The sequence below is a fragment of the Camelus dromedarius genome, chromosome 13 (genome assembly GCF_036321535.1).
Source record: "Camelus dromedarius isolate mCamDro1 chromosome 13, mCamDro1.pat, whole genome shotgun sequence".
In the NCBI taxonomy this organism is placed as follows: Eukaryota; Metazoa; Chordata; class Mammalia; order Artiodactyla; family Camelidae; genus Camelus; species Camelus dromedarius.
This window is the reverse complement of record NC_087448.1, coordinates 9,569,968-9,858,325: the sequence shown is the minus strand read 5'-3', so window position 1 is coordinate 9,858,325 and position 288,358 is coordinate 9,569,968. Positions and strand designations below refer to the sequence as shown.

The 288,358-nt window shown below is 42.3% G+C and overlaps 5 protein-coding genes across 12 annotated transcripts in view; 1 reads left to right on the top strand and 4 right to left on the bottom strand.

The window, feature by feature from the left end:
• DOCK9 (dedicator of cytokinesis 9) overlaps positions 1-8,468 on the bottom strand; it is a 256,366-nt gene extending 247,898 nt beyond the window's left edge. For all 4 annotated transcript variants that reach the window (XM_031466259.2, XM_031466263.2, XM_064493006.1 and 1 more), the window contains exon 1: positions 8,249-8,468. In XM_031466259.2, coding sequence (XP_031322119.1) covers positions 8,249-8,377 — 129 coding nt within the window. In that variant the 5' untranslated portion in view covers positions 8,378-8,468. The remainder of the gene's footprint in view (positions 1-8,248) is intronic.
• A 64,134-nt stretch (positions 8,469-72,602) lies between these two features.
• UBAC2 (UBA domain containing 2) lies at positions 72,603-219,446 on the top strand. 2 transcript variants are annotated; one of them, XM_010980244.3, is made up of 9 exons: positions 72,606-73,041; positions 93,848-93,975; positions 99,025-99,144; positions 99,688-99,797; positions 160,804-160,927; positions 164,460-164,507; positions 184,359-184,604; positions 206,789-206,911; positions 218,850-219,446. In XM_010980244.3, exons 1-9 carry the CDS (start codon positions 73,011-73,013, stop codon positions 218,955-218,957), a joined length of 1,038 nt encoding a protein of 345 aa, XP_010978546.1. In that variant the 5' UTR covers positions 72,606-73,010; the 3' UTR covers positions 218,958-219,446. The 2 variants fall into 2 exon arrangements, with proteins under 2 accessions (XP_010978547.1, XP_010978546.1); XM_010980245.3 differs by lacking the exon at positions 164,460-164,507 and having other exon boundaries at positions 72,603-73,041.
• On the bottom strand, positions 105,186-109,048 carry GPR18 (G protein-coupled receptor 18). Its single transcript, XM_010980243.3, has 2 exons — positions 108,799-109,048; positions 105,186-106,343 (listed from the first exon to the last, which is right to left on the bottom strand). The coding sequence occupies exon 2, from the start codon at positions 106,307-106,309 to the stop codon at positions 105,314-105,316; it is 996 nt and encodes a 331-aa protein (XP_010978545.1). The 5' UTR covers positions 106,310-106,343; positions 108,799-109,048; the 3' UTR covers positions 105,186-105,313.
• On the bottom strand, positions 142,683-155,565 carry LOC105089225 (G-protein coupled receptor 183). Of its 2 annotated transcripts, none has more exons than XM_010980242.3 (2): positions 155,311-155,565; positions 142,683-144,323 (listed from the first exon to the last, which is right to left on the bottom strand). In XM_010980242.3, the coding sequence occupies exon 2, from the start codon at positions 144,291-144,293 to the stop codon at positions 143,223-143,225; it is 1,071 nt and encodes a 356-aa protein (XP_010978544.1). In that variant the 5' UTR covers positions 144,294-144,323; positions 155,311-155,565; the 3' UTR covers positions 142,683-143,222. The 2 variants fall into 2 exon arrangements, with proteins under 2 accessions (XP_010978544.1, XP_064349070.1); XM_064493000.1 differs by lacking the exon at positions 155,311-155,565 and adding an exon at positions 145,906-146,558.
• A 9,747-nt stretch (positions 219,447-229,193) lies between the features above and the next one.
• LOC105089228 (G-protein coupled receptor 183) lies at positions 229,194-236,888 on the bottom strand. 3 transcript variants are annotated; one of them, XM_064492999.1, is made up of 3 exons: positions 236,734-236,888; positions 236,345-236,628; positions 229,195-231,669 (listed from the first exon to the last, which is right to left on the bottom strand). In XM_064492999.1, exons 2-3 carry the CDS (start codon positions 236,405-236,407, stop codon positions 230,590-230,592), a joined length of 1,143 nt encoding a protein of 380 aa, XP_064349069.1. In that variant the 5' UTR covers positions 236,408-236,628; positions 236,734-236,888; the 3' UTR covers positions 229,195-230,589. The 3 variants fall into 3 exon arrangements, with proteins under 3 accessions (XP_031321502.1, XP_064349069.1, XP_064349068.1); XM_064492998.1 differs by having other exon boundaries at positions 236,749-236,888; XM_031465642.2 differs by lacking the exon at positions 236,345-236,628 and having other exon boundaries at positions 229,194-231,669; positions 236,749-236,888.
• Positions 236,889-288,358: the final 51,470 nt, after the last annotated feature.

Genomic DNA, 288,358 nt, shown 5'->3' with positions numbered 1-288,358 from the left:
ATTCGGAAAAGTAATCTGGCAGAGGGAAACAGGCTAGAATGAAGTAAACAGAAATGGGTGCAGAGAGAGAAATTAGGGGCAAGGAGGAATCAGAAAAAGGGTTTTAAAAACAAAACATGTCAGACATAGAGGAGTCTTTCATTCATAAAAAAAAGGGGGGGCAGGGGGAGGGTATAGTTCAGTGGTAGAGCGCATGCTTAGTATGCACAAGGTCCTGGGTTCAATCCCCAGTACCTCCTCTAAAAACAAATAAATAAACCTAATTACCTCCCTCCCAAAACAAACAAAATCTATCGAGCTTCTGCTACGTGCTAAGAGACAGACATGAAACAAATGTACATACATGTAAATACATAAACTGTGCTAACGGGTACAAAGGAAAAGAACAGGCCAGGCCTGTTTCAGTTTGGGTGGATAGGCAGGGCCTCTGTGAGGCAAGGAATTACAAGCACAATTCCACAGACCAAAGGGAATGGCCTGGCAGATGAGGAGGAAGGTAAGGTGGTGATTATTATCTCCGGCAAAGGCAAGAGCTCCTGCCAAGTCCTGGGGTATGAGAGAGTCTGGCATCCAGAACATGTAAAAGCTGGGCTGGTGAGCAACAAAAGGGTGGTGCCTAATAAGGAGACTGCCTTACAGTCCAAGGGAAGAAGCTTCTATTCCAAGGGCAGTGGGGGACACTGGTGTGTTAAGGATTCAGAATTAAAGTCTTAAGGATGGAGTAAGAGTGGAAGCAGAGACTAGACAGGAGGGATGCTATCCGCCACTACTGCTGGGACCAGGATAGGGGCAGCAGATGGAGAGGGGGATGGCAGGCTGCAGTAGCCACGACTGCTGCTCACCACAGATGTGGGCTCCCCTTCCAGACACACAGACAGGACTGGACTGCCCTGCCCCTGGAGTTAGGTGTGGCCATGCAAAATGCTTTAGCCAGTAGAACATAAGCAGAAGAGACTGGGTGGAAACTTAATAGCCTCTGAGGGAGGGAGTCCCCACACTCTTTCCCGGCACACGAACCCACCACATTCAAGATAGTGGCTGTCCCATCAACCCAGGTCCCAGGATGCAGACAACGTGGTTCCTAATCACCCTCAATGGAAAGGCAGCGTGAGGGAGAAATAAACCTTTCTGTTTTGAACCACTGAGATTTGGGAGTCGTAAGCCTACACTGACTGATACAGACACAGAACGTGATGGATGCAGTGATGAAAGGATGATGAAGGCAAAAGGAGATGAACAAAAGAGAACAAGGAGGAATTAGAGATTTCAGAGTTGGTGACCATGAAAGGAGGCCTCTCACTAAAGAAAACAAGTATGCACAAAGGACAGCTGGTTGGGATGAAAAGTGACCATTTATGTTTCCATAGATGCTGAACTTAAGGGACTGGTGGGACAGCCATGTACACACGTCAGGCAAGTTAGCGGAAAAGCATGTGTGAGCTGAGGGTAGACATCAGAACTGAGATAAAGATTCGCAATCTGTGGTGAAGGTGTACAGCCCCTTTCCGAGTGAAGGAGAAGGATTAAATGCTATGAGCCAAAGGTGGTGAAGGGACGCTTGGGGAATGTCCCTGGGTGGTGAGGGCAGCGAGGGGCCAGAATGAAGACCACAGAGGAGGAAGGTGGAGAAACCCAGAAGGGGAAGGAGGGATGCTGAGTGCCATCAAATGCTGCAGATGACAAGCTGAAGGAGTGAGGACTGAGGGGCTACCCCACAGTAAGGGCAGAAGTCAGGCTGCAGGCACACAACCCAAGGTCACACAGTGTTTAGCATAAAAGGGGTAACAGAACCCAGGTCCCTGAACATACCCACAAGCCTCCACAGCCTTCCAACACTATAATGGAAGAATTTTCTCAGGTTATTCTTCTAAAACTAAACTTAATGGCATCATAAACAGTCAAACTTCACAATTCACTCAGCGTACTGTTAAGACCTTTAGATAGTTTACAGTTGGTCAGTATTTTACAGTTTCTGCCCTGAACCGTCCCGTCAGCACTGTGACTGCAGACATTGTCCTTTATGTACATTTCAATTTAGTACTTAGAGGGAAATCCTACAAGTACTGAGTCAAAGAATGGGAGCGTGTTAAAGATCTTGATACATATAGCCCAGCTGCAAAAAGTAATACCATTCATCATGTTACAAAACCCAGGAGGCACAATTCTCACAAAATGCATGGCATTTTAAATAAAAAGGGGGCCCCTGGAATTGTGGAAAGGGATAACCCTGCAAATCAAAGTGCCCGGTTCACCCCGTCCTTGCAAAACCATTCTATCTTTGCAAATCTGCACATTTATCAGGCAAAAATGACATCTTGTTTTAAATAATGTTCCTTTAATTATTAGCAAGGCTGATCACTTTTTTTCTGTCCTTTATGGATTGTGTTCCTTTCTTTGAGAGACTGCCATTAATGTCCTTTCCCATTTTTCTTCTGGAGTGTTTTTCTTTTTTTAATTGACTCATATAAGAACTCTCAATATATTTTTTAAAACTTAACACTATGACTGAGATATAGATATACACAGAGGACAAATACGGTTTCTAAGCTTATTATTTGATTTTTAAATGTATGGTATTTGTGACATACAGAACAGAGGTCTGAGTGTTTGCATGGGGAGGCAGTAGGTAGAGAAGTTAGTAGGAATACTTGGTCTGAAGCCACAGTGCCCAAGTTCAAGACACAGATCCCCCCACTTACAGCCTTGTGACCTTGAGGTGACTTAACTCCCCAGGTGTAAAGCCCTAATACATATCCAAGGACACAGTAAGTGCTTAAGAAATGCTGGCTCCAGATATATTTAGCCAAGGCAATCAATCTTTTCTTTTATTAACATAACACTAGCTTACCTCTGTTAAGCACCTACTTAAGCACTTACTATTTAGTACCTTTACATGTATTATCTTATTTAATCTTTATTTTTAAAATTACCTAAGATAATAATACCTAACAAACCCAATTCTCAGATAAGCAAACTGAGGTTTAGGTGAAGAAACTTGATCAAAATCCTCAGCTCATCAATGGCAAGGCCATGGCTCACCTCCTAAGCCCAGACCAAACTGGTTTTTTCATTTACTTCCAGGCTTTACAAAAATCCCTCTCCACCCTTATATGATTATTCACCCATGTTTTATGCTGTTTTCTTTGGTTTATTTTACACGTGATTCTTACATTTAGTTATAACTTATTTCAGCATATAATATAAGGTGGGGCACCAACACTTTTTGAACATCATTTCCTCAGTGGTGTACCTACCCTGTCTGACTGCTGCTCACGTGATACCCTCAGTGTTGACACACACAGAGGCCTGTTTTCTATGCCACAGACTTCTCTTCATGTCCTCAGGTCTGTCTGCATGACACAAAATTGTCGTATTATTTACCCCAAGATTATACTAAGCAGAAGGTCTCTCTAAGAAGCGTATGTATTGGCTGGTTTGAACTTCTTTCCTAAAATAGGTTGCAAAAAGACAAGAAAAAAAATCTATTTTATGATGCATTCTTAGCCAGTCATTGAAACTGTCCCCAAAATTAGCAGCTGTATTTCTCAAAACCTCTCTCCCTTCCTCCTAAAACTTGCCCAGAGCTCTCTGCCCATGCCGCTCTGCTCCTCCTTGGCCTATGCCGGCATTCTAAGAGTTTACTCAATCTCTCATCCTTTTCTGGGAAAAAAAAAGTTGCCCTTATCTCTCCATCTTCCAGGTCTAGTTCAATTCTTCACAAACCCTTTCCCAAATATATCAGTTCTGTCTTATTTCATCTTCCTGTTCTCTGAACCAAGCATTTGAACCTCTTTTGTACTGTTACCTTTCCAGAGAGGACTGACTTGTCCACCTATTTAGATCACAAACCCTTCAGGGCAAGGGCCTGCTCTAACACCACAGCAGATTCTCAGTACCCAGCAAAAAGTCCTGGCACGGAGCTGGCCTGCAATAAACGCGGATAAAGATTTCACAATTCCTTCCCTCCTTTTTCAAATTCAAGGCATTACTAATGTCCTTCCGTCTCCCAAAATTCAAATGGACCAGAAACCAAAGAACTAGAACCTGTTGTTGATTATCTAGTTGGAGATGGGCCTCCACCCTGCTTCCTGTATTCTGGGACATTTCTGTTGTTAGCACTCCAACAGAGGGCGGAGAAAGACAGTGAGGTGAAGCTCAGGCCAGTTCAGTTACCAATTTACTATCCTATCTGATTTAAAATTACAGCCAAAATGAGGTTTTACGTTATCTGAGGATTTCAAAGAACAGTCCCCCTCGGATCTCAGGTTGCCTCAGATCATACTGGAATTTCGTGTTCACTGAACTGGGAGGGTGAGGGGGGCTCCAAGTACGCACTCTGGGAGGTTATCACCCCACACCTCTGTCCGTCATCCTCCAGTTACACAAAGGAAAAGTTCCTGAAGCCTGACTTGGATTCATTTCATCTCATACTGCAGGCCCTCGGATGGCTGTAGAATGGTGTCACCAGTGGGGGCCTGATGTGAAGGAGAGTCTGAGGCTGAGCTCGCCAAGATAAGATTGGCGAGGAAGCCGGCAGCCAGATGACCTGGGCATCAGGACCTGAGCACAACAGAGCCAGCAAACCCATGCAAAGGGCTGGGTCCCAACATTTACACAAATCTTTCAGAGAAAGGATATTTTTAGGCCTTGGGTGGTATACTCAGATCTAGGCCATTACAATGCTAACTTTAATATTTATGAAAAACCCAATTACAACTCAACCCTGCTCAGGGAATTATTCCTAATTTTTTTCTGAGCTTGTGTATATTTTGAATATATTGCCCTCCTGACTATTTTCAATACGGAAAGGTAATTCTGAAATTGTGAGGATTCTTTCATTATGCAAAATTATAAATTACTTTTCCTACTGTCAGGAGTATTACCAGTAGTACCTCTACTACTCCTATAAAAGTAGCTTAGAACTGAAGCCTGTTGGTAGGGAAAGGGACTCTAGAGCAATTCAGTACAGCCCTTCATTTAACAGAACAGGAGGGAGCCTGGAGGTTCGGAGAAGTTAAGCAATAGTCCAGTATGACTTAAGTAGCTATAAGAATATAAGCCAGGCACTGTCTAAGCGCTTTACCTCTACTGCTCATTTAATCCTCCCAACAACTCTATAAGGTGAGTATGATTACTATCTCCACTCTATAAATGGGGAAACCGAGGCACAGCAAGGCTGTTACCTGCCTAAGACTGCACAGCTGGTAAGCGGTCGAGCTGGCATTACAACCCAGGTGCTCTAACCCACTAAACCTCTAGGATTAAAACCCAGGACTCCAGACCCCAGGGAGGGTTCACGCCATCATGAATAATTCTAAGGCTCATTTTTGAAAAGGCGAGCAAAACTTGTTTGGATCCTGATTAGAACAGAAACTACCAAAGATATTTCTTAAGCAATCTGGGAAAACTGAATAGTATACCAACAGATTATTGCTAACTTTAACATAACAGCATTATAGTTATGTAATAAAATACCACTATTTTTAACAGCACATATTGGGTATATAGGGGTGAAATGACAGGAATTCACTATCATACCCAATACATATTGGGTATATAGGGGTGAAATGATGGAATTCACTATCACCCAAAAAGGGAAAAAAGGGGACAGTTAAAGCAAGTTTAGCAAAATCTTGATAATCATTGAATCAGGCTGATGGCTTATGAGGGTTCACTATGCTATTCTCTCCACTTTTTTGTATGTTTATTTTCAAGGTCTTCAAACAAATTAATATAATATCATTTTTAAAGCCCCACAAACCTAAGCCTATGAAAAATGAAGCTTTCAAAGAATGAGAAATTAATGAGTACATCTCACTTTTACATTTTAAAGTTTGTTTTTTTAAATGGCAGCCTTTGTTACTCACTGAACGATTCCGTTCTGTTGTTCTGGATCACTAACAGCCACTCATCAATACTAAAAGCACGAGAAGAGCTAGTTAAATCCTTACCCTGTTCATTTTTCTTTTAGTCCATCTGCAGAACTGCTTTATTAGCCAGCTAGTTAAGAGTATTTATTGCATGTTTACTATGCTGTAGGCTGTGTATCAACACTGACCAAAGTCGTCAGGGACTGGGCAGAGTAATACTTCCATCCAAGCATAGGTCAGTTGACCACGGGATTCCAAACCCTGGCTTGGTTGCGGTTCTGCCTCCTGCAAGGATCAGGGGTACCTTCTTAGATCCTCCTAGCCGAGACAGATGCACCTACTGTGGCTTCCTGGCAGACACTAGGGTGCAGCGAGAAGCAGCAGGTGGTAGCAGAGTACCTGGCAGGAGGTGAGGGGGGTGAGGTTGACAGGTAATTTTTAATATCTGTAAGCTATTCCAAATTCCTCCATCTGCAATGCAGAACCACTGCAATGTATTTCCCGATCAGCCGGAGAGCCTCTCACACACCAAGGATGCCCACCTACTTTCCTGCATTCTGTGTTTGCTTCACCAGACAAGTGACCACAGACAGAAAACACTAAGGGCTGAGACACAGCCAAACGTCTGGCTGTTCGTGGTTAACGGTGTCCAGGGAAAACAGATGTTACTATTAAAGTGCCATAAGGTAACAGAGTAGCAGTAAGTCATACACAGGAATGGACACTACAGGGTCACCATCAGTAGGCCAGCCTCCAACAGGAAGGACTGTCCAATTCAAGGACTGCCGCACGTCAGTAATTAGCAGTATTGTGCTCAATCTAATGGCTTATTAAACTAGTACCTCCTCTTCAGTCCAGGTCTGTTGCACTTTGGAAATCATGGCACAGCCATATGTCTTATTTACTCTTCTTTTGTCTCAAATCTCTGATGAGGACAGTGCCCCCAGGTAAAAGAACTAAGTTTCCTGTGAGAACAAGAAAGATGCCACAGATGTTTGCAGGCTCTATCCTTAACATACACACAACAGCAAGTCAGAAAGATGCAGGACACAGTACTTAGGCCAAAGCAAATGAAGTTAATTCAGGTTATGAAAGAGATCCCAGGTTCTGGTCTATTCTCAACTCCTGCTCTACTCCTTACCATCAAATGATCAACTTTAGTAAAAGAGAAAAATAAAATTCCTTATTACTGAACAAATTGAAGTTTGAGGAATCTGGAGTGAGGTGGCAGAGTAACAGAGAAAACGCAAACTAAGCAGGCTAGCTATGGAAATACGTGAAGCTTCATCTCCAATCTCCACAAATACCATTCGTGTCATTCTGTGTCTACCCAGGAAGAGCATCTATCTGCCACCAAAAAGATGACCCAGGCCCTGTGTTAAGGGACCTGGCACTCCACCAGGACAATACCCTCCAACACAGCCCCACAAAGCCCAGAAAATTACTTCCAAGGCCCATCTTCTTGCACCCTTTCCAACAAGCACAAGTCATCCACGCACAAACAAGCCCCCTTCAAAAAAACAAATGCCAGCACCAACAAGAAGCTGTTAAAAGTTTCCATGTGCCCAAGAGAGCATGCTGCTGCTCAAATATCGCTCCTCTCTCGCACCATCCAAGTGATCCGAGTGTACTGCGTTTCCAAATATAGCAGGACCAGCCTGGCTGTGGAAAAGTTGATTTAAAACTTCATCTTCCTCACACCCCGAGGCCTATTCTCCAAAGCCGTTCTGCAACGATCAGATTAATCTTCAGGCTACTTGCTCCAAATCCCCAAACTTCGTAGCAATTTGCAACAATGCTGAAATCACCGAGGGTTCCTATGAAGCCCCTTAACCCGTCATAAGAGGCGGCCAAATCTCAGGATGCCGGCTAGGAGGAAGAGGAAATCTTTCTGCCCACCCAAAGGGTCCGCAGGGTCATCACCCACTATGGATTGCGGACTGGAAGAGGAAGCCACCACCTCCACTCCCCCGAGTCCCTCCAGGCCACAGGTGCCAAGCCCCTTCAGAAAGAGGGAGGAGGAGGGGGCTGTGGGAAGGATGGGGGGAAAGGAGAGGGTAATATCTCAGCTGGCAGAGGGAGGTAAACTTGGTGGGGGAGGATGGTGAGGGAGACGGCGGTCTCACTCCCAGGAAATTTCCCAGTAGGGGACGGGCAGCAGTGGGGAGAGGACCCCTGGACGCCGGGTAGCGATGTGGAAGTTGCTACCCCTCCAGGACCTCCCCTTCTCCCTTGTACAACACCCCCCTCCTCCCCACCACCTCTTAATCCTGCAGACCCAGCAGGGTCGGTAGCCCAGCCGAGGCCCGGCCGACCTAGAGGACGGTAAAGGAGGTGGCCGTTCGCCGGTCCCCCTCCCTCCGTGGTCCCGCACTCACCAGGAGCACCGAGCCGCGCACCACCTCCGACACGCTCTGCCGCAGCTCCGCCGCCGTGCCCGGCTTACTCAGCGCCCGAGTGAACTTCCGAGTCTCCGCCGAGGCGGGGAGCAGCGGCGGCTGCGACATCCTCGCCACCACAGCCGCCGCGCCTGCTCCCGCAGTCCTGCCGGGCCTTGCCGCTGCCAGGTGCGCCCTCCGCGCTCGGCCCGGCCCGCCGGCGGCTCCCGGCGCCGCCGCCCGCCCGCTCCCCCCGCCCCTCGCCGCGCGTCCGGGCGGCGCAGCCGGGGCCACACCCTCCGCTCGGTGTCACGCCCCGAGCCGCCCGCCTCGGCGTCCGCGGTCCCCTGTGCTCCAAACAGCGCCCGGGCTTGCTAGGGGCGACCGTGCGTGTGGCGGCAGCGGCGGCGGCTCCCCCATGCCACCAGCCTCCCTCGGCGGCCGCTCGCCGGGCCGCCTCCTCGGGGCGGGGTGTCCGGCGCGGCGCGGGGCGGGGCGGGCGGAGGAGGGGCCGGCGCGGCGGGACGGCGGGACCCGCAGGTCGGGCGGCTGGCGCGGCAAGGCACCGGAGGCAGGCGGCCGGACGTTGGCAGCGCACTTCCCTGATGGGGCAGGTGGGGACCCAAGGTGGGGGGCCTCCTCCCGAGTCCAGCTACTCCCCGGGCCGTACGTCCGAAGACTTGAGGCGAGGGCCGCGCACGCCACCGGGAGAGCGCGCGACCTGGGCTTTTGCGGGGCCAAGTCCTGGTAGCCGACGCCTATACACTAGGACCCTGGGCTCCCTGCCCGCGGAGCTCCAGCATTTTGGGGACTCCGCGGTCACCGGCAGGGTCCGGGTTGGGTGGCACCACGCCTCCTGGGGCCTCTGAGGGGACGGTTTCAAGAAGGCGGCCTTTGTGAGGCTCCCAGAAAGCACAGGGCCGTTCGGGGAAGCCGCGGCCGTGCGGAACGGGACGGAGCTCCCCTGCCCGGGACTGGCGTGGAGCGCTGCGCGCACTCGTGGTGCCGCTTCTCCGCCTAAATCCACCATTCCGCCCCTAGAGGCGTCGCGCGAACGGTGGGAAGCCTCTGCGAGCCGTAGGGAGCGTCCGGGATGAGTCACACAGACCCCAGCCCGCAAGGACAAGCTGCTGCGTCACCATCCAAACTTGTGAGCCTCGCCTAGCTCCTCTACAAACTGAGGAGTACAACCTACAGGAGGCTGAAGTGACGCGACCTGCGTATCTGCCGCCCCTCCGCGGCCGGGTGGAACTGCTGGGCGCGGAGCCCGGGAAACCCTGAAGCGCCGGACAGCGAGCCTGACGTGACCCAGGAGCTGGCGGCTGCAAGCGACACCACGACTGTGAGGAACTTCCCCACACCGCCTTTCCAGCTCTCCCATCGCTAACGAGCCTCCACCGCTTTTTCTCCGCTCTCCTAAAGAAACCCACGGCAGCCCAACTCTGACCCGTCCGCGGAGAGGGCGCGCGGGGAGGGTACAATTTGCGTTGGGCCCGTAGCGCATGCTCAGTGGTTTGGGTTTCGGCGGGTTCCCGGGGCGGGGAGTCTGTCTTAAGGGTAGCTCTGCTGATTGGCCGGCCTGCGCGGGCCACGCCCATCGCCCGCTGATGGACAGCTCCCTACCTGCCAGGGTGTCTTCCGCAGCGCGCTTGGTGGCGGTGTGGACCCTGCCTTCAGGTGAATCCCGGGCGCCTGAGTTGCCCAAGTGCAGGGAGGCCTCACAGCCCCGGTCAGCTCTGAAAGAGGCAGCCCGTTGCATCCCACCCTAGCAAAGAAGCAAACACCGGCCTAAAGCGGAATCTTGAAGCGGGAAAACCACCAATCTAGTGTAGAATGCAAACACCACCGTTCAGTACTTAGTGGGCAGGTCTGGCACGTAAGCCTGGAGTTTGGGCATGCAGTCAGCACTCAATAAATGCTTGCTGGATTGGTTTGTTTTCCCAGTGCCTTGGGACACACGATGTAGCACTGAGTGAGCCTGACAGGTTGGAAGATAAACAAAACCAGTAATGTGTGATAATAAAAACAATTCCACACTAACCATTTCCTCTATTGTGGCCTAGACGGACGAAATGACGGAGTGGCCTAAACTTTTTCCAGGCAGCAGTAGGGCGGGAAGACCCCAGGAGTCTGAGGCGGGTGCTTTCACGGGGAGCTTGTGCTGTTTGGTGTGACAACACACCCCGCGTTTACTCCTCTGAGGTACATGGGCTACTTCAGCTCAACTCTTACCTGAATTGTCAGATGCTAGTCTGACAATCCTAAATGAAGTTTTCCCTTTGAATTCTGACTCCTGAAGAAGTTCCAGATAGCACAGACCTTTACCCTACTGTGTTACCTTGGCTCTCTAAACTGCGTCTACTTCCACAGAATGCAAATAGATTATTTTTTATTATGATTAAAAATAACAACAAATGTTGTGGGCCTTTCTTTTTTCTTTCCCTTTTTTGCTTTGTTTTGTTTAAGAAATACATGAATACAGAAAAGAGCACATATATCTGGAGAGTGAAGAGTTCCCCAAACCTCCTAATTTCACCCGTCTCTACTGGCCCTAATTTCTGTGCTTGCTTACTGACTCATTATATTCTAGAATTGGCAGATTTTCATTTAGGAAGCAGGGGGTGATGTGTAAGGTGCTGACAGTAGTAGTCACTGACAATGTCTGAACAAGTGCAAGTCCCAACAGTCAGAGAAGGAGGCGTGGAAATGTGAACTAAGCCCAGGAAGACCAATTTTCCCAGCAACCCAGAGCACAGCCTCCTCTCCCAGGTGGAGTTAACAACTGGGACATTTCTTAGGTTTAAATTTGAGAAGAAACTTGGTCCTTACTGTTATGGGTTGAATCATGTCCCCTTAAAAGACATTAAAGTCCTTACCCCAGTACCTGTGAACGTGACTTTATCTGTAAATAGGGTCTTTGCAGATGTCATCAAGTTATTTGAGGTCATCCTGGACCTTGTGAAAAGAGACACACACACAGAAGGCCTGTGATGACAAAGGCAGAGACTGGAGGGATACAGCTGCAAGCCAAGGAACAAGCGGGGTGAGACAAAGAAGGATTCTTCCCTTTAGCTTTTGAGAGCATAGCCCTGCAGGCTCCTTAATTTCGGGTGTCTAGCCTCCAGAACTGTGAGAGAATAAATTCCCCTGCTCTAAGCCACCCAGTTTGTGGTACTTTGTTGTGGTACAGCAGTCCTCAGAGACTAATACACTTACCAAAGACTGTTTTTTTTCATCCCCACCAGAGTGGGCCTAAAATTGTGTGAATTCTTACTGCATCAGCTCCTGGGGAAGAGGCAGCCACACCTTTACTGAAGGAGGAGCATCAGCTCCAGGTGAGGATGCTGCATGGAATGGGGAGGGAGGGATGGTGTGGAATGTGTAGTGGAAGGTACATCCATCTGCTTTAGCCTGATAGAGTAACCCCGTCTTTGTTTTACCAAAACCAAAGAAAGCTTTCCTCTCTGTTGAGGATGATACTACTACATAGTGGAGATTAAATAATTTCACCCAGTTTTGAAAATCTGCATATAAATGATTGTACAACACCCAAATACTTATAATTGGAGTATTACCCATATTTTAATGATAACCTCTTACTGAATTATTTCCTTGTTAGGTTTGCTTTTGGATTTGTATGGGTCTTAATGACACACAATTAGTTTAAAATTTCTTCCAGGTGTATCCTGAAAGAGCGCATCTGTTTTTAGCATAAATAAAAAGTAACCCGTAAAGAGCAGTCAGTCCTGTGGTTTGTAGCATCCAGGGAAGTGCAGAGTGAGCTTTCTTTTTCTTATTTTGCATAATTGAATTTTTTAAAATAAGCATCTTTTAGTTTGTACTTCATTTTTTTCTGTGAAAGTTGAACCCTTTATATAAAATATAGGTTGAACTCTGTTGTATACAAGGCATTATTACTAGGGGTCAAAATTTATGATAATAAAATTCTGAAGTTTCTTACAATCTAATGGTGAAAAGAATTTGGGTTTTTTAATTTTGGTAAAATATACATAATGTAAAGTTTACTATTTTAACCGTTTTTAAGTGTACATTCAGTGGCATTAAGTATATCCATATTGGTGTATAACCATCGCCACCATCCATCTCCAGGACTTTCTCATCCCAAACTGCAACTCTACCTCCTCATTCCCCTGACCCTCAGTGTCTGGCAAACACCATTCTACTTTCTGTCTCTATGAATTTGACTACTCTAAGTACCTCATATAAGTGGAATCATACAATATCTACCCTTTTGTGTCTAGCTTATTTCACTTAGCCTGTGTCAGTATTTTTCCTTTTTTAAGGCTGAACAATATTCCATTGTGTGGGTATATGCATATATATATATACACATATATATCTCACTTTTTTATATCAGTCTATCCATCAATGGACACATGAGTTGTTCCCACCTTTTGACCATGATAAGTAATGCTGTTATGAAGATGCTTGTGCAAATATCTGTTACATCTCTGTTCCCAATGGTTTTGGATACATACCTAGAAGTGGAGTTGCTGGATCACATGATAATTTTATGTTTAATTTTTTGAAGAACTATCATACTGTGCTTCATTGTCTAAATGTTTCTTATAATGCTTGTTTTCTAAAAACATTGGTTGATTAATTTTAGAAAGCCAGCATTTTAAAATTCCACTAAGTAACATAAATAGAAGACATAAACCCGTGAAGGAAGAGCCTCTGGGGAAAGGTATGCAATTAATCTAACAAATTAATAAGTTTACAGATACCCCTTAGGGTTAATGGTACTGCAGAAATATAACTCCCTCTTTCACTTTTACCTTATTCTGGAGAGATTCCTAGCAGAGAAGAAATGAGAGGTCTTTAAGAGATCTTTGAGACCAGAGCTTCTCAAGCTTTATTATGCATATAAATCACCTGGGGCGGGGCAGGGGTAACCTGGTTAAAATGCAGATTCTGATTCAGAAGTTCTGGTGTGGTGCCCAAATCAATAGTTCTAACAAACTCCCCACTGATGTCAAACTTGCTCAAGCACGTGCTACTGATGCAAAAACCCCATTTTCTGAATGGCCTCACAAGCATTTAGACTTCCAGTTCCAGCAATCTGGCAAACTGCAGGCCTTTACAACTTCTCCATCTGACTTAAATTTTAAGGGGGAAGAAGACCAAACACTCAATAGAAAAACAGACAAAACTGGTAACCAAGAAGTTCACAGAAAAGATAGAAAATGACAGGTAAATATATGAAAAAGATGTTTAGCCCCACTTATAATAAAATAAGTGCCAACTAAAACTACATTGATATATAATTGCTCATCAATCAGACTGGGAAGTATTATAAAGCATTACATTATTGGAAAGGCTGTGGAGAAACAAGCACTCACACACATGGCTGATAGAAATACAAAATGATGCAACCATGATGGAGAGGAATTTGGCAATATCTAACAAAACTATCTACGCATTTACGTTTTGCACCAGTAGGTCCAATACTAGCAATTTACCTTGAAAATACACCTCAGACAATAAAAAAATGCTACACGCAAGGGTATTCATTGCAGCATTACTTGTAATAGTAAAGTTTTAAAAAATAACAGTATTGGAGACTAAGAAAATATGATACATACACACAATGAGATATTATTCAACTGTAAAAATGAGTGAGATAAATATCAGTTAACTAATGTGAAGTGACTTTTCAAGGTATATTGTTTAAAAAAAGCAAAAAGAGTATCTAAAGTATGCTGCCTTTGTGTAAGAAATAAGGGAAAATAACAAAGTATACTAGTATCTGCTTGTTTGTTCAAAAACAAATGCAGGCAGAATGAAACAGATCAATAAGTTTGGTTACCTTCAAGGAAAATAAGGTAAAAAGGAGAGAAGACTTGGGAAAACGGGATAAGGGACACTATTCTGAATATACTTTTTTGTATAGTTCTGACTTTTTTGATGTTACTGTTTCACATATTTTAAAAAAATATTGAGGAGGGGAGGGTATACTCAATTGGTAAAGTATGTGCTTAGCATGCATGAGATCCTGGATTCAATCCCCAGTACCTCCATTAAAACAAACAAACAAACAAACAAACAAACAAACAAACAAACCTAATTACCTCCCCCAAATTTATCGACAAATAAAATCAACAAGAGTGGAAAAAAACCCTAAAATCAAATACACGAGAAACAAATGGACAGAACTCTGCTTCAAATGAATAATATAACCATACTGAAGGGCGTAAAATGAAACTAACCCCAGTAACCTTCAAATACAGTAGACTATATATCATTAGGTTAAAGATAAAAAGAACTTTAAAAAAATACTGAACTCTTGTAAGTAGACTTTTTTTTTTTTGGCAGATGTATCAGTTAGCAATTCTGAGATGACTTTCTGTGTTTCCAGGAGTGAACAAATAAGTAATATATTCCTGATCATGGGAACCAGGTTTTTCACTGTTAGGGAAGGGAGTTACAGATATGGAAAGGACATAGTCTAGAATAAACCCTGTGTTTTGCGGTTGTATTTGGAGGTACAGTATGAACTCATGGGTTTTAATACAAATGGATTAAACAGATAGCTGATAGGTAGGTAAGAGAAGAGTGGATAGTTACCCTTATAACAGTGGGATGCTACTGGTTCCTACTGGCTCTAGATAATCTTTACCTCACTGTATTGCCTTTGCTCCTTTGTCAAAGATCAGCTGACTATGTTTATGGGAGTCTATTTCTGGGCTCTCTACTCTATTCCATTGATCTATTTGTCTATACTTTTGCCAATACCGCTCTGTCCTGATTACTAGAGGCTAGTATCCAGAATATATATATATATATAAAGAAAACCTTACACCTCAACAAATAACCCAATTAAAAAATGGACAAATGATCTGAGTAGACATTTCTCCAAAGGTATACAAACAGTCAAGAAGCCATGAAAAGAAGTTCAACATCATTTGCAATGAGGGAATTGCAAATCAAAACCACAAGGAGGTACCACTTCACACCCACTAGGATGACTATAATCAAAAACGCAGATAATAAATGTTGGCAAAGATATGGAGAAATTGGGATCCTCTTACACTGCTGGTAGAACTGTAAAATGGAGCAGCCACTTTGGAAAACAGTTTGGCAGTTCCTCAAGAAGTTAAAGATAGAAGTACCATATGACCCAGGAATTCCACTCCCAGGTACATACCAAAAAGAATTGAAAACATATATCCAGACAAAAAGCTGTACATAAATGTTTATAGCAGCATTATTCACAATAGCCTAAGCATGCAAACAACTCAAATGTCCACCATTAATGAATGGATATGCAAAATGTGATATATCCACACCGATGAAATATTACTCAGCTATAAAAAGGGAGGTAGAACTGATTCTACCACAACAGGTGTGAACCTTGAAAACATTATGCTGAGTGAAAGCAGCCAGACATAAAAGGTCAAATACTGTGTGATCCTATTTATATGAAAAGTCCAGAATAAGTAGATTTGGGGTTGCCGGAGGCTGGGGGGAAGGCAACATGGGGCGGGAACTACTAATGGGTGTGGGATTTCTTATTGGGACAAAAAAAAGTACTGGAATTAGTAGTGAATCACTGCACAACTTTGTGAATGTACGAAAACCACTGAATGGAATTAAAGAGTGAGTATTATGGTATGTGAATTATACCTCAATCCAAGAAAAAGAGAATTTATTTTGGGCAAGAAGAAAGTTACTCCAATGAAAGATCTGGGACAGGAGACAGAATAGTGAACAAATAAACTAATAAATATGTGAGCATATCTAAATAAATATTGACTATATCAAACAAAAATAGTGATGCCTAGCTTCTGGAGCTTAAATCAACCACAAATACTGAACAACTGTATAGAAAGCAGGGTAGTTTTAGACAGGATGATGTCTGCAGGTTCTTATATTGTTCATGAGGAAGATATTGATTAATTTTAGAGTTTGTTAAATGTAACTGTCTAGGGTGTTCATAGTCTATAAATAGAGTGTTTATCTTCCAAACTAATAATGTGAAAGAATAAAATATTTTTTAGAAGATTCAGTGAAAAGGAAGTAAGAAAACAGATGGAGTGAAAAAACAGGAAAAGTGCAACAAATGGAAAAATTAAATTAACTGGTAAAAAGAAATCCCACTATATATTAGTAACAATAATAATCATAAATGACATACTCCCAGTAAAAGGCCCAGATTGACAATATGAATAAAGAAACAAAAACATATATGTGCTGTTTATAAGAGTTGTACCTAAATCATAAAGAAAAAGGAAGGTGAAATATAGAAGGATAGAAAAAATTTATACTAGGCAAATACTAACCAATAAAGCTTAGCATAGCTATATTATTATCAAAGTAAAGAGATTTAGGACAAAAAGCATTGCAGAGTTAAAGAGATTTACTAAACAATAACAACAAAAAAAGAGAAGTTCAAAACTTAAATTCACCAGGAGGATATAACAATTCTAAATTAAATTCTGTGCATCAAACAGTATCTGCCTCAAATATGTAAAGAGATGGGCTGTTCTGGAATTTTCAGAAAGAAGAATATTTCCCCCAAATTATCAAATATCTTTTTTCCTGAGGCTTTACATTCATATGTACTTTAAAACTCTCTAGATAAGAGCCAAGTGCTTATAAAAAGTTGAAAATATTCTAAAATATATTTTTAAAAAAGACTATGAAATGTCTCAGTATATGCTGAAAGGGGATGTCAGCAAAATATAAAAAAAAACATAAAAGAACACTTAAAAGGATATCATTCAATACCCTTTCAAATACGAAGTCACTATATCATATCCAGTTGTCTGTTATATTTCTTATAATAGTTAATATTTATAATCCAACTGTATTAGACTATAGCATACAGCATCATTTCAGGTTTGAACTATCCTTTTTATAGGAAATAGTTCCTTTGCTACATGACTAATAATAAATTAGGAGGAGAGTATCACATTTAATTAACTGATAAAAATGATACCAATTTTTAAATTAGCATTTGTTACCAGCCATATTCATTCTATCCACCTTTCTTTAAAGGACAGCACCAATACTTTGCCACTTTTTTTCTAGGAAAAGGAATACAAATTGCATTTTTTTTAATTGCAGAGATCCTTTCAAGAGATAAATATTGTTTGACTTGCCTCTAAATCCCTAAAATACTCTGTAACACTCTTTACAGAATAGTGTATCAAAATATAGGTTTTCCAAACAGTATGGAGATTCATTAAAAAACTGAAAATAGACTTACCCTATGATTTCAGCAATCCCACTCCTGGGCATGTATCTGGAGGGAACTCTAATTCAAAAAAATACATGACCCTCAATGTTCATAGCAGCACTAGTTACAATAGCCAAGACATGGAAGCAACCTAAATGTCCATCAACAGATGACGGAATAAAGAAGCTGTGGCATATATAAACAATGGAATATTACTTAGCCATAAAAAGAGTAAAATAATTCCATTAGCAGCAACATGGATGGACCTGGAAATTGTCCTACTAAGTGAAATAAGCCAGAAAGAGAAAGAAAAATACCATATGATATCACTTATATGTAGAAACTAAAAAAAAAAAAAAAAAAAAGGACACAAATGAACTTATTTACAAAACAGAGACAGACTCACAGACATAGAAAACAAACTTATGGGTACTGGGTTGGGGGAAGAAAGCTGGAAGGGATAAATTGGGAATTCAGGTTTTGAAGATACTAACTACTATATATAAAACAGATAAACAACAGGGTCCTACTGTATAGCACAGGGAACTATGTTCAATACGTTATAAGGGTCAATATGAAAAAGAATACGGAGAGGAATATATAAATGTATGAATCCCTTTTCTGTACACCAGAAATTAATACAACATTGTAAATCGACTAAAACAATTTTTTAAACAAATATGGTTTTTCCAAAGTTTAACTATTCATTGCCCTGAGATTGTGATGAGAGTCCCAGATCCCATCCTCCCTCTCCATAATAAACAACAATAAAGAAATTATTCCAGACTAGGCTCAGGGCTCTTCTACCCTGTCTAAATATTGGGGGCTAATCCTGATGGTTCCAGAGAAATAGAGATCTTCTTTTTAAGCCCTTAGAATTTACTCTTCTCTCCAGAAATAAAACATTGCCAGGCTTGGACAGGCAAATGAACTCAGAAGAAAAGGAGAGTCATAGTTCATTATAAGCTCTTTCAAATTTACTGTAACCCATGTTACCAGAAGTGGTGGACAGTAAAGAAGAATTCACTAGAATGGACTTGTCTCATTTCTGAACTTCTGGAGCTGGGTTCTCTGGTGAGGAAATCTCATGTGCGGGGGGACCTGGAAACACCAGTAAGTATCCAAGTGGCAGGTTGCCCCTTCATTCACAGCTTCTTACATACCAGCATTCAATGAAACTCAAGGTGTCCTTGTTCTTTGAAGACAGGGTTGTGAGTTTGGGCCAGTTCTGTCTAAGAAAGCAAAGGATAAAACATATGAAAACACTAAGGAAGATGGAAGAGAGAAAGGGCAAAAAGGAGTTCTTATATATTGAATGGAAAAATAGATATTTTACATAGGAGATGAGGGAAAGAACCTCACACAGTCCAGTCTGATTACTAGCATTATTATTTGTCAAAATGTCCAAACAACGTCCATTTGCAATGAAATATTTACATCGAGCCCATTGTGTAGTGACCTCAGTCACTATGGGACGTGCAGGGGGTGTTACTCCAAAAGAAAATGTGACCAAGTGTTTTAATCTTACGACTTGTATTTTTAATATTTTAAGCCACATTTATTATAAAGTATTTTATTTAACACGGGCTTACCTAACACTCAACCCAGTGACAGCTCTGGCACCTACTGCAGTTTCTCTCTTTATAAAAGTCTCAACTCACAGATTCGTCCCTCATCGTGCTGCATCACGAGGGTATAGAACAAGTAAAACTGTTACTGAGCTATCATAACCCAGCAGATGTCCTAATCTGCTCTTCTCTCTGCAGAACTGCAGGCAAATCCAAGTGTCAACCAGCACCTTTTCCTCATTTGACTTGACACCCTAATCTTAATACTCCTGCCATTCAGCAAGCAGAGAAAAAAAAAATCCAGCTGCATCAACACACCTTCTGAACAAATGAAAACTTATCATTAAGGTGAAGGGATAGTTAAGCTGTGATATACAAACAAAATGTAAGGAATTATTAGTAAAATGATTCCATTAATTTATAAAGATTGTTTGTGTACTAAGCACCCAGACAAGGTCCAGCTTGGGAGATGAAACTACCATCCCCAAAGCTAAGGAGACATTTTCATCATGAAGTTCTCTTTCTTTTTCTCTTTGAATTAGCCTCAGATTTTCCCTCTGTTTTAAAACTGCTCATCATCAACAGTTTTGCTCTAATTTGTGAACATCATTCATAATTTACAAAGATTAACTGACACCAAAAAAGTAAACGATGTTTTTCATTTCATTTTTTGGTCTGTAATATTCAGTCCAGGATTTCATTAATATTCCTTGTAGCAGTTTATATTACAGAGCCTGAGATTGTCATGTCACCGTTTAATAAAGAGACTTGGCAACTGATGCTGAGTGTAAATTATCTTTAATATCATTGAATCTCCAAAACCTGTTATTGCTATACTGGATATAATCAAATAATGACCGTCCATAATCACAGTAAATGTGTAATCATAATAGTTTGGTTTAAAAGTTTTTGAAACCATTCTGACCTTATCAAATGAATTCCCACAATATTCCTGCAAGATAAGTGAGTTAAAGTTCATGTCACAGATGAAGTGTAGGAACACAAAGAGAGATGTATTCCGGGGTAATTTCGTATCTCTCCAAACATGCTAAAATGGGACTTGTGTATCAAGAAGGTATCTGAGGAATTAACTAGAGTTTTCTCCCCAGTTGTTTCCACTGTAGGTAAGGCTTTTCAATGAGCCAATACAGCCGAAATTAGGCAGGAATTCCACATGATTTTAAAATACCTACCTAGTTAAAACTGACTGGTTGAAATAGGATCCCAAAGCCAGTTTCCTTTGGAAAAGATTTACTTAGCAAAAATTACATAATTTTTCCAAAAAATATAGTAAAAGGAATAAAAATATAGAGTTTAAACAGATGGAGAATATATTTGATGATGAAAGAAATGAGAATCAGGGGTAAAAATTGAGTTTAGAAAAGGATTATGCCTCTTAAAAATGTAAAACTTCTCATAGCAGAAAAATGTTGATCTCGAAATGCCTTTTTCCAGGCTTGGGCTCCTGAACAAGGTTGGCCAGGATAAACAGCAGAGGATCAGGGCCAAAGGGAATCTGTGGTTAGCACAGAGGACTGGCATGGCATCCCCTACATTGTACCTGGAGGGAACGTTAAGGCAGAATCCCCTCTCCATTCGAGAAAAAAAACTCCAACGTCTAAAGGACAATAATTCTTTTGAGGACTGGCTACATAATTTGCCATAATCTACCTAATCTGTTCAGGACTGCCTACAAAATCTGCAGAGCAAGAGAAAATGTGAGGCTTTCTAAGCACAGGCCTGGAGGCCACCTTTACCGTCAGCCTTTCACCCTTTAGATGATCCCAAGGTAATAGGGAGGTGCTCAGATTTCCAAGATAGCAGCTATTTATCAGCCAATAAGGACATAGTTCAGTGTTTTAGCAACAGGTCCTGCAGCACCAGCTGTACCAGCTCTAACGTTACCAGGCATAGAAAGAGCGTCACCAGTGAGTATATATGAGAACGATATAGACCAACCTTAAAATTTTCCAACAGGTGGTAGAATGAACAAGTATGCAGAATAGATCCTCTTGACTAATGGGATAGAAATGTATGTACATACAGTAAACACTAAAACAGAAATAAACAATAAACCCACGAATCTGGGATCTGTGATATCACCCAAAAGCAAGTTTGAATAAACTAATATCAAGGACTTCAAAAGAGGGAAAGGGAGAAACCAGTACTATACAGAGGCACTGAGCAGCGATACTCAAAGGCTAAGCCAGAGACGTGGTCATGAAGAGGAGAACTGATACAGCAATGCTGGGTTAAAACTTGCCCAGCAAAACCAAATCCCAGCCAGGACTTAAAAATATATTAAGGGGATGGACCTAGAGATGATCATACTAAGTGAAGTAAGTCAGAAAGAGAAAGTCAAATACCGTATGATATCTCTAATATGTGGAATCTAAAACATGACACAAATGAACTTATTTACAAAACAGAAAGAGACTCACAGACGTAGAAAACAAACAATGATTACCAAAAGGGAAGGAGGGGAGGAGGGTTAAATTGAGAGTTTGGGATTAGCAGATACAAACTACCGTGTACAGAATAGATGAACAACAGAGTCCTACTGTATAGCACAGGGAACTATATTCAATAGCTTGTAATAACCTATAATGAAAAAGAATATATATGTAATTGAATCACTATGCTGTACACCAGAAACTAACACAACATTGTAAATCAACTATACATCAAATTTTTAATGTATTAAAATTTTTTAAATATAACAGCATAAAAATGTATTAAAAATCATATCCATTAGGATAGCTATTATCCAAAAAACAAAATAACAAGTGTTGGCAGTGATGTGGAGAAATTAGAACTGTTGTGCACTGTTGGTGGAGTAGTACAGCTACTTCCATACTGTGGAAGAGAGTACAGTGATTCCTTAAAAAATTAAAAAGGGAACTACCACAGGATCCAACAATTCCACATCCAGGTGTATATCCAAAAGAATTGAAAGCAGGATTTGGAAGAGATATTTGTACACCCATGTTCATAGCAGTATTATTTACAATAGCCAAGAGATAAAAACAACTCAAGTGTCCAATGATGGTTGAGTGGATGAACAGAGTGTGGTAAATACATATACAGGAACGTCATTCAGCCTTAGAAAGGAAGGAAATTCTGACACATGCGACAACATGGATGAACCCTGAGGACATTATGTTGAGTGAAATAAGATAATCATAAAAAGATAAACACTGTAGAATTCCACTTAATGAGATATGTAGAGTAGTCAAAGTCATAGCCGCAGAAAGTAGGGTGGTAGTTGCCAAGGGCTGGGTAGAGGGAGGAGGGGGAGTTAGTGTTTAATGCATATAGAGTTTCAGTGTGGAATGATGAGAGTTCTGGAGTTGAAATGGTGGTGAAGGTTATACAACAATGTAAATGTTCTTAATACCACTGCTTTGCACTTTTAAAAATGGTTAAGATGGTAAATTTTATGTGATGTATATTTTACCACAATTAAAAATACAAATATATATATATAAAGCTTATAAAATTTCAAGGGGCCCTCTTTGAGCAAAAGAATGCAAAATTATAAATATCAATTTGGTTACAAAAGTGGATATTTAGTATCAGAAAAATCACACAAATTACAATTCTTAAAGCTACCAAATACTACAAACATCACAAAATCCAGAAAAATAACAATGTTTCTAACTAATTACCTTCCTCATGCATTTCTAAAATGCTTTTTTTCCTACAATGTTTGTCTGCATACACTCTGATAATCTCTTCAAAAGACAATGATTTTGTACTATTTTTTATAGTGAGTATAGGAAGAAAATTATATCTTTCCTTAAGCATCCTTAATTGACACTTTTTAAAATGGATAACTTAGAATAATTTTCTTTCAATTTTACAACTAGTTGTTAATAATTTCTTTAACTTTCTTGGATTCATCAAATTTGGAGGAAACAAACAAGTTTCATATATGAGTTGTAAGACTTCAGAGTATTTTAATTTTTTTTTGTCAGTGTCTTCAAATTGACAATATTCGATAGCCAGTTATCAAAGTCCTCATTGCATTGGAGTATTAAGAGTTTTATTTTCTCCTTATTTATTAAAGTTAATAGTTCATGTTTAATCTACAAGAATTGTAAAATTCTTTTCCAATGTGTGTCAACAGACTGACACAAACATGTCCAACTGACTTTTGACAAACGTGCAAAAGCAATTCAATGGAGGAAAGATAGACTTTTCAACAAACAGTGCTAATGCAATTGGACATAAACGAGGGGGAATGAACCTCCATCCCAGTCTCATACCTTACATAAAATTAACTCAAATGGATCAAAGACTTGAATGTAAAACATAAAAATATCAAGTTTAGAAAAAACATAGAAGAAAGTCTTTGAGATCCAGGGCTAGGCAAAGAGTTCCTATACTTAACATCAAAAGTATAGTCTGTAAAAGGAAAGTTTCAGAAATTGGACTTCACTCATGCATTGCTGATACTTTCTTGACAGTATCAATGGAATGTTTTCTGGTAACACCAGGGCTCAGATTCTCCCCACAGATGGAGCTTAAATAGTTTACTGATTAAATATCAGGGATTTCAGCTATCCAGTTACTCAACTAGAAATAACCAAGGTCATGTGTTTGAAGACAATGACCATTTCTGTGACCATTTTGTCAATAATTTTAAGACATACTTGCATTTCAGAATTGTAAAAATGGGGGTGGGTGGGTGTAGGAAATGTGCAATTCTATTGCTATTTGAGGCCAGTGAACCCTTTTAAAAGTACAAATGAATGATATAAACAATATGATTTTAAGGTGTTTTAGGGTGTCCTAGAATGGAATACTTTCCCTCACTCTCATTCTGAGGGAACATTCCACTTCATAAATAGAGAAGCTTACAGATTATCTAATAAAAATGCTGCTTGAGTCTAAGATATAACTAGAAATAATTGTGTGCAACAAATATAAATAAATGTGCATACACTGAAATTTGACACAACATTGTAAAATGACTATAACTCAATAAAAAATCTTTTAAAAATGTGTATTTTACATATACATCATCATTATTCTTTTACAGAGTTGTTATTTCTTCATGTGGGGTTGCTATTGTAGTGAACTTATTAAAAAGATAAATATTTAAATTTTACAGCCCTATGCACAAATGGTTAAAGTCAACCCTGGAGCCTAGTACATTCAACTCTCAATTATCTGCAATGTGTCAAAGATTAGTTGACCTTTGAAACTGGTATATAATAGATTCCAGCAGATCCTGAAAATGAAGAGAAAAAGATGTCTCTAAGCCATCTGGTACAACCAGCCCTATGGGAGTGAGTTATGGGATCTGTAGGAAGGTGGGAAGGAAGGTCTTCTTCAAAACTGCAGTTCCTTTTGGCTTGAAGTGCAGTTTACTTCTTCAGGCAATGACATTCGCCTATAGGAAAGCTCAGTTTCCAGGCACTATAGCTTTTACAACCTGTGTTTATCGAAGTTGCACTTTGTGCCAGGCCCTCGACTGGGTGTTTTACAGGCAAAGTACAAATAACCCAAAGAATGTCTTATAATGCTTTAGTTCAAAAAATAGCTTTCTAACTTAATAAATATTTATGTGCAAGACCCTGAGGGACCGGGATAGCTTTTCTTCAGGGGAGCTATTCTAGCTCTTGGGGACATTTTGGAAAATTAGGGGGTATTGGATTTGTGTATTTGTCTTGATGTAAGGATTGGGGCTGCTGTTGGCATTTTGAAGTCAGGAGCCAGGGATGCTAGTTCAGAGCTGCCCCAATCCATCTGCTCCCATTTACCCAGGATCAGAATACCTAAACACAAGGCAGTTTTACACTTACACTGAATTTTTCAGGAATGCACTTAACATGTAAAATCAGGAGATACTGCATTTGACTTTGTTTAGACCTATACAAAAATGTGTTTATTATCTTCAAAAATCACCAACGGCAGTATTACCCATGGCATTGGATTGCCAGCCTAACAGACCTGTTCACACTTGAATTTGCAGTTTTGTATTCTCCAGTGATTCTTCATACATGTGCATTCTTTTTTCTGCCTCCTATTTTGTACTTTGCCTGAAGCATCAAAATATTGAAATACATATTGTTTCATTATGAATAACATAATTGTTATTTTTCTTTATACTATATACAGGGCATCATAGTGATATTTTTGTATGATGTGCTTTGGCAGATTAAAGAGAGCTTTAAATCTTTTGACACTGCTCTTGTCTAGAGGTGCTTCAGGCTGGCTAGGCATCTCTTGTCACATAATTTCAGGGACCCACTGTGTGTTCTCTCAAGCATGGTGGTCTCAGGGTAACTGGACTTCTTACATGGCCGTCCAGGGCTCCAAGAGTGTTTCCAGAGCAGCAGAACACAGCCGCAAGAATCCTTTTGACTTGCATTGCCTGTCCGTGTCTTCTATTGATCAAGCATGTAACTAAAGGCCAGCCTGAATTCAGGGGAGACCACAGAAAGGGCTGCTCAAAAGGGGTGGCACAAGGAAAGGCTTGTGGATGAGATAATGGCCTGGAGGACCAAGGCTCCCCAGACTCAATTGATGCCTAAATGGCTTAGCATTGAGTAAGTCTTGATAATTCATGAAACAATAGAGAGGTAAGTCCCTTCATTGGGTGAATTTGCATGTAGTGTATACGGTGTACCTACATGAATAGAGCTGCCAAGGATATCTTTGAATGCCTACATGCAGACCAAATATATATGTATTCAATATCACAGTGCTAACTATGTAGGTAATAATGTCTGCCTTTCAGGGCTACAGTGTTGTTAAAAAAAAAACAGGTATGCAAATATATATATATAAATCAAGCAGTCTGCAAAAAATTGTCATAGAAGAGATTCACTAAACAGCTTTATGAATCCAGAGCAGAAATGATCTCTTTTCATCTCTAACCATCTATTTGCGATTTCAACCCTGGCTTCCCATTGGAATCAAGTGGGGAACTTTGAAAACATAATAACCTGCCCCCCCACCCCTTGGATTATGGTTTAATTGAGGGGTGGGGCCCAAGCATGAGGATTTATAACAAGCTCTCCTTGTGATTCTAGTGAGAAGCCAGATATTGACCAGTGTCCAGAGTTTCTCTGCTTTCCTGATGATCAGACTCCTCTGGGCTCCTTTGTAAGCAGTATCAGTCTCCCTGGGAGATGGGTTCAGCAGGGCTGGGAGGAACCAGGAATTTGTAGTTCCCACAATTCCCCGGGTGATTCTTGTCATCAGGGAAGTTTGGTTAACACTGCTGTGTTCCCATCCCTTCCCAGTACTTAATGCAAATTCCACACTGAACCTAAACTCTTATCTCACTCTCAAAGAGAGAGGCTGTCCTCACGCCAAAAATTCTCAATAAAATCTTAACTCCAATGCCAGCCAGCCCTAAACTGAATCCTAACCTAACGATTTACTTCAATTCCCACCTTATCACCTACTTCAAATTTTGATTCCCAAATCCATCTTTGGAAAAAGACCCATCTGCAACCCATTTTCCCCATTCTGTTTGCCACCTTTATCAATTTGTTCAACCCTACATGAAAGTCATTTGGTGCTTTAGCTTTGGAGACAAGCAGACCTCTACTTGAATTCCAGTTCCACTTTCTGCAAGTTGTTTAATCTCTCCAATACTCACCTTTTTATCTCTAAAATAGGGATAATCATACCTGCTTTATAGGATTGTTTGGAAGAATTAAGAAAGTAATGTCTGGGAGGCATTTAGAGTTAATAGATACAATTAACATTCTTCCAGCCTCTGATGATTCTATTCTAGGCCTCGATCCCAGAAACGTCAGTCTAAACTCCTGCTTTAGAAAATCTAAATAAAATTTATTTGACAATGTTGCAAAGGTCAAAAAAAAAAAAATCTGACCTTACTCAAAAAGAATGAGAAAAATTCTGAGGCAAGAATGGTGGGCTGAGATTTCTGATCTCTTTCCTTTCTATCTATAGAGGAAAGTTCAGAAAGCAAGTTGTAAAAATTTAGACCTACTTCATTTGGAGATTTAGTCTTTCTCTTTTAACCTCATTTATAAATCTGTTCATTGTTCACTCTGTTTATTTTTTGAAAAACTTGTTTTTATTTTAAAATTGTCATTACCTTTTCTCTAGGATTTAGGTTTCATCATAAATCCACATTCCTCTAGAAGAAGCAAAATCATGCACAGGGATGATTTCCGCTTTCATATTTTCAATATTTTAGAAAATAGAGAATGACAAATGACTTTTTTTTTAAAACTACAACTTCCTTTCATGTATTCCTCAGCATGGCCCAGCCATCTCCTAGAAGTAGGACATAACCCACTTTTATGTAGTTATTAAGATCAAAAGAAAGGAAAAAATACTTTTAATGTGGCTTTACAAATGATTCCTTTTTTGGTAGAATGGGAATTAATGGAAATGGAGTTCCCAATAAAAATGGGAAAAGAAGAAAAATCACTTTAAAAAGACATATATTCTCATTAAATACAGTCATATTTAGGGTCAATAATATTAAGGAAAAGAAAATGTTTATTTAAAGAAATATATATATATACTAAAACTTGGAGAATGTGTTTGTGCGTGTGTGTGGTGTAGGTAAATTCTCCAGGCTTAAGTTTTTAAATTATATTGTCAATGGAAATTATGATTTGAAAATTCATTGCTGAGATATTTAACACTGTTAAAAATTCTAGCAAAATGAATGAGAGTTGGGGGCAACCACATGTGAATTGAGAAGGAAAAGGTTATTCTCTCTACTGAGAGAGCCCATTTCTTTTGACTCTTTTTTGGTTGGGCAAGAAAAATAATTCTCCTTCTCCCTCTGAGTTCTTTTTTGTGGAATTTTCATTCTTGTTTTTTTTTCTGCCTTTGGTGTGGCTTGTTCTTTCTCTTTGGTGTGGGTGCCTGCTGTAATGAGGACACCTCATTTTTAATTTCTCAGAAATCCATAAACATGCAGTTGAAGTGAAACAGAAAATGTTCAGCTCATGTCGACTGAAATAAAATCACACAGTGTGAGAGTTGTGGGTTAAGTTTTATTTGGGGCAAAATGAGGATGCTAGCCCGGGAGACAGCATCCCAGAAAGCTCTGAGAAACTGTTCCGAAGAGGAAGGGGGAGAACTCAGTATTATATATGATTTCAGTGAAGGGGGGACGTGCGGTCAAGCACACATATAGGCAGAAGTTTGCTGCTAGTCACGAGGAGCAGACGTCATTATTAAATGATTTTAGTGCTTTTCTAGATATGAGGAGATGCAAAAATTGGTGACATAAAATCTTCTCCTGAAAATATCTAACTATCTGAAGGCCTGTTCAGCCAGTTTTCCCAGAGTACAGAGTGCTTCATTCCTGACCTCCATCCTGAACTCCTTTCAGGGTGTGTTAGAGGTCAGTAGCTGCAGCGGCTCGTGATTTAGTCCAACCAGAGTTAGATGGCAGGTGCCAACGTGATCCAATCCTTGTAGAGGCAGATGGCAAGTGCCGATTCTTAGTTAGCACTCAAAAGACACAAGTTCTTTGAGCCAAAATTTTCAATTCCCTCCTGTAACTTCTAGATTAAATGTCTCTCCATAGTTGAGTAGTACTACATAAAGCAAAGTAAACAATAAAAGGCTTGTTTCAGTTGTAAAAGGAGCAATGTTTCAAATCCTAATTAGGAGGTAAGAGTATCGTTTATAGAAATTTGCAAGGTGACCACAAGCAGATTTGCCAATATGTGTGCACCACTGTTATTCATTCTTAAAGATGCTGCTTTGGCTAAAACAATGACTGTTGTTTTATTGTGTTTTTTCCCCTTTGGTCTGGATTGAATGAGATAGCAGCTTTATATGCTGTTCCTGGGCTTTGTCACCTAACATGTAGAGCATTTCATTATAAAAGTTCCTTATGTTTCAGATAACAAAAAATGAATTAAAGTTCTTCTTGATCAAAATGGCACGTTCACAGTGTAGCAAAATATGTTTCTTCCAGTGACAGAGAGCCCGAACAGATGCTGAGCACACTTGAAATTCTGTAGGAAGATGGGCATCACAATGGGCGAAATCTCTGTGATGGGTTTGTAAGGGCAGACCAAAGGGAAAGGAGAAAGACTTGCCTTGAATCATGAGCCTGAGATGGAAAGCAGAAGGTCAGGGACAAGGAGCCTGGCTGTAAAGCCCTGCAGACACCACACGTGTCCGTGGCAGAGTCACTTTCCCTGGAATTACTGGCAATAGAACAGCCTAGCCAAAACCAGGGGAGGAGACATTAGTCACAACATTTTTGTCATGACCTTCCTAATATCTCACAAAGCACAAACAGCTACTCAAAGGGGAGTTTTTATTGGCTGCCAGTTGAAAAGCTTTCTTGGGACTGATCAAGGAATTCCAAAGGGCAGTGTTAGGACCAAGGAAAAGTTCAAAGAAGGTAGATTTCAGTCCAACCCAAAGAAAAACATCCTAACAAGTGGAGTGTTTGGCTCCAAGCTGCCTTACCTTGGACAGTCACCCCCACCCGCCCCAGCACCCAGCAGCCCCCTTGAGTGATTTCTGACTTTATACAGGCTCAGCCCTGCCTCATCTCATGGTCCAGATGACCTACAGCCCAGGTGGCTATCAGTTGCTCCTTCCCACAAGCAAGTGGGCGTAGGCCACTCTAGGCATCCCTCGCACTGGCCGGAATAGCTGGTGTTAAACCGAGCGAGGGCTGGTGAAAGCATTGTGGTGCAGGCTTGCACCTTCCCCGCCCCGGTTGGCCACCTGGCTGGCCTTCTGCCTGGCTCCCTGACAGTCATATTTTCTACTGACTCTCCCCAGGGAAGTTGAAGGAGGAGCTGGTATCCCTGCCCAGGTCACTTGCTTCCTTCCAACCTCTTTGCCTAAGGTTTGCCCTGTATCGGGTTTTTCTCCCCTGGGGAACAGCATCTCCATCAGCCAGATGGCTGTGGGGAGGCAGGCGTTTCTGTGTCATTCCTGACTAGCTCATCATTTGGACTCCCAACGACGAGGCATGGCCTGAGGTCTTCTAGAGCTGTTCCTCTCACTGCTCATCTTCACCCCAATTTGACTCAAGTTTTGCATAATGTTCCCTCAGACTTGTCACCTCCATCACTCCAGTGTTTTCTCCTGTTCACCTGTACCCCACCTTGGACATTACTGGGTTCAGGGAGTGAATGCCCTGTTCCCTCCTTTGGGTCAAAAGTAGGGAGGGGGATCTTAATTCTTTCTGTCTTCCTGCAGGCAGCAGGTGTTGTCAGCACCCCTCACCCCAAACTGCTTGGAATTCACTTCCAAAGTCAAAAGCTACTTACTTACAGCTAACTCTTGGAAATCTCCACTTGAAGATTTTTTCTTGTTTTAGAAGCACCGAGCCCCTGTCCAGGGAAGTCAGAAATGCTGGCAGTTAATCCCCCTGAAAGTGCCCTGAACTGATGGAGAATTGGTGGAAAAATACCTACCCCCCTTGCCCTTCAGTTGGGTTAATTCTCAGTTTTAATTCATGATTTTCTGAGTTCACTCACAGGATTGAGCTCTCTTTGCCCACAGTGGTAACTTGCTTGATAATGAACCCTTTCTTGCCTTCCTTTCCTCCCCCACCTCACATCCACCATGTCCAACAAATGTTTCCTGGGACCCTCTTTCAAATAAACTACTTGCACTTGAATCTTTATCTAGGGGTCTGCCAATGTGTGAGGCCTGACACAATGTCCAGCACACAGTAGGTGCTCAATACGTCACAAATACATTAATTAATCCAGGGCAGGTCATCGCTTAGTGATTTCTGCACTGGGAGACAGGCTACACCGCAGGACCTCAAAGGAGTATTCCAGAAGCAATAATCTGCCTATGTAGAAATATCTTTCCAACTAGGAGACCTGGAAGAGGAGCTGTGAGATGAAAGCATGTGGGGAAAAAAAAGACTTTTCTCCCCTTTGTGCCAACGCTCTTTCAGATGTGAAGGGGAGCCGGGCAGAACTAGGATCACAGGTTAGTTATGAAATCATTCAGTTTCTTGAGCCAGCACGTTGCCTTTTATGGACACTGCAGTCCAGGGTGCTGTGCAGGGAGCGATTTTCCACCACAGTCCATATAGTCGCAACAAGCGGAGCCAAAAATAATAGAAGATATTCAAACCCTGGAGGATTGGTTTATAAACACATAAGATCAGAATCATATATGAAATAAAGTTTTGATTCCAGAATTCCCATCACCCTCCTTTATGGCTGGTTGGCATCGCATTAGTATTTCTGTGTTACAAGTGAGGAAATGAGTCACAAAAACTGTAAAAAGGACATGCTGAAGACTCTAGGGCTGCTGTCTGAGGACAGCTGGAAGAAAATGTTCTGGACCCCTCTCTTCATGTGCTTAGGCCAACACGGGGTTTTCATCACAGCTTCAGACTCTCATATTTTCCTGATATATTTTTATAAGAGAACAAAACCTTATGGTTAATGAACTATATAGAAGAGCCATTTGCAAAGAGAAGTTTGATGAAATTATATATTATGGAGGTAAAATGGGAATATGAAAATCACATTTTTTTCCATAACAACTAAGAATTTAACATGGTTGAGCAAAATCAGATTCTTTTTCCCAATAGCTTAGAGTTTAATACAGTTGAGCATGTGCAAAATGCAGTCCTCACTTCCAAGGAGCTGTCCTGCTGGGAAGTCTCTAAATTTCACATCCTTTCCATCAGAACAGGAGCTTGGGGATGGAGTAAACAGGACCGGACAGCCCAGGAGGGGTCTGCCTCTGGAGTCTACACATGGCGGGGGGACGAAGACAGATGCATGGAGGGAGGCTGGAGACTAAGGGAAGAGCTGATGTTGCAACCTGAGTCTGAAGGCAGCCTTGAGGCAGAATTCCCTCTTCCTCAATTTTTTTCTCCTAAGGTCATCAACTGATGGGATGAGGCCCACCCACATTATGGAGAGTCATCTGCTTTACTCAAAGTCTACTCTTTTGAATGCTAATCTCACCTAAAAAAATACCTTCAGATCAACATTTAGACTGCTGTGTAGCCAAATATTTCTGGGTACAATGGCCTAGGCAAGTTGACACATAGAAGTTAACGATCACAGACCCCCAAGAGGAAAAGTAATTCTGATCCTTTATGGTATCTTAGGAAGAACCCACTGGCTTTCCTGAATTTCAAGAAGCTGAAGAAGGAGGGGGAGAGGCACACTTGTCTTTACTGCTGAGGCTGAGAACATGTAAGTCCATGACTAAGAAGATGAGGAATCAGGGAGCCTTCCTCCTGGTGCCACAAAGACAGAACTGATGACATTTCACCTGCCACACTTCAGGTCCACAGGGGCAGGCCCTGTCTTGCTTTCACCTTGAGAGTAGCTTCCATTTAAGTAATGTGGTAGTTACTTCACATGGCAAAAGGAATTTTGAGATAGGATTAAATTCAGGGTCTTGAAATGGAAGATGGTCTTGGATGATCTAGATGGGCCCAAGGTAATTACAAAGATCCTTCTAAGAGGCAGGCAGAGGGGTCAGAGTCAGGGAAGGAGACAAGGGGATGGAAGCAGAGGCTGGAGGGAGTGTTTTCAAGATGGAGGATGGAGTCAAGGAATGCAGGCAGCCTTGGAAATAAATTCTTCCCCAGAGCCTCCAAAAGGAACAAAGTTGGACTGGCATCTTACTTTTGGGACTTTGGACCTCCAGCCCTGTAAGATAATAAATTTATATCATTTTACTACTTTTTATTTGTAACTTAGGTGATTGATTTCTTGAATATGTGTAAGTACAATTTGTCCTTTATGATTGGATTATCTCATTCTGATGATTCTTATTTTGTGGTTGGCTATATTCCTTTGATAACTATGTAAGTTTAAAAATCTAAAGCTCTAATCTGTTCTTAGAAACAATGATCAGTACACATATGTAAACTAAAAAATAGTACAATATATTGTATATATGTATTTACATGCAATATAATGTATATGTGCAGTCAAATTGTAGTAATCCTACTTAATAAAACTGAAAAAATAATTAATTAATTAATTTGTATCATTTAAAGCCACTTAGTTGCCATAATTTGTTACAGCAGTGATAGGAAATTAGCACAAGTACCTCACTGGGACACATAGTAGCCACAGAAAAACAATTAGAATACTCATAATGGCTAGGTTTTAGGGAAATAAAATTGTTGGAGTAGACAGACAAAAAATTGAATTAAAATATAAGAAGAACACATAAGATTCAATCACACATACACACAAACTTTCTGGAACTAAAAACAATTTTAACTAAAATATTAAAAGATAAAAGTCATTTAGCGAACTCCACTTTTAGTTTTCACTTGATGTGAGAAAATGAAGAGCTGCTAGATGTTTATTTGAAAAAAAAAAAAAAAGATAAAAGAGTCCCTGTTAAGGTCCAGCTTGGGGGTATAAGAGACAAATAGAACAAAAGCTTAAAAGACAGATGAATGTATAAAGAAATGAAAACTATGAAAGAGGGAAAAAACTCGAAAGCTGTAAATAGGAGAAATAACATAAACAGGATTCCAGAAGGATCAGAGATATAGGTTTGCTAGAAAATAGAATCAATCGAAAAAGAAAAAAGAGGACACTAATGAATTCATCTACAAAAGAGAAACAGACTTGTAGACATAGTAAACAATGGATAAATTGGGAAGTTTGAGATCTGCAAATGTTAACCACTGTATATAAGAAATAGATAAAAAACCAAATTTCTTCTGTATAGCATAGGGAACTATATTCAATATCTTGTAATAGTCTTTAATGAAAAAGAATATGAAAACAAGTGTATGTATAAATATATATGTCTGGGACATTGTGCTGTACACCAGAAATTAACACTTTGTAACTGACTATACTTCAATTAAAAAAATAATAAATAAATAAATAAATTTAAAAAGAAAGAAAATAGAATCAAATCTTCTGTGCTAACATGTTCATGGGGAGTCCAAGCTCCCAGAAACAGCAGGGAGGGAAATGGGAATGAGGTAGGCAAAGGAGCAGAGTAATTATAAAGGGGAACATACTGAGCTGCCTACAGCTTCATAAGAAGCACAGCTGAAAGCTTGGTCTGGAGTGATGCATTCAGAAAGGTGCTACAAACTCCTGCATCTCAGAAAGTCTTCAGGAAGGAATAGAATTGACTCTCCATCTCCCACTGGTGTTGTGTCTCAAACCGGTCAAAGGTCGGGGGCTCCAGTGACCCGGATGTTAGATGGTTAGTTATTGTCCTTCAGGGCCCCAAGGCTCTGTTTTTTTTGGTTTTTTTTTTTAGCCTCTTTTCTCTCTTTCTTTCTATCTGATCTTTGGAGGCATATTTCCTGGCTGGGGTGCCTGTATCAAGCCATCATTTGATTACATAACTGTCCTTACTTACTTGTGCTTCAGCATTTTAAAAGAATGGAGCCTTAGAGAAATGATTCACAAACAAAATATACAAATGGTGAAAAGAGCCCAGGTCTTAATAAAGAAACCACTAGACTGAAAATGAAAGCTGACCACCTGGAGACCAGTGATAAAATATCCACCATTAAAAAGTAAATCTTTACTGATGTGATTAATCTAAACTCATCAAAATATTAAGAGGAATAGGAGAAATTGAAAGTAACAGATTGATGTATCAAATCACAGTGTGGAAGAGTCAATTTTTATTGTTTTATTTCCTAGAACATTTTCAAAGAAAGAGAAACAAATTCAGTTAAACTGTCACATTAAAACAATATATATATATCCCCAAGAAACTGCCTGTACTTTTTGCCAGTGCTCAGATTGATTACACAAAATTCAGTAACTTTAGGCTCTCCCGGCTCTCAAGCCAGAGGAGGCTTCTAGTATGTGTGTGTGACACATTAGCTAGAAGAGAACGGACTTGCTGCCATCAACCCTTTCTTCCTCTAACACCCTCTCAGAAGACAGGTTTAGTGCTGAAAACTCAGAATAAAAGTATCTGAATGAAAGCCCAGAAGAAGTCAAACTTTGGCAGCCAAAATGCAGGGGAGTTCTTCCAGTCCATGGGAAAGGGTGGGTGGGGGAAGGGGGAAACAAAGCAATGTGGTAGGGTTTCATAAGAGGGAAGAGTTTTAAACATATTTCCTTAATTTTTTTAAAAAATTGCTTTTTGACCTTTGGTCTCATATCCAAACGCAGTGAAGGAGTGAGGAAAGAGAAAAATCAGTACAGAAGAATATGGAATTCAGTCCAGTAGATTTTAACCAGCTTAGAAATTCACTGCACAGATTCCATGGGGGAAAGAGATAAAGGGCCAGGTGAGAAGGAACAAATTGTGTGTGTGTGTGTCTTTTCCACAGGGCTGTCAGCTCTAACTCTCATCAGGGAGTTAGGGCCAGCACATACATTTCAAACTGTAGCGTATGCTGGGTGCTGAGGGCTCCTGAGCAAAGCTGAGAAGGAGATGGGAGGAGCTAGTTATACTGGGGAGGGGGAAGTAGGTGGAAATGACTGGACCAACCCAATGAGTAGGAGGTAATCCCAGGTCATTTCAACCGGACCTCTTGGTGGAAAATCAAGAGAAGTAAGATGATGTGTTGAGGATATGGAATGTGTGCAAAATGGTATGTGGGCTCTGTGTGTGTGTGTGTGTGTGTGTGTGTGTGTGTGTGTGTGTGTGTAAGTGAGAATTTGCACCGACATAGAAAATAGGATGCAGCATGGTTCACTGGAGATCATTTAAGTATAAGAATCATTCAGGAGCATCAGTCTAAGATTTTTAAAAATGAGAGTGGGGAAGGGGCCAGCCAATGGGAAATAGGCTCCAAAATAAGGTAGAAACACAGTCTATCCCCTGGCTAAGATACGGAGATGATACCCCTCAGGGTGCTCCAACTTCAGGGACCATATTTTTAAGCCCCTATTTGAAACATATGCTGTGATAATAATGTTTGAAAATGAGTTCATCCCAGAATATTCTACAGTTGCTGTATTAGCAGGGTTTTAACCTCTGCACTGCTGACATTTGGGGCAGAATCATTCTTCACTGTGGGGTTTGTCCTGTGCATTGTCGGGTGCAGAGCAGCATCCTTGGCTCCTACCCACTAGATGCCAGTAGCACCACCCTGCCAGGTATAGGGGTCAGAATTGCCCCGGTTGAGAATAACTGCTGTTTTGTAAGAGTGAGCAGTCCCATTTCAGTCCTAATCCTACTTAACCATTGCAGCACATATTATTGTCTGACCACGCCCTCCTTTTGTAAAAGTTCCCTTCTCTTGGCTTCAGTGAGGCTGTGTTCCCTCACTTCTCTGCCACCTTCACTGTCTGCTCTTTCTCAGTCATCCTGAGGGTAAGTAGAGTCCTAGCATCTCTCTATTTTTCCTTAATTTAATCTGATCTCCTCCCTGCTCCCTCAAAGTCTCTCGCTTCCAAGCCCCTGGGCTATATTCTGTGGCTATGGCTCCTAATACAGCATGAGCATTGACTGAGTTACTGGAGCAGTGAAGTCAGCTAAGTATTCATGCTGCAAATCAACTCCTTTGTCCCTGAACTTGCCTCTGAACTTCCTATTCACACTTCTGAATTCTTGCTCAGAATTTCCCTCTGGCTATCCCTCTGGTGACTTAAGATGGAAATATCCAGGAATGACTTCTCTCTCTGCTCTTAATGTGTTCCTTACGTTTGCTGATGGCATCTTCAGCTTTAGTGTCCCTGAAACACTTTTGTCTTCTCCCCCTAAAGGCACTCGATCCTTGAGTCTGGGTCTGGATCTCTGTGGTGAGTCCATTTGATTGTGCTTCTGCAGGGTCTCTGTAAACCAGTGGGTTCTTACTAGACTCTGGATCTGCTGAAGTCTTGATCTTGGACACCCTAGCCTCCAGAACTGTGAAAAATAATTGTTTGTTGTTTAAGTCACCCAGTCTATGGTATTTTTGTTATACCAGCCCAAACACACTAAGACACAGAGTTTAGCACATAATTATTCCCAATTATTTAATCTGTATCTTGTTCCCACCTCAATTAAATTTAAACTTTTGAAGGCAGGGATTGTCTAGTATTTTTTTTCTGTCTTTCACAGTTCCAGTCACTGGATTGGGTACATAGCAGGGGCTTAATCTGGGGGTGACGGTCCAAATCTTAATAGCTGACTAATTAGAACACTGGCCATAGTGTTCAGTGACCCCCAGCTGTGCCCAGTGTTTTTTTTTGTTTGTTTATTTTTTTTGCTGCATCATAGGGAAGTCCAGGGGTTCCAGGGGTGGGACCAAGGTAGGAGGGGATGTGTGGAGTCCCCAGGGCATTGGCTGTTTACCACCCAAAACAGAACTACTTATATGTTTATAGCAGGAATGGAATCAGCATCAAGCTTCTGGACCCCAGATATCATAGAACAGATAATTTGACGTGTTAGATGAGGCTGGTGTTCTACCTTGATCCTTCTTCTTCTTCTTTTTTTTTTTTTTTATCTTTTTTTCCCCATTTTTTCTTTCCCTCTTTGGGGTGCTTATGATTTCAACAAGTGAAGTATCCTGACACCCTTGCCTGGGGTGAGCCCACCCCAGGCATCACTTATACTCCAGGATCCACCTGTGGAACTCGGCAGAGCACCCTTGCTCCCCTTCCCTATCTGCTCCTCCAAACCGTCCATTAATGGTTTCATCCATGAGCAACTGCTTAAGAAGCCACTCCCACCCCAACCTGATTATATGGAATCTGACTGTATTCATTTCCTAGGGCAAGTACTGGGGGGAAAGGGTATAGCTCAAGCAGTAGAGCACATTCTTAGCAAACATGAGTTCCTGGGTTCAATCCCCAGTATGTCCTCCAACAATAAATACATACATAAACGTAATTATCTCCTCCCCTGCCAAAAAAAACCAAACAAATCCTAGGGCAAGTACTGGGTGGCTTAAAACAACAGAAATGTTTTGTTTCATAGTTCTGGAGGCCACAAGGCTGAAATCAAGGAGTCAGGCAGGGTCTGCTCACTCTGAAGACTCAAGGGAAGAATCTGTCCTGTGCTTTTCTCTTCACTTCTGGTGTTGCTGGCCATCCTTGGCATCTCCTGGTTTGTAAACATCACTCCAGTCTCCACATCTGTCTTCACATGGGGATCCTCCTGTGTCTGTGTGTCTTTTCTTCTTCTTATAAGGACTCCAATCATCTTGGAGGAGGGCCCATAAACTAATGAGGATGGCTTCATTTTAACTTGATCATATCTGCAAAGGGCCTGTTTCCAAATAAGGTCACATTCACAGGTGGGGAAGGAGGTGTCAGCTATGGCTGTGCAGGGACGATCTGCTTCTGCTTCTCTCCTTGGTTTGTAGATGGCAATCTCCTCCCTGTGTCCTTTCATAGTGTCTTCCCTTTGCACATGTCTGTTTCTGTGTCCTAATGTCCCCTTTTTATAAGGACACCAGTCGTATTGGATTAGGGCCCACCCCAATAATCTTACTTTAATCTAATTACCTATGTAAAGATCCTTTTTCCAGATACTGTCACATTCTGGGATAAAGGGGGTTAGGACTTCAAAGAGGAATTTTGAGAGAACAAAATTCAACCTATGACAGGGGGTTTAGAGCTTCAGCATATCTTCTGGGGCAGGGGCACAGTTTAACCTTTGACACTGATCTAAAACATTTATTACTTTAAGGTTTCATGAAGGTCAAGAATATGAACCCCCAAAATAGTGTACACAGTCTATATAACCCAGTGGTCCTGTTTCCCGATTGTTGTTCACATGTATTAAAATGATGTATTTTTATCTATGGGTCATTGACCATAAATTCAGAAACAATACTATGGCTTTATTTATGGGACTTAGGAATTTACAACATTTCTGTTTTTGTTTCCTGTTGTGAAGGATAGAGTCTTTTTCTGGTAAGTACTTGTTTTGATTTGGAAATTATATACCCTTAAGTGTTATTTGTATAAAACAAATGAGTCATTAATAACACAATAAATAAACTTCACAGTGGTTAAGAATGTGGGCTTTCCTGTCAGACAGCTTAGGTTTGAGTCAGCTCTATAACTTACTAGCTGTGTGACCTTAGGCAAGTTACTTAATCTCTCTGAGCTTTCATTCCCTCCACTGTAACTGGAAGATGAAAACAGTACTGTTAATTTGAAGCACTTTGCACAGTGTTTGCTCCATAGTTAACACTTTCAAAATATTAGCTATTATTTTGTCTGAGGTATTCATTTATACATAATAATTCTGAAAATGTGAAGACATAATAGAAATGAAATTTTTTTATTATCTCTTTAGGTAAAACCTCACACTTTTCCAGGAAAGAATTACTAATATTTTCTTTTAAAATGACAGAATATAACTAGTTTTTTCTTTTTTTCTTTCTGAATTTAACTATTATATCACCAAAATAAAATTATTGCTCTACACCCTTTCATGAGAAAAAAACTTGAATTGTGTATAATTTTTTTAAAAGGCATTTCTCAAATATGGCACAAATTTAAACATCACAAAAATATATATAGTGAAAAGTAAGTCCTCTCCTTTCCCCCAAATTCTGAGGTCATCTTTCCAGGGCAACCACTGTTACCAGTTTCATTCCAGAAATAGTCTATGCGTATGCAAGGAATATACTATATTTTCTAACCCATATTTTTAAACATGCTAGCATATTATGTATGTCTTCTGCATCTTGTTTTTTACAATTTAATAATATGTCTAGAAAAATTTCTCTTATCAATATCAAGTAGTTTTGTTTTATTCTTTTTCATTGTTGCATAGTATTCCACTCTATGGATATACCAAATTTACTTAACCAGTTCTCAGTACATTTGACTAGTTTCTTTTGTTAGTGTATGTGTATTTGTGTCTTTTGTTCATGTGCAAACATATCTGTAAAATAAATTCCTAGATCTAGAATTGCCAAGTCAAAAAGTACATGCATATGAAAATTTCATGGTACCTTTTAAATTGCTCTCCAAAGAGGATGGACCAATTTGCCCTCCCACCAACATTAGTCCTGTGCATCACCATTGGGAAGCATTATTAGATTTTTGGATTTTTCCAATCTTATAAGTGTCAAAAGAATCTCATTACACTTTGAATTTCTATGTCTCTCATTACAGTGAGCTTAATCATCTTATCATTTGTTTATGAATGATTTACGTTTCCTTTGTTACAAACTATTCAGATAATTTGCCAGCTTTTCTAAATATTTATTTTTTCATAATAATCTGTATTAGCTCTTTATATATCAATGAGTCTAAACTGGGTTTTATATGTGTGTGTGTATTATTTTTCCTATTTAGTCATTTATCATTGATTTTGTTACGATATTTTTTTATCTTGCAGGAACTAAAATTTTTTTGTTGTTGAATCTATTAATAAAGTAGGAGACTATTGCAGTTGTGCTTGAAGGAGGGTCAGGTGGCATGGGCTAGAGTGAAGCTAGTGGATGTGGTGACAAGTGGTAGGTTTAGGGTACAGGTACTTGAAGCTGGAGTTTGGCTGATGTATTAAATATGGTGGCAGGGGTGGAGTGGGTAAGTGTGGGAAAGAGGTTTTGACTCTGAGGCTTTTGGCCTGAATAACCAGGTGGGCAATGACGCCACTCACTGAGATGGGCAAGATTTTAGGGGTAACGAGTCTCTAACCTGTTTTGGAAACATGTTTCCACATGTCTCATTTTAAAATGTGATACACATTCAAGTCCTATTCATTCATTGTCTACTGAAGTTCTTTCCATCAAAGCAAAATGCTGAGTCAAACTATATATTTAGCATGTCCAAAACAGTCATTATTACACTGCATACACTCATAGGTAGTGACTTAGAGACCAAGAGAGCTAACATGATACCTGCAATGTCATCATCTCGCCCTGCAACTGTGGTCTCTTCTGGGGACTTCAGCACCTGCTATGCAATTAGTGGGGAAACAGTGACCCATCTCTGTGTCTGGGATTGATTTAAATGAGTTTGACTAGTTTTCCCTGAATTCATAGGTCTTTAACTGGTGAGTTGAGTCAGTTTAGTAACTTGGCCTGGTAACCCAAGACCAAAAAAAAAAAAAAAAAAAATCAGACTGGTTTGTACATGTCCAGAGAGAGGATCATGGTCTGGGAGCTCAGCTGGTGGTGGCAGGGGAGAGGTTCTGTTTTTCCCAGAGACTTTAAAAATAAAAAATTCCACATGGACGATTAATACTTCTATGCAACATAATGGGTGTTGGCACACACATTGGGGAGAACACCTTATTGAAAGAAAAAAAAACCATGTTATGGAACGATTTCAGTGGGAATTTAAGCCAATCTCAAGGAAATCTCTGCAGTCTGTTTTAATCTGTCTTTTCACGCATCACTTTGACAGTAAAATTAGTGCACACAGCATTGGACATGGTGAAGACTGGATGCCAACTCACATCCTGACTTCTTCCACAACCCAGCCAATCACCAGGTCCTAAATCTCTTCCTAAACAGCTTTCAAACCTGTCTTCTGCTTTCCACAACTTAATGAGTAAATCTGTGCAATCGCCACCTTAAACAAGATATCAAACATTCCCAGCCCCATCTGCAGTGTCCTTTAAATTAGGGAAGTAATAATTTCATTACGCAGAGAGTGGATAGTGTAGTTATGATACTTACTTTGTTATTTTGTTGGTTCTGAGCTACTGAATGTTTTCAGTTCTGATCACCCAGCTGGCTTTCCTAGTAATGGCTTAGAGGTTTATCCAGAGGCCAGGAGAATGGAACATATATATATGTACAACAAGGAGGCCTCAATACCTTGGCAGGTGGGTTACAAACTAGTGTGACCCTGGAATGGAAATGTACTTGTTCCCTGGCTTGGCTAATTGTATTTTCCCAAGATGGCAGCAACACTAGATTCCCATCCCCTGTGCTCCTCTTCAATGTGATCTTGTCACTCTCCCATAAAGGGTTGAGGTCTTATTCCCTTCCCCTTGAATCTGGACCAGTCTTAGTTGTGGGGCCAACTGACAGCCTTCAAAGTCCAACGACCCCCATTTCTGGGTTCTCTGATGTCTACCTGTGATCCCTCAACAGATAAAGTACATTCTTTACTGGGCATGTTTCCTCTAACAAACTAATAGCCCTAGGTAATGCCTAATCTCACAATAGCTAAGGCTGCCTTGTTTCAGCCCACTTTATCAGAGTCAAAAGCCCCACTGCCCTTCATGGACCCTAAATTTCTTACCTCACCTACTTGCGCACAAGCTGATCAGGCACCTTGTGATCTGAACTTACAAAAGACCCCAGCAACCAACCCTCCATGCTTACACAGGCACCTCTTGCCTGTGTGGCCTGCTGTTGCCTATGGTAATGTACCCCTAATAAACTCCTCTACTATTCTATTCCTTTATCTCAGGTAAATTCTTTTACCAACCCAGGCACAATGCTGCCTTGTCCCACATTAGTGACTTGCTTTTCCAGGAGAATGTGGTGGAAAGGATGTTCTGGATTTCAATGGACACATTATAATAAGCCTTGAAGCTTTTGCCTGGGAATCTTGGAGCTATTGCTCTTGGGATGCTCCCTCTGTGAACCCAGTTGTTGGACTATGAAAAGCACATGGTGAAGCTAGGCTTTGGTGCTCTGGTTGACAGCCTCAGCTGAACTCTCAGCCAATAGCCAACTTCATCCAAATGGCATGAGAGTGAGCCACTTTGAATGTTCAGCCCAATTGAGTCTTCAGATGACCGAGACCTCAGCTGACATTTGATTGCAACTTAATGAGAGACTCCCAGTGAGAACTTCCCAGTTGAGCTAAGTCAACCCAAGAAACTGTGGATGGCTTGCTATGTAGCAATAGTTACTGAAACATCTGCCATTCTAGGAGAAATAGGGATCAGGGAAAGTAAAATCAACAAACACAAACAGCATAAGACTCATGGAATATATGAGAATATACATGCAGTTGAGATGGGGAGAAGGGACACTTATATAAAAGAGTAAGAGATGGTTTTGAAACGGAGCAGGACCCTGTGGGGTCCTCCCTGGTACAGATACTTTTTGTGTCCTCCATTTCTTGCTGGTAAGGCAAAAGCTTCATTCAACCACCTTAACCATCCCTGAGTTCGAAAGTGCAGATTCAAACAGTTGCTAATCAGAGAAGGGAGGGAATGCAGAACCAGGGAGGAACCACAAGACATGATAGCACAGCCTCGGGGCAGTGTTCTGGTTCCTCTTCAAGGAATATACATAACAATGTCTTTGAGTTCTTCTGCTGAAAATAAGGCCCCCAACCAGGTGGAGGATGGTAACTTCTAGTTGAGCACAAGATTCCTGGAACACCTCCTGTAACCTCACCACCAACCAAGCAGAAGAAAGTCACACACCCTGCTGCCCTCATCCCAAATTTTGCCTATGAAAACTTTTCCCTCCAAACCATCAGGAATTCAGGATTTTCAAGCATGAGCTGCTCATTCTTCTTGCTTGGCCCTGCAATAAATATTTCTCTGCTCCAAACTCCAGTGTTTCTGTTTGTTTGGCCTCACTGTGCATGGCACATGAACTTTTGTTAGGTAACAGTTTAAGGTAGCATGTGACTCCTATATATAGGTGTGTAGGGAACAGAGAGATCAGTGAAGGCTGGGAGTCTTCACGGAGGAGGAGAGACTTGGAGTAGGAGTTAAAATATAAGGGGGTGCAAGCAAGCAGAGAAGAAAAGGGAGGCCTGGGTGCAGATGGATAGAGGTGTGGTTTTAGAAATGTGCCTAATGCTTAAAGGTTGAATAGATCAACTTGACTGGAACAAAGGATTTATATATTTATGCAACAGATGATAAAGTTGGAGATAGACCTGGAATAACAGGTTCAACTGCTTATCAAGAGAAAGGTTAAGGCAGGAGATTTGGGCTGAAGAGCCATCTGTGCTTAGGTGAGAGCTGAGACCATGGAAGTGAAGATCTCCAAGGAAAATACCTCAAAATAACTGTGGGGTTATGTAATCCTTTAAACTGATCACTTATTTTTGGAAAAATCCTATTTCTTCAAAAGCAACTCCACGTCGAATAGAGGAAGGAAAAAAGAACCGTTCAAGGAAGGAGAGCTGCTTAAGATGATCATTGTTGAGAACTTAGGTCTGCTCAGCTACATGCAGTAAAGCCAGTCTACTGACACCTGGTTGTGGAGAAGGAAAGTGCAACATTGATTGTAAGGTGTCAGACAAGGAGTCTGGGACAGCTAATACTTAAAAAGCCCAAATTCCCCCATGGTTTTGGGGAAGTTTTTATCAGCAAAATTTGGGGTGAGGGCTGGAGGGTTTATGACTTTCTTCTGCTGGGTTGGTGGTGAGGTAACAGGGTGATGTTCCAGGTTGTTGCTTCCTGCCCTTCCTTGTGCTCAGCCTGAAGTTACCATCTGTACCTGGGTGGGGGCCTTTGTTCCCGCAGAAGAGCTCAAAGATATATTATTATGTATATTCCTTGAGGAGGAGCCAGGATCCTGCCCCTTCTTTGCACTGTTGTTACTTCATTGCTCCTTCTGTGTTTCTGCACTCCCTCTATTCCCTGCTTAGCCAATGTTTGAATCTGCCCCTTGGAATTTAGGGAAGGTCGAGGAGGCTGAATGAAGCCTATTTCTACAAACAGGAAATGGGGGTATGGAAAGAATTTGTACCGGGGAGGGTCACACAGGGTTCTGCGTGGTTTCAGAATGACAATAATCTTTTTTTTTTTAACTGAAGTATAGTTGATTTACAAGGTTGTGTTAGTTTCTGGTGTACAGCAAAGTAATTTAGTGATATATATAGTGATCATATATATATATGTATTCTTTTTTATATCCTCTTCCATTATGGTTTATTATAGGATATTGAATATAGTTACCTATGCTATACAGAAGAACTTTGTTGTTTATCTATTTTATATATAGTAGTTTGTATCTGCTAATCCCAAACACCTTATTTATCTGTCTCTCACTCCCTTTCCCCTTTGGAAGCCACAAGTTTGTTCTTATGTCTGCAGATCTGTTTCTGTTAACCATGACACTGAGACAGGAGGGAGTAGACAGGGTACAGCCAGTTAGAAGAACGACACAGCATTTAGCACCAAGATGGCAGAAGATTCAACTCCCAGGAGAACTTGAGCTTCATTATACACTCACTGTAATATAACAGCATGCTAACTGGCACTCCCACAGGTGCCATGATGATTTCAAGGCAGATCATAAAAGGTCAAAAAGTGAGTGATGGCCCAGTTCCTGGGAACCCCAGCCCCTTCCCCAAAGTAGTTGGAATAATCCTCCCACTCGTTAGCATGTGAAGTTACTCAGCCCATAAAAACTAACAACCCAACATCGTGGTCATTCTCTCTCTCTTGCCTTCAGAGATGGCCTGCACTCTGTCTATGGGATGTGTAAACCTACTTTTGCTTTAACCGCCCGCACACCTCGTGACCAGTCTCACTTTCATAGACGACCCCTGGTCTGAGGCCACTGCCTCTCCCTCCCTCGCCTTCGGAGACAGCCTGCACTCCGTCTATAGAGTGTGTATCTACTTTTCTTTAAACTAAACGCCCCATGCCTCGTGGTCTCTCTGGCCTTCTGAGATGGCTTACACTCTGCCTATGGAGTGTGCATCTCTCTGAATAAACCTACTTTTACTCAACTATGGCTCACTCTTGAATTCTTTCCTGCATAAAGCCAAGGACCCTCACTTGATGGGGTGCGTCCCAGAGACTCACCTGGGACCTGGGACACAGCCATCCTCTCACACCCAACATTTTCCTGTATCAACACCTCCCCACACTTATAGGTTCACAGACCTGAGGGCCAAGTAGATATTTTCAGGGCAGGAAGCAACAAGTGCTGGCAGAAGCTGTGGCAGGGGGCTTCCAGTTTACACCTACAGGAAGCTGTTTCTGCCGCAGTAGCTGTGGGGGTCAGAGAGGGGCCGAGATGGGAGGCTGTGCTCAGAAGCTCTCCAATATAACCACATCCTATATATATATATTTTTTCAACACTGAAGAAAAGACAGGTGTTTGAACCAAAGCAAATTGCTCCCTTTGTCTAAATTTACATTTAGAAACTAACAGGGAGCCAGTCTACCAAGAACCATTACATAAAACCAGGAAAAAATTGTGACTTTTCTAAAGACATTTTTGAGCCAAACTAAAACCAATTAGTAGTAAAACTGGATGATCTCTAAAAGAAAGCTGAGATTTTTAACCAGTTAAGTTTGGCCATTTGATTTAATGTCGGGGTGGGGAGGGTGGAAGTATGTGCTCCCCTCAGCAAATATTCTCCCAAATTGATATGCAATTGGAGAAAACAAAACCAGAACCTTTTACTTTAACAAGTAAAAACATCAAATTCTCCTTTCCTAGAGATTAGAGAAATGCCATAATTCTTGGGATAATCTCCTTATGACTGAGGAGAGAAAGATCTTCAGAGGCTCCAAGTGGCACTAGCCGATGTTGATGCAGAGTTGTTTACACATGCAGTCTGAATAATCCCTTTACCTGCAATCCCATTTTTCAGGGGGAAATTAAAAAGATTTATTTAGGCTTTTAGCCAGGTGCTCACACTTTCCCCCATGGGAGAAATCACTAGCGAGGAAGATCTCTCTTGGCACTGAGCTGATGCAGGTAAATCAAAACTGTTCCTCTTTCCATCTTTCAATGTGTCTGATCCCAAATTTTTTCCTTCACTGATGCCCTACAGCCCCTCTGCTGGACTCCTGGACTTCTATAAAAGGCATCTTGTCCATAGGTGACTCAAAATTGGTGCTCTTTAGGGGGAAGATGGTAGAAAACTCCTGTTCTGCCAATGTTCTAACACACTCCAAAGGTTCCCTTTTAAAGAATGAAAATACCCCTGGGAAGATACATTTATCTTTGTTTATTCACACCTTTTAGAGAATTATTTTATTTATACTTTCTGACTATATAAAGTCTGCGCAACTCAGGGCATTTTCTTTAGAACCAAATATCATACTGGTGATATCAATGATTGATACCATTCAAATGATGGATAAATGCAATCCTTTGAGAAATGTCTGAAACCAGGGTGACTATGAAGAAATGAGCTTCTGTGCTGTCTCTGAAGGAAACTCCAAGAGTGGTGGGTCTAAGAACATTTTTGAAAACAGACAGCACTACTTAAATTAGGTTTAGGACCTCTTACAGAACCTGCTTTGAAGGTCAGTCTTGTTGACATTTCTCAAATTTGACAAGCTTGTTTTCAAAACTGAGTTTCATTCTTTTGTGGAACGTCTGTAGCAGAGGCTGCTAGTGCTCACTGACATCAGGTTGGTCACACAGCCAGACCATACCTGCCAGGTCCTCTTGTCTAGGGGTGGTTATGTAACTAGTCCTGGCTGATGGAATGTGGAGAGAAGGGACGTGTGGCATTTGTGGATGTGGCCCCTACTCCCTTCTTGGATTCTCCATGTGTACCCCTTGCCTTGTCTCTTGGTTGGATACACAGAATCTTCTGAGGATTCCTGGGCTCTGGAGAATGCAAGGACCACCAGATGAATGAAGCCTGAATCCTTGAATGACTACAAGGAGCATGTACTAGACTGTGACTCTTTTTTAGTTAAGCCAATTAGATTTGACTATTGTAGGTTAAGGCTGTGAGCCTCTCCTGACTAATACACACAATTCCTCTTAGATTCTAATGAAATTTCTGAGGCTTTACAGGTGACACCTGTCCCACGTCTAAACCTCGAATCTCTAGAGCACTGGACACAGCTGCTGCTTTTGGATTTATTTAACACTAGTGGTGTGCTCTTTGAGGCCCCTGGCGAGTCACTCCTCTTGATTTAGTTTCTGTTTCATTGTCAATCAGTCCAACCCCCTTGCAGGAGATTCCTGTGAAGACAGTTAGGGTGTTGCTGGTGAGAAGCCCAGACTGCCCAGAGTTCCCTGCTGTATGGTTTGTCTTCCACAGCTCTGTCAGCAGGCCCTAGAGCCTCGCTGCCCCCTACAAAGTGCCAGAGCTGTCACACATTTCCTTGAATGTGTGCCTTGAGATTGTGAACTGTCAGCTCCCAGGAAGGACTGTGCCAGAACGTTTGATAACATAACCAGCCCACTGAGTTCCCAGAGAACGAGGAATCCATTTTAACATCAGCCTCAAGCTCCCTTTTTGTGTCCTCAGGGAGAGATACACACAAATTCATTCCATTTAGATTGTGGAAAGAGTCAGAGTACAAACCAGTAGTTTGATGCAAGTGACCAAATTCTCATGTATGAGGCTCAAAAACCCTCAGTAGACGTTGTAAATGAATGCATTTCTCTGGCTGCTCAGAATTGCCCAGTGAATATTTTTGTGGACTTAGCCACACAGATTCACAGGCTTAGCAATAGTATAAGATGGACAGAAGTCTGGATATTGTTGTCTGCACCTCTCCTGGAGGGGCATTGAAGCAAGGACCATGTTTGCTCAATAACCCCCGTGTAAGGGTGGGCTGTGATTCTGGGAGTTAGTGGCTGATAGTTGTGAATAAAAATGTTTCATACTATTTTACGTCCAGCAAAAACGTTTATGGCTGTATAAAAATGAGTAGCTGATAGGCATGTATTTTGGCTGAAGAGAAGCAACTGGGAACCACTAATCTAAATAGCCCTGGATTTTTTGGAATTCAGCATTCAAACACTTGTTCGTGCATTAATTTGAATCACTTGTCCCTTTCTGAGAACCACATTCCTTTTATGTGAGAGACAGATGGCATGGCCTGAAGTCATCCAAGAGATGTTATAAGTTCAGTCTCCTCAAGTGACAGTCCTACTAATGCATAGCACTGGGAATACATTTAAGTGTTCTGAGTGAAAAAATTTTAAGAGATCTCCAAAGGAAGAGCCGTTATTGCCCTGATATTCACAAATTTAGGCAAGACCTTTTCTCTGAGGGTTAAATTGATGCTGGGAGGAACATGATTGCACATAAAAGAACCCCACAAGCTTCGAAGCACGATATTAAATTAAGGTTATCATTGCTTCTTTTGCTATAAATGTCTGTTGTGCACCTCTCATATGCCAGGCACCGTTCTTAGTCATTTAGATGCATCAGCAAACAATTCAACATCCATGACACATATTCAAGTGCTGGACACACAATATACAATTGATTTTCTAATATAAGGTCAAGAGGTGATTGATTATGCTTTGATGTAAGATAAAGCGAGGTAAGTATGTGGGGAGTTACAGGTGAAGTCAGGGAAGGCCTCTCTGAGGAGGTGACACTTGATGGGAACCATGAGGGTGGAGTGTTTGGCATACAAATGTTATTCATACCCATGGACTTGTTTGAGAGTGTTGAGAGAATCTAGGTAGAGGAGAGAAGAGGGCACTCCCAGGTCACTCATCATTTAGAGGCTGCAAAGAGGAAGAGCCAGCAGTAGAGACCCGAGAAGAGGCACAGAGTCACACAGGAGGAAAACCAGGAGTGGGATGTCCCTGAAGCCAAATGAAGAAAGTGTTTTAAGAAGGAGGCTTGAACAACACACACTGTAGTTAAATCCCTACCTCATCTAACATGCAAAAACGGGGGCCACTGCATGAAAGGCCAATATGTGAAGAGCAAAACTTTAAAACTTTCTGAAGGAAAAATAGACAAATACTTGCATGACCTCAGTCAATGGAAGAATGTCTTTAAAAAGACATAGATAGCACATATCACATAGGGACAAAAGAAGACACCCTATACTTCTGCTCATTTTAAAACAGTATTAAAAACTAAAAAGACAGAGCTCAAACTAGGAGAAAATATGTGCATCACATAATCACCAGAGGCTTCTTAATAATTCAGAACAGAAAAAGAACTCCTACAAATTAGTACGACAAAGACGCATGACCTAATAAGAAACGGGAAGAAGACATAAGCAGGCATTGCTCATTAGAGGAAGCTTGGATAGGCAATAAACATGTGAAAAGATGTTCAGCCTCATTAGTAATCTGGAAAAATGTACATTTTAATCTGCAAAAGATATCACTTTATACCCACCAGATTGGCAAAAATTTTTAAATGTGACAAAATGAACTACTGGCAAGAACATAGAGCATAGGAAATATTATTCACTGCTGGTAGGAGTATAAATTGTTAAACCACTTCGGGCAATTTTGGTTTTATCTAATAAATTTGAAGATGCATATACCCCATGGCCTAGCAGTCTCCCTCTAGAGAAACTCCTGTTCATGTGCACTAGGAAACCTGAACAAGAATGAGCATAGAAGCACTGTTTATATAACTGGGGGAAAAAATGAAATAACAGTAATGTCATTAACAAGAGAATAGATAAGTTGTGATATTGTCACAGTGGTAGTCAGCCTCCAAGATGGACACTGATGTCAGTTCCTGATATTCATGTGCTTTGTGAAGTCCCCTCCCACACTGAATGGAGCTGACTCTGTAACCAATAGGATATTTTAGAAATAATGGTGTGTGACCTCGAAGGCAAGGTCATTGTGAATTCTGCCTTGATCTGCTGGATCACTCTCTCTGGAAGAAGCTGGCTACCATGTTGTAAGGATATTCAACCAACCCTGTGGTGACAGACACATGGCAAGGAACTGAGGCTCCTTCCAACAACCAGTCCCTGCTCTCAGTCTCCTGAGTGAGTCATCTTGGAAGCAAAGTCTCCAGTCCCAGTCAAGCCTTCAGATGACCGCACTTAGCCAATATCTTGACTGCAACCTCATGGCAGATCCTGAGCTAGAACAACCCAGCTAGGTCTCTCCTATATTCCTGACTTACAGAAACTGTTTGTTGTTTCGTATTGCTAAATTTTGGAGTAATTTGTCATATAGCAGTAGGCAACTAACACAGGCACGTAATAGATACTGCATAGCCGTATAAACAAGCCGTAGTTACAAGCAACATCATGAATAAATCTCATTAAAATAATGTATAGAGAAAAAAGCAGGTTACAAAGACATTTGCAGTAAGTTACTGTTTATGTAAAGTTTATAAAACCAAAACATAATAACACATCATTAGAGATACACACATACCTAGTGAAACCATGCAGGACAGCAAGGGGATCGTAAGGACAAAATCCAGGAGAGTCGTTACGTCCAGGAGGCAGGTGAACAGAGAAAGACACACAAGAATTTCTAGTGGCAGTGCTCTACTTTTTAAGTGACTAACAGATACACTGATGTTTAGTATATTAATCTTTAGATCTTTGGACTGTATGAAAGTCATAATTTTTCTTATAAGAAAAAAGGTGGGAATAATCAACTCCGATCAAAATGGCTCAGAGTCAAACATGCTTACAAAGGACTGACCATCGGGTCTTGCCAGGCAGAGGCCATCAGTGACCGTAATGAGTGCGATTTCAGTGAATCATGCATCAAAAGTCTACCTGGAACGAGTTGAAGACAGACTGGAAGATGAAGAAACAGACAGAGCAGGTACCAACCCCGAGATTCTTCATAAAGGGGAAGAGAAACATAGTGTGAAAGCAGGAGGAGAATAAAAAGATATATATTTAGGGGCAGGATATTTTTAAAGGATCTAACATGAAGTGAAAAATGGTTTCAGGAGAAAGTAAGAATCGTGTCTATTCTTGAATAGTTGAGAGTTAATGAGATAGAGTTCAAAAGTGGAGGAGCTGGCCTTAGAAAAGAGTTCAAGAATTGTAAATTGAGATTATTCACAGAATAGTGGTGGTACCGAGGCTGGGTGGGCAGGAGTCTTCATACAAGAGAATAGAACACATGCACTTACATGGTCTTAATTAAGGTCAGACTATTGGTGATGGGGAAGACATCAAAACCATGCCTAGTATCTTAGGACAGGGATAAAGACAGTACTAGGAAGTAGATATATTGTTTCCAGGAGCCATATTTTGAGTATTCTTTTGTCCTTACGGTCCTGTCACTCTTCCTTCCTGTTCAGATTCTCTTCCCAGATACAAGCTTTTACAATCTGATCTTAGTTAATGAAACCACACATAAGAAGTAGCAAATTCTTATGGCTTCCCATGAGGGAACTTGGGCACTTAAATTCAATTCCATAGTTGAATTTGAATGATGGTTCTAGTTCATGGTTGAACTGGAATTCCATAGTTTCAGTTTCAAATCTCTAGGTCTCTCCTTTTAACATTGTGTAATTCCATGAATTTGAAGTCATTAGGACAAGTTAGTGGACATCATCTCAACCCAATTCAAATCAATCTGAAACGCAGGTCTTCATGTTATACTTTAAAAGATAAAGTGTGAGACCTGGTTCTGAGGGAGATACCCTTCTTTTATTGCATAGGTGTAGTTACATGGGTTTGCCATGGGTGTCATGTGATCAAGATATTGTACAGCTGGACCAATGCTAGAGCTGGAGCCAGACATCTCTGTACTCAGGACCCACAACTGAGAATGGAGGGTAGGGAAGGAAGGAGGATCCAATACCCAGGAGAAAGGTAAATCTTCCAGATCAGAAACTAAAATTGGGAGGGAGGCCCCAAGTGATGAAAAGACACCATTTCTTTTGGGTCTAATTACAGAGAAGTCAAGGTGTCCAGGAAGAACCGGTGGTGGAAATCAGGGGGGACCCTCTAGGGAGACAGGCCAGGAGCACTCTTTCTTTGGGATCCCTTGTGCAAAGGAAATGGACTGTAAGCCTCAAGGACCAAAGGAAAGCTAAGTCTTAAAGTTTCTTTCTAAGACAGACTGTATTTCTGTTCCTTGTTAGTTACCTGTTCATCTTCACCAGCTTCCAGTGAAGTCTTGCTCAGTCTAGCCTGCCTTTCAATAATGGTATCTAACATTACTGACTACATTCTAAGTGCCAGACGCTGTATAAAGTCACATGACAATGTGACCCCCACCATGGGTTAGGGGGGCACCCAAGGGACAGAATTAAAGCCCCTAGAGATCAGCCACCCGATGCACCAGATTTTAATTCTAGGACTAAACTTCAGAGGTCCTGGTTTACACGGGGGATGTGAGCTCTAAATAGGTGAGGATATTGAACCTGAAAATTGAGAGAAACGAATGAAGTCAGAACTAGGAGAAGCTGTGGTGAGAAAGGGAGGGGCCAAGAAAACATATTCAAAGAGAGACAATGAGACAATGAGAAATGCTGCTGAAAACATGTTCCAGGGAACAAAGGACAGAGAGAGGACATTCAGGAGAGGAGTGCATCGTATATGTAAGTTGAGCGAGCAGTGTAGTTTGGAATTAAGTAGCTTCTCCTGTCATATCAAGAACCACCAGCTTAAACAAACCATTCTACACTTGCTGAAGCAGTTTGGGGCACTAGAAACATTCTGCTGGTTTTAAGGTGTTTTAAAAGGATTGTTATTATAGTTTTTGTAATTGGATCTTTTATCTCTGCTGCTTCAAATTCATCTGACTAGAATCCCATCCAGTGTCCTAAAATGAAACAAGGTCAGTCCATGTGGAATGTTTGTTCTAAACATTTCAAAGTTTCTATTCTTGTTCCATTGGTGGGGTTTGAAGTGTGGGGACCTGCGGGCATTTTTTCCCTTTCTTTCTTTTTATTTCATATCATAGCTCAGTAACTGTAGCATTTTTCTGCCTCTGGACCAGACAGAAGAAAGAAAAATGTGACATGAGTTTGGCCTCAGTTGCCTCCACTGAGTGGCAGGGTCATCTCCTAGCCCCAAAGTTATCTGGTCACATTCCTTCAAAGTGTCCTCTCATCATGACTTTCTGAAATAGAGAAGAGATAACTAACCGTGGACGAGATGAGGGTCATGACGACAGTCGCAGGCCAGAGAGAGGTGTGGGAGCAGAATTCCCAGCAGAAAACTGGACTGGCCGCACTTGCTGTAGCTGGCTCACAGCAGGGCAGAACGCTCCTGTGTGAATTCAGGTTAATTGCTGCTAAAATTATACCGGATTTCTCTTTATTGTCATAAGAAAAAAAAATCTAGGAAATTCTGCCATTAATTGCTTGATGAACAAAAATACAATCTGTCAAAAAGGAAGTCTTTAGCACTTGTCCTCAGCAAGCCCTGTGACAGTGAGTTTTCTCCACTGGCAGCCTCTGGCCTGCCCAGTTCCTGAGCCAGCCTCCATGAGGGCAGGAGGACATCGGGTCGTCTTTCCTCACTCCCAGCACCACTGCCACCAGGTCGGGTCCAGAACCCGCTGTGCTGTTAAAGGCCTGGTACTTCCCGGGTGGAGCACGGGCCCCGGTTACAGGCTCAATCGTGTCTCTCCAACTTCATGTGTTAGAGCTCTCACCTCCAGTAGCTCAGAATGTGACTATATTTAGAGACAGGGCTTTTTAAAAGGCAATGAAGATTAAACGAGGTCATTAAGGTGGGCCCTGATCCTAACAAGATTTGTGTCCTTGTAAGAAGAGGAGATTAGGACTCAGACATACACAGAGGAAACACCACGTGTGGACACAGGGAGAAGGCGGCGTCTGCAAGCCAGGAAAGAGGCTTCAGAAGAAACCAACCCTGCTGCCACCTTGACCCCGGACTTCTAGTCTCTGGAACTGTGAGGACACAAGATTCTGTTGTGTTCTGCCCACCGGGCTGTGGTCCTTTGTTGCGGCAGCCTGAGCAGAGTAAGACAAGCCCCAAACATTCATTCCACCGAGTAATAGCTCTTCCCTCCTCTCCTCCTCATTCAACAAGCCAACATCACTGGGCTTCTGCTAGGATCACTCTCTGTCCTGAACCCGTCCCTTAAACTAGGGGTTGACATACTTTTCCTGTAGAGGGTCAGATAGTAAATATTTTAGGCTTTGAATGCTATAAGAGGCAAAAGAGAGAATATTATGTTAGTTGCTTATATAACCATTTAAAATGCAACCACTTATATTTGTACACCCACATTCATGGCAGCATTATTCACAATCACCAAAAAGTGAAAACAACTCAAGAGTTTCTGGATGGATGGCTGAATGGATAAGCCAAATGGGGTCTATACACACAATGGAATAGTCTTCAGCTTTAAAAAGGAACAAAATTCTGACATATGGTACAACGTGGATGAACCTTGAGGACATTATGCTTAGCCGGACACAAAAGGACGAATACTTTGTCATTCCACTTACAGGAGGTACTTAGAGTAGGCAAATTAGTAAGACAGATAATAGAACAGTGATTGCCAGGGGCTGGAGGGACGGAGGAATGGGGAGTTATTGTTTAATGGGTACAAAGTTTCTGTTGGGGGTGATGAAAAAGTTCTGGAAATGCTTAGTGGTGATCGTTTTCCGACATTGAGCATGTACTTAATGCCACTGAACTGTACTCTTAAAAACAGTTAAAATGGTAAATTTTATAATATATATAGTTTACTAGCACAACAAAGAAGACTATTCCACCCCCGAAATGTAACCATGGCAGGTGGGGGTGGGGAGCAGGTGGGTAGGATTGGAAGCAGATTGGCCCATAGACGGTGGTGTGCCTGCTCCTACCCTAAACCGTTCCTCCTTTTCCCTGAACAATAAGCATGACCTAATTACCCCCCACCAAAAGAACAATAAGCGCAAGATCTCTAAAGAGACAGAGCACCGTAAATGTCAACATCTGTCTGGAATTACCTCTTAATTTCCCCTTCTAGATTGCACCCTCTGGATAGGAAATCAAGCCCAAATTTATCATGTTCCTTCAGACCATCCTGGCTACTCACTTCTGGGGATAACCTTGCACCTGGATGGCTCTCCAGCATCAGGAGTTCGGGGTCCCCATTTGTCTCTTTCTTCATCAGCCTGTGCTGCTGACATCTGCACGCTTTGGGGTCTGAGCCACTGAGGCTACGGATGGAGATGTTTGAGGCTTTGCTTGGGGAATGAGTCCTCTGTGTAGGATACAAACAAGTTAAAAGACATGATTCTGCTTGATTATAACAGGACCTGAAATAAGGAAAAGCTGAGTTTGCTGCCTACTACAGTAAAGGAGAGCTATGCTGGATAGACTCGGTCTCTCTGAGCAGATTATAGGGTTGACTCTTACAGAGTTTTGGGAGCACTGAGCTCAGGGATTGAGAGACCCCGGAGGCATAGACGGGTTACCGTCATCTGTAGGAGTGTGATTGCTGACTGAGCACAGGGGTGATTGGTTGGCACTGAGAGGTGTGTTTATTAAAGTGAGTCAATCTCTGGCTGATTTTCATAAGCTAGGAATTGAACTGATTGGTTAGCTTGTAAAAGTGTATCACTGAGGCAAGTTGTCATTGATCAATAAAAAGAATGTAAAACAGGTTCTGTTGGCTACTTGTTACTATGGCTAAAATCAATTTTTTTCCTAGGTTGGTGGAAAAAATTTTTTTAACTTTTTTTTGTGTATTTGAGGTACTTAGGTTTTTGTTTTGTTTTGTTTTGTTTTTTAATTTATTTATCTTTAATGGAGTTACTGGGGATTCAACCCAGCACCTTGTGCATGCTAGGCATGTACTCTACTACTGAGCTACACCCTCCCCACCGAAAATTTTTAATTCTCGTGTATTATCTGAGTAGTTGCCTCCAGCCATTAAAAATCTGCCTTATCCTCCACGGCAAAGAATGCTAATTGCCTACCTAATATCCACTCTCCCCTTCTTCCTTACTAACAGAACTCTGTTTTTGTTAAGGGTAACAATATTCCCAACAAGTAGATTTCCCAGACAAGCCTGCCTACTGGGTTGAGCATGTGAACCAGTCCCAACCAATGAGCTGTGAGCAGAATCTTTGGGTGCCCTTCTGGGAAAGCTCCTTCAAAGAAGGGCAGAGTCAGTGAGCTCGCCCTTTTCTCCTTCCTGCCGGGAAGGGGGTCACACTGTCTGGGGGCAGGCACCATCCTGGATCCATGGGAACTTCAGCCACACCCTAATGATGGCAGATGAAAGGGAGAGGGAGAGACACTCTGAATATGATGGAGCTATCATATCAGTTCTGGACTGCTTGCCTCCCGTCTTGCAGATGTGTGAGAAAAATCAAACTCTGTTTGGTTCCGCTGTGAGTTTTCTATTAAGTGTAGCCAAACTTATTCCTGCTTGATAAACCTGCCCTTCTGTTTTCCTTATCTCTTCACCTCACAATCACTATCAATGGCTCCCATGGGTCCTCACTGGATAACAGAGTGCTCAGCCCAACCCATGATACACTCTCAATGTATATTTCTTGAGTGTGCAATTCCCACACAAGGCTTTTGTGCCTCCAGATATGAGGCAATAAGTACAAAACATCATCTACAAAGTAATCTTGCCAAAAGTACTTAACCTGAATCCAGAAATGGAGAAACTATTCAACAAATTCCACATGGGAGACAATCTAAAACAACTCACCCAACCTTCCAAAAAGTTCCGGGTGACAACAATAGAAAAAAACCAAGAAGGCGAGAAGAAGGATTATTCTAGACTAAAAGAGACTAAACAAACACAACAACCCAATGCGATGCATGAACATCATTGAATCCTGAATCGAACAACAAAAGGTATCTGCATTACCCAATATTCCTGGACTTACCTGGCAGAAATTCTGAAGGCAGCCACAGTGGTACGGAAAAGGCACTTCTCAAAGGATAGATGCCCCACTAAGAACCCCACACAGACAATTCAGATCAAGAGAGACATTTGAAGAGTTGTTTACACCAAAAAAAAAAAAAAAAAAAAAACACTCATGTGACTGGGATATAGAAATCCAGAAGCTTCTTTACCATTCTCAGGATCAATACAGCCAGAGAGGCATAGGAAAACTCTGAAATCCATCAGGGATGCTCCTGCAGGAATTGAAAGGCCACTGTAACCAACATGTGATAATCTTGCCCCAAGCCTTGGAAACTACCAGAGCTGCTCAGGGAGGTGAGAATCTGGAGAGGTTCACTAGGCAAAACTCAGCCACGGCTGCCACTCCTTGTAACTAACAGCCAGTGTGGTGCCAGGGCTGAAAGAAGGGGTGTGCTGCATAAAATAATGGAAGCACTACTAACGCATAACCTAATGACTGTGAAATGTCTTCTTACCCAGTAGGCTAGAAGCTGGGGCTCCTACCTGAGGACAAGGTGTCCGTGAGACAGTGCAAGGCCAGGGGATCCACCAGGGGGCGGTAGAGTCCAGTGGTTAAAGGCACAGTCTGGAATCAGAGAACCAGGTCAGTCCTGGCTTCACTCAGCAGATAGGTGACCTAAGGCGGGTCACAATCCACCTGAACTTCAGTGTCTTGATCTGTAAAATGAAGATGAGAACAGTGTCTACACAGATGTTTGATGTGGACAATAAATGTGCCTGGCATATTGTAAATACCCAATTCATACTAGCAATTATTCATAATTTACATTCACCAAGATATGGAAGCAACCTAAGTGTCCATCAACAGATGAATGGATAAAGATGTGGTATATATAAACCACGGACTACTACTCAGGACAAAAAAGAATGAAATTTTGCCATTTGCAGTAGCATGGATGAACTCAGAGGGTGTTTATGCTAAGTGAAGTAAGTCAGAGAAAGACAAATACCATATGATATCACTTATAAGTGGAATCTAAATACAACAAACTAGTGAATATAACAAAAAAGAAGCAGACTCCCAGGTACAGAGAACAAATTAGCGGCCACCAGCAGGGAGAGGGAAGGGGGGAAGGGCAACATAGGGGTAGGGGATTAATAGGTACAAACTATTGGGTATAAAATAAGCTACAAGGATATATTTTATAACACAGAGAACATAGCTGATGTTTTAGAATAACTATAAGTGGAATATAGCCTTTAAACATTGTGACTCACTGTATTGTACACCTGTAACTTACATAATATTGTACAATTATACTTTGATAAAAAATAATAAAATAAATAAAATTAAATATAGCCAGTGGTTTAAATAAAATTTGTGTTGTTAAAATAAACATATTAATCTAAACTTTAACTGCAAAAAAATTAGCTGTTATTATCATGCACTGAAATAATGCATCATTCACAAGAAAACTATAAGGGAAGGCTGTCCATACAAGTATACATCTGGTGGGGAGGTGGGTGTGCAGCAGAGCAAACAAGCGCACAAGCCCGTTGGAACTTCCAAAGCAAAGCCTGGAAAATGCGGCTGAGGAAGGTGAGATGAGGCAGGAATCACCATGGGAAGATGCAGACCTGTGACATATCAGGTGCGGGGCTACCCACCCAGAGCCTCCAGTTGGAACATTTTAGTTCCTTTTTAAAAATAAGTAATTGTGGTAAAATACATATAACATAAAATTCACCATCTTAACCATTTTTAAGTTGCATTTAGTGCATTCGCATTGTTGTGCCACCATCACCACCATCCATCTCCGGAATATTTTTCATCTTGCAAAACTGAAACTTTGTACCCATTAAACAACTCCCTATTCCTCCCTTCCCCCCCTGCCCCTGGCACCCACTGTTCTACTTTCTGCCTCTATGAATTTGACTACTTTATACTTCAGGGACCTCATTATAAGTAGAATCACAATATTTGTTTGTAAGTGGCTTATATAATGTCCTCAAGGTTCACCTAGGTTTTAGCATGTGTCAGAACTGTCTTCCCTTTCAAGGCTGAATTCCATTGTATGTATATGTGACATTTGGTTTATTCGTTCATCTGTGGATGGACACTTGTAACCCTTGTTTAGTTCTTTCTGAACTAGATAGTCTAATAGGAATTTTCTGTGAGAGGATTAACAACCAAGGGAACCAATGGCTGAGCCCTGGGATGAGAAGAAAGCTCCAACATGGCAAGGGGTCTAGAACAAGAAATGATTCTCAGACATGGGAGGAAAGAAATTCAGCCAGTATACAGACTCACATATGTATAGTCCCTAAAGGTCTCTCATGCAGTTGAAGGGTGGCTTCCCCATGATGGTCACTGCCTCTCGGCTCCAAACCTTCTCTACGTGGCTCATGACACTGGGCTGAGACTCTGCAAACCACACGTTGGGCTCTCCCAGTTAGGGGCACTACAGGAAGGCTGCAAGCCTGGAGGAAGAAGGAGGGACTTGCGACCTCCATTCTGCCTGTGGTTCTTCCGAGCAAAAACCGGGCAACGCCTCTTTACCCAGCAGGGGCAGTACTTTCCTGTAGCAGCAGCTGAATCCAGTTTCCAGTTGTTTCAGCACCTACAGAGACAGTTTCATTGCTCCCCGAACATCACCAGCCAGCCAGCACTCCCTCCTCAGAGGGCTGGATCCCAGTCCCATGGGACCACTCCTCTAAGATTTAAGGTTTTTGTAATTCTACCCATCTGCCTTTGTTTGCCCGCCCCGCGAGGTGGTAGCTGCTTCCTCTGTGATATCTTGGCGTTCAGTTTTAACTTTGAAGTAGTTAACAGTTCTTTATAGTTAGTTCTCGTATGTGTCGTATGATTCGGATTCAAACTGATGCACTCCCAACCACTATCTCAAACCTTTAATGGCCTCCCAGGCCCTGTGTTTGAACGCAAACCCTTCATGCTAAGTAAGGATGACCTGGCTTCCTGTTTCACCAAGAAAATTAAAATCACATTACAGGTGACTCCAAACATGCCCCCATCTATAAAAATTTCTATAGCCAATTTCCTTTTCTTCAGTTGCAGAAGATAAAGCATTTTCTTCCTGTTTAATTACAAACCTTCCATGGGTACTTTTGAGCACCCCCACCCCATCCTCTGGGATACTGCTCCTCTCTCAGTCTTAGCATGCCCTTGTCTATAGTCTCCAGGGAGGTGAGTGAGGACAGGTCAGAGGATTGGTAGGTACCTCTCGTCCTCTCTCATGCTAACCACATCCATATTTCCTCCACAGCATGTCCATCCCCAAGCCTGAATTTCTGGGCAAGTTCTGCATTTCCAGCATCCATCATAATGCTTGGCGGGGAGTGAAACTCTGGGTAATGAGTCAAGTCCATCTCACCTGCCTTCACTAATCAAGGTCGTTTTAAGACTGGCATGTCCTCCAAGCGGCATGTAGCCTAAACAATAAGACGTTTGCCCGAGTTGTTTTCCAGAAACCTGAAGTCAGCTGTGTCTAGTTCAGCGAAGCTGGTTAGGACTGGGCAAGACCATAGACCCTCCAACTGGGCATGTGCGGGCGGCGCACCCGTCTTTCAGAACACGCAGAGGCCTGCAGCCTAGTTACACCTGCGCAGAACCATTGTCACACTTTTTTCCACTTTTCTCCACACTTCAGACTGTGCTGCTTCTTTATTCCTTATTCCATAAATACCTCAGCCCCTTGCCTTCAGGGAGGCGGGTCTAAGATTTGTTTCCAAGCTTGGCTGCCTTGTGAATAAATGCTCTTTGTAGCAGATCTTGTTTTTGCTGTGCGTCCAGCAAAGGAACCCGGTGGGTAACAGGACGAGGCAGGGAGATGACACTCAGTGTATCTGTGGAATGGTGATCGCAGAGGAGTCACTCCTCACCTGCTTGCTGAAGGTGTCAGTGAATGGGTGGCATTCTGTAGTTAGCAGAGAATCCTACCCATTCATTCATGGCGCATTTCTCCCAGTGCAACCCTTGGACCACCTGCATCAGAATCGCTCAGGGATTTTGTTAACAATGCTGACTCAAAACCACATGGGATGCGGGTGGAGCAGGGGCTGGGCTGGGACGCAGGAGCCAACTGAAAGAGCTCCCAGTGGCCAAAGTTGGGGCAACTTAAGCCACAAAACAAACAGAGGAGTATTGGGTGATAATCCGAAGTATAAAATGGATATCCATGGGCCCATACTGGTGTAAGTAAGCGATGGAATAAGTAAGTGGAGGAGGAGAGACAAATCTCCTGTGCAGAAGAATCCCAAATATTTTATATGGATATTCTGTCCTCAAAGAGGTGGAGCCTAACTCCCCCCTCAGTGTGGGCTGCACAGAAGGCTTCCTTTCAAAGAGGACAGTATGAAAAGGTTTGTGTGTGTGTGTGTGATTAATTTTACAGTAGAGGAATGTAAAACTACCTCAGCCAGATGATAGGTCAACACAGTGAGGAAGCAGGTTGACAATAGTACACTTGCTACAAAGTGATGAAAAAGGCATTTTACCCCTGTGGTCTTCCTCCTGACAATCCACCACCTCAATCATGAGAAAAGCGTCAGGCAAGTTCCAAACTACTTGACCAGTACTCCTCCTAAGTATCAAGGTCATCAGAACAAGGAAAGTCTGAAAAACTGTCACAGCCAAGAAAAGCCTAAAGAGACGTGACAAGTAAATGTGATGTGCTATCCTGGATGGGATCCTGGACAGAAAAAGGACAGGTAGGTAAACACCAAGGAAACTGAATAAACCATGGATTTTAGTTCATAATAATGTATCAATATTGGTTTGCTAATTGGGGAAGCTGGGTGGGTGTAGGGTTTATGAGAACTCTTTGTACTATCTTCTCAATTTTTCTGTGTCTGTAAATCTAAAGCTTTTCTAAAAAATAAAATCAATTGGAAACATTTGTTATTTTTTAAAAATGCAAATTTCTGTGCATTCCCTCGGAATCTCTGGTAGGGAGCCTCAGGACTATGCACTTTAAACAAGCATCTCGGTGGTTTTGTGCACACTAGAGTCTGAAAACTGGCGTCTTAAAGACTCTCTGCTCAGAGATTTCAAGGTTTCTTGCTTGCTGTGGTTTGGACCCATGCTACCATGTGGCACAAACCCCGGGTCACCATTGGTCCGGTGATCTAAGTTAGGAATATATTCATACACACATATGATTGAATCATTATGTTGCACACCAGAAACTAACACAACATTGTAAATCAACAATACTTCAGTTTTAAAAATAAAAATAAATAAAAAACCATGTAAAAAAAGTCACAATGTTAACGGAAGCTGTGGAGCGAACATCATGCATTTTTATCTGCTGCAAGTCCTCCTGTGGCATCATTTTGCTCAGCCTGCATATATCAGTATGAACTAACATTTAACAGCTGGAAAATTCTTCATCAAAGTCCGGAGCTCTGGGATGCATTTCTGTATCTCCCTCCCCCCGCGCCCCGCCCCCTACAAGGCATTTCCTTGTAGGGCGGGACGTGAGCCGATCAGTTCAACAGGCTCTGCCACTCTCTATTGCTCCTTAAACTTTAGGGGCTGTTATTATCATGCCTGTATCGTTGACTTTTTACAGAAAAAAAAAAGTTCTCTGTATCTGAGTCACTATCAAAAGTGGGGACATGAAAGAGAAATGAAGTTAGCCTGTGTTTTTAAGAACCGGGAGAGAGTACCTTTATTTGTGTAGGTGGGAGAATATTACTACGTGATTCATGTGCAAGCTAAGCGTGTCTGCGGCTTGCTTACGCCCGCCTTTCCGCTTAGCGGTGGCCCTTGTGGACATCTGAGGCCCCATTTGGACCTCAGGCCAGCAAGAGGTGCTGCAGCGATAAACAGACCAAAGGTGGATGGCAGAGGAAGGAGGGGGAGAATGACTCCTCCCCTCTGTTCAGCACACCCAGGGAACTCCAGAGAGAGCAGCTCGCTCCCCGACTCCCCGGAAAATCAGAATCTGGCAGAGCTAAGCCAGAACTTGTGTTCCCGGGGCCTTGGTCAGACAGCGTGATCACACTGTTCTGGTTCTTTATTTCTAATTACTACTTTGGGAACAAACTGTCTCATGAGTGCTCTGGCACAAATAGACTTGATTTTGAGAACTCTTTCAGCGTCCTTGCCAGTGTTCAGGATATAGTTATGAAAACGACAGTAATAATAATTGCAAGAAATTATTACGGGCAGGACCTGTTCAAAGTGTGTGTTTTTTTTTAATGTATTAATTTATTTAATGCTCAGAAGACCCCTAGAGGCAAGTATTATTTTTCCCATCATTCTTTGTTTACAGATGAAGAAATGAGGTGCAGAGAGTTAAGAAGACCGACATGATGGTCTACACTAGTGGGGAGCAGAGCTGGAATATGAAGCCAGGCTTCAGGCTCTGAGCACTTGACCACTACACTATACTACCCTTGCTCTCCCAACAAGTTGAATAGATACCTAGAGTTGTTCAACATTTACAGTACATCAAGGTGCCACAAAAAACACACATGGACGGCATAATTACCTATTTATATTTTATGTATATAACACATTTGTGTTTGTATTTTATGATGATAAGGAACATGCAATGTATGTTAGCAGTATACAAATCATTTCTTTTAAACAGATTGTTGATTAAAATCCCTGACCTTTTTGTATTTGGCCTGATGGATTGTAGGCTGGAATTTATGTAAACTACTAGGAGGTGCAGAGGATGGAGTTGTTCTGCTGTGAATTTGCTTGGAATAATTTTTCAAATGACACCTTTAAAAAATTGAGGTAGCTTATTTTCCTTATCCATCCAACTCTTAGGTTTATTGGCAGACTGTGTTAGCATTTTTCCCCTTTCCTTTAGGAAACCTAGAGTAAGGGATCAGCCCTCGTCAGTTATCATCACAAATATATCATGATCGGTGATGTTTCATGCCTTTATTATGTGTAGTCTCGTATACCATTTACATTCCATGGTATAAGAATAATATGGAAAACTGGGGAGGATTTAAAAAAAACAGTAACAATGATCAAAGGGTAAAAAAGTTACAGAATCTTTAGTCTGGGAAGAGAAGGCTGAAGGTGTTTGAAAAACTCGCTTCCAAGATGAATAAGGAAACAGGAGGATACTGAACAAATGTTCTAGTCGTCTGGTGGCTGGTGGAAAAGGTTTGGTTAAGGATATTACACAGAGTAACTTTGAGGGAATAAATTAGGGCACCAGCACCGGAGATGTGGCATGTTTTAGTTGGAAGAATGAGAGCACAAAGGCAGTGGTTTATTAAAGGACACTCAGCCAGATGGACATATGGTTGTAGGCACCACAAGGTCAGTGTCAGGGTCCCACCAGCCTGTGGGCCTTCCTTCCTCCTTGCATGCAGGCTCCCTCATGCAGGGTGCACCTGAGTCCCAGTCTGTCCATCTGGCATGTTTGCACAGGTAAAACCTCCTTGGCCTGCACAGGAGGACAGACTGCTATATCAGATGGTTCAGAAAACCCAGGTCGTTCTTCTTTCATATCTTTTTGGCCACTGGTTGGGCACTCACTGTGGAATAATTCCCTTATAAATAAAAACTCCAATCCCAGCAGGCATAAGGCCATGAATACTTGCCAAATCAGAACAATCATCTCACATTAACAAATTAATCAACCCCAGTTTCTGTACCTACATTTTATTATGGAAACAATATAAAGGAGAAGGTTAAATCCCCCTTGTTTATGCAAGTCTACCAGTAGACTCTCTGAGACTTTCGTAGAACATAATTTATCTGACAGTGACTTTGGAAATCCTGTCCATATCTGATTGGGGAGGGGAAGTGGAGGGCTGGCAGGGGAGAGAGGGAGGCGGGGTTAACTTGAAATGTGCCTGGGATTTGTTTTCATCAGGTATGGTATGGTGACAAGACATGGAGACAACTGCCTTTGAAGAAAAGTGTCTTTGATTCCCCGAGAAGAGGGAGCCTGTCATATCACACAGGGTCACATGGGAAAATCAGGAGGCAGAAGGAATCAGGAGAGAGCACGGACCAGAGCCTTTATGGTGATTTCTACCGGGAGGAATGGGTGAAGAAGGGTAGGCAAATTTGAGCAAGTTTCGGATTGGCTTGTTTGAATAATTGGGGCCGGCTCTGAACTATAGGGATGGTCTCTAGTCTCTGGTACCTGACCCTGAGGTAATTAGAGCAGGGGAATATTGGTTTGGTGTATGAGAGTTAGATAGAGGAGGAGACTGGGGGTAAGGATTTTGGACTGGTTGGTTGGCATATCGAAGGCATGCTCTGAGGCAAGTTGTTTACCAACTCTAGGAATCAGTAGCCCTAAAAGGAGCAGTCTTTCCAAGCCCCAAGATGTTAAAGCATCATAAAGTACCTGGAAAAACCCCACTATGACTAATACGGGAGTCTGGTCTCCCAGAACCAGATATGAATGACTCTGTGAGAGACTGAGGGCAGGTCTAGTCAGACAGGCTGCACACACAATCTGGGGAGTGGTGAAACTGGCAACAGGGGGTTCCTGTCAGTGCACATGGGGATGGGACTGTCCACTGATCACAGAGCATGAGGACAGCCACCAGCATACTCTATTTAGAGAGCCAAGCAGACAGGGACCATCTGTCAGCATGGGAGCTGATGAGTCTGCCATTCCCGAGGAAGATCACTGGTCCTTGGGAGGGGGTGGGGTGGTAATATTAATCAGAGTTCTCCAGAGAAACAGAATCAGTAGGATGTATAACTATATCTCTGCATATCTCTATATTTCTCTATCACTCTCTCTCTCCACCCACCCCCCATCTCTCTGGCTCTCTATTTACCTATCAAGCCAAAGACAGAGGTTTATTATAAGGAGCTGACTTATGGGATTGTGGGGACTGGCAAGCCAACATCTTCAGGGTAGACCAGCAGGCTGGAGACTCGGGACGGCTTGACGTTGCAGTTCAAGTCTGAGGGCCACTTAATGGCAGGATTCCCTCCTCTTCAGAGGTCACTCTTTTTCTCAGGGCCTTCAATTGATTGGATGAGCCATTATGGAGGGTTGTCTTAGTCTGTGTGGGCTCTTCTAACAAAAATGCCATGAATTTTGGCTAAACAACAAAAATGTATTTCTCATAGTTCTGGAGGCTAAGAAGTCCAAGATCAAGGTGCCGGCCAATTTGGTTTCTGGTGAGAGCGCCCTCTTCTTGGTTTACAAACTGACACCTTCTTGCTGTGTCCTTACAATGGCACAGAGAGATCATTTCTCTTGTTATCTCTTCTTATTGGGGCATTAGTCCCATTTGTAAGAGCTCTGCCCTCATGATCTAATTACTTCCTAGAATCTCCACCTCCAAACCCCATCACACTGGGGATTAATGCTTCAACATATGAATTTGGCAGAGGGATGAAAGCATTCTGCCCATAGCAAGGGTAATTTGCTTTACTCAAAGTCTATTGATTTAAATGTTATTCTCATCTAAAAAATACCTTCACAGTCACTGCAGATGTGTTTGACCAAATGTCTGGGTACTGTGGCCTAGCCAAGCTGAAACGTGAAATTCACCACCCCAGATGGGGTCAGTGAAGTATAACTGAGAATGAGAGATCTGGGAGCACAGGGCACGCGCTCCTCATTCCCTGTGGCACGAGACAGACACTGGATCTCTGGAAAAGCTGAAGCCCACCTACTGTAGAACTAGGGAGAGCAGCAAGTGTGGCTCATTCACCTCATTCAATAAATAAACAAATATGTATATTGAAGCCCTACTGTGTGCTAGTCACTATGCTAAGCCTTGGGGAAACAAAGAGGAAAGAAAGACATTTACACAAAGAGCACAATGTACACTTGCTTTGATAGAGGAATGCGATGCCCAAGATGCAAAAGGAGCCCAAGGGCATGGAGTCCAGCCACCCTCACAGAGCAGTGGACTGCAATCTCTCAAATTCCTCCTACCTAACGTCAGGATTGGCCCACGGACTGAACCACAGGTTCATTTGCATGAGGAGGTCGAGCCATGACTGTGGGAAGAGAGGGCGCTAGGTGAAGAGGTGCTGAAGCCAGGTGAGGAGCGCCTGGTAGTTTCTTCCTGATGCTGGACAGATCAGAAAACCACAGCCTTAATTTAAAGCAGTTTTATTTGGTGAACGTCATGGGCAGGAAGATTGTACCAGTGCAGTTTTGGGGTTCATGATCTTATCATCAGACACGTGGCATATGGGGGCAAACATATCGTCACCTTTGGGACAAGGGGGTTGCTATAAAGAGTATGGTGAGCTGAGGCCCTGTGGTTGCTGGATGGAAGTGAAGTCTCAGCTTTTACTTAGGTGGAAATTACGAAAGAGGAAAGGGGTAACAGATGAATAGCAGATGGAATAAGAACTTTTAAAATATGAATTAAGAAGAAAAAAATGAGGGTTGCCTGGTGTCGCCATAAAAAGTGCACAAACTAGGTGGCTTAAAACAACAGAAATTTGTCTCACCATTCTGGAGGCTGTGCTCCCCCTGAAACCAGCAGGGGGAGAATCCTTCGTTGCCTCTTCCAGTTTCTGGTGTTTTCCCGGCAGTCCTTGGTGTTCCTCAGCTTGGAGGTGCCGCACTTCAGTCTCTGCCTCTGCTGTCATGTGGCATTGTCCCTGTGTCTGTCTGGGGCATTTTCTTATAAGGACATCAGTCACACTGGACTTTGGTCCCACCTACTCCTTTGGGACATCATCTTAACTAATTATATCTGCAATTACCCTTTTTGCAAATAAGATCACATTCTGAAGTTTCCGGGGGTTAGGAATTCAACATACCTTTTTTGGGTACACCATTCAACTCACAATAGGCAGAGAACTGAAGAAGTAGGTAAAAGAGAGTCCTGAGTTTAGTCTCCCACAAGAAAACAGAAAAGCTAAAATCAGTTAGCAAAATTAAGTGGCATATGCTGGTCAGTCAGTTTTTAGTACTTTGTATTTCCAGCTCATTTCCTGAAATTTAGGAACTGTTTACATGTGTTTACACTTTTTTTCACCAGCTGACGTGGTAATGATACTCTTTCCATGTATGCATATTTCTACTGCAATTCTATGGATTTATAATTTATAATAATAAATATTACCAATAATGGAAGTAAGAGCGGTAAGGAGTTTCCTACACAAAATTGTTAGGATTATCTCACCTTGGGAAAAGAAGAAATAAAAGATTAAAAGACTAGGTTTTGTTTTAGAACATTACATTGAACACATCAATTCAAGTCAGTGTGCTATGACTGGTCAGCATGATGTGGCCATGAAGCTGCACAAGCAAAATTAAACATTTGCACCAATAATGAGCCTCATATTTCCAAGTAAGCCGGTAAGAAGTAAGCTCCTACTTCTGTTGATTTTACCCTGGGGGAAGCTGTATTGTAGATCTTGAGTGTTAGCCTTGCTCTGATGGGCAGAAGGTGGCCAGGCAGTTTCATCAGAAGACATGACCTGGGCAGGGGATGAAATTATGACATTTGGCATGTCTTTCCTGTTTTGATGATGCCCTGAAATCCAGCTTGCAGTGTGGCAAGGATCCAGGGCAGCTACATCATAGTACAAGAGGAGTCACTTTCATGGCATGAAACCCTAGCCATATCTATCAAGAGAAAGAAAATGCTGGCCCCACCACAAGGTCCTGCCCTGGGACCTGGGGTAAGAGGATAAGGGGAATCCGTTATTTGGCCTCGCTTCCTTCTTTCCACCTTCAGCAGATGCTGCCGATGTCCTTACCATATCCTCTGCTCACATTGAAGGTCACCTAGAGCTTCAGTGGACAGTTGTCACGAAAGTACGTGTCTCTCTGCCTGAGGGCCTTCTCTGGATGCAGCAGTATGCTTGGCCTGCACATGGAGCAGGGGTTTGTAACCCCCAGGAGCAATCCTTGTCCAATGAGAAAGGGAGTTGGTGTGAAACAGCCCAGCTTCCTTGCTCATTGGTGAGACAGTTTTGAGGCGTGATCTGCTCAGTCTCTTAGAAGGTCTCTGGTAGGACTTACTTTCAAGTGCCCACAGCGGTAACGCACTCGTTACTGACCATCGTCTTCCCAACTCCTCTCCTTAGTTCCTCACCATGCTTCCTAGGATCCCCTCTCAAAGAGAGGTGGGATTTGCACTCAAATCCCCATGTCACGGTTGGCTTTTGGAAGAACACAAACTAACAGCATTATATCCAATATCCCCTTTTAAAGAGGAGAACCCCATTTGTTTCAACAACATGGACGGGCTAGGAAATGACGGGTGCGGTACTGAAAACCCTGCAGTGGGAGGCTGGGAATCCCCTCCACCTTCATTACGGCAGCCACTTCACTCTGATTACTGCAGTGTACTAGAAGCAAGATCCCGTCCACTCGATCAAAATTACCCTCAGAGAAGAAAAATGGATAAGGAATCAAAGAATCCTATTTGTGAACAATTATAAATATTCTAACCAACGGTTAACATTATAGACTATGGACGGTCAGATTAAGATAATTAAAAGCAGGGGGAGAGTATAGTTCAAGTGGTAGAGTGCATGGTTGGCATGCACAAGGTCCTGGGTTCAATCCCTAGTACCTCCTCTAAAAATAAACCGAATTACCTACCCCCCACCAAAATAAAATAACATTACAATAAAAAACGCCAAAAAAGATAATTAAAAGCATCTGTGTCTCCTCTTTATAAGTTATATACCTAAAAACAAGACGTAAAAAGTCTTATACATCTGATATGGAATTTTGAAGATTACCTAAGACTGCATTGTCTTTATTCACATTAGGCTACCCAGAGCCCAATTACAGTTTGTCAACTGTATGCATGGCATAAATTGTATCCATCTAGTCTAATGGTTCTCAATCCTAGGAGGCCCAACTCTCCCTTTTACAACAAATATTCTGTAATTCTGTCTTTAATATCCTAAATGATAGTTAAGAAAAATAAGCTATACATAATTTTAATTTACTTTGACATGAAACAAAGAAACTTATAAGAAAATATTTTGATCTGTAGGTGTCTGGATGTGACTACACTAGGAGGCAGTAATGCTTGCATTTGCCTATAAATATATTAGTTTGTACAGAAGAGACGCGAGATCAGAGGTGACGGCGCACAGGATGTATAGAAAAGCGATCGCACAGCAGAACAGCAACCAGTGGAGGATAGAAAGGTACATGTGTGGGACCAACAGACCAGACATGCTTGCAGGATATGAGAAAGAGAAGTAGTCTTAACTTAGTCTCCGAGAAAGAGCAGGAGGTCAGGGTGAAGAAGATGAGGAAGTTTGATTGTCTCACAATCAGGCTCCATACGAGTTGCTTTAAAATAATTCCGTCTGTTTTGAGGGATAGTAATGGAGTTTGATAGAAAACTGATGGCCCATTCCGAAATCCCATCACATGATAGGGCACATGTTTCATCTCTAGAACTTAGACCCAGGGGAACTACATCCTTTACTATGTTTTGGAAAACAGATGAATCCAAAAAAAAAAAAAAGAGAGAGAGAGAGAGACAGAGACAGAAAAGTTCAGAAAAAGACAGAGAGATGATGTGATGGATTTCTAAGGCGGGTGCTGAAGGAAGACTGCGGGAAAAAAGCACAGCAACCCATCATTTCCCTAAAAAATCCCCACACCATGATTTCCATATGTAATTTTCTCAGCATGGCTTTCTTATCACTGTGCTACAAAAACAAGAAAACCACAGGCAGGATGGTGCAATGGTGTTGGTGCTCTGTCCTGAGCTTTAGCCATGTGAGGGCTTACTTCCCAACTGGAGCTCTGGGTAAGAAAGCTTCTCCTAAAATGATGTAAGTTTGTTGAAAAATCTCATGATAATTCCTTTTTAATAATGTCAATCATGCAGTTTAAAGACTTTATTTAACATTTCTGATACATATGCAATATATGTCAAATCGCTTCAAAATATTTTGATGTCACTGTTTGACTTGTCATTGATTGAAACAAAAAATTCATGTTAGTAGTAAAGAATAAATAAAATATTTTAAAACAATTTTCTTTGGAATACCATCTTATTTATATGTAGGATAAGACAGTCAAACTCATTTTCACAGTCATTGCAAAGTTCACAAGATAATCTTTTATTCAAGGCATTAATTTAAACTTTATTAATAGCAGTGATAACATTCCCTGACTTGTGGGCCTTTCATTAAGATTTTTGGTGACTGAGGCTGTCAATGAGTAATTCAATGATGTGTTAATGTGGCTGCTGCTACTTTAACTTGTTTACAATCCTAGGTTACTAAAGGACATGGTTGCAGCTCCATCTGCTGCACAATGACACTGAAAAAGGTCTTCTACAGTACGTGGGGGCAGCCATCTACAATAAAGAATTCTCCTGTCCAAAATGTCCATAGTGCAGGTTGAGAAACCCTACACTAGTGTAAGTCATCCGACCTTTATCACAGTCCCAAGACTCTTCTTGTATATCATTTCTGTTATCCATGCCTGTATTTCCACTGTGTCTCTTCTCTGGATCATATTATGCATAACTAATTCTGTCAATTACTAGGGATCATTATCTGCCTTGCTTTGTCTGTTGAATCTGCTTTCAACATTGGGGTTAATAGACATAAGCTTGAAAGCGTGAGCCCCTAGAGGGTAGGGAATGTGTCATATAAAATGGATGAATCTAAAGTTAAACATAAAACGTATCTCAAGATTGTGAACAAACTTCACAAATAAAGCCTAAAGAAGGTAAGTCACTCACATTTTTGTCTTCTAGAAATAAGCGTGTTAATATTTTGGCCAACTGACACCTCTCCTTAAGGGCAGGGACTGTTTCATCGATCTACAAATTTCAGATTTAGCACAGTGCCTGGCCCACAGTGCCTGGCCCTTACAAGTACTCAAAAAGTATCTTTCTTTTTAGTGTACGGTACACAGTTTTGTAGCCTATTCTTTTCGTTTAGCCTCGTAGTTGGTCCATTTCCCCATATGTATTCTTTAACGACGCAGTAACATTAACGTTTCCAAGCTCAAACTCACTTTAAAAACTGTGACTTTGTCTTACTAAGGAGTAAAAATTTTGCAAGGGAAAAAAATTTAAATGGCATGGGCCCAGAAGGACTCCAGGGCAGAAGTTTGGGGAGCACAGTCGCTCCGCCACAGACTCACCGCGCCTGGGACACCTGGACACGGGCCACCGTGGATGGGAGGGGAGAGGGGCCAGGGACCACGACTCTAGGCGCTTTCTGTGGGGGCTTCAGGCGGGACCGACATGACGAAAGGGGGGAAAAAGCTCCCCGCGACAGGAAGGGTTTTGCAGCGCCGACTCCGCTCCCATCCACAGAACTACCGCTCCCACTCAGCCGGAACTCGAAACGGTTCGCATCATCAACAGTCCGCCGGGGAGCATGCTCCCGGGACTGCCCGGAAGACTGAGCATGCGTGGAATGCGCCGGGCGTCCCGTCCGGGCAGAGGTTAGAGGTCGCAAGGAATGTCCCCGCGCCCGCATGCCAGAGGAGTCCGCTGCTTTCGCGGCCCTTCGGGGCGTGGGAGCGGTGCTGAGTACTGCGGTTCTCAGGAATTACACCCGCTCCTCGGACGCCATCCCACTGCTTTTCCAAGATACCCGAGGCCGTCGGAAAAACACGTAGAGGCGGACCCTTTCCGCTGCGGACGCACTTCCCTTCCCCGGCAGGAAGGGAGGTGGAGTGGTGAAGGTGGACGATCCACGCATGCGCCCTTCACCGGCGGCCCCTGGAGTGGAGTTGCCGGATTCGCCTCCCCGCCCGCAGTGCGCCTGCGCGGTCGCCGAGTCCCTCCACCTCCGTTTCCCCTCCCCCTGTCCCCCGCGGGGGCTCTGAGTCCGGCGGGACCATGTTCACCAGCACCGGCTCCAGTGGGCTTTGTGAGTACCGTCCGCCGCCATCCTGGTTGTCGCCTACATGCCACCCTGAGCACCTCCTTGAGGCTAGGGGCAGTGGGGACTCTCGGTGTTGCAGGAGGTTTGGGGGCTGATCTTTCATCCCCGTGCCAAAACCTTGGTAGTTCCTGCCTGTTGGGGTCAGCGGACACCACCCCTATCCCAGCCTGGAAGGGCGAGTAGGGACTGAGTCCCGCCGCCAGGCCCCTACATATGAACCCCAGGTGCGATGTTCAGGTGCTCCCGGTGCAGCTGCAGGTGGGCTGCGCAGTTAGAGTCGGGCTGGGTTGCCCTGGTGTTTTCCTGGCCCGGCCCCTTGCCCTCAGCGGCCGGTGTGCCGGGTAGAAAGAAGAGGCTGTCCGGGTAGAGGCGGTGCTGGAAGCCTGCCCCCTTCCCAGCCACCTTGCTCCATTCATTTAGGCTATAGAGGGACCAAACTGTCTCTCCCCCAGATGTAAACTCCAACGTCTGCTTCTCTTAGTGTTACATAGATTTTCTTCCCTCAGTCTCCCTTTGGAGTTTTTAGACAAACAAAGACCGATTAAAGTACTTTAAAGTGAAAGGAAGTTTGAAAGTACTTTGGCACGAAAGCAGGGACATTGCTGCTGGATGTTGCTGTATTTTACTGAGTGTCAGCAGTGGTCAGCAGATAGAGGGAGAAGAAGTATACACAACCTTTTAAAGAACTTTCTTTTTCTCGCTGAAATGGCTTAATTGACTTTTGGTTTAATCGTATGTTAACTAAACAGCACTGAGATTAGGCACTGATAAGACAGCAATGAACTATTTGAACAGCTATAATTTTTGCAATCACTTGTCACCGTTAGTACTTCATGTCGTATACGTGTGAAGTTAATCCTGCTGAGCACAGAGGCAGCTGACATTTCCAAATATTAGCTATTGTGAATGTGAGGAATCTTTTTCTGAGAATACATGTCTTAGTCTGAGAGTGAGTTAGAATAAAGGCCACAGGCATAATTTTAAATCTTCCTCAGATTCTGAAGTGGGTTTAATGTTTCTGATTTGCCTTGTTTCACAACTGATTTGATTCATGGCATCTTTCAAGCATTGGCCTCAAGGATACGTTACAACTACTAGGTAATTAATCTTCCCCAAACTACCCTTTGGATAAAGAACATTATGAGTGTTAAAACTGATAGTCGAGAAAGTGGTATGATTTTCCTGGGATCACACTGTGAACCGTTCACTGGTAGATATGAAACTAATGGTAGAATTCTTCAATTTTATTTGTCTTATTTCATCATTTTGAACTATCCTTCTTTGGTGACCAAAATCCACTTAAAAATTTAAAAAGCAAGAAAAATCTGTTATTGGTTATTATGCTGTATTAGACATTATGTTGGCAAAGTTTATTCAAATTTGACACTAGGTGACTCTGGGGAAGGTAGTACTTGATTACCTATGGCACATGGTTGATGAGTATTGAATTCTAGGAACCAAATGGCTGCCCAGGGAGACACTTAGGCCGAAGACGACTCCTCAGCTGTCTTCTTCTATCTCTAAAATAAATGTATCCGCAGCTTAAGAATTGATGGAATGGCCATTCCTCAGAAGGCCATGTCTTACATGCTCATTTAACAAACATTTTGAGCATCTCTTGTGGGCTGGCAACGTGACCTTGGACGAATCTTAGTCTGAGTGTTTGCAGTGTTTACAGTGGTGTTTAGGCACCGTTTTTCCAGGACCAGTCTTTTGGCAAGTCTGGGTGGGGAAATCTTCTTTGCTTTGAAATTTTTCGTTGCTAGGTGATTTCCTTTAGTTAAGTCATGTGGCCCTTTGGTAAGTCAGAGTTCTGATCTTGAGGACAAATATTCTGCCCAGCGCTGCCCCCAGGGGTGGTGAATAACATTCTCTTTTCAAGGGGAAAAATCTTGGGCATTTCCTACCGCCTGCATATTTCCCACTTCTGTGACTAGTGGTCCCATATATGTAACTAGTGGGTGATGGTGTTTTTGTGTTACATGTGCTTTCCTCTCTCTCATTCATTCATTTATTCATTCAACAAGTGTCCATTGAATACCCACATAAGCCACACACTGTGAACAGAGGATAAAGTGGTAGAATAAAAGAGACCAATATCCAGTAAGTCAACAAATCATGTGGTTTCACATAGTGATAAGTGTTGTGAAGAAAGTCAGAAGGTGGTGGCGTAGACTGAGGTTGTGGAGGACCGCTATCTAGCAGGTGTGATTGGGGTGGATACCTGGGAAGGGGACATTGAGCTGAGACCCAACTAGTGTGAAGGAGCCAGCATGGCAGAGTTAGTGGAAAAGTGTGCATCTTGCAGAAGGGGACAGCCAGCACAAAGACCCGCACACAGGCACCGCCAGGCGTTGTCCAGGTACTAAAGAAAGCTGGTGCTGCCAGGGCAGTAAGTCAAGGGAAGGGCACGTGTGACCATGTCTTTGGCACTGTATTGCTGTCCACCCTGTCAGGTAATTATGACTGGGTAAAAGTGCGTAGGAGTCATGTTCATGCCTTATTTTAGATTCTTGCTTAGAGACCAATGCTAGCACTCAACGACAGACGTGTTGAGTAATAGATGGATCACTTCTTACACTTATTGGTAAGTGTTCCCACAACTTACTCACTGTACAGTGAATTCACTGTGTAACAATGAACTCTACCAACATAAATTGTGAGGCTAATGTATTCCAGGTATAGTTCCCACCCTCAAGGAGTTCAGTGTCTAGTGGGACAATGTTTTAAAAAGCAGTGAAACAACTTCTGTACTTGGTGCTGCAGGTTTATTGCTGGGAGTGGGCTGCTGGGGGAGAGGCACCATTGAGACTTCCAGTAGAGGTGGTATTTCAGCTGATTTTTGAGGGACTCGTGAGGGTTTGGCAGGCATGCAGGTGGGGAGAGGGCCTCTGTGAAGGACAGAGCCTGGGCAGGGCCTGGCAAAGAGGCAGGAGGTAATGAATTTGGGGATTATTAATTACACTGAAGAGAGCAGTTCCTGCCCAGAGGTGTGCGGTGACATCGTGCAGAGGGCGGGTGAGTCCAGAGCTGGGGGTGGAACCTGGAGAGGGAGAAGAGGAGGCATGGCCACAGCTGCCCCTCCAGGAGCACAGACAGGACTAGGTGGTAGAGCAGAGGCCAGGAAGCAGAAGGAGGTGACAGTCTAGAACTCTGGTTGGGAAGGCTTCACGTTGCCATGGGAAGCAAGACAGGAGATGATTGTTGGGGGTCCGAGCATTATTTTCCACATAGTGTCTGTATCTTGGCCACATAAAAGCAGCCATGGAGCTCTCTGAATGTCCAGATTCCTGAGTCCCATCCCCAGAGAGTCCGACTCAGTAGGGCTAACCTGGGCATCAGAAATCTGAATGTTTAAAACTTCGGTGAGGGGGGATTCTAATGGACAAATAGGTTTAGATCAAGGTGAGAGGATGGCCATTGGGAGATGCCGACAACCCCAGTGAAGGGAGTAGCGGTGAGAATGGACAGGATAGAGAAGGAGGATTCTGAGGATGTGTAGGCAGGTATCTTGTGTCAGTAGAGCTTATTGGATTGTGGCGGAGAAAGAGGAGTCGAAGGTGAGCCTGGTAGACAGGTGCTGTTCACTGAGGTAGAGAGCGGAGAGAGGGAGGAGCTTATCTGGGGGGAAGATGTTTAATGTCGAAGGGTCTGTGAAGTCCGCTGGGAGACACCCAGGGGACGTCTGGAGAGAGGGAGCTGGACTGGACATGGATGGTTAGGTGGGAGTTATGCCGTGGATATGAATGAGGACACTGGAAGCAGTGAAGAGAGTTAGAAGGCTGAGGACTGGACTTCAAGCAATTCCAATCCAATATTTAAGGCATGGTGGAGAAAGAGGAGGTGGCGAAGTAGGCAGAGGGGTGTTTCTTTAGGAGAAAACTGTCTTTACCCAACCTAATTTGATTTGCCCTCTTTCATTGTAAACAAACTCCTGCAGCTTTTTCACTCTCACCACAGTGACTCTGCTCTCCAGACTCCGTTCCCCTTGTTTCCAGTTTATAGCCCAGTTCTGGCATCTTCCACATCCAGTCTGGAAACCGTGGTTAATTACCCACGTTCTCATCAAGACTCTCAGTGAGTGACCTGGAACCCCTGTCCTGCTCTCCTCACCCAGCAAACCCCAACCTCGTATTAATGAGTGGTGTCTGATCCAGGCTGGGTCCTTGGCACGATTGCTCAGTTGCACTTCTTGGGTTTGATTATCTCCCTGTGTGCTTCCCCTTTAATTGTCAAGACGATTCCCAGTCTCTGCCTATCCACTCTTTTTTTTTTTTAATTAAAAATTATTAAAAAATTTTTTGGGAGGGAGGTAATTAGGTTTACTTATTTATTTTTTGGAGGAGGTACTGGGGATTGAACCCAGGACCTCATGCATGCTAAGCATGCATTCTACCACTTGAACTATACCCTTCCCTCGCCCATCCACTCTTAACCCGTCCAAATCCAAGGTCCATCACCTGGACACATCTCCTCCCTAACTTGTCTAACAGTTGTTAGAGTCCACTTCCTAATGTAGGCGATGTTTGAGCTGATTTCTGAGGAATGAGTAAGAGTTTGTCAGGCATACAAACTGTGTTCCTTTTTTCCATCCTAAAAAAATGAGGCACCCTTTTCCTACTGAGGCCCACCCCCCGCCTATTCGTAACTCATTCTTTGCTGCCTTTTCTAGTGACATCCCTCGTTCTCTCATCTGAGAGACTGAGCTTGGCACGTGGTTAAAGGTGATGCTTTCTCCTGTGGGCTCTTCAGAGACCCCCAGAGTACTTCAGATCCCTTATCTGTGGAAAGGAGGTAATATTATTCCCTATTTTGTTGGGTGGTTTGTGAAGATTAAGAGATTGACTGTGTGTAAAGCTCCTAGAGTTTTGCCCTAGTGAGTACTCGGTTAGGGTTAGTATTTTCTCCTGGATCCTTCTTTGGAGTCTGTTCTTAAAAATACAGAAGCATAACCACTCCATCTATTAATCATATCCTGTACCTGCCCAACTGCTGACTACTCTGTTTCTTCTTTCCAACCAAGCTTCTTGAAAGATGTCTTCACTTTTTTCCCTTTCTCACTGCCCTCCGCTCTTCAGGCCTCTGTAGTTAACCAGCTGCTGTTTGATGGTCATCCACCATGGCATGACTCTGTTCTTGGCTCACTGCAGCCTGCTTCCACCCCCGCACCACTGAAGACAAGGTGACAAGGACTTCCTTGTCCACAGAGCTGATGGGTGCCTCTTAATCCTTACCTTAGTGGAACGCTCTCTTGCACTGGCCTTGATGAATTTTTCTGATTCTTTTTTTTTTTTAGTTGAAAGGTAGTTGATTTACAATATGATATTAGTTTCAGGTGTACAGCAGTGATTCAATATTTTTATGGTTATACTCCATTTAAAGTTATAATAAAATATTGGCTATATTCTTTGTGCTGTACATTACCTCCTTGTATCTTATTTATTTTATACCTAGTAGTTTGTACTTTCCTAAAACTCCTTATTCTTTGACTTTTTCTTCATACCTCCTGACCACATCTTCTTGGTTTCTTTCATATCCTCGGGGTCTACTGGATTTGGCAGTAAGTTGTTGATACTTTACGAACAGCAGTTTCACTGGGTCAGTAAGGCCCAGACCTAATTTTGTTGAGATAAGGAGTGAACCAGAGGGAGAGGGAAGTAGTGAGAGGAGACTGTAGGGATGGACAGCTGGGTGAACCTCAGGGCAACACAGCTGGAGTCAGCCCTTTGAAGGCGCAGAGGCTTGTCAGAACCCAGGGTATCATGCCAAGATTCACACAGCCCTGACGTGGGAACCAGTGCAAATTTATCTGAGTGAGAAATAAAGTTTTCAGCTGAGCTGGAACTTTCCCTTGAGTAAAACTCTTTTTGATCCAAAACTGGAGTTAGGAAGCCTGGAGTCAGATGCAGTTAGGGAAGGTTGATGGATCCAAGGTCCAGTGGTTCCAGGCTGTGGTAAGGACCTTCATCCCACTCTAGAGATGGGCGAGCCGTAAGGACTGTGGGTCATTCAGGGTTAGGGTTAGGAATCCGTCCCTCCTAAATAACTATCACTGATAGCGCTTCTTCTTTTAGGCTTTTTCTATGCAAGTGCTTTTCTGTGCATTCTTTCTCTCCGACACACACATGCAGACGCATGTGTATGTGGATTTACACAGACATGGCATTCAAATAGACGTTTCGTTGTGTTCCCCTAATATTATCTTAGATATAGAATCATGACTTTGAAGGATTGTAACATGTATTAAAATGTTTTTCTCCTGTATTTTCCCATTTAAACAGTGTTGTGGTGAATATCGTTAAAGTTATTGATCACATCTTTGACTTCATCCTAAAGAAATTATCACAAATGTGGAATCATAGTGTCAAAGACTGGAACATTTTAAAGCTTTTGATCTGTATTACCAAATCCTTCCAGAAAGGGTGTATCACTTCACACTTGTCAGCAGTGTAGCTCATCAAACTACTGTAACACTTGAGCATGATAATTTAAAGTCATTTTTGCCAATTGAGAAATTGAAAAATGGCATTTCATTGTTGTCCTAATCTGCATTTCTTTGAATGCCTGGGAAAGTGAACTTCTTTTCCTTTTTCACATTTATTGGCCATTTTAATATATATATATTTAAACTGATTTGACTGTTTCTGTCCTTTGCCTTTTTTTTTTCCCCTATTGGAGTGTTAGTGTTTAATTTTACAGATTTATTTGTAAAAGCCCTTTAAGGGTATTAGCTTTTGTCTTGGTATATGTTGCAAATATTTTAACCACTTGTCAGTTGCTTTTTAATTTTATTCATGAAGTTTTTTATATAAAGTTTTCATTCATAAATAAGTCATTAAAATAGATTTAACTCATAAATTTTATTTATGAGCCAAATTCACTCTTTTCTTTTTCAAGTTCTGGGCCTCCTGAGATCTCTCAGATATTCATTTAACATTTTTTGTATCTTATTTATTTTTTCTATTTGTGAAGACAGTCTCTACTGCTGTTAAAAATTCAGACTATGCAGAAGAGGAGGAGGTGAAATGTGAAATTCTTCTCAATCCCAGCAACAGTTTGGAAGTTATTCTTGTTGGTTGTTTTCCCCTGTGAATCCAGTGTATGTGTGTGTGTAGTTAATATAAGAGGAATATAAGCATATAGTGAAAAAAAAAAGGAAATAATATGAATTCTCTTCACTAGGAATAGCCACTTTTAAGTTCTTTTTTCTTTGTTCTACTTTTGCAGCTTTTAAATTATGTGTTTACTGATTTGTTAACTACTGGGTCTGTTTATAGGTTCTTCATAGTGAAAGGTGAGAAATTTGCATACCTCCAGCCTCTCCATCTTTTAGTTTTGGTTTGTTACCACTTGTAGTGGTTACCTTTATAATATTAAACAATGGATAAAACCCCGTATTTTTTTGATTTATCAGTTTTTGGCACAGTCAGTAGACCACACTATGAAAATGAGTAAAATTAGCCCAAGAACATATGTACCACCTCTGTGCTCTTATTTCTTGATTTGTGTTCTGCATATGCCCTGTGTGTTTACAGCCTGATCTGTGATGATAGTTAAACCGTCCATGCTTTGTCTATAGGTTGATTTTATATAGAAATCATAACCGCAGCTGTATTTACATTAATATGATTGTGTATTTATTGTTGAACTGAGGTGTGCGATTAGAGTCATAGAAGAAAATATAGCCCTGGGTCAGAAAACCTGCTGCTTCAAGTAGTCTCTTAATTTCTTTTGATGTCTCTTCACTACTTGAAGTTCCCACTCAGTTACTGCTGTTCCTTGAACCTTGCATCATTGTCTTCTTGGAGCCTTCTGTTTTCTCCCCCAGCACCCCTCCTGCAGCCAGGGTTTTCCTGTAGTGGACATGGGGTGAGCTTTCCAGATGCTCACCTGGCCATTCCTGTACATAGCGAAGGCTGGATTTGTAAGTAGCTGGGGTGGGTTTTCTTTTTATTTGTGGTTAGGGCTTTGTCCCCAAGAGGCCCACACCTCAAATGGCAGGGCTGACTGTAGGCTCCATCCAAGTTTGTAGAGCTGGTGAATAGGCTGATTTCCGTATAGGGTGCAGATGTGTAGGGCAGGAGGTGGGCAGAGAACAGTGAAAATCCCCTACTGTGGGCCACGTTAGGTGGGCCTGCCTCCTTGTGTAAATCTCACTCTGAGTAAAGCTGCCCTTCCTCTTAACATCCCCTCCCACTACTCCCGGTACCCAGGCGGGCATCTCCTGTGACAGTCTGAAGATGCCCCCGCTCTTTTCTACTCTTCCTCAGCCCTCAGACCCTCACAGCATCCTCTACGTAGATTGCCACTTTCTTCAGAGAGAGTTTCTTGGTTTGTATTTTGAGGGCAAAGCCTTTTTTTCAGCTGGGATTGTCGATGAATGGCTGTGTGTGAGAAAATGTGAAAGTGTATCTGGGGGTGGGGTTTTGTGCAGGGGCCTGACCCAGCTGTCCCGGCGCGCACCTGCACGTGTGACATTTACACTAGGGATGGTTTAAACAGGATGTGGGCCCAACATGAAGGGCCACTGAAAGAAACGTATGGTAATAATTCTCTTTTCATTTCTTTTTTCTCCTGATTGTAACACAGAGAAGTCTCAGTTAGGTGCTAGTCTGAAATACTTCTTTTATAGCAGCTAGTTTCCTACTGTAATGTAGATAACAGGAGGCAGGCCTGATCTTCCTGTCAGCAACAATATTACCTAGAATTTAATAATAAAGGGTGTTTATTTTTATAGTTACCACCTACTGATGATGAAGTGACACTGGTTTTGCTGTAAAGTTTCCTTTAAAATGTTTATTTGACTAAATCATAGTAAGGTGTTTTAAAGGAAAATATTAAATATTAAAATAGGTAATCCTGGGAAATAGCAAAAATTGTGGTTCCATAATGGGAGTGACTGAAGTTTGAGAAAACCTCTAAATTATTCTGATGGGTGACTCTATTTGCTTACGCTCTTTCCCAGGTCATGGTATTTATTGATTAGTTCCCTGGACTCATTTGGAAGGAGGCAGTTCTCTAGTGTTTCAAGGGTTGTTTTATTTCAGTATGACTTCAGGAGGAAGAAAAAGTGGATAGATGTAGGAGTGTCATCTTAAACTGGAATTTTGTCTAGCTGTCTTTTTGCTTTCATTCCTTTTGTTTGATTTTTGAATCCACTTAGAATTAATTTTCATCTTTATAGAGTTTAAGCGGGACTTTTCGTCCCCACCAGCCAGCCAGTCTCAGCACCAGTGGTTACAGATGTTCAGTAGCATCTCTGCTTACATACAGATTAAGTGCTGAAAGGCCACGTACAAGTCCAACCCTGAAGGGATTTAAACTTGGTTCTCTTAATAAGCTTTCTCACCAGGCAGAAGTGGAATAGTTTCCTTGGATCACTAAAGCTTTAAAATCAGACTTGGGTTTTTCCATCTTGCAGACATACATTCTGTTTGCGTCTTTCCCTCCAGTAGACTAATTTAGTCTGCTTGAAACCTCTGCTGAGCAGATAACTCCCTCTCCTGTTTATCTTCTCAGACGTTCTGGTGTTTGTCTTTATAGGTATGGTGTCCTTACTTGTCAGTTTACTTTGGTTGATTTAAAGGTTCGTCACGTCTTGGATCACATAGAACCAGCTCTGGTTTGTCCTGAAGCTGTTGCCGTTAGGACAGCACCTTCGCCATCCTTGTCCTTTACCGCTCTTGGCCTTCTCTTAAATTAGCTTTGCTCTGATAGGCAGGCATTCACCTCAGTGAAGATTCTCCAGGCCAGACTTTGAAAACTGACAGGCCACACGCATGTGTTTTGTTTGATATGTGTGTTGGCAGTGAGGGTAGGGGGGAAGAGAGTCACCTTCCAACATTTTAAAATTGGAGTCTTTCCAAGAAAAATCCAGATTCCTCTTAGCTCTTGAGATGAGATCTGCCAACACCAAGGGCTGAATTGTTAAGTGACAAAACCCCACTGATCCTGCACTTTTGACCATCTACCTCCTGTGTTTCACCGATACCTGCCTGGCCTCCTCAGGTGCTTAAATGTACAACAGATTTTCTTGCCAATAACCACACATTTTCTCTTTAAAATTTTTTTTCTTTTCTCTTACAGTTTATTGCATGGGTCTAGAACTAACCCAAGCTTCCCAATTTCACTTTTTCAGAGTTGTTCCTACTGTTGAATAATTTCTTACTATTTATGTATAACATTTATAGTTTTTTCTTTTGGCTTTTAACATTGTTATTTCATGATACTTGTATTCCTTGTCTAATTAGCACTTTTAATAATGACTACTTTTTAAAAAAAACATTTAATGAATGGCTTCATGTTTGTATAAAATCTCCGTAAGAAGGATAAACCCAAGCAGTGTCGGTGAAGGGGCAGGATCAAGAGAAAAGGGTAGGAGCCTAAGGCCATGGTTGATGACGTTCAGGTCTGACACACTTTTCTCTGGCAGGTGAGCCTTTGTGTTCTAGAACTTCCTTTATCAATTTTATTGCTCTTTCTTTTTTGTTTACCCTAATTCTCACTGTCTGAATATTTTAGATGGAAAATACCTTCTATGTCTAGATCTTGTATCTTGTATCTAGAGGGCAGATCTTCCTGCTTCTTGCCTTTTTTGGGCATTCTTTTCTGGAAACTTCCTAGCTTTTCCTCCCGTTTGTATTTCTGATAAGTTTTACGAGTACTGGTCCAGTAACAGGCGTTCACTGGCCACCCTCTAGAACCAGGCAGGCCCCCTGCCCAGCTGTCGGGGGAGGAGCGGTCAGTGACAGGCGCCCGAGACCATCGGACTCACCCCAGGTGTTAGGAACTGCGGCAGGTTCAGGGATGGCTTACAGCATTTTAATTCTAACCATCGTAGGTAATTGACTGTAAGGAAGATAAACTTGAGACCTTTTGATTCCCAGGCAGTTTACGGAAAGACTTTATTGAGATGGTCACCAGAAGGCACTGGCTGTCCATCACATGGACACTGACGATAATTTTCATCAAGTTTCCTTCCAGGAAGTAGCTCATAGGCCCGGGGAGGAAAGCGGGGTGCACGAACGTGTACCTTGCAGTGCACACGTTACTGCATTTTTGTGGGCTTCCACACGTTAGTTTAGCCCCTTTCTGATGAAAAACTTTAAGGGCGGTACTTCATGAGCTGCCAGGTCATTCTTGTGGGAGCCCTGAGAAGTAGAGGAAATAGGCAGGTAGTCAGAAATAGGGAGACCAATACGGCAGGATATGGCGGCCCCCCTCCTGGGGTGTGAACCACTGGGGTTTCTGACGAGTGTGCTTTAACACGGCTGGCTTGTGGGGACCCACAGGGTTGCTGGGTTGCTGCCTTTTTCTTCCCCTCACCCCCACCCCCTGAATCTAGCCTCGGCTGCGATGCTTCCGTAACAGCCTGCATGGCTAAGCTTTGCAAGACCTGTGGTTAGTGTCTTCAGTACATAAAAGATGCATATTTTTAATCAGGTGAAATTCACATAACATAAAATTCACCATTTTAACCATTTTAAAGTGCATAGCTATTGACTTCCAGCACATTTACATTGTTGTGCAATCATCACCAACCACTGTCTAATTCCAGACCATTTTTATCACTCCAAACTGAAACACAGTACCTGTTAAGCAGTCACTCGCTACTCCCTCCCACTCCCCACCCCTGATGGCCACTAACCTGCTTTCTGTCCCTGTGGATATTTAAATTCTGGACATTTCATGTAAATGGAATCCTACAATATGTGACTTTTTGTGCCTGGCTTTTTTCACTTAGCATAATGTTCTCAAGATTCTTCTGTTTTGTAGCCTGTGTCAGTAACGTGTGTCCTTTCATGACTGAGTAATATTCTGTTGTATAGATATACCACAGTTTGTTTATCTGTTCATCTGTCCATGGACTTTTGGGTTGTTCCCACGTTTCGGCTATTCTGACAATGCTGCGATGAATGTTCAGGTTTTTGTTTGAACATCTGTTTTCAGTTCTCTTGGATATATAACTAGGAGTTGAATTGCTGGGTCATATGGTAATTCTGTTTAACTTTTTGAGGAACCAAAAATATACAAGTGAAATACTAAAAATAGTAATAGTGAAAATCCCTTTGGACCAAGGACCATGATATAAAGATATCAGATTTCCTTTTATATATTAGGAAAACCTTTTTTCTTTGGAGTCAGGCAGAATGAGTTCAAATCTCAGCCCCTCTACTAACTAGCTGTGACTTTGGGCAAGTTACTTAACCTTTCCTAGCCTATTTTTCACCTGGAGTATGCAGATAACTAATTATTGCCTCAGATTTACTGTAAGCATTCACTGAGATGGTATTACACAGAAAGTTCTTTTTTTAGTGCAGTGCCTGGCATAAAGTAATCCACGTACACTGTAATAATTATTTTAGGATAATACACAGTCACCAAAGCCTGATTGCTATTCATCGCTGCAGAGAGGTGGCTGTGTACTTTGGTCATTCCAAAGAGGTGAATGACCCAGCAGGAAACATCTTAACCTTTGGTGTTTTATGTTGTCTTTACCATAGATGTTTGCATTTTTACTTTTAGATTCATGCATTGTCTGTTCTCAAAATTTGTTAACATCCCTATTTTCAAAAGTGGAGGGATCCATTGCAGAGAATTGACTTTTTTTTAACCTTCCATTTGATGCTACTTGGGTTCCTGATGTTTGAACTACTTCCTGGCTCTAGTCACAGAGAGGCCAGCAGATTGCTAGTGACCTACCTTACCTCAGTGGATGAAGATTTAATCAAACGTCTTACTGAATTAGTCACTAGTTAAACCAAATTATTTTTTCTAATTCTTAAAATATTTTTATAAAAATTTAAAACCTCCCATGAACAGATCATTCAGATAGGTGCTTAAAACACCCCATGTGTTTATGAACTTTTTTTTTAGAAGTATTCTATAGTAATGCTACGAGAAATATTTTGCTCTTACTGTTTAGGAACATCTTTTCAAAGCATGAAATATTTTTCTACAACCTAGTTCTTAAAACTGAATATTATTCCATTTTATGGGTAAAACATAATTTACTCATTTTCCCATTGGACATTTGTGTTGTTTCTGGTTTCTTCACTATTGGAAACAATGCTGTGATGAGTGTCTTTGTAGCATAATGTTTGTGCATATCCATGATAATTACTTTGGGCTAAATTCCTAGATGTAGATTTTTTTTTTGTATCAGAAGGTTTATATTTATTTTTAAAACTTTTGATCGGCTTAGCATTTAATAGGTACCCACCACTCAGTGTTGCTCCCTCCCTAACTGTCATCTTTTTGTGTCTCCATTCACAGTTGCATTAATTTTTGTTAAGCAGGGGACCACTTTGATTGCTGTTATTGCTGTTTGTGACTGTACATGTCTTTCACTTAAAACCCACCAGGCAGGTGAAAATCCCTTTGGACCATGGAGCTCTGTGGCATGCAGCATAGGAAGCTGTTTTATTTGTAGTCAGATTATCAGGGTTTGTACCTGATTTTACCACTCCCTGGCCATTAGATCAGATACCTCTTCTTGCACATTTCTTTGTGCTCAGCCTCACCTCTTACTCCATTCATTTCTACTCTCTTGTCCTGTGTAAACTAGTCTGATTTGGTAGAGGTTATTTCCATGTTCTTCCTATAGGACTTCTTTTCTATGGCCACTCTAGACTTCGGAGGGATGGTGGATAAAAATGCATTCGTATTTCTTGCCTGGGTGATAGTTTTGAGATATGTTCACAAGGCTTCTGAGAAGGTCCTGTAGGATCCAGCCCTTGGCAGAAACATCCATCACTCATCCCAGTGACCATCTTGATAATGAATCCTTGTTTTGACCCTCCCTCCCTGTTTCCCTCCCCTTGTCCTTCAGTTCTGCTCCCTGGGATCACATTCTAAAATAAACTGCCTGCCAGTCAGCTTTTGTCTTACCCTTTACTTTCAACAGAACCCAGCCTAAGACATTCGCGATCATGGACAGGTAACTTAGTCTTTGAGCTGCAGTTTTCTCATATGTATAAATTTGAAGAGAGTGGTGTCTGCCTCATACTTCTTTCATTCATCAAATACTTAGTGAAACACTGCTATGTGCCAGGTGCTCTTCTGGGTCTGAAAATACAGCAGTGAGAGAAACAAACAGGATCCTGCCTTTGTAGAGTTTACTTTCTGATGAGGGAGACAGATAAAGGAGTAAACAAAGAAGAATTTCAGAAAGTGGGAAATACTATGAAATAAATAAAAAAGTCATGCAGGAAAGCTACCTTGAGGAGATGCTGTTTAAAGGGAAGACTGAAGGATGAGGAGAAGCTGGGCACGGGGAGGACATTTTGAGTAGAGGGAGTAGCAGGTGTAAAGGCCCTGAGGTGTAGGAGCCTCAGGAGCAAGGAGTACACAGAAAGTGTGGAGAATGGAACTTTGTACTTATGAAGTGTTCGGTAAATGTTGGATAATATTAGTAATAAGATTAGATCAAAAGGACAGCCTACCATTAAGTACGCAGCAGTAAGTGGCCAGTTTTGTATCATGAATTGACAAAAGTTGATTTCATAGAGTAAGCAGATAATTGTACAGGTTGTGAAGAGAGTTGTGCAGTGCATTTTTTTTCATTCTGTCAATACGGTGAATTACAGTGATTGATTTGCTTTGTATTCTTGGAATAAACTTCCCTTGGTTGTGATGTATTATCCTTTTTATGTATAGCTGGATTCAATTTGCTAGCATTTTGTTGAGAATTTTGCATCTAGGTTCCTAAGAGATGCTGGTCTGTTGTTTTCTTTTAATGTCTTTGTTTTTGCTGTCAGTGTAATGTTGGCTTCATAAAATGAATTGGAAAGTGTTCTCTCCCTTTCTGTGTGGTGGAAGAGGTTGTGTAGGACTGGTATAAAATTTAACAGTCTAACCATTTTTGAATGTGTAGTCCAGGGGCATTAAGTGCATTTCACAATGTTATGCAACCCCTTATTAGCCTATTAATGTCTTTGAGATCCGTAGTGATGTCCTGTCCTTCTTTCCTGATAGTGGTAATTGTGACTTCTCTTTTTTAACTCATCAGTCCTACTAGAGGTGTATCAATTTTATTGATCTTCTCAAAGAATTAGCTTTTAGTTTCATTGTTTTTTTCTCTGTTATATTTTAGTTTTCTATTTCATTGATCTTAGTTTTTAATTATTTTGTTCCATATGCTCCCTTTGGGTTTAATTTGCTCTTTTTTCTAGTTTTTTTTTTTTTTTAAAGCTTGTAGCCTTCACCTTCATTTGAGAACTTTTCTCTCAATGTATAAGCATTCTTATATGTTTAACCATATAAGAATGTATAAGCATTCTCTAAATGTGTAAGCATTTAATGCTATAAATTTCCTTCTAAGCACTGCTTTATTTGCAGTCCACAAATTTTACTTGGTTGTACTTTTACTTTTCATTCTATTTAACATATATTCTAATTTCCCTTGTGACTCCCTCTTTGACCCAAATAATATTTAGAAGTATATTGTTTAATTTTCAAGTACAGTTGACCCTTGAACAATGCAGGATTTAAGGATACTGACCCCCCATGGAGTCAAAAACTTAAGTATAACTTTGTAGTCAGCTCTCTGTAGCTGTGGTTGTGCATGTGTGGATTCAACTGTAGTATGTATTGAAAAAAACCTGTGTATAAGTGGACCCTTGAAGTTCAAAGCTGTTGTTCAAGGGTCAGCTGTATTGGGGGGATCTTCCATCCATCTTTCTGTTGTTGATTTCTAGTTTAATTCTGTGGTAGTCAGGAAACATACTTTGATTTTAATTTCTTTAAATTTATTGATGTATGTTTTATGGCTCAGAATAATGGTCTACTTTGGAGAAAGTTTCAGATGCATTTAAAAAATGTGTAATTTGCTATTGTTGGGTAGAGAAGTCTATAAATATCAATCAGATCAAATTGATTAATCTGGTTTTTCAAGTCTTCTGTATTCTTACTGACTGACATAACATATCACAGCTTGGGCGGCTTAAACAACTGTTTGTTTTCTCCCAGGTCTGGAGGCTGGAAGATCAAGATGGTGGCGAGTTTGGTTTTTCCTGAGGCCTTTCTCCTTGACTTGTAGATACTGCCTTTCCCCTTTGTGTTCATATGGTCTTTTCTCTGTGTGTGCACATCCCTCGTGCCTTTCTTCTCTTATAAAGATAGATTGGATTAGGGCCCCACCTTTATGACCTCCCTTAACCTTAAATTACCTCTTTAAAGACCCTATCTCCAAAAACAGTGACATTGGGGGTTAGGGCTTCAACATATGAATGGGGGCATGTATCAGTCTGTAACACTGACTTTCTGTCTACTTGTGTTATTAATTACTCAGAGAAGAGTGCTGAAGACTCCAGTTATATTCATGGATTTATCTGTTCCTGTAAGTTTTTGCTTCATGTAGTTTGAAGTCCTTTTTCAGCTCTCAAATTCTGTGATTTACTGTGTGCCATGCCCCCATGTTTTATTATGAAAAATTTCAAACACACTGAAAAGTTGAAAGAATGGTATAATGAACACCATATAACTACCGCCTACGTTCTACAATGAACAGTTTACATATTTGCTTTATTAAATATCTGTTCTCTATGTCATCAATTCATCTTATTTTTTAATACATTTCAGAGTAAGTTGTAGTCACTTACTAGTACTCAAGTGTACATGTTGTTAGCTTAACATTTAATAATTAAAGTTCTTTATTTGGGGGGGGTCAAATTTTCATATGGTGAAATGTACAGATCTTGAGTTGATCAATAAATCTTGCTGTCCATAGTTGTACTGTATACTTGTCCTGTGATGTGGGACTTCTTAGACATTTGTATATTGTTGCTTTCCTCATAGGGTTTTGGGATCTGATTTTTGCTTACGTTAGGGGAGGACTTAATGGTAGTGTTATCTGATTTAAGTATCAGATCTGTATTTTTAGGGAGTTAGTTCTAGGCAGAATATAAATGGTTGTATAAATAGGATCAGTTATTATTTCAGTAAATATTTTATTTATTTTTAGCCTTAATTGTGGTAAAACATACATTAACATAAATTTGGCCATCTTAACCATTTTTTTCTGTGTTCCATGGCATTAAGTTCATTCACATTGTTGTGCGTTTGTCTCTAGAACCCTTCATCTTGCAAAACTGAAACTCTGTACCCATTAAACAACTCCCTACCCACCTCAACCCCCGAAACCACCATCCTACTTCCTGTCTCTGAATCTGAATCCTTAGGTACTTCATATAAGTGGAATCATACAGTATTTATCTTTTTGTGTCTGGCTTACTTCTCTCAGCATAATGTCCAGAAGGCTTATCCATGTTGTAGCATGTGAGGATTTCCTTCCTTTTAAAGACTGAATATATTTCATTATAGTCTACTGTGGACATACCACATTTTATTTATCCACTTACCCATCAATTTCACCAGTATTTATTGAGCATCTCTTATTTATCAGTCACCTTTCATTAGACAGACACTTATTGACTGCCTTTATGGACCTGATCTGGTTATAGGCATGAGGGATACTGCAGCAGTGAACATACACACAACACTGCTGCCTTCAAGAAGCTTATATTCTAGTGGAGACTGAGGATAGGGAGATGGACAATACACAAAGAAATGTATTTCTTGATTCTAAATTGCATTTTTTCACATTTTAGTGTTTCTAATATTGAGTTGTACCTTATAATGGGTGTCATTTTAGGATTATATTTGACAGTGTTTCTTTTTTAGTAACACCTAAAATAATGATGGATTTTGTAATCAGTTTGAATCATAGATTTCGTGAATCACTATTTAATAAGTCACTTGTTGATAAGTGCTATGAAAAAAAAATAAACCAGCACAAAGCGGATAGAGAGTTACATGAGACATTCACAAATAAGGTGACATTTGAGCAGAGCACGTGTTCAGTACAGGTGGTATTTTTTTATAGCAGGACTTCCTCCCTGAGGAACACAGTGAGTTGATTCACATTCTGGTTCTGACTATGGAATGGTAACAGCTTCTGGACTGGTTAATTTGAGTAGCACTGGTGTAGAGGGTAGAGCCTTGGTGGGTGGGGGCGGGGAGAGATGGGGATTTGGGAGCATTTTGCAGGATGGGCCCACATCTTACAGGCATGGTAAGGGCGAGGATGGCGGAATTTTCCCTCTTAGGACTGGCAACAGTTCTTCTTGCTCAGAACAAAAACATTGGAGTCATCTTTGATTTCTCCATTTGCCTATACTTTACATGCAGTTAGCCAGCGAATTCTGCCTGCTGTATCTTCAGAACATATCCCAGTTCTGATCACTCTTACCACCCCCACTTAAACCACCCTGGTCCAGGCCATCATCATCTCTTGTCTGGATTGTGACGATAGCCTCCTAGCTGGTCTCCCTTCTGCCATGCTTGCCTTCCTGTAGGCTCTTCTCAATTTAGCAACCAAAGCAATCCTTTGAAAACGTGTCTGATCATGTTATTCCTCTACTTAACTTCCCCCAAAAGCATCCTGTCACTCTCAGAGAAAAGGTTAAAGTCCTGTGATGGCCTGCAGGACTGTTTGCTCCCCGACTTCGACCTTATATCCTACCTGTCTGCTTTGCATTTATTCTGCTTTTAGCTGCCTTAGCAGCCTTCCTGTTTCTTAGTCATGTTGAGCTTGTTCCTATCTTGAAGCACTTGTACTTGTTCTTTCCTCTGCCGGAATACTGTTCTCCCAGGTATCTGCAAGGCCCACGTCCTCAGGTGTCTGGTCAAGTTTCACCTTGTCAGGAGGGCCTTCTAACCACCTTGTGTAAAACAGCACCCCTCTTTCCCCACTAGCACTATGTTTTCCCCCAAACCAGGATAGGCTAGTTCTGCTGCAGTAGCAAACAACTCTAAAATACCAGGTTTGTTTCTCACTGATGGTATCCCTCTGTTGTGAGTCCTCCAGGAGGGTCTGTTCGGTTTTGTCTTCAACTCTAGGATCTGGCTGATAGCACAGCCACCAGCTTGAGCATTGGCAGAGGGAAAGACTCTTCAGTATTTGCCTGGGAGTGATGTATCTGGAAAGGGAGCAGGAAATCCATGGTGGAGAACACAGCCACGCTCTTTACCTTGCTTGACTTCTCTGCAGCATTTATTTCCATCTGACAGAATATATATTTTCCTTGCTTTGTGTATTTTTTTTTCTGTCCTGTCTGGACTGTAAGCACCACAAGGGGAGGGACTTTGTCCATCGTTCCCTGCTGTACCCAGGGCCTAGGATAAGGCATGGTTTGTAGTCATTGCATATTAATTGTGGACAATGAGTGAGAATATCAAAGCAAACCATTCATTTATTCACGTGGTGACATGGAAGCCTTTGTGTGTATGGAGCAGGAAGGTCTGAGGAGAGAGCACACTTACTAGAAAAAAGCGGGAGAGATCCTGGTCAGTGGAGAGTATCAGTTTGAGATTTGAGACCGTGAACCTACAGTGAAATCTTGCAGCTCAGCTGTGTGTTTCTCCAGCAATGTTGAGTCACCGAGGAGCTGGTGAGGAAGAGGCAGGAATGAACAAAGGGGCCAATTTCACGAGGAAATACGATCGTCGCTGCCCCTCCAAGGTGCACCTGTCACCCCTGCTCCGTCTCTGGTCCTGTCGGAATAATAAAGGAAGAGCTTGCCTTTAACCAAGGAATCCAGTTCCCCTGATGGCTGATTGAGGCCGTTAGAGCAGTTTTCCCTGTGTTCATTCTTTAGCTCATTTGCTTCTTGTAACGTTTTTGAGGGAGTGTCTCTTCATTTTGTAGGCAAGGAAAACTGAGGCTTAAACTGCCCTAGTCAGAATTGAAGTTGGCAGGCTCCCAGCTGAGGGGCTCTTCTGTGCTGCTGAGGTTCTGGGCAGTGGGGGCCCCCTTTTCTGGGGGACAGGGAGCTCTGGTAGCTTTTAGGTTCCCTGGAGCCTTAACTGCATCTTGGTCATGAAGACAATATGCAACCTCTTTACCGATGGCTCCAAGTTAGATGCTTGCAAGACCGGACCAGAGAGGAAGTAGTTGGGCTATTTTTATATACTCAAACAAGTGCAGTAACCACATGGCCAACTGTAACTAGTACGCTCATGACCAGGGAATTTCTTATGAGTACTACTGAAAGTGCACCTCGCATGATCTGAGAAGGTCCCTGTCAGTGACACTTTCTTGTGGTCCTGGCTGTTGACAATCTGAACATTTCATATGCTTTGTGCCAGGCTTTGTGGCCAGTATAAGTGAGAACAGGCAGCCCCCCTTCAGGAATCTTTACTGTAGTTGGGAAGGCAGAAGAGGGTCACAGACGGATGATGGGAAGTGGAAATTGAGCTGTCGTCTGAAGGCAGCATAAGATTGAGACAAGACTCTCCAACGGAGAAGACTCGGGCTCCAGGGTGCCCATGTGGGAAATCTCTACAGGCCACTGCGGCGGCGATGTTAGCAAGTCTAACCACTTTTTAAATTTCTTAGAATAAATGTTTATGTGTGTCAATCCCAGTCATGCTCAGGACCTAACTGGTCAGTTTGATAGAAAACATACTCCTCTGTTATTTCTTTACACTTTGGTGACTGTTTTCTGAAAGGTGAAAGGTATTCTGTGGAAATAAACTTAGTTTGGTCTCACGTAAGAGCCAAATGACAGTGAAGCCCTGCCAGTGATTTCCACCTCTTTTCCAGTGCCCTTTGACCCCTTACCTCCGTAGGAAGATATTTTGAAAATAGACGTTAATAATTAAATTTCAGAGTTTGTGGACTTGGTCTTCATTCTACTTCAAATGAAGTGAATTCTCTTGCTTTTCACCCAGGTGGTTTTTAAAAGCTTAGAAACAGTCATTCTGAAAGCAGTTTTCTCTCTCCCTCCAGACAAGGCACCTCTGTCCAAGAGCCTTCTACTGGTCCCCAGCGCCCTGTCGCTTTTGCTGGCCCTCCTCCTGCCGCATTGTCAGAAGTTCTTTGTGTACGACCTCGAAGCAGTGAAGGAAGACTTCCAGGTGAGCTCTGCTCCACTGGCCTCTCGGGAGGAGATAAGGCAGAATTTTTTCTTTGATTTGCCTTCTTTTCTGCTGTCCTTAGTCTCTCAAAGCCTCTAAATTAGTGAGAAATATTATTTATTATTAACATCCTATTAACAATCAATTTTTCTAGTTGTATTTATTGGTAATTTCAGCAAAGCAGGTTAAAATGAAACAGTTGCTGTATCCCTTTTTCTTGATGCGTCTCTTTTCAGCTTTACTTTTTACCCACGGAAATGCAGTTTTTAACTTCAAGAGACTTTAACAATGTTGAATCTGGTTTTTGTATGATCAGTGTGTATACGTAACATTTTTAAAAAGCTGCTTCAGGATGAACTAAGCTCTTTCAGCTCTAACAGACTGTTAATCTGTGAATTACTTGTATAGTGGCGGTTCAGCCAAGTAGGACATTTCTCTTGGGTTTTTGCTGCTGAGAAGAGCAGAAGTCTCTGGCTTTTGAGATTTATGGGTTGGTATCATTGAAAACACTGGTGCTGGGTCTTGTCTATGAGTTGGAGTGCAAAAGGGTGTTCTGGTGTGAATTCCAGCTTCGGGGAGTTCCTTCACACCACCAGTAGGCAATTCTTAAACACCAGCTGAGTGTCCCACAGTTCAGCTGAGTTCTGATGCTGTCTACTCTCAGATAACATCAGCTTCCACAGGGTAGGAGTTCAGTCCCACAAGACTGCTTACCCCACCCCTACTTCAGATGTCAGTCACAAGCCCTGGTTGTCTCCTGTACTTCTGACCGACTGGCTATAAATCAGAGTTCCCACTACCCGTCCTCGGGCTCAATTTGCTAGAACAGGTCACAGAACTAAGAGAAACATTTTACTTACTGGGTTACCAGTTTATTATTAAAGGATATGAAAAAGGACATAGATGAACATCCAGATGGAAGAGATGCACAGGGCAAGGGAAGGGGAAGGGTGCAGAGATTCTGTGCTCGCTCTCAGCCCCTTTCCCCAAATCTCCACGTGTTCATCAACCAGGAAGCTCTCAGAACCCTGTCCTCCTGGGCTTTTATGGAGGCTTCATTACACAGGTGATGAAATCCCTGGCCATTGGCAGTTGATCCACCCTCTAGCCCCTCTCCCTCCCTGGAGGTCAGTGCAGGTGGGGAACTGAATTCCAACCCTCTCATCACAAGGTTGATTCCCCTAGAAACCAGCCCCCGTTCAGGTGCTTCCAAAAGTCACCTCACTAACAGGACAAAATACACAGTTATGGCTTTCCTCTCTTTGGAAATTCCAAACATTTTAAGATTTCTGTGCCAGAAACTAAATATATTTCTTACTATAAATCGCAGTATCACAGAGTATTAGTGAAAATTATGGTTATAACCTGCCACCCTTTCTTTGCTTTTCTCAAATACTTGATTAGCCATTTGAAGCATAAAAATTCACTTGAACACCAACGCCTTTTTCTCGTAGTGATGTGATTAATGCCACTGCTCAGATGGGCTTCACCTAGTTCCTGCGAAGCCCCTTCAGTTTTTTATCTGTACTAGTGCTTTCTGTCGGAATATAGTGGTATAGTCTGGAGCTTTGGTGTGATTTCACTTGCTATAATGCAGTGGTTCTTAACCCTGGCTGCGTAGCAGGATCACTTGGATATACTTTTTTTTTTTTAATGCCAAGACCTGACCCTTGACCAGCTGAGTCAGAGAGCCTAGTGGCAGCACCTGGGCATTGGTGTACTTTTTAAAAAGATGCCCAGAGAATTTTAGCATATGACCGGCCCTAAGAACCACTGCTGTAAGTGTCCTCTGGCCCTGAGTTGGTACCTTTCTGATTTGGGGGGTTAATTTGGTTCATCTGGCCAAGTTGGCAAGAGTCCCTTTCAACTGCACCACTTTGTGGGCATCTGCGCTCTAGAGGTGGTGACCTGCCTAGATGGAGGACCACCACCCTTCTGTCCAGGAGTGAATAGCACCCTCTCCTGCTAGAGCCTCTTAAGAAGCCCTCAGTGTGCATTTTTTAGAGCTGCTACAGAGATATGGAGAGTCTCAGTCCTTTCTTGGGAAATGTAAGCATACACATATACAAGAACATGATACCATAGGACACAAGTTAAATCCTCTCTGGGTGATAAATGAAGTGCAGACCAGTATAGAGTGGGATATCCCTGGAGAGCCTTAGTGATGTTAGCTTTCCATTTGGTCTGAAGGAAGGAATAACTTTTAATTAGCATAGAGAGAGAGAAGGACATTTTACTTTCTGAAGCAGCAGGAACTTGAGACCCTCAGGAGTATGGTATAGGAGGCATTGATAGAGACTAATGCGAGGTTAGGTTGGATACGGACGGGAGGGCAGCAGATGAAGGGCTTTATCTTGTGAGTTAGACTCTCCCAGATTTTGGCAGTGGGAAGGTCCTGCCCTTAGTGTTCTGCAGGTTGAAATGCAGAAGCAGTGCTTTGTTGATCAGTCTTCTCAGGGAGCAGTCACCTTCGTAGCAATACCTGGTGGTTTCTTCTCAGAAAGGTCTCAGATTTTTGTGTACTTGGCATAGTAACAAAACACAAATTATTTCAAAGTGTAGCTTCTAGTTTTATGTGTCATTAGCTGAAAAAATAAACAAAAAATGGGGCTCTGTAAACCCAGTTTGTTTTGTTTACAGTCATGAAGCCTTAATTTCCTTAATCTTCTAGATTTTCCTAGCGGCTCTTTGGGCTTAGCCCTGAATAAACACTTGTGTTAGAACTCTAAATGTGTCTTTCATGGTTTCTGCATCTGCTGTTCTGTAAAGATGACAGCATCATCTTACATTTGTCAAGTACTGGGCAGCTTGTTACAAAGTGCTCTCATGCACACTCCTCCTTTGGTCATACTGATGGTAGTATATGCTGGCCCAAAGTTTCAATGTGATTATGGTGCAAAGTTATGGAATTTCTGAGGGAGGAAAGAGATTTAGTTTGAAGATGTTACCTGGATTCCACATGTGTGTCCATGGTCATTGCTAATTGATCATGGTGCTGTTTCTCCTTGAACCCAGTTATGACCTTAACACAGATTTGTAGGCAGCCACCCCCATTTCAGCTCAATGGGCAGGTAAAGTGAACTCTAGTAGCTGCCCCTGAACCAGTCCAGGGCCCCCACAGATTGGAGTACACTGATGACAAAGACAGCCTGATGTCTTGCTTGAAACAGAGACAGATGTAAAAATGTTTTGACAGTTGGGATGGTTCATTTTCTCATTTGTATTCTTGTTATTACTTCTTTTGGCAAGAGCATGGGTGTATGACGTTATACAAGTAAAATACTTTCTGCTTCATTTTCCTTATCTTAAGACAGAGTCAATACTGGCGTATCTTGTAGATATTGCGGGTTTGTTTCCATATCGTGAAAATAAAGCAAGTCACGTGAACTTTTTGGTTTCCCAGTGCAAATAAAAGTTACGTTTACACTAGAGTGTAGTCTGTTTAAGTGTTTCATAACATTATGTCTAAAAAGACAATGTATATACCTTAATTAAAAATACTTTATTGCTAAAAAATGCTAACCATCATCTGAACCTTCAGTGAGTAATCTCTTTACAATAGTAACATCAAAGATCATTGATCACAGATCACCATAACACATATAATAATAATGGAAGAGTTTGAAGTATTGTGAGAATTACCAAAATGTGACACAGAGACAGGATGTGAGCAAATGCTGTTGGAAAAAAGGCATTGATAGATTTGCTCGATACTGGGTTGCCACAAACCTTCAATTTGTGAAAAACACAGTATCTGCAAAATAAAATGAAGCTCAATAAAACAAAGTATACAGATGTTACAAATGTTCATAACAGTATTACTCACAATTAGCCAAAAGGTGGAAACAATTCAAATGTCCATTAACAGATAAATGGATTTTTAAAATGTGGCATATATGTATATGGATTATTATTTAACCATTAAAAGCAATGAACTTTCAATACATACTTCAACATGAACCTTGAAGACACTATGCTAAGTGAAATAAATAAGCCAGGTACAAAAAGACAAATACTGTATGATTCCACTTATTTGAGGTACCTAGAGTAGTCAAATTCATAGAGACAGAAAGCAGAATAATGGTTACCAGGGGCTGAGGAGAGTAGAGAATGGGGAGCTATTGTGTCATGGGTACAGAGTTTCTGTTTGGGATGATGAATCAGTTCTGGTGATGGGTGTACAACACTGTGAATGTTCTTAATGCCACTGAATTTGTACACTTATAAATAATTAAAATGATACATTTTGTTTATTTTATCAAAATAAAAATACCAAAAAAGAGATAGGATTTCTGTTTTACCTATTTTGTAAAAAAAATCTAAAAGTAGCTGTTTTACCTATTTTGTAAGGTAATTGTGAAAGGGAAATAAGATCAGAATATTTTGCAGATGTTACTAGCTTTATCTTTCAAAATATGGAAAATATTTAAGAAGACTCAATAGTTTGAGTAGCCTTTGAATGACTGTTTTTCCTTTCTATATCCCTTTATATGTTTTTCACCTAAACCAGAATGATTTAAATAAACTAAGTTAGCTAAAAATTTCAAATTAGTAATATTTAACAACAGTTGTCATAAATTGCCTTGTACAAAGTTGCTATGAAGTAGGTTGATCATTAAAATTAAGCTCAGAAATGTATATTTTGGGTTTATCCCTAAGTTGCTTTTCAGATACAAGTTTGTTTTATTTAGTAACATAAAAATAAACATCTGGTAGCCTTTCATTCCAGCTCATATATATGATTTTTGAAATTTTACTAAACACAGTTTAAAAATTTTTTAAGAAAATTTTTTGTTATTTTAATGAGAACACATTCTATTATAATAAACACAAAATTTTTGAGTACCATTATATGAAAGGAATTTTTAGTCTGAGAGGGTCAAGCTCATTTCCTAGGGAAATCACATATGTAGTTCAACTTTTTTGTGTGTGACATTAGTTTGCTTAGAGTATAATAAATAAGCAGTATAAAATAAACACAATAAATTTGCTGTGGAAGAGATCTGAACAATTTTTACTCCTATTTGCTATTTTTAAATCCCCATCTAGATCTGGAGGTTGATATGTGGAAGAATAATTTGCCTTGATTTGAAAGATACTTTCTGCAGTAGTCTGCTTATTTATAATTTTAGAATATTTGAAAGAAGATATGGAAGCAGAAAATTTGCAGTAAGTTTTTATGTATTTTCCCTTTGTTACTTAGATTACAGAAAAAATGTTTTTGTTTTCTTATTTTGCAATAATTTTATTTTATTTAGCTTGATGTTATTATTGACAGTTATCTTTTAATTACATGATCCTCAGTCTGGTTTGGAGCATGGACAATAACCAGAGAAAAATTTTAAATTTAAGCCACTAGCATAACAAAATAATAATAATGATAATGATAACAGATAATATTAGTGAGTAGGCAATAAAAATTTTAATTAGGATTTTTACTTTAGTAAAATTCTAATCACTTATTTTGCTTAATGGTTTGTGTGTTACTTGTAAAAATAAATCATACTGTAAATATCTTTTTTTAACATACTTAGAAATTATGGAAGTTAATACATTTGACCAATATTGTTTTACTCCCTCATTTTGAAAAGTCTGTTTGAACAAAAACAAACTTAAAAGTATATATATATACCTGAGCTGGTACTAATTAATTAAAATTAGTTTATTTTTAGAAGGTTCCTCTCTGTAATGTTCTTCCTATTTTATTTTCAGTCCTTTTTACTGGGTTCCTGGGTTTTGTCAGCCGTGGGTGACTTCATCCTTGTTGAAGCTGTGTGGTATTCATTTGGTATCACTGCAGCCAGGAATTTGCCTTCTGGATTGTAAGTAGCTCTCAAAGATTACCTTAATTCATAACTGCTTAAATCTGATATAAAGCATTATTGTATGTGAAAGTCAGTACAAGAATATTTTTAAAACTTCTGGATATAGTAAAATTTATATTACCTGTAAAAAATCCAGTATATACTTACATTTTCATTACGTTCTGGAAACAATTTATTTTACATGCACTCTTTTTTTTTTTTTTTTTTCAGCTTTAAAAACTCATATTTTAGAGAATTTTTAATTAATTTCTTGTTCTGGTCCTGAGGATAGAATTGTGTTTTTGTAGTGAAATTTTGTCTTTGTAACTTTGTGAATGAATTAAACACAAAAAATGCAAAACTCAATTAGATTAGATTAGGAAACAAAATTAATTTATCTGAAGTTAAGCTTCTGAAGAATGCTGCTTTTTAAAAGTGATACTGTTTATATACTTTCACCAAAGATAAAAGAAAACAATATGTAGGTTACAACTTTGAAGCCAACCTGCGGTGTGTGACCTAACTCGGACTGTCTGTGCTTTCATGTTATGTTGGTCTTCTTTTAAAACAAAACAAAAAAGTATTAATTTATGAAATAACTACTGTCTGTGAGCAGAGTTATAAGCACGTATAAATGACCTTAAAGCATCTCTGAATTAAGTATCTGAGATTGTATGTGAGAGATGAGGTCCTATGAAATAAAGATACCAGGTAGTTAAAATTCTGTGTGTAATAGCTTCAGCCTTTTAATTTAATTTTCATTAATCTTCTTTTGAGAACTGTTAGACAGTTGCATGTATCGTGATTCAAATTCACCTTGGTCTCTATTTTAAAATATGGTTAATGATCTAATAGCTTTCACACTTACATTGTTAATATTTTTGATCACAGCTGCCCTTTATGGGATTTACTGAATTGTGTGCATGTTACTGAATTGTGTGCATGAGTGTCGATCTTTAGCTGTTTTAATAATATATGATTCTGAGTAATATTTTAATGGTGACAGATAAAGTTCTGTGTCATAATTATCATACAGTTTTTGAGTTCCATGGGCTGTAATTGCAATTAGACTGAGAAGTTTAGTTTGCATCCTCTTCTATTGTGGAAAATAGTATAGTCATTAGGAATGATTCCATGTTTATTCTGAAAAGAAACAGCGTTACTAAATCACTGCTTTTCCCCCAAACATTTCTCATCCAGGCCAATTCTTTTTTGGTTCTTTGTAAGGCCTACTGAGTTACGGAAGGGTTATTTGTATCGTGTGTTTGTGTTAGGATAAATTTCGAGGATAAGTCATAACATAGCTTTTAATTCTTATTTACAGTGTTCTCTTGTCTTGTGACCTTTTTTTCCCTATTGCACACAGAGTTGAATGACCGTAATTTCTTTGTATGAATGGCATTTTCTTTATGGAATCCTAACAGGTGTATAGAAGGAAGATTGATTCAATTTTGAAGTTGGTGGCAGTGCTTATACTTAAGGCCAAGAGGCATTTATCTATTTAAACCTTAATTTGTAGCAAGAATTGGAAACTTGAGTAAGTTCAAAAGTTATAGGGTGCCCTTTGAAAGACAATGGAATGTTAATTCAGACATCACCTGAATGATAATATATTTCTCTTTCCTTTTTAAATCATGAATCATTACAGTGTGGCTATTTTGAGTCTTAAAGTGTTCTCAAACATAGAGAACTTCTTGGAACATAAATCTTTACTTCAATAAATAAATTTTGCATTTTGTAAATATATCTTTTTTTTGATGATAACAAAGCTTCAAAAACTCAGGAGAGGAAACAGTCTCTTTTTAGTCAGAGTGTTTTATAATTTGCACTGTTTTCCGTATAACATGTTACCTTTTTCTTTCTCATCAATGCCAAATTTATCTGCACTCCCTAGAATTCTTCACTTCCTATTTAATTCTCTCCCTTTTTTTTCCTAACCTCACCACTGTTAAAACTTCTCATATAAAGGTTACCAGTAACCAACCAATTTCTAAAACCAGTGGCTTATTTTCACTTATCTTATTTGACCCTTCAGTAGCACATTGAATGCTTTTGACCTCCCATTATTTCATGAAATAACCTGCTCCCTTGATCCTAGGACACTACTGTCTCCTGGTCCTTTTTGACCTTCCTTACTAGTTGCAGCCCCTTTCTCAAGCTTACTCCAGGTGCTTTCTCTGGGCCATCTTGTCCACTCCCATGACGTCAGCTATAGTTGACATCTGACATACAGTTTGTTTCCCAGCACTCTATTTCTAGTCCATATTACTTTCCTGATCCTTCAGTCATATATCCTAATGACTTCTAAGACTCAAAGAAAATTCGTCATATTCAGAAGCTCTTAACCTCTTCTGATCACCTCTCCTTCTGTACTTTCATCTCCCCCTCCTTCTGTACTTTCTATTTTAATTAATGGTATTTCCATCTACTCAGTCACTCAAGCTGGAAATCTTTCTCTTTTCTCATCATTGGAGTAGGACATCAAGTCTTATTAATTCAGAGTCCCGTCAAATTCATCTGTTCATCCCATGTTCTCGACCCCTGCTGTCCTTATCTCAGTCTTAACTGGTCTTTTCCTGTCTAGATTTTTGGCAGTAATTCTCCAATTACTCTTCCTATCAATTTCAGAGCATTTCATGCACTGTTTTCAGAAGTTGTCCTTCTAAAATACAAGTTGGCTCATCCACTTAAAAACCTTTAAATCCTCATTTGCTTCAGAATAAAAATCAAACTCCCCCAAGGTGGCATCATGGCAGTCCGGAATAGTGCGAATCACATAGACCAGATTTATCTGAGATTCCAGCTCTGCCATGTATTACTTGTGTGTCGTCTCGAGCAAGTTACGCCTCTCAGGTTCCATTTCCTAAGCTCAGTTTGTAGATGACCCTCCTATGTAAATTGGGGGCCACACTCTGTACTTCGCAGGGCAGTGGAGGGAATGAAATAAGCTCATCTGCACAAATATCTTAGCAGTAGCAACAGCCCCACTCCATATATTGTTTTTTTTTCCTTTCCTTTCAAAACCCTCGTAATCTGACCCTAGTGCAGTATTTCAAGCCACTCCCCCGTTGGTCATTCAGCCTTCTTAATGTTCTGTGTATCTGTATTCATGTGCTTAACTTGGTTTCCTTTCTGCACCCTGTTGCCCTTTGGCAGGGTTAATTGTCCTTTTATTTATATTCCAACAAAGTTGTTAAGATACCTATTAGCATTTATTGCATTGGATCGTCATTATCATTATCCGGCCCTCCCATGCCACCCTGCTAGCTCACGGAGGGGGAACTATTTTTACTTCATGTACTCGTTGCCTTTTTTCAGTAATGTTGAAGGGATAGTCTTGGTTACAGTGTAACCCCTTAAGACTATAAGGGGAGGTCTTTGAACCATAGACCTTTCATCTTTTTTTATAGTGCTTTACAAAGAAATTACGCCTGGCATATGATGGATTCTTATGGCTGTTATTTGAAATTCAGAAAATGTAACCAGTAGGTTTTGAAAGTAATGACAGCTCCATTAGTAGACGCTGTATGTATTAGTTGCTTCTAGTAACCCATGCTTATCACACACCTGTACTTATAGACCTGTTATTTTTTCATTGTTAGTATTTACATGTGGATATTGTATTGTTTCCCAGAATCAGATACCTCGAGAGTAAGTGGAATTTTGAATTTTTACATATCATATTAAAATGTGTCTGATTATAATGCTGAATGACATTTTTAAATTAACTGTGTTTTAGATTATCTAAAGTTTTATTGTGAGAACCATGACATACATTTTCACTTTGTTGGGTTTTATTGCTCTCCAGTTCTTTTCATCAGGAAAAGTCATTGCAGAGAACTTGTCATTTAAAAAATTATGTAAGAGCAGATTCATCTGTAGAGTTATGAGTAGGCAATGACTGTATACATACACCATGAGCCTACATATCAAATACAAGAGTTATTTCCCTTGTTTTAGAAATAATTACTCATTTAATGATATTTATTAAAGCATCTTGCACACTTAACTATTCAAAACTTTAAACAGTTTTCTCTTTGTTGAGGAACGACATCTCAGTACCATCTTAGCTCCTTTACCATATGTAGCTATGAGGATGTTTACATTCTGTAAGCTTGTTTGCTTTTTATTATTGAAAAATTGGTGGTTGATATGAAAGGAGTACTGAACGTGGTTTCTAATCCTGGTCCTTTAGCTGAGCAAGTCATATAACCTCTTTGAATGTCATTTTCTTTGTGTTTAAAACAAAAGGATTAATCTGGAGGATCATCTAAGGGATCTTCTAATACTAAAATGCTGTTTTATGATTGGGCTCCTTTGTGTTTATCTTTTCTTTTATCTTTTCTTTTTCTTTTTTTTTAAGAATATGAATTTGCCCATATTATAGAAATCTATTTATAGCCAATGGATTTATTTGATTCTTAGTCCTATTAGGAGATGATTATGTTAAGAGTAATACAGGTGATTTAGCAAAGAGGAAGTTATGGTTGACTCATTTGTGTACTTCCATAATGTTTAGAATAATATATTTATAGATTATAGTTTACTTCCTTTCCTTTTTAAATGGAGAAGTACTTGGTTTGTTACTTTTTAGGGGAAATTAAATGACAAGGCTAGAATAAGAATCCAAAGTCCCTGACTGGTGCTATTTATACTGTGACATATGGCCTGGGAGAAAATCAGACTCTTTTGTAATGTGATGTTTTGTTGCCTAAGAAGAACAAACTGATTAGTTATTTCTAATGGAGGAAGATATTTCACCATATAGTACAAACATCGTGTCATAGGAATGAACCTGGATATTGGGCAGAAATAGGATCTTGGGTTAGGTTTCCTCCAATGGTCTTAAGTAGAGTGTGGTGCACAGTAAGTCTGGTGCAGAGTAGGCTCTCAGTAAGTGTTTATTGAATGGTTGTAGTCATTTCCAGAGGAGAATGCAGAGTAGGGGAGAGCTGATGGCCATGAGCTTTACAGGCCCCCTCAGATGCTTGGTCCTGAGAATTTTGCTCTGGAGCAGGTAACAGTGATGAGTTGAACACAGTTGCTTGTGCAGGAATCCTGGGAGTTTGGTGTTTAGAACACAAAATACTGGGTTTAGACCACCAATTCTGAGTGTAAATTAAACCAAAGGGAACTGCATCTAGTTAGAAATAATTCAGTCAATTTATTTCAAACAGTAGCTTGATTATTTTGCCTGCTGGCTTGACTGACATCATGACTCACTTGCTCATAGAATTAAATCCCAAAAGTTAAGTCAGCTGTATTTAGATACGAAACACAGATTAGATGTTTTTCTTCCAATGACTGATGAAAATGTTTTATGCAAATTTTAAAAATAGTGAATTTATTAGAATACATCAGTATATTTAATTATGCTGCCACAATAATAAGGTCCCACAAAAGAGGAAAAATTTTTAAAGTTTATTTTTTTTTTTCAGGAGAGAAGGGACTTGATAATAGCATACAGAATACCTATTGACCCTAAGATTAGTAAAGTGAATTTAAAGAGGTTGAAGACAAAAACATTTAACAGTTCATAACATTTCACTGTTCACATTGCTTAGTGAGCGTAAGCTACCTGAGCGGAAGCTTTTTCTGCGCACGCTCCGAAGGTAATTGCGGTATAGCATGACGCTGATGACCCGAGCCTGAAATTGTTTCGAAACAATGTAGTAGAGAATCACATCCAGACAGGTGCTGAGGTTCATGAGGAAGGTGGTGAAGGCTGCCCAGGGGTTGTATCTGTTCTCGTCCCCTCCCAGCATCAGGGAAGCGAAGCAGATGTGGAAAGGTGTGAAGCAGACGAGCACCTGCACCATGAGCGTGATGATGATCCTTATAGACTTCTCTTTGACTTTGGGTTTCAGCTTAGATGTCTTACCGTGAAGGAGACTGTGAATAATGACCAAGTAGCACCCAATCATGATGAACAGAGGAATCAAGAAGAAAAATATCAGTCGTGTGAAGTTCAGCACGTTAACAGCTTTTAAGTGGATGATGTCAGAAATTTTGAGGCAGGTGGGGGGCGTGGAGGCTTTATCTGGGTCTTCATAGAGCAGCAGGAGTGGAATAGTGGTGGTCAGGGTCATTATCCAGACTCCCACACACGCTAGCACGGCCTTGAATGTGTTTTTAAGTTCCTTGGCGTATTTTGGCTGTACAATGGCCATGTATCTGTCGGCACTAATGAAAGCAAGAAGCCATAGAGCAATACTTGGGTAAAACACTGTGAGAGCGCCAAGGATCTGGCAGAAGTACTCTCCAAAGGGCCATTCACCTTTTGCATAATAAAACATTCGAAAAGGTAAGCTCATTATAAATATTAAGTCCAGTAACGCCACGTTCATCATGTAGATGGTCACAGTGGTTCTCTTCTTGGTGGTACAACTGAAAACCCATAAGGCAGTGACATTAACAAATAGTCCAATGACGAAGATACAACTGTAGAAGACAAGGGCTGCGATTTTGTATTCATCTGGATGTGAGTTGTTAGAAGGGCCAGGTTGAGCTTGATTGTGAGGGGTGGTCATCTTAGAGCTTGTTGGTGGGCATGACACTTAGAAACTGTAAAATAAGAATAGGAGGCATAAAACCTTTTGTTAAAAAATAAATGCTTAACATTCTCAGACTTGACTTGGCATGGCAGTGGATTGTAATTTTGAGAGGACTTTATGTCGTGGAGTCAATATATGTGTCTCAGTATTTATTCAGAAGTACACTCCCTAGGTACTGTTACTAATACGTGCCAACCTGTTAAAATAGTCTGGCGTGTCATAGTGCACTGGCAGATGTATTCATTTTCTTCTCTCCCTCCCCACCTCCCTTCTTCCCCAAAGAATAACATTTTCTTTATGATTTTTTTCCCTCTAGTGTGAAATTGAGTAGCAGTCGTTCCTATAGTAGATATCCTTTGATTGGGGCTAACTGGGGAAAGGCCATTCTGAATTTTGCATCGTACAAAGTAGTTTGCCACCTTTTATCATCTTCCTGCTGTTTTAATATTTGGTAACCTAGATTAGTAATGTCCAAGTAATGAATTTTTACTCATTAAATATAATTTTAATATATAAAATATGTATTAGAAAACTAATAAAGGAACCATATAACTGGTTGATTACTGAATATTCACAGTAATTCTCTTCTGAGAGCAAAAACTTTTTCTTTTTACTGCAAATCCCAACTGCCTAGTGAGTACATAATAGGTACTCATTAAGTAATATTTGGTGAATTGATGGATGAGTGAAGGAAGGAACCTTGGGCAAGGTGACCAACAGCATCTACTCTAATTTGTCAATGAGGGCTTGCTTAGTTGTCCATTAAACCTGTTTTTTTTTCAAGTGGCAAACATAGCATCATGGTCTCTCTAAATTATCATAGGTCTAGAAACTGTGGTGTCTTGTTCCGTGGTCTGCAGATCATGAACTTGACTCTTAGAACAATAGATGAGCTAGTTTTTAATGCACAGTTGGGAGTGCCTAATGCTGGGTCTTCTGGATGGTGTTTACCAGTGTCCTGGAAGTGGGTTTCCCTGCTGCAGTGATGCACAGAGAGCAACACCTTGAGAATAAGATATTGCTAGTATAGTGACTTTCATGCCCTCATGCTACACAGATACAGGAGCTGAAGTATTATTTGTCAAATTTAATTTAAAAAAGGAATATCAAAGAGAAGTAGTTATTAATGAAGTCACTCAATAACTTTATGTGTTGCAGAAACTAATTTCTACCCCCCCCCAAAGTGTCCATTTCTAATGGAAAGGCATTTAGTTGTGATTGTAAATATCATTGACCACCCTCCCACCCCCGTGTGAAACTTCCATCACCCACGATGCAACGCCAACAACAGTGACTTTAAAAATAGACTCTACAAAGAGATGGAACCTTATGGCATCCCCTGTGAAATATGGAGGCGTAAGAAAAGTTTCCTTCAAAAATGTCACTTTGCAGAATGGGCTTTCTCTCATTTAGCCCTGCATCTCTCTTTAGTGAAAACTTGGGGGGAGATTAGCCATCTGGTTAGTGGCATCATGGACGGTTGGTAATTTAAAATTAATTTGAGCAATTGCTATGGATAAACACAAGATATGAGCTTGTTTTCCCTTCCCTCTTTTCCCTCCTACCTCTCTGACTCCAGCTAGTTTGCCAGATATTTAGGTTAAATATGATTTCGGAGTAGAACTCTATATATTTAAAAGCCTGTATTAATTAAACTTTCCAAGGATTGGTGTGACTAAGATATTAACTTCTACCAAATGAAAAAACTACATAGAAAATTAAATCTTCAGTATCATACAAAGAAAAATAATTTTAGAGGCTTGACTCTTATTTTTAACTTTCAGTGAATTTTTAAATAGTAGCAATTGTAAGATAAATGAAATTTTGTACCCTTTTTTCTCTTTTAATATTGTATCAGAACTCCCTCCACTCATCCTCATCCCTAAATTTTGTCACAGAAATTCCATACTTACAAACCATTTTTTAGTGAATCTTTTTCTCTTCATTGAGGTCAAGCTGTCTTCATGTCTTCAACACTTGTGTTCATCTGCTTAAGACTGAATAAAATATGCCTAATGTGTGTGTTTTAAAGGCAATATCAGTACAGGTTGCATTCTGGGCACCCAGATACATTTTTGGATAAATATTGAAAAGTGATTGGCTTTTAAGTCAGCATTTTGAATATTTGAGTCCATAATTAGCTATATATAGCCATTAAGTACATTCTGTGAAACAAACAATGTAATGAAACCAAGTGACGGAGACTCTCTAAAGATAACTTATATCATATCAACATTTTCTTTTAAGTTGAAAAATATTACATTTACTGTCAATGTAAAACAATATTGAAAGTTAATGAAAAATCGTATTAGTAATGCAGGAAAATGACAGCATACTCCATTTGAAAGTCCTTCACTAACATAGTTTCAGTACTGTATTATTAAAATAAAACAAAGATTTTGAGATTTAGTAAGTATAGCATTACTTGTGATAATCTGTGATGAAGTTAATTAAGTGCTACTTACCTCCTGTCCATTAAAAGGCTGTGTTAGAGAGGAACATTTTCCCATATACTCAGTTCTGTAAAAGATCTTTGAGTTGCTTGTATTAAAATAGCTCTTTCTAGAAATGGTATATTTAAGAAATACTGTATTTCTTGTGTTGTAGGCGCTTCTGTTGCTTTAAAAAGTTCTTTCAAGTATAATACTGTGTATAGGAGTTGGTAACTTGTTCAGCTGTAATTGCTGCTTTGTCTCTTTCAGGAAGTGCTCTCTGAAATAAGGTCTTTTCAACTTATGACTTTACCCTGGATGTGGTTTTTCTCTTTCACAAATGATTTGTTTATGAAGTCATGCTTAGCATAAGCTCGTTTGGAAATGATGGCGTATATTTAAGAGAATCATACAAAAGGGGGGAAATGTCTTCAATTTGTTTACTTTGATGCTTTAAGTCTGCATCATCTGTTGAAGGAGAATGAGAAATGATGTTGACTAGAATGGAATTCATAGTATAACTTCTTCATTTTCTAAGCTGTGTGACTTTGTCTAGTTGCTTAAGCACTCTGAGCCTCTGTTCCTCTTTAGTTTCCATAGAGTTAAAATAGAGATAATACCTATCTTGATAGGATTGAAGACTCTAAACCAGAAAAATCCAGGTGCTAACCTGGAACTTAGTAACTCTCAAATAGAGTTAACTCTTTAGTAAAATTATAGAATATCCACTTTTACTGCTAAAGCATTTCTAAACGGTTAAAATTTTGGGATCTTCAATTATTTGCTTCTGCTTTGCATATACATTAACCCACTTGCTCTATTTTTTAAGTCCCCAGTGCTTTGTATCCCTTTTCTGTCACATGGAAATCTAGAAATAATTCTTGCATAATTATCCCTACAAATTGCTGAGACAGGACTCTGGAAGTCTTTAGTGGAATGATTTACATATTAGGAGTATTTTAACCCAAGAAGGGAAATGAAAGCAGCAAAAGGGGAAGTGAGCAGCACCAATCATTGCCTGCCTAGTTACATTAAATTTTTTATCTTCTCTTTTCTTTAAAAAAAAAATCATAATTTCATTTGCTTGTCCTAAAATTCTAATTATCTTTATATTTGGTTATGCATGATTTGTCAGCTTTTAAAAAGTACATGAGCTTATTAACTGCTTGGTTTTTTAATTTAAGTTTGAGGGCACATGCTCTTTTTTTCTCCTCAGACAAAACCATAGTAAGTCTGTGACTTGTAAAAGTTTTTCAAGGCTTTTCCTTTGGTAATTAAGTACTTTTGATCGTGATAATGCCAGAATATTGGGTTTTAGAAGCGTTGGCAACACCCAGAGCAGCTATTTCCTATGCAGCCCAGAGAGGGCCAGTGACTTCCTGAAGAACCCAGCCAGCCAGGCCCAGTGTCTTCAGGTATGGAGTTGAGTGTCCTCGCCTTTGTGCCCCAGCTGCTGTAGTGACTTCCCGTTGTGAGGTGAAGACGTCAATGTATTCATCAGTCATGATCTGCTCCTTGCTGAATTGCACTGATCAGTTTTTTAACACATGGAGTTACGTTTCAGATGCAGGGTCAGAGGTTGATGTTTCTTCTGCAGAGCAAAACTCTTCTCTGCAGATCCAGTCTTTTCACTGCCTTAGTTTTGCATCACCTGTGACAAGTCTTCGACAATTGAGTATTGATTAGTGTTCCCCCTGCTGCTGAAATCAGCAGATAGGGTAATGACATACATCTCATTAAGACTCATAAAGGACTCAAGGAGCCCCTTGTCTGTACACAGGGAGATGCTTTTCTCTCAGAGAGGCACCCAAGGGCACCTAGGAAGTCCCCACAGGCGCAGCTTGAGGGCGGCTCCCCTTTGCCTTCCCCTCCATTTTCACCAGAGGGGACTTCCTCTGTTTGCTCCTGCTGGCCTTCCCCATGCTGTTCCACCAGCCTGGAACAGCCTTCCCACCGCGCCCCATCTCTTGGCTTGGCCAGCTGCTGTTTATCCCCTAAGTCTCAGTTTAAATGCTGCCTTTCCCGGAGGTTTTCTCTGACCTCTGAAGCTGTTGGTTCTCGCCCCTGCAAGGTGCCTCGGCACTGGGTACTTACCTGGGTGGTGGCATGTGTTTGTCTTATTGTTGTTTACTTGCCTTTTATCCTCTGCTAAATTGAGGTCCTTGAGTTCTCACAGGTGTTGTATACGTGTGTGTGTAACAGGCAGTATTGGTTGAATGTGTGATTGAAAGAGTAGGTGAAGAGATGGAGGGAGTCATGGACCAATTATTGAGCCCAGTGTCAGCTTCAGGGGCACTCTGACCTGCTTGAGGGGATAAGGCAGACAGGGAGGTAGGCAGCCCAGCAGTGACCCCCTCTCCTCCTCTCTGTGACCGTGCAGCACTTAGCATTGTTCTCTGTGTTCCAGGCTCGTCACAATAATTTTATGCTAGAAAAGAATTTCAGTGAAAAAAAAAGTTCCCCCAAGCCATTTGTCAGCAAGCAAGTAAACAGGGGATCAAGAATCAATCTTTTATGGTGTCTGGTTTGCTTCTTTAATACTTGAACCTGATGAATTTTTTATTCAGATAGAAGAACTTATCTCATTCAGGGGCCATTCATACAGGTTTAATTTCCTCATTTATTTTGGAATATGAGTGAAAAGGTGAAAAGCAATTTTTCACCTTGTAGAAGAAGGATTTCACAGCATTCCCTTCACTTTGTGAAATAATCTGTTTTAGCTCCATTTTTGAATTCTGATTGTTGTTAAACACCTTAAGTGAGTTTTTCTTTTAGCACTCAAGCCCAGTTTTAGAGTGAATATAATTTAATTAAGCCAATTTTATAATTATTAGGAAGGCTGTAGTTAACAGACTTACAGAGTTAATCCCCATCATAGAACATTCTCCTATATCAGAGTCTGTGCCACAGATAAAATTACAGTTCTCATTCTTAACACATTTCTCTTTACCACAGGAAGCGTCGGTGGGGCTTATCCTAGTCCTCAGGGACCACTGTGTCATTGTGTGTTTCCCAGCATGGGTGGCCCTTAGCACACACGTGCCCACAGTGGTTGGTAGACCGCCTGTCCCCAGAAAGAAGAGGTGGGGAGGGACATGGGGAGAGCTCTGAACTTGGGTGAAAATCTTACCATTTGGCCCTAATGGTCTCCCACTTTGATGTTATGGAATTTTTGTCCCCTACCCCTTTCTTTTTCAAGCTTGCATCTGAAATTACTCCTCTTTTTTGGCTGGCTGGGGGCAGATATGTTGAATTAGTGGTTTCAGGGTAAAGAAGATTGAGAAACTATTTGTCTGAATCTATTTATAAATCCAACAACTTAGAGCTATAGTCTCACAGCCAAATTAGTATGAACCTCCCCTTTCCACTTCCTAAATTGTATTATAAATTTAGCATTTCCCAAATTCTCTTTCCTTGGCAATTTTTGTTGCAGTTTTATAATTTTTCAGACAATCAGACAATTACTTATAGCAAACAAGTTGAACCCAGCCAGCCAGGCCTAGTGTCTTCAGGTATGGAGTTGAGTGTCCTCGCCTTTGTGCCCCAGCTGCTGTAGTGACTTCCCGTTAAAATAGATCTGAATTGGCAATGAAAGTAGAGTTCCCTAAATATATTAAAGATTCTCTTACTTAGAAGATCTTAAGAGAAGGCTTCTACATGGCAGTGAAATCAGTCCTGGATCCACTGAAATCCTACAGGACCTCAGGCCAAGAGTTTGCAGGGTCTGCGTTTCCCTGACTGGCTGGAGGCCCATCAGGGTCCCCGGGACAGCGGATTGAGTAGAGCTCTCTGGTTGTTGTGAGGTACTTGGCTGCCTCTTACAGATTCTGGTCTCACAGTTAAAGGAGATAGTATATATAGAGATGAGTTTATAGGGGAAAATATCTAGTAATATGGTGAAGCAGCAGTTGAGAAGAAAAAGGTATTATGGAGAGTCAGTACTGGTTAAGAAATGAGAGGTGTGTTACTGAATTACTTAAACCCAAACTTGTATACTGGTGTATGTGATTGAGGATTTTGGTATACAGTCATCTGTATACTAAAAAGTAACTGCGTATCTATAAGGCTGAAGGTTGTTGGTTTGAAAAGAGTTACTGGGGTTTTTTTTTTTTAATATCTCTGCCATTACTCTTACCTATATTATCAGAGGTGAATAATCACCAGGCAGAGGTCTCAGTGCTTTATATGCATCATTGAATTTAATCTTCATGCCAACAGCAGTGTTTGTTGAGGACACAGTCATGGGGGGATGGTAAATCCAGCGATATTTACTCAAGACTCTCAGATTGTGAGATCGTTCTTTGCTCTTTCTGTATTATGGTATTGTGCTTTCTTTCAGTAAATTTTGTTGAAGTTGGTCTTACTTAATAGAGAATAATCAGAAGAGTAATTTGATCTGTTGCCAAAAAAGTCTCCTGAGTGAATAGACCATCTTTTCCTTTCCCCATCCTTCACTAATGAGTTGCTATTCCCAAGGAAAGGTTTTGTAGCTGGATTCTGTCGGCCCGCAAATTTAATTCAGAAGGAAGATCTCTGCCATTCAATGAGCCAAAGACTTTTAAGCACTCAAAAAATGGGTACATCCAAATGGTCAGTAAACATGTAAGTACACTCAACCTCATAAGTAATGAGGAAAATGAAAATTAAAACCATAATAAGACGTTATCACCCACTCACCAAAATGGCTGCAATGAAAAAGACTGACACCATGAAGTGCTGGCGAGGGTGTAGAGCAACAGGAACTTTTCATGTGTGTTGCTGGTAGGAGTTTAAATTTGGAAAACAGTTGGATATTAAGTATGAAAATGAAGATATTACACCCTCTGCCTCAGATCCCACTCCTAGGCAGAAATGTGTGTTCCTGTGCACCAGGAGACATAGATCAGAATGATCATAGTAGCATTCCTGATCTCTCCAAATTAGGAACAACCCAGACGTTCAGTAGCTGCAGAATGGATAAATCAGTTGTGTAGACAAACAAATGCATTTCACCATCAAAATGAATCATGTAATAGGCACATGTAACAACATCGGCAAATCTCATGTGTCTGGTTTAGTGAAAAAAGCCAGATGTGAAGGAATTCATATTATACCATTCCATTTGTATGAATTTCAGAAAAGCAGACCAAACTGAAATAAAATGTATAGGGATTCATATGTAGGTGATAAAACCTTTTGGTAGGTTGCGGGAGCATGTAATACGTGGTGAGGAGGACACATGGGAGAGCTTCCAGGATGCTGGCAAGTTCTGTTTATTGACCCAAGTGCTAATCACTGGAGTGTTTATTCTGTGAAAATTTATTAAGCTGTCTGTTTTTGTTTTATCCTTGTATCTGTAAGGGTCTCAGTAGAAAACAGATAGCTCGCTTAAATTAGAATAATTCAAGGAGGGCTTATTTATTAAGGTCTAATGACAAAAGAAAGGGACCTAATGACAAAAGGGGGACCTTTGGGCAGGACTGTTGCCTTGTTGTGCTCACCACCCTTATGCCCAGAGAGATCAGGGAAGGGAGAGGTTGCTGGATCTGGAGGGCCCCCCGCCCTGCAGAGTTAAACTGCGGGGGGAGCAGTGGTGACTTTCTGTTGAGGGACAGTAAGCCTGCAGTAAGCTTGCAGGAAGGAACCAGAGGAATAAGGACCCCTGGCCTCAGGGTCCTCTGGGGCTCCCATTGGCAGAACTCAGCAGAAGTGCGGGCCCTTGAGCCTTTGAATGGAATCTTTACCCTCAGCCTCTGAAACAGAGCAGGGTGGGGAAGGGAGAGAAGCAAGTGGACTTTCCAGCTTGCTACACTTTTCTGAGAGTGTTACATTGCATATCAAAAAGCCTGGGCGTTGAATTGGCAAGAACTGAAATTGGGTATCTGATTCTTTTAAGCTGCTTCCATGAGTAATTTTTTAAAAACACCTTGAGTCTCAAGTCTTATTTCTGAATCATCTCATTCATAAGCTTGTGTAAAGTGCATGTTCTAGACCTCAAGTCCTAGTTCTCATTGTCTTGCCTGAAATGTCCTCTTTTTTACTTTGTGGCGTATGTACGTTTTTCCTGGACTGTTAACCAGATTCAGGCACCACTCAAAAATCAATATGAAGGAGCAGTTGTTGGTAGAAATAAAGTTTCTTTTAATCAGAATGCCAGCAACCTGGGGAGAAAGTGGACTCACATTCTCCCAAACCAACTCCGATGTTTCTGCTTGGCCATGAAATTTTCAGATGGGAAAGGGGAAGTAATCTCATTTCATCACTGAGATTGGGGCTTGTTGACTCCTTGTGATCTTTCTTTAGATGCTGTCTTGTTCACACAGTCTGTCTGCGAGATTTCTTAAGGGGACGCTAGGGAAGAGCTCTTGTTATCTGCTAGTTACTTATTCTTCATTTCAACCTCTTTGATCTATGAAGAGAACCAACAGGTTAGACGAGGTGTTGTGCGATCAAAAGATTTGCAAGGTGTGCCAGGGCCTGGACCGGGAAGGGGGTGGGTGTTGCCTGATTTAAAAGTTAGTTACCATGTAGCTTTGCTAAATTGTCAAGAAAAGGGGTTTCCTGCTGAGGGCAGTTTTCTGCAAAGAGCTCCTTTACAGACTGGGAATGGGTAGCAGTTCCGGAGCTCTGTCTATGCTACTAATTAATCAGCTGAGTTATTATTAGAAGAGAGTTAGTTCATTTCTCTGATCATCACTCTTGGCAACTAGAAGAGGGGGAGAGTTGAAAGAGGCTTTCTCAGAGACTCCCCCCCCCCCCCCATCCTGGCATTGTGCACTTCTAAGGAACTCCTATTGCAGTGAGTATTTTTTATCTTTGTCTCCCTCTGAATTTGTGTGGGACTGGAGGTGAGAGACGTGGGATAAACGTGGTGTCTGTGCCCTCACATCTTCTGCATGGAAACCTTAACATGTCCAGGACTCATTTAGTTAAACCTCATTCCAGGGAGCCATGAGTGTGTGTGTTGGTACTTAGGGTCACACAGAATCCGGAGGGGGTCCCATTAACTCCTAGCCTTTGCCTTCATTTCATAGCCTATGATATGTGTATTAAATCTTATTTTAAATTTTAGTCAACTTATTCTTCTTAGCGTATTTGATTTTATTTATTCTTTAGACATTTATCCATTTCCAGTAGATTGTTAGATTGTTCCAGCTAATTTGCCTATGTACTTTTAGCCTTTTTCCTTTAACCTTCCTTTTGTATACAGCAGGCAGACAGTGTAGCCGTGAGAACGGACCAGGTCCAGGCAGCCCAGGCCCTAAGCCCGAGAGGGCACTCTTAGTCACTTGCTCTCCTACCCTCTCTCGGGAGAGCTGTCCTTCCTGGTGGCAGAGAACCTTCTGGAGACATTATAATCAGCCTGCAGAGGAAGACATAAAAATTGTGCGGGCTTTTTGTTTCCTTGGTAATGAACCTGTACTGCTCTCGGTTACTCAGAATTGCTCTTTACCAGAACTCTCCCTCTTATGCTTAAAATCGGTCTGGCACGAGGGGCAAATCAGTTGAGTTTTTGAAACCATGTCATCTTCTTATTGTTAATTCTTTTCGTATGGATGTTCCTTAGGAGAAGTTTATGATTCATACAGTCAGTTCATACAGCCCCTTGCCACCAGCAAGCCACGCTGTCTGAATAGAACCTGAACAGAAAAGGGAAGGAAGTGGGTGCGTCGTACTCCACCCACCCCAAGGCCCTGCAGCGCTGCTCGCCTGCCAGTGTGTGTGTTTGGACCGAAGGACACAGACCCTCCGGCTGCTTCAGCCTGCCTCTAGCATAGGATTTATTCTTCTAGCATTAACATAATTCTGTACTTGGGATCAATAAGTAGTCCTCGATTTTTAGAGCTGGGAGGTAGCGTTACGCTGGGAGTTATGGCCGTGTTGTTATTCATCCCTGACTGCTCTCATCTGTCAGATTTTTTCACATTGTGTGACTGTCTTGTTAACATCAACCTGGCACGTATGTCCTCACAAATCCCAGAGCACCTAGCAGAGTGCTTCACATGCAGTAGGCCCTCAACAAACAGGCTTTTTGATTTGACTAGTGTTTGTGTCTCTTTTTCTGTAAGAAAACTATACCATGTCCCCACAACACTAGTGTCTAATGTTTCTAAACAGATATGATCACAAAGACATAGCAAGGAAAAGAATGAGACAAAAAAGAAAGAGGTTAGGATTGGTCGAGCAGAGGCCCTTGGGTATATGTGTGTGGGCAGGATAAACATTTGTTGTATCAGAGAAGTTAACACAGTTTATTGTAGGAGAACTCACACAGTTGCTCGAGTATCTTTTCTACTTGTCCCAGACTGATTGTCATTCAGGGCTGCTGTGACATGAACACTGTGCTTTTACTGCCACCCACAGATGACTTGGTGGTCACAGAGCTCATCTTTACTTGATTTGAAGTCTTGTTTTTTTTTTTTTGTCCTCTCTCCTTATTTTTATTGAAGTACAGTCAATTACAGTGTGTCAGTCTCTGGTGTACAGCACAGTGTCCCAGTCTTGCATATACACACATATATTCGTGTTCATATTTTTTCCCATTAATGATTGTTATAAGATATTGAGCATAGTTCCCTGTGCTATACAAAATAAACTTTTTAAAAATCTATTTTTATATATAGTGGCTAACATTTGTAAATATCAAACTCCCAAATTTCTCCCCTCTCACCCCCTTTCCCCAGTAACCATAAGACTGTTTACTATATCTGAGAGTCTGTTTCTGTTTTGTAAATGAGTTTATAGTGTCCTTTTTTTTAGATTCTACATACGAGTGATATCATATGGTATTTTTCTTTCTCTTTCTGGCTTACTTCCCTTAGAATGATGATCTTTAGATCCATCCATGTTGCTGCAATGGCATTATTTTATTCTTTTTTATGGCAGAGTAGTATGAAGTCGTGTTGAGATTGAAATAAAATATTTAAAAAGCTATTAATTGGCTGAAGATAATACAAATATTTCAACGTTAATTTCTAAATATTTCTATATTATGTGGACGTGTCCTCATTCCTCTAAAACATTTTGGGTTATAGACCATTTCTGCCTTCTCTGGAAGCATCCTATCGTTTTTAGGAACCTGTCTTCCTCTGTGGGACCATGTATTCCCGGGCCTTGAGAAGACTCCATTTTAAATGTTATTTGTGCCTGATAATCTACTAAGAGTTAAACATGACAGTGGCCTTGGGACAAACTTGATATATCTTAAAACATTTTTTCCTAATTGTGGTAAAATGTACACAACATAAAATTTACTCTCTTAACCATTTTTAAGTTTGTATGGTCCAGTAGTGTTAAGTAAATTCACACTGTTGTGCAAGCCATCTCCAGAGCTTCTTTCTTCTTCCCAGATTGGAACGCCATACTCATTAAAATAACCCCTGTCCCTCCCTCCCTCCAGCCCCTGGCAACCACCATTCTACTTTCGGTCTTTATGAACTTGCCTACTCAATATACCTCATGTAAGTAGAATCATACAATATTTGTCCTTTGTGACTGGCTTATTTCACTTAGCATAATGTCTTCAAGATTCTTCCATGTTGTGTCAGAATGTCCTTCCTAAGGTTGAATAATACATTCAGTGGTATGGATACGCCACATTTTATTTATCCATTCATCTGCTGATGAACACTTGGGTGGTTTCTACCTTTTGGCTGTTGTGACTAATGCTGTTGTGAACATGGGCATACAGATATCTTTTTGAGTCCTGCTTTCAGTTTTTTGGGTATGTATCTAGAAGAGGAATTGCTGGATCATGTAGTAAGCCTATTTTTAATTTTCTAAGGAACCACCATAAGGAACCACTGTTTACCTTTCTACAATGTTCTTGTTCCCTGCTTGTCCTGATTAGTATGTATCAGTGATTGCTTTGAAAATATAGCATGTTTGCTCATCAAATTTGCAAGTTACTAAAGCTTAGGAAAATATTTTAGTAACAGTGGAGCAAAGAAATCCCCGAACACAGTGGCTCAGAGAACACAGTTGTCTCTTTCCCTTTTGTGACGTCCCTGGTGGGCGGGTGGGATCTGTTCCAGGAGATCATCAGGGGGCTGAGCTGGTGGGGCAGCTCTGTCATCCTCACCACACGCCCCTCAGAGTTTCCCTTTCCAGCCGGCAGGGAGGAATCAGAAGGGAAGTCCAGGGTAAGGAACTGCTTCTTCACCAGGTGCTTTGGGAGTTGTGTCACTCCTGCTCATAAACCATGGGCAAGAACTTGGTCATGTGGCCACACTCAGTCATATTTGAAGCTGGGAAAGTATCCCTAGGGAGGCAGCCAAATGCCTGGAGATAAAGGGGAATGAGTTCTAGGGGGACCTGCTAGCAGTCACCTTTGAAGAGCTATAGCTGTAACACACAAACTTGTTTAGCAAGATGGATTTACAGGCCCTGCAATCAGCGTATGAAACACTGAAGAGAGAACATCAGGTCTTCCCCTTTAGCCTAAAAAAATCAACTTAGGGGCACTGAATGGCGGGTTGTTGTTTGGCAGTCACTTGTTTGGAAAAGCCAAGGGAAGTGTGTGAAATGGCATCGTGGCGTGACTGCCAGTTAACACTGGTGTGCTCGTAGATGCGGTGGGTGGTATTACAGGGCCGCAGGCACGGCTCTGGTGGTCCCAGTCGGCATCAGGAGGGGAGGGGATGCAGGCCTGCCACGTGAGGAACAGCTGACAGGGCAGGCAGTGTTGGTCCTGGAGAGAAGATGGGGCCGGAGGACAGTCTTCAGCTGTCGAAAGGGGCTGTTGTACGGAAGAGGTGTTAAAAATTAGGGGGCGGGGGAGGGGACGCACTGCCAAGGGTGAAGTAAGATTACGGAGAGATGCTACAAGATGTTATTGGGCTTGGTAAGGAGTAGCTCTGAGGCACTCTCTGTCTGGAAAAGTGATTCCCTTGGGAGGTGCTGAATTGCAGATGCTGAAGATACTCAAGCAGGGGCTGGGAAAGCCCAGGGCAGGCATGTCCAGGAAATCCACATATGGGCTACGTGGCAGGAACGAAATCCCTGTGAAAGCCCTTGAAACTCAGAGCATCTCTGATTCTGTGCTCTTCTTGGATTCGCTGGTCAGCTTAGAAAACTAGAGACATCAGTAGGAGTCCAGCAGAGGGAGTGTTTCCCAGGAAGGTCTGTGCAGCCCAGAAGCAGTACAGTGAACTTGTTCTCCTGTTCTCTAAATAACAAAGACATAAGTGTCCATCGATGGATGAATGGAGAAAGACAATGTGGCGTGTGTGTACATACACATAGAATGGAATATTTATTCAGCCATAAAAAAATGAAGGAAATTCTGTCATTTACAACAGCATGAACAGACCTTGAAGGTATTATGCTAAGTGACGTAAGTTATACAAAGACAAATACTGTATGATCTCAGTGATATGTGGAATCTTAAAACAGAACAAAATGAGCTCTTAGATACAGAGAACAGATAGGTGGTTGCTGGAGGTGGTGGGGGGGTGGGGGGTGGCAAAATGGGTGGAGGGGGTCAAAAGGTACAAACTTCCAGTTATAAAAATAAATAATTCCTGGGGATGTAATGTGCAGCATAGTGACTGTAGTTAATAATAATACTGTATTGCATATTTGAAAGTTACTTAAAGTTTGATCTTAAAAGTTCTCATCACAAGAAAAAAGTTTTGCAACGATGTGTGGCGATAGACGTTAACTAGACTTACTGTGGTGATCATTTTGCCATATCCACAAATACTGAATCATTTGCATGTTGTACGCCTGCAATTAATATGTTTTATGTCAATTATATATAATAAAAACAAAATAAGGAGGACATAATTGACTGCAATATAGTTATTAAAGTGGTGAAGTTATATGTAGAATTACTAAACTGGTGAAATTATTTGTAAAATGAAGAAATTTTTAAAATATATGATCTAAATGATTGATTTTGCCTTCTTATGAGTGAAGAGTATTTTTAAATTTTTGAAGTATATACTTCCAGAAAATACTTTGTAAATAATTATCAAATTAAGGGCAAAAAGACAAGACCTAAGTAATGAGCTGGTAGGGTGACATCTTTGAAACATTTGTAAAATAAAATATCCAAAATAACTTACATTTTTCACATATTACTAGTAATTCTTACAGAACTTTAATATGAACTGTTTAAGCTTCCACTTTAAGGATGTTTCTTCGTTTCTGAAGGAGCACATCAGCAGTTCTGTTGGCTTTGCCTGCAATCACACAATGAACCACTAGATGGCAGCATTAGGCAGAGCTTGATAAAAGCTGTAACTATTCTGAACGTTACAGTGGAGCTCATATGGTGAAATAGTTTTGTAATCAAATAAATGAAGGTGTTATAGTTTGCAGACATCTTGAGCAATTTGGATACCCTGTGACTATTTTTACAGCATATATACTATAGTTAGAATTTAAAACTGATATTGTGGATATGTTTATTTTTTTCCTAAATGACATGGCAAATTATTTCAAACACCATTAGTATAACAATTGTGAAAATTCTGTGATTAAAAACATAAGAATAAGGTTAGGTTCTGATTATGAGTGGACTCAGTACAGCACAATTCTAAAATCACTATGCAAGGTGAGGCAACACCCTGCTTGGCCCTAATAGTAACCTTAAGTAAAAAAAAAAATACCATTCTCTGGGCTAACCAAAGAGAATTATAAGCAGAGATTTTTTTTTTTAACTAAAAAAATTTGTTTATTGACTGAAAGATTCTTTAAATTCTGCAACGCTTTGCAATTTTCAAGTTTCAAACACATGATTTCATATAATCCCATAATAACCCTTTTTTTTCCTTACACTATATTGCCCCTCCCCCCTACATCTCCCCACTGGTAACCACTTCTCTATATCTGTGAGTCTGCTTCTTTTTTGTTCTGTTCATGAGTTTCTTGTTGTTGTTGTTTTTTTTTTTTTGAGGTGATTGGTATTTGAGTTTCTTGTATTTTTTAGATTTCACATATAAATGATATAATTCAGTATTTATCTTTCTCTGTCTGACTTATTTCACTTAACGTAATGCCCTCCAAGTCCATCCATGTTGTTATAAATGGCAAAATTTCACATTTTTTATGGCTGAGTAGTATTCCATTGTAGACATATACCATATCTTGTTTATCCATTCATCTGTTGATGGACACTTAAGCTGCTTCCACATCTTGGCAATTGTAAATAACACTGCTGTGAACACTGGGATGCATGTATCTTTTTGAATTAGTGTTTTTATTTCTTTCGGATATATACCCAGATTGGAATTGTGGTGGTTCTATTTTTAATTTTTTGAAAAACCTCCATACTGTTTTCCACAGTGATCAGCAGAGATTTTTGTCAAAGGAATATAGTAAATTGTTTTATGTTTTGTGTTTCTGAAGTCTTATATGAGGCTCAAGTTGTATTTTCACTAAAATGCACATGTATATAAACGTTATTAAGAAAATAGTTGGAGGGGGAGGGTATAGCTCAGTGATAGAGTATGTGCTTAGCATGCACTTTACAAGGTTCTGGGTTCAATCCCTGGTACCCCCCATTAAAAAAAATAAATAAATAAACCTAATTACCTCCTCTTCAAGGAAAAAAATTTAAAAAAAAAGAAAACAATTGGAATTTAGCAGAGATGATAATATAATGCCATGTTATAGTCATCTGCTTTTGTCCTCCCAAATAATGTACCTTAGCTGATTCTTGGGCACAGATGGGGTGGTAGATTTTAATACCTACTTCTAGCATTTCTTTATGAATATCCAAGGTTGTAGGTGTTATAGTTATCAACAGCAGGTAGAATAGTCTCAAAACCCATAAACTGAGGAAGTAGGAGATAAATACTCGAGACACACTCTTGTACTCAAGACACACTCTAGTACTGAAGACACACAGTTATATAGAAATTGAATGTAGATAGTGTGGGCACACATGTGAGTTCTAAGGAAGGATAAAAATAAGGAACAGGAAGCTGAGCTGGGCTGTGATTTTTACTATACTGTCTGTTACTTTTAATAACTTAGAAAATATACTAATGTTTTATGTAAATTATTTTTTGAAAAGTCAGTTTTAGTTGTTTTTTAGGAAAAGAAGGAAGAATTTCCACAGCAAACAAAAGAATATATTGACATTCCCTTATATCAGGTAACGACTTAGTAAATGTTTGGGTGTGCATGTAAACATGAGTGAATGAAGGAGGAACTTCTACCTCATGTTTTACAAGAGAAATTAACTTCCTCTGATTTCCTCATCCCTTCATTCAATAAATATATTGGGAACCTGATTTGTGGTGGACACTGTTCTGGGCTCTGAGGATTCCGCAGTCTTCAAAACAGACGTAGTCTTTCTCATTCACTTTACATTATAATAAGGGATGGAAGGCAGTCAACAAGGTAGAAGAATGTGTGATGTGTCAGGTGATGATATACTCTGTATAAAAATAAGTCAGCCAACCAGCCAGCGGGGAACGGAATACCAGGGTGTAGGTAGGACTGCAGTTTCAAACAGAGTGGTCAGCATGGTCAGGAAAGGCCTCAGTGAGCAGGTGACATTTGAAGGAGACCTGGACAAGTCCAGGAGTGAGCGCTGTGGCAATCTGGGGGGAGCGTATTCCCGGCGTCAGGAGGTGTGGGTGCCAAGGCCTTCAGGTGGAGGCTGGACTCAAGCAGCTGTGCAGCTGGAGCAGAGTGAGCCGGGCGGGGAGTAGCAGGACACGAAGCCAGGGGGTAAGAGGTCAGCAGGCCTGCCAGCCTTTGTGCCAACTTGAGCGTTTACTCCGAGGGCAGTGGGGAGCCATTGCTGATGAAGGCACATTGATCTGTGCCTTTTATCATTATTATTATTCCTTTTAAAAAATGTGTAATCGTTTTGCACATTTACACGTTGTTCTATTATTTCTAGTTCTCATATTATCAAATTCTCCCTTACGGCAGTCTCTTGCCTCTTGTGGTTTGTGACGTTTTTTGCTGTGAACTCATTTTCCGTGGATTTTGTTTGCTGTTGGAGCTGCCATGTGCCCTAGCTCATGAAAGTATTTCTACAGGGGGACTTGGTGTTTACCCCCTCTGGGTCCGCTGAGGTTTTTGTTGCCCTGGACTAGCTTTTATGTTGTTTTCTTCTTTTAGAGTTTCCATGCCAATCAGGTGGGGTAAATCTAGACCACAAATTTAGCTATGATATTGGCCTTGGATTTTGATTATTTGTCAGGATTGTTTATTGTTTTCTTTCCCAAGGCCCTTGATGTAAGCTGAATGTCTTCACTGCTTCAGCAGACTGAGTGGAATATTTTTCGTTTTTCTCTGTAATTTCTAGATTTGATTTGCTAATATTTTGTTGAGAATTTTTTTGTCTATATTCATGTGTGATGTTGGTCTGTAATTTTTTTTTTCTTGTAATATCTTTGTCTGGTTTTGGTGTGAAGGTAATGCTGGTCTGATAAAATTGGTCGGGACGTGTTGCCTTCTATCCATTTTCTTGAAGTGTTTGTGTAGAATTAGTATCATTTTTCCCCTGAATACTTGGTAGATTTTGCCAGTGAAGTCATCTGGCCTGGAGTTTTCTTTTTTGGTAGTTTTTTTTTTTCCTATTTCTCTATAAATTTAGTTTCTTTTATATTAACAACTATAAAGAACTATGCAAATATTTATATACACAAAGCTGTTATACACACATGGACGTTTATGGCAGCTTTACTTATAATTACAAAAATTTGGAAGCAACCAAGATGTCTTTGAGTAGGTTAATGGACAGATTGTGGTACATCCAGACAATGGTATATTAGTTAGACTAACAAGAAATTAACTATCAAGTCACAAGAAGATGTGGAGGAACCTTAATGCATATCACTAAGTGAAAAAAGCAATCTGAAAAGGCTACATAGTGTATTATTCCAAGTATATAGCATTTTGGAAAAGACAAAGCTATGGAAATAGTAAAAAGATGAGTCGTTGTCAGGGGTGAAGGGGGAAGGAGGAATGAATAGGCAGAGCACAGAGGATTCTTAAGTCAGTGAAAATACTCTGTATGAGACCATAGTGGTGGATACATGTTATACATTTGTCCAAGCCCATAGAATAGATACAGGAGTGACCCGTAATGTAAATTATGGACCGAAACGATAATTATGTGTCAGTGTAGGTCGTCAGTTGTGACAAATGATGATGGAGAAGCTATGCATGTATGGGGGATCTCTGTGCTTTCCATTCAGTTTTGCTGTGAACCTAAAACTGCTCTAGAAAGAATAGTCTTTACAAGAAAAAGAAAGTTTCCATGATTTTTCTCTACTCTCTTTTCAGTGTCATAGATTTTTGCTCCTATCATTATTTCCTCCCTTCTGCTTTGAAATTAATTTGATCCTCTATCTACTTTCTTAGAGTGGATGCCCAGACCACTGACTTGAGACCTAGCTTTTCTAATGTAAGTGTTCAGTGCTGTGCATTTCTCTTTAAGCACTGCTTTAGCTGCATCTCATAAGTTTCATGTTATAGTTTACTTTTATTCATTAAGAATATTTTCTAACGTCCTCTGTGACTTCCCTTTTGATTCATGGATTATTCAGTAGTGTTTTTAATTTCCAGGATTTCCCAAATCTGAATGGAGTACTTTCTCCACAAGTATTTTTTCATAGTGAGTCTGCGTATGGCAAAGCTCTAAGTCCTTGTATACATGAAGATATTTTTTCGTTTGCTATCACTTTAAAATAATCTGGATGGATAAAAATTCTAGGTTGAAGTTCTTTTTCATCAATATTTGAATGATATTACTGTACTGTCTTATTGAATCCCCTGTGTTTTTTGAGATATCTGAGATTGATCTTGTTCCTTTGTCATTTGTTTATTCTTTGTCTTTGGAAGTTTTTAGAATTTTCCCTTTTCTTTCTTAAGTATCACCATAACGTGTCTATGTATAGGGTATCTTTATCTACCCTGTATGGCTAAGGGACCTTTACTTGAAATATCTGTGCATTCTTTAAGTGGCTTATTATCTCTTTAAACATGTTCTTTCCATCTCTTCTGTCCATTCAGCCTCTTGTGCTGACTTCTAGGAAAATGCCTTGGTTTATTTTTCTAGCTTGGTAATTTGTTCTTCAGCTGTATTTATCCTGTGTCTTATGTTTTTCATACTTAATATTTCCACATAGTCTGATTTCATATTTTTAATATTTGCTCTTGTCTCTTATATCCGAATAGATATTAATACATATCATAACTTGAGGTTCACCTGTTCTAAAAATTCTGCTGTTGTTAGTAATATTGTTCAGTGTGTTCTTTCTCTTTCGTTGTGATTGTGTTCTCAGGATGTGTAGTTATTTTGGCCTCTGAACTCATGTTCCCCTGAGGCATGTTCAACTACTTTGACAGTGTCAGAGCAGACAGGTGGGGGGATGAGTGCCCCAGGATAGAGAGTCCGCAGTCACCACAGAACCCATTTGTTACCCACCCCTGTTTGCTGAAGTTCCACCAGGCGTGCAGGCTGGCTGGGGATTCACCTTCAAACTCTGAGGAATAAACAATATTGAGAAGAAGCAACTTGTCTGGGGTGAGGGAGGGAGGACGTAGAGGAAGAAGTAGGTGAGGGGTGCTGTCTGTTTGTCCAGGACCAACCTTGCAGTCATGCTGCTGACAAAGGGAGTGGACACGTCTGCTTTCAATGCTTGGTGACAGCCTGTGATGAGGTGCCTCGGAGCGATGCTGCTTTGACCTCCTCTGGTTGTGTGCTCGGTGGGCTGTGTCAGTCAGGGAGCTCACACATTCCTCTTCCCAAATTGTTCCTGAATGATTTTGATTACCTCCCTTTCATTTTCTTGGTTTTCTCTTTCTGAAAACTCCTGTTATCTGGGTGTTCAGTCTCTTGGACAGGTCTAGTTTTAATTTTTTTTCTCTCTTTTCTTCCTTTTTGTATTTTTGTTCTCCTTGCTCGGAAATGTTTTGAGCTCTGTCTTCAAACTCTAATTATTTTAAAATAAACTTCTATTGAATTATGACATGTACATGGACAAGTGTATATATCCTAAGTTTGGATTTCATTGAAGTTTTACAAAGTGACAGCCTTCCGAACACTATCCAGATGAAGAAATAGAACCCCACCTGCACCCTAAAGGACCCAGTTTTGCTGCCTCCCAGTCACTACTTCCTCCCCAAAGTCCATCCTGACTTTTAACCCTGGCTTAATTTTGTGTGGTTTTGAACTCCACATAGATGGAAGCGCAGACTTCAGTATCGAGTGTCGTTCTCTCAATGTCGTGTGTATGTTGCTGCGCGTCGAGGCAGTTCATGCCTTGTTCGTCATTGTGTCGTGCTTTGTTATGTGGGTTACTGCCACTTACTCTTTCTGCTGCCGATGCGCATTGGGATTGTTTCTGGTTTGGGGTGATTGTAAACACTGTCCCTGTGAACATCCTGGAACACGTATGTTGTTACGTATACGTTTCTGTTGAGTGTATACCTAGGAGTTGAAAGCTGCATCGTAAGGTTTAAATGCGTGTGGCTTTAGGAGTTATCACCGGTTTTCCTGTGGGTCGGGGATTTGGGAGGCTTAGCCAGGTGCTCCTGGCTCTAAGTCTCTCATGTGGTTGGAGTCAGAATGCCAGCAAGGACCACAGTCATCTGAAAGCCTGACTCAACTGGAAGACCCTCTTCCAAAATGGCTCACTCACATGGCATTGGCAGGAAGCCTCAGTTCCTCACCATGAAGCCACTTGAGTGTCTGTGTGACCTGAGAGCTCACTTCCCCCAGAACAGGTGATCCCAGAGAGTGAGCAGTCCTTTAATTTTAGTCACTCTGGTGGTTGTGTAGTGATATATCATTGTGGTTTTAGTGTGTATTTCCTGATGACTAATGGCATTAAGTACCTTTTCATCTATTGAGTACCTTTGAAATATTTTTGCTATCTAGTTTTAATATCCAGTTGTTCTTTTTTATTTTCTGAATATTAATTTTTGCTGGCATCCTGTTTTTGTTTCATGGATGCAGTCTTTTTTCTTATGTCTTTCATGATATTAAAGATAATCCTTCCCCCATCTCAAGGTTTTCACGCCTACATGGTTTCTCTTTCTTCTGAATTCCTTTTTCCCTCCTTATTTTCTGCTTCTGATGTTAGGGGCTTTCCTTAAATATCTCTGAGCCTTTGCCTATCTGTTTATATTTTAAAGCCAGCTTCTAAAAAAGCTGATTGAAGAAATGAATTGTGTGCGAAGGACTGAGTGACCCTCATGAACTTCATGCTGGGGCCCCTCATTGACGTGTTCTGCTGTGAACTCGAAGTATCAGGATCAATAAATATGTGCCTTGTCCCCGTTGTGAACTGTCAGATTCCCCAGGGCCTACTCTCCAGTCTGCTACCTGTAGGGTATCAGTCTGGGAGTCTTAATATTTAGTATCAAAACTTTGATTTAGTATCTGAAGTTTGATTTCTGGTATTGTATTTGCACTCTCAAACATGCATAGGGGTCCCCCAGTCCCAAGACCCTCCTTGGTACAATTTCTAGATAATAACCCCCCAGCCGTCTGCTGGTATGGGAAGGGACAGTCAGCAGGTGGCAGAGTGCTGGGAGGGGGATCAATGCTCTGACTGCCTTTCAGCAGTTCTGGAAAAACGTTGTCTGCTGATCCTTTGGGAAACTTGAGTGTTAATCGGTTTGCATCCCAGATGTCACCATTGCTGGCTTAGTATTTAGTTTTCTCAGGTTTGCCAAGTTAGTTAGCACTCTACTCTTTTCCAACTTAGAAAAAATTTTAGGATCGTCAACTCTTCTTTATCTCTGCGAGTTTATGCTTTTAAAAAATCTTATAATGCCATTCTTACGAGATTTGAGGAGAGAACAAGGAGGTAAGTACATGTGCTAAATCCACCATCTTTAACTGGCAGTATTGTTTTTGAAAAGTGTATGTGTTTTAAGAATGCTTAGAAATGTGAAAGCAAATCATTTTCTCTCCATTGATTATATCCAGTTACCTCTACAAGCATTCAAAAATTTCATTAAGGTTGTTGTACATTATAATATCCTCCAATAGTATCCTTTACTCAAAATAAAATAGACTTTGTAATCATGCACTATATTATCCTACTTCTTTGAGCCTATTTCTTAGGTCTCTTAGTATTTCAATTTTGTCTCATCCCAATTCTCACCCAATCCCAGCAACTGTGAGCATCTCTTCAAGGCTCTTCTCTCTTTCTTTGCAAATTGTGTTTCAGGCATCTATACACTGTTCATTATAATCTGCAGGAGTGGTGGTGGTGAAGGGAGCAAGGAGGGCCATGCTCCATTTCAGGATCTGTCTTCAGGAATTTAATGTTCTTATAATTTCTGCAAATACCCAATTTCCAGCGGGAGAAATTCCCTGCTAGTCTCATAAAGGGATCTTTCCTGCTGTTCTTGACGCTCAGATTGTATGTTTGACATAGATCTAATTCTGCCTCTCGGCATTTCTAGAACTGGGCACAGCAGATTCGGGAGGCTAAGAAACAAGTATTATGGTGCTACTGTAATTATTTGGTGGACTAACTTGGTTATTTAGACCTGTTTAAAAGAATCGGCCATAGATATTTAATACAATTCTCTTAATTTTGTAGCTCTAAATGAGACTTTCATTTGGGCTGCCAAGTGTTATTGTAGTAACAGAGCTGGTGCCAAGAGCTAGTGTTAACTTTTAATCTCAGAAGTGCTGAGGGGTTGGGCTCTCTAGAACCAAGGGCCAATTGGAAAGCAGCAGCACACCTATAATCATCTGTGGTCATCTTGCATATCAGCCGTTGGACTAGTTTAAGGGAAGTGGGTATTGTGGGCAAAGTTAACAATAAGTGACAGTTAGCTTTCTAAATTTCTTGTCCCACTGGTTTAAACTTGGGCTGAATATTCATCACATAAATAATCATCACAGCTTAAATAATGATTAATGCCTTTACTTTAAAAGTCAAGTGATTTTTCTCAAAGATAGAGCCATCAGGGCCTCCAGATTTGAAGTGATCACATCAATGTGTTTAGATTAATAGATTAGATGAGTTAAACTAATAGATATTTTAATCTCCTTTGATTCCTATTCAAATACAATACTTCATAAAATTGGTATGTTTGTATCTATTTTATTGGTAAGAAAACTGATTCTCAGAGAGTCTTAAGAAACCTGCCCAGGGGGTTGACAGAGTTGGAATTCTGACCTAGATTATTCCACTCTAAAAACAGAGTGCCTCCCGATCAAGATAAAGCAACAGAGGTTGACAGACAGGCTGCTGTTTCATCGTGTTTATCAGTCTGCAGAGTTTTATGTTTCTGAATATTGGTCACAGCAAATGTTTAGACTTTCTTTCCTTAATGAGTCACTCTTTGTAAACTTTGCTGTTGTATAGCTGCAGCCTTTGGATTGTGAGCTCTGTTCTCCACCCCCCCCCCCCATTCCTTTTCCTACAAGCCTCCCTTTCTCCTCCTTCCACCTCTCTTATCCTTTAACTTCTTCCCACCCTGCTTTGTTTATCCTCAGTCCTCCTCCCCTCCCAACAGTACCTCCTGGAGACCTGCCAGAGCTTTTAGTAAGTAGGTACTTAAATGTGATTGCAAAAAGCATCGCAGTTTCAATGACTAATGAAAGAAGAGTTTCTCAGAATTTTTATTTGGGATGAGAGGTGTGAGATAATAAATAATCTCAACTCCAGGGCTTCAGGAAAAGCTTAAAGGTCACTTCTTGAAGAAGCTTTCTTTAACCATTCTGACCCTCAGATTAAGGTCACAGTCTCTTATGATATGCTTCCTTAGAACATTTCTCATGACGCTTGTCATCATAGAAATTAAGTAATTGTGTAATAAATGGTTTAATATGTGTCCATCAGCATATAATTTTTTGCAAAGAGGAGACCATGCCAGTCTTACCTCCTGATCATGCCTCAGTTAGCCTAGTGGCTCCCACATAATGGGCACCTGTGTGGGATGGATGGTTGGATGAGTGGATAGAGTAGATAAATGAATGAAAAGTCATGGGTCTTTTGATTCCATTTAATCTCCTTTTGTTTGGGCTGTTGCAGTGGCCTCCCAACTGTTCTCCTGTCATCATCTCAGAGCTGTCATCTGTACTGCCCCCCCCCGTAATTGTATCTCCAAAGGAGATGTTATCTTATTCCTTTACACTTTCATAAACCTGTGACTTCCTCCTGCCATTTTACAGAGTTTATCTTGTTAGTGAGGCACCTCAGAGTTGAGTTCCCATCAACTTTTCCAGCCTTGTTTTCTTTCATTACCCCCTTGTGTTCTACATTGATTACCACCATCTCTTACTCCTATGTCATTTCACACCTCTGAATTAATTAACTGATGTATTTATTAGTAAATCAGATGATTTGATTATAACATCTTTTCTCCCTTTTGCTTGACAAATTCTGTTTATCCTTCAAGGCTCACCTTGGATACTCTGCTCTGCAAAACCCTACCCCAGCCAGAAATAATCACTCCTTCCTTTGTGCTCACAGATGACTTTCTGCTTACAGATTACATATAACATTTATTACTTGGTTTTGTAATTATTTACTTAATTGACCCTTCTTTCAACTTCGTGCTTCTAAAAGCAAACTCTTACTTTCTTTTATTAAAGCTCCCTCAGCATGGAGCATCTGGGAGACAGCATGAAGTAACGAGAAGAGTGTTCTTTAATACCAAAGAGACCTGGCTGTGATTGAAATTTTGATCTGCCTCGTGCTAGTTTACTTTGATTTTTCTTATGTCCTGATGCTCTTTCCTTTCTTTTCTTTGCCTTTTTTTTTTTTTGGTAAGTCACCTCAAATCTGTTACTCATAATAAAAATGTAAAAACTGAATTTCAAATTTGAGTTCAATGATATGTTTAAAGGATTGAAATGTTACAGATTTATAAAATCATTTTGAGGATCTTACCTAAAGAAAAATATATAATCCATTCATTCTTATATTCTCAGAATGTCTCTTTTCTTAACCCCAAAGTTCTCAAACTTACCATCACTTTAGTATCTGGGTGTCTAATGCTGTGTGTCTGACGTCATCCATCAGGAATCAGTGAGCACACACCATACACACACCAGGCACTCTGCGTACACGCTGGTGTCACTTCAATTCTCTGTACAGTGGAAACTATTATCTCCTTTGAGGAAGCAGGCTCAGAAACCTTGAGCGGTTTCTGTAAAGTAGTCAAAGAAAAACTCATGATGCTGTTAGAAGATACATAGGAGAGAAAGCGGCTTCTGTTATTTCACTTGTACATTTGACGTTGTCTAAGGAATGATCAGAAAACAAGATTGCTACTCAGTGTGATGAAGGCATTAGTAATGTTTGAAGCTCAGTGTCTTCCAAATCAAATAAAGTGGCCTGAATAACCAGTTTCTTACCCTTGGAGACTGCTGGTTAATTGTGAAAGAAGTCTCCGGTTTTTCACACTGCAGGGATTTCAGTGACAGTTTCAGTAGCCTGAGCATCTTTCCAGGGAACAGATTTAATGTATCCTGTTTGAAAGAACCTGAAAGCTGTCCTTAGATGGTATGTAAAGCCAACATGATCAATGATTTTATGTTTGAATGTGAAGGGCAGTGATACAGTTGACCTAAACCAGAATTTTCTCAACCTCGGTTGGCACCTTTGGCTGCATGGGTCTTTGCTGTGTGTCCCGTGCACTGTAGGATATTGAGTAACATCCCTGGCCTCTGCCCACTAGATGTTTGTAGCAGTCCCCCTCCCCTCCCCCGCCAGTCAACTAAAAACATCTCTAAATAGTGCCGGATGACATTTGGGATGCAAAATGACCCCCGATGGAGGGCCAGTGACCTACACCAAGCTTTTGCAGAGCTTACCACCCATGTTTTGAAATCTCATAACATGCATGGTACCGGGTGGTAAATAGAGACTTGAAAAGAGTTGCCCACACCCTTGAAGTGCTCATGACCTATTAAGCTTTGCTGAGATCTTTTGACTAGTTAGAATATTTCTAGTAGTTGACTGAAATAGCTTTGGTTGAGGCTATTAGTAAAAATTTGTTTCAAAGAAGTTTAACATCTGTTTTCATTTCTGCTTTTATAAGTTGCTTTGCTACTCAATTCCTTTATTTAAGCTGTCTTCCTCTTAGGACTTAAAATATTTGAGTATATGTCAAAATTTACAGTTTGATAGGAAATATGTTTTGTTCAAGCAAATAAAATGTTAATAACTTTAAATTAGGATAGGATGGTGACAAGTTTAATGTTGTTAAGTCAGGCTGGAAGACGGCAGAGCAGATAATGGTGAAGGAACTCGAAGTCTGGTTCTATTCAAGATTCACTTCCTGTTCTTGTTTATCATTGGAAAGTTGCACCTTATGAGAGATTTTAGACTCAGATCATTGTATTATTCTAAGAAAAAAATTTCAAAATGCCTAACCACGTCTTGGTAACCATAGCAAAATACACAACGCACAAAAATAATCTCATACCTACCTTAGGGTTGAATTTTTTTGTATATGATATGTGTTGAGTTCTGAATTATCTAATTTGCTTCTATTGTCTGAGGTCAAAGGAAAAAAGGCTTTCTCAATTACAAGACACAGGTGTGCCTGTTAGTTGCAGTAATAGAATCAACTGTGGCTTATTTAGCAGAAAGGGGGTTTATTATTAAGGTAGTTCAGAGAATATTTGGAAGGGCAAGGATCCAGTCTTGGATGCAACAAAACCGTAATTGATACTGAAATTTACCCTCTCCCATAAACTGATATTATTTGCTTACTTAATGTTTAATGTTGGCTGATAGGACGTAAGGCCCATGAGGCAACTTGGTCTGTATTGTTTTCAGGTCTCATCTTGGTGCCTAGAACAGTACCTAGCTCATAATAGGACTTGAATGAATATTTTTTGTATAAATAAATGACTAGACAAAGGATATGTTTATTAATAACAACATCAACATGGAGAAAAATACAGTAGCGTTATGAAATGTTAATATACATTCTATTGGGATATTTTTTTGGCAGCAAAACTTACTCTTTAGTAATCTTGACAAATACATATTGAATGACTATTTTTGACTGTTTTGTACCATAGAGACCTGTTTTACATATGTCCCTAATTTGAATGACCAGCCATAGCAGTCTTGCAAGAGCAGATGTTGATATGACTGTGTCCTTTGTGAGAAAGCGGAGGTTCTGAGAAGTGATAGAGTGACCAGGGTCATGGCTATTTAAGCGGCAGAGCCTAGATGGAAATTCAGGCCTGTCTAACTCTTAGCACAGACATTTCCCTCTGTGCAACACAACCTTAATGCTATTCTCTCTCTCTCTTTCTTTCTTTCTTTCTCTATTTCTTCCTCTCTTTCTCTTTCTCATAAAAAAAAAATCTACATTGTAAAATGACTATAACTCGATAAAAATATGTAAAAAAAAATCTAGTTATTTATTGCTCACCTGTTCATTATATAAGACAGTAATTTGAGTGCATAAACTCATCAAACTGAGGCTTCCTATATGGATTTTCTGCTACATTGTTGCAAATGTTTATAGAAGTAAATATTAGTCTCTAAAGACAATATTTATGATTATATTCAAATTTCGTTGCTAAGATGAGACTGATGCGCTGCCCAGGGTGCCAAGAGGGCTGATTGTTGCTAAAATGGAAAGTACAAAAATAATCCCCTACGGAATGGTATCTGGGAAAGCACTAACCATGTGATACTCCAGTCATTCAGCTGTTAATTTTCATTTTAATTTAGTAGACAGGCAAAACTGCTATTTCTCTTCAGAGCTCCCTAATGCTGCCACTATTTTATATTTTTTAAATTTTTTTTGAAATAATTCAGACTTAGAGAAAAATTACAAGAATAAGACCCTAAACCTAGATGCCCTAATTGTTAACCTCTTTTATGTTTGCTTTAGCATCTTCTCTCTATGTGCATATCATATTTTTTCTGAATCATGTGAGAGCAAATTGTGGATGTCCTATCCCTTTACCCCTGAATATATCTGTATGTATTCCTATAAAGCTGGCAATTGTCCAATTTTGTAGCAAAAAAAGAAAAAAATCTGGTCCATGGGACAACTCAGAATTACATCCTGCATTTAGTTGTTATGTCCCTTTGCTCTTCACTCTGGAACAGTCCTTTGTCTTTTGTGATCTTAAAATTTTGAAGAATATAAGCTAGTTACTTCATAGAAGATGGTACTTATTCTAATAATGTGGTCAAAATAAAGTTTTTGAAGGAAACATTAGATGAAAATAATTTGTACTTCCCTTGTTTCTCTTGGTACATAACCTGCTAAAGCTTTTTATTATGAAAGATTTCAAATCACACAAGCAGAGAGAGTAATAAAATGAGCTGTATTACCTAGAATTAATAATTAACATTTTTGCTTCCCTTCCTTATTCTATTCCCCTGCAAACTAGGTGTTCTGCAGCAATTTCTAGATATCATAATATTCTGTAACAGCATTTGCTTATATAAACATTACTTTAACCTAACAAAATTATTTATAATTTATTAATATTATATGCTCCCCAAACTATATTCTTATTTCTCCTATATTCATTTTTTTTCTTTTTACATTTGGTTTTGTGTTTGATTATGACATCTCTTAAGTTTCTCCCTCGTTTTTAATTAGATATTTTTCTTCCCTTTTGGTAGAGTACCCTAATATTTTTTACCATACAGTGAATATGCCTGGATTGCTCATTATTTGTCCAAGGGTCCTCCTGGTATATCTTCACATAAAGCAGAAGTCGGAACACTGAATGCTGTATTTCTTAAACTCCCTTGCATCCAGACTTCTGGGTTTGATTTCAGTTCTGCCAGTCAGAAGAACTTGTATGACACTTGAGTTCATGTGAGATGCCCATCTTGCTGGTCTATTTCTACACACCCAGCAGGCTCTGGAGATTACAGTTCAGACAACTTCCTGACCCCTAGACTTTGCTGAAATGATGTCATGACGTCCTGATTTTCCAGCATCTTCACAGGCGACCAGCCTAATATGTTGTTCCAGGAGTCTGCTGCTGGAGGCACAGCTTGGATCTGCCCATCTGGGCCTTTCAAACATTTTATAAGCATCTAGTTCTGTATATTAAATCATTTTGTGCCCAAAACAGCTTGAGAGGTTTCTATTATCTGTAAGTGAACCTTGGCTGACAGAACTGGTAATCAAAAGAATGTAACTTTTATCTTTGACTTCAAATGTATGTGTGCAAAGCAACATCCCTAAATCTGAAACATTTAGATTGGAGCTGGGACATGATTTAAAGGAAAGGAATCTGCTCTTTGTGTTAGGAGATCAAGTTACTCGTGGGGTGTTTCGCCTGTGCATGTGTATTTATGAAACCCTGATGATCTTTTCTTGCAGATTTCTGCAAGAAATATAACCTGTTCTTTGCTGATGACTTTGTCAACAAAAGCCATCTCTTAGGACTTCCTGTAGATCTGGTGAGATGACTCTCCCATGTATTCTTAGGAATGAATGTGGTTGCGTGGGTCCCATTCCTGTCTTCCCATGTGACTTGGGTTGTGCAACCAACTGATGAGAAATGGAGACTGGCGGCCGTGTGACCTCCTCCTACCTCTCTCTGTCAATCCCTTGTGAATTTCTGCTTCTACCTCGATGGACCAGCAGTATGGGAAATGTGTTGGATACCACCCTTACCAATTTTTTAAAATTCATTACAGAAAATTTAAAATATACATGAATGCAGAGAGAATAGTGTAACATCTACCGTGCACCCATCACCTTATCAGCATTTTGTTGGACAAACTTCAACTAATTTGACAATTTGGTCCACAGTAAAAAACACTTGTTTTCCCCTTAGCTCTCCCCTGCCTTCAGTTGACCAGTCTCTTCTAGGGTCTTTCTCTCCTCCTGAGATCTTTCCCCCCTCCCAGGAAGGTGGGAGGCCCCATCTCAGGTAGAGCCCTTACTAGATTGTTGGCATTCAAAACAGGGACTGCTTTGAATTACAATATATGATAGATCAATAATATAGTTTGCACTGATTTTTTAAAACCCTAATTCAGGCAGTAACCTCATATATTTTCACTAGGTATTACAAAAAAAAAAGCAGATGATTCACTACAGGACTTATGGGGAAAATTGTGGAACTCAGGCAACAAGAACACAAGATGTTACTTTTTTTAGAGTAGAATTAAAGCCTTTTGCAGCCTCTGTGTAGTTTCATTCTGACACACTTTTTTCTTCTCAAAACCTGCATGGGAAAAGTTATTCTTACAAGATATGGAAACCAAAAATAAACGTTCTCAGATTCCGAGAAAACTGTTCAAAGCCAATAAAAAATTATTTGAGAGCTTGGTTTGGATCCACTGTGGTAGGTACCACGTGAGCAGGTGATGTGGTTCCTGCCCAGGGGTGGCTCGCGGTTCACTGGAGGAGACGTGACGTCTGAAGAGCGCTGTTAACAACGCGAAGCAGCACAGTAAGTGCGCAGGCAGAGAGAGAGGGCAGGTCTTTACCTCTTAGACAGTTCCTCCCTCTGACAACTGCAGTGCTGCAGGGAATTCTCCAGGCTGAACAGCCTGGATACGCATCGTCAGGGAAAAAGTAAATAAATGGACATAGTCACCTGTTGCTTCTTTGTGTCTGGAGAAGAGGGAGGGCTAGTGGCACTCCTCTTACTCTCAACAGAAAACTTTCTTTTTGGAAAAGAAATCTTAACTTAAATGTCATTCCATTTCCAACTTAATATATTTTCTTTGGTTAGTATTTCAATACCAAGCATGTATTAGTTATCTATTACTGTGTAACAAACTATAACACACAATAATAGAACCTCTCCTCCTTCATACTTGAATAGTAGTAATCATATAGTGTCCTCAACTAATATTTGATGACCTGCAGTCAACATAATTTTTTTTTGTTTGGTCGGGTTTTTTTGTTTTTTTTTAATGGGGGGAGGTAATTAGGTTTATTCATTTTATGTTTGGAGGAGGTACTGGGGATTGAACCCAGGACCTTGTGCAAGCTAAGCATACGCTCTAGCGCTTGAGCTATACCCTCCCCCGACATGTGTATTTTGAGCGTTACCTATGTGCGGGGTGCCGTGCTCAGAGCTACCCAGAATAGAAGGAAATGAAAGTCAAGGTCTCTGTCCTGATAGAGCTTATGTTTTGGTTCAGGGCTATAAGAGTAATGCACATGAAGTAACAGACCCTAGGCGTGTGGTGGTTGGCAGAGAGCATACGTATTATTTAGTGCTGTTATTTCATTGATAAGATAACTGAAATCTTGAAAAGCTAAAAGCCTGGACAGAGGTGATGTAGCTGATATACAGTCAAACCCGAACCAGGCCAGTGTGTTTTCCCTCTTCCTCTGTTGCAAGATAATGTGTGTCTAAAGTTAAAGCTATGTGGCATAGACTGTATGAAGCCAAGTAAGTTGAAGAGGGAAGATGGGCTGCTTTGAGTAGTCAAGGGAGGATTAGAGGAGGAAGTATGAGTGGAATGTGAGTAAATAAATGGCAGAAGCAGAATAATCAACCAGTGGGAACCCAATATTTGTCATATTCACGGTACAGACGAAACGAGCTAGACGTCTTGAAAGGTACATGTTGGGCAATGGAGGGAAATTCGATTGCAAGGGCTTGAAAGTGTGGGAGAGGAACTTGGACTTGATGTGGTAGACCATGGGGAACTCTTCTCAGTCCTGGAGTTTGAAATGACACGATGTAAGTGGGATTAAGGAAGACTGTGTGTGTTTGCCGGAGCTGTGTAGTTTGTGCATTTTCTCTTCTTTACACTCTGCGAATTGGTCAGTTTCATTCTAAGTTGGCTAAACACTGTGTTAATCAGAAGACTAGCCAATGTTGTAACCACAAATTAACCCTGAAATCTCAGTGGCTGAATACACAAATGCATTTCTTGTTTGCGCTCCTTGGCCAACACAGGTGGACGGGGGATAGGGGTGGGGAGTTCTCCCTTTACTCATTCGAGGACCCAGGCTGACAGAGGCCTTGCCGTCCAGAACCGCACTGGTCACTGTGGCAGGCGAGAAGAGCAGGATGGAGTATCCCTCACTGTGCTCTAAGGCTTCAGCCTAGAAGTGACATGTATCACTTTTGCCCCCAACCCATTGGCCAGAAGTAGTCATGGGTGCCCCCAAAGGGAAAATTGAGGATATTCAGTGAGCGGTGTCTCTTGTGAGGCTCTCTAGGACCTGGGGCATATAATTCTACTTATTTCTGAGACATAATACGGTGATTCAGAGTGACAGACCTTGCAGCTGGACTGCCAGAATCTAGAGCCTGTCTCCTCACTCACTAGCGGTGTGACTTTGGGCAAGTTACTCAACTTCTCTGGGGCTTAATTTCCTTATCGGTAAAACAGGGACAGTAATGGGACAAGCCTCACAGAATTATAGTGAGGCTTAAGTGAGCATATTCATATGTACACAGTCCTGAGAGCACTGTGCCATGTCCTTGTTAGCAGTTATTTATCATTGTTAGTATTAATCTGCTGGCTTCCAGTGTAGCATCAGAAGGAAGGGTAAAGTTTCTGTCCAGGTGAGGGGACCAGTGGGAAAGAAGTTGAGTTAATTTAGGTGTGTGCGACGCCAGCGTCTGGACGAGGATGCTATATTGGGCAAAAAGAAAAAACAGGCAAGAGTAGGTGGCGGAGGAGGAACCCAAGCAGGGCTCACTGGCCAGATAACATGGCTGGGAGAGGGTTGGACAGGTGTGGGTGGCTGAGAGAATAGAGCTTGAGTTTGCAGAGAAATTAGGAGCCCCTGCAGAAATGCAGGTGAACTGAAGTTCTGATGTGGTGTTGGGAGGTGTCCGAGGCCCAGGAGGCCACAGGCAGAGGAGGAAGGGAGCCATGTCTTAATGGACATGTTTCCGTAGGTGGTGACATCCTTGTGCTCCAGGTCAGGCTGCAGGCACGGGGTCAGAGGGTTTGAGTTGAATTCCCGACTCCACCTCTCCATATGTGGCCTGGCACCCCAGCTTCCTCATCGGCAAAATGCAGGCAATAGTTATACCCACCTCTCAAGGGAGTGAGAGTTAAATGAGATAATGCCTGTCAAGTGCTCAAAAAAGCTGCACATAGTAAACGGTCAGTAATTGTTTCTTCTTCACAAACTGAGCTTTTAGTTGAATAGAAATTTGAGGATTGTCTTTTGAGCGATCAGTTCTTCAGAGTTTAATGTAAAACAGACGTCCAGTGACATCCGTTCTCAGGAGTGCAGTTAGTCCTCCCCGGACTCAAAGGAATGGGCCATGTTGTCACCAGATCAGCTTTGTATCTTTTCATTCTTAACTGAATAGTCAGCGAGCAAATGTTTTTAGCTTTGCAAAGAATAACAGATTACAGTGGGCTAAGAGTGACCAAAATGAACCATTTTAAAAGCTAATTTAAGACCAATGCTTCCTCTTTTAAAATTGCCTAGAACTTTTTACTGATTGGTGAGAGTCACTGCCCTGGCCTCTTGAAATATAAAATTATTTTCAAGCAGAACGTGTTTCTGAATCTAGGTTTAAGTTGGCTTCTTGGATAATTTGTTCCATTCTTTAATATGTCTAGTTTAAATCGCAGGGTCTTTGAGGACCCCTGTCTTCAGTTATACAATTACATATTCTCTAACATATATGTAATTAAACATTTAGGGTGTTTCATTTCATTGAGAAGAACTTCACAGATATTTCAATAGGGCTTCAGTATTTTGTTAGTAATAGTACAAAACAGGTGCTATTCAATTTGATGGGTGCTTGAGAACCTTCTGTGTGCCAGGCTCTATACTTGGTGCTGTGTATATAACCTGCAACATCCTCATCTTCATGGAACTCATAGCCTAGCTGAGCTTATAATCTACCTACTGTTGGTTATTTGTCCTGTTTAAGGGTTGGCTAGTCTGCTGGCCTGTAATGAAACAAGCCTTCTAATACTTTTTTCAGAGGCTGTGTGATTTAGTTCTTTTTTTCTGGCTAGGATATGAAGTTAGGATTACATTCCTGAGGCTGCCTCTAATTTACCAAGTGCCTTTTTTGAATGTAAGTTCCTTTATAAAGTGTGGGTGGCACAGTCTGCTCATCCTGTTTCACAGGATTGTGACAAGGAAGACGTTGTATAATGTATGGAATATTTTTGTGAATTACTGCCTTCTTATGTAACTGATGTCGTTTGTAAAATCTAACCTTTACTATTCTGTACTATCACTGAGGAGTCTATGTGTTTATACTGACTTAAACTAAATAGCTTTGAGAGTTTTTTTTTTTTAATTAACCAAATGATCCTTTTAGAAATAAAAGTAAAATTATGGAAAAGGTAAATAGGGTTAGTGGCCATGTAACTATCAGCTTTCCAGACAAGTTTTTCTAGCTTCCTGTTATTTAAAATTATTATTAATCTATCACCTGATTGGTGTAGAAAATACTCACAGGTTGTGATTTTGAAGTAATGGATTATATATAAGGCCACCTCCTTTTTTCTATAACCAAATACAAAAACTATACAGCATTGTCTCTGCTCTCCAAGTTTGACTGTTCCTGAGGGAAATGTACAAGAACTAAACCTAAAACCAACAAATAACACAAGACAGTGGGAGGGTGTGCCAAGGCCACGTGTGAACAATGGCTTCGTGAATGAAATAGGCAGGAAGCACCTTTTGAAGGAGAGCAAGTAGCTGAGTTTGACGAGAGTACAGATTCTTTTTTTGAGAGTAGTTGGAGATAGGTTTAAAGTTTACCTTTTTGGCAGTATGACTACTGATGTTCAGATAAACTCATTTATATAGATTTTTGATATGGTGGAAAGAGACAGAAAACTAATCAGAAAAAAGCATACGTTATTTCTTTGTCAAATGACATATATTTACTTTCTCATTTGAAGGACGCTAAGAACTGACCGCATTAGCACAGATAGAGCTCTCTGCTGTGAAACAGTATGTTGGCTCATACACATGATAGTCTGTTCTTGAACGTAATCAAAGAACACGTGTGCCTTAAAGATACTCTGACATTCTGGAATCTTTGTTTCTGGTTTTCCTTCAGTAACTTTCAGAATGGTTTCTCTTTTGGGATCCAACTCAAAGGACTACTTAAGTGCCACCCTGCATAAAATTTGGTGGTTTGCCCTTCTTCACATTCACTTGGGAAGGTTTATAGATCAAGTAGAGGAAAGACACTGTTTCCATCCATGTGGTCTTACCCGTCTCCGTAAAGTGTTACAAAGACCAGTGCCTATTTTTGTCACTGGCTTTAAGATCAGGTCGCTATTTGTGAAATTTACAAAGTACAAATCTGAAAGTACTCAGTAAGTGGTATCAAATCAACCATTAAGATGAATTTTCTTATAGGATAAAAGTTTAAAATGAGTAAGGTAAGAATTTAAAAGAAACTATTTCCGCCATATAAAGCCTAATGAAAATTTTAAGTATGACTCATGATACAGCATTTCATTTCTTTATGTTCAGTTACCAAAATTGGTATCATTGCTTACATAGATACTGTACTAGGGTAATTTGGGGATTGAATAGAACAGATTTTGAGCTGGCAGGTGGACGATTATACTTGCAGGGCTCATGCTTCTCATACATACTAAGGCATTTATTTGAGCAAATGTATAATGTTGTAAAGAATCCTGGGGACCCTGGAGTTTATGATTTTGCATTTTACTCCCTGTCTTGTTTAGGCAAGCAACAGCTACAGCCCTGCTGCTCATCCTTCTTACCCTTTCTGATAACCCAAACCATTGAAATAATAGATACTGCCAACCTCTGAATAAAAAAGAAATGATCCCTTAGGGACCCAAGAAGAACCAAGCCTATTTTTATTTTTTTTATTCCCAGGAAGAATTTAGCACGTGGACCCTCCTTCCACATACAGCCCTTGTCATATTCCTGAGCAGTGGCCCTTAGGTGCTATGTGGGCTGTTTGGAGAGAGCTCAGTGCTTTCATTGCCTTCATCACCATCAACCCTATAACGTTCCTATCCTAATCTGTCTGCTGCCAGTTGTATCCTCCCTCCCTCTAACTTCTGCTGAGAGTTGACAGTGAGCATTGAAGGACATACTCATAATTTTGTAGCATCTTGCTCTTTATTCCAAAAGAATTCATTGAAACAAAATTGTATGACTCAGAACAAAATAAAAAACTGCTGTTATTGAGGAGATAAAGTCTAAGATTGAAAGAAACTGGAATTGAAGAAACATGCAAAAAAAGGAGAGAAAAATATTTTACAATATTGACATTTCTACATTGGCAATATACAATTTTAATAGTCTTCTTTTCTTTTGCCAAATTATTGGCAGGAAATATGAATGACTAAATTTTTCATTAACACAAAACTTCTCTTTTCACACTGAGAGTTATTAAAATACCATCCCTTTTGGTACAGTATTTTATTTACAAATTAGAACTTTGCTTGATGTTGTTCTCAAGTATAAAAAATACATATATATCAGTTTACTTCCAAGTTGGAGGTGAGAAATAGTGCCCAATGAAAGGAATTTAGAATAATCCCAGTTGGAAGTTGAACAGTCATTTTGCTTTATAAGAAAAGTTCTGCAAAATTTATCATACAGTTTCCTTTGCTATAAATCCAAGGTTTAGTTCCTTTTTACTTTTCATTTAAAGACTTGGAATGTATCATCGTTTGAGTTTCTGTCATTTCACGTGAGTTTTCTTCAGGGGCCGACTTCACGGCACTGGAAATTGATACACTGACTTGGCGTTTCAGCATCTTCATGACCTTTCTCTTGTACCCTTTGCATGCAAAGAAATATATAAAAGGGTCCATGCAGCAATTGAAGTTCATCAGGCACACTGTAAAGTGCAGAGAGATCTGGAATGAATGTCTTTGGCTACATTCCAGGAGATCAGGAAAACGAAGCTTCTTAATCATGTGTTGAATAATTGCAACATGGTAAGGTGTGAAACAGACAACAAACACAACAATTATAAAAATAATGGTGTTGAGAGCCTTTTTGTTTACACCGGATTTCTCAGTTAGTGGGTTTTGTTTGGCAGTTTTAAAGAGTTTGCAGCAGATTTGAGAGTAGCAGACAAGAATGATTACGAGCGGAAGTACATATCCTATGAAACATGCACCAAGCAGAATCCAGGGAAGGGATTCTGTTTCTTCAAAGTTTGGATATTCCATGCACGTAATCCTTTCATTCTCCTGCTTAGACATGGGTTTTATGAGTAGCGGGAGTGTTTGAGCAAATACTAGAATCCAGACAAATATGCAAATGCATTTTGCGTGTTCGATTCTTTTCATCTTGTTGTACCGCAGCGGGTGCACCACCGCAAAGAACCGGTCAATACTTAGGCAGGTCATGAAGTTCACGCCCGCATAGGTGTTGATGTAAAACACGACAGCAGTTATCCTACACAAGGCCTCGCCGATTCTCCAGTCAAAGCCCAGCGCGTAGTAGGCTATCCGTGTAGGCAGAGCAGTAGTAAAAAGTATGTCTGAAATCACCAAGTTGGTTGAATATAGAGTGGTGGAGTTGATTTTTTTCCTGTTTTGAATAATGACAGTCAAGGCTAACAAGTTTCCCACGAGCCCAATTATGAAGACGATGCTGTAATGCAGAGGCATGAGTATCCTGGCTGTGTCATGGTGTGCGTAGAGATCACACTCGCTTTCCTGAGGAGCTGGAGAATGTGTTGTGAAATTGTCCATGTTTATATCCGTCAGCAGTGTCCAGGGTCTCTAGAAAAAACCAAGAAGGGTACATCTAATTAAAAACATATTTAACTAAAAACAAAATAAACTGCCTTCTATATAGCTCTAACTTTTAACTTCTCAGTATTTATATAATTTTTAAAAATCTATGATATATAAAATATGGTTACATACTCTATAGTAACAGCTTTACTCTCATAATTTGGTGATTTTGGCAAAGCTCTGGCAAAGGAAATAGAACCATTTAAATAGGGCAAATGTATTTTTGTGAAAAGAGGGGATGCACTAACTTTTAGGCAGAAATTTCCCCTTCCTTTTTCTGAATCATTGTCTGGTTAAGAATAAAATCATGTAAAGCACCCCACATTTCAGACAGGCATGAAACTTTGCTTCAAAATTGAATATTAGTTGGACTTTTTTTTTTTTTTTTTTTGCCAAATGCATATCACTGCCAGGAAATGAAATCAGTCACACATTTATGTAGTGAAATATGAACTTACCACAGTGATCTGATTTGTGTTAACTGAAAAATTATGAGAAACAAGCTAAGGTCTTTGTTAGGAACTGAAAGTTATGGTTGTTGTTTTTTTTTTTTTAAAAAAAAGAAGATGATGAAGATGACCACAGCAACCACGACAGAAAAAGAAGAAAAAGAAATGACAAGATAAAGAAAAAACTTAAGTGCTTCAAGGAGAGAATTTTAAATTAATTTTAAATGATGTCAATCCACAGATACCCCGTTGATGCGTGCAGTATACATTCCTGCATTTACACACAGTAGGAAGCATTACATGTGTGGTGTTTTGTGTTCTGCTTTGTTTACTTAACATGTTCATGGATCAGCGTAATCCATATATATGGCACGTGCAGATCTTATGGAGACGTCTGATAGATTCCCATAGTCTTCCAGTGTGTTACTGTGTAATTTGCTTACCTACTCCCTTGATGAGTATTTGGATTATTTCTTAACTCTTTTCTTGTTTCAAATACTGACTAAGGTAAAATTCCAGTTCTGAGTTGAAAGGTGGAAAATGCCTACAGTAAAACTCCGTATATGAGGCTGAATTCTGATAAAACTAAGGAAGAGCAGAGCTATAAGTTCTATGAAGGTATTTTTAGAAGAAAATACACCGATAGGTGTATCTCTACGCACAAATCTCATCTGAAAGTCATCAAAATTAAGGGAAAATTTAAATATATCTAGTGCCGGTAGTACTGCATATTAAAGGGAAGAATTGTATCCCTACCCTTATCAAAACGCTGAGTACAAGTCCGCCTCTCTGACCTCTGTATTAAGTGAGCTGAATCTCTGCTAACTTAGCTCTAACAATGGTAAAACAATGATACTGACAGACCATGGGGGTTCTTAAAGGATTGCACTAATGGTAAAAGTGTGCATTACCTTCAGTGTTGACAGGTTAGTCATGAAAATATGGAAATACAGCCTAAAGCAAAAGGGGACAAAAAAGGAAGTGTAGGACCTTTTTATTCATCAAGGGAAGACAGGAGAGGAGACTATGGGAAAAAGCACAAGATGAGGGTGGTAGGTAGAAAAGACGAAATAAGAGGGTAGGAAATGTCACAACAAATTTAAACACATTAAACTCACCTATTGAAAGACAGAGACTGTCAGTTTGGGTGTTTTAAAATCCAGCTGTAGACTGCTTAGAAGAGAGACAACTCAAAAGTGATTCAGAAAGCTTGAAAATAAAGGTCTGGGAAAACACGTACCAGGCAAGTCCCAACCAGTGGAAAGCTAGAGTGGCAATACTTGCATGAGAAAAAGAGAATTCAAGGCACAATCAGTAGGGGTAGGGAAGGCCACTTGACGCAAGTTAAAAATAGTTCACCAAGGACGTAAAAATAATCATGAAGTATGCGGGTGACAGCAAAATTTGAAAGAATTTAAAGAAGAAATTGGTAAATCCACAGCTGTAATGAGAGATTTTAACACACTCTGATTTACCCAACATGGCTAAAAAGCTAACAGGATTTGTGCTAAAGGCACATGAACATTATTTGCACATATGACCAAGTACTCAGCCATTAGAGGTGTCTCAGATATCTCAGAAAATCACTAGCTAGCAGCTCATAGTCCTTATGAGTGCAGTGCGACTGAAGTAGACACCAGCAATCAAAAGATAAAGGATAAATCTGGAGTCCAAAAATATACATTTCTAAGAAACTCATGGGCACAGAAATCACAATGCAGATTCAGAAGTGCTTAGAAAGCTAATTGACAAAAGTACTACAGAACTGTGGGATGCAGCTGAAGAGCTAATCCAAGATTGAAGCAAAGCTTTGAACATTTATTTTCTAGAAAACTGTAAATAGCCACATTAAAAATTCAGCTCAAGAAGCTAGAAAAGAACTGCCCAAAGAAGTAGACAAAAGTAATAAAAATAATTGCAGGTATTAATGAAATAGGAAATAAAACAAGAAAACAATAAATATGGGCTTTATATTTGTGTGGGGATAAAAATGAAGTAATTCTTGAAAGGGAAATTGTGGGAATTGCAATTATGGAATAAGAGTAGAAAAAACTTTATCCAGTTAGTTGGGAAAGGTTTCACGTGAGAAGGAACTTTTCAGGAACTGAGACTGGACACGGGAGTGGTAAAAATTCCAGGCACGGGTTGTAGCTTAGGAACAGGCATCAAGAGCTTCCTTTATTTTTCTAATTTCTGTGAAAAAATGTTTTTTCTGAAAACCTCAACATGTATATTTTATTTTGAGGAGTCTTTCAAAGCAGGTTCCTGTGAAATGCCTTTAAAGTACGTGGGGGTGGGGAATACACTGGAGTCTTCTCATCCTCCATATGAATAGTAATTATTGTAGAGATTAGGAAAGTTGCACTAATGTCTGAAGCAGAGAAGAAAGTGCCATTGCCTGCTAGTTACAGATGCATTTCCAGCTCCTTCACTGAGTGAAACATAGCGACCGGTAGAGCCAGAAATGGCGGTGGTTTCAGGATATTTTAAAGTTAAGGAAAAGATGTTTAACACAGTGTTAATTTTGAAAGTGAAAATTTGCAACCAAATCAAACGCCCACTACAAGGGTATTGGTTAAGTATTTGAGGGTACAGCCATTGAGGGTAAGTATTTTGAGGGTAGTGGGGGACTGTGTGGCCACGGAAGATGGCGGCGTAGACGCCTGTTTCCTGACGGGGAATGGTGGTTAGTCAGGAAAGCGGGTACATAGCAGACCACTTTTGGGGAAAGAAAAGCAACTACACACACACACACACACACACACACACACACACAAAAACACACTTGCATGGATGTATACGCCACAACAGAATTTCATACAGGTAATTTTTGAGTTTTCATTCATATATTCTAAATTTTTAACACTGAACGTGAATTGACCATGAAGTAAGTAAATAGGTAAATAATTTTTTTTTTAATCTGAACAAATCTTTTTTGAAATTCAGTTCTTCCTACAAAAGCCATGTCACCTGACGTCCTTGTCAGAGCCGGCCTTTCAGTGCCCCCCATTCAGATCCAGGCTGAATAGGTTTTTGCTGGCGCCATCCTTCAGTCATGGCTCGAAGAACCTCCCAGCAGCCCCGCACCCAGCACCGCCGTCACCTACCTACTTGCCACCCGAGGAAGCCACTGTCAGAGAAGGCAGAGATCACGCTGGACCCTTCTCTCGGCCAGCCTGGCTTCAAGCCTGCTACTCTGTCCAGTCCTCAGCAGGGCAGCTGCTTCCTCCCGCCTTTCAAAAACTGAGTCTGCGGTTCCCAAGTGGCTGAGGCTCTAGGCCATCCTCACCTGGACACAGATGGCCCGGGCACACGTGGCCGAGCTGTTCCGGAGCAGGGGAGCCTTCCTCCCAGGGGACAGCAGGGCTCCCACTGCAGGAGAGGTGCCTGCCCAGGTGAGAGGCCGGACCCGCAGACGCTGTGTCACGGAGCCCCCGAGGGAAGACTGGCCAGAGGCCTGTGACTGCCTGCCCCCATCCCCCATCAGTCAGAGCACTTGCACAACGTGGACATTTCAATGGGCTGACTCAGGTGATGTGAGGGAAAGGATAATCTAGGCTGCTCTGAAATATTTAGTAACCTCTGGGGGGCTGATTCTACCAGTCAGCAGCACCAGTATATTCCTTGCTTAACCTGTGTTATTAATGCTATGGTTTTAGTCAATTTTATCTTTTCCAAATTGAGAGAAAAATCCTTTCACATACTTGACTGTTATATCAACCAATCTCAATTTTTTTTATCATCTTCCCTCAGAGGCAGTCTTTTATACCTTTCTTTAATCATTTTAGGATTCAGGATTACTTTCCTGAACCGTGGCCTAACTCTATTCTTTCATTCAGCAAAAGTTGTTTTTAGTGTCTCCTCCAAGTGATAGATCCTGGAAATACAGAAATGATACTTTTTAAAATCCGAGGACCTAAAACTGAAGGATGGGTGTTGGGAGTGTGCTGCTATCTGAAGGAGGCGTTGCCTCAATATGCTTTCCTCTTTCTCCTCCCGCACACCTGGGTTCTGCTGCTCTTTGCATTGCGGTGTGCTCCTTAATCAACTTTTGGATTGCAGATTCCTCATTTAATTGTTTATAATCCTTCCTCTCTTAGTCATAAGTAAGTCCTTCTTTTCTTTCCTATTTATTTATTTTAGAGTATATTTTAAATATTTTTCATTTTCATAATTACTGGACAGCAGCGTCTGACATGTTACTTAGGATAGAGTGACCCTTGAAAGTGCTATGGCTCGTCATGTGATCGCCTGCAGAAGAGCACAAAGAAGGGTTTGTTCTACATCTTTTTTCTTTCGAATACTGTATCAATTATAATTTCCTCAGAATGCTTCCAAGTGACAAGATGTGCAATGTCCCTGTCCTGCCCTTAGTGCCTCACACCTGAGAGACGAGGATGAGGGCTGCAGCCTCTGCCCACGGGCACAGGTAGTCCTGGGCCGCGCCAGGTGCAGGTCCTTATTCACATTCCTCCTGGGAGCACCGCCTCCTGAAAGTCAGCGACCTGGTGGCCATCCACACCGCTTCTCTTACCACTCTTGTTAATAAGCAGAGGAGGCTGTCTCAGTTTTGTCTCTGTAACGATGCCTGTTGATCCTTTGAAATGTCACTGTTATCCTAACATATGTAAAACAGCAAGTTCTTCCACAGCAAAATATCCTCCAAAGCATTTTCACTTAGGTTTCTGGACGTGGCCCTGTGTGTGGATTTCTCTAGAATTGATTTCATTACTAATAGAGTAGCTATTGTTTCTTAAGACACTATCATCTCATTTTTGCATAACCGGACATGTTGACGTGAACTGTCAAGTTATTTCTAGCCACAGAAAGGAAAAAACAAAAGGCCCCCTCAAAACTCACTTATTCGCATTTAAGAAAATTTTCTAGTAGCTAATGTATTTTGTACTCTGGACGTATTTACCCTGGATACCAACTTGGAGGCGTTTCTGATTTTTCACAGGATACTTTTATATACCCAGTTTACTTGCTTGGATCATTTTTTTCTTAGCTTTTATTTGTGGCAGAAACAGAATAAAAGCTTTATTATATTCAAAGATTTGGTAAGTGCTAGAATACCAGCTTTTAGTGTTAGGATTCCTGAAATGTCACCTTTACCCCTGATATTTTTTCACTTAATAATCATCAACTCTTTAAATGAAAAAGAATTAAACTTTTGGTAATTTTGTTTAAATTCAGGCTTTAGCAATGAATCAAATGGGTCAAATCATGCTGAAATATAGGAGGTGACCTCTCTGTAAGGTGAAGGCTGCTCAGGTCGGTGTTTGCACATTGAGAGGATCTGACTCAAAGTGCCCACAGTGGCACATCCCAAAGAGGAAGTCCCAGGAGCACGCTCTCAAAAACAACCCGAAGAGCCACAGAGTGGACGTGCAGACACACGTTACGTTTGTCTGCTGTTAAAGGATGAGTGTTGTCTGACCCACCTCTTTGTCCAATTTCTGTTGATACACTGTCCCCTGGTTATTTTGTTGAGGAAAGGTAAGATTCAGGGAAATTTCTGCAGTGGGGAAAAATGAAGTCACTGGGAAAGGAGAGGGCGGAGGAAGGCTCGGGGCTCAGTGGAATAAGAAGGACTCATCTCCTGAGGAAGTGGACAAGCCCAGATGGGTCAGGACGGCAGGCTGAGGGTGTTCAGTGCCACTGAGGACAGACTGCTCTGTGGAAGAAAGAATCATTGCTTCTTCCTCCAGTTACCTAGTTGTATAAGTATTTGTCAGTTGAAAAAGCCTCCTTGTTCTTGAAGCTGAGCAGACAGGGACATCTGAGTTTGGTCTAGTGTCACACACACTAGGGCCCAGCACTCAATCAGTGCTGTTTCTCACCTGCATTTAAGTTGCCTAAACAGTGGCCACTGGAACCGTGTGTGTCCCACTGGCCTGCAAAATAGGCAGGTGCGAAGCATTCCTTCCTGATTGTGGGAAGAACCCCGAGGCACAGGCGGGCTGTGGCCAGCACAGGCCCAGCCTCTCATCCCTTCACTGACAAAGTCAGATGTCCACTCCAGTCCACTGCTGTCCCAGTCAGCACACACCCGGGTGACCTGGTGAAAGGAATCTTTCTGCACTATCAGGTGTTTTTTTGTTCCCCAACCAGCTCTGAGTCCTAAATGCATAGCTATGTCTGAGATTGATTTTGTGGGGAGGATATATAGAGAACATTGTCCAGAAAGGTGACAGCTGCCTACACTTTCTCAGATGGACCCTCACACGTACTGGTGTTTATGTTCAGAGTCGGCTTGTCTGTGGTCAGTCTGTCTGGGGGCACCTGTCTCCCCTGCTTCCTGGGGAGCTCGCTTGCTCACTCTGGCTTGTGGAAGTGTGACCCCGTTGCTGACCCTGTGACCTAGTCTGGTCCTGACCACCTCTCTGTGGGTCTGCACAGGGTCACTTACAGGATGGTGCACAGAGAGCTTCCTCAAGACAGGAGGAAAAACCACGTTGGCCAGTCTGCTCTGCCCTCTCTGTGCCTCTGTGGGGTCCTGAACCCAGGGGGCACTCAATGGAGACACATCAGCTTCTGTAAACTTGTACATTGGAATTGATAGGAAAGTGAAAGGTCCCTGACATTTGAGTTATTTGGTTAAACACCCACACGCACATTTGGGGGTTTTACATAGTCCAGCTACTTTTCTTTCACTTTTCCCTGATTATTTATTTATTCCTCATGTGGCTTTTGGCAGCTTTAATGCTGACTAGGATGATGTGAAAGTTATCAGAGAGGAAGACAAAGGAGGTGGTAGCACTAAGGACTTGAAATATAGGACTTGGAAAACTATATAGGAACTGAAAGAAAAAGGAATCCCACCGGAATACTCGTGTCAGTGCAGACACTGTGTCTCCAGGTGGCATGAGCTGACCTCTGTGTGGACTACTACTGCATGATCTGTAGAGACTCTTGATAATGAAGATCTGAGTCAGTATAATCTTCATCCTCTGAGTCCAAAGTGTTTCTCGAAATAGTGTGTACCTTTTCTCCTTAAAGTTCAAGGGAGTTTCAGGTTTTGGTTTTTGTCTCTATTATTTCATAGAAATCAGCCAGAAACATTAAATATCCTTATTGTATGGATAAACTGAATTCTGGAGAGTTGAGGGCACTTGCTCAAGGTCCTCCCTCAGGACAGGTGCCGAGCCAGGGATCACGAAGGCATCCAGGACTCCGTGTCCTCCCTTCCCCCTGCTGCCTGCTGTCAGTTAGCAATTCCTGGGCCTTCAGGCCCAGGCCCTCGGCCTCTCCTTTGCTCCGTGCACCTCTGTGTGCCCATCAGCCTGTGTGTGCTGCTCCCACTCCCCTGCTGCTCTCAGGCCACCTCCACCATTGCTCCTCCCTGGAGCTGCTGCCCCAGCTCTCACGACACCTGTCCAGCGGTGCCCGTTGACCCCGGGCAGACCACATGCTCTCTGCTGTGATGCACAGTTTCCATCATGACTTGGCTCCATGTCCCTCCTGAGCTGGCTCTCTGGCCATCCTCCTGCTCGCGACTCCCTGGCTCCGGCCCCTGGATCTGGGCGGCTTGCAGTCTGTTGATGTCCCGCCTTCTCTCACAGCTCTCTTCCTTTCTCACCTCTTCCCTCCCTGGCGCCCCCTTTCCCCTGTCCTGTATCCTCTGCTCCTACTTTCCTTCAAGGTTTCCTTCAGAATAAGGTGCTCCTGGAAGCTCCCCTGATTTTACCCTCTACTGCTCCCTCAACAGCGCCTCCCCTGCCCCACAGAAGGGCCGGGTAGGGTGTCCTAGCCCCACCGGGCACATGCTCTGTAACAGCACTTATAGTGTCGATTTTTTTCCATTTCCCACTGGCCTGTGGATCCTGTGAGTGGGGACTGTGCTGTAATTCTCTGCCTCTCCAGCTGGCCTGTGACTGGTGCTCAGTAAATACAGTTAAGGAATAGCAGAATCCCAGCTTTCTTGGTCCTCAGAGGTTCTTTATTAGATTATAGGAAGCATTTGATTAACAATAGTAACCAGGATTATTAAGCACAGACTGTGTTCCAGGCACTGCCCTGGGTGTTCTGCATACGTTCACTCACTGAACCTCACAGAACTTTTCACAAATCCATTTCCAGTGGTGATACTGAGGCGTACAGCTCTTAGGAGACTTCCCCAAAGACACAGCCGTGTCAGGATTCAGTCCAGGCAGTTTGGCTCCAGAAATCACATTCAGGGTGATAAGTTTTATTAGCTCCTATTAATTATTAATTAGCTCCTATTTCCAACATGATCTGATGTTATTGGTAAAAAAACATAAAAGGAAGACAGCTCATATACCAGTGTGAACTAGAGAGACTAGGAGAGCTGGGGAAACGGGAAGAGGGAGCGAAGGAGGAAAATAAGTTGATATACATAAGGAATTCTATTCATTTATTAGTAGCATGTTTTAAAGTAAGCTTTATAAATGAATTTAGATTTTACCATTTTTAATAGTATTTCTATAAAACAACTTAGCCTGAAATTTCCATTGAAAGAAGATGGTAAATACCTAGGATAGCGTTTATGCTATTAATTTACTTTTATACTGTTATTTAAGTATTTGGAGGTATTTAACAAAATGTTTTTATTCTTCTCTTCAGGCTTTCAAGACACCACAAGGGTCTTTGTTACCTCTATAGTTTTCAGAGGATTTTTACATGGGTTATTTCGTCTTACATTGAAGCCCTGAATTTCACTAACTTCTTGGAAAGCCAGGAAACTATATGGACTGGAGGGTTCTACACATCCTCAGCACATACACACTTAGGGCCTTTTAACAACTCCAGAAGGCCCTTAACTGTAGCAGAGAGAAAGCTGTCACTAGGCAACTCCTTCACTGAGTGGTGAACTCTTTTTTAAGATGTAAACTTTTTAAGGATGATGGCTTATATTACACAACATTTTATCCTATAGAGTGTTTCAGAACCAAGCAGCAATAGATATTGAATAAATGCCTATGAAATGCATGAATGAATGAAAGTCATATAGTGACCCGAGTTAATATTTATTCCATTAAATGACTGGTCATGTTACTGAAAAGCTCCCAGAAGAGGGTTGAAAGTAATTTATAAAAGGAATTCCCACCACCGCCCCCACATGACAGGTGAGCGTCGAGTGAGGCTGCTTTGTGGAACAGTGTTATGTCCAAAAAGTACAATTAACCCCCGAGAGAAAACATGCCCCGAAGCACTGGTGAATGCAAGGTCCAGACAGGAAACACAGTTAGTTGTATAGTCATCCATAGACTCAGTCTTTATGTAAAATATTCCGTAAGGGTCTGCAAATAAGTTCAAGAAAATAATTCCCACAGAAGTGATAGGGCTAGGAAAGTTTGCCTATTGGATTCATCCTGTGGTGGTTTAAAAGGCAAAGGGAAGAGAGCATAGTGACAGCAGGCAGTTCTCTCACACTTAATATGCGAGCCAGTGTTACAAGCACCAGACAGTGTCATTACTCCCCATTTCACAGACCAAGCAGCTGAAGTCCAAGAAGTTACTTGTCCAAGGTCACACAGCTGGTAAATGATGGAGTCCAGGTTCAAACCTGCCTCCAGAGCCTGCGCTCTGAACCATGACACTATATTGTGCTTAGAGTGAGACCTCCCCCTGCCCCACAAAACCCCCCAAAACACCCTCCTTTAGAGGAAGTCTCTGCACAGCTTGTATTTTACCAAGAGTTTCTGTTACCTCCATCCCCAACCTGGACATAAATATTAGCAGCCCACTGCATATAATTAATTGTTCTGCGATATTTTTTAAGCACAAAGAAGTTCTAGAAAAAAAATGTAGAAATGTCTTTAGCCTTACTGATCATCAAATAAATGTAAAGCAAGTAACAGAAATGTTCTTTTTCACTTACTAGATTAATAGATTATATTTAGAATTAAAATACTCATGTTGGCTGAGAAGCAGTGAAGCCGAGACTGTCACTGTTGGGAGGGTAAATTGGTACAGTGTTTTTGTAAGCTGAAAAATATAAGTTTATATCTAAAGATTCTTCTTAAAAATGTATACCCTTTGCCCTAGTAGTTCTACTACTGGGATTCTATCCTGAGAAGTAATAGAAAGTATAAAAGTATAGAAGTAAAAGAAGTGTAGCAAAGATTTTTATGTAGATAGATGCATGACCAAATAGTAAAATATACTCTTTTAAATTGGTTGAATAATTCATTGTAAATACAATACATATAAGTGCAGGAATACTCTATTTTAAAATAATTTTGTTCCTTTGTAAAGTATCCTGAAATACTGGCATTATTTGATAATTAATACTCGATACAATTTTTGGTAATTGTGAGTTTGCACAGAAGTACAAAGCAAGCCCTCTTTTTGACAAAAATATTCTGGCATGATCCATTGCTTTCACCTAGCTTAAAATCAGCTTATTAGAACTGCCGGTTGCCAGATAGTCTTAGCTATATTCATGATATAATTTTTGTTAGAAATGTTTACAGCTTTTACCTTAAACCTTAATTAAGCTTTAAAAATTTTTCTTAACTCAAAAGACTTTGTTGAAAAGCAAAATTTCTGGTACTTACCTCTCTGTGCCTTGTTGGGGCCTCTGTGTTAGCAGTCAGTATTCACCCAAACTGAAGTAGGTTAACTTTGGCATGTTGTTTTAAGAGAGATTATGCAGACATCCTTTTATGGTGGTGGCTTTTTTCTGACACCCTGTGACTGAGCATAGTAATGATCAGTGAGCCTCATGTGCGTATGCATTTTTTTTTAATGGGAAGTGAAATTTTTCTGTTAGTGATTTTTTTTTAAAAAGTTACCAAAAGCCCCTTGGAATTTATGAATTGTTGATATCTGTGGAACTTTATAAATTTTTCTATAAATGTTTAAGTATTAAGAGACTGAAGCAATAAACCTTAACCAGGAAAAAAAGAGAATCATAGTTACTAATGATTTTGTATTCATATTACGTGTAAAGTATGAGTTTTAAAATATTTTAAGGAAAAAGTGTCAATTTTGACAGTTCTGTCTGCCTGGAAACTTGGTGCAGGGACTAGTTTACTCATTCTGTTATCTTATCAACAGCTTATGAGAAAGAAACAAAAGTTTCTGTGGTGAGTGGAAGAAAGATGCTCTTTTGCATGTGTGCAATGATTACTCGGTGTTTTCAGGCAGGAGACCAACTGACTGACCAGTGACAACGTGAACACACGTATGACAAGGGAAGAGCTGAAGAGGGCATCTTACAGCTAAAATTGCCTCTTGTGCACAGGATGAAGGAGACCTTCACTGTTCACCTTAGAGTTCTAGTTGACTCAGTTTAAACCAGCAATGTCACATGGCTATCAAAATGCAGTTGATTTGCAGGCTCAACTAATGGAAATACAGTACTCAGAACAAGAAAGATGATCCGGCCATTCTTCTCAGTGAGCTCAAAGGGCTGCGTTTTATGAAGGCACGGGTGGCCTAGAGCATGCCCAGGGGCCTGAGGGGTCTGGATCCCAGGTCTTAGGAGAAATGATCGAATAGACTGAGCACGTCTGGGCTCAGCGGGGACGTGATCATTATCCTCACACGTTTGAAAGCTCTCACAGAAAAGGGTTTAGGTTGCATGTGTCAGTCTTCCTGAGAGTAGAAGGCCAGCCAATAGGAGGAGGTTACGGGAGACAGCTTTCAAATCAAAACATGAAAGTAGTTTCTACAGGTTGGGATCATTAAAAAATGGCATAGGTGGTCTCTTGTTGAGGTGCTTGCATTAACTAGGTGACTATTTTGAGGGATGATGTAGAGAGAATTGAATCATCTGGCAGGAAGTTGTAACTCTGGACCCCAGTGGCCCTTCCACTCCAGGATTCTGTCAGAATGACTGAGGACCTTGGGCCTCTCAGTGGTATTATTCCATCTAGAAGCTTATTAGGTTCTTTAGCTCTAAAGTGCCAAAGATCTGAAGAGAAACCTTGTCAAACAGAAGAGCATCAACTCACCTGAATTCTTTGGTCCTCCACTCCACTGCGTGTAAAATAAAGGAATTGAACTAAATGGTCACCAAGATAATTCCTAGTACAAAAATCCCATGAGGGGGAAATACGGAGATTTTATGATTTGGTGGATCAGTATGATAAAATCTTCTAGAACCAGTTTCTTTAAAACTTGGATTAAAGAAGACAGTGTTGAGAAGTTTTTCAGTTTGTTAAAAAGCCATCCTGTTGGCTTTTGGTTTTTAATTTCTGAAATAGTTTTTATTATGTAAAACACTATTATATCATGAACTTGCTTAGGTGAAATAAATGTTCTAGCAAACTGGATCTCCTTTTTTTTTGTTTGTTTTGTATTAGAGTAGCCAGGTGTGTGAGGAGGAGGTGATGGGGTAATTGCCCTGGGGGTGCTTTTGGCTTTTAGCGTGAGATAATTTCATCAGCTCATAAATCTCATTTTTATTGCTGTTGAAAGCTACCAGGATTTCTTTAGTTGTACTATAAAAGCAGAGTTGATGTCCTTTTCTGTAGTAGTGGTAAGGTGGACATTTGTGACCTGAACTGTTTCTATTATTCGCTCTGTCAAGTACGGTTGTGAAGTATATAATAGATACTCAATAAATATTAGTGACATTTGTTGAACGAATGAATGAATTCTTGATAACCTGTATTCCTCTTTTCTGTACTTCAGTCCTATATGCTTAAACCAGAAGGGCTACCAGAAGTTAGCTATTCGGAAAACGAAAAGGTCAAACTGAGTTACTGTTGACAATATAAAGAGCAGATGTTGTCATCAAATAAGGAAAAGAGAAAAACTGGTCAGTGACTAATAACACTCAATGTGTATAGAAATAGCAGTGGAAAATTTCTACAAAACAACCTGTGTAACCATGGTCTGAAATGTGTGCTTTTATATTATGGGTGTATGTGGTTTAGTATTTAGTCACCATTTAAAACTACACAGTGGTTAATAACTTCTAAGGAATTTTGAAACTTCTTCTATTGGTATATTAGACATGAATTGTGGTCATTAAAATTCCTATCAATATTTTCTTAGTTTACATTGAAAGTGTAACCTCAAGCAAGAACTCCGCTTCAGATTTTTTTTTTTTATTGTAGCATCAATCTTTACACTTTATTCATTGAGCAGCTACCTCATGCAGTTCCAGAGGGTGGTGCTGGAGCAGCAAACAAGCTGACCCGAGTCCTGCCCTTGTTGAGCTTCTGTTCTCATCATGGAGACAGTGATAAATTGGTCCTGCAGTGAATAAGGAGGTTATGGATGCTGTGGGGACAGGAAATAGAGAATGCGGGGTGGGGGTGGGGCTGTGAGGTAGGCAGGGGCTGCCATTTGGAATGGGGGTGGTCAGGGAGGGCTTCTTGGAGAAGGTGCCATTTGAATGAAGACCTGAAGGGTGTAAGGGAGCGGGTGATGCACTTGTCAGTGGGAGGTTGGGCAGGAGAGGGGGAAGCAGATGCACGTGCGCTGGAGCACCACGTGCCTGGTCCTGCTAGTGAGACACGCCCTGATCCAGCATGACTGGAGCAGTGAGAGAGTAGGGGAGCCTACAAAGTAGAAGACTAGATTGGGGTTGGGGGACGCAGGGCCTCAGAAGTCTTTGTCATAACTTTGGCTTTTACTCTAGGGTGGGGAGTCACTGGAGGATTTTAAGCCCAGGAGTGATTAACTGGTACTTTTTGATGAAAAGGGTGCACAGTACTACATCAACTGTGTTTGGGTTTAGATAAGTTTAATTGAAAAAAACACAAGATTTTTTGTGTAGTATTTAGAATGATATTTTAAATAAGTCTGTTCATTAAAATCACTGTTAATTTTTTTTAATCCAAATATCAAGGGTTGATTATATGTAAGGGTCTGCATTAAGCAATAGGGGGATGCAATGCTAAGTAGAACATGGTGCTTTCTCTTAAAATTAATAATCTAATGGGAGACTTTAAAAAAAACCCTATGTAGTTATTAGTTCAAACGTGGATCATATATTTGTTTAGGAATAAGGATTATTTCACGGCCCCAAATTCAGTGAGCTCTTATGCTGTGCCAGGCGCTGTGTCTGATGCTGGGAGAGCCAGGAGGATGCACCTCCTTCCCTGCCGTGGGATGTACTCAGTCTAGGAGGAGGGCTGGATGAGTGAAGCATCCCAGACCAGTCTTCCACATTGTTTGCAGACCTCTGCTGCCCTGTCCCTGTCGTCTTCTTACAAGACTGTGAGAGGCTGCGTCTTACCCGCCTCCGTTTCTGCAACCCTGACCCAGCTCCTGGCATTTAGGTGTTCAGTGGGGGTGGGAGGGATTCCCTGTTCTAGTATTTTCTACATTCTTACAGGTGCCTGTTGATGCTGCTGCCATTGGTCACATTTTCAGTGTGTGTTTGCTTTTGTTTTGTTTTTAATGGAAATGAGAAGACAGTGAGTGATTTTTTTTAATAACACGATCTTTATCAAAGATGGGAAAATTGAAAATGCACAGGAGGCCAGGAGGGTCCTGCGTTTCCCCCAAAATGGTAATGAGAACATTTCTCTGTGGAAGTGAAGAATATTTTTTGCTTTTTTCTTGTGGTAAAGAAATAGTTCTTTGTACAATGCCACTCATCCAAAAAAAGAAAAAAAGGAAAATAGAAGACTAATTAAGCCAAGTGTTTAATGAATAATGGGTGTGAGTGTGTGTCCAAACCACACTGCTCATTCGCGTTGCCTGCCTGGCCCTTGGAAGAATGGGAGTTTGCAGTCCTGGAGCTAGTTTCTTGAGGTCAGGGGCTGCTTCTCACGTAGAGATGTAGATGGAGCTCCTTGCACCCGGCCTACTACCTCACACACAGTGCCAGGCGGCGCAGCGGTTCTCTGAAACGGTGAAACTGAGGTAGCTTTGAGCAGAGGAGAGCAGCTAACCCCCAGGAGGGTTGGAGAAATTGCTGAAGAGGAGAAGAGTTGAGCTCGGTCTTACACTGTAAGTCTAAGTTTCCTAAGCACAAACGTGGACCGGACATTTATGTTGAAAGAATAGCCTGTGTCCATGAATAGTCAAAAGAGCCTAATGCGCCCAGGGAGCATCTGGGGGTGGGGGGAACGGGAGGGGCCAGATTAGAGGAAGGGAGAGGAGGACGGTTGTGGGAAACCACACTGGTAAGGAAGAATTGCAGGACTTTGCTGTTTCATGCTGATGTTTGAATTTCCTCTTTGGATACTGGGAGCCTGGAAGGAAGGGTTTTCAACAAGGGTGTCACATGCTCAGAGTTGTGTTTGGGGAAGAGAATGCTGTTGGCAGTGTTAACACCGGGTGGATTAGAGCGAAATAAGACTTGAAGTAGAAAGACACCTGTGACTTTTGAATATGTCAGGTTGAAGGTATCAAATTGAGTTTCATAACTAAGGTGAGGGGACAGGCAGGCAGTTGGGGGACTCACTTCATTTTCTGAGTTGAAGTCCTATAAGGGCTTACGGTTACTCAAGGAGAGACTGGAGCAAGAAGAAAAGACAGAGTATAATAGAACCCTGGAGAGGGTAGAAGAAAAGTGGTCGGAAAAATCATGGGGAAACCAGCAAGAAAGAGAGTTTAAGACAAAAGAAGGGATGAATTTGAGGAAGGAAGGGCAGAAGTGGTGAGCAGAGTCAAGTGCTCTAGTGATACATAAGTGGACAGAGTCTGAGATGAAGACTGGATTTGACTGTGATGAATTACAATGTTTGTTGCTTTTGGTTTGCCTAACCTCTTTCATCAGATTGCAAGCCACTCGTGAGCAGAAAACATAGCATCAACTTTAAATTTTGTCACAATGCCTGGCATTTGGTTATTAGATGCTGAACCAGATGCTGAACTACTTCTTGCAGTATTTTTAGGAGAGTCAACAAGGATTAGATAACTAGAGTTCTCATAAATGTTACACATACGCACAAGTTATTTTGAACATGATGTATGTAAGAAAAACCGACTTGTATATGTAAGAAAAACCGACTTGTGTATCTAAGACCATGCTTTTAGACTGAAATAAAATGATCAGCAGTGTTACTTGAAATGTACATTTGTCGTTGGTACTTTAAATTGAGTATTATACCATAGTGATTTTTTTTTATTTGTTTGCATAGCCTGGCGCCTGTGTTTGCTCTGTTTGTACCATTTTACTGCTCCATCCCGAGAGTCCAAGTGGCACGTATCCTGGGCCCGTTGTCCATCACAAACAAGACACTGATTTATATATTGGGACTACAGGTACAGTATGCATTTTTATGTTCACGTTTCTTTAACCAGATCTTTTTTTTTTTTTTTTTGGTCTTTTTCTCATTTGATCTCCTTGAAAACAATGTTTTTTTCCCCATAAGTTTGGCTTCATGATCTATATCAAATGTTCAAAGGAAGTGTTACAGAACAAGCACATCAAGGTATATAAGGTACTAGAATACTTTCATACCCTTTAGAAATCTGATAAGAGCTTTCACTGTAATTTGTATCAGTGGAAAATATTTTAATTTCGTTGTACAGTTGCATATAAGGACTTTTTAAAAATCGTAATATGAACTGGAAACAAATGAGAACAGTTAAAAGGTGGAAAGTGAAAAACCACTATCAACATTAATTTATTGAATACAGTGCCTCTGAGCTCCGAAGGCTTTGCCAGCTTTCTAACTCCTGCGTTGGCGAGCTTGACGGCACTGCCGCCATTCTCCACGTGGTTCGATACAAAGACCACTAGAGGACTTACTGTTCAACTTAAATTGGAAAAGGTTATCTTTACCAATATTCAGTGAAGGCTGATCACTCTCTCCTGAGTTCCTGGCCCAGGAATAGAAGATACGTAGGATTTTCAGTTTTATACCTGTAATACTTGTCACTTTTCTTTCACTCTCACACCTTTTGATGTCAGCTTTTATTCTGCTGTTTCCTGTGGTACCATGTGTAGCTTGGCCTTTTGATCCACGGTTAATACTCATAACATTCCTTATCCCACACATATCAAACCGGATACCCGTGTCACTGAAATGCCCTCCTCTCTCCCCTTTTAACCTTTAGCATTTCCTCTAACTTCTCTAGTCTGCTGACAGGCGCTGCCACTGGCTCTTCTGGGTGGGTGTTTCCTTACCTCTCTCACAGCCGTTTCTCATGAAATGTGCTTATTCCTCGTCTCTCAACCTGCATATCCTCACGCTCTCCCTTAGCCTCCCTAACACTCACGTAGAACCTAATAGCCCATTTCTGCATTTTATTCTTACTGCTAGGATTTGCTGTGGCATGTTTAATTTTTTTTTAAGACCTTACAACAGAAGGCAGAATGCAATGGTAGAAGAGTACCCTGGACCCTGGCAGGAGACCCAGGTTCTAGTTCTGATGTGATACTCACTAGCTTGAGACTGGGGTCAAGTTATGGAAGCCTCAGAGCCTCATGTTGACCCTGTAGTTCTTTCCAGCTCTAAAGCTCATAGCATCTTTAGGGTGAAAGACATTGTTTTATTAATTATAGAGTAGGAATTCAGTAGAGCGTTGTGGAAAGTCTTGGGAGCCAAGTGGACCTTGGTTTAAGTACTTGCTCTGGCAGTTATTTTCTTTCTCTGTCACTTTTCCTGAGCCCCCATTTTCCCATCTGTAATGTGGGAACAACAGTATCTATCTTACAGTTTCATTTGAAAGATTAGAGATTATAGTGTTGGGTTTTTAGGGTAATCTGAACAGGTAAAATAAGAACTAAGTCAGTTGGTTTCTATTATTAATTAATAATTTATGTTTCTAGAGCTGCCACCATCAGTTGTTCTGAGATTGTGAGTGTTTTTGTTTTGTTTTGTTTTGTTTTTTTGGTGAGGTAGAAGTTAGTATTGGAAAGTAGAAGTGGAGATGCTTCTGGCTTCTCGATAAAATCTAACATCCTTCGCATGAATGGCCTCCAGGGTTTCTTCCTGCCTTTCCAGCATCAGCTCCCACCCCTCCCCACCTTGAAGTGAGTGAGAAGATTCTATTCCTGAATTTTCTGTTCTCACCCTCTACTCCTCCCCTCTATGCCTCTGTCTCTTCAACAACTTGAAACCAGGGACACTTGATGGATGGTTGGATGGATGAATGAATGAGTGAATGAATAACTCTAATCAGTGTCAGAAGAACACAAATGTTTGTTAGGGGTCATTTCAGTATCAAATGGCTCAAGAGCCAGTCACGTGGTGCCCTGTGCTGGGGGGCCGTGGAGGATAACATGAAGGGTGGGATGTGGCACCTGCCCTCAAGGAGCCCAGCAGCGAGAAAAAACATACAGTCAGGATGTGAGCAGATACAACTGGGACCAGAGTGCAATAGGACGAGGGGCTTAAGAGTCCAAATGAAATAATTTTTTTATTGACAAAATTAATGATATTCTTTTCTTACTTGTGTATGAGACATGGTAGCAGAGAGAGATCCTGAGCTGTGGGGCCAGACCCCTGGGGAATGCTCCCAGCTCCCCCACCCACCAGCTCTTTGGCTTTGAGCAAATTATATAAGCTCTCAGTTTTCTCACGGGTGAAATAGAGTTAGTACTAGAGCTTACCTCCTGGGGTGATGAGGACGATTCAGTAAGGTTAATATCTGATCCCTGTGTGGTACACAGTAAGTGCTTGAAAGTGTTAGCTCCTTTTTTTGTTCTTTATATTTTTGGAAGACAATCACGGAAAAATATTTTTCCACATAATTCTCATCCTTGTTACTGTTAGAGTCATTCACACTGAACAAGCTTCCATGCTGGATCAGCGGATTAAATTTTAGATCAGCGGATTAAACTTGCAGCCAGTACTCGTTTCTACATAAGCTAACGTGAGAGCACAGCTTGTCAGGCTCCTTTTTACCTGCGCTTTGTCAGCTTTTACCTTTGCATCTGTCTTCTTTCTTTGAACCTTTTTTTTTTCCGATGTATCTTCGATAAATGTGCAGAACTTTGAGGTTTTCGTCAAGCACAATGTCAGCAGTGAACCTGCTTCTTTCTCTATAAGCAGAGATGCTTAAACTCCCCATCTAAAGATCTAAATATGAGCAGACACTAGGCTACAAATCTTTTCTTTCTTGCAGGAAAACTTTGAGATGTCTTAGGATTTTATAATTTTTTTTTTCACCCTGAGCACAACGCTCAGATGTAAATGATTTGGAAGACAAAGGGAGAGATTTTGTGAGACCCAATAATAACTACTTTTGCCATTAATTGACTTTGCTAGTTTTTAGTTTGCTCTTCCTGGGCTGAACTGGAATGAGAATAAGCAACAGTTAAGCAGAGCAGCATTGAATGTGGACCTGTGTGCTGGCAGGAGTCTTCCAGCTAAAACTAGAGTAGCAATCATGGGGAATTAAAATGAGAGCATTATGTAAACTAATATTATATGTCATTAGCTAACACCAAGCATTGCACGGTGACTACGTATTTTGTATGTTGTTATTTCTGATCATTTCCCTATACATTATATTTTACTTTGTTTAAACCAATTAATGTCCATTTGTAAATAAGAATATGCTTGAATATCACTTAATTTTCCTTGGACAGGAGTGGGCTGGGTTCAACCAGTCTGTTTTAGGCTATAGAAAGGCTGAGGAAGATCTTCGTTAAAAAACAAAAAAAGAAAAATTAATATATTATTTTCTATTAAATAACAATGTATATTAATTTTCTGTTTGTGTATATTAAGATATATATGATTAAGACTTAACATAAATGGATATGACTACAGTTATGTAAAAATAAGTATGCTGTGACTGGCAGTTGAATTTCATTTTTAGTTGCCTTTTTTTTCTTTTATAGCTTTTCACCTCTGGTTCCTACATCTGGATTGTAGCCATAAGTGGACTTGTAAGTGTGATTCCCCCCTTCCTCCAATTCCCCCTCTTTTCTGAAGAAAATTCAGGAAAATGTCATGTTTAGATTATGGGTCATATTCAGCTGCCTTCAAATGTCAGATTCTGTGTCAGTGCTACTTCCTTAGTGATGAAGAAGCCAGTTACATGGATGATTGAGATGAAAGAGGCTACTTTGTCTCAGTTTTCAAGGTAACTTTGTTGGAAGTTTTAGCTGAGTTTGTCATTGTTACTTTAAATTTACATTAGTAGTCCTACTATGAGTAGGACAAAAGTGACAAAAAGAAAATGAAGTTGGATTTACTAAAAATAGAGATATTCTGCTTGTTTTGGAAAGAGGCATTGTCATGCAAGGGGAAAAATAAGGTTAAGTGGAAAGTCAGGTGGATTGGAACTGACAGAAGACTCATCAGGGTGCAGGCCGGAGAAGGCGCCAGAATGCCTGCATTTTACACCCCCCCACCCCCGTCCCCATTACTGCTATGTAGGATTTTATTTTATTTTAATAAACGTCTGTCTTAAACTCTTGTTTATGAGGTATCAGAAAAGAGTCTAAAGCATGAAATTGAGCTTTATTTTTCATCCACTTAAATTTGAACTTCCAAATTGACATAAAAATAAGTTTATAACTAGGGTATATGGAATGTAGATTTAATTTCTTTCTCAGAGAGACTAAGAAAATTACTAGGTTCATAGTAAAATGTATAACATCAAAGGGAAGGGATTTGGAAATACGTATGCATTCCACTGCAGACATCTTAAGTAAGTTATCACTATCTGTTCTTATTTCCTGGGTGAATGGTATTTTGGGCCACTGGGTCATTACTTTAAAGCCTGCTCCCTTCTCTCCTTCCTTTACGCTGTCTATATTTTTCCTTGTCTGTGTTTGTGCTTTTCATACAAAACTTAATCCTTCACTCCCCACAACTTCCAGCCAAAATTCTGGGGATTGAAGTCACTTTGTTTCCCCCTCCCTAAACATTTTTCTCAGGTACTCAGATACCTGATTGGCTTCAGGACCACAGAGCTGACCTCTGTTGTGAGGCCTTCAAGCCATGTGAACCACCTGGTGTTCTTAAGACTTGTAGTGACTTAAGGGTGGCCTCGGGTCATACCAGTCCTGTTGGGCGCAATTGCCAGGCTCTCCCCAGTCTAATCTTGTCCCCACTTGAACTGCCAGCATGATTGACAGCTGCTTAACTAGCCTGTAAACAATAAATATAGTTCTTTACTTTTGTAATGAGAGCAGCATGCGAACTTACTGTTTCATTCATGATGCATTCTGTTTCTCTTAACAGTAATAATCTTGAAACCCTTTTTTGGATCTTTTCCTAAAGGATTCGAAAATATGAAAAGGACCTAATTGTATTACATTTCGTTGTGTTAGTTTACTATTGATTGATTTGCTCTCAGAATTTGAACCCTTCTTTAATAACTCATTATGTGACTCATTTGCTTTAAGACATCCCGTTTTCTTTTTTTATTGTGATTTCAAACTCCTGGTTTTAAACTGAGCTCTTGCTGTCACCTCAGAAAGTTTCGTTTTGTGACATTTAATGCTCTAGAGTTGGAGATTGCATTTTCCCTCTCTTTCTAGTCTTTTAAAAACCTAAAGTATGTATTGTGGTCAGTCTTTTCTAGTACATGTGCTTAACAGGTGGTAAGGTGCTTGAATTAATTTTTTAAAGGAGTCAGAAGTTTAACAGATTTTTAGCATTTAAATTCCTAATTTCAGAAAAGTGAATAGAATTCTTCAGTATTTGGACTATACTTCCCAGATGTATTTAGCATTTAAATAATCCCACTATTAATAAACACCTCTAAGCCAATTGAATTTTCACTTTTTATAGTAACTAATCCAACCAGTATTATTGATCTCCTACCGTGTACACAAATCTGATAAATCTTCATATCAGCCCCATTCTTTATTTTACTCCACCGCGATTAGGTGATATCGTGCTTATGCAAAATGATTAATGTCAGCGATCGTTATACCAGTTTTACTGCATGCTGTACCGCAGATGTTAGTGCTTATTTTGAATTTAAAGAATATTTTGTTTCTGACTTTTTCCAGAAAACCACATTTTTATTATGAAATATTTAATATAATATGGTATACTTTAGATAAGGATAATTTATAAAGGGAGATATAAAAGTATTTGTGAATGTTTGGTTTGGACACTGCTGAATATAGGATCAAAGTCTGAGATTCACAAAGCCACAGCTTGTCCCAGATGTCTCTTCCTCAACGTGACTTCTCCTCTCCCCATATTTATCAAGTTACTTCCCCCTTTTTTTTTTTTTTTGGTTTTTATGCTAAATAAAATATGAAAAAGAAAATAAAATTCCTACTACCAAAAGAAATGCACAGATGGCATTCAGTGTTTTGGAGGAATGTTAGGAAGCCTTTTGATGAAATTTCACCTTTTAGCTCTGAAATCAATAGTTCCCCTAACATACTGTATGCAGTAAGGAAGTAGTTTTATTTCATTCTGGCAATTGTGCATTTTTTAAGAGAAAGCTTTTCTTAAAGAAAAGAGCCATTTGTGTAAAACATAAGTCATGTGTTATCTGCTGTCATGGAAACCAAAACTTTTATGCATGCTTTTCTACAAAGCTGCCAACGTTGGGTTTGGTTTGTTTTATTTAGCTATTGGTGGATTTATTTTGCTTAGGCTGATTTTTACCTCTCCTTGTGTCAATTCTTGTATGATTGTAAATATTTATGAATACATAACTTTAAAATATTCCACTGATTTAAAGAGGAGGAAGATGATAAATTATATCAGTACAGTATTGTATTTTGCTGGGTGGGAGCCCACTTTCTGTCTTCAGTGTTGTCACAAAAAAGAATAAAGACTAAATATTTTTCCTGCGTTTGGATGGGCGTAGTGTTTAGCTTACCAGGAGCAATAAAGAGCTCATTTGCCCAGGACAGCTGTCAGTCCACAATTCCGTTTTGTGACCCATCAGGGAGTCCAGCTGCTGCCCAGCTGGTAAGGGGCATTCGGTTTTGCTTAAAGATTACTTTGCAGGTATTCACGTGTATCCTTGATACATGTTTTAATGTTGTGGTGTTCTCCCTTTGGCAATTCTGGTTTTCAATACCAACATTTAATATCTAAAATATGACTGTTTTCATGGAAAGTTGAGAAATTGTCATTGGAAAGCTTTGGCTACAGTAGCCAAGGGAGATATTTCAGTGTAAGCAAGTACTTCACCGTGTTAGTATTCACCTGCTTCCATCATATTCCCGCCTCATGTTTGTCTGTTCTTCTTCATGTCTTCGGTGAGAGACCTTCAAAAATTGAGGCCACTTTATATATTCACAGTTCCCGCAGTCTTATTACACATTAATACCTTTTGTTTTAAAGAAAACATCGCTTACTTATTGAACTGTATTAAGTTCTTGCGGTTCTGCAGGAAAGCCTTCCGTATCCCTGCACTTCTTCATTTTCTGCCGTTTTATGAATCATAGTCGTGAGTCATTACCACTGGGATGTACACTCTGTCTCAAAAGCTGAAGTCTTGGGCCTGAACTGATTCTGGCATGATTAAAATAGAAAGAGCCTGCTTTTGCCAATTTTCTCTTTTTACAATTCACATATTTACCATTATTTGGTCCTCTTTAAGCTATTTGGGCACAAATGAACAGACAGGCCTGCATTTCTTAGACTCCAGGCTTCTCCCCTTTGATCTGTCCCTTTATGGCCTAGCCATTTCCTGCGTTTGTTACCTGTTCTGTACAGTATGTCAGGCTTCCATTATCTTGTGATCAAGCAACCTTAGTGTGAGAGAAAATCTGTCCTACCCAATAACAAGATTAGAGACATAGATTCACACCAGATTGTTTAGAACTTTGATGGTCTGAGTTTCCCTCCCCCCCCCCCCCCCGTAGGTAGTGGGGAATCTTTAAACCTTTTCAAACAAAAAACCCTACGATGGTGCAAGATTTTAGGATTTGTAAGTCATAGAAGGGGAAGGGGAGAGTTGAGCAATCTTGAAGGAGTCAGGATGGCTCACTTGTGGGCTATGATTTATCCTTCTCTCTTCCCTCCACAAGAGTTTTAAAGACAAAAAATAAAACATTGTCTTATGGCAACTGTAAAAGAAAAAGCATCAGGCAGAACCTTATGTTGATTGGCTTTCCAAGTCGTGGTGTAACTGAGGGGAAAACGTACAGAACTAGCATAATCTACTGTGGAAATCTGAACTCTTTTGGAGCCCTGACCTGCGTCCAGCTGAATGAGGGTGGGGTGTTGGGTCCTCTGTGCCCTCCCCTGCTTTTCACATCTTTCTCTGCTCTTCATGCTTCCTTTCCTTCTATTCCTTATTGTTTCTTCCCTTGGATTTCTTCCCTGGATTGACCATAGGAAGGGTACAGTGCAGCAGGTCAAGTAACTCATCTGATGCCCAAGGTTTTCAGTTGAACTTTAGGGGCTGAGATCATTTTCTGAAGGTTCATGGAAAACCAGGACAGAAGCTGGAGAGGGGAGTCAAGGCTCGTTAGAGCTGTGAGATGGGCTGGGCTTGTGAAAGAACCTGGTGTAGAAGTAAGAGACGACAATAGATCCTTAGAAGGTGCTTTCACCTTCTTATAATTAACATGGTATTTGTGATCCCAACACTGAATTGAGTGCTTATCAGTCCATTGTACAACTTTCTCCCTCTCCCTTTCATTGATTCATTCATGCCCTCTCTCTCCCCTCCTTTTCCTTCCCTTCCTCTCTGTGCCCCCTTCCCCTATCCTGACCTTCGGTAGCCTGGACCTACTAAAGGAAACCTTCTGTCCTCTCCTTGTCATGACAATTACAGCTCAGTCCAGGGCTGACAGAGAATGTCTTACTGGATAAGTGTTACACAGGGCGTGACTAGTAGACTTCTAAATGTTCAGTGCAGGACTGTAAAGTTTGTATTACTGTAACTTATCTTTTACTTATAGGCAAAAACCTAGCCTCCTTTCAGAGCCTTTAAAAATTAGGCACCCTCATGTACCTCTCTCAGCCCTGTGAACCATGTACTGCAGGGACACTGAACGTTTTCTTTCCTCAACATCTCCTGCTGTCTCAGGGTTCTGGGCCACTGTGCAGTGGCTTATTTCTTTAACAAACACATTTTTGTAACATGCCACAGTAAATGGCATTTACCGTGCTCCAGGCACTTGTGGTAGATAATATTATTTGCTCAAGTGTTATGTTTGTTCAGAATATTTGTTCCCCCCTCCTCACGTGCCCTGTTAATACCAGGCTTTACTCTGTGACTTACATCAGCCACTAGGCTATGAGCAAAAGTGATGAGTGCTTCACAGCAGAAGTTTCTAGAACCATTGCATGGTTCCACCATCGCTCTGTTCCTTTTGTGCCAGATAAAACCTGCTTCTTCAGCCCAGACCCCAGAACAGGGAAGACACGTGGAGCAGGGCTGTGGCCAACATGTGAGATGAGTGAGAGGTAAATCTTTGTTGTAAGCTACTGAAATTTGGGATAATTTGGTATCACAGTATAAGCTAGAGAAAGCAGACTTACTACAGCTCTTTTCTAAGCACTTTACAAGTCTGTTATCTTAATTAGCCCTTGTAAAAACCTGATCACCTAGGAACTGTTGTCTCCATTTTATAGATGAAGAAACAGACACGGAGGACTTACTTGCCAAGAATATAGGTTGGTAAGTTGTGGAGACAGGATTCAAATGCAGGCACTTGAACATTAATGTAGAGCTGCTCTTAAGAGGTAGCTTTTCATCATAACCACGTGCAGTTTCTTCCAGCTGTATCCATTCTTTCACCATTTGATCCCTTCTCTTCCCAGAAAAATCCAGTTCATTTATGTTCTGACTCTGAGTCTGCTCTTTCAGTTTAGGGATTGTACATTATTCTTTATAATCCCCGGTTCCTACCAAAATGCCTGGCATTTTAATTGTTGAGTTTCAAAATTCAGTATTATCAAAATAATAATTTCTCTGCCACAAAACACTGTAATTCTTTGCGATTATTAGGATGCTTTCAATGTGTACTGCCCTTCTAGGCTCTTGACATCATCTCTGCAGTGGTGGAGAACCCGGCTTCCCTTTTTAAAGATGAGGAGGCTGAAGTTCAGGTTGGACGACTGATGGGTAATAGAGCCAGGACCAAAGGCCAGGTGTTCTGGTGATCCAGTGGGTCCAGTGCCTGGATCCACTGTACATTGCAAGGCTCTCATTCATGTCTGTTTCAGCCACAAGACATGTACAAAGCTATTCTTAGATCTTCCTTTGACTACACCACTAAGATGAGGCCCTGTTCATCAATGGAGACGTGATTCTGGAGGGAGATCTTGGACATGAGGAAGTTTTAAAAGTACCCAGGGGTCTGAAAAACACATCCACAACGGCTTCCTGCAGCCTTCGTTATAAGTTTTGTGGACCAGACAATATCCAAGAAAACTTTACCCCATTGGCAGCCTCTCGTTTCTTCCTAATACAAAGAATCCGGTCTATAGCTGTACTGTGCTTTCTCTTCTAAGATCATCACGTATGTTTAACTGGTCCTCCAAATGATGGATTAAAAATGCAGCTCAAACCTCACCTTCAGCAAACTCATTGTCTTGAGTTTCTGGCATTGTCATGTACAGCAAGATGAAGGGAAGGAAGGTTTTGAGAAACTTTAAAGGATAGTGTTAAACATACTTAGCTGGGTCAATACTGCTGCTGGTCAGAGGAAAAAGAAATGGAGATAAGGAAGAGGTTACCAAGAAAACACCCGTATTTTTTCATTTCAGATGAGTACTGGTAGATTACATGTCAGTTGCCACACAGAGCATTTTCCCACAGGGTCTTCACATTGTTTTCCTATCAAGAGATGGAAAGTCTTGAATCAGTTTTGATTATCTGTTTACACTGATTTTTAAAAATAGAAATGTCCAGTGCTCCTTCCTCTTTGAAGCTGGTGGTGTTGATATTTTTCTTATATGTTGATGGTAACCTCTGGGAAAGGATTATGGTAAAATCAACAAATATGATTTGGAATATATTCATTATAAACAAAAGCATAGCTTATTAGCAAAAAGTCTTAGTTTATGTTAGCTGGGAATATTTTCAAGGTGTTTTGGAAGTTTTTTATTGCCAAAGATTATTTTTAATCTGCTAAAATCCCACCCCTTTGTAAAATTTTAGAGAAGATTTATATATCTAGAAATGTCTCAGTCTTTCTAGATCTTTACATTTACTTTTTTGTGAGAAATTTCTTTCTCTTTTGTTTATTAAAGTATTACTTACAGTAAAATTTACCAATTTTAAGTGTACAGTTTGGTGAATTTTGGTAATTGCATACAGTTTTGTAATCACCACCACAGTCAAGATAGAATAAATAGTCCTCTCACCCTGAACATTTTTTTCATTCCTTTTGCTCTCTGTTCTCTCACACACCTGCCATCCCCAGGTAACCACTAGTTTCTTTATGTCACTACAGTTTTGCCTTTTCTAGAATTTCATATAATTTGAATCATGTAGTATGAAGTTTTTGTGCTTTACTTCTTGTACTTAACATGATGTTTTTGAGATCAATCTGTGTTTCGTTACTGTTTCATTCCTTGCTAGTAGAAATATTAATCTGTGGTATGGTTGTACCACAGTTTGTCCATTCATCAGTTGGTTAATATTTGGGTTGCTTCCAGGTTTGATTATGAATAATGCTGCTGTGGAAATCTGTGTACACACTTCTGTGTGGACGTAAAGTTTTTATTTCTGTTGGGTAAATGCCTGGCAGTAGAATTGCTAGAATTTATCGTATGATAAATACATGTTTAACATTATAAAGTAGTACCGTATTATTTTACACAGTGGCTGTACCATTTTGCATTTCCACCATCAATACGTGAGAGTTCCAGCTGCTCCATCTCCTTGGCAGCACTTGGCATTGTCAGTCATTTTAGCTTCTCATCCTAGTTGGCATGTCATTATATCTTGTGGTTTTAATTTGCATTTCTCTAATGACTAGTGACTGATTTGAGCACCTTTTCATGTACCTACTGTTTTGTATATCTTCATTTGTGATGTGTCTGTTCAAGTCTTTTACCTACTTATCCAGTGGGTTACATTTGTCTTATAATTGAGTTAAAAGAATTCTTTTTATATTTTGGATATAAGCCCTGTGTTAGATATATTTTGTAAAAACTTTATACCGGTCTGTGGTTTGCCTCTTTGTTTCCTTAACTGTGTCTTTCAATAAGCAAAAGTTTTAAATCCTGATTCAGTATTTCAATTTTTAAAATAATTTGTGCTTTTATACCTTATTTAAGAAATATTTGTTAATCTGATGCCACAAAGATTTTAACTATGTTTTCATCCCCTTACAGTTTTTGCTGTACCATTTAGGTTTAAGATCCAATTTGAGTGTAATTTTTGTGAAGTTAAGGGTTGAGGGTTTTTTTGTTTGTTTTTTTTTTCCCCTATACAGATATCTAGCATTGTCCCATCAACATTTGTTGAAAAGACTCTTTCCTCCTTTCAGTATTACCCTGGCACCTTTGTTGAAAATCAGTTGACCAGTGTGGATCTGTTTCTTGACTTTTCTTTTTTATTCCACTGCTTTTTATGTTTGTTCTTATGCCAGTACCGTACCATCTTGAGCACTTTTGCTTTATGGTAAGTCTTGAAATCAAGTAACATAAGTATTCCAACTTTCTTCATCTTTTTCAAAATTGATTAAGCTGTTTTGAGAACAGTGACTTCCCATATGCATTTTTATTTCAACTTATAATTTCCTTCAAAAAATAAAAAAAGTTAAAATTTTGCTTGGGATTGTACTGAAACTAGAGCTCAATTAGGGAGGATTACCATTGTGATGATTTTAAAATATGCCCACAAATTCTTATACTTCAAGAGATGGAGCTTAATTCCCCTCTTCTCGAGTGTGGGCTATACTTGGTGATTCACTTATAATGAATAGTATATGGTAGAAATGATGGTGTGTGACTCCAGAGGGCAGGTCATAGAAGACACAGCTGCTTTCATCTTGTTCCTCTAATATCGTTTATTCTGGAGGAAGAACCCAGCTGCCTTGCCACAAGGGCACAGAAGCAGCCCTGTGGAGAGGCCCACGTGGCAAAGAGCTGTGGCCTCTTGCCAGCAGTCAGCACTAACTTGCTGGTTGTGTTTTCAGGCCAACTTAAAGCTAATCCTTCAGCCCCAGTCAAGCCTTAAGAGGAATACAGTTAGGCTGACATCTTGATTGTAGCCTCCTAAGAGACCCACAACCACCCAATTAAATAAGCTGCCCCAAGATTTCTGACCGACATAAACTGTATGTATGATAAATGCTTATGCTTTAAGCCACTGAGTTTTGATAATTTATATATTAGATTTATAGATTTATAGATTATAATAATAGATAACTAATACAACCATTTTAACTGTATTGGGTCTTCCAGTTCATAAACATAGTATATCTCTACATTTATTTATCAATTCTTTAATTCCCCTTTTCAGTTTTTGCATTTTTGATGTACAGGCCCTACATATCTTTCATCATTCCTGAGTATTTGTGGGGTTTTGACGCTATGGACTTGTTTTGTATTTTGTTCCAATTGTGTGTTGCTAGTACACAGAAATGCAGGTGATTTCTGTATATAGCTATTGTATTCTGCAATTTTGCTACATTTTTTTATTTCTAGTAGCTTTCTGTGGATTCCTTAGGATTTTCTACGTATATGATCATGTCATCAGGAAAATATGTTTTGTTTATATGTTTTACTTCTTCCTTCTAATCTGTGCCTTTTATTTTTCCTGCCTCACTGCATTAACTAAGACCTCTAGAATAATGTTAAATAAAAGTGGTGAATGGACATCCTTGCCCTGTTCCTGGTCTTAGCATTGAGTTTTCTTCCTTCTCTGAAACTGTATCTATAATACAGGAATTGTTCTAGATCTTTACGTTCATTTTTAATTTATTATTTTTAGCCCATTGGAAGAAACAAGTTTCAAGATGTCTGTTTTCCTCTAAATTTTGGTTTGTTGAATCAGTTTGTGAAAGTGAATATAAGTTTAAAGAGGGTGGTCCCCTTTTTAAAAAGCATGTGAAAGGCTTTGCATTTTAGCTCCTGATTAAGGCATTTTGCGTGTGCCAGGGACTCTGCTTGTCTCTCGGTGTATTTTTTCCTTAGTAACGGAACCTTAATCTTACTTGGGGCAGCAGTGCCTCCCAAGTAAAAGATCATATTTTCCAATTTCCTTTGCATCTCAGTATGACCATCGGACTAAATCCTGGCATCCTGGCCAGTGAGTTGTAAACATACATGTTGGTGGGACTTTGGAGAAGGCGCCCTGAAGTGGCCCTTTTTCCTTCCTCATTTTCTTTTCTCGCTGCATGGAATGCAGTTAATATAGTTGGAACTTTCCTAACATGAGGGAGAAATAAATTTCTGTTGTGTATAAGTCACTCTTATTTACAGTTTTCTGCTTTATGCAGTTAACCTAATCCTCCTGATGCATGATTTTCCAAAAGGAAAAGCGTAGAGCAGCTTTCTAAGACAATTTTTTAGAAACAAACAATCTGTTATTAGTCTAATTAATTCTGTTCCTATTCTAATTCAATTTGCCAGGAGTCAGAAGGATACCCAGTGTTTTAAATAGAATCTTCAAAATAATATTAAAAGAGAAAAGAGAGCTGTAGGAAATTAATGTGAAATCACTTTTGTAGTTGACCGAGAAAAACATAACAAGACTCGGTAAGTGCTAAAAGCACATGATTCTGTCTGTTATGAAAGGAACAGTTATTTCATAATTAATCACAAATGGCAGGAGTAACTTTGGGCATCTCTAATTTGTATACATACTCTTTGCATAATAAAATAAGTAATTTGCAGGTTTTCTTCTGTCTTTCTTTAGTATTTTCAGTGGAGAAGAAGGAATAAGAAAATACAAGGTCTGTTAGAGCAGGGATTTTTGTTTTGCCCCCTGCTGTATCCCAGCATTTAGAACACAGCCTGACACATACTAGATGTTCAGATGTACCTTGTCCAGGGACAAGGGGACATTTGTTCCCTTGGCTCGTCCTTGTCTTGTGAAAGCAGTGCTTTCCCCAAGGAAAGCCGCCCCTGTGTTTGTCCCACTGCCCATTAGGTGATAGGTTTCTTAAGTGTTGGGACCATGGTTCACGAGGACCTTGGCAGTGCAGTTTGCCGAGCAAGTTTTTGTTCTGCCACTGTTTGCTGGAGATCAGCAGAAGCCTGAGCGCTGATGCCAGGTCATGGTTTCTCACCTTTGCTGGCTGTGGTTTCATGCTAATATTAAACAAGGCCAGAGGACAGTTGAGGTTTACTCTCCGTAATCAAGAGGGTTTCACGTGTTTTCCACCCAGCAAATTAAATTCTTTGTTTGCCGGATGAGCATTATTTCACGATTCCCATTCTCAGAGGACTAATAATCTAAAAAATCAGATTTTTGTAATTAGATTACAGAAGTTAGACCTGTGTAATAACAGATGTCCTTTTTTATTTTTTCATGTTTATTAATGGCCCACCCAAAATCAACTTCCTGTTGTTTTACATTCTTGGTTAGGTTTATGAGATAATAGCTCCTACTCTTTACGGGGGGCTCCTAGCTCTAACTCAGAGCTGTGGCGTGGCCCTTGGGCCTGGGCTTTCAACCACACGTAGTCCAGAACACTCTCTGGTTCCCTGGCGTCTGAGGCCCTTTTCCGGGCCAGGCTTCCTGATTCCTGCTGCTTGGATGCTCCAATTCCAGCTCTAGCTGGCCTTCGCAGGCACAGCCTGCGTGTTCCTTTCTGCCGTGTCTGACCCTCCTGGATCTGCCGAGGCCACTGCTACGGCCTCATCCCTTGTCACCAGGCCTCTCAGCTTGCTCTTGGGCTTCCTGGCTCTGAGGGCCTACCAGAACCCCTCCGTTAGAATTTCCCCTGGCCTGTTGACATGCAAATCCGAGCAGATGGTCTATTTTTAAAGCCTCTTTTTCTTTTTCTTAACAAATTCTATGGGTCTCAAGAAAATTCTCATCCAGAAGTCCCAATATAAGAAGGGTTTATGAGATAATGAAAATTAAAGTTAACTCTATACTGGAATTTGACACAACATTGTAAAATGACTATAACTCAATAAAAAAATGTTTAAAAAATTAAAAGATTAAAAAAAAGAAAATTCAAGTTAAAAGTAATGTGTAAATATAAGGTAATAAAGTCGGTAAGTGATACTCTCTCAAGGCTTTTGGTAGCAGCGAGGTCTAACTTAGGTAAAGTTTAATACACTTACCCCCCCATCTTCCCATAGAGTAGGGTGGTGTGATTATCAAATATTTATAGGAAAACTAAACTCTTAAAGCTCTTTATATTTTAATCCTTTGTGAATACCTATGTTGACAAAAATTAGTCAGTAGTCAGTCTAAGAAAGAAATGGAAAATTTTAGCCGAGCCGACCTGAGGATTTTAGCCTAGGAGACAGACTTTCAGAAAAGTCTGAGAACTGTTCTGAAGAGGTAAAGGGGAGGCCAGGACATAGGTGATTTTGACGCAGGGGTACATGCAGTCAAGCACACATCTGGCTTGTTGTTAGCAAGGAACAGATTCTTTAGTTAATGGGTTTAGTGTGGGAAAGATGTAAGAAACTGAATTGGTAACATTTTCTCCTGAGCTGTCTATCCGTGGGCCAGTCCTGTCAGTTTTCCCAGAGCACGAAGTGCCTCATCCTGATCTTCGCCGTGAACTGCTTTCAGAGTGTGCTGTGGTCGGCGACTGCAGTGGCTAATGACTTGATTATTGGAGAACTGGATGGTGGACAACTTTCTTTATTTTACAGTCCTTTCTCTTTCAGTCAGAATTTTGACCAGGGTTGGCGTTTTGTGACCAGTTTTTCCCATGGTGCTAAGAATGCTCACTCCGAGGCCCGGTGAGGGTTTCGTTGAGAGGCCGCTTGGTGCTATTACTGGACTGGGCCCTGTTAACAGCGGCCGAAAGCCTCTGGACCGCCTGTCTTCCTGGTTTGTTATGGTCCAGGAAACGGTTCCCTCTTGTTTCTTCCTATACCTAGAGTTACATTATTACAGTCATTGATCTTATAGGGCTGTATATTTGGTCCATCATTTCAAGTCTCCTAATCGGAATTAATTTTGTCACACATTTCGTAATGGAAAAAAAATAATCTTGTAAAACAGGCATAATACAAGGAATATAGCTAGTAACATTAATAAGGTCTTGAGTAAGTATCTAAACTAAGAGCTTCTATTAGGTGTGGCCCAGTGTCTCCCCAGGTTGTCTGACCAGTCTGTTCTGCACCAATATCTACGTTTAAAGAAAATGTTACGTTGGCATTGTACATAAAGTTCACCAAAGGTGCCTGCACTTGTAAGCCTAATGGTGGGTCACTGCAATCCCTTGCAGTACTGAGAAAGGAATGTTATCTTCTAAGGAGTTACATAGCTGGCATCAGAAGGGGGAAAATTGATCTTTATGGCTGAGTAGGTATTTCTGCCGTTGGGGAGGTCTGGTTAACACATAATACAGATGCACAGTGCACACTGGAGGGGAGGGAGGAAGACAGAACAGTCAGAGAAAAATTTGTTTAAATTTTTCTTGTCTTGCCTTGAAATAGGAATTTTTATTTCATCACCTAATACATTTCACAATTGCACTTTATTGTTTGACAGCTTGAGGTCATGCTGACGTACTGGAAGGGTGAATAGGTGAACTCTACCTTTTTGTCACAGGGGAAGTGTGAGCTTAGGACCAAAGAACTCTGTCTACTGGCAGCTTTCCAATTTCCTGTAAAAGAACCTAAGATAACGTACTTTATTTTTGTGGACCATTCATTCATTTGCCATTCTCTGAGCAGATACTTATATGATACTTAATACTTGCCAGGCACTGTTCTAGGCACAGAGGCCAAACAGTGATCAAAACCAACCAATATTCTTACCCCTTCCAGAGTGTACATTCAAATAAGAAGTAACCCTTAGAATAGAACTTTAAGCCAGTGAGCACAAAACCCTGTATTATCCCTGGCAGAATTTGCAGACCTGTACTTATTACTGGGTAGGATGTCCTAATTTTTCATGGGCTGTTCCTACTAAAATTGAATGCATAGTTTCATAACTATACATGATGGTGGGGGTGATAGATACAGGCAAGAGAATAAAAGTCGTTAGCCTTCCTCAATTCCTTGAAGGAATCTATGACCTCCTGCCCCCTACATTAGGAACCCCTACTAAATTGTGAGCTCCTTAAGTACAAGCAACAATTATATATTTTCATTATTTTTCCTTATTTCTTTAAAAGATATTTGACTACATAAACCATAAATAACACAGTATTAGTGAGTCCACAGGCATATAGGTATAATATATAAGACAGAAAAGGAGCACAGTGGGTGGGGGTGATGTTCAATAGAATTATGGAATAATTCAATGGAAAAATGGAATTATTCAATGGGAAAAATTGAATTTCTATAAAAGTGAGATGTTGCTATAAAAATTCCATTAAACAAATTAAGATTAAATACAAAAAAATTTGCCTAACACCAAAGAAAGTAGGAAAGTAGGAACAAAGAACAAAAAACAGATGAGACAGAACCAAATAGCGAGATTCAACTGTATCAAGGTAAGTACACGAAGTGTGAATTGCTAAACACTCTCATCAAAGACGGAGATTTTCAGAGTGGATTTAAAAGCAAGAAACTGCTGTCTGGTGGCTACAAGACAGACTTTAAACACAGACACACAAAAAAGATTGAAAGTAAAAGAATGAAGAAAGATAAACCATGGAAACAGGAAACTGAAATGGCCACATAATATCAGACAAAGCAGAGTTCTGTATGAGTATTACTTAAAGCAAAGAGGGGTGGATACTTTATTGTGATAAAAGGGTCAGTGTATGTATGCCTAATAACAGCTTCCAAATACATGAAGTTAGAATAGAACTAAAGAAGAAAGAGACAAGTTCACAATCACAGTTGGATACTTTGAGACTAAAAAAAGAAAGAACAAGTTTAATTTTTTATTTAATTCAAATCTCACAGTTATTTGATCAATTTTTTTCACATTTTGTTACATTTATAATATTTTACTGTCTTAAGCTAAATCAGTGTGATTTTACTGTTACACAGCTCCATTTTCTGTTTTCCTTTCTACCCAGATCTTCAGAGAAGAAATTTCAGTGTCCTCGCCTTCAGTTCATTATATATATTTTTGCCACATTTGCTTCCTATCTCTTTTTTTGTCAAAAAAAAAAATATATATATATTTGTTACAGATAGTGCTGCCCGCCCACACACCTCCCCTTCCCTCCCCCTTATCATCCTGCTGCAGAAGAAACCACTCTCCATGGTTCTGTAGTTACTACATGAGTATGTGTCCATAAACAGTAAATACGAGCATTTTGTGTTTTGAAATTTTGCAAAAAGATGAATACAATATATGATACCTTTTTAGAAGCGTATTAATGCATGTACACTGAGTTTATTTAACTGCTGCTTAGTATTCTGTGGGTTGAATTGACCACTCTTTAGCCATTCCTCTGCTGGAACACTGTTCCCGTTTTCTGGCTGCTACACAGAACTTCTCAATTGAGTACCTACCCCCTCGACAGTTCTGCTGGGTGTTGTCAGCTCGCTCTCCCAAGTGTTGTACCACTTACCTTCGCTCAGGACTGTGTGTGTGAAAGTTCTCAGTTCCCCCTCATCCTCACCAAAACTTGAAACCAAATTTTTCTGTTTTTGCCAATTATTATTGTATTTAACATTGTTCATTTCAGGTTGCATTTCCCTAAAGACCAGGGAGAATAAACATCCTTTCATGTGTTTGTTGGCCATTTGAGTTTCCTTTTCTGAAACTACCTTTTCCTCTGCTTTTTAAATTGGGTTGATTGTCTTTTTCTTACAAGTTGATAGTTTGTTTATGTTCCGATGCCCCCTTTGTTGACAACAAGAATCCTAAGTGCCTTCTCCCAGGCTCTTCCTTGTGTTTCACTTGATTAATGGTAACTGTTAGTGCACTGTAGCTTTTAAATTGAAAAGTGGGTGAATGTGTGTTTCCTTTCATAGTTGGGGCTTTATGTTTCTTATTTAAAAATCCTTCCCCATCCCAGTGCCAAAAAGATGTTCCTTCTGTATTTTGTGCAGAAAAATTTTCAGTTTCGTAAACTATGTTTGTGTCCTTAGTTCGTTGGGAGTTATGTACAGTGTCAGGAAGGGGGGCCCATTTTGTCTTTATCGCAGTGTGTCACCTGCGTATCCTTCTCCCCTCCAGTGGACCCGTTTCTGCGGTGGACCAGGTGCCTGTACACAAGAATCAGCTTCTCTGCTCTTGTTCTTTATGTCTATTTGGGTAGCTCTACGTAAAGACCACGCTGTTTTCATTACTCAGACTTTGTAGCATACTTTGAAATCTGGTAGGCCTTATTCTGTTTCTCTAAAATTACCTTGTCTATTCTGGATCCTTTGTTTTTAACTCTTTTTACTATGATAAATAACACATACTAAAATGTACATAAACTAGAAATGTCACGAAGCCAAACAAATCATGTGAAGTGAACATACCCATAAAAACCCACGCAGGTCAGAGCCCCGCCCACCCCAAAGCCCTGGGCGCCCCTCCCTCCCGTGGCTGCGCCCCTGGTGCACACTGGTCTTCCCACTTGATAGATAGTTCAGATTGCTCCGTCCACAAAATGGGCTCATAACGTACGCAGTCTTTCATGTCCGGCTCTTTTCTCCCAACATTATGTTTTAGAAATTTAAACTCTAGTATTCCATAGGAACTTTAAGATTGACATTTGAGTTCCAACCAAAAACCCTAAGATTTTATTTGGAATTATATTGAATTTATATATTAATTTGATGAAACTTGGTATCTTAACCATTTTACATCTTCCCATTTGTGGATATGATGTTGTAATATCTTTGTCACTAGAGTTTTTTTTTTTTTAATGACCCTATTGTAGTTTTGTAGTTTTATATTTTTCCATAAAGGCATTATATATTTACTATTAAATTTATTCCTAAGGATCTCATAGTTTTTGTTGCTGTTATCTGCTCATAGTTAATTGTTTTTCCTTTCCGGGCAGTCTGTATGTGATCTCTGGTTACTTTTGTTGACTTAAAGAAAAATGCACAACATAAGAATTGTGAGTTTAAGTTTAATTCAGGGTCTTACTGAGGACTGCAGCCTGGGAGACATGTCTGAGGAGCTGCCCTGAAGTTGGGGAGGAGCCAGTATATATATGGATGTTTTGGTTAGGAAATACAGGCAGTTAAGCATACATCTCGATAAAAGAAGACTGCTGATCGCACAGAACAGATACCTCGAGTTAATTTTAGTGTTTTCTATGTATGTGAAGGTGCAAGAATCTGGAGTCATGGAAATTCTTCCTGAGACAGGCATCTGGCTGTCTAGGGGCCTGTTTATCTAAAACCCAGAGCACCTCATCCTAGTTCTCCATCCTGAATCCTCCCCAGGGCACAGTCAGTGGGTGACTGCAGTGGGTTGTGATTTAACCCTTGTGTAATGAGCGCTTTTGTGCTTTTTTGTTCACACTTCTAAGGATTTCTTTCTCTGTTTCACTATAATGGATCTAGATATAAGTTTCATTTATTATCCTTCTTGGGACTCCTGCATTTTCAGTCTGAGTATTTATATTCTTTACTAATTCTGGAAGACTCTTAGCTGTTTATCTCTTGACGTACAGTCCCCTTCTCCCCACACTTCCTCTGTTGTCGTCTTCTGGAAGGTCTATGACACTTACACTGAGGGCCTCTCTGTCTGATGGAATCCACCTTTTAGAGCCCAGGGCCTCCCCACTGGGCCTGCTCTGCCTGCTCCACAGCCTCCTTTGGCTCCAGAGAGCTGTGCCCTGCAGAGCTTTACCTTCTCCCTGCAGGGAAGAGAGAGGGCAGACGTGGGCTGTGCAAGGGAAGGGGAGGAATTGCAGATGCTTCTTGCACGGAGTTATGTGACCCTCCACTTCACTCCTGCCTTCACAGTACCCGGTGCCTCTGATCCCCGAGTCTGTCCAGGGGACCCTCTCCCGCATCTGGATTTACCCTTTTCCTCATGTGCTCAGTGATTTCTGACTGCTCGGTGTGTTTTCCGTTTTGTTATGTGGTTGAGGATCACAGGTGCTTTCTAGTTTCACTGAATGTGGAGTTTGTTTCTGTTTTCATTTTCTTTGTTGCTTTGTACCATTTTTGAGAGAAGTAGCATGGCAATTATTTGAAACCTAAAGTCCTTTTCCATTCACTCTTCAGCCTCCTCCTGTCTGTTTTTTGCTCCTACCACTGCACCAAAACTGTTCTTAATTTTGCCCAATCCAGTGGTCGTTTTCCTCTCTGTCTTGCTTGAGCTCTGGGCCGCATTAGACAAAGCTGACTATTCCCATCTTAAAACCATCTTAAAACACTGTTCTCTCAGCTTCAGTGGTACTAAACTCTCCTCATTTTCCTTCTTTTCCCTGGCAGCCCCTTCTTAGAGTTTTCTGGCTTCTCCTACTCTGTCTATCCACAAAATACTGGTGACGCCTGGGCTCGATCCTAAGTCCTCTTCTCTCTTCTGTAATACATTCCCCACCCTCAAATTGTCTCATCTAGTCCCGTTGCTTTAAACACAGTCTAATATCACTAACTCACAAATCCTTGTCTCCACTAACTTTTCCCTTGGGTTCCGGGTTTTTATATCCCACAACCCACTTTCTGGCTCACTGACATTTCTGATAGGTACTCCCAAGCTCATTCCTGCACTGCATTTGTTTCCTCTGCCTGAAATGTTCTTCCTCCAGTTCATCAAATCCCTGGGACCTCATTATCCTTAAGATCTTTGCTCAAGTGTCACTTCCCCTGAAGCTTCCCTGACCAGCTGACCTACAGAAGGTCCCTGCTCCAAGTCACTTTCTTTTATTTCCTTCATAGGACTTGTCTGGAAGTATTTTATGTGTGTGCTTGTTTACTGTCCAGTCTCCGCACTGACCACGGTTACCTCCCCTCTGTAAGGGCAGGACTTTGTTTGTCTTGTCTCCCTCCATATTCTAAGTGCTTGTGACAGCGCCTAAGGTGTGTAGCAGATGCTCAATAAATTTTTATTTAATTAGTTAATTTTATTAGTAAAACTTTTTTTAAAAGTGTATTTTTCTCTCAGTAGATAGAAAGTTGTCAAATACACTCTAATCTGGTATGAATAACTTCTTATCCTAAGAATCAAATTCACAAAATTAAATATTTTTTTACAAAAGAATAGCAGTGCTCTTTTTACCTAGAATACCATAGAGTCTTTAGACTTCTTTTACCAGATAAATTGCCTTAAAGATGAAAAATAGGCTTATTTATAAACAGAATTATTAATTGCTAACTATTGGCAAAGATTTTTAAATCTAGAAAAATCAATATTTGGGAAATATATTAAAACACCATATTTTTTAGATTATCTTTATTTTCTGATAAATTTATTATATGACTGGGTCACGCTGAACATCAGTATTGTTTTCTGGAATCTCTCTCTCTGATGGCTATCTGCCAGTAAGAATAACCACAGAGTTATACAGGGTGAAAGTGTTTGATAGTCAGATCTTTTATGGCTTAAAAAAAATGAGAACATTGTTTTTAAAATATTATACCATTACTTTGAATGTCAAGTGGTTAGGATTTTGCTGTCTCTTCGAAAATGAAATAAAAACAAACTTGTTTACTGAGTAAATTAAACTTGTCATTGGTTTGAACTGCTTAGTGTTCTGCAGCTTGGTAGAAGTTTGGTTATTACCTAACACTGTGAAAATGAAGAAGAACGCCATCTGAAGTATTTTGTGGTTATTGATTTCTTTGTTTAATATGTTCTTTAAAATGTTGCTACATTTCAACCATCCAGTTGGACTCTCTTCTTGTAGATTTCGGGTATCTGCTACAGCAGTGACGTGTTCCAAGTTCGTCAGGTTCTCTACGTCCCCGGCTGGCTGGCGAAGTTCTGTTCCTGGGCCCTTGAGCCCATCTTCTCATCATCAGAACCCACCACTGAAGCCAGAATCGGGATGGGAGCCACAGTGGACATCCAGAGACAGCAAAGGATGGAGCTGCTTGATCGGCAGCTGATGCTGTCGCAGTTTGCACAAGTGAGGCGACAGAGGCAGCAGCAGGTAAATGATAATTGTGATAAAAATCCAAAAATGCTCTGTGGCCTGCGTGAACCTCTCCTCTGAGACTGTGTGTGTGGCAGGGACTACATTTTATTTCTGTGCATTGCATTTGTGGATATTTTGACATGTTTCTGAATAGAATATAAGTCTCTGATAGTGGCTATTCTTAATTTTTTCTTGAGGTGAAAAAAGTAAATTGCAGCTAAAAGACTGGTCAAACTGGACATTCTTGTTCCACTTCTATTAGATAAGCATTATTTCTTGGAGAAACACCAACCTAGTTAACAAGATGTGATATTTATCTGTTTTTATAATCTTGTAAAAGCCACAGTGTCTTCCTGTTAAAATGCTTATTATCGTGTGCTTTGGAGTGAAGGCAAATGTCAAACTTCTTGATTTTCCTTGGTTGAATTGGAGAGAATGTGAAAGCAAGAAAATTTTCCAAGGAACAACCAAGTAGATCAGATAAATGCTGTGTTTTCTTATCCTTGTCATTAATCATCCGGAAATACTGAGCGTATGTCTATGAGTTATATCCAGACAATCTGATACCACACTTGTCCTTCCAGTGTTATTCTGCGTCAGGCTAAGACCTCATACGCAATCTGCCTTTGACACGTCTGTGGTCCAGCACAGGCTCTTCATTTCTTGTCTCCATCTTCTTCACCCTCTGTTCTCTCCTGCCATCTCCCTGTCTCCTGTCTACATGGTACGTGAGAAGTAGGTCTGCAGGCCTCACCGTGGTCTGGAAAAGTGAAATCAGGTGTGACATCCCTGATGTCCCATTGGAGACATGGGTTCCAACAGTTCACATCTGAAATAGAAAGAAGGAGGCACTTTATCAATGGGCCAGGTCTACAGGTGAGAAAGAGAAGTGAAAGCTGTTCCCTGCAGGTATATTGGAGGTTACTGAAACATACAGTAAAGAGACCCATAATGTGGTTAAACGTGGAGGACAGACGTCTCTCTGAGAGAGGTCAGAGCTGCAGGTGCGGATCATGGAGTCGGTGTGTAGGGCTGGGAGATGTGTCCCACTAGAGCATCATACCCAAGATGAACGTGGCTCTAGACTAAGCCTGTATTTAGCAGGAGGAAGAGGTAGATCCTTTAGGGAAACAGAGGGAAGGATGAAAAGTGTGGGAACTCAAACTAATCAGTGTCCCCAAAACTGAGTAACGATGAGAGTAAATATTTTCCGGGTAGAATGGGAAGAGCTGTGAGGGAGAGAAGGAAGCTGTGTGTGATTCTGAGGTTTCTGGCTCAGGCAGTGGGAGAGACCTATGGCAGCACCATTGCACCAACCTGGGAAGAGCAGATCAGGGGAAGCATCCTGCCCAAGGTACCTCTGGGCTCCCTGGGAAGAGAGTCCTCAGTGGACAGCTGTGGTCTTGTGCTCATGTGCAAACCAGAGAGGTTGTGTTTCTGAGTTTGGCGTCCCCAGGTGGATTCTCATGCATGAGGTTTATTGAAGAACGCTGTCAGGATGGGCATCTCTGGGGAGGGGTGGTGAAGGACAGAGGGAGACTCTGAGCAGCAGTCACAAAGAAGGCCCGAGCGAATCTTCTGCAGAGCTGTGGACTTGGGAGAGCCCTTCCAAGTTGTCCCACATTCGGACAGGCATTGGGTGCAGCTTGCAGGTCTTGGGCCGACTGGCTCTCCTGAGAGGCACGCCATCCACAGGGGAGGTGTCCCTTGAGAACAGCACCCCTGCAGCAGGAAGGTTGAGTGCTTTGGTCCTGAGGGAGGTGGGGGGGTCTGGGCGGGAGACACAGCATCGCCCCTGTGCTGCTTGGATCTTATTTTACAGAAGTTCTCGGAGCAGCTCCTCCAGGATGGCAGTGGCGCTCTTTTCTTCTTAAAGTTAAGCCCTAAGTCACATTGGGGGTTAGAGACTTCAGTGAATTTTAGGAGGACGTGTTTCAGTCCACAAAGTTGCCCCTTCCAGAGTGAACGGGCCCAGTTGAGTCGACCTGGCACTAAGTGGCCGTTGGTTCTCCTTGAGGGATGGTGGTGCATCGGAGCTCAGCATTTGTCTGTGTTACTGTCAGAGGCTGGGTCCGCCTTAGAGAGTGGGGCCCATGCGTAGCCTCCATCTCTGCCACCACAGCTGCTCTGTCCATGTCCCCGGTGTGGCTGGTGACAGGGGCTGGCTGACATCAGTCTGCCTCCCTCTTCTGTGCGCTGTATTCATGGTAAAGATTCCTGCAGGACGGAGATGTCGCACTGCATGCCTTTTCCTTTAGCTGACCCACATGCTCTTCCTGGATCTCCTCGCCCCTGCCTTCCGGGCTCCTGTCCACCCAACCAAGTCATTCACGCGCCCAATGAATCCATAGCTGTTGTTACCCCAGGCCACTTCTCTTTCCATACAAGGTGGATGACTAGAGGCACTGCCCACGCTCACCCACTGGGAGGGTTTGTCCTCGTCACTGTCTTTCCAGGTCGTCCCTGAGTGGAGCTGTAGTGCAGCCATGGTCCATTTTCAGCTTTCACTTGTGTACTGAGCCAACCCATCTATGAACGGAATTTGGCCATTTTTCTCCTCTGTCACTTGGTCCTAAGGGACCCACCCCACGTGCCAGAAGGTATGAACTGGGGAAGAGGTTTTTATGCAACACGTTGGTCTCAGCATACCTGCTTCTGCAGCTCACGCTGACCCTGGAAACACCACTTCCCTCTGTGATGGATCTCTTTGGCCCCACCTGATGGTCGGCCTTGGGAGGTCTCACACCCCTGACCACATGTTCACTCTGTGCCTGTGGTCAGGCACTTCCTGCCCCCAGGGACCAGCAGCAGTGTTCTGAACCTAAGTCCCTGCTGTGTATGCTTGCCCTTGCTCCAGCCAGTAGGCATCCACATCATGGTTATCCCCTTGTGGTTTGCTGCAAACCTCCCCCACAGGTACTTTGAGTACCATAGGACCTGCCAGGTTGCACAGCCCAGCATCTGTGAATAAAGCAGACCAAACCGCTGCCCACCCAGGGAGCCCGTGGCAGCCGGGCAGCTGTGAGGTGATGGCCTTTGGCCTGTGGTTCTGCCTGCTGCTTGGAGGCTCCTCTGCTTTCCGAGGTGGGTCTGGCCCTGACTTCAGAATCCCAGTCCGTGGACTCTTGCCACAGGCTTCACATCGTATGGTCTGCTGGAGAGGGAGGAGCACACAATTTCTTTAGTCCTAGGTCTACTCAGTTCTCTCCTCATTTATCCCCAACATCCACCTTGAGATACAGCTATTTCCTTCACATCCCCTGAGGCTTAGGGGTTCTGGCTCACCCAGAGACACGTAGCCACAATGGGGCTGCGGAATAGGGAGGGACCCAGGTATGTCCGATGCCAAGTCCTCTGCCCGATGCTTCACTGTGCTGCCTCCCAGTAAGGGGAGTGCCTGGTGACTTTTTTCTTCTTTCCTTTTTTGCTTCGGCTGACAGGAAACTCAGTGCCAAGTTTTAAGTTCAAACTGCTTAAACCAAAGTTAGAACTTTTGCTTCCCTCTTCTATGTTTTTCAAATATCTTTTTGATTGTTGCGGTGTCCTTGTATGTTATTGTAGGCATCCTCAAATTCTCTTACTGCATTTAAGATAAACCTGTTATTTGTTTACAAGCTGTGGGTTTTCAAATATTTTTCATAGAACAGAATTTATTTGGTCAAAAAACCATTTAGTTCCCAGTTAGTAGACATTAGATTCATCTGTCTGCAGTTTTTAATTTCAAGTGTTCCAAAATAATGCCAAAGTTTTGTTTTAGTGTATTCCTTTACATCTCTTTTGCCTGTTCCTGTCGGCTTTGTGCTCGCTGTCACCCACCTGCCTGTGGTCCTCACTTGGCTCATCACTACTTGAGAATCTGTCTGACCAAGACTGATGGTGACTCTTTGGGCCCAAAAGAAGTGAGAAACATGTCCTTTCCATTAATGAGTTTGCGATCTGCTTCAGGGAGCTTGGCAGATGCACTTGAATTAGAGAAACATCTGGGAACAATGAAGTGTTGAGCAGAGCACCTGGGGCAGTGAGATGCCCGAGAAGGCACCCTCAGCGTGGCTTGCTACTGTGAGAGGAGGTTTCAGGGACTAGAAGGATGAGCAGGATGTGGATGGGCAGTTTGTCCCCGACAGGAAGACCAGCAAGAGTGAGGGGAGTGGGGCAGTGATAAGGAGGCCCTGAAATGAGAGACCTTGGGGAGATCTGGAGGACCGCGGTGGTAAGATACGGAGTGAAAAATGAGAAGTAGTAAAGTGACTCTAACAGAAGGAAGTGTTTGTTAACCTGATGGCAGAGTTGGATTTTGACATTGGAGGCTATCAAATGTGGTTTAGTCAGTAACAAAGGTAGGACAGTTATCTCGGGGAAATTCCTCTTATCTCTGTGTGTGAGTTGGATGGAAAAAGGTGAGACCACAGAGGAAAAGAGAGACAAACAGAAGATTTTAGAAGTTCAGCTGTGCGGTTCTGGATGAATGCTTGGCCAGGACAATGGCTGTCTCTTCATTGGTGCCTTAACTGTGTTGTCTCCCGAGGGGCCAGGTGCTGAGCTCTCACCCCGGACACCCTCAGCAGGTGACCCGCCCCACCCATCGTTTTCACTCTGTGAAGCTCATGGCTCTCAGCATTAGATCTATAGCCTAGACCTCCTCTCTCCTGGGCTGCAGACCTAATATTCCTACTGCCTCCTGGGTATCTCCACTCAGATGTTCCACAGGCACTTGGAATTTACCATTTCTTCCCTAAATTTGCTTCTCCTGCTCACTCCTGCCGTGATGGAGAAAGCACTGCCGTCTAGCCAGGGGCCCAAACCAGAACATTGTGGCTTCCTCTTAGACTTTTCTATCTCATGCATCCGTGTCCCTCTTGTCCCCTCCCTCTGTCAGGCCCTGGGAGTCTGTCTGCTTGGTATAACCTGCTGTTCCCTCTCGTCACCCCACGCCTTAGTTCAGGCCGCCACCGTCACTTACCTAATGACATCTCATCATGACTGCCTCCCTCTCCCCACCCTGCCCCACACTTCAGCCCCCAGAGTGATCTCCAGGAAGACACTCCCATCCTTCCCAGGCCCTCCTGAGCTTTCCGGGTCGCTGATGCTCGCTACATTTGGCCCCTTCGCTCTTTAGCCCTATCCTCCCCGGCACCCAAGCGGCTGCAGGCTAATCATGCTGAACTGTTTGCAGTTCATCTCAGCCCTGTTGCTTCTCACTTCTTGCCTTCACATCTGCCCTTCCCTCTGCCTACAGCAAACTTCCCCTGTACCAACTTCCCCACCCTGCCCCACCCCACCCTGCCCCACACGCCGCAGTCTTTGCTGGCCTAACTCCTGTTCACTCTTCAGTATTCTTTGCAAAATCCTCTCCTCTGGGAAGCCTTCTGCAGCCTCCTGGTCAGATGTGGCCCTCGGTCTGTTCTTTTACCCTCTGATGTCTTTCCTGGCACTTGCCCACCACACCTGTCCCTCACTAGTGACTGACTTTCCCACCTCTGCCAACAGTGCATCTTAGAGTGAGGGGAGACTTTTTCCTTTGTCTCCAGCATATGAATAATGCCTGGCACGTGGTGAGAACTCATATTTAGGGAATTAGTGACAATATGTGTATAGTAAATATGTGCAGAATTTTTTTAATGTACTAAAGCCAGCTGAATATAGGTGAATAGTCTGGAAAGTGTACAGCTATCTTCTGAAAGGACAGATATGAAGCAAACCACTAAAGACAGCCCAGGACCCATGTTTAGAGGAGGAAGAAAGGAATTCCAGGGGGGTGAGGGGAAATCCGGGAGAGTTCAGTGGCAAGGCAGCCTGGAGAGTAGACCATTTCAAGAAGAATGGGAGAGTGGGTGGGTGTTCAACAGATTCAGATGCCCCCTCAGCAAAAAAAAAAAAAAAAAAAAAAAAAAGCCAAGCTGAGATAATGATGAGGAAAGGATCACAAGAGTCAGCAAGACCTGGTTCACTTTTGAAAGGAGTTTCAGTGGGAAGGCACAGGTTAAGAAGTAGTGGCTGGATTGGAAGAGGAAGGACAGGCCTCACTTCTGACCAGCCAGCCTTGTCCTAGGACATCACTGCGAGTGTCACGTCTGCATCCTTGAACGTGAACTCTGCCATTACACTATTGAAGCAGCTGTAACATGGACTGGGGCGGATACACACCCTGGGGCTCTACAGGGCAGTGAACAGTGTGATGACTCTGTAGACCTTGCTTCATCTGGAGCTTGAGACCAGATGCTGACAGGGTCAGTGTCCTGAAGTCCATCATCAAGCACAGTGGTGTGATCTTTCTGGACACTTCCACTGTAGTCACTACCCAAAAGCTCTGGGATGGTTGTCCGATGGATTTGTCATGGTGAATACTGAGTTGACCACATAGTAATGCCGCAGTCTCATACTTTTGTCCCTCGTCTCTCTCCGTGAGCAGAGCCTCCCCCTTCTTCTGCGCGTTTATGTTGGGGCAGTGGTGTGCCACACACACTAGCTCTACTCCCACCAGCTCCTGCTCTCAGGGTCAGTCCTCGCTCCCAGCAGGGCTGCTGGCCTCCGGGGCGGTGACATCTCAGAGTCATCTTGGTCCTGGCAGCTGCAGATCATTCTGCCGGGACTGTTACATCACTTTCTGTGGGTTTGTGCTTTATTCATTCATCAGGTGGTGTTTGAGCCCTTGAAGGACAGGAGCTGTGTGTGTTACTTATTTATGTCTCTTTTGGTTCCACTACAGTACACAGCCCTGAGGGGGAAAATGGCACCGCCCTGGCCTTCAGGAAGTCTGCAGCCCCCTCGGGGAAGGGAGCTGAGGTGTGAGGTTTCTATTGGAGTTTGTACCAGCAAAAGAGAGCCCTGGTCTTCCTGGCGGGACTTGGCAGAGCCCCGTGCGGTTGAGGGGAACCTTGAAGAGGCCAACAGGCAGGCAGGTGTTTCAGGCCCAGAGACCCTGGTGAGAAGAAGCACCAGGGCTTGAAGCAGCTGCGGGAATAGCAAGTAACTACATTTGCCTCGGCCCAGGGTTTCCCGAGGGAAGAGGCAGTGAAAACCGAGGCTGGGGAGAAAGCCACGGCCAGGAAGTACAGGGGGCTTTTGCTACAATAAGAATTGTTTTTCCTCTTGTCCTGTAAGAAGTGGTTAGTCAGTGAAGCCTTTTAAGCAGAAGAGTAAGTTTGATTTGTCTTTAAGAAAGGTGACTTTGGCCACGGCATGAGTGATCCAGGGAGAGGTGACCCTGGAGGAAGAAGGCCAGTCAGGAGGTGGTGGGGGTTCTCCAGGTTCTTAGGGCCTTCGTGGTTGAGGTGGAGCTCGCTCACTCCATGAGCGTAAATGCCTAGCCAAGCTTGCAGAACCTCTGCGCGTCCAGAGCCCTGGAGCAGTCGCTGAAATTCCCTGTAATGATGAGCATTTCAGCAGTGCGGCTACCGCGTGAGTCTCTACAGCTTCTTAGCATGTGTTCTCCTCTTTTTGATGGAAGAAACACATCACGATAGAAAAGCAGCAGAATGTAAATGAAAAGAGCGAGGAATTTGTGCTTGAGGAATCATCCCCGGGTTGACAGGGAGATCTGTGTTCAGTCTTATAGGGTTGTTCTGATGGTAAAATAATTTGTGCAGAATTACTTGATACACCAGGAAGATCTGTGAGATGGGAGTTATTCTGGTTGTATTGGGCATCTGTTCTCTGGCTCTCAGGAAGTTTGAGGGAGCGCCTCAATTTAGGAGCTAACCTAATAGTTATTACTCTTTAAAACTTGAACCTTTACAATGAGGGTCCAGCAGCTGTCAAAGCAGTTGTGTCTCCTGGGAAGTGTGTATTCTCTGAGGTTTGGTCACCTGTTAACTGTGTGACCACCGTTCTGTCTGTTGGTTGATGGTGATGGTGCCATTGTATACCACAACATGAACTTGGTGATAAAACTTCCTAACGTATTTCTGTAAAAGCTCCATTTACTCTAGAAGAGTGATTAAGGTGAAGCCCACCCTGAATGCATCATGCCTGGGACAAGCCAAATAGGAATTTTGTCAACAGAGCAGTAAAGTCGGTTGGTGCTGACTTTTTCGTTGCCTCTTTACTTCCTCAGGCTGCCTTTGAGTCCTAGTTGATTATCACCTCTGTCTTCAGTAATGAGCAGGTCTGCAAGGAAGATGTGGATGCCTGCAGCAGCTCACCATTATTCACACGTGCATTTCAGTTATTTTCTCAGTATCTGGTTGAAGTGAGTTCACTGCATGGTCTCCTCCTCCCTTAGTAACATCTTGTGGCTGTGAAAATTGTTTCTCTCTTTATCCGCCCCAGTAACAGTTGTTAGGTAACATCTAACATATGCATTATTGTGAGTCATAACTGCCTTGCAAATCATGAGAGTTCCTTTTATTAATCAAGGATTTTTAATTTAGTAAAATATTTTTAATGTATTAAAAGTGCTCTCAGGTTAAGGTTCTCAATGTATTTTTTGTTTTTTAATGGCTTTACTGAGATAGAATTCACGTACCGTATAGTTCACCTACTGAAAATGTACAGTTCAGTGATTTTTAGTATATGCACAGTTGTACCACCATCACCACATTCAATTTTAGAACATTTGTATTACCTCAAAAAGAAACTGTTCCCATTAGCAATCGCTCCCCAACCCTCCCACCCACGTAGCCCTAGGCAACCACTTAACTATTTTCTGACTGTAGATTTGCCTGTTCTGGACATTAAATGGAACCATATACTATCTGGTCCTTTGTGACGGGTTTCTTTCGCTTGGCCTCATGTCTTGGGGGTCTGTCCATGTTGCAGCGTGCATGTGTGTATCCTGTGTTTGTTCCGGGAGCAAGACCTCCCAGTGGAGCTTCGTCCTGGCAGGTGCCTTCCCATCCAGCAGTTTCTGTCGCTGCCCCTTCGTCTGGCTAGGTCTTTGAGGAGGCTGCTTACGCACCTCTTGGCCTCACCAACACTACAATTTCCATTAGCATCCTTTCCACAAGATATACTTAGTGTTCAGCCAGGCTCTGGGAGGTCCCACAGTGAACAGGACGTGACCTTTCCTCTCCCTGAGCTGAGAGGAGGAAGAGGCAGTTACAGTAAAATGTCATGAGAGCCCTTGTAGGTGAAGCACCTCGCCCAGCATCAGGGGTCAAGAAAGTGTGTGTGGAGTGAGCCCTGAAATATAGCTAAACCCGTGTGCGTGTGTGCGTGCGTGTGTATGGCACAAAGGGGTCCACCTGGCATCCAACGGGAGCAAGTTCTCCACCTAGACGAGCCCGCGCAGCCTGAAAGACAGCGCCCGGGCACGTGGCGTGCTTCTCGGCACTTTTCCTTTTTAGCTTTGCTCTTTCACTTTTTGGTGCAATTTGATTTAAAAACCATTCTCGTCGAGTTGCTGTGCTGCCTTGTCGACAAAGCAGTCTAATCAGTTCGCGCTAGTTCTTTTATGAGCATGAAGTGCTTAGTATCAGGTACGCACAGTAGATAAAAATCTGCAAATTAAATGAAAATTTGGTGCAAGAAATCTGTTTTCAAGTGAAATTAAAGCTGTTTATCTCAATCTGTAGCTCCCTGCAGAAACTACTGTCATGTTTTTGGTGCTCTTGTGATTGATCATACTGACCCTTTTTGACAAAATTCAGAAGAGAAAGATCAGATCAGTCTAAACTAATCCCTTTCCAAGACTGACTCATTAAGTGACCTCGAGAAAATCATTTCTATTTTCCATTCTGCCTTGGTCTTCATGAGAAAGAAAAGTGTGGTACAATCTCATGGTACTTTAGGGAGCAAGTGAACAGTGATGACAGCCTCAGTGTTTGAGAGAGAGAAGTTTTTAGCAATCTTAATTTTTTTCACAATTTTTTATTTTCTCACTTATTAATCACTTTTTAAAACCACGAATGAGTTTAGAGATGTACCTTGAGGCAGACATAATTTTAAATGGGGGAGTATTAGAAAAATTGTTCATTTTGCAAATTTCTCCTCCTCCAAAAAAGGCATCCTTGTGGGTTTTTAAAACCAGAAGACAGTTCTAGTGCAGGACAGACCACGGGACTACCCATGAGTTTCTTAGGAAAAATCCTTCTGATCATCTCAAGAAGCCTTGAATTTCACGGAACCCACCCCAGCTTCAGACCCTGCCTCCTGATGCTGTGGGTGATAGACGTGGCTTTGTGAATAAAGCAGCAGGAACCCAGGAATTTCCAGAGTCATGAGTCATGATCTCTTGTCCGAGATTAGAGCACAGATTAGCGATACTGAGATTTTTTTTTTAATCATACTTTTTAAAGTGATAGAGATGTATGCGCCCTTGTTGAGCCTGGATTCACAGGGTAGTGTGCACACTTAGTTTGTGGTTCAGAGCCCAGGGCTCCGGGCTGTGAGAGACCACTCCACTGCTCAGCACTTCACTTCTCCGAATCCGCCTTCCTCATCTGTGAGCTGTCCGTCACTGCCGTTCTACTAGGAGTGGTTGCTCAAGGATCCTTGGTCATTAGAGATGCTCATTAGAGGTCCTTGATCAATGCAGGTAGCACTCATCAACAGTGGAGGAGAGTATAAAAAGGAAGGGATGTGGACCAGCGTCTGCCCAGGCGTCCCTCCTCCAGCAGCCCTGGCAAGTGCAGGCTGGACTCTGCTGCAACAGTGAAGATCTCTTTTTGAGACAGAACTGCTTGGCTTTCAAGACATTCTTTAATAGGTCGATTGGGAAGAAACAACTCAAAATTACTAATTTAAGGATCATCTAGTCCATTTGCCCATTTTACAGATGAGGAAACTTAGACTCAGTGTTACATTCTCTTAGACTGGCAGCTTGACTGAGTTCTGTAGAAGGTCAGCAGAGGGGGAGAGCAGTAAAGCTTTGGATTGTCAAGAAAGAAGCCAGTTATAGATCTAAAACAAGGACTGGTCCCTGAACAACCTGGTGGGGCAGTGGATGGTCGGAGGGGGCGAGGGAGGGCATTTTAGGCAACAGGCACTATCTGAGCAGATGTAGTCTGAATAAGTGAGGGACACAGTGAGTGGAAGGAACATGCAGGGAAGAGGCAAGAAGTCATTAGGATGAGGATGGATTTGGAGGACCTTCAAAATAGAATAATTTAGATGTGATGCAGTAAGATTTTCAGTTGAGGCAGTGGTGTTGTGAACGGCCTTATAGGCACAGTTCACCTGCTGTGGTGTACAGATTGGGTTGGGGCAATACAAGAGATACTGCAGGTGCCGTTCCAGACCACCACGTTAAAACAAGTATCACAATAAAGCAAGTCACGTGAATTTTTTGGTTTTCCAGTGCATATAAAAGTTATGTTTACACTATACTGTAACCTGTTGAGTGTACAATAGCATTATGTCTTAAAAATGTACATACTTTAAAAATTTATTGCTGAGAAATGCTAGCAATCATCTGAGCTTTCAGCGACTCACATTCTTTTTGCTGCTGGAGTGTCCTGCCTCGATGCTGACACTGCTGACTGATCAGGGTGGTGGTTTCTGGAGGTTGAGGGGTCTGTGGCAGTTTTTGAAAAGAAGACAACAATGTTCATGGTGCCCCAAAACAATTACAACAGTAATATCAAAGATGACTGATCACAGATCACTATAGTAAGTGTAATAAAAAATGAAGGCACTTGAAATATCGTGAGAATTACCAGAATGTGATACAGAGACACGAAGTGAGCAAATGCTGTTGGAAAAATGTCACCAATAGACTTGCTTGGCGCAGGGTTACCACAAACCTTTAATTTGTAAAAAGTGCAAGATCTATGAAGCACAATAAAGCAACATACAACTGTATTAGTGGCAGTGGTGTCATCTAAGAGACTGTTGGCTTAATCTCGGGGTCGGGGTAGGGACGACAAAGACTTAAACAGTGGCAGACCCCCTTCAAAGGAGAAGTCAGTGCTACTTGAGAATTGGCTGGATTTGGTGTACAGAGGAGAGACTAGAGTCTGGAAGAGTCACCGGGCTCTTGGGCAAAGTCGTCTGCCCTGGCCCAGCACTGGTTGAAGGAGTATGGGTGAGAGGTAATGGCTGAAGATGTAAGGGTTTGTGACCTCTCTGGGGAAAATCTTGAGTAATCCCCAATCTCACTTTTAATAGCAAGTTTCACCTCTTCTTCTAGCCAAGCACTTACTGGTAACAAGTACCAGAACTAACTTTAATTTTGACTTTTATTTATTAATTTTTGTGTAGAGCTAAAGTTAAGGAGGGGGGAAAAATGACCCGAAAACTGGCAGACAAAAAACAGAGGAGATGGAAGATGTAAAGCAGAAACCAGTCATCCCCGTACCGCAAGGCACTCTTTCCTTCATATTTTCAAGAAAGCTGTGCCTTATCCTGGGCAGTCCGTACCGTAACTTGTGTTCAGTGTTCACAAACAGGTAAATCAAATTAAGGTAGTTAAAAAGCCTTAAAACAAGAGAGAGGTGTCCTCTTCCCCCACCAGGTGTCCCCAGCCTGGGGCTGGGTCTGCAGGGGGCTCCTTGTCTCCTTCACACCACCCGTCACCACCACTTCCTCCTCACAACAGACTGAGCTTTCGCATTCTCTACAGAGATCAAAACCAAACCTCCCCAAGAAAAGGTGAGGACATCTTTGACTCTGACTCTGCCTGGAGGAAGAGGTCCCCATTAGAGGAGAGTGAGAGCAGTCATCCTTCAGGGAACGGGACAGACGTAAGCGCTCTCTGGCCCAGTACAGCATCCCGGTACCATCCTGTCCCCGCCCCTGTGCCGAGGGAAGGGTGAAGCCAAGCTTGAATTCTGCTGCTCCTTCTCCAGACTCCTTTCCTCTGCCTGTTGTCAACATTGTCCCCAGGTCTCAAGAGAAGTGAGATCAGCTGTGGTTGGAGACCCAGCCTCTCAAGAGACAAGTCATCACTCAAAACACACCAGCCTCGAGCCGCATGTCTGACGGCGCGCTCACCAGTTGGAGTGTTCCTAGCAGGGAGTGGCCGTGGCCAAGCTGTTGAGCTGCGTCCTAGGTGATCGAATCGATTCCTGATAGTAGACTCTCTGGGTGCCTCCTCACCCCTCTCCTCCCTGCCTCCCAGTTCAGTCCCTAGACCAGCACCCGTGGCCCCAGCCCCTCAAGCCCAAGAATAAATGGCCAGGCAAGGTGGCGGCCCCCAGAGCTCGGCCACCAGAGCAGGAAGGAGGAAGAGGAGACGTGGCCAAGAGCAGCAGGGCTGTTGGAAACTTTCATCTCCTGATCTTACTACTGTGGAAACTGTTTTGTGTTTTGCTGAGAAGGATGATGTGTTACGAAGTATCTGAGCCCCCAAAACCAGCCGTAGGATAAACCACAAGGAAACATGATGCCGAGAGCTGTAAAACTGGGATTTTGTTCAAGTGATTATCTAGCTTCCCTCTCGTCTCCTGTTTTCTCCCAGCACCTGCTAAGACCAGCAGCCTGGAAGGGAATTGCAGTGCCCGAGCTGGGCGCTTGGTGCCCGCGCAGGGCACAGCACTCCCGACACGGTCAGCTTCCGACCCCTGAGCGCGTCTCCTGCTCCTATCCCTGTGGCATGACCCACGGACTGTTCTCCAAATACATAGTAGGGCTTCCTCTGAGCCTCATGAATGTCCCTCATCCATGTGACCAGCGTATTGCTAGTCCGTGTGTGGTGGTGGTGGTGGTGGGGTTTGTTTTGTTTTCTTTTCTTTTTGTTTTTCTTTTTTTTTTCTGGTTTTGCCGTGAAGCTGTTGCTGATAACAGCAGCCTCTGGGGGTGTTTCTTTTCTCTCTATTAATGGTGCTTATTACTGGTTCTGTGTCTCATAATAAGAGATCTCTCTCGTTGTCCTTAGTCACATGCTGCAGCCTCAGTGCCTTCTGTGTAGTTTCTAATGTGCCTTTGTTTTGTCAACTCAGCTAAGCTCTTTCAGGGCCGTCGGAAATTAGTCACTTCTCTGTGTGTCACAGCCCTCTTTACCTGGTCCCGGTGCAGCGTGCTGCGTAGAGAAGAGAAAGGAGTGAAGCTAAGCAGAGTCTGGTAACTCTGCAAGCTGCAGCTTCCAGGGGGCACAAGGCAGCAGGGCAGTGGGTCACAAATACCCTCTTCTGTGCGGAGATTCCCTGGCACCACCACAGTCTCCCCGCAGTAGTTCTTGTAACTGCTGGGTCCCGTGTCAGAGGGAGATGGTGCCTCGTGACCTTAAAGAATGAAGCAGCCATGTGCTTTGCTCTCTGAGCCTCCTTGCTTCTGCCTCTCCTCCACTTCCATCCTGATCTTCATTCTTAACCTACTACTTAGGGCCTCATTTTATCGCTAACTGCAAGGTCTTTGCTCAAGAAAACCCCACAGAATTTAGCAATATACATTGCTGTGTATTTGTCCATTGATTTATTCACTCAGCGAGTATTTCTTAAGTACTTACACGTGCCAAGGGCTTGTGAGGCTGGGTCTGCAAAGACCAGGTGGGTGGTCTCAGCCCTAGAGTCGCCTGCTGTGAGAGTCCTACCAGGGAACACATCTTTGGGGTGTAACCTACCAGGTGCTGTCCCTGGAAGGGTGCAGTGAGATACAGAAGCACGTGAGGGGCATCTCACCCTAGACGTGGGGTTAGAGAAGGCTCCCGGGCAGGAGCCTAGAATGTGATGCTGGGGTGGTGAAGAGGACTGTTGGCACGGTAAACAGGAGGCTGGCGAGCCATGGTAAGAAGCTTGAGTTGTCCCTAAAACTGATGAGGACTTAAGTACTATCAAAGAAGAGTATCTACAGCTATCTGAAAAGCTCTTAATATGCTCCACTTTTTTACTCACTATATACCTATATGTGGCTAGATTTTTTATATACTTCGAAAGCCAAGGTAACATGTAACAGAATTGAATGCAGAGGCAGATCTGAGAATCGTGCTACCTTCCATTGTCAGACATAGAAGAGATTTACAAAAGTAGAATATAATGACATTCTTCTCATTAATTAATTACTTTTCTGTTTTAGAGAACATTGTTACTTTTTATAAAAGTGTGTTAGCAAGCAGTGAGTTTGTGATTGCCATGAATGAAGAAAAAAGTATTTTAAGGTTTTTTAATAAAAAAGCAACAGGGACCCATTGAAGGGTTTTTGAGTGGAGATTTGTGTGTCAGGAAAGTCACTCTGAAGCCACCCCACACCCTTGATGGTGATTTAAAATAGGACAGTGAGAGTCAGAGTAGAGAGAAGTGGATGGATTTCAAAGATGCTTGGGAGTTGTAATCAACAGTCTTGATGTCATTCCCCAAGACTGGGGACACGGGAAGAGAGATGGAATTGAAGATTTTTGTCTGGGACACGTTCCATTTTAGATGTCTCTGGAACATCTCAGGGGATGTGTCAGGAGAGTTGGTCTGTGGCTCTGAGGACAACACCTGGATCGGAGAGAGAGGATAGAAGTCTCCACTACGTACATGGAAACTAAAGCCCTAGGGATGCGCAAGCACCTGCGGACAGACTTGGAGAGAGAACAGGATAATCCTGCACAGAACCTCAGGGGACACCAAGATTCAAAGGACGTGAGCTGGGGAAGGTGGCTCTGAGGGGCACTGAGGGCGAGACCAGAAGGCTGGAAAGACCAAGAAAGTGTGATGCCATGAAGCCAGAGAGGATTGAGGAGGGGCAGTTGGTAGGGCCAGTGCCACCGGGAGTCAGATGTTAGAGGAGGCATCACTGGATGGAGCCAAGAATGTTACTAGTAACCTGGAAAAAATAGGAAAAATGATTTAGTACCAGACTGTGAGCTCCTAAGACTCAGGGACATTGTCTTTGTTCTCTTTCTAGCTTTGTGGCTTCAGGTACTACCAGGTACTCAGTAGACGCTCAATAGCTTTCTCGATTTTACCTTACCTGACGCAGCTGAAACAATCTGGTCTCTTCTGCTTCCCCATTCCTCAGTAGCCCACCCCTACTGTCAACTGCTCACCTTAAATGTGTAAGCATTTCCTTAGGTCTGTGATTGAACTTCCCAGCCACTGTGTCACGGGCACAGGTGGACTGACACACTGATCACCTTGGCCTTTAGGGCAGCTGGGAAGGGCCCAAAGCTGCCAGGGGAGTCGCAAGCAGCTCTGGTTGTCCTGGATGTTACACAAAGATACCTTTCTGTGTGTGCCATGATGTGGAAAACACTGGAAAGCCGTGTTCTGTGCCAGAGTTAGTAATTCTTGTATAGATGCCAGCGCACCTCCTTTGGGCCCAAGGCAGTTATCACTAAACAGACCTGTCACTGCTTCCTGATGAACCCATATCCTCCCCCAGAATCTCTCCTGCACGATCTGCAGGCAGCACAGACAGTATAGTTCAGAATCCAGCACACTGTTAAAGGCTTTGGGACCAAAGGCTGAGAATAAAAGATGCATTTCTTCCCAATGACCAACCTTTTAAAAATAAGATGAGGATGCTTTGGGAAAGAATTGCAATTGTTCTAAACCATCACATTCATAATGCCATCTCTGTAATCATTCTCCATTTCACTCCTGGATGAAACACCTCCTTGGTGGGGAATCAGCTCAGGCTGCACTGAGCGGAGAGCCATGCAGCCACCTGGGGAGTTAGGTACAAACCTTACCCCAGTGTGACTCTCCAGGGCCCTATAGTTGAGCTGGGAAGACAGGAAATAACACTGTAAGATACAATGCAAATATTAGATAGTAATACCTAATATACATGTAATAAGCTTTTAGAAAATTTCCAGCTCTGAGTTAAATGCTTTACATGTATTAACTCATTTATTTCTCAAATCCTTGTAAGGTGAGTGTAGTTACTATTCCGATATTACACATAAGAAAACTGAGACTCAGACAAGTTAAAAACAGCAACAATAACAACAGTGAAGGCCTAAGGTCACATAGTAAGTGGCTGAGCTGGGATGTGAAACCAGCCATCCTGGCTTTGGAGACCACTCTCAGTCACTCAGTGTCCTCTACTTTTGCTCCTTGGTCATTACTCCTTAGCATTGTCCTGGCCCTTGAAGTAGGAATAAACCCATTCTCAGTCCCCTGTCTTTGAACAGGCTGACAAAAATGCCTGGTTCTCCTGTCCATTGCTGAAATCATCTCATCCTTTAAAAACTTAGCTAAGCCCTCATCCTCTTTGAAGTTTTGCCCCTGTGCTCCAGCTGCAGTTGGTCGGAGCCCACTCTGAACGTTTCTAGCCCTTTAACTGACGCTGCGGCTCCCTTGTTAGTTATACACCACTTTGCCTGGGGCTGATTTTCCCCTTGCTGGGTGTCTCCCCTGACCCAAGGAGAGCTTGAGCTCCATGGGCAAGGACTGGGCTGTGGGCCTCGCTCCTTCTCTCCTGTGGGGGCGGTGAGGGCCTCAGAGGCCCTGGGGAGCTGTTCCCACCCAGCTTCTCGGTGCAAACACTGCCTGGTCGTCCCTTCCCAGGCCAGGGCTTTTAGAGGTGGAGTTCTAGTCATGTAACTTCCGCCTGACAGAACGTTTAACAAATATTTACAGCTCTCAGTTGGAAAATTAGTTGTTTGTATATTTTCACAAGAAATTTTACTGCATTTGAAAATCTCCTTACCAACTAATAACAGATACTTCATAAAATGGCTGTTAAAATGCAAGCTGTTTCCTTTTTCCTCTTTTAAATATGTGGTTATTGCTTTTGAAGAAGACAAAGTGAAGGAAGCGTTTCCTGTTTGCAGAGGCTCACGCTGAACCTACAGAAAGCACAGATTCGTGTCAAAACAGCCCCAAACCTAGAGCTCCTGTAACTTTCTGCTTTTTAAGCACTTTTTTTTACTATCACAGCCCGAGGTTTTGTTTTGTTTTGCCTACTCTTTGACTCTCACTCCCTTTGAAGAATAAAATGTTACAGATTCAGCCAAAGGTTCATCCCCTTCCCACTGTCCTGCAGCAGGTGTGTGGCGTGTGGTGTGTAATACCTGTGCACGTCTGTATATGTACGTGTGGGTGCATCAGAGCTGCTCGACCCGGACACCATGGGCATTGTGGTCCAGGCCATCCTTTGTCGTGCGCTCCGTCCTGCGCATTAGAGGACGCTTAGCATCCCTAGCCTCGACTCACTAAATGCCAACAGCACCACCATCCTGTCCCCAGCCCACCCCCCGGCCACAAGACAGTAAAAAATGCCCCCAGACATTGCCAAATATCCCTTGAGGGTGCAGAATCACCACTAGTATATATATCCATAAAATCGTTTAAATAGTATACTATTATTCTAAACATTTTAAAATGTTATGTAACTGTTATTATTTATACATGTTCTTGTACAACTTTTTGTTCATTCAACATCGTATTCTTGAGAATTATCCATTAGATCTAGATAATCTATTCTGGCTGCACATATAGTAGTCTTTTATATGGTAAAAACCACTTACTAATTTATTTCCCTACTTAGGGACAGTGGAACTCCTTATATTTTCTTACTTAATAAGATAGTGCTTCACAGAATATCCTCATATGCCCACAAGGCCCTCCTGGCTCCCTGGAGATGGAAGCTGGGTCATAGGACATCCTCAGTTTTACTCGATCTTGGCGCACTCTTCTCCAAAACATTTGTGCCAAACTCTCATCACCAATGTAGAGAGTTCCCATTTCCTTCCCCTGTCAGCCCCATCCTTGGTACTGTCAGACACTTTATTTTTGCTAGTCTTATGGGTATGAAATAACTTACTGCTGTTTTAATTTGCATTTCCTAATACCAGTGAGGTTGGACATCTTTTCTTATGTTTATCCTGAACTCAGGGTTTCCTCTTCTGTAAACTGTTTATTCATAGACATTATCTGCTTTTCTCTTGTGTTATTTATTTTTTCTCATTGATTCTTTACATATTCTGGATACGATTTTGTCAGTTACATGTTACAAATATTTTCTCTTAATCTGTACTTTGTCTTCTACCTTTTTTTAATCATACAAAAATTCTTATTTGCAGTAATTGTTAGCAATCTTTTCTTTATGATTTTTGCTTTGTATTTTTTGTTTTAGAAATTCTTTCCTATCCTGGCAACATAGAGAATATTCTCTTATTTTCTCTAAAATTTTTAGCAGTTTTGCTTTCCAGATTTGAATCCTTAATCTGTGGGTTTTATTTTTAAATAAACATTATTTTTGTGTACAGCGGTATGAAGTAAAGGTCTAATCTTTTCTTTTTCCGTGTCTATAACCAGTCGTCCTGGTACTGTCGTTAAATGGTGTCTCTTTTTCCTGCTGACTTGCAAGGCCTCCTCCATTGTATACCAAGTGCCCACGTTTACTTTTGATTTCTCAGCCACCTCTCCTGTTTCTTTCCACTGTTTGCCTGTCGTATGCTAATATCATTCCACTTTAATTATTGAAGCCTAATAGTAAGTCCTAATAACTGGTAGAGAAAAATCCTCCCTTACACTTCTTGCAAATATTCAGGTATAGTTCTGACCCTTAACTTCAGGTTGTCTCACCACACACACTCTTGTGAATTTTGAGTATATGCCATTAGAAATAGGTTTAGCTCCATATGACAGAAAACACAAAATAACAGAAACCAGGGGGAGGGTACAGCTAAGTGATATGTGTGCTTAGCATGCATGAGGTCCTGGGTTCAATCCTCTGTACCTTCAATTTTTAAAAAGTAAGTAAATAGTAAATAAACCTAATTACCACCCCCTAAAATCACAGAAACCTAAACAAGGTAGAAGTTTGTCTCTTATAAAAGAAGTCGGATGTTGACAGCCCTGGGTTGGTGAAGCTGCTGTCCCCAGGCTCCTTTTCTCTGACAGCTGCTTTGTCCTCAGCATGGGACCAGGATGGCTGCCTGGGCTCCAGGAAGGAGGAGGAAGCAGTGAGGAAGGGTGCAGCCCTCCCTTTAAGAGCTCTTCTGCAAGTCCCAGATGCCCTTTCTGCCTGCAGACCATTGGCAGAACTGAGCCCACTTAGGGGAAGCTGAGAAATGTAGTGACTGTGTCACCAAAAAAAAAAAAAAAAAAATCTTGTTTTTAAAGAGAAGGGAGTGTGGATATTGAGAGTCAACCAGTGGTCTCTCCTACCACCTGGAATTGGCAGAGTGGAAAGATGACAGGATTCAGTCTTCCTATCCACTTATTTAGGTCTTCTGATAGCCTTCAATCAAGTTTACCATTTTTTATAGAGATCTTGCAGATCTTTTGTTAGATTTCATTCCTCAGTACCTAATAGTTTTTATTTCTGTTTGTAAATAGTGATCACAGTCAAGGAACATTACTGATTTTTTTTTATCTTGTACTTTTATTAATTCTCATTTTCTAGGTAGACGCTTATCATGTGTGAGTGACAGTTTTGTTTCTCCCTTTCCATCCTTCTGCATTTTCTTCCATGATTGGTTGGTTTTGTCCTCATTATGCTATGACTTGTATTGAATACTAGAGGTGGTAATTGGCATTCTAGTCTTTTCATCAACTTTTATTAAATTATTTTTATGTCTGTCGAGTGAGCATTTGGCTTTTCTCCTTTAATCTCTTAATGTGTGAATTGCATACTATATTTTCTAAGATTCCAGAGATAAATCATAATATAGTACATCGTAGCAGATAAGATGATGATTTTCTGACCATTTTTGGATTGAGTTTGTTAATATTTTATTGGGGATTATTCCATCTGTCCATAAATGAAAAACAAATTATTTTATAATTTTTCTTTCTCATAATAGCCTTCTCTGATTTTGGAAACAGCATCATATAGCCTCAAAAAATTAGATGGGGAGCTCTTCTTCTTTTCTGTTTTCTAGAACAATTTGTATAAGATAGTAGGTCCTTACAATTTTCATTGACTTCACATGTAGATTTTTGGTGGGTAGAGTTTTAGGTATTATTTCAATTACGTTAATGGCTAGAAGTCTTTAGTAAGGGTTTCTGTTTCTTTTTGTGACTCTCTATTGAAGTATAACACAGAAAAGTTAGCATTTTATAAAGTAATCATGCAGGTGTACTTTTTTGTGTTTATTGTATTCAACATGTATTTGAGAGATTTAGCCATGTTGTTGCATGCATTATAGTTTATTCATTTGAACTGCTGTATAGTATTAGATCATGTGAATATACCATAAAGTATCCATTTTACTTAGTGGACATTTGAGTGGTTTCCAGTCTTTGACTATTACAGATAATGCTGCTAAGAACATTCTGGTCTGTGCCTTTGGTAAACGTGTGTTTGCTTTTCTGTTGTCCAGGAGTGGAACTGCAGAGGCATCCATGTGTGTTCAGCTTTAGTCAGTGCTTCTGAACAGTTTTCAAAACTGATTACCAGTTTCTGTTTCTTCTTGAGGAAGTTTTAACAAGTTGTTTTTCTAGAAATGTGTCTACTTCATCAGTTGTGATACAAATAAAGCATTCTTATAGATTTTTTCATGTCTGTCATTATATTCTTTGTTTTATTTCTAATAGAATTTGTGCTCCATTCTTTGTCTTTTCACTAAGCTTGCCTGGTTTATCCACTTTATTTGACTTTTTAACAGCCAACATTAGGTTTTTATTGATTCCTTCTATTGTGTCTCTGTTTTCCGCTTTGTTAATGTTTGCTCTTAACTGTCTGCATCATTCTTTCCAATTCCTTTAGACTATTGTTACTTTCACTGACTTCTTAAATTGTACGTTAGTAACTTTAATTTTCAGTCTTCATTTACTTTTAAGCTCAATATTTTAAAAATTCCATCAACTACTTAACTATATCACATAAGCCTTGATTGGTAATAGAATCAGTTTTATTCACTTTTAGGTATCTTCTGTCCATTATGATGTTTTCATTTTTGATCTCCAAATGTGTGGATTTGTGTTTGTTTTACATTGATTATAATTTTGGTACTGATTTCTAATTTAATTGCATTGTGATCAGAGAATATAGTCTAATATTTTTGTTTTGTTATTTGTGGACATTTCATATAGGACTAAGTGCACTGTCACTTTTTTAAATAAATATTTCACTTATAATGGAAAAGAATGTATATTCTCTAAACACTGAGTGTGGCTGGAGTTGGGACAGCATCAGTGGGGACACGGCACGGCTGAGGTTAGGGATGTCTGCATGTGTCTTCTGCTGCCTCCCAGAGCCACATTGCACAAATACCTTTGGCAGTATCCATTACCTTCTTTTTGCTCTGTGCACCTGCTGCAGGCTGCCGGTTTTAGCCTATTGACTGGAGGATGATGTGATCCTTCCAGCTGGCACACAGCGGTTCCACCTGACGCCTCATTTCCCAGTCTGGCTGTGACTGCATTGCAATAGAAGGCTCATCCGCGCCTTGTGACCCGTGTACTCCGTCTGTGTCTCATTACTGCGCACTGATCTCTTTTTAGGGAGGAATGATCAACTGGAACCGTCTTTTCCCTCCTTTACGTCAGCGACGGAACGTAAACTATCAGGATGGTCGGCGGTCTGAACAACCAGTGTCCCCTCCTCTAGAGGTTTCAGAGGAACAGGTAATCAGTAACGCCTGGTCTTGCCTTAAACCCATGCTTCAAACTTCAAGCAGTTTGGGTGAACAAGACTGGAAAGAAATGAAGCATATAAACACAAAGATTTTGATATCAGGTAACTTCTGCCTATACCAGTGGTAGACACTTGGGACCTTTATTGACTACTGTGAGTCTTATGAGTTTGAGGAAGGCGTAATTTAAGGAAAAACAAAACAAAAACCCAAGGCATTGTGACTGTTTTGTTTTTAACTGAAGTATAGTCCATTACAATGTGTCAATTCCTGGTATACAACACAATGCTCCATGACTGCTTATTTTTAAATCTGTGACACTTCATACATACAGAACTACTGAAGTTGGTTCTCTACAAGGGCTAGGAGAGGAGGCAGAAAGATGGGGAGCTTCTCTGAGTATCTTTACGTTATATCGTATGTAAAGTATACCTGACTTTAGAAATCATGTTAATGTTTTACATATTCAAAAAGCAAATCAATGATGGGGGCAATGATAAACCTAAAAAGAAACTGAAATAAATTATCCAATTGTACTTTAAATGAATAATATAATCATAAGGAAATGGGAAAATTAATTTCAGTAACATTTGAACATATTATGCCCTCGGTCTAAAGGAAAAAAGAACTGCAAAAAGTCTCAGCCTCTTCATAGGTGTATTTTTCGTAACGGTATGAGTACAGCAGTTCTGAAATTATGTTGTGTGGATTGTAGATTTGAGCAAACAAGGAAATAGGATGGTCGTATTGTGGAAGAAGGAAAAGGCAGAGAACAGGGGAAGGCAGGGAAGAACCCTGTGGGACTGGGTTGCAATTAGATATGAGCGTAAACTCATGCTGTGGGAAGTGTGTGTGTCTGTATATGTATCTTAGCTGTGTCAACCGGAAGGACTCACAAGCAGTGGCATCCCTGTAGCACTAAGCACACCTGGTGCCCAGACCTAGTTTCTACACACTGTGCCCATTCAGAGGAGCCAGCCTCCTGAGAGAAGCGGTGTGTCCCAGGCCGGGGTAGGGGAGGGACAAGATGACCTCGGACCACCTTATCTGAGGAAGTAAGGAAGTGCTCCTTAACTGAGGGGGCGGGGCATGCCGCAGGGATACTGCAGCCAGCTGGAGGGGGTCCTGCTGGCCAGATCTGGGACATCAGGTTTGAGCGTCAAAATAAATAAGGACAGTATTATAATATAATCCATTGAGGAAGAAAAAGAATCCATGAGTTCATACTTATATTAATAGACAAACATTTCCACCCACAAGGGAAAGGGAAATGCTCCTCCTTTCAGTAGATTGTAAAGCAGCAAATATAGAAAAAATTACGGTATTGGAAAATCACAATTTTGTAACTATCGGAGTAAAAATCAATTCAGGGAAAAATCATCCATATAGGAAGAACAGGCTATTTACATAATCTCAAAGTATCTCCCCACAAATTACTTATTAATTATTAAAGAAAAGTAGTTAACTACACACAGAGGAATTTGACACCCACTTACACAAGTGATCAAAATTACCCATAATGGAACAAAGAGGCATCGTGGGTATGCCCTGAAAAGGACACATCAGTTATGAGTTTCAATAAAAATGGAATAACTTTGTGGGGGAGGATATAGCTCAAGTGGTAGAGCGCATGCTTAGCATACGCAAGGTCCTGGGTTCGATCCCCAGTACCTCCTCTAAAAATAAATAAATAAGTAAGCCTAATTCCCCCACCCCCGGAAAAAAAAAAAGACAAAAAAGGGGGAAAAAAGGCAAAACTTTGATCATAAAGGAAAGGCAGGCAAACCCAACTTGAGGGACATTCAGTAAGATACCTGACCTGTACTCTCCAGCTATACTGATGCCACAAGAGGTTCCAGATTAAAGGACATTGGGAAGCATGCTGACTAAATGTCCCACATGGTCCTGGACTGGATTCTGTACTAGAAGAAGGTTTTGGTGAAAGAACATTTTAGTCAGTCTATGACATTGGACTGTAGATTAGTAGTGGTTTCATATTTATGTTAAGTTTCTAGGATTTGGTATCTATACTGACTGTGGTTAGGAAAGAGAATATCCTTGTTCTCAGCAAATTCACACTGGAGCACTAAGGGGTCAAGGGGCAGGATGTACGAGCTTGATCTCAGGCGGCTCCGGAAAAGTAAATCCGAGAGTGTGTGTGCGCGTATGTGTGTGTGTGTGTACAGAGAGAACGCAGTGTGGCGAAACAGTAACTGGTGAATCTGGATGAAGAGTAGTTGGGTTCCTAGTGCTCTTCTTGAAATTTTTCCATAAGTTTGTAATTATTTCACACTAGAAAGTTTCCAAAAATCTGTAAAAGTAAGTTGAGAGCATTCCAGTAACAGCCCTTTTAAATTTTGTTCTGCAAACATTGCTTTCTTCTCATCAAGCAGATCATGGTCAGTGTTTCACAGCTGATCACACCACGCAGGCCATCACCTCCCCATCCCCTGTCCCCAGAGCAAACACACCCCAGTCGGACCCAAGACACTCATCTCTGTGGCAGAGCTGTATGTATCCTGACTTCTCTGGAACTCAAGAGGGGCTTCTGGGCAGGGCTCCCACTGGCACCTCTCGGTTAGGCCACAGCAAGTGCTTTTGAAAGAAACCGATTGAATATGCCTGAGTTGACCCAGCCCCTCACCTTGCAGCTTCTCAGATCCTTTCAGTAACTGGTTCGGATTAAGAGATGGATTATTAAAGAGCCACAGTTCTCTTCCACTTCCACTAGCAGATTTCCCAAAAAAATGTTAGCCCCATGAGAAGAAAATAAAGCCAAGTAACTCAGTATTTGTAAGATATTTATGGTAACAGATTAAAAAATAAACTAATACCTTCAAATTGAAGTGAAAAGAAAGAAAGTTCTGTTATATTACTGTTTACTTGATAGAACCCAAGTCACATTCTTCCCAGAGCAGCCGTTAAGGATAGGAAGAATTTAAAGGTGAAATAGTTCTTTGTTTTGACACTTGGGGGGAAAAAAAGTGTCAAAAAGTGGTAACAAAGTGAATGTGTGTAATTGAAGTCTTTAGGGTCTTTTTTAAATGAATCATTTTCCTTGATCCTCCCAGAATAACAAGAGTGAGGTTAACATGTTGTCAGTATCAGTTTAAAATATCATGTACTTCTTCTTCTTGGCTCTGTTTTGAAAAGATGTAAATACAGGAGAGGTCATTTTTAACGTATGCTTCCTTATACATTGATTTTCTAAATCTTTTGTTTCTTGATCAACCTGAAATGGCCTTATAGGCTGTGGTACATTAAGACACAGAGTGCCCCTGGCAGTATTTATGTAGACACTCAGTAGTTTTTGTGGTAGATGCTAGAGAGACGGTAAGAGAAGAAAGATGTTGTTCTTGCCCTCAAGACATTTACAATAACATTTACCAGTTTATAGTTATGTGTAGTCTCTTGGTTAATTTCAGCCTAGACACTAAAATATTTGTTAGTAACATTAAGATAGTTTGAATTAACAAAACTTTTTTATGCTTAATTTTTCAATTAAATGTGCTGTATTTTATTTAAATCTCAGTTGTGATTTTAGTGCATTAAGAGACTTAGTAATTTTCTAAACCAAGAAAAATAGAAATGATTATTTGAGTGTTTTCCTGATGTGAACAAATGCTTTAGGGATGTTCCTGAGAGTTCTTTAAGATAGGAAATGCAGTTCTTTTATTTTGCAAACAAAGAGTATTCTAAGGAAGAATGTGCCTCTCTCATTAAGTCTAGTAATAGTCTAACATCCAGCTATAGAAATGTTTGCCCCCTTTTCTACATTTGCTATTAAATTTTGGGATTCTTACTTCTTCCCAAGCCACTCCTACCGGTTTCACTGAGCACCTTTACCAGTTTATCACCCCAGCTCCCCTTGAGAAATGCCCAAACCAAGTGCTGCCCAGTAAACTCTATAACTACATGTGCTCAGATGTCTATCTTAAAAATAAGTGTATGCATTATTCCATTTGTTTTTTTCTTTTTAACCAAGGATTTTTATATTACATCCATAGTCAAGATTAACAAATAATGAAATTTTGTCACATAATTTTTTTTTAATCAAAGGGTAAAAAGCTTTCCAAGTTTGTCCCTCTTGAGCTCTCCCAAGCTTAGAAAGTGACCCTGTGGTTTAGACTTAATGGGACGCACAGGTGGAATCGGACGAGGACATTAAACAGGTCTAACTAAACCAATGCTGGGACTTAAGGAAAGGAAGATAAATATGGATGTTACAAATGTTGTCTCTTCATTGGTGTCTTTCCTTCCTTTTAGCCAGCCAGCGGTTGTCAGCTGTCTGCTCCGCCTGGCCTAACCACCGGGCTAGGTTCCTGTAACACGGAGATAAGCGGGCAGCGCTTCCTGCCCTCATGCTGCAGATCCAGCGCGGGGAGCCGGGCTCGGGGATGGCTCTGGTCAGCTCTGAGCACGGCCTCCAGTGCTGTTGAAGGGTTGCTGGCACTGGGAGGGTGGGGGCAGTGGCATTTGTAAAGACGTGGTCTGGTGAAAAGCGCATCAGATTTGGGGAAGCAGAGGTGGAGGAGGCTGGGGTGGAGGGTGACTGGTAGGGAAGGGCACCACTTGGGGAGCAGAGACCCTCAGCTTTGCATGGACTTTCCCTTCTATGTTGTAGGCATTAAGGAACAGGGAGTCAAATCATTGGGTTTCCCTGGAGGATGGACCAGATGCAGAGGAAGGGGTGTATTATGAGATCACAAACACGTGTGTGATTTCTTCCATCCTTGCCCAGGAAACATGTTCCGGTTCAGGTGCTTATGAGACTCTTGACCAGACAAGATACGGTGCTGCTTAGTACATCTATAATACATGAGACGTGTCATGTGGATTCCACCCACGTTCTCTGAAATACCCATTGGCCCAGGTAGAGCGAGAATAGCGCACAAGACCCTCTCAGTCTTAGCTGATAACCAGCAACATGTAGTCAATATGAGAGAATCTAAATCTCAGTGAGTCTCTCGTCATCTCCGGAATCCTCACCACTGCCTCCAAAAAACCCACCTAAATTCCAAAATTCACACCTTATGAAAACAGTCCCCTCACTAGTAGGTATCTGCTCCGAGATACACTCAGTGCTTCGGCTCTGAGCATCTGGAACCGCAGTGAGCTGGGTGTTGGTCTGGAGACACCCATGTAGTCTGGCAGGTGGTGAGCTCCACGGGGCCTGTTCCCGCCTCGTCCCTGTTTCCCTCCCAGCACAGAGCCCGACACACAGCAGCTGCCCCAGTGGCAGTTAAAGAGATGAACGTGAAGGTATGGGCCGTGGGCTTCTCTTTCAAAAGAACAATTTTTTTCGCTTAAAAATGTGCTAGAGATGTTTCCATCTCTAATCCCTAATGCTAGAGATAGAATGTGTTATTTGTTAGGGTAAATACTGAGTGACAAATAATTAACCAGCTTTCAGGGGTGCCTAATTCTGCTGGGTACTAAAAGATTTAAACAAGGGAGCTCTCCCAGCCTGTAGCAAGGGCCTTCTCAGGACCAAACCCCGAAGCAAGCAGGAGGGTGCAAAGACGAGGGGCTGTCAGCAGCTGGGCAGGAATGTAAAATAACCAGACACAGTCCACTCAGCCAACAGGGGCGGCCAAAGGGTTCAGCAATTCCAAGTAGTAGAGGGGTTGAGTGGGAAGGAAAGGGAGCCGTGCTGACCCACAGGGGTCTGACAGTGAGGCTGCCCTGACAGGGCACAAACGACAGTTATAATGAGAGCAGGGACGGGCAAGCCACATCTAGGACTTCCCTGGGGCTGCCCCTCCCAGGAGAGTGCACATGTGGCCTGGGAAGTGGCCTGCCACCAGTGGGCAGCCTGGCCGGGGGCTGGTTGGGGCTGCCTTTCAGATGGGCATCACTTTGTGCAAGCGTCAGAATTTGGGAAGTAAGAACCCAAAAAAACCATTTGTTTTTGACACTCTTAACTAAAGGGAAGTTAAAGAAAACCACATTCTTACTTGAACAAAACAAGCAGAGGCATGCTTCACTGGGGGAATTGCTGTACATCTCATTGGAATGAGTGTCCTGTTTCACTCATGTCAGTAGTTGAATTGCACGTAGAATGTTAAAGTGGGATTTTACTCATTTTCTTGAGTAAGAATTATCTTGAGATAGTAGGGATACATGTCCCAACCACAGAGGATTTTAAAAAAGAAAAGGAAAGGAAAGGAAAACTGGTACCAATTCATCTCCTGTCTCTATACTTTTCTTGTTCAGTGTGCTCTCTCTCTGGGCAACATATTTTAGGAAAAACATACTCCACCTTGTCCTCCTTTGGAGCAGTGTCGGGTGACAGTGACAGGGTTCTCCTGTCTGAAGTCCCATACCTTGGGCCAGCCCCCCGGGGAGCAGCTGACAGAGTCAGAGGTCAGGTGGGGGAACTTTCATAAATGTGTTTCCATCTCGGGGATGAAGCTGAGCGGCAGCGTCAGTGCCAGCCCCTCCTTGCTGTCATCTGATTTGGCCTCTAGGAAGTCGAGTTTTCAACCATGAGAAACAGGCGTTGGAGATGTTACCTTTGACTAGCTCGAGCTCGAATGAATAAGCGATGGGGAGACGGGAAGAGCGTAACACCTTCCTTGGATATTGACCAGCTGCACCTAGTTTCTAAAAGAAGTTAGAGAAAAGGATCACTTAGGTGTTTAGACCAGAAACCAAGATGAACTCTGGTGAACTCTATTCTGATGTTTTGTGGTGAAAATTTTTAGACGGAAACTTTCCTGTGATGCAGAGGCAGAAGGAGGAAAGTACTTACTGGGCTCTGAAACAGAGAAGTAACGTTGAAGGAGATGCTTTTTAGAAAATTCCTGTGGGACATTTTGTACGTTTTCCAGACGGCTGCAGACCCCGCTAGTCCAGCACTGACCGAGGTGCTCTTGACTCTGCTTTTTCCTGTCTGGCTTCATTCGGGCTCACCACCTTAGTTTTTTTCAGGGCAATTCTTCTTTACATGATTTAAGCCTAGAAGTAAGCAGCAAAAGTTGCTTGCTTTGTTCTTCAGCATGACTGTATTCAGCCGCCGCGGGAGGTGTGGGTGTACTTAGGTGTGCAGTTGGGGTGCAATCAGGTCCCCGTCATCTGGGGAGCACAGGCCTCTCCCTGGACCAGTGACCCAGGTCCTGGGGGGTGAGGAGGTGGTTCTTCTGCTCCGGGACCTCCTTCCAGCCACTCCGCGCTCACCGTGGCCCCCTACGTTTGATCGTAGTAAAAGACACGTCAGTTCTTTAACCAACAAAGGATATAAAACTAGCGAAGTGGAAGCAGTTAAAGTGAGTGCCAAAAACAAAACCCAAGGGCAGTTTTATCACGTAGGATGCTCTGATCCGAGGCTGGAGAGATTCAGAGGAGTCCTCACACACCTGACTGATCACTTTTAAGTGGGACAAAAATTATCCTAAGAGGTGACGCTTACTGAGCACCTGATACGTGCCAGTCACTGTTCCAGGCCTTTCACACACGCCTCTCTTAGCCTCGGAACTGTGAGAAAGCTGAGAGCCGGAGGCTTCAGTCCCGACCGGGGCTCACACAGTGACATCTTGGAGCTCCCTCTGCCACCTGGCAGGGTCCCCGCCTCCCAGCAGCCGCAGCTGGGGTGATGTTTTTGCACTTGGGTCAGACCTAAAACAGCTGCCAGCCTCTCCTGTTTTATTCTAAGGAATCGTGAACCTCTAGAATCCTCTTGGTTTCTGCTTCCCCGACCACCCACCCGCGGGACTGCATGGGCCTGTTTTCTCTTGATGCCTCTGAGCTCAGGAGTCATGCCTCCTGTGAAAATGAGCCTTCGCAGATGGTTAGGAAACGCACGAGGTTGTGCAGGTCGGGCGCTGATTAACATTAAGGCCTGAGCCCGTGATTTGCAGTGTCCTCCATGAGGGCTGAAGCCGTCTGCTGACTGTGCTGCTGGTCCTGCCGCGGTTCTTGCCATCCTGGACACGACTGCTGAGCCCCCCAAAGAGGGGCAGCACTGGGAGGCACGGCCACCCCGCCTGGCTGCGGGCCCCACGGGCACCGGCCACCGAGGGACCCGGGGAGCTGGAAAGCACCGTCGGGACCGCTCTCTCTGCGTCCTCGGGTTTTCTGATCATTTTCCTCACATCCATGCCTAGGCAGGCAATTTCATTTTTCTGTGGATGTTTATAGTTTTGGACGTTAAGGGAGACTTACAGATACTCTTTCTTCTTGTGATTGATACTATTTCTACTTTGTGAGCTCTCCCACTGGACACAGTACTGGCAGTGAAAATTTTCTCATCCCACCTGTCTTCTCCCCCCGAAGAAACACCAGAAGCTCCAAAGCCAGCTCTCACTAAAGACATGATGCACGTATGTAACCACAAAGACTCTTTTCAGCAAAAACCCGTGAAAAACCGAGCTTGGTCGGTCGTCAAAACCGGTGACAGCACGTGTGGTTGTTTGTGTCTGAGGACGAATGAACTCGGGAGGAAGCCTCGCACGCCAGGACCGTGTCTCTCCTCACGCGGGACATCACTTACACAACTGGGATGCGGCCTGACCATCCCGGACCCCAGGCGCTTTTCCCACCCTGGCCCCAGAGCAGCAGCCCATCCCAGCATCTTCTGGATTCCAGATTCAGAGTTGGTGGAGAGAAACTTGAGTACAGTTGGAAGCTGTGGGCTGGCAGCCCAACCAGGTACCATCACCAGGCAGGGCAAGGCTAATGCATCATCATCTCCAGGTTATAAATTGTGATTTGCTGAACAAGCGTAGTTGTTCCTGCCGGCTGGGTGCAGAGAAGCAGCCAGTTCTTAGCTATGCTGAAAGTACTGGAAGTGACAGACGTGACAGCAAGCGTAGCATCTGCCACACTGTTCACTGTCATTGAGGATGGCCAAGTCTTGGGCCATGATGTCGTGTCCATGAGTGACAGTCAAGCAAAGCTGCCCACCTCCTCCCTGGGTCACACTCTCCCCACTGAAGATCCCAGTCCTTAACCAGAAGTAATTGAAACAAACATCATAAAAGGTTACTTCAGTCCAGGAGGGGAAGTAACCTGGCAGGCGCACCTGGATCCACGAGGTGGTTTCTCCCTGTTGACACACGTCCAACACGAGTCCTGTAGCCCCTCTCCCTGAGTGACACTCAGTGTGACGTGCCCCCAAGGAAAGAGAAAAGTGTGGATTCTGAGAATTGAATGGCAAAATTGATGTTTCACATCTGGCAGAAGCCTGAAACAGATTATCAGACAGATGACTCGTGAGATGTGAAGAGCCTTGAGGTCTGGAGGCACCAAACTGCTCTGGTTGACACAGGATGCCACCAAGACATGTGCCCTTCTCATCACCTCCAGAGGTGATGGTGACGTGCGCCATGGATAATAAGAATATGAAGTAAGTTTGAAACTGGTTAAAATTCTAAAAAACTGTTGACGAGCCACTCGGATAGAAATGGGAGGTCTCGAGTAAGTCCCGGGCCCTGGCTGTGATCTTGTCTGCTTGACATTTTAACTTGAGTGACGCTGTGGAGGTTAGCAAATCTGCTAATCAGATGTAGGGACGATGCAAGTTTGAGGGAGCTGACTGACACAGTAGACAAGAGAATTATAACTGAAAATAGTTTGGGTTGGCTAGAAAGTGATCAGAGAAGTTTGACAGAGATGTGCACAGCCCAGAACCGGGATTAAGCCTACTTGGAGGTCAGGCCCTGGCACATTTCACGCAGGGTTTAGAGCAGGCCCAGCCTAACTCGCCACCCCAGGATGATGTGGCCACACAATCAGGGCGTGTGTACACCCATGTAGCTGCATGCAGGCCCCCAGCTAAAGCACTCCTCCGCTGTGACGAGGGCTGGGGTCACAGGACAGCACAGGCCAGCTGCCCTTTGCCCTGGGCAGACCATGCCAGTGGGACCGTATTCTGCAACCACACAAATAGGTGTGTGTTGGAAGGGGAGGGGCTGGCTGGAAAGTGCTGGATTCTGAATCACAGGGATGAACAGAGGCAGCCGTGGCCCTCCTTCTCAGAAGGCTTATGTGTGGTAGGGAGACGCAGCCGTGCCCATACATGCAGATAAAAGGCACGGCCACGAGGAGCCCAGGACAGAGGTCATTGGGGCCACGGGACTTCTACTCTGGGTTCCTCCTCATCTGGGAGACATGGGAAAGAGCCACATGCCCCAGATCCCGTGGATGAAGATAAGTTAACCAGGCTGAGGGCAAAGGAGAGAGTCTCCTAGCGGAGGACACACCAGCAGTGAGGGAGGGAGACGCTGAGCCACTTGGCCTGGGACGGACCAGGAGCTGGGGTGCCGGCTGAGGGGAGGAGGATGCGCACAGGGCCTCATGCAGAAAACGAGCAGGGCTGTTTCCTGTAGCTTCAAAAGGCAAATTAGGGCTTTTGAGTTCCCACGGGTGGCAACCAGTTGAGACGCAGATTGTGTTCACTTGCAGAAGAGCTTTCCATCTTGGCTGATGAGTGAAGAGTGTTCGTGCTTTTCTGGCAAAGGTTGTTCTTTCTTTGAGCAGATGAGAGCAAAGATCCCTGCCCTTCTGTCCACCAGCGCCGGGAGTCCAGCTGGAAACCACCTCCCCCAGGCCGCCCTTAGGAAGCAGCCGGCCGGACCCCGATGTCTGAGCGCAGCCCGTACACACATGTGCAGGGGGTGTGCGTGCACGTGGAGAACCAGAATGAGGTTCTGTGCAGGGAAGACCCTCAGTGCGTGCTTTTTGTAAATCCTGGTCTTAGCCCATTAACTATTCATGACCCACAGATGAGGGATCACAGCCTCAGTTTGAAAAACACTGACCAGAACCCCAGGTTTTGAATCCCTTCTCAACCAGGTTAGCCCCTCCCTAAGGCTTCCTGGGCGTGGAGGAGTCTGGGGTCTCCGTCGCCCCTGCACGCTCCCCCGCTTGGCTCTGAGGCCTCCTGCCCGGGGTGGGAGGGTGGGAAGCAGGGCTCTTACCACCCGTAGCCACGGCCCTTGGTGGCCCACGCGGAGGAAGATTAGAATTAGTGACTAAGTCCCCAGTCCGTGTTAACTCACACCTTGTTGAAAATGTCAGCGTCTGTAATAGTAACACTTTCCACTATATGTTGTTGCAAATGTGGCATATTTCAATATAAGTAAAAAACAAAAAATGCCTGTAGCAAGTCCAAGGTCGTATTTTTATAATACATTTTTAAGTGTGAAATATTTACAAATAAACTAAAATGATAGTAGTGACACTGCCTATTTCGACCCTGGAGACCGCCTGTATAATAAAAGTACAGGAAGCCTCTATATTGACAGCTTCAGGATTTGTGGTCAGAAAAAATGCAGGCCTCGTTGTTTCATGCTCTGTGGCTTTAGCTCTCCTCCGCGCGGTTCTGCCCCGGCTTCGCCACCTCTGCCCACCGGGACTGACGTGCCGTGAAACGCGGGAGAGGGACGGGCACCCGCCGCGCTCTGCCTGTGCGGCCCCAGGCGCTCAAAGTCGTGCTCACGGTCAGAGTTGGCCGGCATCAGGAGCGGATCCTCAGTCGAGCAGTTGTTGATGTGTGTGTGCGCGCGTAGGGAAAAGCGGCTTTCATAAGGTGTGCTGCGGCGATCACGTTTGGCTCTGGAGCAGTGTGGTAAGGCGGGGGAGCGCAGGGCTGCTTCGGCAGACCTGCTTCGCAGGCGGCGTCCCGGGAGCCCATCTGCCCTCTCCTCTGGGGGCAGGCAGGTCACCGCCCCTCGGCAACCCCCTTCTTCATCTCTAAAACGAGGATTCAGTGAGAAAATGCACATCTGTTGGCTGTATATAATCACCTTAAAATGTTGTGCTTGTTGTAATTTTATAAACATCAGATTTCACATGGAAATGAAAATTTTGTTTAATTTTTTTTGATTTAACCTATCCTACAAAACTTACATGACCAGCATCTTGGGGCTAAGGGATCAGTGGCCGTGTCATCAGCTTTATGAGGCTTCTGGTCTTGTTTCTGTTTTCAGGTTGCCCGGCTCATGGAGATGGGGTTTTCCAGAGGTGACGCTTTGGAAGCCCTGAGAGCTTCAAATAATGACCTTAACGTGGCCACCAACTTCCTGCTGCAGCACTGACGGTCCCAGCGGACAGCACAGGGACTGGTCAAGCTGCTGACCACAGGGGGCGTTGTCCCTGCTCCCGGATCAGCCCAAGGACCCAGCACTCTCTGGCGCACTGTTCTCGCTGTCCTCTTGGGCAAAGGGTACTCCCCGCTGCTCTCCCTTAATTCCAAGATCATTACCATTAAGTATCAAAAAATAAGTTTGCCATTAAAGTAGCATGTATTTTCTATCTTTATTTTTTTATGGGGTATTTTCCTTGGTTTGGAGAATCATCACTTTGTTCCTAATGTGTTTAAAATGCATTAAAGTGCAGATTTCTGCAGGCAGTTGAATAGCACTCCAGATGGGAAACTACTGCTATTGTAATATTCCTTTTACCATAATGCATCTTCCTACATTATATCTGATCATAAGTGTCAGAAAGGGGAAAGGGGAATGTTATTCAGAAAGGACCTGTCAAACTTTCTTCCTGATGGACTTTTTTCATTGCTTTTTTTTTTTCTCTCGAATTTGCTTTCAAACCCCAGTGGCTATTCAGGGTCCCCACTTCCTAGGGGTGAGCAGCTCATATCTGCTGCACACAGTGTTGGCCAGGCCCAGGTGATGAGGGAGAAACAGGGAACTAAATCCTCCTCTACTTGTTCCAGCCCCTTCCAGTCCAAGGGCTTTTCCCCAGCTACTCCACACTTCCATTGAAAAATCATCATAATTGGATACCGATTCGAGGTACTGGAATACTCTGTGAAACTTAACTGGAGTTAATTGTGTTTAGGATATCCAGTTAGCCATTCAGGCTGTAAGTAAAACTGGGACAAAGAGAAAGCAAAGAGAAGAGTGGGCTTCCAGGAGGAGTACGGGGCCTACCCAGAGGGGAGAACAGAAGAGTAAACACCTTGCCCGCCCCAGCTGCAGGGCCAGCCCCTCCGCAAGCAGGTTCCCCCTGGCCCCGGGGGTTATCGGGATGGCAGCGTGGGGCAGCGTCGACTGCAGAGGACCCCATCAGGGAGAGGAGGTGGAGGTTGGAGTGGACAAACCTGAAAAGATCTAAAGCGGGTGACTATTAAGATTTAAGGAAACTGTGCAACTATTGTGTTCTGCAAAGCAAGCAGAAGTGTTTCAATCTGATGCAAACTTAGACACGCGTGATACTTACAAAAAAGTTTTTAATGTGTTTTATTTTACCTTTTGGTATTTTTTATTAGACTTACCTCAATAAAACTTTGTTCTAGGCTGTACAAAACAAAAAATTGCCAGACTGTTCATCTTTCTTCGGAAGATTTGGGTGTTTTTTTTGAAGTGAGAGAAGCCCTTTTGTTCCTGTAAGTAGGACTGGCCCTGCGAGGCCCTGTCCTGAGTCTTGTTAGGGCCATCAATTGCTCAGAATGGGGGTGGAGGTGACTTTCTGGGGGTCCAGCTGGTCCCAAGCACAGGCTCCCACCTCGAGTTGTAAGGACTGTTGACAGTACTGAGGACATCCTCAACTGCGTTCACTGGTGGGGCCCAGACAGGATGGCCCGAGATTAAGGATTTATTTATCATCTGAGGCAAATCCAAACCCACCCTCTGTGCTTCTAGTGCACAAGGTCACAGGGACAAGCCACTGTATCCACAGACACACCATCTCCCACATTCCTTCTCCCCTCCAGACAGCACCCAGCAAAGCGAAACCAAACCAGAGGTAAAATCCTCAGTTGATTCCTTTCACTGCTCCTCTCCTAGAGGATGGGGAGAGGATGAGGCAAAGGCCCCACCGTAGGGATCGCAACATTGAAAAGGATTCACCACCCCAACTTCATTTGTTTTCTGGTCAAGATGTGCTCCTAAATGAGAGCGCCTTGTCTGGCTGGAAGGAGCCTTGTGATCCTCTGTCCAGTCCTTTAATGGAAACTGAGGTCTGTACAGGTGGTGCGACCTCCGGACAGGCACCTACGGTAGTGGAGCTGGGAGACCCCTCCAGTTTGTCCTGGCCTCCTTCACCTCTTTTCCAGTTCCTTACAGCTGCCAAGGTGCCACCTTCCCCATGGTGACCCGTTGTTGTCCATCCTTTTCCTACAGCTTCCAGGCTACTGTCTCCCTTCATTCTTCACCACCGTCTAGGACATCCCTGTCCCCCCACCCACCTCCCACGTGTCTGACTTCACTCTCGGATGCCCTTCTGTGCCTTACTGCCTTACTACCCTTGACCCGCTCTTGCTTCCTGCACGTTTGACACAAACTGCACCCACCACAGGAGTGTGAGTTCCTCAGAACACCCACAGGTCTTGTCAGGACACCTGGAATCTTCCAGGCTCATGGGACCCCCCCTAAAGGAAAACCTTTCGTGTTCCATGCCTGAGGATGCAAACCAGAGGAGGGCATCAGCGAGCCATTTGCTTTGGTTTCCTAAGGTCTAGGAGAGATGGTAAAAGATGGGGCCTAATTTTTAAGTGAGCAGATTCCATATTGTAAAATAAGAGGAAGAAGGAAAAAATTATCTACAGTGAACTGCAACCCCCCTCATTCCCAAATAAGGGAAAGCCTGCCTCTGAAGTCCTGATTCATAAACCTAGACTGAGTTTGGAATTAGAAAGTAAACATTTTGGGGGAATTTGAGCGCCTGTGCTCCGGCCCCTCGGCCCCTGCCCAGGGCTGCTCCTGGAATTGGGTCACAGTTAGCATCTCCCCCTCTGGCTGCTCTGGACCTGGGCTCCGGCGTCTGGCTGGGGAATTCCAGCCCCCTTGCAACCTGCATGGGCAGTGGGAGGAGAGAAGGAAAGTTCCAGGTGTTCCACCTCCAGACTTCCCCTTGGGGACTGTCCTGATAGCCTGCCTCCTGCCCCACTCCTCCCAGCTGTGACCAGTCGCAGGGCCCCAGGTCTCCTCTCTGGTGCTGGCCGCCGTGCTATCTGCACAGAGAGGGAAACCTCTGACAGATGTGGGGAAACCCTCTCTTGTTGCCCAAGGCCAGGATTCCTCCCGAGGGGTCAAAGTCGTCTTCCCAAACCACTAAATGTGTCCAGAGACAGGTCCCCCCAGCCCTCCCAGTCTGCTCCCAACTCCCAACATGCTCTGAGAAACTGCAGCCCCTCTCCTGATCCTGCAGACATTCAAGTTCAGGCTGTCAACCCAAGACTGTCTGTGAGTGTTGGTGGCCATGCAGTGTCCCCTGTGAGACTAAACTGGCACTAAGGACAAGTCCCCTTTTCAAAGGTGGCCAGGTAGAACCTATAGGGCAGATTGGCTTTGATACTTTGGGGGTTTTTAACTGGAGGCCCTGGGTTCCTGTGGCGCCAGCCCCGAGAGCCTCTGTTGTAAAGCCCTTATTCTGAACTTAGTCCTTGAGTACGAGGATTGTGGCTGTCAGGTAGTCCCTGTGAAAGCGTGCCCCTCGCTCCAGGCCGAAGGTAAAGGGGAGGACTTGTCAGAAGGCCTGTGTTGTGGTGGGAAAGGGGGTCCCAGCTTGGTGCTCCTCGGCCTCGTCTGGTCCCCCTGACCCTGCAGCAGTGTGCTGAGCCCCCTGATGAGGAGCGGGGGAGCCCAGCCCAGGTGGCTGACTTTTCTGTCCTACAGGATTGTCATTTCATTTCTTCACAGGGGACTGTGGTCAGTTTTGCTCTTTTGCTGTCCTTAGAGTCGGGGGAGGGGGTGTTGTAAGACCGTGTGCTGATGTATCTGGGCGTGGCTCAGCCCAGTAGTACTTCTGTGCAGATGCCGCAAAACCTCGATTTCTGCCGCCTATGACTGACCCCAGCCTTTTGGATGCACCAAGCTACAGGGTCAGAGGTCTTTTCAAAACGTGGAATCTGCCCCCTACCCTCCAGTGGGTGTGGTGGGTCAGGGTTCCCTTTTCAGCAGGCTGGGCCCTGTCAGGTTTAAATCTGCACAGAGATAAATGTGACATCAATACCTGCCTCAAGGACCTGAATAAAGGAGGAAAGCAAAACAGTCAAGCAAATAATCAGAAAAGCCAGCCCCCCCAGCAAAGCAGACTCGCCGGGGAGAGACGGGCCCCAGTGTGGGCAGAATAAGAAAGAAAACCCAACACCGACTCCCAACCTCTGGTTTCTGGTTGTATGAGGGGCTGTTTTAAATATTTATGGAATTTTAAAATCTGGAGCTCAAAACCACTCCAAAATGATCAAAACAGATTTGAGGATACTGTTGCTTTGGGCAGAGGAGGGAGGTGGACACATGGGAGACGGCGCGGGGCGAGTGGGCGCCCGTTTCACTGCCGTTTTAAATACCTGGCGTAGATGCTATACGCAGTGTCAGGGCTGAGAATGAGCCTCCCCAAAACATGCCACTATTGCATGACTATTTTGAACTAAAGGCAGGAGACCCTGTGGGTTCAAGCAAAACTGTTACCCTTCCCCTAACTACCTAGAAGAAGTTAAATTGGGGATTTTTCCCAGGAAATAGTTTCACCAGAGGGAAATTTTATCTAAAGTGGCCCCATCAGTACATCAGGGCAAACATCTAATTACCCAACATCAGCTCTTCTCCTTGTCATCCTGTGAGCGACCCTCCTGTCCTTGGAAGCCCCAGGCCCCTACCCTGTTCCCTAGATCAGGATGGGCTACAGACCTCATTTTACCTTTCTGTCTCTGAACCTCTCATGTGTGTGGGGTCTCTGACCATCTCATGTAGGTAGGATTCCCATACGTACAAATCTAAAATTTCTATCTCATGTCAATTTAATTCTTAGACCATCCAGAAGAACCTAGAAGGTTAGAGGAAACCTACCAGCAGTACTGTGCTCTATTATGAAACATTCAGTAAAAAGCTGAAACCCTTCAAAGAAATCTCACATCCTCTCCTTAGGGCTTGCAGACTTCTTCCAGGGGTTCACACTCCGAGGGCCTAGTGCATCCATGTTGGGAGAGCCCCAGGGCCTCAGGCTGGTGGAATGTGGCTGCAGCCACGAGGCATTAGAACCAGGGGGAACATGCATCCTTAGGGGACTCCTTACTCTGCTCCCCTCATTTCATGGTGGAGACACTTCCGGCCAAGCTCCTGGTAGAGCCTAGGGGAGCATTTCCTCAGGACTTACCTATGGATTCAGACACTTTCCAGGAGATTCCTGGATTCATGGTCCCAAACCTTACCCCTCCTGTCCAGAGCTGGTGGCACCAGACCAGGTGGCACCATCCTCAGAGCACCAGACCAGGAGTGCTGGACTGTGACGTCTGGTGGGGCTTATGGTTTGAGTGGGAATTAATCCACTTTGGTCCCACGTATGCCCCCAGCCTAGTCACACGGAGGTCAAGAAGCAGGCGCCTCAGGTGCAGGACACAGACCTGCTGGGACTGAGGGCTGAGGGAGGGGCTGGTTCCTGGGACTTGGGGGCTGTGGCCAGCACCCCACAGGGCAGGATGCAGCATTTCAGAACAAGCCCCAGCCCTCCAGGGGCCCCTCCCAGAATGCTGGCCAAGTGATGCTCACAGTAACCAGTGACTCTACAAATGTCAATGACTATTTGAATGCCAGTGACCCTCTGCCTCATGTACCGAGGGCTGAAATAACTGTAATTATCCTGTGGGTAAGGTTGGCGCCACTGCTCTGCCCTGGCTTCCCTTGTGTGCCTTCCCCCGCAGGTCCGACAAGTACTCTCAGTATTAACAGAATACAGTCTCTGCCCTCTGGGGGAGTGGCCGCCCTGAAGGGTTCCTGGACCAGATTCAGTCCTGTGTGGGGAGGCAATTCTTAGATGCCAGCAGGGTGTCCAAGAATTCAACTCAATTCTGACACCATCTCCCCAGAGACACATTCCACAGGAGAGCTTCTCAGTCTCACAAGACGCCCCCCTCCCCAACTTCAGATGCCAGGTGCCAGGCCCAGGATATGACCGACTGGCTGCGAATCAGAAGTTCCCACCACCTCCTCCTCGGTTTCAATTAATTTGCAAGAACAGCTCACAGAATTCAGGAAAACTCATTTGCTCACTAGATTGCTGATTTATTTTGAAAGGATATTAAAGGATGCAACGAATCCACAGCCAGATGAAGGGATGCGCAGGGCAAGGTATGAAGAAAGGGCTCAGAGGTTCCATGCTGTCTCCGATTCCCACTCTCCCCAAATCTCCACGTGTTCACCAGCCCAGAAGCTCTTCGAAACCTGGCCTCTTGGGGTTTTCATGGGGCCTTCATTATATAGGCACGATGGACTAAATCATTGGCAATTGCTGACTCAGTCGACCACCAGACCCTCTCCCCTCTCTGGAGGGCAGGGGAGTGGAACTGAAAGTTCCAACCCTCTCCTCAGAGGGTTAGTTCTCCTGTCAATCAGCCCTCATCCTTAGGTGCTTTCAAAAATCACCACATTCACATAGTGGAAGACACCTACATCATCCTCAGCTCTTAGGAAATTTCAAGGGTTTTAGGAGCTGAGAGCCAGGAGCTGTGGATGAAAATCAAATATATATATGTGAGAAATAATTATGGTCATCTGAGTGACCAAATATATATTTCTTATGAATCACAATATTGCACCAGTATGTTTAATACAAATGGCACGGGCCAGAAGCCCTCTTCTCCTAGGCTGGGAACTTGTAGTCAGTCAATTAATAATGGAAAGTTGAGTAAAATGCAGAACAAACATACACACACACACAGATAGGCCCCGACTTATGCACAACTCTGAGATGCATACATGGAATCTGCTAAGAGGATTTCTATCGTAGCATCGATCAAGAATAGTGAGAAAGTCATTCAGATTGGGAGAATTGCCAATGAGGTCTCCCAAGGGGCAGCAGTAAGGAAGCGTAGGGGCCTCTGCGTCTGATTTCCTATTCTGCTGCCTGGACGGCCCCCAAGACCTCACTGAGCTGGAACAGATGAGGGCCAGCGTGTCACCGGTTCCCGTGCCACACTGGGGGACAGGGATTCTTGCTCAGCATCCCCGAAGCAGCCAGCCTGGCTCCCAGCTCCCGGCTCGTCTGCCTCACACAGTGAGGTCCCAGGAAGGGCACTGTCGGGGACGGGGACTCTCCCCTTCTGCACATCTTGAGTTCTGGTGGCTGGACCAATAAAATTGACACAAGACAGGTTAACAGGAGAAGAAGAAACAAATTTTAATTCATGAGCAGGGAAGTCTCATAGAAACAGGTCCTAGAAAGTGGCCAAAGCAGGCAGCTTTTATACTTTTTAGACAAAGAAACAATAAATTTGTGAGGAATTGACAGGACAAAGAAACTTGGGCTTTGGCTGTTTCATTAGTGAAGACTCTGAACAGAACTTGGGCTTGGGGTAGGCAGTTAAAGAGGTAACAAGGTCTGCTTATACAGGCTTCTCAGCCTGAATTCCCTGGCGATAGGGTGGCCTTCCACCTCCAGGTGTAGGAAATGGACCTTTCATAGGAGAGATTTATTTCCTGCTTTGAGGGAGTCAGGAGGGTCAGAGTGTCGCTCTTGCATCGGCTCTTTCTTAGGTAACTTTAATTCAAAATAATCAATATGCCTCTGGGACCCACAGCACTGATCAGAGGTCCAGTGCAGTTGACCTCAGCCCCTAAGGGGGTGTCCCCCCAGTGTCAGTCTCTCTGGCTCTGCCCTCCTGTACTCCCCTCCCCTCTCTGTTCAGGTTTCTCTCCAACGTTGTGTGGTACCAGCCTCACACCAGCCACTGTCTTCCCAGATGAGAGTGGATGCCAGCCAGAGGCGAAACAGGTGATTGGACCAAGCCACCTTCACCGAACACAGAAAGAAAACAGCTAAAGATACTTACTGGGCTCGCACAGAAATCACACAGCTGAAAGGGATCAGTCCTCGTCTTGGCTAATGTCTTCCTTTTGCACTGGAAGCCGGGTTCTGGAACTGCCTGTGACTCACCGAAGCTGCCTGGGGCCCAGCAGGCCTGGAACCCACGTCCTGTGGGTCCCCGTCCAGAAGGCACCCCTCCAGCCCCACCTACTTGATAAATGTATGAATTAATGAAGAAGTGAATGCGAAGAGGAAACTGGCCCCAAGACAAAATGTAAATTATGACAGCAGCAGGGTGCCCCCAGCCTGTCCTTTCCGCAGCCCCTGTCCTCACTCCCTGCTCCCTCCTGCTGTCAGGTGAGCAGCCCTTGGTGCTTGCAGACTGAGCTAGTGAGTGTTACTGGGACTGGTAACATCCCACCTCCATCAGCTTCTAGCACTTCACCCTTTACATGCAACTGACCGAAGGGAGTACCATCAGGGGTCAGCATTAGGCATAGGGACACACACACCGGGCTCCTCGCCCCCCTGGGACGGGCCACCTCCTGCTGCCTGTCCCACTGCAGAGCTACTAGGGCAACAGAGCCCAGACCAGGGCTTCTTGGAGTCAGAGAATGTGGGTGCTGAAAGGTGATGTAGACCACAGATCTTGACAATTACAGAGGAACCAGGGCATCCGTGTCATGAGGGATTTGTGTAACCTGAGGTGTGACCTGACCTCCAGGGTTGCGATCCCCGCAGGTGGCACGGCCCCTCCCTGAGCCTGGCTGCCCACAAGCCTCACACACGCCTCCTCCACCTCCTTGTCTGTCCCGTACGCAATCACTTGGCCGAATGAGAAAAAAACTGTAGTGAAAGCTGGACAGTGGTTACCTTGCGGTGTGTGGCGATGCCAAGGAAGCTGTGATTCTCAGCGGGAAGTGCTTTCTGGAGAGAGCAGAGAGCCCGTAGGAACATTTGGGTATCTACGAACTTGATTTATGAAACTCTGTTCTTCCTCCTTAAAATGTCAAGTGATTAAAATTCTTAGAAGTTATCACGAGACCTCCCCCCAAGGGTAGACTCTCCCTGACACCACAGCTGGTTGTCCACACGGAGGGAGTGGGACTCGGGGACCTCGTTACAGAGCCTGGCCCTGCAAGGCCGCCTGGGCCCCATACCTTCCCCCAGACTAAGCTCCCACACACAGGGTGAGGAGACCCCCTCAGGGGTCACTCTGATGCTTCCATTTTGACATGAGTCTGAAAAACAAACCATTAGAGTTCACCTTTTTGGTTTTGACCAACTGTGTTTAATACAGACCCCTGTTACTCCTACCTTGGTGCTGGGGCTCTGATGTGGTCAGGGATGGGATGAGACTCAGAGAAGAGTGTCTGGAAAGAGGGGTGTTCAGAAAAGGGTGGGTGTTAGAAGTTGGATTTTGGTCCCCAAAAATGATAGGATGAAGTCCCAACCCCAGGTGCCTATAATTATGACCTTAATTGGAAACAGGGTCTTTGCAGGTGTAATCAAGTTAAGATGAGGTCTGTAGGTGGGCCTGATCCCAGATGGCTGGTGTCCTTAGGAGAAGACAATGCCACGTGAAGACTGACACACAGGGAGAAGCCCGTGTGAGGATGGAGGCAGAGATGGGGTGATGCTTCACAAGCCAAGGACACCAGCAACTGCCACCAAATTGCCACAAGCTGGGAGAGCCTGGAACAGATTCTCTCTCACAGTCTTGGATGGAAGCAGCTCTACCGATAACTTGATTTTGAACTTTTAGCTTCCATAACTGTGAGAGAATGTGTTTTTTGTTGTTCAAGTCACCCAGTTGATGGTGCTTGTGGCAGCCTTAAGTGACTAGGCCGTGGGGCTCAGGCCAAGGTTCACAATAGCTTACACCTGGTAACAGGTAAATGTACGCACGCGCCAGTTATGTAGGCCTTATAAACAAAGACGTAAAGGTACGCATGCGCTAGTAGCATTCTGTAAGTAGGATGGACAAAGAAACAATGCACACGTGCGGGCAGAACAGATAGAAGCAGGACAAGTGCGCCGCGCGGGTGCGCCACCTGGTTGCACTAGAAGAAGGTGCTAAGCTCCGCCGCCCGCTGCCCGCCCGCGCGCCACCCGCTTGTACTGTAATGAAGTGCGTTTCGCCCCCCGCCGGCTTCTCGCGCATTCTTCCAGCTGGGCAGCTCACCTCCTCGAATCCCTCTGCAGCCCCCCTCGGCTGGCGGTGCTTTATTACAGCAGCCCCAGCAAACTCATACCGTGGGCAAGAGAGAGGCCGACAAGAGTCTCTAAGGAGGGCCAGTGGTTCTCAAGTCTGAGCGGGCAGTGGGACCACCCCAGGGGCTTGGTAAGACCCAGAGCGCCGGCCCAGCAGGTCTGGGGCGCAGCCTGAGAATGTGCATTTCTAACAAGTCTCCAGGTGGTGCTGACACTGCTGGTGTGGGGACCACACTTTGAGAACCACTGCCCTAGGGGCCTGGTAATAATGAGATGTATATCCCTGCTGATATGAGTTGTGCCAGCCCACTCAGAAAACTTCAGAGGCCACAGTCAGTTTTCATTTAAATGATTGCTTTAGTTTTAAATGATTTACACATGTGTTGATTCATGGACCACCCCCCACCCCCCGCAACACAGTAACCCCATGTGGTAGATATTATAGTCTCTGTTTTTACAGACAAGGACAATGAGGCTCAGGCGTGGACATGAATCTTCAGCAGGACGCTTCCCCTGCTGACCTCCTGAGCTCAGGAGTCCATGCTCAGAGCCTGGGGCATCCCCGGCTGGTTCAGCCTCAGAACTCAGGTTTTCCTGTTTGTAAATCACACCCATCGTCACCTAGCCTGGAGAGAGAGCCATTCCCCTCCTCCTGCAGCTGCGTGCAGGAAACCAGAGGGCCCTCGGCTCTGTGCTCTCGCCCACCCATTGTTGCTGCTTCCTGCTGGAGCTCCTGATCTCGTCCTCTTTCCTGGTGCTGTTTTGTTCCCAGATGCCCTCCAGATGCGACTTCCTCCTTCCTACTTCCAAGTGCTCAGCACAAACCAGCCCCAAGCAGCTTTGGATCCGAGGAGCCTGGCGTGCAAGGCAGACAGGTAGGTGATGAGAACCGCCTGTGAGGACGGTCAAGTAGACTGTATAACGTCCGGAGTTAGGTCAGCAGCCCTGGCCCCTCCCCAGGAGGAGGCCTCTGGTGGTGAGGGCAGCGCTGGTCCTCGAGCCCCTGCACACTGTGGACTGGCCAGGTCCCTTCCCACCACCCCTGTGTGCTCTGATAAGGGCTGGGTTAGTGCGGGCAGGGTAGGGGTGCGAGCTTTCCACCCGGCCCAGTGTGGACACAGACTGCGGGCTCCCATGAGAGTGGCCGGGGAAGGGTGCAGGGAAGGGTTTCAGCACACTTACACACGTCATACGGCCACGCGTCCTCCCTGCACCACTCAGACTCTTCCTAGAAACTAAATAACCAGTCCCTCACTCCCACTCCCCGACAGAAGAGGCGGCCAGAACAATAGCTTGGAGAGCATCCTCCCTGCATTTTTTTTTTACTTTCTTAGGAAAGCCTTGGCGTTTTTGTAAATGTTAACTCTCAACTTTTAGAAAGTTTGTTTTGGGGGAGGGGTACTTTTGCTCTTTGCAACAATTTGCCTCCCCAAATTGGAAACCTTGTCTAAATGGTGGGTCTAGGACTCAGCCAACGATTCTTTTGGTCTTGTCTGCATTTGCTGTGAAAATACTCTTTTTCCGGGAAGAAATGGAAGACCGGAGGCCAAGGATGCAGTGGTGTTTACTAGGATACATTAAAGGTGGATTCACCTTGAAGCCAACACAAACCTTAGGGCTCCTCACTCACCATCCAAGACCCCACACCTAATTTTGCATCTATTGTTTTGTATTCTTTTTCCTAAAGAAACCACTCCCCAAACTGTATTAACTTTAGGCCCCCAACCGAGACTCAGTCTTAAAGCGCATGATCCGTCAGACCTCATTCTCCTCTAAGGGTGCAGAGCCTCCAGTCTGGTTGATACTTTGTGTTTCTGAGGAAGCTCTTCCCGGGCAGGAAGAGGAGGAGGATGCTGATGCTTTGCGTTTCAAAACGCCGAGGAGCCAATTTCTGTAACGTGTAGACGCAAAGAAGTAGATGATGGGGTCAATGCTGCAGTTCATGTTCATGAGGCACACGGTGAGCTGAAGGGACAGTTTGAAAGCCCTCTGCTCGGGGCAGGTTGGCGGGCGGAGCATCCGTCTCACCATGAACTGGATGACGTTGAGGTGGTAGGGGATGAAACACGCAACCACAGCCACCAGCACCACCAGGGTGAGCAGGCAGGCCCTGCGGTGGTGCCCCTTCCCGCTCGTCAGAGGGTTGTCTCGGGCTTCCCTGCACAACTTCAGGGTGATCTTCACGTAGCAGAAGAGAATGATGCCCACCGGCCCGCAGAAGCTCAGGGCAGAGATCAGCAGGATCATGACGGGCAGCCTGAGCACCGGCTCCACACTGTCGTACTCCATGCAGGTCAGCCTGCCGGCCACCAGCTTGGTCAAAGGGATCAAGAGCAGGGGCACCGTCTGCAGAGATGCCAGGGCCCAGACAGCCACACAGACCAGCCTGGCCCTCCCGGCCTCGCGGAGCTGGGGCCACTGGTGGGTGCGGACCACAGCCAGGTAACGGTCTACGCTCACGCACGTCATCAGGTAGATGCCCGAGTGGGTGTTCACATAGAACATGAATGCCATCAGCCTGCAGAGCCCTTCACCGAAAGGCCAGTTGAAGTCCAGTGTGTAATAGGTGATCTTTCCGGGCAGGACCAGGGTGAAGAGGAGGTCGGACGCTGCCAAGTGGACCAGGTAGACACCTGTTGAGTTGATCTTCTTGCCCTTTTGATAGACAAGGAAAAGGGCAAGGATATTTCCCAGAGCGCTGAAGACCAACAGGGCCATGTAGAACAGAGAGAGCGTCACGCTGGCCGCCCGGGGTAGGTGGTGAGGAAGGCAGGAGTTGGCATGGTGGATGAGCCTGTTTGGACCAGCCGTGCTGGAAGCCATGTCATAGAGGTCCTTGGGGAGACAAAAAAATTAAGATGTAATATTGCATCTGTGGGGTTACACCTCTATATAGTAATAATAATTTGCTGAAGCAACATGCACATGAGAAACATTTCTTTTTAAGGAAACTTTATCTTGAAGTGTGACATACTGTTCCAGTTACTGTTGCTGTGTAACAAATTACACCTCCCCCCTTAGCAGCTGAAAATATACTTTATTATGTTTACAGTCAGATTTTGAACGGAACACAGTGGGAATGGCTTTTCTCTGTTCTCCAACGTTGGGAGCCTCAGCCGGGAAGAATCAACAGTTGCGGGTTACTCAGTGGCAGAGGCTGGGACCATCTGGAGGTGACTTCAGTCAGACGAGTTGTGGTTTGTGGTTTTTGGCTGGAGCCTCCACTGAGGCTGTCAACTAAGGCACCTGCATGGGGTTGCTCATGAGATGGGGGCTTCCTCACAATATGGCGGCCTGAACATAACTCTGTTCTTACACAGCAGCTTGAGGCTCTAAAAGAAAGTGTCCCAGAAATTAGGTAGAGGCTCTTAGTTTTTTATTCTCTATATTCTGATGCTGTGACATCTTGGGGCCTGGCTGACCCTGGAGGGACTGCCCCTACTTGGGTTAGCCAGTTACTTGAGTGCACTTTTCAAACACAAACCAACCATTCCAGAGTTGCATCCCAACCACTCCTACCTACCTGCCCGAGCCACCCTGGGGCCGGGTACCAGGGGCAGCCCCTGTGTCCCAGAGCTCCCGGAGGAGGTTCAAACTGGCCAGTCCTAAGCCTGCTTACCCTGTCTTGCCTGTTCCTTCTCATAGAAACCACAGTAAGGCTCTTGCCCACATTTTGCTTCTCTCCTTCTGTCTCCTGACTGACCCCACGACTGCCCCCTGTGACCCCTGTGATGTGGTGTTGCCCCTCTTCTTTGGGTCTATAAGTAATAAGGTCTCTTTTTCAATGACAATTGTCTCCTGACCTGTTGGCCTTACTGAACCCCTAGTTTCCTATTAATGCTATATTTGAAAACACTCCATCACCTTTTCCAACCTGGCCTCAGAAATGTGGCATCATCACTTTCACAGTCCGTTACAAGTGAGTCACAAGCTCACCCAGAATCGAGAGGAGGGGACACAGCCCCCACCTCTCAATTGGAGGAACGTCAAAGAATTTGCAGCCTTTTAAAATTCTTAACACATACGTGCAAAAATGCACACAAATCATAAAAGGGCAGCTTGACAATTTTCAAAAAGTGAACACATCTGTGTGATTAGCACCCAGATTAGGAAACACCTCACTAGCTCCCCAAGAAATTCTCCTTTGCCCACCCCAACCTCTACCTCTACGCCAGGGTAATCAATCTCCAACTTCTAAAATCACGAGTCAGTATGCCTGCTTCTGAAACAAAGTCAATGAAATCGAGCACTATGTGTGTATGTACCCTTACGTGCACAGCTTCATTGAGTCAGCATTAGTCTGTGAGATTCACTCGTGCTGTGGGGTGTAGTTGTGGTTTGTTCCTTCTCGTTGCTGTGGGATAGTTCCTTGTATGAATGCATCACCATCTATATCCATCCTACTGTTGATGAATGTTTCCGTTATATCAAATTCAGCTCTGCACATTCTTCCACGTGTCTTTGGTGGCTCATAAGTATACATTTGGCCGAGGATCTAGCCAGGAGTGAGGCTGGCAAGTCACAGGTTCTGCACACTCTGTTTTAGTAGTCCTGAAAAACAGTTTGCCAAAGTAGCCACTCTTCATACTCCAAGAGTGTACGGGAGTCCCCAGGGCGCCTCGTCCTCGCGGACACTGGGCATGGTCAGTCTTTTTCGGGTGAACTGTTTTGTTGGGTGTGCAGGGTATCTTCTTGTGGTTTCAGTTGGTATTTGGCTAATGACTACTGACGTCAAGCACCTTCTCACAGGTTTATTGATCATTTATATATCTTCTTTATGGTATATAAAGATTTTGTCCCTTTTTCTACTGGGTTGTCTGTCAAAAATGTCTATGTTTTCCTCTTTCCAGCCCATTTTCCCGGTCTGCTAAACTAGCCCTGCCTTTGCTCTACACACCTCCATTTCTACCATCTGCATTCTGATCATCCTTTGACCTTCAGTTTCCACACAAAGAGACAAGAGAGCTGGGGTGGGCCTACTCAAGGCTCTTTGTGCAGCAGGTGAGGCCTGAGTGGCTGTCCACGTGGTGCACATGTGAGCACTGAGGTGTACATCCGGTGTGTGGTTTATCCAAGGGCCACAGTAGCTCACAGACGCAGGACCTGAGATCCAGGTGGCGAACTTCTGTAGTCAGGTGCTGGCCTGAAGGGCACCAGCTCCATGAGCCCCATGGCCTCACTTGAGTCAGGACACAGCTGTCCTCTCCTTTGCCAGTTTGGAACTGGCTGGCAGGGAGCCTGCTGTCGTTGTGCCTCATTTCAGCCTAGGCGTAATCATGAAATTTCCAGGAGCTGCGCCAGCTGCTGGTTATATTCAGGAGATGAGAAAGAACCAAATCTTTACCATCTGAAGGCTTCCTTCCGACTGAATAGATAAGCTGTGCAAGTGAAAACTGCTAAATGGAGGTGTTACTAGTACTGTTTATACATTTCTTTCTTCTAAGCTTGACTGGTAAAGCACCAGTAAGTAATAAACATGTTAAAACGCATGCAATCCCCCTTCTGCTGTTTTCTTTTTTATTATTCTTTCTATTAAATTGGGCTTATGCAAGCAGACTGTTTTTCTGGCACCCCAAGCCCTTAGGTACATAAAAAGCCCGTGCCCCTTGAATTGCACTGGAGAAGCCGCCCTTGCCAGGGCCTGAGGACAGAAATGGAAAAGCAGGTCTCACCTGTCCCCACCGCCAGTCCCTGAGCTGCTTCCAGGAAAGGAAGGTGGGGGGACAGCTAATGAAAACTGGGCAGGAAGGGGCTCTTTGCCCAGCTCAGGGGTTAGGGAGGGGCTGACTCTGCAGAGGAAGGAGCGGCTCCCTTCACACCCCGACCCCACCCTGGGGCTTTGACCATGGTCCTCCATGCAGCCCTAGACTCTGAGTCTCTGAGCCCCGAGATGTGAATCTGCTCAGAGACTTTGTAGAAACAGCCCCCAGTTGGTCTCCTGCCTGCTCTGAACAACCTGGTCCTCAGGCTGCACTGAGGTGGGGCCGTGGGGAGGGGCTTCTGTGCCCCTGAGTAGGAGGCGGAGGGCGTCTCAAGCAGCCGGTTTAGGTCAGGATGGTCCCAGCCACAGGTCAACTCAGCTGCTAGAATCACTTTTCCAGTCACAGGGCAGTGATTTGACATCTGTTGGAACATTGTGTGCCCCTTTCCCTGTCGGCTCAGGAGTCACTGGGCACAGGGATGGGACTGGTTTCTAAAGAGACCCTCCCCCTGGCAAGCATCCCCTCTTCTGACTTTTCTGGGCCTCCTCCCCAGGACTCACCACACACGAACCCACAGTGCAGGGCACCAGGCACAACCAGAGGCCCTGCCAACCACCACCTCCTTCCCAGAACCTCCAGCCTCTGCAGCATCCACCCCCCCCCCCCAACCCTGTGCTCATGCGGTGCCTGACAACACTGGTACCTTCTCCCCGTGACCCACACTCCTTGGCTCTGCCCTGCCACTTCGGTAATGCTGGGCCCCACAGATCTCTTCTAGTCTTCTTCCTTTTTGGGTATTGTGCACAAAACAAGTGTTCTGGATGCAGCTAGGAGCCCCGTCGTCCCCCCTCCACAGGGCACTCACAAAGAGGTTACACCTACACCCCAAGGAGTGGAGGGTGGGAGCTGTCACAGCTGTGAGTCTAGGAGCTGCTCTGGGGGCCCTCACGCTTCGGACCTGATGGCCTGTCCCCCCAGCGCATCCTTGGCTTATTAATGTGGATGCAGCCCTTCCCCACCACGGGCACTAACTGCCCAGCGCCTGACCGGTCAGCTGGCCTGTGCGCTGTGGGCTCTGCCCACACCTGCCCGAAGGTGTGCTCCTCCGCCCTTTCTGCACCCATCACCCTGCCCCCCACCCCCCACGGTTTCTCCCCCACGAGCACAAAGTATCCCATTTCTCCAACCCATTCCACTCTGCTCTTGGGAAATGACCCTCCATTTGTCTTGTAGGGGAACAGAATTTGCCACTCCAAAATATGCCTGTTTGGCCTAAGGATTGTTTTAAGCTGTTTATTTTTAAGAAACTGCAGGCACAGGAGAAGCTCTGAAAACCAAGTCAAAGTTACTCTTCGTAACGGACATTTCTGTTTGGAAGGATATCTCCCCCTACCAGGAAGAGGGGCATGACTCAGTCTCTAGAAACTCTAGTCAATGCAGAAGGCACCGACTGAAGTCTGCGTAATTACCCTTGTTTACTGTGCTTTTCCTGATCACCTCCCATAACTGGCTCCCCCACCCCCAACATCTTCTGTGGTCTTTAGCTGAAGAAAATATCTTTAAGGTGGTGGTTTTGGTCATTTGAGCAAGTTACTCAGTTTTCCTGGCTCTCTCCCATGGACACGTGTTTTTAAGCTTTTGTCTGTTTTTCTCCTGTGAATCTGTCTCTTGCTGCTGTAACAAGTGGGCCAGCCAAAGAAGCCAGAGGGAAGAAGGGACATTTTCCCTCCCCTGAAGTCTTTTATGTCCTAATAGGAAGTTACCGATGCATTTCCAGCTCACAAGAGTATTTGCCTTTTGAGACTCACCCAGCTGTGATTGTGGAGGGCAAGGTGTGGTCCTGTTAGGGGGCTACCAGTTAGTGCAGCCATGTAGGGGAGAATGAATGATCACCAGGGCTTCCAGAGGGCTCCAAAGGTTATGTACGCCACGAGGTCTGAACCAGTGAAGGCAGCCAGGGCCCATCAGGCAGTTTTGCTCAGTGATGTGACGCTGACCTTTGGTCCTTCTGGCCCGACCTGTCCTTCTGCCCTGTCAGGACGGGCAGAGGTCCCGGCTGGTGGGCTGAGGTCAGGTAAGGATGCTCTGCCCTCTGCCAACAGAAGCAGAAAGAGAGGATGTGCAAAGAGCAGTACAATCTGAGTCTTTCTCCCCGAGCCCCGCTAGGCACACCCTTCTCCTGCCTGAAAAGACTCACCTCTGGGCCACTTACCTCACCCACCAAGGGTGATGCACTGGGAGCCCAGCAGAGCCTCGTCCGGCGACCGCAGCCTCCTCAGGTGGCCCCGGAGCATGGAAGGTGCCCCCAGCACCCTCCCCTCTGCAGAAGTTGAATCAGTTCACCACACTAGACTTCACACTCTTCTTCCCTTCACCCAGCCCTGCTGGAAAAAAAAAAAAGAAAAAAAGAAAAAAAACACCAAGGTATCAGCCAAGGTGATCTTCCTGCCACAGGACGAGCTCACTGAGCCACAGGCCTGCCCGCCCCGGCTTGTCCCCCCATCCCCCAAGGAGGAAAGTCGCTTTAGGAGCCAGTTTCCCTTCTGCTCCATTTCTGTGCCCCCCACAGGCTGGGATTTAGACCATGTGACTCTCAAGCCACCAGGGTCAGGAACTTCAAAAGCAGTTGGCATCTCCCCCCAATGGGGGGCAATGAGCGAAATAAACAAGAAGTGGCATCTGGGGACCTGACGTGCTCAGGCTGGGCAGGAAAGTGAGGAGAGACTTGGCTGGCTCGGGACTTCCTGGGTGTCATCCAGGCAAGGTGCTTTAATGGAGCTTGAAAACCCATCTTCAGCCCTGATGGGCTGCGCTCCCAGGAGCTGCACTTGGCAGGGACTGGACGGGCGGGGTGACAAATGAAACCAGGGTGTCCCCCAGCCGGCCCTTCTGCTCATGTGCCGGAGACGCTTCCCCTACCACATGGCTGGCCGACATGAGGCATCAAGCCCATCCTGGGATTACCGCGCCTCAGTCCTAAATTGTCCCAGGGCGGGGAGTGTGTGCTTCCTTGCGAGGGCTCTCTGAACACTGAGAGAAGGCACTTCAGTCAGCTGCCTGCTCTCCAGCCTGGCCGGAGACATTGGTCCCGGGAGCTGTGTGTCCTTGACGTGGCATCCCACGTGCCGCAGTTTTCCCCAGTCTAGAATGTGGGTCAACACACTCCCCCAGCTGGCCTCCCACTGACGATGCCGTGGAACCCGATTATTCCCTTGTGGAGATCGGGCCCTGAAAGATGTCCACCAACACTCCAGATCTGTTGGAGAGAAGTTTGGTAAAGAAGCCGTGTCTTAGCTGAAAATTTTAGCATAAACTCCCCTCCCACAGCCCCGAAGGAAGAACTAGTGTGGCTTCCAGAGATGCCTGACTTACACACAGATCAAAAAGCCTGGGAGAATCTTCCTTGATGTCCTCCAGACATTTAGGATTCTCCCATTAAAAGGAGAGACCTAGAAGGCCTCAGAGGGCAAGAAGTTGTAGACCACCACGCACCGTTCCCTCAGGATTCACTCACAGGTGTGTACTGAGTGCCAGCTTCAAGCCAAAAATACATCCGTGTGTGTGCAGGGGACGAAAAACTCTTTTCCTCTGCCCTCCTGGGGTTAGTGGCTGGGGCTCTGCCAATTAAACTGACAAAAGACAGATTAACAGGAGAAGAGGCTCACGCATCTTGTTTGATGTTAAAATTTTTACTTTGACGTGGCCCCAGGAGACTTCATGGAAAAGAAGTGAAGAACCAAAGTGGATAGGCCTGCGTTTATTCAGCTTTTTAACAAAGCGGTCAGTAGTGAAGACTGACAAGGCAGGGGAAAAGGCAGGGGGTGGAGCATCCAGGGAGGAGGTAAGAAGGAACCAAACAGAAGACGAGGGCTGTTTAGTAAGGTTTGTTATGCACATTCCTCTGTTGGCTCTGGGCTGAGTCTAGAGTCCTCTCAGATGAATGCGTTGCTGTGTTCCTCGTATGGAGGGTGAAATGCCCTTACAAATGGAAATTTATGTCCGGCTTTTAGCCAGAGAGAGGACAGAGATATTTTTTTTTTCTTCTGTTTCTGTTATTTTTTAAAATAGTTAATTAAAATGTTGTGTTAGTTTCTGATGTACAGCATAGTGAGTCAGTGACATATATGTATATTCTTTTTCATATTCTTCATTATTATAGATTATTATGAGATATTGAATGTAGTTCCCTGTGCTAAACAGTAGGACCTTGTTGTTTATCTATTTTATATATAGTAGTTAGTATCTGCAAATCCTAAACTCCTAATTAATCCCTCCCTACCCTGCTTTCTCCCTGGTAACCATAAGTTTGTTTTCTATGTCTGTGAGTCTGTTTCTATTTTATAAAAAAGTTCATTTGTGCCATTCTTTGAGATTCCACATATAAGTGATACCATAGAATATTTGTCTTTCTCTGTCTGACTTCACTTGGTATGTTAATCTCTAGGTCCATCTATGTTGCTGTGAATGGCATTATTTCATTCTTTTGTGTGGCTGAGTAGTATTCCATTGTGTATATATACAACATCTTTATCCATTCATCTGTCAGTGGGCATTTAGGTTGCTTCCCTGTCTTGGCTATTGTAAATAGTGCTGCTGTGAACATTGGGGTGCATATATCTTTCTGAATTTGAGTTCCCTCAGGATATATGCCTAGAAGTAGGATTGCTGGATCATATGGTGAGTCTATTTTTAGTTTTTTGAGGAATCTCCATACTGTTTTCCATAATGGCTGCACCAAATTACATTCCCACCAACAGTGTAGGAAGGTTCCCTTTTCTCCACACCCTCTCCAGCATTTATTAGTTTGTTTTTGGACTTTTTAATGATGGTCATTCTAACCAGGGTGAGATGATACTTCATTGTAGTTTTGATTTGCATTTCTCTGATAATTATGTTTCTACTATTTTTCTTAATTGCCTTTAGCTCAAAATAATCCTTATTCCAGAGTGGCACATGTAGGTGGCATATTCTAGTCCGCTTCATGTGTATATGCGACTGGGAGCTACCGGTGGGCCCTCCTTGTGTTCATAAAAACACATCGGTGAATCCCTTAGCACGTGCTTGGCCTGGAATCTGGCTGATCCCTTGTGAAGTTATCATCTCTCCTGCCTATTTCTGATCTTGTCCAAGTGTGAGTAGCAACTCCCACTGGCCACCAGCCTGTGCTTATCACCTGTACTGTGCACTGGACTTCACATTGTCTGGGGCTGCTCTCCAATGGTTTCTTGAGCAAGAGTGTTTCAGTTCAACCAGTTGATGAGTTCCTCAGGGGTAGGAACCGCAGCACCTCTGTTATCTAAACAGGATGCCAGAGTGGAAGGTGTGGGAGGGAGACACCACCTGGTCCGGGGAGACCAGAATTCAGGGGGCCTGTGAACCTGGAGGAGAAAACAATTACCTCTTTATTTTCACTAAGCTGTAACTGCAACGTGGCTTTGCAGCAATGGACATGGGCAGCCAGCCTCAGTGGGATGAAATGAACCTGAGACTCTGTCACTGACAGGAATCATGGCTCCCTGCACAGCCCACGACAGGTGACTCAAGTACCTTGAAATATAACGGAATCCCCTCACTGCTTTGAAATTACAGTTGATATTAGTTAATAAGGAACATCATATTAAAAATCTAGTTTTTAACATTTGGTAACTGTTTTTTAACATGAGTTGTTTTTTGTTGTCTTATATATTTTACTTCATGCCTCTTATTTTTCCTTAATTGAAGTATACTCGATTTACCATGCTGTGTTAGTTTCTGATGTACAGCATAATGATTCAGTTATACATGTATTGCAGAAAAATGTGTTACGACAACTTGGATCTGGGCGAGAGGCCAAGCAGCACTCAGAGAGTTGGAGAACTCAGGTTTATTACACCAGTGGGCCCAGAAAACTTAACACTTCCAGCTCTGGACCCTGTCTGTAGGTTTACACAGGCCTTTTATAGGCTGTCAGTTTTACATTTTGCAACATCATATGCAAATAAAGTACAACAGAAGTTGACCAACCAGGAACAAGCTTTGTAGAAATAGACCAATCAGGAGTGAGCTCCATGCAAATGAAATACTATAAATGGACCAATCAGAAGTTAGGGAAGTGGACCAATCAGAAGTGAGAGTAATAACTAATCAGGAGTGAAGGAAATAACCAATCAGAAGTGAGCTCAGGGAACCAATAGAATTCTAGGTGTAAATTAGCCACTTTAGAGGCAAAAAGTGAGATAGAGCCTCTGGGCCAGGGAACTGGACGGTGCTAAGAGGAGGGCAGTGGCCCTGCCCAGGGATCCTGCCAGTCTTTTTATGGGGCTTCCCGCCTTACATGTACATATATATTCCTTTTCATATTCTTTTTCCATGCAGGTTATTACAAGACATTGAGTATAGTGCCCTGTGCTACACAATAGTCCCTTGTTGTTTACCTATTTTGTATGTAACGGAATCTGCAAACCCAAGCTCCCAAGTACTACGTGCATCTTAAACCACTGCTCTGAGGAGGGTCCTTAGGTTTCACCTGAGGGGTCCATGGCACAAGAAAAGGCGGAGAATCCTTGATCCGGTCTAACATTCTTGTCTTCCAAGTGGGGAAACTGGGGCATGAGATTGTTTTTTTCCCCAAAGCCTCCTGGATATATCCATCAAGACAGAACCAGAACCCTTGGCTCCTGGTTCCTTTTCGGGGCTCCCCTCACAATGCAGGGCCCTTTAATCCCTACACCCACCTCCTATCAGCACCAAACACATGATGACTCAGCAAATATTGTTCCCCAAAGGCTGGGATTTGGACCAGTGGTGCGACTCCCTGGCCCACTGACTGTCCTGATTCCTCAAGGCTGCGTGACAGCTTCCTTCCTTGTACTTTACTTGGCATCTTCCACTCGGCCCTGAATACAGCAGGGAAGTTGCTGCTCATCAGGCCCAGGAAATCGTGATAATGGCAGCCTTAATGGAGGGCCTACTCTGCGTCAGACACTCTTAGTTGTATTTATTTATGCCTCACTTCATCCATAAAGAGGCGTTATTATCCCCATCTTACAGATGAGGAAAATGAGGCTTAGAGAAGTTAAATGATTTGTCTAACACCACACAGCCAATCGCATCAAAGATCCAGGCGCTTCTGAACGGTTCAGTTACAAGGAAGTTGCAGCTGGGGCTGGAAGTTAGGGCAGTGGCCAGGGCAGAGTGTCACTCAGATCTGAAGGACACGAAGACTCAGTGCTGCTATTCCTGGGGTGGGTGGCGCCACTGCAGCTGTGGCTGGTGATATCTGAGCTTTGGCGACCACCCTGGGTGTTACCCTTAAAGCAGCTTCACAGAGCACTGATTTCTGGTGTGATCTGTGCCTGCCCAAGGAAAGCAGAGGCGTCCCCCCTATCTCATCTCTGCGGTTTGCTCGTCTGTGTTCTGTGAGCATCGTTAGCCCCCAGTGTAAGCAGAGAAGCACCGTGTGGTTTAGTTCCAGGTACAACCACCGTCTGGGGTGGGGCAGGGGAGCGGGGGGGGGGGTCTGTAGAGTTATGCCTTTTATCTTTTTTTTTTTTTTCCTAATGATGGAGGAGGAAAAGGATTGGGAGTGGATAAAGATGTATTTGTTTCAAACCCCTTTAATCATTGATAGACTTCTAGACACTTGAATAACATTTACTCCCTCATCCACAGTGAATGTCTACATTATGCTGAATTTCAGAACCATCTAGGGATACAAAAGTGACCAAACCCTTCCTCCTGGTGAAGTGGACAGATAAGCAGGCAGGTGAGACCTCTGTGGAGAGACAGACACAGCAGAGAGAGTGAATTCAGGGACCACCGTGGAGATGCTCATCCCGGTTCTGAGTAGTCAGGGAGGTTTCTTGCAGATGAACAGTGAGGATGTAAGGAGGAAAGAAACTTCCCTCTTCCCTTCTGGGTTACTCTGACTGGTCTAAGAATTACACTGACATGAGACATTAACAGGAGAAAACCCCATTTTAATTCTTACACGCAGGAGCCCCACATACATGAGAGGTTCAGAGACAGAAAGGTAAAATGGGGTCTGTAATCCATCCTGAGTTAAGGAACAGAGTAGGGGCCTGGGACTTCCAAGGACAGGAGGAGTGCTCACCGGATGATAAGGAGAAAAGCAGATGTTGGGTAATTAGGTGTGTTTTCCCTGATGTACAGATGGGGCCACTTTGGTAAAATTGATCTCTGATAATAACTCTTTTCTGGAAAAAATCCCCAATTTCAACTCATTGAGGTGGTTAAGGGAGGACAGGAGTTTCTCTTGAACCCACAGGGTCTCAGTTGCCTTTAGCTCAAAATAATCCTCATGCATAAGTGGCCCATCTTGGGAGGCCTGTTCTGAACGCTGACAAGGATGAGAAACAATTTGCCAAATACTTTCTGCCACTGAAGCAAAGGGAAAGCAAGAGCGGGGAGCTGTGTCTTTTTGTGTCACTTTCACTCATATTTCACTGACCCACACCAGCCACGTGGCCACACCTCACTTCAGGGGGGGGGGTAGGATCCTGCCACGTGCTGGGGGAGAAACGCCGGGGGAACCAAAGACTATGGCACCACCAAGTAGGCTGTCTCTCCAACCCAGGACTCGTGCCCACTCCCTGGGACTCTGGGATCAGGCCAACATGTTCAAGCCCTCAGATCTACTCCACCTCCTGGGTCAGCCCATCTCCAAGAAGCACACCCCAAGGCCATCCCGCACGCCTCCCTTGCTCTCCCTCAACCTGCCTTCCACCGTGCCATCTTCTCCACAACCTACTTGGGGCTACTGCTGTGGTCCAGGTTTCGCCATCTCTCTCCAGGAAGACAGCCACAGCTTTCTCAACTCCCAGTCCAGGCTCTCAGTCTCAACCCTCCAACACACATTATATTCCCCGTCCCACTGTAAGACTGAGTTTGCTAAAATGCAGTGGCCCTGCTTTTTCTTGGGACACAATCCTAATTACATGACCCGGCGTTTGCTGCTCTCTCTGCCTGGAATGCATTTCTCCCTCCCACAAGTCCTGGTCAAATCTGCTCAACACTTCCTCGCTTAAGACAGCTGTGGCACCATCTCCTCCAGGCAGCCTACCCTGACTGCCTCCACCCACCACCTAATGTATATGCTCCTCTTCTGACCTCCCATCGCACCTTACACGTCTCTATATCCGTGTACACTGTCTGATAATGACAACCTTCGGTGGGATTGTGGGCCATTGGGGGAAGTGACGAGCCCTCATGCATAGTCTCTCTAGGGCCTGATGTGGAAGAGGTGCTTGGTAAATGATTACTGAACACAGGACCGGGGTGAGGTACTGCTATTCCAAATCCATCTTTCTCAGCTCCAGTTGGCTCGTCTTCCTGCCTCCACTGAAGCCTTCTTACAAGGATTCATTGAGCATCAACTTTGTACCCCGTGCTAGCCACGGAAGCAGGGATACCTCATAGTCCATGACACATCCACGCCCACAGGAGCTTTTAGTCTGAGCGGGAAGTGGAGGTACCTCCAGGTCACTGAAAGCCACGTGGTGCTGGACACGGGATGACAGCTAGGGGTGAGGAGCCGCCCCCCTCTGTCTTCCCGGACCTCGTAGAGTCCCCAGACAGGAACTCAACAGTCTCCTGCCCAGTCCTCCCACTTTGCAGGTGAAGAAGTTGGGCCGGCGGGCGAGGTGATGGGAGTCGTCCGCAGTCACACAGGTGACCACAGAAGACACTGAAGCCTGGACCAGCCTTTGGCCTCCCAAGCAAATGCTCTTCAAGAAGGAAAAGGTGGGGTGCCTCTCACTCCCCGAAACACACACCAAGAATGCAAGCCAGCCCTCAGTTAACTGGAAACAACTGTATTTTCTCCTCCCTGCGCTCTTCCTTCAGGAGGAAACTGCAGTTCAATTGATTTATTTCTTCTTTTCTTTCTTTCAGTCAGTGTTGTTATTTAAGTGCATTTCATGCTCAAGGTGCTGTGCTGGGCGCTGCTGGTGATCCATGAAAAAAACCTGCCTTGCTTCAGGCTGTGGGAACGAGGCCTCTGTGGCTGCACATTAACCAAGAATGCAAGGGAAATGCCAAATGGGTGGACCAGGCGAGGAAGACAGCTTGCAAAAATTTCACAAGAAAATGCCCCCAGGAGAGATTTAGTCAGAAAAGCAACTGCTGGGGAGATCCCTGGGCTCCACTCAACCCTCAGCCCTGATCAACTCCCACCTGCAACCCTTCTTTGTAGGTCAACTTCACTGATGAGCCTGTAGCTGAAAAAGCGCAGAATCAACAAAATTAGATGACACTGTCATCGCTGTGTGAGTCTTTCTCCTAGACCCACACTCTGCCAGCAGGATGGGACGCTGTCCTTCCCGGGGCCCTGCACGGCACCTCCCCCGGTCACCACGAATCAATGTGTGCGCATGTGTGTGTACGGGATGAATGTGTGCCTTCTTCTTTCTAAAGTTTGCTTGTTGCAGAGGTTGACCCCCAAAGGAGTATCTCCTCAGCGTTTCATTGTTCTTTTAGGAAGCTTTTGCTGAAATATAACATATGTCATATATGTTATGTATACCTATAACAAAAAAGAGCACAAGTCATAAACTCAATCAATTTTCATTGAGGGAGGAAGAAAACTTTCGTCTACCCTTCTAGGTTCTTCTGGCTGGTCTAAGAATTAAATTGACATGAGAAGGGGTCAAGGGATAGCTCAGTGGTAGAGAGCTTGCCTAGAATGCACAAGGTCCTGGGTTTCAATCCCCAGTACCTCCATTAAACAAACAAACAAACAAACCTAATTCCCTCATCCCCAAAACAAAAATTGACAGGAGGAAATCAAATTTAGTTCCATATTTATGGGACCTCCCCCAAAATGAGAAGTTCAGAGACAGAAAGGTAAAATGAGGTCGCTATTCCATCCTGAGCTGAGGGATGGGATAAGGGCCTTGGGCCTCCAAGGACAGGAGGGTCACTCACAGGACAATAAGGAGAAGAGCAGATGTTGGGCAATTAGATGTGTTTTCCCTGACGTACAGTTGGGGCCACTTAGGTAAAATTTCTCTCTGATAACAAATCTTTTTCTAGGAAAAATCCCCAATTAAAATTCTTCTGGGGAGTTAGGGGAGGGGCAGTAATTTCTCCACAACCCGCAGGGTACTGATTGCCTTTAGCTCAAAATAATCCTCATTGCAAAAGTGACACATGGGGCAGGGGGCTCATTTTGAACCTCTATAAAACACACCTGTGTACTAGCACTTAAATTTAAAAAAAGAACATTCTGTGCACCCCAGAAGCCTCTTCCAGTCACTACCTCTCAAGGTGACTTTGCCCTAGATTATTTTTGCCTGGTTTTGAAGTTGATGTAAGTGGAATCACCTGGTATATGTTCTTCCAGCTCTGGCTTCTTTTGCTCAACATTGTTTTGGTGCAACTCACCCATATTACTAGTTGTAGTTTATTCACTCCATTGCTGCCTCTGTTCCTTTGTTTGGATGTATCAGTACTTATTTTCATGTTTCCTGCTGAGTTGTATCCAGCTGAGGCTGTTACAGATAGCACTGCTACAAACATTCCCGAGCACGTCTTCTGGTGAATATGCACTCGCTGGGGCGGAATTGCCAGACCACAGAGTACCCTTGGGTTCGGTTTTGGTTGGTTACCATACTTAGTTGATATTTAGAAGAGAAAAAGAGAGCAAGGGAGAAAACATTTTTAATTATCTAAAAAATTTTTAATTAATCAACATTTTAGCAAAGAGGCACTTTTTCTCTGATTGCACAATTAGATTTTAAAAATAATAATTGGAGGAGAACTTAGATATTGTATAATCTAGTATTTTTCAACTGTTGTAAAAATCACAATGGGTTTTTAAATGTTTTTATTGTGGTAAAATACATATAACAAAATTTACTATTTTAATCATTATAGCAGATTTTGACATTATTTTAGTGGGTCATGATCAGAATTTTTTAAAAAATGGAACAAAATACAAAAGAATGCATCACATGAAACATAAATACTATTTCATGTCACTTTTGTCATGGGCGTGTGTGTGCTCTGGATCAAAAAAGTTTGTAAAACACAGGTTTAGTCCAACTTTTTAAATTTATAGAGTGGAAAGTATGCTCTGAGACGTAAGTGATGTTTCTAAACACAGCTTGAACTAGACCATGACATCCTGGCTTCCAGTTCAGCACATTTTCCAACTTCCATCTCACTGTCTGAGATCGCTGCCGCTGATCTTGTCAGAATCAGTGGCTCGACGCGGCCCAATGTTTGTGGCCCCACACTTCACTGTGAGAAAGGACCTCAAGTCCTTTGCCCCTTGAGTTGGTCCCCAGAGGGCTGCCGGAGCCAGGACCCAGCAACCTGCACCTTCTGAACCATTAAAACTCAGGGCACCCATTTGACCCTGTCTACTTTAGGGTCAACCAGGAATAGTACAAACCTAGAAACTTAAAAAGAAGAATGGGGAAAAGACCTGTGGTTTGACATTTTTCAGAATTTTTTTTTCTCTTTTTTGTGTGTTTCAAGGACACTTTTCAAGTGCAGAGATCTGGAGAGGAAGCGCTATAAATAGAAGGGGCCGGCCGAGGGGGGAGGGGAGGGTGGGCTGGGAGGAGGAAGTGAGCTCCGAACACCTGCTTGTCTCCACATCTAGGGCCCTGGTGGGGCTTTTCAGAGGTCCCTTCCCCCAGCCTCTTCTCAGCCCATCAACACCAGGGCCCAAGTCCCCATGTTCCAGCTCCAGCCAGGACAGCCCCTGGGAGGAAAGGGATCTACCCCATCTTGGACCTAAGTTCCCGAGGCCATCCAGCTCAAAAGGCCTCCCACAACATTCACCCCTGACCTGCCAGCGGTGTCATAACATCAATTAGGTGTGTCCTACCCTCGTCACAACTCAGCAACGCCTTCTCGGCCCACAGCCCGTAGGCTGCAATTCATCGTTTGACCAGGTAAATGCAGAGGAGGGAAGAGGAATGTGAGCAGGTGTCTTGAGACTGTATTTGCACATCTTCTGTTTTTACTGGGGTTGTATGATTCCTTAGTGGCTGACTTTGGTGGGAAGAGGCAGAGATGGTTTAGGGAGGGGCCAGATTCCTCCTCTGCCCGCTGCCCACTCACTGACCACCTTTCACTCCACCCAGATGCACCTCCATCAGCGGGGCCCTCAGCCTTCAAGCCCCCACCTCAATATCTCCTTGGTTGGCCGAGTGCTTATCAAGGACACTCTGAATTAGGACCCCTTGTTGCCCGATGGGCCTTTCCTTCCAGTACCTTATGTGTGAGTCAGCTTTTGATTTGTGTGATTATTAGACTAGTCTGTCTCCCCCAATAAACTGTGAACTCTGAAGACAGGTCCAAGTTGGTTTTGCTCAGTGCTGTATGCCCACCTCCTAGTCAGTGTCTGCACAGGTCATGGTGCCCAGTACATCACACATGGGAAGAGGGAGTGGGGAGGGAGAGGAGGATGGAGGAGAGATGAGAGGGTGCAGGGGAGAAGGGAGAGGATGCATGGGAGTGCGGAAGGGAGGGGACCAGCTATCAGCAAGGACTGAGTGGCTCTCTCCCTCTGTCACTCCATGACAATGGGTTTACAGTTTCCCTTGTTCCAACCAGTCAGCACGTGAGCCACTGAATGGTGTGCCCTCAGATTCCCGCCGCCCTCAGAGAACAAGACGTAGAGGCTTCTCAGGTGCACCTCTCTCTCTGCCAGAGGCCAATTGGGCAGCCATGCTGACCTGTGGCGGGGGATGCAGAGCCCGCAGCCCTCAGGGGGATTCCTGTCCAAGGCTAGAGGTTAAAAGGGGCCTCTGCCAAGGTGGCTGGGTGCAGAGGGAGACCACAGGGCTCAGTGTAAAAAGGTGGGTGGGTCCAATTGACCTAGGGCTTTGGTTTGGCTGAGTTGGGTGTGTGATTTGGGAGCCAAGGCTGAGCTGTTTGAGATCATACACTGCACCCTTCACCCAAGCAGTGGTCATAACTGTTGGAAAGAGGGCTGAACTCTAGCCAGCCTGGTGCACTTTATGGAAGTCTAATTTATATACCATGTAAGTGTTATTCAATGACTCTTAGTAAACTTAGAGTTGTGCAATCATCCCCACAATCAAACATTCCCATCACCCCTATAAAAAATTAATGAACAGAAACTTCAGTGAACTGGCAGAGGGAGCTCTCACACCCTGTGACCACAGCAGAGCCCAACAGGAAGAGGAAAGACTCCTTTCCTGGCAAGGTTTCAGCCAGTGAAAAGCGCCATGGGCTCTTTGTTTACTACAGCCCTCCAACTTCCTTTCCTCCTCTATAAAAGGGTTCTCCTCCCTTTGCTGTGTGGGGACTTGCACATGGCTCACCATGATTACAGACACTGAAATGTAATTCTCTTCTGATCCTAAATAAGCCCATCTTTGCTGGAGAAATAGCTGCAGTTTATTGGTTTCAGGTCAACACCCCAAAAAGTTCCCTTGGGTCCATTTGCAGTCATGCCCCCAGTTCCACCCCAGACCCAGCCAACTTCTAATCTGCTCTCTCTGCATATAGATTTATCCTGTTCTGGACGTTTCATGTCAATGGAATCATCCAATAAATGGCCTTTGGCATCTGGCTGCTTCCACTGAACATAATGACTTTGAGGTCCATGTTGTGGCCGTCATATATCAGCAGTTTGTCTCTTTTTATTGTGAATAGAGTATTCCTGGGCCTTGGTTCCTCATTAGTGGAGAGGAAAGATATTTTCAGTCATACAGAAACCATGCCTTCCTGCAACAACCCAACTAAAAGGGAGGTTGGCCCTGGGGAGGCTTCTGTGCCTGGGAGACAGAGAGGATGTCCCATCACAGTGACAGAGACATGGAAAGAATCACTAGGTGAAAAAAGTTAAAAAACGAAACAAAACAAAACATCTCAATGGGATAGAGTGATGAGCAGAAACCAGTCAGGTCAAATGTCAAAAAAACCTCTCTTTTGGTTTCAAATATCTCTTGCATAGGTGGGAAGTGCCAGGCTGAATAACACTGTGGGGGCTGTAACAGGAGAACAGAAGGGCCCCGAATTCAGAGAGATGGACTCCCTCAGCATGACCTCCAAGGCCAGGGCCACCCCCGGACCAAAGCAGTGGGAATCCCCTGGTGCAGATTAGGATCAGGAGCTTGTCAGTCCTCCCACGTGATTCCAATGTACAGCCAAAGTCAAAGCCAAGGATGACTGTGCTAAAGGTTATGGGGCACCCAGAGACACCGACCCGACTGCTGTGCCAGAAGGGAAGGTCTCGTACCCGCCTGTCCAGGGGTGGAATCCTGGTCCTCCCCCAACAGCCCCCCGCAGGCCTCCCCTTCTGGAAGGCCGCCAGGAGGTGTAGCTCTTATCCTCACCTCCTCCACCGATGCCCTAATGCTGACTCCACCGAAACGGCCCGGTGGACAGAGGGACAAGTCCAGCTTGTCACAGGACTGAGAAGACTGACTCTTCCTATTGTATTAAAGGGGAAAAAAAAATCACAAGTACTACCTGAATACGTTCTCATAGAAAATTCATAAAAGAAAAGTCCCCCAGGACGAATCACAACAACACTCTGATATGGATACTTCTAGACACATTTCCATGCGTCAGTCTCTCTAGATAAATATGCAACGACATAGTTGTAATTTTGTCTGTAAACAAATGAGATTATGCTTGAGATGTTGGGAAAACTTGCTTCTCAAGATAGCGCCAAGACCATCGCATGTCAGAGCTCACAGCTCCGACTCCTCTCTAACACAGCTGAACATGTGTCGTGCTCAACATTGCTCGCTTTGGCAAATGTCATTGCTGTGAGCCTCCTCGTCCATATGCCCATGCATGTGTCCACTTTTTCTGTAGAATCTGGTAGATTCTTAGAAGTGGAGTGTCCGGGAGTTCTGGACTCTGCATTCAGCTTTGCTTCATTTATTGATTTGCCTGTTCTGCAGCCTGTGGTGCTATGGTGAGTGTAACAGGCTGGTCGGTGGTTTCATTCTTGGTTACATTACAGATTCTGTTACTCTTGTGATCATAGTCTGTGATTCAGAAAACCATCTTTTTTCTTATTGTAGAAAAATACATATAGCATAAAAATTGACCATTTTGACCATTTTTAAGTGAAGAGTTCTGTGGTGTTAAATGCATTCACATTGTTGTTCAACTGTTATCACCATCCATCTCGAGGACTTTCTCATCTTCCCAGAGAGACGGTCTGTCCCCTTTAACAATAATTCCCCAGTCCCTTACTTCCAGCCCTCAGCAACCACTCTTGTACTTTTTGTCTTTATGAATTTGACTGCTCTAGGGACCTCATACAATGATTGTCCTTTTGTGTCTGGCTTCTTTCACATAACTAATGTCTTCAGGGTTCACCCATGTTGTAGCTGGTGTCAGAATTTCCTTTCTTTCTAAGGCTGAATAGTAGTCCATTGTACATATATGTCACATTTTGTTTACACACTCATCTGTCAATGGACACTTGGGTTGCTTTGACCTTTTGGCTATTGTGAATAATGCTTCTGTGGACATTATAAACAGCCAGTGTACAAGTATCTCCTTGGGTCCCTGCTTTCACTTCTTTGGCTATATATATCCAGAACTGGAATTTCTGGGTAATTCTTTGTTTAATTTTCTGAGGAATCTCACAGTGTCTGTACCATTTTCCAGTCTCACCAGCAATGCAAAGGGATCCAATTTCTCTACATTCTCACCAACACTTGCTATATTCTGTGATTTTTCACAATGCACACACCACTGGATATGAATGCCATTGATCTGTGTGTGTTGATCTTGTGCCAACGGCCTTAGCAAAGTCTCCCCTTAGTTTTTCATTTGATGCCTTGGATTCTCTAGGTTCATCACATCACCTGCAATAGTGACAGTAAATTTTTTTCCTCATTTTAGCCTCAGGCCCCTTTGTCTTACTTTCCTATGTTGTCAAGGACACACATTGCAAGGTTGAAGAGGACTGGTGGTTGCAGGTACCCCCTCTTTCTAATGTTTCACTATTATATGTCAGATTTGTGTGAGTTTCTGATAGACTCTGATGAGGGTTAGGAATGTGGCTTCTGTGCCTCGATTGCTAAGAGTTTATCAACAAGATCCAGCTTTGTCAAATGTTGGTGGTGGTGGTGGTGTGTGTGTGTCTATTGAGATAACTGTCAGGTTCAATGCAGTGAGCTACACTGATAGATTCCTTAACGATAATTCATTCGTGCCTTTGTTGACTAAACCTACTTGTCATGAAGTATTTGTGTTTAATGTAGAGTCTGGGTTACACTTAATTACCTGAAATAAACCGATGGCCAATGGCCAATGGCTAAGGAAACAGAAGCGACAGTGATAAATATAGATCATGTCTTTGCTCCAAGAAGGACACATCAGTGGGGAAAAATCCCAAAGAAGCAAGATTCTTCAAAGAACACTTGATCCTGCCATAATAGGATGGAGAAAATTTTATTCATCCAAGTTAATCTTGAGTTCTGAGTGTGTTTGGTAAATAACATTTTGACAAATAGCTTGCAATTGTTGAACTATCTGCCCAAGAAGAGTCTTGTGTTGGGTGGGGAACCTGAGTTGCTGGGTTGGGCAGGGCTGGTGCAGAGCTGACTTGTCTGTGGAGTGAAAAGAAGAGGAAGGAAATGTAGACAGGGGAAGCCTGAGAGACTGTGCAGTGCTGGGGAGAAGGGAGAAAGAGAAAAGGAAGCAAATGCTAGCAGTGGGGCAGCCAAGAAGGGCCCCTAGGGAGAAGGAACTGTCTGCTGGGCTCCTAACTTGTTTGCTGTAATTCCCTGCATCTGATGCCTTTTGCAAAACTGGGGTCCAGTGGGGGGAGCAGGAAAAGGGCTGAGTTCTGTCTGCAGCTGGAGGATGCCATGCAGGTAGAGCACAGGAGCTGAGGGCACCTGACTTACAGGCCACCCCAAGGTTTAGGAGGTGACAAAACCTTGCATCTGAGCTGGCTGGGGGGTTGCAAAGTGAAAGGGCGAAGTACAACCTGGAATATGAAAGTTCTAGCATGGAGGACCTTAATTATGCATAAGTGGATCCTTCAAAGGATCTGTGAACTTACAGGGTCTATGGAATAGGAAAATTTATATCTTTATTCTCACTAACCTCTCATGGAAATTGAGCATTCTCTTCTATTATAAACACAGGCAGTAATCCCTTAGTTTTAGCTGAAACTAGGGATGTTTAGCTGAAAGCAGAGATTTTCATACCACGCTTTTTTTGCTATCAGTATCTCAAAATATTGTTTATACTCGTTGCTGCTTTGAATCACGTGGTCATAGACCCACTCTGGGTTTCAGAAAGATTGTGGTGGTGCTGGACCCCAGACCAAAGGCAAGGTGGAGGTATTCCACCCGGTTTTCTGTTTTGTCATTCAGTCCATCCCATTCTCTCTGCCAGATGCTGGTGGCCTATGGTAGGTACAAAGACAGTAGGGCAGAGAGAGGAACCCAGGGGCTGGGGGAGGCACACAGCTGGACCAGACAGACAACTGAGTGCAGGGTGATTCACGCCGTGAGAGCACAGAAGAGGGGGCGGTGGGGTCAGACAAGGTTTCTCATGGGAAGTGACATTTGAACTGAGTTTTCAGGATCTATGAACAAGTACACACAAGGACATAAAACTTTCCTTTAACCAAAAAAAAAATCCCTCATCAAGTGTGTGCGTGTCTCAACCTAGAGCTCAGAAGAGCAAAAAGCAGAAATTTCCCCTGGCTGTGGGGCTGAAACAGGAAACCACCCAGAAACCCTCAACAGAGGAGGCCGGGAGTCCCCAGCTCCCTGGGACTGAGTGGACATTTCACCAGAAACACCTCTGGGTGCAGCCTGCCTCTGTTCCCATCCCTCCTCGTTGGAATAACATCTCCATGAGCTCACAGATTGTTGTCTGTTTTGCTTCTTTGAATCACAAGCACCTGTGCCCAGCACAGATCTGGCCCCTGCAGGCTGCTGTTGAACGGGTGAATAAATCCAGCCACAACCTTCCAGAACCGACTGGGGCAGGGGAGGGGAGGGACTCGATAGGGTGGTCATGACTCTGCCTCCGTGCGTGGCATTTGTGTCTCCAAATCACCCTGGTGCCCTCACTCTGGATGACCTGGGAAGGGCCCCCTCCCCACCCCCAAACTCCCACGGATACAGAATTGCTTCAAGGCAGTGAGCAAGTAGAAAACCCAACACCTGGGCTGTTCAGGTGTGAATCGTCTCTGCCCTCTTGCAGGACGGCAAGGGGGTGTCCCAAGGATCTGCAGGGTCCTAGTGGGCATCTGAACTGCCTGTATTAGGGATCCCTTTCCTCAGAGCATGGTCTGAGCTGGAAGGATGAGTCCCAGTTCGTGGGAGCTGAGGGCTGAGAGAATCCTCACCAGAACCCCTATCCTGAGTTTACAGTGGGTAGGGAAGGTCGCCTTCTCATGGGGCCTCACATAGTCTGGTCCTTGGTCTGTGAAAGATAAAGCAGAGTATTTCTACAGCATCCTGTTCTTCCCAGCAATGTTATGGGCTGGACTGTGTCCCCCCAAAATCATCTGTTGAAGCTCTAACCCCCAGGATCCCAGAATGTGACTGTATTCAGAGACAGGGTCTTTAAAGAGGTAATTAAATTAAAATGAGGTCATTAGGTGTGTCCTAATCCAATAGGACTGGTGTCCTTACAGGAAGAGATTAGGGCACAGACACACACAGAGGGAAGACCAGGTGACGACACAGGGAGAAGACGGCCATCCACGAGCCAAGGAAAGAGACCTCCGACAAAACCAGCCCTGCTGATGCCCTGATCTCAGACCAGACTTCTAGCCTACAGATTTGTGAGGAAATAAATTGCTGGTCAACGTTCCCAGTCTGTGGTGCTGTGTTTCATCATCCTAGCCGACTCATACAAATGACCTCACTCAGTGAAGTCTTTCAATGAGCTCCAGAGGTAATACCCACACTCGTCTGTCACCACAAAGGAGAAATAAACAGAAATGGCCTTCAAAGACTCATAGGTCAGAATGGCCTCAGGACACAGGGATGGGTTATTTGGTTATTTGGTGACATTACTGCTTCTCAGTAAGAAAAACAGGGTTTCAGAGCTTGAATTTCCCAGAAACACAAGCTGCTCCTTGCTGATGTCAGAGGACCCACGCTCAGAGGTCAGCTGCCGTTTGCTCACGTAGATTTTACACCCGGGGAAGGAGAACCACAGGCCCTGAGTCGTGTTAAATGTCTGATGTCTGTGGGGAGGTTAGTGGGTTTTATGTTAAAAAAAATCTTATGCCTATGCATGCCTTAGTCTTTTACCAGGTTTATTAGAAATGTGCCTGCCTGACTTTATTGCACAAAAAGAATAATAAAAATAAGTCCAACTTTGAAGTTTCATAAGGTACTTGGCAGCCAGTCTTTAAATTTTAAGTGCATTTCAGTGATTACCTGGCAACGCCTACCAGGGCTTTGGGGACACGCATCCATCCCACCTCTCACTGCCCCGTCTCCAGCTCACTGTGCCTTGAAGAGTCCGGCAGGTAACAGCCTCCAGCTGGGTGCTGCTTTCATAAGACCGAACCTCCCTCTGCCTCTTGAGAAAGTTCAGGCGACTTGGTTGCTTTCCAGAGTAAGTGACTGACGGCCACACTCCTGCAGGGAAGCCACGCCGGGTCACAACACCTCCCGCCGTCCGCTCTGCCCAAGGTGAGTGAACTCTCACCGGCTCGGTGATTCTGGGGCGGGAGGTCCAGGGCTGGCCCAGCTGCTTCACTTTCTGAGCTTCAGTTTCCTCTCTGTAAAGCAAGAAAAACAGTAACAGCCCAGAGGACCTCTGTGGGAAGTAAGGGAGTGACATGTGAACGGACTGTGTCTGGGATGTAGTAAACACTAGGTGTCCCTTACCTTTCTTCTCCGTCCCGCCTCCCAGAAGGCAGGACTATGGCGTCTACTGGGCATCCCCCACCTCGCCCAGCACAATGCTGGGCACACGAGGAGTTGGAATAAACAGTGTTGATGAATTGATGTCCTGGTCTCTTTCACATCTCACCTGTCACTCACCTTTGTCCAGCTTAGCTGGGACTCTGAAGAAAGTGAACGTTAAAACTACTTTTCTTTTTTTATTCTTATTTTTTAATGAAGTGTAGTTGATTTACAATGTTAGTTTCATATGTACAGCAAAGTGATTCAGTTACACGTCTACATACATATGTACATCTTTCTAAGATTCTTTTCCATTACAGCTCATTATAAGAAACTGAGTATAGTTCCCTGTGCTGTACAGTAGGTCCTTGTTGTAAAACTGTTTTTCTGATGAAAGTAATCGATGCCCCTTGTATTCAGTTTGGAACATGTTCTCAAGCATAAAGGAGAAAATCAATAGTGTAACCAACCCCAACATCCAGAGATAATCATTGGTAAATATTTTGCCATCTTTTCTTCCAGGCTTTTTCCTATGCATATGTGTACCCAAGTCTCTTTAACTCAACTGCCTGAACATTTGCCCCAGAGCATCTTAGAGAAACCCCTCAGCATCTAAAGCTTGAAAAACAAGATCTTACTTATAGCAGAGCCACATTTGACAACTCTTTCTCAATCGTGGAAGTCTCGCACACACCGGGGCTGTCTCAGGCTTCTGCCTTTCAAAAGTAGAATTGCCCACATAGCACAAACACAACTCACAAAGCCACCAGGATATTTCCAGCCTGGTGGCTTGAGATGAGGACCTTCCAAGTTAGGCAAATGATTGAGGAAAGAATTTCTCTGGATTCCTTGACATCTTGTTCTGTGCTCTGTATGAAGAAGTACAGTTATCTTGGTTTTATTCTGGTTGAGAAGAAACTCGCTGTGAGGCCTTCGGGCCAGGTCCTTTCCCCAGATCAAGGATTCACAAAGGAAATCAGAGGGCAGGCCACCCCTGCACCTCTCAACTGTGCGAGTGGACCAGGGTGCCCGGCCGGGAGGTGAAGTGGGCCTGCGAGGCTGGGTGCATCAATCTCATCCAAAGCACTTTTAGGAAATAACAATGCACAGATCGTCTTGCTCAGGTGTAAGAAGACATTTATGGAGTCCAGCAGGTCTGTCTCTCATCCCTTCTGATTTGGGGCGGTGTCCGCAGTTTCACACCAGAAGTGTAAACAGAACCATAGCTTTGGTGGGTGATTCTCATGTAATCGAAGCTTGGCTGGATGGGGGACTTTTTTAACTGAAGACTAGTTGATTTACAATATTGTGTTAGATTGGGGTATACAGCAAAGTGATTCAGTTATATATATATTTTTTCAGATTATTTTCCATTTTAGGTTATTACAAGATACTGAATATAATTCCCTGTGCCAAACAGTAAATCTTCGTTGCTTCTTTGTATTATGTATAGTTGTTTGTTTCTGTTAACCCCAAATTCCTCTTACCGCCTCTCCCCTTTAGTAACCTTAAGTTTATTTTCTTTGTGAGTCTGTTTCTGTTTGGTATATAGATTCATTTGTATTATTTTTCAGGTTCCACATATACATGATACATAATATTTGTCTTTGATTTACTTCACTAAGTATAATATCTTCTAGGTCCATCCATGTTGTTGCATGTGACAACATTTCATTCTTTTTATGGCTAACATTCCATTGTGTATATATACACTACATCTTCTTAAGCCAGTTGTCTGCTGATGGGCACTTGGGTTGCTTCCACGTGTTGGCTATCATAAACAGTGCTGCTATGACCATTGGAGTGCATGTGTCTTTTTGAATTAGAGTTTTCATTTTTTCTGGATGTATACCCAGGTGTGGGACTGCTGGATCATATGGTGGCTCTATTTTTAGTTTTTAAAGGACCTTCCATACTGTTTACCATAGTGGCTGCACCAATTTACATTCTGGTGGGTGACTTTTGATAATTGTGCTCCTCCACCTCTGCACTGATGAGCCCAACCACCCTTCAGATATATTTATGTGTGTGTGTGTGATTTTGTGATTGTGTGTGTGTGTAAAGGGAAACATCCCAGGGTCAGCCTCGCACAATTTTTCTTGGCTAGGTCTAACTTTTTAAAATACTTTGATCATGAAAATATCTGCTTCTCTATACAATTTTTCTTCATAGTATTTAAACTCCACCCTTCACCCTGAAATATACTAAATTTCTAGAATGTATTTAGATGTGTTTATGTTTCTATACGTATACACACACACACATACACACACACACACACCCCCCTTCACTCCGTGCCCTGCGGGTATGCAATAGTTACAACTATTGTTGTTGTTTTGGATTCGAGTCTGAACCTTAGAACTCAGTGTGAACAAAATGGGGGCCCCAGGAGTAGAGACCTACGACACCCACGTGAGCAGTGTCTTCCCTTTACACAAAACTCCTACCTGAGGGAAAGCCCGATCTCCCCTCTCAGAGAACAGTTTGTGCTCACGTCTGCGCCCCCTTGTGGCAGAAATGGAGCAAGACAGGGTGATTGGTCCGCGCGCTGAAAATATTCCCTCTGTGCGAAGTGAAAGTCAATTATCCCTACTTTATTACTATTATTACTATTACTACTATTACTGTTGTTGTCACCATCATGCTTTCTATTGTTTGACTATTGATATCCGTGAGGACGCCATTACACCTGGCACTGTGCCAGGTAAGCACTTCACATTAGCTGTTTCATGAAGGATGAAACCCTAGGTTGTAACTATTGTTAGCACTGCCATTTATAGAGCAGGAAGCTGCAGCTCAGAGAGTTTGAATAAACTGTTCAGAGTCACACAGCTCATAGGAAACGGGTCTAGAATTTAACCCCAGGCCTAACCCCTGCTCTTAACCCACTGCACCCAGTCCCACCACAGCCGGTTAGAGTGCTGTTTCTCAAACCCCTTAAAGAGCCCCTTTAAAAGAAAATACTTTCTCGTGAACTGAAAAAACAAACAAAAAACACACACACAAAAAGGCCAGAGACTCCTGTGAGAAACTGTTAAAAGTAAAACCCCATAACCACAGGTGATTCCGGCACCATCGCAGCATCCATGTGTCACGAAGGGCCCCCTGCACGGTGCTTCCCTGCATGGTATCATTCAGTTGGTCCAGAATGTGGTCCTATCCATTTTTTTTTAAAGATTATCACTGAAATGAAAACAAAGCTAAATTTAATTCTCAAGGGCACTGCCCTCCTCCATCAACTCTGCCAATTATTTTCAATAAACCCCAGTCTGAGAAGCACCAGTTTAGAATATGGGTAAAGAATAAAGTGGTTGGTGTCACACCGCCCATCTGTTACACTCCTAGGACTGGTCCTTTAATCCTATGCTTTTTAAAATTCCATAAGGTTTTCTTACATCTCATTTGACTCGGACTCTTGCAGGTGCAGACTTGCCTTAGGCAGAGTGCCCCCAAGGCAAAACTGAGACAAAGGCTGTGTGCGGCAGTTGATTTGGTTGATTGGGACATGACCCCAGGAAGCAGGAGTGAAGGGGTGGGCGAAGGGAAATAAGAAGGAAAACCATATGAGAAATGCTCTTGAGTTGCCCACCAGAACCCTCTGCAGAGGGTGTAGAATGACCTCGGGGCTGTCCGCCCACCCAGGGAGGAGTGGGAGAGCGGCTCCCCTGGCTTGGCTCAATACCGGCCCTCAGCTGGTCCGGGGGGGGGGGGCCTGGGGACAGTAACCTGAGCCTTCCCAGGCTGTCAGCTGAGCACCAGGCTCCAGAAGCCCTGGGATGTCCGTTCATTTCCTGTGGCTGCTGTAACAAAGGCATCACAAACTGAGCGCCCGGAAACAACATTTTTTCTCGGGCATCTCTGGAGGCCAGAAGTCCAACATCAGTTTCGCTGGGCCGAAATCAAGGTGTCTTGGAGACTTGCTCCCTCTGGAGGATCTAGGGAGGAATCCGTTTCTTGCCTCCGGCAGCTTCTGGTGGCTGCGGAGTTCCCAGGCTTGCTGCCACATAACCATTGGCTGAATGAATATATGAAGCAAAAATAAGTTAATACCAACACTTGTAATTTGAAAATCTTACCAAAATGTAATCTGCTTATTGTGGGGGCTATGCACCCATGGAGATGGAAATTCAGAAGCCGCAGAAAGATGCAAGCCCCCCACCCCGGTTGCTACAGAGGCAACCAGTGCTGTTGGCACCGTGTGTCCTTGCAGAATATTTTATGTCTGTGTGAATCAAAATGTGTGTGCACAATTGCTTTTTTCCGTTTCACCGTATCTTAGAAATCATTCCACAGTAGTTTTTGAGGAACTCTCTCATTCTTTTCTCTTATGTGGTTGTCTAGAATCGCATGGTATAGATCTGCCAAAAGTTGTTAATAGACATTTCCTGCTCATTTAAGCAGTTAAAACATGGTATGGAAATTTTAAGAGTCAACCAGTAAATAGGATAGCAGGATTGAAAGTATTTCCATATTCTTATCTGTTAATAGACATTTCCGTTGTGTCCAATCTTTTGCTAACAATGGAGCAGTTAATAACCTTTCATGAAAGTAATTTCTGGGTATGCAAATATATATTTGTAAGCTAAAGAAGTGGATTTTCTGGGTCAAAGTTAAGTGTGCTTGTAGTTTTGATAAATATTGCCAAGATGACCTCCACAAAGAGATTATACCAATTTATGCTTCTTATATATTCCCCCAATATATAAAAACGCCTATTCTCCCCACACTGTTACCAATACAGCATATTAGCAAATGTTTTGATTTGGGTCAGTCTGAGAGATAAAAATGGCATTTCAACATATTTAATTTGTACTTTTTCTATAAGAGTGAGATTGAACATTTTATATGTTTAAGAGGCTTTTGTATTTCCTATGTACGAACAGTTAGGTCTTCTTCTTTGACCATTTTTCTTGTTCTTTTTTCTTATTGGTTTGTAGAGCTCTTTATATATTGGGAAAATTAAGCCTTTGCATGGGATATGTCAATGATGAAATAGAAATATGTCAATGATGAAATGCATATCATTTCAGCAGAAACTTTACCACCACAGATCATGTGGTATTGTAGTATTTATCACTGAAAAATATTTACGTACAAGTAAACATGTGCAGTTCAAACCTTCACTGTTCAAGGGTCAATTCTAATGGATCACCCAAGGCAACTTTCTTTATTTCTGGGAATTAAATTAATACATCTTATTATAGTGATAAGCTTTTATAATTGGCAAGCTTTTCCAAACCTAATTTTTTGATTAATTAACTATTTCATCTTTTTGCAGGGTCTAACTTTCTTTTTCGAGGTTTTATTTTAGCTCATGCTGTTTCCACAGTCTGACGTGTGTCCCAGTGATTCACGTTTTGCCGTCATCCTAAACCCACATCAAGTCCCACGTCCTCAGTAAAACTTGCTCAGCTGTTCCCATTCACATGACCTCTCCCACTTCCCCGTCTCTGAGCACATAAAATGTGAACTTCATCCCACAGTGTTTCCCACTGCCTGATGCTGTTTTCTGGTTGTTCCACAGATATAAGTCTTACCCCTTCTAAAAAGCTGGGACATCTTTTATTTTCTTCATAGCACTTAAGACCCTCTTGAGAACGAAGTATGAACATAATAAATACTTATTAACTGGAAATAACTTTTAGAGGTTCTTAACCTATGTTCCATGGATAGAAGTCAGGGTATCCTGAATTAGAATTTTATATTATATTATATTATATTATATTATATTATATTATATTATATTATATTATATTATATTATATTATATTACTGATGTCTTTATAAGAAGAAAGAGAGAAACACAGCCACAGAGGGAAGACAGCTGTATGAAGACAGATAGATGTTGAAGTGATGTTGTCATCAGTCAAGGAGTGGCTGGGGCAACCACAAGATACAAGGGGTGAGGAAGGATACTCTCAAGAGGCTTCAGAAGGAATATGGCCCTACTGACTCCTTGATTTCGGATTTTTAGCCATCGTGAGACGATAAATTTCTGTTGCTTAAGCCATTCAGTTTGTGGTACTTTGTTATAGCAACCTAGGAAACTAATTCACACACTAAGAAATCACAAATATATTCAAGCAAGGTTACGGCTGCTAAAGAGTTTTAAAAATACTGCTTAAGCTCATCACTATTTTGAAATGACAATAATTAGACCCAAAGCTGGATCTTTTCATGGGGTAGTAAATAACTTATAAATTTATTTTAAACTATTTTTATATTCTCATCACTATGTTTCAATTGAATTATTTCCTTTTTTATTCTCTTTTTTATTTTATGCGTTTGGAAACATCATTCTGAGAAAGGGTCTGTGGGCATAACCAGAATGCTAAAGGAGTCCGTGGCCCCATGAAGTTCAACCTGACCTGCAGTACTCCAAAGTATCCAGCAGAGGACACTACAGCACCTAGGCACGGCTGCATGTACACTACTGCCTATTCTACTGTATTTCCCCCATTGCAGAAACAGAAACCTCCCTTAAATTCATGTTATTTTTAGAATATTAATAATGTGTGCACAATGATAAGAATATGGAAATACTTTCAATCCTGCTATCCTATTTATTGGTTGACTCTTAAAATTTCCATACCATGTTTTAAATGCTTAAATGAACAGTTGGTACTGAAGTTATTTTTAAACTGTATCTTGTAGCTGGAACTACTTTGTAATTTCTATGGCCTATGTGAAAGTATGCAATTAGCATAAAATGGAAATTAATGTAAAGAATAGCCTGACCATGTTACAAATATACCCAAAATGCTAAGTAACGTGATCCTAGTGATAAGCGTATGGAAGGGCCTTCTAGGGCCTTGACCAACCCACCTAGAACATTATCTAGAAGCTTCCCGGTGTACATAACATAGCCCTTTTTTTCTTGGCAGAAGAAACTCTTTCCAATGGGGTTGTCTCAGAGTCTGATCACCGTGAGATGTGCTGAATTACCCCAATGAACTTGGTGCTGGGCTACTCAGTTGCTTATTTCACACATTCAATTTGAAGGCAAGACTTGATTGTCCTTCTCTTTCTCTCATCATTTAACTCCCCACTCATGGTCCTTCATAGACAGCAAACGTCACAACTTTCTGCCTGCTTTTCCTGGTGGAACAGAATCAGAGAATAAGGGAAATGCAATAACAGGTGCACTCCACCTGTTTCTTCTTTGGCATCGGTAAGACCTCTGAAGAACAAATCAACAACTGTTTCCTCAGCATGCCAGACCCGAGCCTAAACATTCTATGTAGGGCAGGGCCACCTTCTCATACTGTATGGCAACAGTGGGGCATAATTTGGGGTTTTGACAGATAAGCCTTCAAATCTTAACTGCAAATCTTAAGTGATATTGGCCAAATGACTTATCTTTGAACATTATTTCTCAATAATCATTGTCTCTGAAATTATCTCTGAACATGAGTTGTCTTCTCCATAAAATGGAGTAGCTATTGCTGTTACATGGGCTTATGCATATTCAATTCAGTTTTTCCTCCGTAAAGTAGCTGGTGCATAGAACAAATTTGGTTGATGTGAGCCCCCATCCCTTCCTGCTTCCCCAAAACACATGCTTTCTCCTTGGAAGAGCCACGTAGACCAAGTCTGAGTGTTACTACATGATCCTAGAAAGACTTAGAAAGTGGGGGCAGTTAAATGGTAAGTTTCAGGAAAAGATAAACTCATGACTCATTCAAATATAAAAACAGACACGTGTTAATGATACTATTTAGCTCCTCATTCAAAGAGGAAATCAGGCAGATTTTACAACTGTTTCAATGAAGAAGTCAAGAAGCACAAATGTATATGGAGTAAAAGAAATGTTGAAATAAATTGTAAAGGAAACAAAGCGGTTTTTTTTCCCCACCAGCTGGGGAGAGGAGTCAGCTGGACCTCTCCCAGACAGGACATAATTTACATGGCTGCCAGTTATCTGCAGCTCTTAAAGTTGTAAAATAGCCCATAATCAGAAGGAAAAAACAGAATCCGATAGGGCAGAAAGATATGTTAAGAACTGCATAGAATATGCTTTTTTCTTCCTTGTGGCTGAAGGCGTGTGCAGCGGTAATGGGCTCTTTCTTAATTCCTACTTCCCAGAATCAGATCATGCAATAACTACCCTGCCGTGGCCCAGGCTGTGAAATCACTAAAAATCAAGGTCTCAGGTCCTGGAACAAAACTCCAAGGGCAAACAAAGGCGGTTGCTAAGAATCAATGCATTGCGACGAAGAAAGCCCCAGCAGCGCACAGCCCTGCCGGCCCGCACAGCTCCCGCACGCGGGCTGCAGCGGGGGCAGGCGGGCTGCGCACGGGGTCGCCCCGGGGAAGCCGCCGCCCCCCGCCCGCGGGGAGCGAGATTCACCAGCGTGGCGGGCTCCTAGTCAGTTTCATGCCCGGAGGGCTGCTCAGGTGAGGCTCTCCGCCCGGCAGAGCCGCGCGACTAGCTCCCAGTTCCTAGCTGTGGCGGTCTGCTCACTAAGACAAAACCAGTTCTTTCCCCAAAATCTCCAATTCTTGAGGCTCACCGGAAGGCCATGCCGCCTAATTTGGGACCCTCCCACCCCCGTTCCTGAGCTCGTGAAAATGTTCGTCCTGAAGTGGCTCCTTCACGATGCCCCTGGATGGGCGTTTGGTCTGTGCCTGTCATCGCCAGATAGTGACTTGCTTATCGCTCAGGTTAATAATTTAGTACACAAGGGACGTGATCTGGAACCACGACTTTTATTGATTGAACCTCCGAGCTTCTATGTTGAATAGCAAGTGGATTCAGCTCCGTTCCAGCCTTTTTCTGCTGCAAATAGGTCCTCCCCTTAGACTTCCTACTTAGCAGGGCCGGGACGAGGGTGAGGTGATGAGGCATTGGCTCTTGCTACAAAATGTGAAGGGTGCCAGTAAAAATTCCGTAATTAAGATAAATAATATTTTAATACAGTTTTAGGAAACCAAACTCAATGCAGAAAATCCATGATGAACAAAATGTAAACATTTTAAATAATAAAAGGGTCCTTCTCTGTGCATAACCCTGAGGGTGAGTCCCGGCCCTGCCACCTAGCCTAAATAAAAGCAAATCACGCAGGTAGCACCTTAAACTGTGCCCCGCTGGTGCTTATGAATCCAGGCTCGCACAGGTAGATGTGCATTTGCGAACAGTGAATGTACACCTAAGATTTGCATTTCATTGAAAGTAAATTTTACACTAAAAGAAAAAAACTAAACAAGTATTGAAGGCTGATTAATTAAATATTTAAGGGGAAATATACCGATGTTTGCAATTTACTTTGTCCAAAAAAATAATAATAATACTAAGATGGGTTACAGATGGGTAGAGGGAAGGATAAAGGGGTAGATATTGATCAAATATTGTAAAATGTTAATAGCAGACTCTAGGTGGTAGGGATATAGATATAGGTGTTCACTGTAAAATTCTTTCAACTTTGCTATATTTTTGAAATTTTCCAAAATACTTTAAGAAATTTAAAAAATAATAATTAGGAAAACGTATATAGAGTAGTCTAGTGCCTTGGTAAGTGTAGGATCACCAGCTCACAAGTTGGGGATCTTGTACTTGTTACCTTTCCATGTCCTTTCTTGTACTTGTTACCTTTCCATGTCCTTTAAAGGGTAGAAAATGTTAAAGATTTGATTCTAAGTAAACCAAATTTACTGTCCTCAATAAAATGTATTAGACCACCCCCCAGTCCTGTCTGGCGAAAGTCTCCAATGTTTATGTAAGAACAATCATGTACTTTTTTTTTTTTTCTCTGAAGCCCTAATATCACCTAGGGTGTGATAATACAATGCAGAATGAGTTTCTGCTCTCAAGGGCTTCTAATATATGTCATGCCTCTAGCAGAGCACAGGATTTTGTTGATATTTAGTGGTTGTTATTAGCTCTTGAAGGGTGGCGGAATATACTACCCCCCAATATGCCACTTTGGCGTAAGAACTATTTTGAGCTGAGGGCAATTGAGAAGAAACAGGCATAAGAAAAGCTCTCTGCCCTCCCACTATTTGCCTAAAAGCAGGACATAAATCTATAAAGGTGTCACTCCCTTCTCCAACAGGAAGGACACAGGTTAATCCCCAGAGACAGCTTTAAACCCTTGTCAGTGGAGAAGGCACTATATAGCAAACCTGACTCACATTTTCCCTGTCTTTCCTGGTCACCTCCCCGCAACCGGCCTCCTCCACAGCCTTCTCTCTTTTGTCTTTAGTTGAAGATGGTATTTAAGTCTGAGTTCTAGGCCACCTCTGAGAGCTAATTTTTTTCCCTGGGTAACTCCCATGTATATATTAGATATACTGGTTAATAAACTTCTGTTTGCTTTCTCTTGTTAATTTGTCTTTTGTTACAGAGGAGGTCCCAGCTGAGAACTAGAAAGGACAGAGAAAAATTATTTCCCCCCCCTGCACTGTTAATATTTTTATTATTATTGCTATCTAACTCATTAGGAGGGAAGAAAGAAGGAAGGAAAGTAGGGAGGCAGGGAAACAGGGTGATGAGACAGAAAGAGCTTTCATGGGAAGCTCTGGGTTTTCCTTGTAGCTCTAGCACTGCCTGGTTGTGTGACTGGAAAAGCAAAGTATCTTCTCTGAAGCTGTCAGGGGAGCCCTGATGAATCAGGCAGCCAGATACACCTAGGGTGAAGGCTGTCAGTCAGCAAGCCCCACCTACTCCAGCTCTCCATCCATCTTTTAGTGCCCCACCCTTAAACATTATAGGACTCCTCAGGATCACCAGACAGTTGAGGAAACTTTCCAGTGGGAAAGGAAGAGATCAAAACAAAGGAGGAAAATGGATGGGGGATGCTGGGAGAAGGAAGTTCTTAGATCAATGGATTCAATGGATGAGTGGATAGATAGACAGACAGACAGATAGATAGACGGATAGATAGATAATCCTGGGAAGGTGAAGAGAATATGTTGCATTTATGAAGCAAGAACAGATCCCATACAAAGGCTCAAGGGTCAGAATGGCATGGGATTTCTCAGTAGCAACTCTGGAAGTTAGGAGAGGTGACAAAAAGTCCTCAAAATTTTAAAGGAAAGTTATTTTCAACCTGAAAAGTTCTCAAGAAATGCACTTCGCATGCACCCACTCTCAGAAGCCATTGGAGGGTGTACTTCACCAGAACAAAGAGTGAAACATGGATCCAGAATGATGATGAAGGGAATTTATAGGATAACATCTGTGCAGCAGACAAGAGGCTCCAATAAGAGCAAATTGGAAATATCTAATGTGTTTGAATAATTAACAAAAGACTTGAATTTCTGATATGAAATGTGGAGATGAACTTGTGATAGGTACATTATGAAAACAAAAGTAATTATTAAATTCAAGAAAGTTAACATTTGTACCAGAAGAAACCATGGTACACTAGACTTAGCTGCTATCTTTACATTGAGTACAGCTAGCTTTCTGTTTATTAAACGTCTTCAGTAGAGATTAGTAAGTTCTAACAATCTAACCAAAAATCGTGATGTAGCTATATTGGGGGTGGGGGGAGGAAGAGTTGGAAAGAATGTATGAAAACCCAAATGCTTGCCTGTCATACTAAGAAGTTGATAGATAATATCTAAAGTGGAAAAATCAAGGAAAAGCCATAGGATATTATTCAGAAGTATGGAAAGCAGAGGGAAAAATGCTAAAATAGGATGAGCAGATAAAGATCCAAAACAGAAATAGGAAGCCTGAGATTATACAAATGGACATTTCTCTTCAGCCACCCACTCTCCTTTGCCTGGTGATACCCATTCACTCTTCCTAAAGATACGTCATGTTCAGAACTTCTTCTCCTCCTTTGTGTGGGGTCCCGTGGAAATGGAAAGGCTCAGATCTTCCCTCTGCAGCCCCACAGTGGGCTTGGAACCCACACTTGGCTGCAAGTCTGTGGGTTGCAGTGAGAATAAGTAATGGACAGGGGTCTGAAGGAGCAAGTTTCCTACTGGAGGGTCTGCAAGTGGCAGCAAAGAAGAGCTATACAGATGGACTTCACTCCCCCATTTAGCTGTGTGCTGGGCGAGGAATGGATGCTGAAGTTCTTACATCTTGGGCAGTGCGCACACTGCACACACAGCCCATAACAGGCTATTTCCAGTTTGGGCTCTTACAAAGGTGCTATGAACATTCATGCATAGCCATATATTTCCTTTTCTTTGGGGTAAATACTTATGAGTGGAATAGCTGGATAATATGACTGCAGTCTTTAACTTAAAATTTCTTTTTAAGAAATTCCCCAGATGTGTCCAGTGTTGTCATATTGTTACATTCCTACCAGTAGTGAATGAATGTTTAATTTCCTCCACATCCGTATCAACACTTGGAATGGTCAGTCTTTTAATTTCGGCCATTTTAATAGGTGTGTAGTAGTAGTATCTCACCGCGGTTTAACCTGCGTTTCCATAATGTCCAAGGGTTTCGAACATCTTTTATGTTCTTATTTGCCATCTATATAGCTTGATGCTAGAAATCTGAGAGACAGGCTACAAAGGCATGTTTGTGAATATAAGTGGAGTGTGGTCTGGGAAATTTCCTAAGTAACCGTACTTCTTAGCAGCATTTTTTTTTTAATAAAAGCTTTTTTGAGATATAATTCACATATGATAAAATTTATCCATTTAAAATGTACAATTCAATATGAATTTACTATATTCACACAGTTGTGCAACCATCACCACAGTCCATTTTAGAACATTCTCATCACCCCACAAACACCATACCCTTTAGCCAGCATTTCCCAAACTCTCTGTCTGTATTCCCTCAACCCTAGGCAATCATTAAGCTACCCTCTTGTCTCTATAGATTTGCCTGTTCTGGGTATTTCATATAAATAAATGGAATCATATGATTCATGGCTTTTGGTGACTAGCTTCTTTCACTTAGCATACTGTTTTCAAGGTTCAGCTACGTGGTAGCATGAACCAGTACTTCACTTTTTTATGTTGAGTAATTGAATGAATACGATATGTTTTATTTATTCATTTTATCAGTTGACAGATACCTGAACTGTTTCCACTTTTTGACTGTTATGAGAATAATGCTGCAGTGAACATGCATGTAGAAGTTTTTGTGTGGATATACGTTTTCATCTTTCTGGGGTACATACCTAGGATTGGAATTGGTGGGTCATATAGTAATAATATGTTGAAACTTTTCAGGAACTGTCAAACTGCTTTCCATAATGGCTGAATCATTTTACATTCCCACAAGTATATAAGGGCTCCAATTTCTCTGCCTCCTTGTCAACACTTGTTATTATCTGTCTTTTTTATTATAGCCATCCTCTAGCAGCTGGCTGTTATGTCTCAGGGGTGAATTGATGCCCTAATGCCAAAATAAGAAGGTTGAGGTGGAACAGATATCTACCGTGGGCTCAATACGTATTGAGTACATGGTGGGGAGTGTCTGGATTTGTGTTCCCTCAGAATCAGACACTGAGACAAAGATTCCAGTGCAAGTAGTTTATTTTGGAAAAAAAGAAAACACTGGAGGAAGAGCAGGGAAATTAGACCAGAATGCAAGGCAGGCAATGTGGAGTCAGCAATCAAGCCAGGAGCTACTGTGGACCAGGAGTTTGGTCTCTCTAGGGAAACTCTTTGAGAGTCACTACAGAGTGCACACCAGCTAGGTCTCCTGAGAGGTGAGAGAGTTGGGGTATTTATACACTGTGTCCAATCAGCCATTGGTTGAGGCTGCTCCCGGCAGAAGTTAATTCCCTCCCCCTGCCATGAAGACAGCCAGAGACAGCCCTCCACTTAAAAAGAAAAAAGGAAGTTTCTGGCAGTTTAAAGTTGGGCTGCCATGAACTGAAGTGTTTTTGAACAGGGAGAAAGAGGCAGGGCACTGAGAGTGTGCTACAGAGGGTATGAAATTGTGCCCACCTACCCACAGGGAGCTTAAGTCTCAACAAGGCAAGATACAACCACATGGCATAAGGAGAGAGCAGTCAACAGACTATACTGCCATGTCAAAATGGCAGTCTGAACATTTTGTGGTCAGAAAGACAAAAATGATGACCACAAATTGTAAGAATCCATTTATATGAGATGTCCAGAAAAGGTAAATCTATAGAGACCAAAGGCAGATTCATGGTTGCCTGGGGCTGGTGTTGAGAGTGGGGAGGACCAAGGAGTGACTACAAATGGGCTGGAGGGCTTTTTTGGATCAAAATGTTCTCAAATTGGATTGTAGTGATGTCTGCACAACCCTGTAAAAGTACTAAAGACCATTAAATCGTACACTTAGAATTAATGAATTTTAGGGTATGTAAATTATACCTTAATAAAGCTGTTTTTAATAAATGGTGGAGAGAGGCTTAAAACTGCCTGCAGGTGCTGGGATTCAGGGCCAGTCTCCATCCTTTGTCAGGGCACACCAGGCATCGTGCAGCCCCTGAACTAGAATCCAGGTGGTGCTGGGGCAAAACAACTTTGAAGTTAGAGACCATCAGACATTGACGGCTACGAGCTGGACAATCACCCAACCTCCCTGGGCTTTCTTTTCTTCATGTGGACAGTGCTATGTGTTTTCTAAAGATCACAGGAATACCTAGCCCCTTGAAATCTGATACTATTGTATTTTTTACATGGTACCATTAAGGATGATTTCTTGGCACTATGAGGCATAAACACGGTAATGGGGTAGCCATCCAAACAAAAGTGGATTGCAGAAGCATCCCAGCCCCAGGACACTTACAAAATGAATGGGACTTTTGGAATAAATAATGTAACAGTGCTAATAAAGAAGAGAACAGGGTAGGTCTAAGGAAAAGTGCATCAGGGAAGAAAACCGTGGTGAATAGCTTTCTGGGTGCGAGGCTTTTAACAATTTATACAGTTGGTAGAAAATCTGGCTTCAGGAAACCTCAAACTCAGCTTGATGAAGAATGAAAGGAATTTCCATTAGTTACTCCAGCTCTTACTCAGTCCTTCTGATGGCAAAAGAAAATTGAAACCACTGAAGTGTGCTTTATATAACTGAGATTATTGATTTGATTTGAGCAGGTAATAAACTTGGCTGGAATGCTGTATGTGATTGGTTGAGTTAGGCCAAACAGTCATTGGTTTTAGTCAAACTCTCTTTTGAACACCAATTGAGAAATTTCTCTTGCATTAGACACCTCTTAGTAGCCCAGTTTTCTATCACAATGTTCCCTCGATACTTTGCAATCAGCTGTGGTTACTAGAAGTGTTTTGAGATTGAAATTTACTAGCTGCTCACAAAATTAAGGCAACTGATTAAAGATATTTGGAGGTGGGTTTCATGCAATATTATCTTATGGGTGTCTAGTTTCCAGAATGAAGCGTCACAAAATAAAAGAATCCTGTATATGACCGATCTTTCAAATGATTTTGCTTTTAGAGTCATTTGAAAATGACTGCACTGCTGATTTTTAGTATCTTTTTCATTTTTTGGAATTTTACAAGTATTCTAAAAACAAATTGGTATTATTTTATTTTAATTTTAGGCATTTTAATTTGTTTAATTATGTGAAATAATACTTGAATAGATCTACTCATAAGGGATTCAAACAACCCAGAAGTATTTGGAGTGAAAAATAAAGTCCTACACCACTGCTGTCACCACTGACCCCAACTGATTTTGCTGCAGCTGTAGCAACTGTGACAATTTAACGTGCATCCTGCTAATACTTTATTTATGTACACTTATATGTAGTTTTCATGATATTATGTTATACATATTGATTATTTTATATGTTGTGACTTGCCTTTAATGCTTAAAAAGGTCTGGATGATCTTTAAATGTGTGTATGTACATGTGTGTGTACACATATATATGTATATATCTGTGTATATGCTTGTGTGCATATATATGTATATATCCTTCTTTTTAATGGCTGCATAGTATGCCAGTGCCATAGCTTATTTTACAGTTCTCACACTGATGGACATCCATTTGGTTTTCCAGTTCATTGGGTATCCTTTGTACCTACGTGTTTGTGCACATGAACAGATATTTTTGTAGGAGAGGTTCCTAGAAGGGAAATCAGTAGGTCAGAAGGTATTTGCATTTTTAGTTTTGGTAGATTCTGTGATTTTGGTCTTCACACAAGCTAAACCATATATACTCCCACAAGCAGTTATGAGTGGATAGCATTTTCACAAATACTGAATATTATCAATTTTTCAAGTTTCACCAATCTGGTGGGCAAAAAATATCTTGTTTCCTGAAAGACAGTGACATTGAGGTCAGGCTTATTTTCATGTATTCATGGATCCTAAGTGTTTCTCTTTCTGTCTTTTGTCCATTTTACATGTTGCAAATTTATTTTCATTTATAGCATTTGTCATACAGAGATTTTTCATTTTCAAGCCCTCAAATCTGTGAACTTTTTCTTTATGGCCTTTGAATTTTGATTCAATCTAGAAAGGCCTTTCCCATGACAAGATTATAAAACTACTTTCTTGCATTTACTTCTAAATTTTTTGTACTTTTATAAAATTAAAACTTTATTCCATTTGGAAGTTACATTTTATTTTGTTTTATGTACAATGTGAGGTAGGGCTCTATTTTTTTTTTCCAAATACCCAACATGAGTGATAGCCAACTGCCTCATCAGCACTGTGGAGTGATAAATCCTTCCTCTACTGATTAGAAATACCACTTTTAATCAAATCAGCACCCTGTTCCATGGCATTTTCTGTTTGTTATTGACGTAAAGGAAATTTTTTTTTAATTTAAATTTTGATAACACTTTAAGAGAAAGATCACTCCATTTTTTTTTCTGTGTAGAAAAATTGTGATATCTTAGAATGATAGAAATTGTTTTCAACAAAGCAGGGAGATGGGCAATAACTCAGTGGTAGAGACCATGTTTAGCATGCATGAAGTCCTGCGTTCAATCCCAGTACCAGCATTGGAAAAAAAAAAAAACAACAAACCACAGACATGGCTGAAGATGGTGCTGCTTCCTGGGGCTGTCCATCTTCTTTGAAGATTTCCAGGGGAGTAAAACATTATTTTTAGAATAAAACCAACTTGAATATGTCCGAAGCAGAGTGCAAACTTCTTGGTTTTCTTTTAAAGATGACATTCAAACCTTCAAAGATGATTTCAAAACCTCAGAAGATGTATTCATTCTCCTTGTCCTCGTTAGGAAGACTCAGGTAGGAATGTTCAAAGACGCCAGAATTTCTAACTAATCCCCATTGTATAATTTGGCCTATTGCTCAGCTGCAGTTTCATCATTGCCGTGTCTTGCTGCTCCATGTGACCTGGGCTCTAGCCTCCTAGAGTTTCTCATTATTTCCAAATATTCCTTCCTTCACATCTGCTTCACCTCTGCCTAGAACCATCCTTGAAAATCCAACTCAAGTCTTCCCCTTTAAAACCTTTCTAAGCAGAATGGAGTGGAAAGAGTATATCTTGGGAGACTCTGATAAACTGTATTAGTAATATTGTTCCTAATTATTCACTCCCCTTACCAGTAAGACTCTCTTTCCAGTTACCCTGTGATTTGCAATGGCCTCCCTGTAGGAGGAGCACACTTTCTCTGTCCCATTCCCACCCGACTTGGCTGGATGGCTTGCTTTGGCCAATGGACTGTGAGCAGTAGTGACAAACACCACATCCAAATGGAAGCTCCCAGGGGCATTGTGAGGTTAAGCCACTTCTGTTTTCCTTCTACCACAACAAAATGGCATGTTCCCAGAATGGACTGCTCCTTCAGACTGGATCCTGGGGTGAAGAAGACTCGGGGAGGAGAGCTGTCACGTAACATGACTGAGAAGTATATCGTTGTTGTTTTAAGCTACCGAGATCTGGGGGTGTGCGACCCAACTCAGAACCCCAGGGTTGGTATAAAGATTATTTTAAGCTGAAGACATCTGAGAGTCAACAGATGGGGGTGAACCAAAAAAAAAGCCTTTTTTCATCTGACTAAAAGCAGCAACTTCTGGGAAGTAAGGCTGCCTTATTTCCACTTCAGAGCAGATCTAGTCCTAGAAGGGAGAACATGAAAAAACCTTACCCAAATACAATAAATGAGTCACTGGATAAAATGTATAGCATGGGGAATATAGTCAATAATGTTGTAACAAGTTTGGGGACAGGTGGTCATGGGGACCATTTGGTAATGTATAGAAATATGAAATTCCTATGTTGTGCACCAGGAACTAACATTGTGTTGTGGGTCAGTTACTCTCCAATTAAAAAACAAACAAAAAAATCTTCCCTTTTCCAGGGGAGTTTAATGGCCCTGAAGAGGATGGAAAGATCACTCATGCCTGCACAGACAACTATTATCACAAATATTTTATCTCCTGTTTGTTCTCCTGAAAACCTTTCATCTTTCCAAGGAGACATTGTTTTCCCAAATGTATAAATGAATTTCCCCTCTTTTGCCTATTAAGATGGTAGGAGGGAGGTTATAGCTCAGTGGGAGAGCACATGCTTAGCATGCACGAGGTCCTGGGTTTAATCCCCAGTACCTCCATTAATAAATAAATAAACCTAATTACCTCCGTCCTAAAAAAATTTTAAAGAAAAAAGATATAAGCCCCAAATGCTGACTAACCCTTCATGTTACTCATTACTGTGTCCTCCCATGTGCATGTGTGTTATACATGTAAGTAAACTACTTTTTCCCTCCTATTAATCTATCCTTTGTCAGTTTAATTCACATACCACAGGAAAAGAACATAAGAGGGTAGAAGAAAAGTTTTTTCCTCTTCTACACAGGCCATTTGTTACAATATATATAGCAAAGCTGAATGACACAGAGACAGATGTGCTTTGGTTTCCAATTGTGTCTGTACCATTTGCTTGCTGAGTGAAGCTTATGTTCTGGAAGACCTTTAGTCGAATGCTCCTTTATAGGCTTATACATTAAATATAGCTATTGTTTTTTTCCCTTCTTGGGGAGAACAAATAGGGTGAACAAATTGTGATTGTTGTATGTTGGCATTAAGTTGCAGTAATAATCTTTTTCAGAAGATAAAATTATTTAACAGATTGGATAGTATTCACCAAAATATGTCTAAAAATTACTCTTTCTTACTGTTTTAACATTTCTGTTAAAGAATAAATAAGGAAGTGTCCCCAAAAGTGCTTAGAATTGTGACTGGCTGTCACATGGTCCACCATTCCTGCCCCAGGAGAGGTCATCAGAGGGAATTGCGCCCTTCCACTTTTTGAAGTTGGCACCTTGCCCTCCCCACAGAGCTTGGCTGTGGGTCACAAGTAGCATTTCTGTGTTGGTGACTTTTGTAGCTGGGTGACACGTCCATGGAGGTTTCTTCTAGTTTCTTCCAATTTATGTGTAACTTGAATTTTTTCATGGTAAAAAGTTTAGGAGAGGGGGGCAGGGTATAGCTCAAGTGGTAGAGTCCACGCTTAACATGTAAGAGGTCCTGGGTTCAATTCCCAGTACTGCCTCTAAGCATAAATAAATAACCTAATTTCCTCCCCCCAAAACAATAAAAATAAATAAATTTTTAAAAAAAAGAGTTTAGGAGAGAGAGAGAATGAATCAAAGTATGCCTATTTCAAACAAGGAGGTCACCTGAATTTGGTAAGTGTTTCGAACAATTGAGTGAATTACTTAGCTTTCTGATCCTCAGTTTCTTCATCTAATACAGGATTAGTAATACCTTTCTCATAGAATTATGTCTTACTAAAGGGTTCCAAGGAAATACTCTTTTGTCCACAAAACAAATACCTATTTATAATGAGAATTGTTATTTCCCTCTGCTTACTGCTCACAGTATTTGATCCCTAGATTTGAAGTTTGAATTTATCTGATTTTAGACCATTATTCATAAAGGCAATTTTAATGGTCAAGAAGGGGTTTGAATCTCAGCTTTACCCACCATCTATCCATCCATCCATCCATCCATCGCCTCAGTTTCTCCATATGCAAATGGACATAATAAGAATATCTTCCTAACAAGATAGGGTTTATAGGCATTATCTCATTCCCTCTCTTTCAGGATGGTTCTTAATTAGGATTCCTATCAGCTTGTAGGCACTGTTACAGCTGTACAATTGTTAAAGTGTGGAAATAGGACAGTACTGGTTGGTTACTAGATGATGCCAGCATCCACCAAGTGCCTCCTACGCACCCCACCCACCGCTCTGGCCCCGGGTAAGGCATCATGAGGGCCATCTACCCACCAGCATCCTGCTGGGGCTGCAACAGCTCCCAACCCCCAGACCCGTGGGAAATGCCCAGTGCTGACCTGGCTTTGAAGGCTGTGTTCCCCTGCCGCCATCTGGCACCCTCCGTACTGACGGCAGCTGCTTGTTGGAGTGGCCTCTGTGGTGTATAATACACGTTAACCAGTATTTTCAGTGTCACCCTGCCTGTCTTTTCCTTGTCTTTTTCTTTTTGCACCAACTACAGCAAGGTGAATCTTGCAAACCCAACTAAAAGATTTTTTTAAATCTCCCCAGAAATCATGTTTTTCATTTGGACCTGCTGCCTTGGAGACCGTGTTCATATATATCCATAACTATTACACAACTGTAATCACTGCAGAGTTCACTTCTGTGCTTTGCTTCTTTGGCGTAACGTGATGTCGTAAGCATTTTCCCAAATTTTTACATAATTTTCAAAATTATTTTAATGACTTATCAGATCTTGCTTTAAGCCAGATGTCTGTGCTATAAAAATTATATGCAGTGGGTGTGGGAGGAAGAGAGAAAAGAAAAGCAATACAGTGGCCACTGTCTCCATTTACTGGGACCTCCCACATCCCGTAGGTTTCCCCGACACGTGTCAGTTCGCTAGACAAAGTGGCTCATTCTCCTGCTGGGTTGAATTCATAGCCCTGGAGAAGAAATTCCTATAGAACTTTACAAACAGCTGTGACTACAACTTTGCCAAGACAGCCAGTTCTTCGGTGCTACATTACTTGTTTTACGGCCCTTTTTTGGGGTGAAGTTCAACCCCCATGATGCCCCAGACCTTTTCGTAGAAGTGCAAAGACTACAACTAAAGCAGGGCAACTAGAAAAAATGGCTGGTTTTGAAAACATGGTCTGTCCATTAAGTTCTAGAAAAAGATCACCAATTTCTCCGAAACATCGCTTAATCTCAAAGTGACTAACTTGTTTATTTATGAACATTTTTTAAAAAATGGGATCATCCTCCCCATGCCCTGAATCAATTGTCTCTATAATTCCCTGTGTCTTCTTTCAAGTTGAAAAAGTCATAAAGAAAAACGAGAGGGCTTGTTAACTAGATATTTGACATATGTTCCTGTTGCTAAGGCTTTAAGTGTTTTGCATAGAACACAGTATTATCCCGAGCTTAGCTTGCTGTAGGCAATTTAGCAACAGGATTTACCTAATAGACCAGTTTTTGCTTGATCTAATTTTAGGTAATTGCCTCTCTTTTCAAAGCTTGTGTCTCTTGTGCTTCTAATGAATCTGGCTTGTCGAATAGCAACGTTTACCCCAGGATCTCCTGCTTGTAAGGCAACAGAAAGAACAGCTCAATTTCCTTCATCAAATATCAAGCATGAAATGTAAGTAAATGTGTAAAGTAAGAAATTCCACACCAGTCATAAAAAAATCTACCCACAAACAGGTGGAGAATGAAAAAAACAAAACCTGAACCAGAATGCCTAAGTCAATAAAAGATTTCATAAAACTAAGCATACACTGAAATTACTGACAGCTGGGTATCTAATCGGAGTCATTACCCAAATAGGGCGCCCTTCGCAATGTTCACTGAATACCGGGTGTTTTCACTCAAAAGGCTGTGCCTTCCTGGGACTGGGTTTGCTAATACCTTAATAAAGCTAGTCCCTGGAAATAAGGAAGGAAGTCGGCCAGCTGTGCAGCTTGCTGTCTCATTTTTTTTTGGAAAAACTTTTTTTTTTTCTTTTAGAGCCTCAATCTTTTTGTTTGAGCACATTTTGAGGTACATTTTCAAATATTCATTACAGGGGAGAGAGGAAAGATACTATTTCTTCAGGACCTCTGTGCCAGGTGCTGAGTAGGGGCCTTTTGGGTGCTTTCTCGTGGCAACCACACCCTGAAAACTGTCTCACTGACTCTGAGCAGGAGCTATAAGAGATTGAAAAAGATTATAAAAAAGGATTTTGTGAGGACCAAATTATTGAGGGGAGTTGGGGAGTTGGGGAGTTGGGGGAGAATTCAAACTCCTAAGAGAAGTCACCTGTGTGGGGTATGCAGCTGTCTTTTACTTTAGACATTTTTCACATTATGCAGTACATTTGAAGCAATCAACTTTTCAGTCGTAATTTTTCCTTTATACATAGCGCGCTCAAGGTATCTCCAAGTCTGTAACATTTAAGATAATAATTAGTATTATTCACTTCAAATTTAATGATTCCACTCAAACCTAATAAAAAGTGAAAAAAAAAAACTTGAAAAATCCCCTTTTTAAATAGACTATTTTTAGAGCAGTTTTAGATTTACAGGAAAAATTAGCAGAAAATACGGAGTCCACATATACCCCCCTCACCATACATCCTTCCCCTGTTAACATCCTGCATTAATGTGGTACATTTGTTACAATGGATGAGATACATCATTATTAATTAAAGCCTACAGTTTACACTAGGGTTCACTCTTGGTGTTGTACATTCTGTGGGTTTTGACAAATATATAATAACGTGTATCCACCATGACAGTATCATACAGAATAATTTCACTGCCCGAAAAGTCCCCTGTGCCCCACCAAATCCCTGGTAACCACTGACAATTCTCTCCAAATTCTAGCCAGGTTCCTCTAAGCCTCAACCTGGGCTCATTAAGACTTGAAAAAACACTACCATTATTTCTGACATCTCAAGTCTGTCCGTATCCCTAGGATAACCTTAGCCCCTCTTAAAGTGCCTATCTAAGAAAATTCAAGGTTGTCCAAAAATTGGCTGTTCCAGCCAATGCCTGAAGATGGAGGGAGGGAGACTTCTCCCAACTTCTGTGGGAGGGGAGGAGCCTAACTTTGACAAGTGCCTGTTAGTAAACCCAGGTGATTTCATGTGGACCAACCTCCTTCCCACTTTTTGTAATTTTTCTCTTTCCTGACTTCTCAAACCTCTGCCTTTCCCCTCTCCCCGCTGCCTCACTTCTCCCTTTAAACGCCCAGTCTCCTCTGCACAGTTCAAGGTTGAGTTCAGTCCACATCGGATTCTTTTCCCTATTGCAACTGACTAAAATCTGTCCTTACCACTTTAACAAGCATCAGGCTTTGTGTATCTTACACATTCCTGATCTTTTTACCATTGCCATAGTTTTCCCTTTTCCAGAATGTCATGTAGTTGGAATGTATGGTACGTAGCCTTTTCAGATTGGTTCCTTTCACTTAGCAATACATGTTTGAGGTAAATCCATGTCCTTTCATGGCCTGACAGCTCATCTTGTTTTATAACTAAATGATAGTCCAGTGGCTGGATGGACGACAGTTTGTTTATCCATCACCTATTGTAGGATATTTTGGCTGCTTCCAAGTTCTGGCAACTATGACTAAAACTGCTATAAACATTGGTGTGCAGGTGTTTGTGTGGACAGAAGTTTTCCGGAAATGTTGTGTTCAGTTTGTTTTTCCACCTGATACGATCTTAAGTCACTTGAACACTTCAGAATAAAGTAAGATGAAACATGGTGAAAACTGAATGAGCCAAAGAATTTTACTTGTGCAATGCTCAGTTAATTAGGATATTCTCCTCTGCATTTGACTTTAAGTAGAGAGAGCAAATGTATAAGAAAACCAGCTATTATAAACTGACTTTATAAAATCTGTCTATATGATGGGTTTTTGGCTATGTTGTCCAATTTTAAGATCTCTTAGAATGCTTGCCTTGTCCATATGTCCCTACTAAAGAGCTCCCTATATATAGGAGCCATGCTTGGTACCATGTGATTTCACAGCACACCATACCATGGCCACATTGATTAGCTGATTATTAGGGTCCTGGTCCAATGGCAGGAAGCAGCTTTGGAGGTGAACTTTCGTGAGAGCTCTACCCACATGGGACAAGACATAGGTATCTTTTATTTACTATACCAAGAGGAATACCGTCCTTCTTTTGAGACACATTCCATCTGACCATGTGGCATATATTTGGAAAGAACAGTGACCACAGCAGTTAGTCTAAAGGTGGGTCTGAAACCACATTGGACCAATCACAGCCCTTTTCCTGAAATGTTTTAATTTGGGGCCAAAAAATCTCTGCTTCGGCTCTTCTCTGATAATGGAAAGGTGGATCTCTGGAGCTGTCAGTCACCATGTTCCCTGCCCTGTGGGTGTAAACTGTATGAAAGAGAAGTAAATGAAGCTGTTACATAGAAGTAAACACAAGAGTCAAAGTGGTCTTCCAGGCTCTGGTTCCCACTGTTCCTAAGCGCCCCATCCTTCTTGCAGATGTGCAGTAATATCTCCTTTTAACTTTAGCTGTTTTGATCTGGGTTTGTGTTTTTCAGTTGAATTGTGTCCACCTAAAATTCACGTTTTGAAGCCCTAGGCTCCCGCACCTCAGAATGTGAACTTATTTGTTAATAAGTTCACTACACATGTAATTAGCTAAGATGAGAGCATTAGGGTGGGCCCTAATCCAGTATGACTGGTGTCCTTAGGGGAAAATTCAGACCGAGACACACACAGGGAGAATGCCACGTGAACATGAAGACGGCCATCTACAAGACCAGGAGACCCGTAACAGATCCTTCCCTGGCAGCCCTCAGAAGGAGCCAACCCTGACAACACCTTGATGTCACACTTTTGGTCTCTAGAACTTTAAGATGACAAATTTCTGTTATTTAAGCCACCCAGTTTGTAGTACTTTGCACAGCTGCTCTAGAAAAGTTTATTACATGCAATCAAGTACTCTTGACTATGACACGCGCCCTCTAGTGGACAGTGATGGCTAAACCAATTCAGGCTTCTCTCTCAGGGAGTTGAATGACAGGCTCAATGAGTTGGTTGATCAAGAGTGGCAGGAGCACTGGATGAGGAGACGCTGATGGTTGAGTATCCACGGGAACAAGGCCCTAACCCAGGGAACAACGGACTCTCTAGTGATGGTCTTAATCAAAAGTCTCTCCTCCATTTTATTGTGGGCCCCCAGAGGACAATGACTGTACTGTTACTTGGTGTCCTCCAAAGCTTCCCAGCAGCACACCTCACTCAGTTCCTGTTTGCCATTCAACAGAATGGAAACCCTTAAAATTGACAGAAAGCAGTTCAAGAAGCTGGAGAGAGTAAATTTTGGGAATCCTAGGAAAGCAATTTTCCTGAGCTGGCCTTCTCCTCTTAGTTGCCCACCATGTAAGGCTGTCTCTTAAGCTCTGTGCCCACAGCTCCACTGAAAGCTCTGGGTCCCTATTTAGCATTATTATGCCAATGCAACTACCAAGAAAATCTCATCTTTGAGTAAATATCCTTCATTTTATTACTAAAGAGAACCATGCAAAGAACCTGAAAGAACAAGTGAACTGAAATGAATAAATGCATTAGAGAAGAAAATTTTCTCTAAAAACAGATTTTTTTTCAAATATAGAATGACTCATCACCCTTCTTGGAACTCTATTTTCTGAGAGAGACTGAGTATGTATATATATATATATATATATATGATCATATATATATATATATATGATTTTAGAATGTCTTTAATGATAATATCTTAAAATTTAATATGGGGAAAATTACAATTATGTGTATAAAAATAGGATCATATCAATTATTCCATTGCTTTTTTTCTTATTAAACATGTCAGCTTGTACCCAGAATAAGAATAATAATAGAACTTAAGGGTATCATCAAGGAGTCTAATTTTCTTACTTAGAAATTCTGAATACTGAAAAGTGGGATGAATTTAATAGCCATAGTATTTTATTTTAGTGACTTGTTCCTTCCCTGGTGGAACAGCCACCCCTGGTACTTCCGTGAACTTCTATTGCTTTTAGCTTAACATGGCACCTCATCCTCCAGCACTGAATCACTGACTGTAATTTCTTTTGTATTATCTGTCATAGTCCCTTTGAAATATTCTCATTCTTGATTCTCCTGAAAAAAAATTCCTTAATGATGGAAGGAAGGAAGGAGGGAAGGAATAAGGAAGGAAAGAAGAGAAGGATGAAGGAAGGGTGGGAAGGAAGGAGGGAAGGAGGGAGGAAAGAAAGAAGATTCCTGCTGCCTTTCTGCTGTTCGCATCAGTGAACCAGCTCAGAAGTGAGCTTTTCAAAAAGCTAAAGTGACTCAACTCTTCAGCTTTTTTGTAAGCTTGATTCTTTAATTCAGTCTCTTCTTTTCTGCAGAGTTATTGACATTTTATACAATACCTCTTATGATGTTCCTCTAAGCAGACCTCGGTTATTTTTTTATTACTTGGAACCTCTAAAACCTTCTCTGCTACCAGGTCTGAACTCCTGGTCCTGGTGGTCCTGGTTCTCCTCCTCGGGCTGAATCCCCTGTGCCCCATGGTCCCGCTTACCCTCCATGCACCAGCCCAGTGATCAAGTCCTCTAAAAAACCTGTCCAGACAATTTTGTCACAACCTCCCCTCTGTTCCCTCCTCACTTTGCACTTCTTTTTTTTTTTGGAATTTGTCAAACTGAGTTACCATCATTGTCTGGCTTCCTTCCTAAACAGTGAGCTCCTCAAGGACAGGGACTTTGAAGTCTCCCCTCTGCAGAGAGTTGTGAAAGCCTGATGGTTTTACTTGGGCTTTTCTTTTCTTTCCACCACTTTTCACTTTCTGCCACCTTTCTCTCAGGCTGACGCACAGATGTCGTGAAGTTCTCAAACGCCTCACCTGGCTCTCATGGTCTTTGCATGAAATCTAGACACTCGTGGTTGTGCCTGGTTCTGAACCCATCCCCTACCCCTTGTTCCCAGCTTGCCTTCCTGTCTCCATGGACTGTCCAGCACGTGTCCACCCTCCAGATCTCATCTCCTTCCTTCTGTCACTGGTCACTCTCTGCTCTGGGTCTTCTGACATTCCACATCCACTCAGCAGCTAGAACAGAAATAATCCAGTCTGAGAACTGTTTGCTCACTAGACCATCAAATCCTATTGTATCATTTCTGCAAGGTTCTTTCCCCAACTATGAAACCACCTTCCCTATTCAGAAGGTAGTTCAAATCCTAATTCCTTCTTTGGATGCTGTGTACTCTTCCAGACTTCCATAGTTAAGGAGAGACTGGAAGACCGTCACTTCTCTCAAATTCACCTGTCCTTAACTCCTTCAGAGCAACCGCTCTTACAGAATGACAAAATGGTAAAGTTATCCATCTTTCTCCACCCCAGGCCCCCAAAAGGATTCTAGGACTTATATTACTTTTTTAAATCGAAGTATAGTCAGTTTACAACATTGTGTCAATTTCTGGTGTACGGCATAACGTTTCAGTCATACATATACATACATATATTCCTTTTCATATTCTTTCTCATTATAGGTTACTACAAGATATTGAATATAGTTCCCTGTGCTCTGCAGAAAAAAACTTGTTTGTAAATTACTTTAAATTACACAGATAATATAAGCTGTAAAAACTTTGATAGTTATAGACAAATTTAAAGGCCTCCCCTGCATCCAATCTTTAGTACTATCACTGGCTGGTGTGTACACTTCCAGATCATTTTCTATACATGTATTTATACGTTTGCTTAGCTGTGGAAATGTATAGAATTTCTGGTTTTGTTTTGAGTTCTAGAACTATTAGTGGAAGTCAAGACCACTAAGAAATTATAACCTGCCTGTCCCAGGCTTCTGTAGCAACCTTGCCCTGCTTGGTGATGCTCTCAAGATGGTCAGTTGCTCACTGTCAGACTGCCAAAAGGAGGCATAATGGCTGATAATAGCTGTGGATTTTTGAGAAATAACTCGGCCTGCGGGATGCCTGTGGCTTCACTTCCTGCTGGGGGCCACGGCAGGATAGATCAGGGGAGATTGGATCCCTCACAGAGTGGTTAGAAATGTTGATTGCCACAACCCAGCAGGGGTCTGCTTCTCAGCGCCAATTCTGTGGTCAGAATGTCAGGCTTCTGTCCTGGACGCAGCAAATAATGACTAAGAAGACCTCATGCACTAGATTTTTGGGTAAAACCATTAAAAAAAGTCTCACCTAGCATAACATTGGTTACTTTATGTAAAGCAAAATCAAATAAGCCAAGTGCTATTGGAACTCCTGGCAGCTTCCTAAGGCTTAATGCTTGATGACAATCTAGCTGTGTTGTGTAAGCCACACTAGAATTGATGAGAAAGGGAAACAAATACTCTGTCCATGACTGCATCATCACGTCTATATTTTTCCATTTCAGAAGGAATTCTGACTGCACGCCACAAGGTGGAAGTTGTCGGTTAATGGATGCTAATGGCAACCCTAATGGTGCAGCAGAGGCCAAGACACTTTGTGCTGTGTTCCATGACAAAGCACAAGATTTATGGGAAGATGATAGTGCTGCCAAGTGCTTTCATAAGTACAAGAAACATCTCAACTAAGAGATATTCTTCCAATAACGTGGTGAAGCTTCCCTGCCCTCCCAAAGGCTGAACTAATATGCAATAATGGCAGGCATCACTCAAGTTTTCCTATAGCAAAATCCATCTACATAGATATGTAAATATATATCTTTATATATTTAAATACATATATATAACCTATCAATATAAAATCTCTTTACAAATGAAACTTATGTTCATTATTTTAAAAAATGGACATACTACAGAATCAAGAGGGCGGAAATCGTCTGCATCTGTGTAGAAATAACCCACTGTAAGAATTTTCATGTGTCCTTCCATTCTTTTTTTCCTTTTGTATATACATTTTTCCTTTTTTTAGCACCTGTTTCTGTGAGTTTTAACACATGCATAGACTCATATTACCCCCACCAAAATCAGCATACACAACAGTTCCATCGCCTCCCAAATTCCCTTGTTCCTTTGTAGTCATACCTTCCCTCTTCCCTAATGCCTGGCACAGGTGAACACTTCTTTTCATGGCTTTGCATTTTTGGAAATGTCATATAAATGGAATCATAGGGCCTGTAACCTTTTGAGGTTGGCTTCTTTCACTCAGTGTGTGTGAGATTCATCCAAGATGTTGTGTGTATTCAACAGCTTGTTACTTTTTATTGCTGAGTAGTATTCCATTGTGTGAAAGTACCATGATTTGTCTATGCATTTACAGATTGAAAGGCATTTGGGTTGTTTCTAATTCTGATGATTGTGAGTAGAGTTGTTAGAGATGTTTGTGTAAAAATTTTTATGAGAACATAAGCTCTCATTTCTCTAGGCTTTAAATACTTAGCAGTGGAATTACTGGGTCATACGGTAAGTGTGTGTTTACTTTGTAAGAAACTGCCAAATTGTTTTCCAGAGTGGTTGTACCATTTTGCATTCAATTTTACATTCAGTAGCAATTTGTAAGAGTTCCAGATGTTCTGCATCCTTGCCAGCAGTTGGTATTGTCAGTGTATTTAATTTTAGCCATTCTTATAGGTACATAGTGGTCTCACATCATGGTTTTAATTTGCATTTTCCTATTGGCTAATGATGTTGAACACATGTGTTTATTTGAAAGCCACACATCCTCTATGATAGTGTCTGTTCAAGTCTTTCACCATTTTTTAATTGGGTTGTTTGTTTTCTTCCTGTAGAGTTTTGGATGTTTCTTATATACTAAAATCAAATCCTTTATTGGCTAGGTGATTTACAAATATTTTCTACCAGTCTGTAGTTTGTCTTTTCATTCTCTTAACAGTGTGTATACATTTTTAAAAAAAACAAAACTGAAATCAGAATGTGCATGCTGTTTTATAATATACTTTTTTCATTTAGCAACGTATCTTAAACATCTTTCCATGTTATTACTTCTTTTCAACATAATTTTAATGGCTGCAGAGTATTCCCTTGCATGGATGTAGTACTATAATTTATTTAACAAACTCTTCTGTTGAACATTTAAGTTATTTTAAAAATTTTTTACTGTTAAAAATATTTATACTGGTGAACATACTTACAGCTAAATATTTTCACATTCAAATATTTCTCTAGGACAGATCTTGAGAAGTGGAATTGTTCTTTCAGGTTATATGCATTTTTAAGGGTTAAAAAAATACAAAAATTTGCCAAACTGTCCTCCAGAAAGGATATTTAAATCTCATGATGAGATATGAAGTCACATTGGGCCCTAACATTGCTTTCTAACTTTGCTTCCTTGGTAACTTAAAAACAAAGTCTTTTTTTTTCTAATATGCTCTTCTTTCATGACCAGTAAGGCTGAATATTTATTTAAATGCTTTTTGCCATTTGTATATCTTTGTGTGTGTGTGAAGTGTCTCTTCATGTCCTCTGTACATTTTTATATAGGGGTAGTTCATCTTTTTCTTATTATTCTGTAAGAACTCTATTTTACTGCAAGTGTTTTCCCCCCAGTTTCATTTCAATGTGCGTTAATTGTGCAGGCCCCTTTTGAGTCCTTATTTGAATCCTTGTAAACCAAGGCTCCATCAGTGTCAGGGTTGCTGGATTTAGCAGATAAAAATAAACAACAATTTTTAAATAATCATGCTCCAGTAAGACATAAGACATAGATACTGATACTAAAAAAATTATCTGAAATGTAAAGGTAACTGAGCACCCTGTATCTTATCTGCAACAGGAGTTAGGAGTCAAAACCGTCGTGGAACAGGCTGAAATGGGCATTGGGTTCTAAAGTCAGCACATTTGGCAAAAACTGCATAAAATTGGAAGTGCCTTTAAAAGTCCTTTAAGTTTTTTTTAAAACTTTAAGCTAAAAGCTTTAAGTAGCTTTCAAAGTTCAATATGCATGGAATACTGCCTTCTACCTTACATGGTAATTCTTACACTCCTTGAATTAAAAACCTCTCGGGAGTAGCAGAAAAGTCCCTGGTCATTCAAACCACCTCCCTCTTGTGTCAGTAGGTATGGGGAGGAAAAGGGGGAGGACGTCAAAGTGTTCCTGTTTGCCTACCAGCTTTTTCTGTTTTATATCAAGCTTCTAAAATGTTTATTGGGGGGAATCTGTGGTGGTTCAACAGGCTACAACAGTGAAGTTCAGCTGACATGGGTATTATGTTCTAAAGTTAGTGCTCAAGAAAAACGTGACCACACTGTGACTCCACCGAATTGTTTTTAAACCGTTACCCTTCAATCCAAGCTCCCCAACTCCCTCAGTCCACATTTTATTTTCAATAAACATTCTAACCCCAAATTACTCAAATATTTTCCTTCTGGGGGAACTTGTATATTTTGGAGCATTCAGCAGCTACTTAAGAGTAATCATGGTGACAGGCCTCATGTGGCTTGTTGGGCAATCATGTCCTGTTTCATGCACATTTTCTCTTTCTCCTTCTTGACATTCTTCTAAAAACTTTGCCCCAAATTTTATTTCGGTGAAATATACCTAGTGATACTTAGAAGTTTCAAATCAGTCATTAATCAGGAGTCCAGAGCAAAATGTACAGAATGATGTATGCATTTCTCTCAAACACACTTCATGAATAACATTCAAATCTCACTTATTTCTAGCATATTTAAAACATTCCAATGAAGTAAAAAATGTATAATCCTTGCCAAAGTTCATTTTAATAGGATCCAGCCTATAGGAAAAGACACTGTGGCACTGTATTCTTTTCAATATCTATATATGTATATTTATAATATACATACATGTTCAACATATTTACATTAGTACATGTATAAATATGTTCACTCAGGTTACTGTTTCACATATGAGATATATTGCTTTTGTTGGTTAATATTGTCGAAATATGCTGACCTTCTTACATGCTAATTTCCAGATCCAACATGGTATAAAAGAATTACATGATTCTAGTCATATTGCTATGGTTTCTGGAAAGCTTGTTCACTTTTAAAGATACTGGCAAGTCAAGGTGCAATTCAAATATTTACAAATAAATACACATACGCACATAAATATATATGTACATATATATACATACACACAAATGTATACACCTAGGTCACTTTTTATCATGGAAAACTTCAAATGCTCAAAAGTAGAGAGAAGGGTACCCTCCTGTACCCAACACCTAACTTCAATGATTACCAACTTTTTCACAATAATAATATTCACAATAATGACATTATTCACAATAATTATATATTTTAATAAGCTTTTTCTGAGGCATAGCATTCATACAGAGAAGTGCACAGATGCTAAATATACAGTCCTGTGAACTACTGCAAAGTGACTGCACCCAGGTAACCACCACCCAGATCAAGCTATAGAACATTACCAGCACTGCAGCAGCTCCCACCACGTGCCCTCCTAATCATTACCTCTTTCTAGCTCCCAAAAGCTAACCAGTACTCTTTTAACAACATAGATTCGTTTTGCCTGTTTTTGAACTCTATATAAATGGAATCATACAAGTGTACTCATTGTCTTTCTTTACTTAATATCAAGCTTGTGAGGGTTAATACACATTGTTGTGTTTAACAGTAACTTGTTTTCACTGCTGTGCAGTATTCCATAGTAGAACTTCACTATAATTTATCCATTCTACTGCAGACAGGCAATAGAGTTCTATCTTGGTGAACACATCTTTTTGGTGAATGTAAGTAGGCATTTAGATCCAGGAGTGAAATTTCTGAGCTATAGAGTATGTGTGCAAAACAATTTTCCACCGACTTACATGCCCACTGGCAGTGTATGACTGTTACAATTGTTCCACATCCCTGTCAATACTTGGTATTGTCCATTTTTAAATTTTAGCTCTTCTGGTGTGTGTGTAGCTGTATCTCATGGAAGTTTTATTTTGTAATTTCCTCATGATTAATGCGGTTTAACACGTTTTCATTTTTGTTGACCTTTGGCCATCTACTCTTCTGAGGTGTCTGTTCTACCTCTTGCCCATTTTTCTCCTTGCCTTTTATAAGAGTTTATAAGAGTTCTTGTATCCTGGATAGGAACCTTTGGTTGGTTATATACACCAAATATTGCTAAACTGCATTTAAAAGATGCAAGGCCATGAAAAAAAGCAAATAAATGGAGTATTAATATTATTCACTTAC

Coding starts and splice junctions, on each gene's coding strand:
- UBAC2 (XM_010980244.3), top strand. CDS start 73,011: ATGTTCACCAGCACCGGCTCCAGTGGGCTTT. Junction 160,928..164,459: donor TTTATATATTGGGACTACAG/GTACAGTATGCA, acceptor TTTCTTTTATAG/CTTTTCACCTCTGGTTCCTA. Junction 206,912..218,849: donor TAGAGGTTTCAGAGGAACAG/GTAATCAGTAAC, acceptor TTCTGTTTTCAG/GTTGCCCGGCTCATGGAGAT.
- GPR18 (XM_010980243.3), bottom strand. CDS start 106,309: ATGACCACCCCTCACAATCAAGCTCAACCTGGCCCTTCTAACAACTCA.
- LOC105089225 (XM_010980242.3), bottom strand. CDS start 144,293: ATGGACAATTTCACAACACATTCTCCAGCTCCTCAGGAAAGCGAGTGT.
- LOC105089228 (XM_064492999.1), bottom strand. CDS start 236,407: ATGGCTGCACTAACTGGTAGCCCCCTAACAGGACCACACCTTGCCCTC. Junction 231,670..236,344: donor CCCTCCACAATCACAGCTGG/GTGAGTCTCAAA, acceptor TGTCTCCCCAAG/GACCTCTATGACATGGCTTC.